This window comes from Pinus tabuliformis, chromosome 3_2 (assembly GCF_031772625.1).
Source record: "Pinus tabuliformis cultivar Carrire ecotype Pingquan chromosome 3_2, CPIR1, whole genome shotgun sequence".
In the NCBI taxonomy this organism is placed as follows: Eukaryota; Viridiplantae; Streptophyta; class Pinopsida; order Pinales; family Pinaceae; genus Pinus; species Pinus tabuliformis.
Window position 1 is genome coordinate 632943445 of NC_142302.1, and position 288358 is coordinate 633231802.

The 288358-nt window shown below is 36.3% G+C and overlaps 2 protein-coding genes and 1 pseudogene across 2 annotated transcripts; 1 reads left to right on the forward strand and 2 right to left on the reverse strand.

Moving 5' to 3' along the window:
* Nucleotides 1-37: 37 nt before the first annotated feature.
* Nucleotides 38-889, reverse strand: LOC149182213 (UDP-glycosyltransferase 72E1-like). Its single transcript, XM_089414482.1, has one exon. The coding sequence runs from the start codon at nt 887-889 to the stop codon at nt 38-40; it is 852 nt and encodes a 283-aa protein (XP_089270608.1).
* Nucleotides 890-147579: 146690 nt separating this feature from the next.
* LOC149182214 (zeatin O-xylosyltransferase-like) lies at nt 147580-149013 on the reverse strand. Its single transcript, XM_089414483.1, has one exon. The coding sequence runs from the start codon at nt 149011-149013 to the stop codon at nt 147580-147582; it is 1434 nt and encodes a 477-aa protein (XP_089270609.1).
* A 37033-nt stretch (nt 149014-186046) lies between these two features.
* On the forward strand, nt 186047-186631 carry LOC149182215 (rac-like GTP-binding protein RAC2 pseudogene; annotated as a pseudogene).
* Nucleotides 186632-288358: the final 101727 nt, after the last annotated feature.

Sequence of the window (288358 nt, forward strand, 5' to 3'; positions counted from 1 at the left end):
AAATTCACAATCTCCCAACAAAGCTAAAACCCACATTCTAATTATATTTTCTAATAATTTTAGACGAGTACTCAATAAACGCATCCAAACTCTTCCACGTTGCTCCCCCTTCATTCGAGATGGCCGCCTCCGCGCCTTTACTCACCACCCTCACTCTTTGCTTCACCTCCGCCGCCTCGTCCACCGCCATTAATCTTCGCACAGCTCTCTCCACCTCTTCCTTTTTAGCGAACCCATCGCTCATATTAATCTCCACCGCCACTTTTGCCTCCACCGAAATCAAGGCGTTGGCCGGCCCGTCGGTTTGCAGCGGCAGGGCGATCATGGGAACGCCGGCCGCCACACTCTCGAGAGCCGAATTCCATCCACAGTGCGTAATAAAAGCCCCCGTCGCCCGGTGACCCAGGATTGTTAACTGTGGGGCCCAGAGGCACTCGATCATGCACCGACTCCCAAGCCGCCGCTCGTAGCAATCCGACAACACCTCCGTTTTCCACTCCGCTACCATCGACGTTGAGTCGACGTCGATGTCGAGGTTTGAGAGTGGTGGGCACAACACCCACAGGAAAGGTTGCCCGCTCGCCTCGAGACCTAGTGCTAGCTCTGTCACCTGCGTCGGAGAAGGAGACAACTCCGACCCGATCGATACATAGACGACGGATCCCGGCATTTGACTGTCCAACCACTCCACAATATCGGTGTCTCGGGGTCGTTGGGTTTTGTCGTTCGCGCTGGAGATATCAATCACCGGCCCCACAGCCCAGAAGGGCTTCCTGGCCCCATTTTTTCCGCCGGCGCCAAAGCTCTCCAGGTGATGGACCAATTTTGGCTCCAGCTCTGCAAATGTATTAAGGAGAATCCCGTCTGCCAATCGCAACGTCAGCTCCATGTCCTTATAGACGTGACTTAACATACTGTCTGGCGTCACCTGCACCCTGCTTGTAACGCCCTGCGGTTCATACCGGGCGCGCGCTCCTCCAACTCACGAAAATGACTAAGTGTCGAATCACCATCGCACTTGGGTGCGCGAGTTATGGGCATGCGAAGCCATGTTTATATGCGATGGATGATGGGTGATGAACATACCCAAGCCGATGGTGCAAAACGAAGGCAAGGGGCGTTCATTGTTAAGCAGTTGAAGGTCGGCTAGGAGACATCGCACAAGGTAGTGTGCGTATATATTGGTGAGACCTGCAATTCATTTGAGCATCGAACTCACATCGCTTTTCGTCGCACAAGGTAGTGCGCACTTGGAGAAGGCGCAGTTTACCACAGCGCGGCTAGATGAGCCCGCCGAGCTGGGCGAGGGACGTGTAGAGGTTCCGAAGGCGCATACGGGCGCCACACCAATATCAAACTTGGATTAGGTTGTGGCTTAGGCAAGGGTCGTGCACGGGTGCGCCCGCTTGCCCAATGCCAGGTCGTGCGGTCTTGTATTATTGTGACTTGTATTTTGGTGGAGTCTTGGCAGACCGCTGTGCGCTCTTGCACGGGTTGGCGCCCTCCCGTTTATGGAACGCTGGTTGAGTGCGGCTCCCGGTCATGTAACTTCGCATATATAATAAAAGATTGATTATTATTATTATTTCTGAGTTGATTTTATTATTGTATATTGTTAATGGTTTCCGCACATTAATAATATGAATTCATGTGTATTATGAATTGTTAAGGCATAGTTCATAAAGTTTATTAACGATGGAACATATTAATTACTTTGGCGGTGCCGCACCCGGCCAATTTAACGAAAAAAGAATTGGGGGCGTGACAGTTGGTATCAGAGCAAAGGTTGCTCGTGACGAAGGTGAAATGGTGAAGCCTGATGGAGCAGGGTTGCTCATGGCAGGTGAAGCCGATGCAGATAAGGTTATGGAGAAATCGTGGATGAACAGTCTGGGTTTCATGGACTTGATGGTTCATGGCAAGACCATTCAAGCTCTGGTGGACACGAGTGCCACACATAACTTTATGACGACACGGTTGGCAAAAGAGGCTGGGCTGACGATCATCCCATCAAATATGGAGGTCAAGGCAGTGAACTATAGAGCTAAGGTGGCGGGTTTGGTACTCAATGTACCTATACAGATAAAAGACTGGGAAGGTCAGTTGGACTTCACGGTGATGGAGATGAACGACTTTGATATGATACTCGGACAAGATTTCTTGAAGGGCAACAAGGCTATTGTTGTCCCCTTCTGTGATGAGGTGGTGCTGGTTGGACAGTCACAAACTTGGACTTTGCCCACTCATAGGCAAAGAAGGGAAGTCAAGGTGCAGCATGTTTCGGCACTGAGTTTGGAGAAGGCTATGAAGGATTCAAATATGGAGACATATGCGGTGATGTTCAAGGATGTTGAAGGTGATGGAGTGGGGACGCTTGTTCCAGCTGAGATATCTGATGTGCTTACCAAGTATGCGGATTTGATGCCTGATGAGCTTCCGAAGAAACTTCCACCAAGGCGTGCAGTGGACCATAGCATTGAGCTTGAGCCAGGAAAGAAACCCTCGGCTAAAGCACCTTATCGATTGTCAAGGCCTGAGTTGGAGGAATTGAAACGCCAGTTAAAGGAGTTAACTGAGGCAGGTTTCATTAGACCTTCAAGGTCCCCTTATGGAGCTTCGGTATTGTTCCAGCAGAAGAAGGATTCGAATGAGCTACAGATGTTCTGTGATTACCGTGCATTGAACAAGCAGACGGTAAGAAACAGGTATCCTTTGCCATTGGCTGCTGATTGCTTTGACAAACTTGCGAAAGCCCGAGTGTTTTCCAAGCTGGACTTGAGGCATGGGTATTATCAGGTGCGGATAGCTGAAGGAGACGAGAAGAAGACCGCGATAGTAACAAGGTATGGTAGCTTTGAGTTCCTTGTTATGCCATTCGGGTTGTGTAATGCTCCTGCTACATTTTTCACTTTGATGAACGATGTTCTATGACCATACTTAGATTCGTTCGTAGTAGTATACTTGGAAGATATAGTGGTGTTCAGTGACAACATGGAGGATCATAAGAAACACTTGGCGATGGTATTCGAGGGACTGAGGGCAAATCAGTTGTTCTTGAAGAAGTCTAAGTGTGTGTTTGCTCAGACCGAGATTCCGTTCCTTGGGCATATTGTTGGTCAAGGGTACATACGGATGGAGCCGAGCAGGGTGAAGGCAATTGAGGACTGGGTTGACTCAAAGAATGTCCATGAGATGAGGGTGTTTTGGGGCATGACCAACTACCAACGGAAGTTTGTAGAGGGGTACTCCAAGGTGACATCGGCACTAACAGACTTATTGAAGAAAGACAAGAGGTGGAGTTGGACGAGCAAATGTCAAGAGGCATTTGATGACTTGAGGAAAAGGATGGTTACAGCACCGATATTGAAGTTGCCTAACTTCGAGAGACCGTTTGAGGTACACACTGATGCTTCAGATTTTTCCATAGGAGTTCTTATGCAGGATGGGCATCCGGTGGCGTATGAGAGTCGGAAGTTGCAGGATAGAGAACGAAGGTATCCGGTCCATGAGAAGGAGATGACTGCCATCATCCATTGTCTTCATGTGTGGAGGAATTGCCTGATTGGGAAGCCGTTTGTTGTCAAGACTGACAACGTTGCAACAAGTTATTTTGCATCACAACCGAAGCTTTTTGCGAAGCAAGCTCATTGGCAGGACTTCTTGGCAGATTTCGACATGACTATCGAGTATAGACCGGGTAGACACAATGCGGTAGCAGATGCCCTTAGCAGGAAGGGACAACTTGCAGCATTGGAGGAAGAAGACCGGGCAGCAAGGAGTAGAAGTCGAGTTCAGATGTCAGAAGAGATGCAAAATAAGATCAAGGAAAGTGTTGAAACCGATACTTTGGCGCAGAATATAGTGAAGCAGATAAAGGAGGGGAAGACACGAAAGTTCTTTCTATGAGACGGGTTCTTGTTCTTTGGAAACCGACTCTATGTTCCAAAGTCATCCGGACTCAGGAGGCACCTTTTGAAGGAGTGCCACGACTCACCATGGGCTGGCCACCCAGGGCAGCGTCGTTCTTTGGCATTGTTGGAGAGAGGATTCTTTTGGGAGAAGATGAGAGAGGATGTGGAGGAGTATGTACATACATGCATCATTTTTCAGCAAGACAAATCGGGTACTCAGAGACAAGGAGGACTGTTGCAGCCTTTACCGATTCCAGAGAGGCCATGGATGAGTGTCTCGATGGACTTCATCACTCAGTTACCACAGGTTCAGGGGTATAATGGGATTATGGTCGTGGTTGATCGTTTTTCCAAGTATGCTGTCTTTGTTCCTATAAAGATACCTTGTGGAGCCGAATGGACCGCGGAGTTGTTCTTTAAGAACATAGTGAAGTATTGGGGGATGCCATTGAGTATTGTGTCGGATAGAGATCCGCATTTTACAGGGAGATTTTGCACCACATTGTTCAAGTTGGTCGAGACAAAGTTGTTGATGAGTTCGAGTTACCATCCGCAGACAGATGGGCAGACCGAGAGGATCAACGCATTGCTAGAGGACTACTTGTGACATTATGTGACGGCTGATCAGAAGAATTGGCCCGAACTCTTGGATATTGCTCAGTTTAGCTACAATATTCAAAAGAGTTCTGCAACAGGGTATAATCCATTTGAGTTGGTAAATGGACAGATGTTGGTTGCACCACATACCGTAGTGATGGGAGGCTTCTTGAGGAGTCCTCATGCGAAGAAGTTCATGAAGGCTTGGGAGGAGACCTTGGAGTTAGCACGGTTACGCTTGCACGATGCTGCAAGGAGGATGAAAAAGTATGCTGATCATGGAAGACGGGAGGCACACTTCAGTGTGGGAGATATGGTGTTTCTCAGGATTACCGGGGAGCAGTTTCAGCCAGCCAAGGGGACGACGAGCAAACTGACACGGAAGTATGAGGGACCATTCCGAGTGAAGAAGAGAGTGGGGAAAGTTGCTTACGAGCTGGAGCTTCCACGCCATATGAACATGAAACACCCAGTTTATCATGTGAGTCAGTTGAAGAGATGTAGACTTGATTCAGACCATCCAGAGAGGGTTGAACCGACGAGAGGACCAGCCGGGATTGTGGACAGACCAGGACTAGAGTTGGAGAAGATTTTGAGTCTCAGAACTACAGGAGTTGGTTGCCACATGCGATGGGAATTTCTTTGCAGATGGAAAGATGCACCGGAGGAGGACAGCTGGGAAACGGAGGATTCACTTTAGAGATGGAAGAAAAATATCGCGAAGTACGACAGGAAGTTGAGAAGGAGAGCAGGAATTGTCAGGACGACAATGACCTCTGGTGGGGGAGGATGTAACGCCTTGCAGTTCATACCGGGCGCACGCTCCTCCAACTCACGAAAATGACTAAGTGTCGAATCACCATCGCACTTGGGCGCGCGAGTTATGGGCGTACGAAGCCATGTTTATATGTGATGGATGATGGGTGATGAACATACCCAAGCCGACGGTGAGAAACGAAGGCAAGGGGCGTTCATTGTTAAACATTTGAAGGTCGGCCAGGAGACATCGCACAAGGTAGTGTGCGTATATATTGGTGAGACCTGCAATTCATTTGAGCATCGAACTCACATCGCTTTTCGTCGCACAAGGTAGTGCGCACTTGGAGAAGGCACAGTTTACCGCAGCTCGAGTGGATGAGCCCGCCGAGCCGGACGAGGGACGTGTAGAGGTTCCGGAGGTGCATACGGGCACCACACCGATATCGCACTTGGATTCGGTTGTGGCTTGGGCAAGGGTCGTGCACGGGTGCGCCCGCCCGCCCAACGCCAGGTCGTGCGCTCGCTCTTGTATTATTGTGACTTGTATTTTGGTGGAGTCTTGGCAGACCGCCGTGAGCTCTTGCACGCGCGGGCGCCCTCCCGTTTATGGAACGTCGGTTGAGCGCGGCTCCCGGTCATGTAACTTCGCATATATAATAAAAGATTGATTATTATTATTATTGCCGAGTTTATTTTATTATTGTATATTGTTAATGGTTTCCACACATTAATAATATGAATTCATGTGTATTATGAATTGTTAATGCATAGTTCGTAAAGTTTATTAATGATGGAACATCTTAATAACTTAGGTGGTGCCGCATCGAGCCAATTTAACAAAAAAAGAATTGGGGGCGTGACACTGCTCATAACGTCCGCCACCGCGAGCAGAGGCTCCTGCTCGTCCCAACATTTCGCTTCCGCGCACAGCCACAGCTTCGCGCTCATTTGTAAAAACATGAAGGAATTGATGCCAAATTTTGCAGCCGCGGCGGCCGAGAATCCCATGTACATGTCGTAAATGAGAACCAGGCGCTCGGGTGGCGAAAGACCCCGGGATTCGTAATATTCACGCCCTGTCAGCTTTGCCATTAGAGCTTCCAGTGGCTCCTGCATTTTCTGTATGAGACCATATACCAGCGACAGCATGCGCGGGAAATGTTGTTCACGTTCTGGCTGCCCGCCAGCAGAGGAGAGTCCGGTACTGATAAATCCTGGAAATGGATTGGGAGATCTTCCCATCCCTGCACTCGGGGTCGGAGAATTTGGAGGTTTGAAGGGAGGCTAGCGTAGATGACTGTTACGCCCCTCGTGGCCAGCATTCTTGAGAGGTGCAAGAATGCATTGAAATGACTGTGCGCTATGAAGGGAAACGCTACTACGTATAATTTTCCTCTTCCTTCGATGGCCATGTTGCGATGGAGCTGAATTTGACTCTTGAATTCGCTGCAATAAAGCAATGAAGAGTCGAAGCGGAGTGAAGGGTGTATGTGAGATGAAATCAGGTCTCTACATTCTGCTCCTACACACAGTGTGTGAGATTTCAGTAGTATTGCGTTCTATTTATATCAATATCTAGGTATATATCATAGTTACCAAATTCGGTCGTACTACCGAAAAAAATTCGAAAATTCGTTGGTTCGATTCGATTTGCGAATTAATTTGAAATTCGGGTTCGATTCGGTGCACTCAATATTATGTTCACGGATTAAGAATCCATGCCTCTGACGAGAATGGGAAAGTCGAGGAATCACTGGTGACCTTGCTTTTGAGAAAAGAAAACATTATAATCTTAAGACTCGTTCTTAGCCCACACTTCCATAACTTCGTGAAAGGCCTCGTCCAAAAGAACTTTTTATATGCAATTAATGTGTGGTTTAATGAGTCAATGTTATTGTACATTTCTAATCCAGATTCTAGTTTCCAATTTACAGTTCAAAACCTTTTCCAGATTTAGGAAATAACATAAGAATAGGGTTACTAAATGATAATGTTACCTATTAGTTTATGCAATAAGAAATTTACAGTAAATTTAGCAAGTTCCTAAATGAAATATGTATAATTTTTACGATAATTATGTGTTTATGTGTTTATAGAGTAAAGCAAAAAATATATATAATATATATAATTTGTAAATTTGTAGATTTATTAAATTTAAACCAATATATTTTAAATATAGAAATATTGCATGAATTATATTAGTAAAAAGAAGAAAAACTGCTTGAATTATATTAGTAAATGGATTTTCTTTTAAAGTGGATTTTCTTAATTAAAATTTTGAATAAGTATTAAAGTATACATACTAACATTTTTTATTATTTTGAGTAAGTATAAAGTATTAATTATGCATATTAACATTTTGTATTATATTAAATAATAGATGTTACTATACCTTATAAATTAGAGGTGAGTTTGGTTTCAAAAATAAATAATTAGCAATTGATAATATAAGCGTATAGTTTTAAGTATAGTTTTAAAGACTGTTTACACACACTTAATATAACATTTTATTATGAACATAAATTACTTAATAATGTGGAATTTATGTGGTTCATTGTAATATATTATTTCATGAAAATTCCCTCTATATTAAATGTCATAATTTGTAGTGCAAGTGGGTGAATGAATCAATACAAAAATTCTTAAAACTTACTATTTTATTTGCTATTTTAAATATAAAACTAAGCTAATTGGTTCAATATATAATTTTATCTGCAATATTTATATTGAAACAATTTTAAAAGAGTTTTTGTTGTTTTCAATGTTATAATTGTATACTTAAATTATTTAAAATATTGGAGTAAGAAGTATATTGTACTGCCTAATTTTTCCCGTATTAAATTTTAAATAACCGAATTTGTTTCATACCGAATTGAATTCAAATTCGAACTTGGTAACTATGGTATATATCTTTCATGATTTCTGATTTTACTTGAAAAGGTGCTTTTATGATTTCTTATTTTACTTTAAACTCGCTGAGTTTTTTTATGATTTCTTATTTTACTTAAAACTTAAACTGGTTGTGTTATAGGTTTGGGAGTTTGTGTGGATTTTATTTTATTTTATTTTAATTGGTTTAGAATTCAATGAGCATGTGTTCAACTTATAAATTTGATTTGAGATATAAACTCTTCATAGATTTTTCATAGTAATGAATTTATATAATCTATATATGTAAAAAAAAAAAAAAATTTTTAATATATATATATATATATATATATATATATATATAAACAATTGGAACATCATTACAATGAAGCTAGCGAATTTTTTTAATTAAAATAGTTTATATTTATGAATTTTGGATTATATATATGAACAATTGGAACATTATTGCAATGAAGCTAGCTAAATTTTTTAATAAAAATGCTTTATCTTTATAAATTTTGGATTATATATATATATATAAATAATTGGAACATCATTACAATGAAGTTCGCGAAAATTTCTAATTAAAATGCTTTATCTTTATAATTTTGGATTTTTTCGTGGGATATTTTTTTTTTAATTATTTCTGAATTATACAACTAGTTACAACCATAAATTTAATTTGAGTTTTGAATTCTTCATGATTCCAAGTGAGAATTTTTTATGACACAAATTTTACATAGGTAATAATAATAAAAAAAATATTTTAAATAATAAAAATCATAATTTAACCAAAAATTATTTTACTTCAGAGATTTCAAAATCTATATTTTAGAAATTTCAAAATCTATAATAGTTAGATATATATAGTTTAATTAATAAATAAAAGCATTCCATACGTTGAAGGAACCCAACCCTAGTATTAAATTATTTATTTTTTAATTAATTATAGGGTATTTATTTGGTGATTTGGAAGAGGGCACGTAACAAACTTTTGAGCTTCTGTCGCGACATAACGAGATTCTTTCGATATGGATTAATTAAACAGATAAAAAACAAGATGGACTTCACACAAAAATATGGATTGATTTTGGAAGATGATATCATGCTACTTATTTTAGTCGATCCTTAAAAGGGTATACTTTTGTATCATGGTATTTTTAGTTGATCCTAAAGGATATGCTTCTGTTTTTTTTTATACAAATTTTTTGCTGATCGAATGACAACTATCAACCGCTAAGCATTAGGGAATTAAAAAACAATAATAATGTTTTAAAAATAGAATGTTGAAAAGGGGCGGTAAGGATGGGGTACTTTTTTTATACGTAAAAATGGACAAATCATATGCATAGGGTCTAGGAAATGGTAATGGACCAATCATATGCATATGGATTAAGAAATCGTATGGACAATTATGGAAAAAACATATGCTATTTTCAAGGTTTATTGTAAGTTATTTTAAAAATTTCATTAGTCATCTAGTAGTTGGTATTGGTGTCCATATGGAAAAAGCATATGTTATTTTCAAGGTTTATCTTAAGTTATTTTAAAATTTTCAAGGTTTATTTAAGTTATTTTAAAAATTTTATTAGTTATCTAGTAGTTGGTATTGGGGATATTAAATTTAGAAAATATTAAATTAAATCAGAATTTTTTTAATAAGATGCATTTTTTTCTTTGTATCGTGTTCCCAAAATAATCAAAGAATTGGATAAAATGACCAATAAGGGAGTGGATTTTGTCCTTGGAAATTTGATAATCATTAAAAAAGAGAGTTATTTCTCAATCGCATATTGATGTTAAATAAAAAATTAAGATATTTAAGGCACCATAAAGGTTGGACATAGGTGAAAAAGTTATGGATGATGAAGTATGTGAGCATGAGGTTAATCTCTCTTAGGTAAATGGGTAATGACCAATACCTTGTCCTTATTGGTCAACCTTGTTGTCGTGGGACATGTTCATCCACAACTTTGTTCTTTTCTATAGAGGTCCACATGAGCATGCTAAGCTATACTATGCAATACCATGCCATTGATTATGGGTCATAGAGTGTGCTGAGGTCATATTGCATTAAGGTAGGGGCTCAAATAACAACTACATTGATGAGTCACCTCATCAAAATGTGGAAAAAGATTGAGGACAATGGGGAAATGCTTCGAATGGTGGCTATCGCTTTCCTTAGAATAAATAATTAACTTGGAAGATAGATATTTCGGTGTGCTAATGGTCTCATCTATGAGTTTAGATTACGGTCTATCCCATCTAATCTACTTGATGGATAATGATGATTCATGAGTGTGCATGTATGTTGTTGTGGGATTGAATCTTATTTTAATTTTAGATTCAGTCACAATCCATGCTTGGGAGGTTTCCTTTCATGGTTTCTATTTGAGACTTGAATGATGCGTTTATCACTTCTTTTGCTTTTTCGCTATCTATTACTATGACAAGTTTTTGGGATCAGACATGTAGATTGCATTGCATGCAACATTCTCTCATCAAATATATTCTCTCCATAGTAGGTTAATAAGAGGATTTCACCACAATGAGGAGCAACTTGGATGGGAAGGAATGATGGATAGCACACAAGGAAATGATGACACAATTTGGGGACATAGTTAGCAACAATTCCAACAATTGCAAACTAAAATCATGGAATTACAAATTATTATAATCATATGGTTTGTAGCCTCACTACATCCATGGAGATGCTAATTGATCATAGGAAACTCACTCAATGAAAAAAGGATGTGATTTATGCTTGTGTCAACAACTCAAGGATGTTCAATCAACCATGAAGAAGAAGCAACTTGGTTCCCCATCCACTAGTAACTTAATAAGCCAATTAAATCTAGACACTCTTGATATTAATGTATCAATTTCGACCAAAGATATGGATAGAATTCATGGATTTTCTCACAACCCTACTATTGAGATATAAGATGTTGTCCAAATTCTATATACTTTTAGGCGTATTTTAAAAAGTTTATACTACTAGATACTATAGTAATGTAGCCTTTCTAGTCTGGATCTTTCTTAAATTCAAGTAGATGGAAGGTATTGTATGACAAAGCCTTAGATCTCCAAGTTTAGAAATATTTGATGTAAGGATGCGCCTCAAACATAGATAATAATATGAATGTAATTTCTAGTTATTGTGAAAATGTTCAAAATATGTAATATTAGTTTATCATAAATAAAAAAATCTTAAGAAAAAATGTTATAACAATGAAATTTAGAAGTTATTCCAAATCATGATCAATTTTTTCAAGGGATTTTTTTAGTTTGTGGTTATTTTACTTTATTATTTAGATGACAATGAAAGTGATGAGCAATATATGACAATGAAAATGACGAGGAATATACCTAATGCGAATTTCTAAAATGAAATTAATATATAAGAAATATTAATTATGAAAAGAGAATTAATATATAGGATAAGGATGACTTTGCATAACTTTATTATTAAATGATAATGAAGAAGATCATGATGATTAATGGTCATAAAAATGGTTTATTGGACATTAAAGGGATAAGATATTACTTGAACAACCAAACAAACAAAATCTTGCAACTGTAGTGGGAAAAAAGAAGTCGGGAAATGTTTTGTGATGGTAGACAACAACATATATAATAATAATGCAAAATATTCTAATCAACGATGGATTGAAGCCCTAGATGCACCTAGAATTAATTCTAAATACACTTTTTTTATGAACTTGAATGTGTGATACACATATAAGGATACGTATAATCATGTATATGGTTCATAAGATGCAACAGAGGAAACTCTGACTGACTTTATAGAGTCAATTCGTTGATTTTAAACTCATAAATTTGTTATGTTCTGATGAAGGAGGATCGACCCATCTTATGAAAAATCAACAATAACCACTTGTAGAAGGTGAAAATGAGAAAAAGTACTTTTCGTAGACTGAATGTGAAATTTAGGTCTACACTTGCAATGCTGAATTGATCCTCGAAGGCTCTTGGATTAGCCTGGCCTTCTCAATATGATTCTTTATCAGCATGTGACCCATATACATTAAGTAATGAAAAATAACTTACTTGGTCTTTAAAAGATAATTTCACCAAGATAGAAGAAGGGAGGAGATTTGATGTAAGGGATTTATATTTCCTACTCCATCCTATAATCAACCCTCCCAAAAAATCATCAGAGTCCAAGTGACAGTACACCTATCCCTTTTGAAGGATTTCCAAAATTTAACACACTTTGGAGTTCTCACACATAGTATCTTTAATCATAACGACATCCGGGTAGTGAACTTTCAACAATCACATACCCTTAAATTCTCTACCATCTCCTTCTCTCGGTCAAAGGAAATTATCTAGGGCTTCAACAAGCCATTCTTCCCCTAGCTCCATTGCTCTCTAAGGTACGAGCATCGTCCATCCCTAACCAAAACATAAAAACTAACTGGGTGCAGGCCAGGAGATGCACCATAGGGTCATAATCTAACAAATGTTTCCACAAAGAATAAATCCATTTCCTCAAATCCGAAACTAAACAAATTCTAACCCCAAACCATTCCATCAAGGTTCCACTATTGTTATCCATCACTTGGGAAATGGAAATTTCCTTTCCCATAGTCAGGTTGATTGTATCACATTGTTGTTAAATACATGAGTGATTCCTTCACTGTGGGGGAATATTCAAGAGTATGATAATTCTCTATATCATCGAATTCCAAAGAAGAATGCCACAAGGGATTGAGAACCGGGAGACCAAGGGGAGAAGGAGGTGCGAAAGCCAAGGTGGCCACGTGACGAGGAGATGGATCCACATGATTAATGCAAGAAGCAATGTCTGCCACCTACCACGAGTGAGGGAATGTATTGGAGAGGCCATGAGAACCCTTTTCGAGAGAGGAATTAACCATTTTCTATCATTCCAATTGACACTAGAAAATTATACCATAAGGGGCACTAAATTCAAAGTCAATAATTTTTTCCAAATCATCGCCCATTTGTTGCCTTTCTAGATTCAATCATTTGTTTTGAATTTGAGGTTTGGGTTTAACATGCAACTGAGGACTGCATAGGGTCAGAACCTCGTGCCCTAACAATTATAGGAGGAGTTAGATGGTTGATATCTCCACCATAAATTCGAGAGATGCCCATCACCACAAACCCTCCACATATTTTATATAACATACTTATAGAATATTTATTTATATGGGCTGTATTATTTTGATAGACATCAATCCATGTTAAGCATCAATGCACTTACCCTATTATACATCTCACGTTGCCTACCTTAAAACAATTATAAAAGTTAACTAAATTATAACTTTATTCTAACTTATTATTATTATTATAAATTATAAAAGATAATATATTAGTTAAATATATATACATTTAAAAAAAATATAACAATATTCTTAACCATGAAAATTTACCCTCACTTTATCATAAAACTCATAACTTAAGAGAATGTAGATTTTCACAGTGAGAGAATTTCACGATAAAACTACAATAACTTTTTTTACAATACTATGAGTAAATACTATAATTTTATTAATAAAATATTAATATGACATTTCCTTTAAATTAATTATTTTGAAATAAATTAATTAAAAAAAGATAAGATCATGTTTCTTTAATACCTTAATACTAATTCCATAGAAATAATTAATTGAAAATGTGAAAAACTTATTTATAATAATAATCATACCATATATAAATCATTATTATTAACTTTCTAGCCATATCATATAATTTTTTTTAACATGTGTTTGTTTCCAATACGAGAATAAATCATCTTCCTCGCCATGATAGCATGATTAGCTTACTATGTATTAAAGAAAATGTATAAATCACAATTTCTTACGATAAATTTTAATTATACTTACTAACTCCAATTTTATTTAATTATACTTTAAAAAATGAAAGGAGCATTTATATATAAAAATATTTATAAAATAATTTAAATACATTGAGCAATGTGTGCAAGCATTACATCACAATTATGTTAACGAAATATTTAAATTTAATTAATATATATATATATATATATTTTAAAATATTATATATTTTCAGATGTTATTGAATTATTAGTTTTATTGTGTTTTAATTAAAATTATATAGTGAAATTATTATTTATTTTTTAATAAAATGACATGTGATATGTTTTTGATATAAAATTTAATAATAAAATTTATTTACATTTAAAAAGAAATTTATAGTTTATTGAGAGGGAGATGTTGCCATGTTAATGTTGGTAATTTTTTTTCTCTAATAAGTATTTTATAGTTAAATATGGTAACTCCATTCCTTTAGTAAAATATGATTCATTATCAATGTCCGAAGATCTTTGAAGTGAGGTACACACATGAGTGTTTGAATACTTCAATAATTGTGAACATGTATCTCACATTTACTTCATAGTTGTTAATTTTCATTTTCTTCTTACTTTTCCCTATGAATTCTAGTTCTCTCTTCCATTAAGAACATGGTTGAATAACCTTGTTCTTCTTAATACTTATCTTATATCTAAAATACATACCATTATTCTGTTAGGATGTCTTTTCATCTTATGCATTGTGGGTAGCAAATATTCAACAATTAAGATGCTAAAATATTGGTAGATATCATTCTTAAATCAATATTTTTACTTTGGATCATGAACAATTAATCAATACAAAGATTACTTTCTACTATGAACCATTAGTCACAAAAAAGAGAACAATACAAAATTTAAATTCTTATAATGAAGAATAATTGGATTTGAAGTTAAATAAATAAATAAATAACACAAATTTATTATATATATATATGAGATAAAAAAAAATACAATTTTTAAAACAAACATTAATTATTTAATATTGATTTTTTTTTATAACTTATAGTTTAATATAAATCATAGTAAATCCATCTTAGCAACAAATCTATGAAGTGTTGAACATCATAATCACATATAATTTGTAAATAAGGCTATATCTATGGTAAGCCTGAAGCTATCAAGTGATTACAGGATCAAATCTTTAAACATAAAAAATGATTTAACACCTCTAGAGATTCGATCTCTCTTGGAGTTTGATATTTATAAATATATATATAATCAATCTTTTTAAATAAAAATATCTAATAAAAATATTTAGTTTAAAATCTAATATGCTTTATAATTTTAAATTATCTTCTTTGTAAAGTTATTTATAATGTATGAAATTGAAATTAATATTTAAATATTTGTTGAGCAGAGAGTTCCATTCTACAACCCAGTAAGTATGAGTAAGTATGTCGATTAAAAAAATATATTTGATTCACTCTCAACAATAAATAAAATATTCCATGAATGATATAATGCAAAAGCAAAAATGAATATAGATGCTTGGTTTGTTTAATTAAAAATATAATAAAACATCAATAATCCCACTTTCATTTCCATACTAAGGAGAAGTGGTAAAAATATTTCACTCTCACTTTCAACCATAAATAAAATATATAGATATCCATATGAAACAACATAACCTTATATCAATTTTATAGAGAAATAAAATAGTCAAAAGTTAAAAAAAAAATACTATATATATATATATATATATATATACATTATATAAAGCAATTGGAAAAATATATATATATTTTTTATAGTTAAAACATTTTAAACAATTTCAACAATTTTATACCCAAATAAAATATGATCCATTTTATATATTACAAGTGCTCTATATATTCATTCATTGAAAAGATCAAATTTATCAAAGTGTTCATATTCATTTTTCAAAAAATCAAATCTATCAAAATATTCATATTCATTCATTCAAAAAATCAAATCAAATCTATCGAGATATTCACTTTTTTTAATAGTAAAGTATTACTAAAATAAAACCCAGAAAAATCATTTGGAGACATGCCAAATAATCTCATTCTCTATCTCATTCTCAAGAATAAGGAAGAACCATAGTTAGGCGTACTGATAACAACAAAAGAGCCTGAAAAACCAGCTAAGACACAATACATAGAGAAGTCAACAAGACTTTTGTTCTAAATATGGACTTTTATTCTAATGTGAACTTTAATCTTTTTTGTTTAGCTAGTATAATGATAAAGGTTGGGGTTATCAATCCCACTCTCCTCTTTTTTGTAAAGAAAAATGTGATAATTAGGCCGATAGGCCTTCCCATGCATCAACTTCTTAGTCAACACTTTTATTCTGTTCCGTCTGATCATGTGAGACACTTTCAACCGTTGATCTGAACCAGAAAAGGAAACAACAGAAAATCAAGAAAACACAGAAAGTCAAAAAAACACTAAAGCTCACGAGAAAAGATTCTATGCAGAAAATAAAAAAAGCCCGCCCTTTTTCATGTGGAAAAATCATCAATCCCATGCCTTTCCGCCATGAAGCACTATCATTTCCTATTGTGGAACTATAGGAACATGTGACAAACAGAAGCAACAGTAGGGCTGTGAACAAGCTCGCCCTTTGTCAAAGCCTCCTTTAAACACCATACTCCCACATTCGATTCCGCTCCGCAGTTTTCCTGCAATCGACGACATACTAGCTGAAGCCGCTGTGTAATAAGAGCCTGTTGAAGATCTGCCCTTGGATATTCAGATTTCAGCCAAAAATGGCTTTGAGCAGCGCTGCGGCTGATACGGATGGATCAGTTCATTCAACTCTTGCTTCAAGATAATCAGGAATCCTTGCCTCGGTACGTCTTCCTTCTTTCCTTCACCCCCATTCTACTGCTTTGCTTTTTCCAAGGACTGATTAATTACGTAGTTTGTTTGGATTGATTGATTTATTATGTAATTTTTTACTTGCAGCTCAAACTTGAGAAAATCTATGGTGGGAAGGCGTTTCAGGCACTTCGAATTCTAGACATAGCAAGTGGGGCTCGACAAAGCATTGATATAGTCCTTCTCACCAAAAGGTACCTCAATATCGTGTGGAATTTCGTTTCTATTGTTCACATTACTCTGCTTTTGAAATGTTATTGCTTTTGATTTCTTGTGACTTTCACTTCTCTGTACTCGATCTAACGAAGTGTACACAATTTAACAAAGTATACATATATACACATACAGGGAGGAGACCTGTTAAGTTGAAACCCTTATGCAGATCTAGATTTGAAGAGTAACTGACAATTTTTGTTGTGAACTCTTGAATACCGACACACATTATGTTTATGTTTTATTTTTTAACATTCTTTTGTACCTGCCTGGTTTTATGTCCTCTTCGCTTAGAATAAAAATTGAAAAATAAGTTTAATCATAATTTAATCAGGGGTTTGATCCGTGTGTATATATAACATTGCACCTCATAGCGTCTATATTATCATAAACATGATATAACAATGTAAAATTTGAAACGGGAACTGATACTGTTACCCGTTTCGTAGAGATAGCAAAAAAATGACCCGATTTTCAAAAGTGGTGATGCAGAATACACATGTTTTTTTTAGAACATGGTTTTTGGAACTTTAATTTTTTTTCATGTTCAAGGATGAAATCAAGTTTTAGAATGGTAGTGATTTTCATGCTGATTTTAAAAAGTGAGTATTCTGCATCACACCCTTTTTTTAAAAGACCTATTTTTTGACTTTTAATTTTCTAGTGTGTGAAATGTAAAAAATTATTTTCTAAATTTGATAGTTTTTGAAGTCGTCATTTTATTCATATTTTCTTGTTCTCTATTTTAATTTTTTTTTTAGGGGGGTTTTTATTGTTTTGCGTTTTTAAATTAGAAAGTCGATAGTTTGAATTTTAGATAATCTAGATATTTATACATCCTTAATTAATTTTTCAATCCACATGAAATAATTGTTTCTAAAAAACAACATTTTTTAACAATGGACATAAAAATAACCATTTTTAACATAAATATAACAAAAACACTAAACGTTTTGATAATTTTTTGCTAGAATTAACATGTCAAAATCACAATTTTTATACAAAAATATTAACTAAAAATGGTCAAATAATAGTTTTTTTTCATGAATTTGATGTCAAAAAAATAATAATAACAACTTTTTTTTCAAAAAATAATAATTAACTTAAAAATCAATGCGAAAATCACAAATTACAAATATTGAACACATAACAACTTTAATTCATTGATTATTATTTTCATGAAATGTCAGAGTCAAAACATTGCAAAGCTTGATTTCCAAGTATAACTTAAATTTAATCAACAATGTCACGTAATACAAACTCTTCGTCCTCTAGAGTTTCATCATTGTCATCTTCCACAATATTTTCTGCTTCCTTTTGCGCAATTTCCTCTTCTGATGAGTCTTTGATGTCTACAAATCTCCCAATATATGTCTTTCCAAACATTCCATGTAATGGTGGTTGCGGTTCCTTTGCCTTTTTTGCCACACGTGATTCATTAAAGTCCCCTTTCCTCAACCCAATTTCTTGCATTTCATCTGGAAGAAATTGAAGAGCATTAATTCTTTGCTGAATGAAATTGCATTGTAATGGATCTTTCTTAATTGCAATGCAATTTCTTCCTTTTTGAAGGCAGCATGCTAGTGTTGTACCTAATTATCAAGCACAAAAAATAATGAAGTAAATTAGTACAATGACATATTAATTAAAAAAAGAACATATTGAAATTCAATTCCATGTGGCAAAACCTACCTGAGCCAGAAAATAAATCCAGAACCCAATCTCCTTCATTTGAACATATGCCTATAAGATAGTTAATCAATAATTGTGGTTTCTGATAAATGTTAACTATCTCTCCTTTCGTTTATTTGTCTTCATATGTTAGTTTTCTCACAACAACATCATAAGTCAGTATTTGGCTATGACTCTTTCTCTCCACCCGATTAAAAATCATAGACATATGGCTATCATCTTTTGTCCAACTATCAATATGAATGAACTCACAGTCATTTATAAATTGTTGATCTTCATTGTTAAGAAGATTTGACTTTTTCCTGTAACATAAAATAGTAAAAGTTCAATTAACTTGTACATAAATGAATTTTTCAACATTAATCAAATATACCTTTAAACATCTTACCATGTAAGCTGCATCCTTGAACTTGTTTTCCCCTTGAAGCTTGACAATACCATTTCCAATTGTGCGTCTGGATGAAATGTCACAAATCTCCATAATGGTGATGACATCACTTCCATAAATCCCGCCACCACTTTATTAAAAGCTTGATAAGTATAAGGGTCACTATCATAGTAAATGTTTGGAATATTGAAACCATGGGGAATATCTGCAATAACCAGGGCATAATCCCTTTTTGGTACGAGTTTAGCAATGTCTTCACAGTCGCCTTGTATTACTTGATATTGAATAGTGTCTAGCCCATTCCAAATGAAATGATTAAGAGTTGGATCAAGTACAACATTCTTAATACATTGCTTTCTCAGTCTTTCAATCTTTATTTTTTCAATAAAAGTCTTGAAACTATCTGGTGCTCCATTATCTTCTTTCTTCATCTTTTACCAAACAAACAAATGTATGTGTAAGTTTTAAATTAAAAATAGTACACAGATGATTAAAACTGAATGTATAAATCAAGTTACCTTTTTAAATGCAAGATAAAAAGCTTTTAATGTTGATGTAGAACTTGAATCTGGATAGTTGCGTACAACATCATCCCAACTATCTTCATTCAACAGTTTAACCATTTGTTCCTGAATTTTCATGTAAACTTTGTGACTGCATAGATAAAGTAAGAAAAAGTTAATATAATGATATGTATAACAAATACTACCAATAACAACATGTTTTATTTAAAAGATAACTATAATCCTGGAAATAAGTAAAAATAATTCAGCAAACTTACTTTTGAAATTCTTCAGACATTTCTTCCAATGATAATTCCCCTGACCTCACACGAGATAATATTGTTTTGAAAATTTTTTCATCTTTCACTCCTTGCATCGCCCTCCAAGGCGTGATGGTCATATCGTCTGGAAGTTGATTCAGTTCAGGAGCTGATTTATTGTTGCTACATATCAATGGCTTAGACTTTTTGACCCTCTGGTTTTTAATGCCAATGTCTTCCCACATGCTAAAAATGTCATCAATCAAATTCCAAATATCTCCAGTTCTAAATGCCAATTGGAAAATGTTATCAATACCTCTGAATAAATCGCTATATCTGCTGTCTTTTCCACCTTTTGAATTGGTTTTCTCTTCAATTTGATAGCCTATTTCCATACAACATTCCTTTCGGAAATCTGCAGTAATATTTATCTTATCCCCACCACATTTTTCTAGGAATTCACTATGAATAAATCTAACCTTTTGGATCAAAGTCATAGACATCCTATATTCATTATCTGAATTATGATCCAATGCCACTAACTTTGCTTCTGTTTCATTTAAACCAGCATAAATGATACATTTCATTGTTTCAAAATGTGGGTTATTAGGATATTCCTCCATCAATTGTCTCTGAGCTTCAACAGAATGGTTCCCCCCAAGCACATAATAATTGTATTCAAAACATTTTGACTTATCAAATGGTTCTTTGTTGGGAACTTGAAGTGGATCAACAAGAAGCACATAACTAACCACATGAGCATATGGATTGTACCTCATCAATGTCTTCAAGTTGTGAACATGTAGATGATGTGGCTTTCTGATTTGATATTGGCATTGTCCTTCACTTGCCTTATAGGTTTGTCTGACATTTAACTGAAATGTACAACCACCATCAATTAAGTTTCTCTTTGTCAAATTCTGTCGAATGACATTTTGTTTTGTTTTGATTATGCCATCATCTGAATCAGCTCCTGGTGTAATGATTTATCTGCTTTCTTTTGAAGTTTCACTAGGTTCTTGACTACTGGTAATGACTAGTTCAAGATCTTCAACTCTACTTTTTTTCATCATAACATTCTCAAGAGATCTATTCTTGGGCATTGTTACTTTTGGTCTTTTACGACCTTCTTCAGTTCCAATGTCATCTTCAGTAATGGCAACATATGCTTCATTGTCAATTTCAACTTCATCGTCCTCAAAAGTAACTTGTTTACCCTTGCTAGATTTATCCACCAGAGGCCTTTTTTTCTGATTCTTTGGATGTAGTTTTGTAGCATCATCAATTACTACATTTTCCATGTTTTCCATATCTTCTTCTGACACTGAGTAAAAATGGCTGACAACTTTCATGATATCATGCTCTATGAAATGAATGTCTCCCAACCTAATTGAAGAGCTTTCAACAAAATTCTGCCAAACAAAATATCATATGTTAATATAAACAAAGTTAAAAAAATATAGCGAGACACTTTCAAAACGCAAAATAAAAATACAAATAACAATACTTACGATGTTTTGTGTCATCTCATTTACGATTTGTTTACACAACTTTGTAGATACCTCTCTCGTGTCATATAATGAATATGATAGTCGGTATTTAATCCTTTCATGTGACTTGGGAGCTTTTGTAAGTATGTAAGCAACTTCAGTGTTTGGTACCGAACACATATCTATGACTCTTCCCATCACCTCCAAATTTTCATTATTTTGGGGTATATCAATGTATAGATATATATTCACAGTTGTGCTCTCTCTTTCTTTCACATACCAGAATCTTGATGGAAATTTCACCTCTTTTGAACTTTTCCAATCTGAGATTAGCTTCTTATCACTTGAAGCACTTGAAATATTTGTAGGCATGAGCTCAGGTGGAGTTCGTTCACCAATGTTTTTTGAAGATACAACTTTAAGACTCTTTGGTCCAGAAAGATTCACAAAAATTTTCCTTGATGCCATTTTCCTAAAAAAAAACACATAAATTAGTAAATAAAAAAACATATTAACTTAAATTAATAACAAAAATATACCATAAATTTTTTATTTGTATAATCAGAATTGCCCAGCCACCTCTAACGGGCAGGCGGGTCGATGGGCGAGCGGGAGGTCAGGTGAGGGATAATGAGGCTAAGTAGACATTTAGGCAAGTATGGGTGAGCCCCTACCCACGCACCCCCCACAACCCCCTAAGCTTCCTCCCTCCCCGCCCCTCACCCCACCCCCTACCATCCCCCCACACCCTCGCCCCTAAAACCCCCATCCCCCGCCCCCAAACCCCCTACACCCCCCAACACCTCCCCGCGGCCGCCCCTCCCCACTGCGCCCACCACTCCCCACACCACCCTCCCCTACCCCACCCCCAACATCCCCGCGCCCTAGCCCACCCCCCCAAACCCTTATCCCCCCCCTACACCCTACCCGCGCCCTACCCTTACCCCCCCCCTACCCCCCCTATTCCCAACCCGCGCCCTACCCCTATCCCCCCCCGCCCCCCCCACACTACCCCGCTCATCCCGCCCACCCCATATCCTACACCCCCATTCCCCCCCTACCCTACCCTACCCCCCCATCCCCCCCACCCTACCCCCCCCACGCCCCCTACCCTACTATCCCCCCATCCACCCCACCCTACCCCCCCCACGCCCACACCCTACCCCCCTATCCTACCCCCCCCATCCCCCCACCCCCTATCCTACCCCATCCCCACCCCGCCCACCCGGCCCACCCCCCGTCCCCGCCCACCCAGCCCACCCCATCCCCACCCGCCCTCCCCGCCCACCCGCCCACCCAGCCCACCCGCCCACCCGGCCCACCCCCCCTCCCCACCCACCCGGCCCTCCCCGGCCCCCTCCCCCTCCGCCGCCCCTCCCCCTCCCCCTCCGCCGCCCCTCCCCGGCGCCCTCCGCCTCCCCCTCCGCCCGCGCAGGGCCACCCCCGGGCTGCCCCGGCCTGCCCGACCGGCGGCTGTGGGATTAATTTGTTTTAGAATATATTATAAAAATTAAAATAAAAAAAAATAGTTGTTTAGTAAATATTATATACTTTAACTATTAGAATAATTAATATAGAAGTTGTTGTTTACAATTTGAATTTTAGTGATTGATTTCATAAAAAAATTTAGTTTATGTTTTTCAATGAATTGTAGAATAAAATAATAAAGGTAAATAAATCTAACAAACTTTTGGAGGGAAATATTTTCGTGAAAATTTTTGGAGGGAAATATTTTCGCGAAAATTTTTGGAGGGAATAATTTTGGAGGGAATATTTCATTCTTTAAGCTATATAATATTCTTAGGAGACTCCATCTGTATCATTCAACATCTTCTATTTGAAAGGGATGGATTGTTCTGATGGTGAAGTTTCGGTTTATACACCATCAACATCTTCATCGCGTAACAACTCTATTCATATTGATGAATATAGCGGGAATTCTTCCACTATGAATAGAAAGTCAATTCTTCCACTTAGTCCCAATTCTAAGGACTATGAAAGCAGCGGTGATGAAGAGCATGATGGTGAAGTTCAAAAGAATGGAGTGTCACGATGTCCACTTAGTCCTAATTCTGAGGACTATGAGAGTAGCAGTTTTGAAGAGCGTGATGGTCAAGTTCAAAAGAATGGAGGGTCACGGTGTCCACTCAGTCCTAATTCTGAAGACTATGAGAGCAACAGTTTTGATGTGCATGATGGCGAATTTCAAAATAATGGAGTGTCAGGGTGTCCACTTAGTCCTAATTCTAAGGACTATGAGAGCAGCGGTGATGAAGCGCGCGATGATGATTTTCAAAAGAATGGAGTGTCAAAGTGTCCAGTTAGTCCTGATTCTAAGGACTATGAGAGCAGCAGTGATGATGAGTGTGATAATGAATTTCAAAAGAATGGAGTGTCAAAGTGTCCAGTTAGTCCTAATTCTAAGGACTATGAGAGCAGCGATGATGAAGCACGGGATGATGATTTTCAAAAGAATGGAGTGTCAAAGTGTCCAGTTAGTCCTAATTCTAAGGACTATGAGAGCAGTAGTGATGAAGCGCGGGATGATGATTGTCAAAAGATTGGAGTGTCAAATTGTCCAGTTAGTCCTGATTCTAAGGACTATGAGAGCAGCAGTGATGAAGCGCGGGATGATGATTTTCAAAAGATTGGAGTATCACAATTTCCTCTTAGTCCTGATTCTAAGGACTATAAGAGCATCAGTGATGAAGCATGGGATGATGATTTTCAAAAGATTGGAGTATCACAATGTCCTCTTAGTCCTGATTCTAAGGACTATGAGAGCAGCAGTGATGAAGCGCATGATGATAATATTCAAAAGATTGGAGTATCACAATCTCCTCTTAGTCCTGATTCTAAGGAATATGAGAGCAACAGTGATGAAGCACGGGATGATGATTTTCAAAAGATTGGAGTATCACAATCTCCTCTTAGTCCTGATTCTAAGGACTATGAGAGCAGCACTGATGAAGAACAGGATGAGAGCAGCAGTGATGATCCAATGATGGAGATGTTGCCAAGAAATATTGTATCAAGGAGTAGGAGCAGACATTTTCATATCAATGCAAACAATTCTACTTATACAAGGGGTAGAGCAGAATATCTGACGAGAAGAAGTTCTATCAGCGCTCTCATTTCAAGTGAATGTTTCCAAAAAAATTGCTTGAAACGTATGGATTTCACGTTTGCATTAGAAAGCAGGAAGAGATATTTGTCAATGAATAAAAGCATGCAAAACTCATATTTAGTTGGCTGCATGCAATCTACATTGTCAGGTTATGATTATCATATTAGGAATTTATTATTGTGTAGAAAAGCTTTCAAAATGTTTCATTCAATTGGGAATTTTTGTCTCTCGAGAATTCAAGAAAATTTGGAAAAGGATCCCACATTTTATTCAGAAGTACGTTATAAAAGATAGTTTGGGCCATTATCAAATACTGCAATGTCATGGATGAAAGATTTCTTTTCAAAGCATGGAGAGTGTATGCCAAATAGAGAGACAATACATATTGCAGATAATTTTTCAAGACGAGAAATCTACAACTTATACAAAGAATATGCAGAAAGTGCTGAGGGACAGGGCCAATTTATTACATATCAATATTTTGTGAAGATATGGAAGAAAGAATTCAATAATGTTCGTATTCCTAAGAAGACAAGGATGGGGATTTGCAGTACATGTGCTTCTCTTAAATCAAAAACGGACAAATGTGAAGGCTCAGAAAGAGGTAAGTGTTCATAACTTTTACTTTCAAAATTGTATAGTCATCAACTAGGAAAACATATTTCTTAATGAATTTCTTTTATGTTGTGTAGATTTAATTGTCAAAGAACTTCAGGAGCATCGCGAACAACAAACAAATGAAAGGGAGAAGTTGTACAAGCATTGAAAGAAGTGTTATGATAATCCAAATAAATATTTGGGTTTGATAATTGATGGTATGGACCAGAAGAAAACACTTTTACCACATTTTGTTCGTACACCCAAAAATCTACAAGAGGAAAATTTTATTCAGTTTCACTTGGTTGGTTGTATGGTCTTCAATGGGAAAATGTTGCCAAGGGTGTACTTCATAGCTCCAAATATTCATAATGATGCAAATCTGACCATAAGCATAATTCATGATGTGATTTCTCATTGGTCTAATAATCTTCCTGAAGTTTTGTATCTACAATTGGACAACACTTGCCGTGAAAACAAAAATAAGGTTGTTTTTGGGTATCTGAACATGCTTGTTGAATTGAGAATTTTTCAAAAGGTAAAGGTTGGTTTCCTTCTTGTTGGGCACACTCATGACCATATTGATCAGATGTTCAGTCGTTTTTCAGTCACATTGAGGAGGAAGGAAGTTGGGAGCTTGCCATCACTAATTGAATGTATTAAGAAATCATACATGCCAGAGCCTGCTTTTGAAGTGTTGGAAGAAACTGTTGACATGCGAAGGTTTATTCTAGGATCATATGGTTAGGGGAAATGCATTGAACAACTTAATGATATTAGCTTCCAACATCAATTTCGTATAAAAAAAATTGATGGGAAAACACTAATATGGGGCAAGAAGTTTTCAAATACTACAGAATGGGCACCGTCATCAGGTTTGCAATTTTTGAAGTTCATTGTAGATCGTCCAATAATTGCATCAAAAATATTGTTATTACAATCAGTTGGTGAAGTTCAGAATGCACGCAGACAGAATAGACATATAAATTATTCTGATTGCCTAGAAGAAATTAAAAAATGTATTAGATATACATATGAGTACTTTGACATTGCTGATTCAGTTTGGTGGGAGTCATTTTTCAATAATCAAAGTGATATCATTTCAACAAAAACCAATGAAGATATACCTTTGAAAAATCCATTTATTTGGCCACAAAATGTGTCGAATGAACGAGAGGAAGTAAACATTGTTGAACAGCAACAAACTCAAGGTATTATTAATTATTCACAGGAAATGGAAAGAGAGATGTATATTGGTTCCAGAAGATCTCGTGCACAACGTGAAGCCATGGAAGACCTTTATAGGGGTTCAGTACATGATATTAAGGAGGGTTGCATGATTGCAGTGCTAGCAGATGGAGATCCCAAAGGCTATCCATTTTGGGTTGCTAAAGTTATAAAGGTCTTTACAGAAAATGAGGATGTTACAAGTGTTGAAGTACATTGGTATGCCACAAATACACACCCATTCAATGGTGTGTATAAGCCAGAGATGGTAGTTGACAAAAAAAATGGTGGAAAAAGAAAAAGAAAGGGTACAAATATAAATCGCCGCCGCACAGACATATTACAATTGGAGCATGTTGACATACTTGTTTATGACTTCAATTTAACAAAGAGAGGAACTCTTCGCTTCAAGATGATAGAGATTCTGAAAAGGTTGTTACCAGAAGGAATAGTGTTGACATGGGAGTCTGCTGAAACCAGTAGTAGATCTAGAAGACTTTTGAAACCTGGAATGTTGGGCATGCATGTGGACTCAGATGAGGCACTAGTTGATGAAAGAGAAGAATATGGAACATCTTCGTCAGCATCCAGTCACTCATCTGAAGATGTGAATTGTGATGGTGTGCAAGAAAATATGAGTGATTTTGAATAATTGTTTAAGACAGATTATATAACTAATGTATGCATCATATCTTCAAATAAAATTAATGTTTTCCATATGTTGTTAAATGAGAAGTTATGAAGCATTTTTATGTTGTTGGATTATGTCTTAAGTATGATAAATTTTATTGTTTAAATATCTACAATGCAATGTCAAATTAGAGATATAATGTCTGTCTTATTCAGTATACAAATAAAGACTTTTGATTTCATTGACTGATATACTTTGTTCATAATGTCATGGTTTTTTAATTTTATAGTTGAAAAAATTTCAATTTCTTTTGTATCTACCATGGTGTGGTTGAAAACATGTTAAATTTATACTTAGGAGAGAAAATTGATATTCTACCAGAAACATTAATGTGTTTTTTCCTTAAAAATTAACTTTGTTTGAGACATAAAAAATTGGTTTCATTAGCATTTTTTAAAAAGTTTGAAAATTGACCCTAAAAAAAAACGTTATTACAGTAGCATCACTTTCGTTTTGAAGCTATATTTTGCACGAAAATTTCGTAGTAAATTTCGTAGTCACCGCCATTTTTAAAACACGTTCAAAATTGGCACCTAAAAAAAAAACATCGTTCCAGTATACACACTTTTCGTTTTTAGCACTGTTTTTGATGTTTTTTTGGGGTTTTTGGGCCAAAGTTCCCATTTTGAGTTTATAGTTCTCGTTTCAAACTTTACATTATTATATGGGAAACAAGAACAGAAGGAGAAATTGGGCTACAGGTTTTGGGGTATACGAGAAATGCATCTACCATTCAAGCACAAGTAATGCGTATAGAATTGATTAGGATGTATTAATAAGTGTCATGCTTTCTCCAAACTTTTAGAAAGTCTGTTTGTCAGACTCGAGCTGACATAAGTTTTTTTAATTTATGCAGAGAATTATCTATTATTGCTATTAGGAACTTTTCGGGGATTCTGGACGTGGGTGCTGATGGTGGTTGGACTCTAAAAAACTCAAGGGATCAATCCGAGAAGATTCCTAATCTTGTAAGAAGTTGCTAATCATACATTTGATATCTTCTTTATAGTTACCTTTGACTTCAAATCTTCTATGTTTTCGGTTCGTATTTGCAGTTGAGGGCTTTATAGCCTCATCCTTGAAACTCCAATTAGATGTCTTGCTATGCGAAGGTTCTGCTTATTTCTAGTGATATTTCACAATGCTTCTGAAGTATGGGAAAATTCATTTATTTGTCGATAACTTTGCTTTTCTTTTTATGATTGTGCTAGAAAATTATGGCATTGTTGTTCATTATGTTCTAGAGACTAGAAGGCTATCAGTAGTCCTTGCTAGCATGTACCGAGCCTGTTTATTGAATCCAATAGTAAATGGTGGCTATTCAAATTTGGAGCTAGCTTGTTATGGAATAAGCATGTATTACTTTCATTATTTTAAATTTTTCTTTTTGCATATTTACAATTAATCATGTACTATCTAGAACATCAGATTCACCATATAACCTGCCATCAAAAGGAGATGAAGGCAAAAAAGGATACAGTGTTACTGTGCTTCCGTACAGATTGTGTGCTATGCTAATAACTAGGAAGGGGGATCACAGATTGGAGGATTGTGAAGCTGTGAACCTTTCCAAGATTTGTCAGCAACTCTCTGATAGAGCCCATACTTTGTTTAAGCCTTAAGCATATGTTTCATCCCTGCAAGCTTTGGTTCATTTATACTATAGTGCAAACTTACAAAGGAAGTGACCCTTCAGCAAGTCTCTTATAGAGTCCATACTTTGGATAAGCATACAACACGGCCAGTAGGATTTGTTTCATCTTCTGGCTATATCTAAAGATGCGATTCCTTATTCTTGATTTCAGGTCTTTGCGCATCTTGTAGCATAATTACTTGCATTGAGGATTATGTTTGTACGTTGTCCGATAGATATGATGATTCTAATTGTACTTTTCATATTGATAGGCATTGCATACGCCACTTGCCTTCTCCTTTGACATAGAAAGGATGCGAAAGCATATCTCTTTCTTAATTTTTTTGTTGTTGGAAGTGCTTCCAGAAGACACCATGAGCGGTTGCACATCATAACCTGGACTTTCTTTGGCTTAGTTATCAGGTATCAGGGGTATCTGTTCCACCAAATTCAATTGGACTTGGACCTGGCCTCACCCCTGTTTAATATGCCATTTGGGTGGGGCAAAGCACAATGAGAAGGAACCTTGTTGGACAGTTCAACTCTCCATCCACGTCACTGGTGTACCAAGGCATTGATGGATGTTAATTTCTAGATTCCAGATCTGATTATAATTCCTAGTAATTTTTATAACCCGAAAAAATTATTTCTGCAATTACTGAATAAAATACACTAGGATTTTTAACTCAGAAATGAAATAGCAGAAGCAAAATACAGGACATCTTTCACACAGAAAATTCTTCTCCAACTGATCTTGACTTTTAATTATTTGAACAGTGAGGCTCTCTTACTGGGAAATTGGCCTACAAAGAAAATTAGAATAATTATTACAGCAAATAAACCTGGCAAATATGCCCCTGAGAAATCTAATTTGCAGAAGTGCTGTAGTATGTACAGCCTGCGCACAGCCTCTCTTTCACACATGCGGCCTGCTGAAACTAAACCCGCATGGCATGTGTGACCTCGGCTCTCCTTGTATAGCCCCTGCAAAACTTCTGCTCAGAAATTGGTATGGCCTCCTTGCTGAAGAGCCTCCACTCAATCTCCTCTAGAATTTTCCTCTCACTGCTGGACACCTCTTTTCTCTTCAGCTCCTGAGAAAATCACTGTCTCAATCTCTGTCAATTGTTATGTCTTTCTCCACTCCTTAGGCTTGCTTTTACAATTTCTCATTGAGCTAAATCCCTAACCCAAATGTCCAAAGTGATGAATGGTATTTGAGATTAACTATTGAGATTAAAACAAATTCACTAATGTAATTAAAATTACATTCCCTTAGATTTCCTAGCTCAATAGCCAACATTAATTAATTAACTTAATTAATGTGCTTTTCTTATGTTAGACTTAGGCTAAATCATAAAAAAACCTTCCTCAATAAATTGAGCAAGTTTCCTAGGGAAGCTTTGGACGATTCCTGCATGCTTGACACCTCCAAAAAGAAAAAAATGTTAAGAGAATGATATACTTGTTAAATTTTTGACCATGGTAAGTAGATTCTGCACTTAGATAAGTTAACATAAACCTATGTAGCCTATAAACTAAAGATCTCAATCAAAATAAAAATCTCTAAAGACATTAATGTACAAACACACACTGCTGTAAATTACAAAGAGCAAATACACAATGTGGAACACTCAATGGTGTATCTATCTTCTATTTTTTGAAAGAAAAATAGTTAAATTGTTGTAGCTCAAAACTAAAACTCGCCAACCAACACATTGGTGAGCTTATGTCTCTTTTATAGAACAAGAGACAATTGGAAGATACAATGTATTTGGTCACATGCATGAAGTGCCCAAATTGTCTCAATCAAACCCTAACCCTAATTTACTCTGCTGGTGCACCCTCATACATGGATAGAAGTGTTAGAAATAGTGTGTCCCAATTTGAGGATCTTTGTGGCATGCATGCATGCACATTCTTCCTTGGGATCTATACCTCCCTTGGGATATGCACACTACTCTAATAATAGATAACACATGCAAGAACAAACTTTGAAATAGAAAAGCTAATTGAAGTGTTAAATTTGAACTACAATACATACCAATAGCTTATCACAAGTTGGTACAAGTCAAACTCTCCAAACCCTAGCTAGGAAAAAAAATGAGAAAGCTTTAGCCATGATCCTGGTCCGGGTTTGACAAAGGACCCTTCCAAGAGATTTTACTTTCGTGATGTGTTAAATTACATTTTTAAAAGAACATCAATGAATACAGGTGCATGTTGTAAAGAAGAGGAACATGTCAATCATCAGCAACATAAAAACATAAGCCGTTGATAACAGATTTCATCCAGGAGGTTTGTTGGGAGAAATTTGCTCGATATTTTGACGTAGAGCTGAAAGAAGTTAAACTGAAAGAGGGTACTATGTGATGGATCTAGTCAAAGCTGTTGAGATGGTTGACGAGAACACTATTTGTGTGGCAGCCATTTTGGGTTCTATTTACAATGGCGAGTTCAAAAATGTCAAGTTGTTGAACGATCTCCTCCTACAGAAAAACAGGGAAATAGGGTGAGCCATCAGATCTCCTTCAATTTACCTGCTCATTGAATAGGACTGACCAGGTTGAAAATTGTGATTGTGGTCATGACCGTTGATTGCACCCAATGGTTGTAGGTGGGACACATCCATACGTGGGGACACGACAAGTGGCGGCTTTATTGCACCGTTCCTCTATCCTGATTTGGAATGGGATTTTCGGCTTCCATTAGCGAAGAGCATAAACATGAGCGGGAACAAGTATGGACTCGTCTATGCCGGAATCGGATGGGTTATCTAGAGAGCAAAGCAAGACCTCCCAGAAGATCTTATCTTTCACATCAACTATTTGGGGGTTGATTAGCCCACCTTCACCCTCAACTTCTCCAAAGGTTAAAACAAATTTTCTTAGTTGATGATCACTGTATTTCATTTCAATTTATTAGGTCAATGGGATGTTTGGATGTTTCCCTTGGACAAAACATCTTTGAATTAAAGTCATGACCATGTACCCTACAAGGGCTAGCCAAATAATTGCTCAATATTACCAGCTCATACGTCTGGGGTTCGAGGTTTGTTGTTGCCCATCAAAATTTTATTCGTTGTAATACCATTGCCGAGTTTACAGGCAGTTGTTACACATTATAGGGATGATTGATTTCTAAGCATGAGGCTGTCAAAAGACAACTTCGTATCCATATTTACAAATGGATAAAGCTCGAAGATTTTTTAAGTTAAGGGAAGCTTTCTATTATTACCCGGTATTGTTTCCATTTATGGGCTGGGTTGCATGCATGCCCGCTGTTATTATTAGAGCTTGATTTTTTCTAATTTGATTTCACAGCTATATGAGTGGTGGAAAGTTGGGAACAAAACAAAATAGCAGGGAAGCATAGCGCTCCCCACTCAATTCTTGTTATTCATTACATTGCATTGTAGTCCCGTTCATTGTCAGTGGATTTCGGCCGAGTCTTCATTTGCATTCCATTCCATTTCATGGCATTGTTCAGATTATTCAGTCTCACCTTATTTAATTCTTAATTTTTTTTGAAATGCTCTTCATGCTACGAAGCCAGAGGTTGTGAATGTGTCGACTTTATCCGTTTTTTTAACTTATGGTAATTTTACTCTAAAAAGAGATGTAAATTCTTATAATTATTACATTCCATGATTTTGACAGTTCTAGAGTTTAAGCCATGCCTGTATTGTCATATTTGTTGGTTTAGATCTCTTTATTTTGAGTGTTGTGGTATATTTATGGGTAATCAATTTCAAAGGAGTGCGAGCTTATAAGAGCGTTTTAATAGCCCTTATTTAAACTCGGGGTCCTCTTATACTTCCTAATAATTCACTTGGACCAACATCTCCTCTAGAGAAATTCAACAATTCTAATTTAATAATCCTATCGGCCTCTCTTTGTACCTTTTGGGACAATTGCTAGTTATAAATATTTCTTTATACTCAACTTGAAAAACAGTCGTAAAAATGCTTCAGAATCCCAAATACCATTATAATTCTATCATGTTATTGTTGTTAACCAAAATATCAAAACATTTACTTAAATTTTAAATTTTATAAATTTATCAATAATTTATTATTAATATTTTTTTAAATTTTAGTTTTTAATCATAAATATAATTTAAATTAAATATAAATTTTAAATCTTAATCTCAATTTCATATATATATATATATATTCAAATTTCAAATAAATCAAAATTAAAATCCCATAAAACGCACCAACTAAGCTTCAAGTCCGATGTAAAAATATCATAAATTAAAATTAAAAATCTATATGAAATTCTATATATGATAATTTTACATCGAATTTGAAACTTAATTGGCACTTTATATGGATTTTTAATATTAATTTATGGGAGTTTTACCTTAAATTTGAATAACATCGAATTTGAATCTTAATTGGTGCGTTATATGGATTTTTTACATCGAATTTGAAACTTAATTGGCACTTTATATGGATTTTTAATTTTAATTTATGGGAGATTAGCCTTAAATTTGAATAACATCGAATTTGAATCTTAATTGGTGCGTTATATGGATTTTTAATTTTAGATTATGAGAGATTTAACTGAAATTTGAATATATATAGTTTATGAGTTAAATCTCTCATAAACTAAAATTAAAAATCCATATAACGCACCAATTAAACTTCAATTTTAATATAAAATTATCATAAATTAAAATTAAAAATCCATATCAAACTCCAATGGATAACCCAAATCTGGCATGCCCAAGAAATTTGCTACATGATCATACTGAAAACAAAAAATTTCATTTGATGTAGAGTCCAATCTCAAAATCCACAACTCAGCCCATCACACCGAAAATAATTAAAATACTACCTTCTTGTTTTATTTTGTAAAATTTCACAACATTCCTAACAAACCTAAAACCTACTTTCTTATTATATTTTCCAATTATTTAAGACGAGTACTTAATAAACGCATCCAAACTCTTCCACCCTGCTCCCCTTAAGTAGATAAAAAATGAAAAGTACTAAAATATTATAATTCATTCATTACATACTTGTGATTTGAGAAAATAGGGAAACACAAATTTTAAAACAAACATTAATTATTCAACATTAAAAGAAATCTAACAACATAATGTTCAATATAATTCATGGTAGATCCATCTTAGCCACTAATATATAAAGGGTTGAACATTATATCAACATGTAATTCAATAACCCTGATGGGGTGAAAGACCACAGTCATATGAGGGATGAGACGAGGGATTATCCCCTCTTATACATTAAAACATGACACATGTGGCAATATGGTAGCATGCAATGCAAGATGCATGGAATGTTTGAGAATTAGGGTGGTAAGTTTATATCTAGATGGGGAAACAGATGGTGGTGCTAGCAATCTTGGTTATGGATGGTCGTGAGAGTAACGTAGGCTATGAAGAGTTTGAAGAAGCGACCAACGTGTGCATGCTCCTTAAAATTTGGTTCTTTGTGATGACGAATCTCAATTGTAAGTGGAAAATACACTGTCGTTTGTTGGTGGCTAGACTCACCAAGTTTGGGATCCTAGTTCACTCTACAGTTGGTTTAGCTCTGTTAAGGAGGGTTGCACATGGAATTTGTCAACCAGTGGAGTGCTTATGAGTTGGTGTTCTGCATTAGAAAATTTGGTAAGCCTCCTTGACTATGTCTTTGGCCTTCGTAGTGTAATGTTATTAGTTTGTTAGGAGGGTGGAGTCTTTCATCTATATTTGTTTCTTTCTGCACCCATTATCTGTTGAGGAAAATTTTGGTTTCCCAAGTATTAGTGTCAATTGTAATTGCAAATTAGGTTTGGTAGCCTTTGTTTGTCTATTGGGGTTTGATTTGGTTACACGAGAGTCCAATTTGGATAATATTAAATCTTGAGTAGAAGGTTGTAATAGAGGTTGGTGTGGCAAAAACTGTGGGGCAAGCATAGTTTTTTCTTAGGTGTTCTCATAATTTTGTGATTTTGTTGTGAGCAGGAATCCCTAGTTTGTGGTGGTTAGCAATGGCCTATATTTCTGGCCCATATGAATTGGGTTTCTTGGGGTGTTTTCAAATATTCTAGAGAATTCTTTCTCTTTGGGGGATGTTGTGCTAACCTCGATGGCATTGAATTCATTTTGAGGAGGGGCCATACACTATTCTATAGTGGAAATTTGAATTCAAAGGTGGCATTCCTTATTGGGGGTTTCCTTTCTCAAAAGTTACCTGGATTTGGCATTGTGGACACCTTATTCTCTAACACAAAGGTTTGGAATTATTGTCATTTATCAATGTATTAGTGGAGGTAAGAAGTTGGTTTCAACCAATTGGGGATGCATAAAAAATGTATCGACAACGCAACAAATTATGGAGAGGATTAGGGCCAAGAGGGAAGTGAGTTGAACATAGAGGGGATGCAGTAGAGATGGGGTAGAAGGTGGTATGGAAGAAGAGTCTGAGGAGGATGTGGCACATGTCCCAGTCCATTCTCTTGGTTGTGTGGTTCTTCCTCCCCCTTTCGACAAATTTGACCCCCAACTTCTCTAACTCACCCGTCTCTTAGAATAGTTGTTCCATAACCACCATGATGATTGTAACAAGGTGATAGGAATTATGAATGACTTACAACACAATTAGTGGAAAATGTTGGACCATTTGGCTTCACTTTGACGAGTCTAGAAGAGATTATCTAAGAGAATCGTGCACATGGAAGGGAGACTAGCTCACTTATAATTCCATATCCATGGCAATCCCAGACCTCCAAAGGTATTAGGTATGGAGCTAGATATTCCATATCTGACAAATCTTCTTCATCGTTAATGTACCATGATTTTTGCTTTGAGGAAGGGAAGCGATATATGGTGACATTATAAACATAAGCTACAACAATAAAATAGATTCTCTTTCTAGATATTATCTTGTAAGATATGTTCGATTGGGTCATAGTCTTAGTGTACTTAAGAATAAGGGACACAAAATTCTAAAAACATGAGGAAACAATGTGAATTGTCAAGAAAATTATGTCCCTAAATATTGAAAAAGTGTAGAATTCCAAAGAGAAAACCAAGTAGGTTCAAAAGATATTTTGAAGCCAAGTTAAAACTCCTATATATTAGAGTCTTTGAAATGGAATTTTCACTTGCTCTAATAGTAAGGGATTACTAGAATAAGACCCCTATATATTAGAGTCTTTGAAATGGAGTTTCACTTGCTCTAATAGTAAGTATTACCAAAATAATACCACAAGAAAATCACTTGGAAACATTTGGCGACATGTCACACAATCCCATTCTCTATAATAAGGAAGAACCATATTTAGGCCAAGTGATAATAACAAAAGGATGTGCAAAATTGGTTATAACACACAACACATAGAGGATACAACCTCTATATAATGTGAACTTATTTTTTTTTTGGTTAACTAGTACAATGTGTAATGCTAGGCTTCTAAGACCCCTCTTTTCTGTATAAACAAATGTAATGATTATAAATCAATGTTCCATGGGGATGCATCCCTTAGGGTAGGAAGTGCGCCCCCACGCTCCCCCATGCTCTCAAGATGGGGAAACTCTCAGGGAAACATTTCCCAATATTACCCTTTTGGAGAAACACGTGAAAATGTTTCCTTGATGAGGGAATCTGTTTCTCTTATAGGGGGATGCAAGGGGGACAGAAGCAGATGTAGGGGGGACAGAAGGGGGACACCGATTTTGTACATTGTTTCCAAGGACCCTTTGAATGCATTTTTTTTTTTCCCAAAAAGACAATGATTTATGATAGGAGAAGCCTAGTATTTGACCATGTTTCCCTACTAGTGCTATGTGATTCATGGTAATGTTAAATGGTAAAAGTGGCATTATCCTTTATCTTTCATTTTCGTCCTTTTAATTAAATTTTTAGCATTACCATGAAATGACTCAGGATGTTTGAGAGTGATTTTGATCTCATTGTATTTCAGATGGAGAGATTATAATTTTAGATCTCACTCAAAATCCAACAAGCTTAACAGTTTTCCGACATTTCGGGATTTGGGCAATTGCAACACTCCATTAGATCTGTTCATGTAAGAGGGCATGGAACTAGTATTTAACCAAGAGCATCAAACCCTCTATCTACCTTTATGTCAATGGAATTGGTTGTCGAACGCCTCTATCATGAGCTAACTAAAACAAGTACCCATCACTCAAACAAAATCTTGACTTTACATGCTATGTTTTTTCTATCTTATTTTAATGCTTAGAGGAAAATTGATGACGAAGATCCCAATATAGGCAATGATTTTCATGATATATATATGTATTTTTTGGATGCTAGAGGCCATGTAGAGCTCGTTTGTTGATGTATTTTTGGTTTAGAGATGGATTGCACTTGGTGTTATTTTGATTGTGCACCCTTACATGATATATAAATGAGAATTTTTTCTTATTTTTGTATATTAAATGGGTTGGGTTCATATGGATGCACGTGAACATATATGTTTTTCTTTAAAATTTGAATATTTTGTGTGTTTTTGGTTTATCAGTTATTTGTTCGGAGTTCTCAGTCTATTTTTTCAATGATCGGTAACATTTTTTTCGAGTTCAACATAATTTTAGTCATATGATGATTTTACTTTTAAATGTGCATTGCATAATTTCAATTGTCAAAAGATGAATTTAATTTAAATGTACCTTGCATAATACCAAATGATAAATTTAGATAGAACATTACATAATGTCAAAATATGAATTCAATTTACTTTTAAATGTATATTGGAGAAATGATCATTCATAATAATCTAATACAAGATGATGAATTGTTGGGATTTTATTTATTTTATATATATATATATATATATATATATATATATATATATATATATATATATATAGATATTAATTTTTTAATAATTTTATATTTTTTATCTCTAACTTCTCTATTTCCCTAAATTTTGGGTTGCTTATATACTCTCCCAATCATAAAAACTTGGTGGAACATTTATCTTAAATTCAATTTAAAAAACAATCCTAAAAAAATTCAAGATACCATTATAACTGTATCTTTTTATTATAAATAAGTAAATATGAAAACATTTACTTATTTAAATAATTCATTCAATTAAACAATTTAAATTTATTCAAACATTTAACTATTTAAATAATTCATTCAATTAAACAATTTAAATTTACACTAAATTTAAAATTTATGGACAATTTTATTATTAACATAAAAAAATATTTATTTTTTTTAAATAAATTAATAAAATAATTGATTTTTAATTTTAGTTTATGAGATATTTATATGAAATTTTAATTTAAATTGATTTATAATTGGTTAAAATTTTAATATATTATTATATATAAAATTTATGGATTTTTAATTTTAGTTTATGGAGATTTATATGAAATTTAAATTTTAATTGATGTATAATTGATTAAAATTTTAATTATTATGTATGAAATTTAAAATTTATGAATAAATTTTATTATTAACATTTAAAAATATTTTATTTTTTAAATATATTAATAAAATAATTTTATAACAAATTTCTCTTTCTCTCACAATAAATATAATACAAATAAACTTTCAATTCTAATCTAAATTTCATACATAATAATTAAAATGTTATTAAATTAAATCAGCACCATCCTCAATACCAAGAGACAACAAGAGAGCATGCATGGCATCAGAAAATAAATAAATGCATTCCATACGTTGAAGGAGACAACAGGAGAGCATAATGATTCTTCGTCACGTGTACCCAACCCTAGTATTAAATTATTTATTTATTAATTAATTATAGAGTATTTATTTGGTGATTGGGAAGAGGGTTAACACACTTTTAAGTTTTTTTAGTGATATAACCAGATTTTTTCGATATGGATTAATAGGGCAGCATAGTTTAGTTTAATTATTGAAGTTTGAAATGTATAAACTAACTATTATATTTGAACAAGGGCTACTTTGTAGATATTTTTTCTTATTTTAAGTATCCTTAAATTAGAGTAAGAAACAAATAAGACATACATGAATGAATGAGTAAAGTGTTTTTAGTTTCCATAAAATACTACTAATGCCCTGAGACTTAGTACTTAATGTTGAAACCAAAATTCTAGAACCATACTTCCAAACAAAAAAATGTTTCTACCAAAAGTGGTAAAAAAAAATATTGATATCCAACGTTGAAACCAAAATTCTAGCATCATACTTCCGAACCAAAAAATGTTTCTACCAAAAGTAGTAAAAAAAATATATTGTTATCTTGCATTGGGAATCTGCAAAGTAAAACTGCTAACATATACATATATATAACTTCTAATCAAATTCTATTTTTACACAATATTACATTTGTTTGAATACATATGAATATTCTCAAGATAAACATCACAAATATATATATATATATATATATATATATATATATATATATGAACAAAAAGTATATGTTCTACACAAGTGAAACAAACACTCAAGTAGAGATTTTTATCAAACACAATAAACGAACTAATAAATTAAGAAAATATTGACATTGTAATGTTTTATGTAATAAAGACACAATTACCTTATTAATTTTAGGTGATATAATTTTTAACAAAATTATGATATATATTGTTTTAATAATATGTTTTTGATGCATAATAATTTAAAGATATTTTAATTAATTTTTATTTGATTTTAAGCAAAATTCACTAGTGACAATTTGACCATGACTTACATAACTAGATTTCAATGTATTGTAAAAAATATAAAAAATTTGCATTTGCATTAATTATCTTATGAAATTTCAAAATGAATAAAGATATTAGAAATGTCATTTAAACAATATAAAATTATAATTTAACTAACCATTATGTCCAAAACCTTGAAAATAAATATGATTGAAATATTTCTCGGTGAAAAATGGATATTTCAAGGTGTATTTCAAGAACCAATAGATTAAAAGTTATGTAATCTAAGTACTGTAAATTAATAATTTAGCTAATTATTACAATTTTAATAATTTAGCTAATTATTACAATTTTAATAATTTCTATATTTCTCAAAATGAAATGTATTATTTATTATTAGATAATTTATTTTTTATATGATGTAATATGTTTTTTTCCCAAAAAGAAAAATGGTAATTTTCATTAACATAGAAAATTACATGTTGTAAATGCCCTTGGCATATGCTGTAAAGTGACCGTGGTCATCTGTGGAATGTTGCAAACCTGATAAAATACTTACAAAAAACCGTGAATGGGTATACTGATAGAGTTCATATACAAAATTAATGTTCATATATATTAACAAAGAAGTGTTGAAACTAGGGCCTATCTTCCCTCTCTATATCTTGGTCTATATACAGTCTATGGTAGTACTGATAGACCTGTTCATGGGTATTCTCTCTTATCAGCCATTCTCCTTGACGATGATGCGTTGCCTCTTTCGATAACCTGTTCGCGGTTGCATTACGTTCCATGTAGATATGAGTACAAGAAACAAGATCAACTTGTGATTTTAAAAATAAAGCATCATCCAAAATTGTTCTGAGTGAATATGCATGGAATGTTGTACTGCAACTGAATCAGTTTATGACCATCTTAGAATCCACAAAAATATGTAGTTGTCTACAATTTTTGGAAGTAGTGAAATGTAATAGATGGCGAAGGGTCATGAATTCAACGTAATTGTTAGTGCCATCTCCCAGCCCCGGGTTGATATGGTAATAATGTAATTCAGATATGTGTAGTATGATGCGTCCACCGCATCCCTGTTCTTGAGGTGTTTCATCAAAGTAGGCCCAAGGTTTCTCTCTATCTATAACTTCTGGTATAATGTGCCTTGTCCGGGCGACCTATGTCTCCTCTAGGATTTCAAGGTAGCTCTTATAAATATTTGGAATAATCTGAGCCCAAACAATTTGTTTCCCATGAAAATATTACTGTTTCTACAAATCCAAATGTGCCAGGACACTATGAGAGGCAGGTTTCGGGTTTTCAGGTGTGTTGCATTGTCCCACCATTTATTCTAGGTCATATTCGTGTCATCCACGGTCCATGAATAAGATATCTTAAGAATCTGAAGGACTTGTGCCCAGACATGTTGAGTAGCTGGACAAGTGAGGAAAAGGTGTTTGGCGGTTTCCTCCTCGTCCTTGCAGTGAACACATCATGTAGGTCATGGGAATGCCTGTTTGCTTAGGTTTATTTTAGTCAGGATTTTATCCACACTGATGTTCCACTTGAGTAATCGGGAACGTGGAGGACCATGTAATACTTATCGTTTGTGTCTTGCATGTGTTTTTATATATCCATTCTTTGGGGAATAGGTCCCATTCTGTGCTAGTCCCCAGAGCAGCTCATCCAGCTCATCCCTTAATCTCTCATGAGATTCTGATAAGGCCATCAAATAGGTCCCCCTCTCCATGTGCCACCGAGCAGGGATATCTAATGCCATCCCTGATAACCAAGCTTGCTGATATATAGTTGTGTTTTTGGGGTCCCCTATCTGTACTATGTTGTAGATAGCCTTTTGATTCAAGGTGTCTATCAGGTCCAGTGGGAGAAGGTGAGCGTTTCCACAACCAATCCATGGGTCAATCCCAATACGATCAGACCCTCCATTGTCAATCCTCCATATGAGTCCCCTTCTAATAGTGGGGAGGGTATTTAACACTGCCCTCTAGATAAATGATATACCCTTCCTTTTCCAAGTTGGTAATCTAAGCCAGTCCCACACTGAGCTCAGTGAAATGTATTTGTATGTGATCACTTCTGACCAAAGGCTCCTTTGCTTCAGGAGTAGCCATCCCAGTTTGGCCATAAGAGCCTAGGCAAAAGCAGATAGGTTTTTCAAGCCCCACCCACCCCATTTTTTGGGGATAGCAATGCTGCTCCATTTGACCCAAGCATATAGCTTCCCCTCTTCATTCCCCTTCCATAATAAATTGAAGCATATTCTATAAATCCTTTGTATAATTCCTTGTGGGACCTAGGCTAGGGACATCCAATAAATCGGTGTGGCTTCTAGCACTATTTTGACAGGCACCAATCTGCCAGCCCTGGATAGTAGTCTGTGGCTCCATATATTTAATCTTCTTTCTATCTTTGCAATCAACCAAGTCCAGTCTACTATTGTATAACCATCTGATTTTATCCTAAATCCCAAGTACTTCATTCCTTCCTCTAGGATCTAAATTTGAAGTGGGAAGTTTTGAAGAGGAAGATTGGTTTCCTGTTGAGTACATCTTGATAGGGAGATGATGGATTTAACCTTATTAATCTTCATCCCTGTGGTAGAGCTAAATAACCTCAGTATCCCTGTGAAAGTGTTGATGTTCTGTATGCCCCCATCTAGAAAAATGAGGATGTCATCAACAAAGAGGAGATGAGATAATATGAATTGGTCTGTTATCTTGAGTCCCATGAGTCTCCCCTCACTCTTCTGCAAGGCAATATTTCTGCTGATTCCTTCCATGACCAATAGGAATATTAGAGGGGATAGAGGACAACCTTGTCTGAATCCCCTCTCTGCCTAGAAGGAGTTGGAGGCTGATCCATTGACTAAAATAGCAAAAGAAACCGAAGTAATACATCACATGATCCATCTGATAAATTCTATTGGGAAACCCATATGAGTGAGTAACATCCGGAGATATAGCCAATTAACTCAGTCAAATGCATTTGAGAGATCAATTTTTTGCATCATTCCTTTGAGTTTCTTCAGCTTGATAGAGTGGAGGGCCTCTTGTGCCATTCTAATGGCCTCGTGTATTTGACAGTTTTGTAAAAAGGCAAATTATTCCAGGGATATGTGATCCGACAGGATATGTTTGATACGATTAGCTATGATCTTAGCTATAATTTTATAGAGGTAGTTGCAGAGGGATATAGGTTTGAAGTCGTTAAAGGATAGAGGAGAATCAAGTTTGGGGATGAGGGCTATGAAGGTGGAGTTTATAGGTTCATGCATTTTGCCCAGGATACGGCTTTCTTCGACTACATCAAGAAGGTCTAGTCCAATGATGTCAAAGAAGGAGAGGTAGAACTCCACTGGCGATCCATCTAGCCCTGGAATTTTATCCCTTTTGAACCATTTCAGAGTGCTCTCCAGTTCCCCCAAAGAGATAGATTTAGTGAGATCCTCTAGCAAGTCTAGTTCCACGAAACGTGGAAAGTACCCTGCGAAGCAGATGATATCAGCGAGTGTAATGCCTCAAGGGGATTTGAATAGTTGATTGAAATGTGCAATTCCCAACTAAGTCAGTTGTGGATGAGTATTTTTAGTCGATCCCTGATCCGAGGGCATCTGCCAAATAGTGTTGTTGACTTTTCTTCCATTGGAAAATTTGTGGAAGAATTTAGTGTTGCCATCCCAAACTTGTAACTAGATAGCCCTGCTTCAGAGTCTCCAAGTTTCTTCCCGGGCCAGTAGGATCTTAGATCTTTGGGCTTCCAGCTCCACTAGTTGCAATTTTGACTCGATGGAGTTGAAGCCACTGCCATGTTCATCCGTTAATGAGGCTATCGCGTTTTCTAAGGAAAATAGGGCAAGATCCTCCCTAGCTTATTTCCTTTTGGCCCAATCAATGGATAGACGCTTGAGATTGTACAGGTTATGGCTGAATCCAACAGCCTTCCTCTGCTCATTTGGAAGTGGATGGGATTTCTGGTAGTTCGAGACCATCTTGACGTAGTCTAGTTCCTTTAACCAGGTCAAATTGAACTTGTAGGGGGCTCTCGGTTTGTGTATGGATCCTTCCAATTCTAGATATATGGGTGAATGATCAGATATGCCACCTGATCCCACCCATTGTCTATAGTTTGTGAGGGTAATAAGAAGGTCTACATGGATGAGATATCGATCAAGTCTTCTCCCTAGGGGTGCCCCACCAGTCCTTCTATTATGCCATGTAGGCATATTCTAATTCATAGGAACATCAATAAGGCCATGCTGATCCAAAAGAGAGCTCAGCTGATCCGAGAGTGGATCGATTTACGAATGGTGACCCTAGGATTTTTCATGTCCTATAGAAAAGTTGAGGTCTGCCCCCAATATGGTTGAGGGAGTGATCATCGGGATATCCAGAAACTGCTACCAGAAGGCCAATCTATATTGAATAGCTGATTGAAATGTGCAAGGGGATTTGAATAGCTGATTGAAATGTGCAATTCCCAACTAAGTCAGCTGTGGATGAGTATTTTTAGTCGATCCCTGATCCGAGGGCATCTGCCAAATAGTGTTGTTGACTTTTCTTCCATTGGAAAATTTGTGGAACAATTTAGTGTTGCCATCCCAAACTTGTAACCAGATAGCCCTGCTTCAGAGTCTCCAAGTTTCTTCCCAGGCCAGTAGGATCTTAGATCTTTGGGCTTCCAGCTCCACTAGTTGCAATTTTGACTCGATGGAGTTGAAGCCACTGCCATGTTCATCCGTTAATGAGGCTATCGCGTTTTCTAAGGAAAATAGGGCAAGATCCTCCCTAGCTTATTTCCTTTTGGCCCAATCAATGGATAGACACTTGAGATTGTACAGGTTATGGCTGAATCCAACAGCCTTCCTCTGCTCATTTGGAAGTGGATGGGATTTCTGGTAGTTCGAGACCATCTTGACGTAGTCTAGTTCCTTTAACCAGGTCAAATTGAACTTGTAGGGGGCTCTCAGTTTGTGTATGGATCCTTCCAATTCTAGATATATGGGTGAATGATCAGATATGCCACCTGATCCCACCCATTGTCTGTAGTTTGTGAGGGTAATAAGAAGGTCTACATGGATGAGATATCGATCAAGTCTTCTCCCCAGGGGTGCCCCACCAGTCCTTCTATTATGCCATGTAGGCATATTCTAATTCATAGGAACATCAATAAGGCCATGCTGATCCAAAAGAGAGCTCAGCTGATCCGAGAGTGGATCGATTTACGAATGGTGACCCTAGGATTTTTCATGTCCTATAGAAAAGTTGAGGTCTTCCCCCAATATGGTTGAGGGAATGATCATCGGGATATCCAAAAACTGCTACCAGAAGGCCAATCTATATTGATAGGGGGTGTATACATTTATTATATGAATCCGTTTGCCCAATTCAACTGAAAATAGATCCACAATAAGAAAACCATGTCCACCCCATGATGAAATCACCCTGATGGTTCGAGGGTTGATCCGAAGTGCAAGTCCCTCGGACCGCCCTGCAGCATCTAGGGCTTCAAAGCGCCACCTAGGCATGATGCCCAGAAGGGCTTTAACTATCAGTTCGGAAGACCCCAAGGTCTCCTGTAGGAAAATAATATTACAGGTCTCATTGCTCAAGAGTCTCTTGACGACCAATTTTTTAGGGGGGCTAGCCAGGCCCCTGCAATTGAAGGAGAACCATTTCATCGGGGAACCTTAGAAAGGGTTTCTGTTGCTCTAAGCACCCAATCAATGGTGTTTTGTTGACCCTGGGCAACATCATCCCCTGCAATTTTAATGGCTTTCGCTATTTTGGATGGTCACCTTCTCGTAGGTTTATGGTCAGAAAGATAGGGTGTGATATCGAGGCCCAAAGCATCGAGGGTGGTTTGCCAATGGGGGCAGAGATAGTAGGAGTGAGAGCTTGAGGTAGTGGGTGCAGATGGAATTTGAGACCCATCCAGTCTAGATATAATCGATGGGGTAGTGGAGAAAATAGGTGACGGAGGCTCAATCGAACATGAAATGGGGGGGGGGGGGGGGGTAATTAAACATGGGGAGGATGTAGATGCAACCATTGAGACAATTAAATGATTAAAATGCAGAGAAGAGGAATAGTGGGGAGAGTCAATGCCTGATGAAGGAGTTGCTTCCGTCGCAGATCGGGATCGAGTCCTGGGAGGAGATGAAGGTGGCATCTGATGATCCAGATCTGAGGGTAGCACATCCACCATCAGTTCTTCAGATTGTATTTTCTTCAAGCCCTTAGTAGCTGTCAGATTTGTAGTCGTGAGTAGAGGACAATCTTCGTACAAATGTCTGACCTTATGGTAGTGCATGCACCAGAATGGCACACCTTCATAGTCGAGATTTTGCCTGCACGCGAAGTGTCACTAGTGCAGAGTCATCTTCTTCTCCAGCCCTGCCCGAGTGTCCAAGTGTACCAAAATTTGAACCATGGTCATGATCCCCTTCGATTCAAAAGATTGATCATGATCCAGGTAGGTGCTAAGCATGTTTCCAATTCACTTGAAGATAGTAGAGGTCCAGTATTATAGTGGGAGGCCTGACAAACGAACCCAGATTGGTCCTGCCCCTAGCTGTTCCCGCTCAACATCGAACAGTGGATCCCATCTCTTCAGCAACATAGGGGCAGGTTATATGTGCCAGAACCTGGATAGGATCCAATCCATGTATTCCTCCTGGTGGAATCGAAGGGAAAACCACCCCCTTTCCAGAACACGGATAATGGGTAGGTATTTCAGTAAGGATCCCCAGATTTCCTCAATCTAGAGTCGAAGCCTCTCAACAGTGTAGTTCCACCCATGGAAATGGCCAACGAGGACCTTCTTGGCAGTGTCGTCCACTTCACCCATCGAGAGGTCTTCACCCAGTGCGATATTAATATCTCTGTCTCCAACCCTAAGGCACTGACCTTTCTTGAGCTTGTCTATTTTTTGGGCTGTCGAGTAATCCTTGAGCAGTCCATAGATGCCTGGGTTCACTGTCAGTCGGGTGGATGGAGTGGATTTAGGGTAGGGATTGGGGTGTTGAAACATCCCGAGTGGATGGGCGTGTCGGGGTTAGGGTTAGAGCCAACAAGGTTTGAAGGGCCACCAAAGAGAGGAGGGTTTGTAAGCGGTATAGTTCTAGAAAGAGGAATACCTGAGATGGATGGGAAGCCAAGTAGGGCAGAGACGTGGGGGAACTGGGGGAGAGGCACATCAAAGGATGGCGAGGATTACAGACAAGAGGCCAACAGGTTCACGGTTGTTGGGGATAGAGGGGGGCAATCCAGCCCAGGAACATCATCGATATGCAAGGTGGACGGATGGGACATAGATGTTGAAGGTCGGCCCTGTGCGGAGGTAGAGGATGACAGAGGTCGCCGAGGAGAAGCAAAAGGTCCCGATCCCGACACGGCACGGTGGAATGGCCTGTTGACCTTGTGGGGATGAGGGTATACAGATGTATCCGCCCCATCCATATCCTCAGAACCGACAGTAAATGGATTAACAGCTGAGGGGAAAACAAGAGACTCAGCAACTATGAAAAACATATGATGTAATATGTTATTTGATAGTATATATGACAATTGTATAATTGTGTCATTTTAGAAATTGAAATTTAATATTATTTTTAAAATGCAAAACAATTAAATAAAGATTCAAAGATACAAAACAATTAAATACAACAAAAACTAAAAATATAGGGCATATTAAAAATTTCAGTTAAAAAAAAATAATTTCCAAAATATTTAACATGAATTTGGGGAGACACTTAAGCCCATTGCACCTTCTTACTTTTACTTTTTAGTTGAAAACCTCTACTTGACAATAGACAAAATTCACCAAATCCACCATTTAAAGAAACTTGTATTGTTGGCTTGAAAAATTGGTGAAACCATATGTAGCATCACCAGTACGAAACATTTTATCGTGACTTCCCTGTCTAACAAGATCTATGATATTTTATATTTATTAAAAAGCTACATCACTTCAGCCATTAATTCTTTCACTTTACTTTACAAGAACATAGCCATATATAACATTTTATTTCTTGCTAATATAAATTATTCCCAATAGCCAGTGAATACAAAAAAAATATAATATAATTTAATTTTACTTCACATTAATTTTACACATTCTTCCATTATTATCCTTCTTGTTTATGGAATTTAAAGTACAAATCCATGTAAAACAAAAGTTGCATTATTATACCTACTTTTAGGCAAGTTATATTAAAATCAGTTTATAGTCAAAAAGCTTTGAACTCTCATCTTAAATTTTTGAAACAATTTATAAAGTTTATTAAACTTCTTAAAAAATTATCATATTAAAATATTTTTTTCCAAAATTAAAATTGTTTATAAAATATTTCAAATTCAAAAACTTTATTTTGTGATTGATTTAGAATATTAAAAAGACAAATTTTATGGAGTTTAATTTCTATTTGTAAGAAATAAAAATAATATATAAAACATTAATTTGAAAAAAAATATAAAAATGACATCTGTAATCTAATTATAATAATTTGTACAAACCTTTTATTACACTGTACCATCAATTTTTTAAAAAATATTTCTTTTATATTAAAAAATGATTTTATATGGTACATGCAAAGCCGTAACTCTTGCCACTTTCCGAGAACTCCTGTCGATGTCGTTTATATATTATTTATATCATCCTATTTTTCAGGACTCCCTTTAATGGTCCACTACTAAATTACGACTGCAAAGTTTACATACAATTTACACATAGCAAGTTGTAAATCAATGATTATCTTTGTGTCTAATCTAATATTTTATATTTTGTTTATGTGAAAGGCCAACCCTCATTGCAATCCTTGGAAAAGGCAATGGTTTGTTTTTTAATTTAATTTTAAATGTCATCACAACCACATGCACAATCAAAGCATAGTTATATTAAGATTTTTTGTACATTGCCATTAATTTGTCAAAGTACATATTATCATTACAGAATAAGACTCTAACCAACCAAAATGTAGAAAAAATAGATTTAAAAAAAATAATTAAAATAAAATAATTTTTTTCAAAAGTAAACATTAGATAAGATCATTTAATTTTTGGTAAATTTAAAATTAATGTCAGCATCAATATTTTTTAAATAGGTTATTACATAATATCATTGTCAAAATTCGACGTACCAATTAAAGTGGATATAATTAAATTAAATTACCTCTCATAGTAAAGAGTGGATAAAATTAAATTAAATTACTTCTCATAGTAAAGATGGAAAATAAAAACAACAAACACTTGGAAATTGTGCAAAGACATGATATGGGATTGGAATATTCGGCCAAATTACACACAATATCGAGATTTGGAATATAAATGGCCACAAAGTTATTTTAGCAAGATATTGGGGAAGTCGGAATGCATTAAATAAAGAAAGGATAAGTTAGCATGGAAGCAACCACCAAATTAGTAGTATTTTTCAGAGGGGTGACTAAAGCGAATTTTTTTTGCCTAGCTCTTTAGAATGTTGTTGAAGCATTGAATGGTCCAAACTTCTGGTGTGTTCACTCCTGCAATGTATGTATGGTTGTGTGGTATATGGCATGTATATTGGTCGATGTCCCATTATGCGTTAAAGCCATTCTATTGATTAAAATTTCCTACTAATAAAATCAAGAATTTGCATGTGCTTTGGGATTTTTATGAGCTTGGATTTTATTATATGTGTTGATGTTGCAATGGTCGTGATTCCATTACATGATGAGTACTCTTTTAAACATTATGTAATTTGATATGTCCTGCCATGAGTGTGATGCATTGAAGGTTGCCTGAAATATATTATTTATTTTATTTCGGGAGGACCTGGCATCCATATTAGGTGTACGGCCACACCAAGACGCAGTGGGTGGTTACACCAGAGCTGTCGGGAGTTATCATAGAGTACATCAACTTTATCGAATGAAATCGTGATGTTGTCAGTAAATAAAAAATAATAATTTTCTGCTGCAATAAGTACCATGGGTTTTAATATCCTAGAAGAAGTATGTCAGATTTTTGTAATCAATTAAATTTTTTTGTACATTGTTATTAATTTGTCAAAGTACATATTATCATTACAAAATAAGACTAGATAATCAGAATGTAGAAAAAGTAAAAAAATTAATTAATTTTTTTTCAAAAGTAAACATTAGATAAAATCATTTAATTTTTGCTAAATTTAAAATTAATATCAACATTAATATTTTTTGAATACGTTATTACCTTGCTGCTGCAGGGAATAATAAGACAGAAAAAAACAAGTTGGACTTCACAAAAAAATATAGATTGATTTTGGAAAATGACATCATGCTACGTATTTGGGAATGTAGCTATTTTCAAATACTAATTTTAGTTGATCCTTAAAGGATATACTTTTGTATCATGGTATTTTTAGTTGATCTTAAAAGGATATACTTTTGTTTTTATTTATACAATTTTTTTGCTTATCGAAAGACAACTATCAACCGCTAAGCAGTAGGGAATTTTAGAAAACAATAATAATGTTTTAAAAATAAAAGGTTGAAAAGGGGTTGTAAGGATGGGTTATTTTTTTATATGTAAAAATTTAAAAATCAAATGCATAGGGTCTAGGAAATGGCATGGACAAATCATATGAATAGGGATTAAGAAATGGTATGGAAAATCATTGAAAAGCATATGCTATTTTCGAGGTTTATTGTAAGTTATTTCAAAATTTTCATTCGTCATCTTGTCATCTTGTATTTGGTATGGGGATATCAAATTCTAGGAAATATTTAACTAAATTAGAATTTTTTTAACAAGGTGCATTTTTTTTTTTTTTTAATCATGTTTTCAAAATAATCAAAGAATGTGATAAAATGACCAATAAGGGAGTGGTTTTGTCTTTGGAAATTTGATAAACATTAGGGAAGAGAGTTATTTTTCTATCTCATATTGATGTTAAATAAAAATTTAATATATTTAGGCCACTGTAAAGGTTGGACATAGGTGAAAAAGTTACAGATGATGAAGTATTTGAGCATCAAGTTAATCTCCCTTAGGTCAATGTGGCATGGACTTTCCTTGTGATGATGCAGGTAAGGACAAGGTATCGGCCAAGCTTGTTGTCGTGGGACATGTTAGTCCACAATTTTGTTCTTTTTTATAGAGGTTTGCATGAACTTGCCAAGCTATACTGTGCAATACCAAACCGTTGATTATGCACTAGTACAAAATGACCGATTAGTGACTAAAAAAAACCTAAAATTTTCATATAAACGACCATTTTTCAGTCGGTGACCAATAGTAGCTAATTTACAATATCTTATAACGGGACCAACTTTTAGTCATTTTTAGCTTAGTCATTAATTGGTTTCCTCAATTTTACCATCTAGTAGTATATTTAGTCATAAATTTGGCCATTAATTTTTCATTGGTTTAGTCATTAATTGCGCAATTAATGACCAAATATACAACAAAATATATTACTATACAAATGCTTGAGAAAAACAATTAATGACTAAATAAATATGACCAAAATGTTGGTCGTGTTATAAGATACTGTAAATTAGCTACTAATAGTCATATATACGCAAAATTTAGTCATCATTTAAAACCAATTAATGACCAAAGAAATATTACTAAATTTTAGTCGTGTTATAAGATACTGTAAATTAGCTACTAATAGTCGTATATATGCAAAATTTAATGATCATTTGAATCAAAAAATTATCATTTGCAGTAGTCATTTATCTTTCTTTTTTTGAATTTTCATATTGATTATATAAACAATTGATTTAGTAGTTTCTATTCATTTCTTTTAATTTCATTCATAATTATTATAAACAACTAATTCAATCATATATTCATTTTATTTGTGTTCATCATTAATTAATATAAACTACTAATTTAGTAGTTTTAGAATGATTTTATGTGTTTATTATTTATCAACATAAATTAATTAGTATTATTTTGTGACTAAATTTATGTTTATCTAATATGATAACGCAAAGTTAAATATGTTAATTACGAGACTAAATAATATCAAGTGCAAATAAAAATAATTTCAACCATATAAATTTTATTATATAAAATATCAAGTACTACAATATGAGTTTCCAACTTAATATCTATTGGACTATAATTTACACATGAAATATTGTTTTATCTTTTCAAAACATTATCACTGTGTTGCCAAAGCATTGCAAGTGAATTCACCAACTCTGAAGGCTTGACCATCAGTATCTATGAGTGTGTCTTATGCAAGATATTGACTCTAAGGGTATCACTAGACAAACTCTCTTCTCTCTCTCATTTTTCATTTGTCGCTCTAGTGTTATTGTTCTCCTCTTTCTTCAATTGCTACTTCTTACCATCAATATTGAGTTCCTCTCCTGAAACTGAAAGAAGATACAATGCAGAGTATAAGACATGAAAGATGGTAAATACTTGAATATAAAATAAAGTATAATATAAAATATTTATACAACATATACCTCAACATTCGATAGTGGCCACTATGCAGCTAGATGACCTGTATAAACAAAACAAATAAAACGTCACCATAGAAAATAAAACCTTAGGAACTTAGTATTCAACCTTCAAAAAAACCTTAGGCACAATCATACCAACTAAATTACATGTTAAAAATATCACACAATAGATAACTTGTGAAAACAAATGGAAAAAAAAAAAGATCAATGTAAAAAATATCCTTTTTGCTTGTTCTAAAAGAGTCTCCTTAAATTTGGATATTCTTTTGCCCATAGCAAAAGTTCCTCGCTATTATGACCTATGTTTCTAGGATCATGAGATTGATCCAACATCATATTGGATTGTGGAGACAAAATGATTCAAATTTCCAAGATGAGTACCTCACTTGGTTGAATGAAGGTGCTAGCTGTGAGTAGTGTCAAAAACTTAGGGAAGCAGAACACTAAGGCCTAAGAAAATATATCACCACTTTTCCACTGAAAGAAAAAATTTCAATCCCACAATGGCCTCTGGAAGTACATTTCATTGGATGGATATCACACTCTGTGAGATTATTATCTAATACAATGAGAAGTGTACAGATATTGTCACAATGCCCCTCACAGTCGGACCCTATACTTTTGTCCAATAATATTAATCATATTATACTATTTAATTATAATGTATGTCTATCAGATAATTATTAGTTTTAATAATTAGTTTGAAATTTCATTTTTAGTATTTATGTATACATGAAAATATTCGAAAAAAAAAAAGATACTTTTTATGACTAGTTAATTTCGAGTGAATCTAAATACACAAGAAATTATGGTGCCTCGGTGTTTCTCTAGTCTTTCTCTAGCGTTATCCGCTCATTTTACCAGTTGCTCCTATGTCCTCTACTTATTTTGGTGAATTCCTCTTTGATGATGTTCAATGCCAATGCAGTGGACATCATCAAAGAGCCAAAGGGAAGATTCACAAGTAACAACCAAAACATAACCTCAAATATATAATTGGGGGAAAAATGCAGTAAATATATGACAAGCCAAGAAACATTGCATGTTAATCATCTTCCCTTTAATATTGATTACTAATTTCTTTGCATGATCATGTAATACTAAAGTGTCAAGTAGGGTCATTTAAAGTCAGTCATCCATCAATATCACCTTTGAGAGTGTTTAGTATTTAATACTTCCTATTACACACACAGTAGATCACCAACTTCAAGGATAGCAATATAAACACAACAAAAATGAAATTAAAAGAAATGTTAGGAACTCAAATGTGACTAATCTTGAGTCAAGAAAATACCAAGTCGTTCACATTAACGAGGCATTCTTAGGCACTAAAACAGAAAATCCTTCCATTGCATCGTTTTCACCTTTTTTCTAATTTTTTTAATTGATAACATAACTTTCATTAAAAAAATTCATTGAAAAAGGCCTTAAAATCCAAAAAAATTGTTGAGTGATTGTCGTATCAATTAAATATAAAGGAAATCGTTCGATATGCTTTTAACTTGCGAAATATATTGAAGAATTTGAAGCTTTCGCATCCCTTACTCCTAATCAAATTGTAATCTGTGGGTTCCAATCAAGTAATCAATTTCCCTCCAAGATAGATAAGAGATCACTTTGGAGAAGAACTTCTAGAAGAATTGGGATAGTAGAAATGGAATTAAATAGGAGGAAATTAAAGCACTTTAGTGGGTGCTCCAAAATATTTGAATGCAACTGAAAATGATTGTATACTCCCTCCACGCATTTTAAAACAGAAACCATTCAGTTGTATCTCATTTATTTACCACCTTTATGTGATATGTAATTCTTTGAGCAAGAATAGAGCATTCATAAATATTGTCATGAAAGAGGACTCTTTATAATCCTAATAAGTTGGGCCCTAACAAATAAACAATTTCATGTAGTCATTAAATTTTACATGTTATATTTCAGTGATTAAAATGACAACTTTATTCTTAATTTGATTACAACATAAATAAATTCAACCCTAACTAGTTGGGATCTAACAAATCAAGAATTCCATGTAGTAAAGTAAACTTACATGGTAGATCCTAATTATTTACAATGAAAAAATTATTCTTGATCTTATTACAACAAAGATAAATTCAAGAGTACATACATATTTCTGTATTGAACACAATCTGAGATTTCATAGAAATATAATGATACGATTTATCTGTAGAATTTGTCTCCATCACATAAACCTCTTTTTGTAATAAAATTATAAATCCCATGTATGCATTCCTTGTCCCCGACATACCAATTATTTACAGTGGAATACTTTATCGTGCACCCTCGGTGCAATAGAGATCCACTAATGTGGCATGGAGATGATTGGTGTCATAAAATGGTGCAGTGCATCCTTCAATATATGTCACAGAACTCCTCTCACCTCTCAGAACTCTTCTTATCTATAACAATAAGAGTCCTCTCAAACTGCCTGGTCTCCATCTCTTTCATCCTGAAATAAGTGGATATTTCCATGGGTGACAAAGTGTGCTTGGGGATTTAATAGAAGGAAGTGTCACTAAAAAAAAAATTACAATGCAGCATAATAGTTATCAGCAAGAGGAACAACCTTGCCAAGCTAATTCCTAACTACATAAAGGTACTCTCGAATTACCTCTTATAATGAAAAAAAGATAACATCAAATGGCTATAGAGTCTACCTATGAATGGTAGCAATGAAAGCACTATCAAAAACAACATCTACAACAACGTTGGTCAATCTCTTCTTCTAGTCAAGGGAATGCCCAACTTTTGAAAAGTATCAACCAACTCAGGGTCCACCTCATCCAATCTCCTCTTATTATTCTACTCTATTTGTTTATGTTCAAAAAGATAGGAAAATTCTTGGAAATTGATGGATGGGTAAAAGTTATCATACCATTTGGGTTCTTCCATTTTTAATCATTGTCTGTAAGCATTGAATCTAAATTTCAAAAGCCATTCAGGTTCATTCTTTTTAGCTAAAATTAACCTATGCTTTGGAGAGTTGTAAGGTTTAATGCATCTAAGTATATTCTACTTAACATATATTAACATGGTTTAAAATTGTAGGCATTGAGATCATAATCTAAGGATGAAACATAAAATATTTTATGTTCATGATTACAAGAAATCTTAATTTCATGTAAAAAATTTTGAGGAAGGTCTAGAATTTGCATAAAATTCATGCATTCTGACGTTAGAAAAGTTAGGGAGGAGCGAACTGATCCTTACAATAAGTAAGGGAGGAGCGAACTGATCCTTACAATAAGTAGATGAAAAATGCTTACTTTTCCATTGTCCTTTGATGAATTGTTTGCCACAATCAAGATCTGCATTATCATAATAATTAAACCCTCTGTACAATAAGGACATGCAAAATGCTTACGTGTGCATTGTCTTTTGATGAATTGTTGGCCACAATCAAGATCTGCATTATCATAATCATTAAACCTTCAACTCTAGATAAAATTTATGCTTTAATCATATAAACCCTCAAAAAATTTTACCCATAAGAAAAAAAATCATCTTTAGTAAAAAGGAAGAACTCTCCATAGTCCATATTCATACCCATGTAAAAATTACCAAAATATCAATAAGGACATGCAAAATGCTTACTTGTGTGCTTACTTGTGCATTGTCTTTTCATGAATTGTTCAGTGCAATCAAGATTTGGTTTATCATAATAATTAAACCCTCAACTCTAGATAAAATTTATGATTTGATCATATAAACCCTATTGTTTACCCATAAGAACAAAAATCATCTATAGTAAAAAGGAAGAACTCTCCAGAGTCCAAATTCATACCCATGTAAAAATTACCAAAATATTGAAGATATATATTATCATAATCATTAAACGTAATCATTAAACCCTCAACTCTAGATAAAATTTATGCTTTGATCATATAAACCCTCTTGTTTACCCATAAGTCATCTTTAGTAAAAAGGAAGAACTCTCTAGAGTCCAAATTCTTACCCATTTAAAAATTACCAAAATCTTCAAGACCTGCATTATCATAATTATTAAACCTAATCATTAAACCCTGAACTCTATATAAAATTTATGCTTTGATCATACAAACGCTCTTGTTTACCCATAAGAACAAAAATCATCTTTATTAAAAAGGAAGAACTCTCCAAAGCCCAAATTTAAACCCATGTAAAAATTACCAAAATCTTCAAGATTTGCATTATCATAATTATTAAACCCTCAACTCTAGATAAAATTTATGATTTGATCATATAAACCCTCGAAATTGTTTACCCATAAGAACAAAAATCACATTTAGTAAAAAGGAAGAACTCTCTAGAATCCAAATTCATACCCATGTAAAAATTACCAAAATCTTCAAGATCTGCATTATCATAATCATTAAATCCTCAACTCTAGATAAAATTTATGCTTTGATCATATAAACCCTCGAAATTGTTTACCCATAAGAACAAAAATCATCTTTAGTAAAAAGGAAGAACTCTCCAAAGTCCAAATTCATACCCATGTAAAAATTACCAAAATCTTCAAGATTTGCATTATCATAATCATTAAACCCTCAACTCTACATAAAATTTATGCTTTGATCATATAAAACCTCAAAATTTTTTACCCATAAGAACAAAAATTATCTTTAGTAAAAAGGAAGAAATATCCAGAGTCCAAACTCATACCCATGTAAAAATTACCAAAATCTCCGTGCCAAATGACCTTGCCCTTCCTCCATCTAATCGTTGATGCTCTCCTTGGGTGTTTCCCATGCAGACTCCATCTCATACCCATGTAAAAATTATCAAAAATCTCCACGCCGAATGACCTTTCCCTTCCTCCATCTAATCGTTGATGCAAACTCCATGTGGGGTTCGAATCCCATGAAATCCATAAATCATGTTGATGGTATTCCTTCCTTTCCTTTCCTCCATCTAATCGTTGATGCAGACTCCATGTGGGGTTCGAATCCCATGAAATCCATAAATCACGTTGATGGTATTCCTTCTTCTTCGACAAGGCAGACTCCATGTGGGGTTCGAATCCCATGAAATCCATAAATCACGTTGATGGTATTCCTTCTTCTAGCGTTTCCACACTCGACAAGGCAGAGAAAAATGAAGTGCTACAATGTGATGGTGTAATCTATGAATATTTTATTTGAACCAAAAGCTAAACTAGAAATGAAAAGAAAAGAAATATTTATAATGCAAAAAATAAAAGAAATATTTATAATATAAAATAATATATGTAAATTGAAATTGGGTTAAATGATTTATTTTTAATAAGAATTTGTTATTTTTGCGTAAGATGCTAATTTAAAAAGAATAAGAAGAAGTTAAAAATGATATTGGGATGAGTGTAAACATTTAAATATGACCTCAATTAATAATAAAAAGTTAAATTAATAAAAATAACATAATTCAATTTGTTATATTTTGATTTTGTTATTAACTTGTGAGGCTTTGTTACAATACCATGGGCCAATACCATGACTTATCAATACTAAAGTCCAAAAACCATACCTTATTTCAAAACCAAAATATTTTATAGCAATATGACAAGATTATTAACCATGGATATTCACCCCCAAATTACCATAGATATTATTAACTTGTAAAAAATAGCATTTGTTATAATACCATGGGTCAATACCATGGATTACCAATACCACACGCCCAAAAAACATAAATTACTTCACAGTCAAAATATTATTTTATAACAATATTATAAGATTGTTAACCATGGATATTCACCCTCACTTTCCCATGGATATTAATTTGTAAATAGGCTTTGTTACAATACCATGGGCCAATACAATGACTTATCAGTACCACATGCCAAAAAACCATAAATTATTTCATGGTAAAAATGTTTTATTTTAATTTAATTTTACAAAAAAAAATAATTGAATCTAAAAGGGAACAATATTACAAGATTGTTAACCATGGATATTCTCCCTCGCTTTACCATGGATATTAATTTGTAAATGGGCTTTGTTAGAATACCATGGGCCAATACCATGTCTTATCAATACCACATGCCAAATTAACCATTAATTATTTCATAGTAAAAAAAATTTAATTTAATTTAATTTTACAACATTATTTTAATTGAATATAAATGGGAAAATGTTACAATTTGAGATATGTCTAAACACTCTTTCCTCATGACTAATAAAAATATTACCATAGAAATTAAATTAAGGTTTTAATAAAATTAAGCTAAGATGGATCTATGCCGGTTCTTTATATATATATATATATATATATATATATATATATATATATATATATATATATATATATATATATATAGAACCGACATAGATCCATCTTAGCTAAGGATCCAAGGGATGAGAGAAAACAAATTGACTAATTATAATAGATTAAATATGGTGCATGACTTTTTAAAGTATTTCATTAGTTTTTTTTCTTTAACATGACTGATCCAAAATATAGGTTTAATATTTTACAACCAATTAAGTTTTTTTTAATTCATATAATTTCTTAAACACAATACAATGTGATCAAATTTAAGATAGAGTTGGGGAGGGGCGGAGAGAGGGAGAGAGATGGTGAAAAAGTTGGAGGAGAGAGAGAGAAAAAAAGAGAGAGTGATGGGGGGGGGGGGGGGGGGGGGGGGAGAGAGGGAGGTGGGAGAGAGGGAGTGAGAGAGAGAGGGAGGTGGGAGAGAGGGAGTGAGAGGAGAGAGAGAGAGAAATGGAGTTAGAGTGGGGGAGAGAGGGAGGAAAGAAAAATACATATAGAGATAGAGGTGGAGAGAGAGAGGAGTGAGAATGGAAACATGGAGAGAGAGTGAGGGAGAGAGGAGAGGAGGGAAGAGAAAGAAGAGGATATAGATAGGGAGAGAATGAGAAGGGAGAGAGATGGAGACATAGATATGGAGAAGGATAGGGAGGGAGGGAGATAGTGATAGAGTTGGAAAGGAGAGAGAGAGAGGGAGAGTGATTTGGGGGGAGAGATAAAGGGAGGTGGGAGATAAGGGATAAAGAGGAAGGAATATAGAGATGAGGAAAGATATATGGAATTAGAGGGGGTAGGAGAGAGAGGGGGCGAAAAGGGAGTCATGGAGAGAGAGTGAGGGAGAGAGGAGAGCAGGAGGGAATAGAGAGAAAGATATAGTTAGAGAGGGAGAGAAGGGGAAGAGAGGGAGAGAGAGTGTGTATGCTTGGGGGGTGAGATAAAAAGAGGGAATAACAAAGAGACACAAATACAAATTTAGATATTATATAACCAGCCTAGATCCATATTAACCTTATAACTATCAAGCACCAAGAGAGATCCAATCTCTCGAGGTGAAAACATTTCCTCAAGTTTTGCACTACGCAAAAAAGTTTGCACCTCGAGAGATTGGACCCCTCTCCGCACTTGATAGATCCGAGGTTAAGATGGATCTAGGTTGGTTAATATGAAAGTTAAGTAGTTTTTATTTGATATTATAGTCTTAAAAATTAAAATTTCCCTTCAAATTAATTTCAAATTGGAACTAGATCCAATTAGATTCAATGAATAGATTTTTAAAAAATACATAAAATATTTTTTTTATTAAAAAAAAAAAATTTAATTACAAATTATTAGAGGTAAATAATTCAAAGTTGCCTCACCTAAACACCATGTGAGGATGAAGAAGTGTTTAAGGAAGGATAACTTTTCAACCAATCTTTAACAACCTTTCAATCACGGGGGCTTCACTGGCGGAGCAATACCATACCACGTGCATTCATATTGGGGGATATATATTGAGGGGAAAATGACATAATATATTGAGCATATAATAGGGGGTAAAGGGTTTTTATATTTGCAGGTATAAAAAATGGAGCTCAAAGTTAATGAAAAAACATAAAGGGGTATAAAAAATGTTAATGAAAAAATGGATACCTACAATATCTAGTGAAAGTAGGGGCTTTTTAAATTGGGAAGGTGTATTGGGTTCATATTGGTAGGGGGTTAAATAATGTGATTTTTAGAGGTATTTTCCAATATGTAGTCAAATTAGTGGTATTGTTTAGTATGCCACGAACGCACGTGATATGTTAGAGGTTTGTTGAGTGAAGACCCTATGCTTTCAATCCCCTATCACTTGTAAGTTTAGATTGCTTGACACAATTAGGATGACTAACATAAAAAACTGATTCATATTATTGTAGTACTTGTTAGGTAGTTGTATTTTTGTTCTTAGACTAAATTAGTCATTCATGTTAGTCATTTTTAGTTGTATTACTTAGTAGATAGTCACATATTTTAACTCGTTACTAAATTAGTGATTTATGTTAGTCGTTTTTAGTTCGGTCACTTAAGATTGCTCATTTTTTGTAGTATTTCACTTGGAAAAGTTGTGGTGACTAACTTTCTTAGTCACCTAGTTACTAATTGTTCATTTTCTACTAGTGATGGGTCACAGAGTGTGCTGAAGTCAGATTGCATTAAGGTAGGGGCTCAAATAACAACTAAATTGATGAGTCATCTCGTAAAAATGTCGAAAAAGATTGAGGGCAATGGGGAGATGCTTCAAATGGTGGCTACCACTTGACTTAGAATAAATAATTAACTTGGAAGATAGATATTCCGTTGTGCCAATGGTCTCATCTATGAGTTTAGATTACACTCTATCCCTTGTAATCTACTTGATGGATAATGATGATTCATGAGCATACATGTATGTTGTTCTGGGATTGAATATTATTTTAAATTTAGATTCAGTCACAATCCATGCTTGGGAGGTTCATTTCATGGTTTCTATTTGAGACATGAATGATGTGTTTATCACTTCTTTTTCTTTCTCGCTATCTATTACTATGACAAGACTTTTTGGATGAGACTTGTAGATTGCATTGCATGCAACATTCTCTCATCGCCTATATGCTCTCCGTAGTAGGTTAATTAGAGGATTTGATCACAATGAGGAGCAATTTGGATTGGAAGGAATGATGGATAATGCACAAGGAAATGATGACACAATTTGGGGACATACTTAGCAACAATTACAACAATTGTAAACTAAAATCATGGAATTACAAATGATTATAATAAGATGGTTTATAGCCTCAATACATCCACGGAAATTATAATTGATCATAGGACACTCATTCAATGAAAAAAGGATGTTATTTATGCTTGTGTCAACAACTCAAGGATGTTCAGTCAACCATGAAGAAGAAGCAACTTGGTTCCCCTTTCACTAGTAACTTAATAAGCTAATTAAAGCTAGACACTCTTGATATTAATGTATCAATTTCAACTCAAGATATGGATAGAATTCATGGATTTCCTCACAACCCTACTATTGAGATATAATATGTTGTCCAAATTCTATATACTTTTAGGTGTATTTTAAAAAGTTTATACTACTAGATACTATAGTAATGTAGCCTTTTTAGTCTCGATCTTTCTTAAATTCAAGTAGATGGAAAGTATTATATGCCAAAGCCATAGCTTTCCAAGTTTAGAAATATTTGATGTAAGGTTGTGCCTCAAACGTAGATTATAATATGAATGTAATTTCTAGTTATTGTGAAAAAATGTTCAAAATATGTAATATTAGTTTATCATAAAATCTTAAGAAAAAATGTCATAACAAAGAAAACATTTATGAAATTTAGAAGTTATTCCAAATCATGATTAATTTTTTTAAGAGTTTTTTTTAGTTTGGGGTTATTTCACATTATTATTTAGAAGAAAACAAAAGTGATGATGAATATATGACATTGATAATGAAGAATATCATGATGATTAATGGTCATAAAAATGGTTTATTGGACGTTGATGGGATAAGATATTACTTGAACAACCAAACACACAAAATCTGGCCAACTGTAGTGGGAAAGAAGCAGTCAGGAAATGTTTCGTGATGGTAGACAACAACATATAAGTAATAATGCAAAATATTCTACTCAAGGATGGATTGAAGCCCTAGATGTGCCTAGATATAATTCTCAATACACTCTTTTTTTAGGAACTCGAATGTGTGATACACATGTAAGGATACATATAATCATGTATATGCTTCGCAAGATGCAACACAGGCAACGCTGACTGGCCCTACAGTGTCAACTCTTTGATTTTAAACTCATAAATTCCTTATGTTGTGATGCAGGAGGATCGACCCATCCTATGAAAAATCAGCAATAACCACTTGTGCAAGGCAAAAATGAGAAAAAGTACTTTCCGTAGGCCGAATGTGAAATTTAAGTCTACAATTGCAATGGTGAATTGATCCTCGAAGTTTCTTTCATTAGCCTAGCCTTCTTAACATGATTCTTTATCAGCATGCGACCCATATACATTAAGTAATGAAAAACAAATTACTTAGTCTTTAAAAGATAATTTCACCGAGATAGAAGAAGGGAGGAGAGTTGAGGTAAGGGCTTTATATTTCCTACTCCATCTTATAATTATCCCTCCCAAAAAATCATCAAAGTCCAAGTGACAATACTCCTATCCCTTTTGAAGGATTTCCAACATTTAACACACTTTGGAGCTCTCACACATAGTATCTTTAATCATAATGACATCCAGGTAATGAATTTCCAATAGTCGCTTGAGGGAAATCCTTTTGGGGTCTCTCCCTAATCCCATCACTTTGAAGGAAAATATTATTATGAGGCACCATTAGGGAGGGCTTCAGATTCTTTAAGGGCCCTAGTTATGGAGGCTTTCTTACCTTTATTCCAAAAAAAAAATATATTGAGCCATGTGAAGGTTAGACTTCCTACCCACTTGGATAGGTCGAGAGGCATTCAAGGTGAGACCACTAGAAGATGAAGGGATTTAAGGGTTGCATTTCCAAGGTATAAGAGTGTAACATTTTGATTCTACTCAAGACAAAAGTGAGGGTTGTAGGGGGAGGGGTCCCTCAACAAAGGTAAGAGGAGGATTATGTTCAAGGGAACCTAGAGGAGCATGCCCTAAGTCCACTCTAGAACAAGGGGTAACATGGGACTAGAAATTGGAAGGCTCAACAATTGCAAGAGGGGAGGGATAGAAGAAGGGGACAAAGGATGAAAACCTAAAAACTATGGAGGAGGAGAGGACTTATCAGTAAGAAGAGGTACTAGATCGACCATATAGGGGAATATGTTTTCATTCCTTTAGATGGTCCTTGCCCCAAAATCCTTGCATAATTGTGTCACTTGGTATCTTCTAGGACTCGAACCTAACTCTAGAGATCTAGGGGGCTTTACTAGTGTAGTTCATATTAGATGTCATGTTTCTCAACATAAATGGCACCTGAATGATAGTTTCTAGTAATCAATCCTCTATGACCACACCCCACCATCGACACAAAGCTTTTTTATCAACCCTGGTCACTGGTTTAAACATACCAAATTCCATGTCATTCAATGGTCCTCTTTTACCTTTCGTCCATCATCTATTCCAACAAAGGAGCCCAACATTTTGCCTTTGGCATTAAATGTTTCCAAGCTCCAAAAATGTAGAGGAAAACGAGAAAGAATTTCACATACTCTTAAATTCTCTACGAGCTCCTTCTCTTGGTCAAAGGAAATTATCTAGGGCCTCAACAACAAGTCATCCTTCCCCTAGATCCAATTGTTCTCTAAGATATGAGCATCATCCATCCCTAACCGAAACATAAAAACCAATTGGGTGCAGGCTAAGAGATGCACCATAGGGTCATAATCTAACAATGTTTCCATGAAGAAGAAATCCATTGCTTCAAATCAGAAACTAAACAAATTCTAACCCCAAACTGCTCCATCAAGGTTTCAGTGTTGTTATCCATCCCCTGGGAAATGGAAATATCCTTTCTCATAGTCATGTTGATTGGATAACATCGTTGTCGAATGCATGAGTGATTCCTTCACTCTTGGGGAATAGTCAAGAGCCTGATAGTTCTCTGTATCATCAAATACCAAAGACTAATGTTGCAAGGGATTAGGAGCAGGGGGACCAAGGGGGGAAGGGGGAGCGAAAGCCAAGGTGGTCACATGACGAGGGGAGGGATCCACATGATTAACAATAGAAGTAATCTCTGCCACCTAGTGCGAGTGAGGGGATGTATTACAGAGGCCATGGGATCCCTTTTCAAGAGAAGAATTAGCCATTTTCTAGCATTCAAATTGGCACTAGAAAATTATACCATAAGGGGCACTAAATTCAAAGTCAACAATATTGTCCAATCATCGCCCATTTGTTGCCTTTCGAGATTCAATCATTTGTTTTGACTTTGAGGTTTGGGTTTAACATGGAACGAGGAATGTATAGGGTCAGAGCTTTGTGCCCTAACAACTATAAGAGGAGTTAGAGGGTTGATATCTCCACCATAAATTCGAGAGAGATGCCCATCACCACAAACCCTCCACATAGTTTATATAACATACTTATAGAATATTTATTTATATCACTAGTGCAACCACATAAATTAAATGGGTCTTATTATATTGAAAGACATCAATCCATGTTAAACATCAAAACACTTACCCTATTATACATCTAATGTTTCCTAGGTTAAAAAAATCATAAAAGTTAACTAAATTATAACTTTAATCTAACTTATTATTATTATCATCATAAATTATAAAAAATAATATATTAGTTATATATATATATATATATATATATATATATATATATATATATATATATATATATATATATATATATTTATTTATATTTATATTTAAAAAAAAGGTAACAATATTCTTAACCACAAAAATTCACCCCACTTTACTATAAAAGTCTTAACTTAAGAAATTTTCAAAGTAATTCAATTTAAAGAGAATTTCAAAATAAAACTAATTAGCAGATTTTTAGCTTGTAAATAAATTTTCTTATAATATTATCTGTCAACATTATAACTTTATTAATATGATGTTAATATAACATTTCTTTGAAATTAATTATTTTAAAATAAATTAATTGAAATAACATAAGATAATTCTTATTCTTTTAATCACTGAATACTAATTCTGTAGAAATAATTAATTGAAAATGTGAAAAAACTTATTCATAATAATTTTCCTACACAATATAAATCATTATTATTAACTTTCTAGCCATATAATATAACTTTTTTAACATGTGTTTGTTTCTAATACGAGAATAAATCGTTGCTCCTCGCCATGATAGCATGATTGGCTTACTATGTATTAAGAAAATGTATAAATCACAATTTCTTACCATAAATTTTAATTATACTTACTAACTTCAATTTTATTAATCATACTAAAAAATATGAAAGGAGCATATATTTATAAAATAATTTAAATATATCGAGCAATGTGTGCAAGCATTACATCACAATTATGTTAATGAAGTATTTAAATTTAATTTAAAAAATTAATATATAAAATTTTATTTTAAAATATCATATATTTTAGATTTTATTGAATTATTAATTTCATTGGGTTTTAACTAATAAAAACGATTATTTTATTTTTAAATAAAATGATATGTGATATGTTTTGATATAAAATTTAATTAAAAAATTTATTTATATTTAATTTCTTTTTTATAGTTTATTGGGAGTGAGATGTTGCCACGTTAATGTTAATGTTAGATGATATTTTTTCTCTACCACCATTTTACATTCAAATATGTTAACTTTATTAGTTTTGTAAGACATGATTGGTTACCAATGTTGGAATAATTTTGAAGTGAGGTACACATGAATGTTTAAATATTTCAATAATGGTGAGTGTGTATCTTACATTTACTTCACAGATGTTAATTTTCATTTTCTTCTGGCGTTTTTCTATGGATTCTAGTTTTCTCTTCTATAAAGAACATGGAAGAACATGGTTGAATAGCCTTGTTCTTCTCAATACTTATCTTATATCTAAAATACATACCATCATTCATTCTTTTAGGATGTTTTTTTATCTTATACATTGTAGGTGGAAAATATTCAACAATTAAGATGCTAAAATATTGATAGATATCATTCTTAAAGCAATATTTTTACTTGGGATCATGAACCATTAATCAATACAAAGCTTACTTTCTACTATGAGCAATTCATTACAAAAAGAGAAAAACTTCTTATAATGAAAAATAATTAGATTTGAGATTAAATAAATAAAAAGAACACAAAATTGTTATAATTTATTTATTATAAATATGCGATATAAAAAAAACACAAATTCTAAAACAAACATTAATTATTTAATATGGAAAAACATTAACTTAAACATTAATTATTGAATATTGAAAAAATATTTTAATAATTTATAGTTTAATATAATTCGTAGTGAATCATTTTAGTAGCAAATTTATGAAGTGTTGAACATCATAACCACATATAATTCAATATAAATAAGGCTATATCCATGTTAAGCCTTAAGCTATCGAGACGATCAAATCTTCAAAAATAAAAAAATGATTTACACCTTTGGAGATTGATCACTATTGGAGTTTTATATATATATATATATATATTATTTTTATTTTTATTTTTATTACTATAAATATAATAATCAATTTTTTTAAATAAAAATATTTATTTTAAAATCTACTATGTTTTATAATTTTAAACTATCTTATTTTTTAGGTGTGAAATTGAAATTGATATTTCATTCTACAATCTAGTATGAGAGATGTGTAAGTATATTCACAATAAATTTGGAATTGAATTTAAGAAAATATATTTGATTCACTCTCAACCTAAAATAAAATATTTCATATCTCATATAATGTAAAAACAAAAATGAATATACATGTTTGGTTTGTTTAATTAAAAATATAATAAAACCTAAATAATCTCACTCTTAGTGTCCATATTAAGGAGAAGTGGTAAAAATATTTCACTCTCACTTTCAACCATAAATAAAATATGTCGATATCCATATGAAACAACATAATTTTATATCAACTTTATATAGAAATAAAATAGTTAAAAATTAAAAAACACATTGTATATATACTTTATATAAAGCAATTGAAAAAAATAGATTTTTAGTTAAAACATTTAAAAATATCTCACCATTTTATCTCCAAATAAAATATAATCCATTTTATATATTACAAATGCTCGCTATATATTTATTCATTCACAGATCAAAACTATCAAAATATTCATATTCATTCATTAAAAAAATCAAATCTATCAAAATATTCCATTTCTTTAATATTAAAGTATTAATAAAGTAAAACCATAAAGAACATCTGGAGACATGCCACATAATCTCATTCTCTATCTCATTCTCGAGCATAAGGAATAACCATATTTAGGCCTAGTAATAAGAACAAAAGAGCCTGAAAAACCAGCTAAGACACAATACATAGAGAAGTCAATGAGACTTTTGTTCTAAATATGGACTTTTATTCTAATGTGAACTTAATTTTTTTTTGTTTAGCTAGTATAATGATAGAGTTTGGGGTTATAGTCTCCACTCTGCTCTTTTTTGCAAAGATAAATATGATAATTATAAATATTGCCGTAAACTCATCTTGAAAAACAATCGTAGAATAGTTTCAGAATCCCAAATATCATTATAATTGTTGTTAACCAAAATATAATAAACATTTATTTACTTAAATTTTATAAATTTATCAATAATTTTATAATAAAATTTTAGTTTTCTGACTATAAATATAATTTAAATTAAAATAAATTTTAAATCTTAATCTCAATTATATATATATATATATATATATATATATATATATATTCAAATTCAAATTTCAAATAAATCTCCCCTAAACCAAAATTAAAGTCCAATATAACACACAAATTAATTTCAAATTCGATGTAAAATTATCATAAATTAAAATTAAAAATTGTAATATTCCTCTTGTAAATAACCAAATAACACATTTTAAAATCAAAGAGTTACATATCCGTTCAAAAACTAATTCTTGGTAGTTGTGAAATTGAATGGGAATCCCATGCAAGAAACAAGGAAAGTCTCCCACGCAATGGCGAAGGGGATGGAAGAAAGTGGTTACATTTTTTGTTTGAATCCGGTAGGTGGAAGCTTGTATATTTTTTGGAGTCCATACCTTCATTTTCAGGCAACTTGTTTCCTTATAGAAAAATGTTGGATTCTGCAAAAAGGGTGAGCATAACCGTGAAGAGGGGAAGCGTGCTGCTTGCTGCACCGACTCCACGGGAAAATGTTTGGCTGTCAAATCTGGATCTGGTAGTGGGGAGGGCACAGGGGATGAAACAAATAATGTTTCAGTGGCGCGGCCCTATTTTTCAACTCTGGTTGACACTGCATACTGCACTGAATCAGCGAGTCCCATCAAGTTTATTTGATTTCTTGAAACAACTATAAGAGTTGGAGAATCCAGGAACCCAGCCTCTCCATCCGCTGTCGCTGTCAAGCCCAAATGATGCACACGATTATGTCATTGATGATCTTGTGACAACGTATTTTATGGTTCTGCGAATGGACATAGCAATGGAATGACATTCAAGGGCCAAAGTACATAATAGGAGAAGTTTCGCAGAGCATAATGAGTGAGATGTTTGTTGGTGCTCTTGTTTGCTTTGGTTGCTCGTGTGTTTTTGTAGTCATGCATATGTTAAACAATGCATGTGTCTGGTTGTTTTAATGCAGTTAATTTAGGTTTATAAATGGAACCGCCAAGGGGAGAGTTGTTATCTTCTAAATGCGTTCGGGTTGAACTGCTATTCAAACCCTTGTTGGGTTCTTCTCTTGGCTACACCAAATTGATTCGCGGGTTCAGCTCCCAGAACAGAGGTGATGGAGGCAAGGAGGCTGCCATGAATAAGATAAGTAATTTGCTAGCTTTCTTGAAGGAAAAATAAATGTATGTTTTATTTGGGTATCTTTTTGAAAGATTTCTTACCAAATATAGATAATATATGCATAATAGTATGCAAAGAGGAATGTGGAAAATGTGTGGACATAAAAGCTAAGTAAATATGCAGTTTTCCTCTTAGAAAAATTACATGTGAATCTTGTGTGTTAAATGCTTTGTGATTCTAGTTAATCTCGAAGTTTCTTGTGAAATAATTATGCATTGCATGCATGATAGAAATTGCTAATGATGTGCTTCTAGGCACATAGATAATCATTCTAACTTTCTTGAAGAAAAACGTATGTTTTATATACACATAAATATAGTTTATCTATAGAAAAAGAGTGCATTATTCATGCATGAAAATAATGACTTTATGCGAGATTTCTTGAAAACAAAGATAGAGATACTATCCTTAAAAGACACATATGAACAGTGTTCATTCAAGAACAAGAATCCATACTTGTTTCATTAAAAGATTATGTGCATTGAAGTAAAAGTAATTGTGTTAGGAAAAACACATGTTGCATGCACATAAGAGTGGCTATGGTGACATTGAAAATATGATTTGGTGTGTACGTAGAGAAAGTATTATGTTGACTCTCTTGAAAACAATAATCGATGTTAACTTCCTTGGAAATATTAATCTCTTGAAAAGATTGTATTGCTAGATAAGTTAGATATTGTTTCTTGATTTTTAAGCATAAAGATGGGTATCTATATTAATTTCTTGAAAGGGAAGCATGAAAAACTTACATATAGGAAGTTAGAGAAATGGGGTTATAATGACCTCCTTTAATAAAGAAGTATGTAACTGTTTACATGAAATGATGGTAGTATTCTAAAGAAGGGAATAGAAGGGCTATTATGATAAGCTATTGGATGCACAAAGTATAGTCAATGTGTTATAGAGATATATTCTTTGTATGGATTGAAGAACTATTGAGTCATTTTCTTTAGGAAAATGATATGTAATTACTTTTATGCTAACATAACTATTATCTTAATTTCTTGTTGACTGAGATGTGTATGCACACGAGATTTGTGTTAGATTTCATTAGAAAGGATATATATTCGCATGCAGGAAAAGACTACAAATTGTGTGAGATTGCTTTATATATTTGCATGCATCAAAAGTAATTGCTAAATGATTAGATCTTTTGATAAAGTTTTTGTAAATTTTCATGTAAGAAGATTAAAACTGATGTTGCAGTTAGTCCCTTCAAAGCTATGCCTTAGTGTTTTGTCCTCTAAGAATATGTGCTTATGCGAAGGGAAATGCTAATTAATATGATTATTTATAAATGTAATCATGATGTCAATGTTGAAAATGATAACATGGGTAGGTAAAGTTGGATTACTTACGCAAGGCATAGATTATATTTAACGTTGTGGCAGGAAAATGATTAATGGTCCATGCAGATGGGTACAAGTTGCAGGATCGTACATTGCTAGAACAATCATGCCACAAGGAATGTTGCATGTGGCGGTATGTAAGTAAAGGGTTTCATGGAAAATGTATTAGCTTTTAGCTAGTTTTGTGACAACTTAATGATAAATCATTGTAACATTTTATAACAATGGTGAAGGGATGGAATCCCTTATAATCCATTGAGTGAGGGGTGAAAACCCTCACGAGCATTTAATAATAAGATTAAACGTTTGCTGGTTTTCACCCTACGGGGTTTCCGGGGTATATCCGTGTTCAATGATGTGATTTCTTATTGTGTTAGCTTGATGATGTTGAATCCTTGATGATGATGATTCTCTATTTGATGTGATAATCACAATGTCCATGTAAATGATTAATTAATATGGTTAAGGAAATCATGAAATGGATGCAAGGTTCATGAGACAGTTTATGTTATTACATTACAGTAGTTGTTGTCAATATTGTTCTCTATTGCAATTCACCTTTATGTACTAATGAACATTATATCTAATGGTTAACAAGGAATTTGGAGTTGTGAGTTGGATAATTACTTGTGGTAATTTGTATAAAAATTCTAACTCCCTGCTTTTACATGTGGGGTTACCGAGGTATGTTACAAGTGGTATCAGAGCTAAAGGTTGCAGTACTGGCGCCTTTGGGAATTGGTAAGCGGAAAAGAAATTGAGGTACGCCACCAGTGGCATTAACTCAGGTATGAGTTTAACCATTCACATATTGATTTATGTAGTACACTACTTTCAGCATGATATGTGTGATTCATGTTTATAACTGCTTTGCGTAGTAAGTAATAAAGTTTGTTGCATAACTATGTTCATGACATTGGATTCTTAATGAGGATAAAAGACAATAAAACTTGTGTCACACTTATGAACAATATTGAACACTCATTACATTTATGAACAATATTGAACACTCATTAAGGAAAGTGACAATCAACTACCAACTTTTACTTTGCAAATATGGCAATAATAATGATGCATTTAATGAACATGATTGAAGTTACAATGAACTAATTTTAATGAGTCAATGCATGAATGTAAAATACGGGGATGTCCTTGGATTTGACGATATAGTGTTTTAAAAAGACATTGTAAGAACCCCTTTAGACTTGAAAATAAACAAGGAGTCGAGTAATGGGACTTGACTATAATAACTAATTTTTTATTAAGTCTTGTCATGGATGCATGAAGATGATTGGTAGTTGAGATTGGTTAGTGTTGTATGACTAACCAATAGAACTTATATGCATTAATTGCATTGGATTTAAGATTATTACAATTTGTAAACAAGTGATGGTTTGATTGGCGTCACATGCGTGGAATGTGTGTATGATGATTCTTACTCTCTCTGTGCTATAGTTCCAGTTGTTTATGAGAAGAGTTCTTAATTTTATTCACCATGAGAATGCTTGATGAATAGTATATGCTTATGTCTTAATACATTTAAAGATGTTTCCCTCTAATTCTTTAAGATTCAATAGCATGGTATATGTTTATGTTAATGGTTACTTGTTGTGAGATAAAAATCATTTGAGCCTCTATTTAATGATGGTTGAATTTATCTCTACTATGGGAATGACGGATTTCTTATGCATGTTGCATTCCAGTGTGAAGTTACTTGTAGAAGCGTTTGCAGTGGGTAACATTACTAGGACCCATTCATGGTAGAATTACATGTGACAATTATTGCTAAATAGACTACTTGTGTTAATGCAGTTGTCAGTAAGCCCTAACTACCTTCCCCAACTGTAGATGCTTCCAAAGGAAAAGGAAGTAAAGGGAAGGAAGAAAACCGTGCTATCGGGATAGACGGAGAAGGAAAAAGAATCGCTAAGTCTGGTGATGACCAGATATCACAGGCTTTGAGTGCCAAGATCTTGCAGAAGACGCTAAGTCTGGTGATGACTAGATAGCACTTGATGTGCATGAGGGTATTCCTTTGATCATGCTTAAGGAGTTGGAAAATGATAACTAAAGTGTGTTGATGTTAATGATTTTTATAGTGTCTCCTTGAAGTCATTATTTTGAAATGGTCACATAGTAGTGTTAAGATAGTTGTTGCATCTAACATCAAGTGGTAACTCTGGTGCATGTGTGACACTTAGGGGATCATGTTTCTAATTGCATAAGTAGAGGAATTGCTTTCGATAAGGGTAGTTCAATTAGTTAGTTATGCATGTTGAACCAAGGGTTGGTCAGAACACCTTGATTATGCTTAATTTTATTAACGATGCATAGCCAATGCTGGCCATAGTAAACATAAGATAATACTCCATTAACGACAGTGTGGATTAAGACAATAGACTATGGGAAATTGGAAATGTTTACATTGTTAACTCAACTATTGTTGACATTTATACATTAATGAATATTTGCATATGCTTTTATACATGGCAATATTGTATGCATGAAAATTTTTGGAAATTGAATACTTGTTAACTGAAGCATATTTATAACTAATGTTGTTGATGGGATTAAGTAGTGGTAGCTCAATGGCAACAAGAAAACTCATCACATAAATTTCTGCAATGTGAATTGCAATCATAAATGAGAAATTATAATGTTATATGATATGCATGATTATGTTATTTGGAAAATCAGAATGCATACAATATGTATGATAGATATGTTTCCCATCAATCTAGATGTTGTGGACCCATGATGAGGGTTAAGTGTAAATGCATGGTGTACATGCATGTTTATTTTGTTAATGATAATGTTCATATGGTTCATTATGTAAATTACTTTGGGAAAGAGTAATAAAAAAGAAATTTAACATGCCAAAAAGTTGCAGATAGTTGGGAAAGGCTAGAATGCCTTGGGTTGATGGCAGTTACCTACCCGGAGAGGTTGATGATACTTGTCTGCCCGGATTTGATGCCTTGGGTTGATGGCAGTTACCTACCCGGAGGGGTTGATGGTACTTGTCTGCCCAGATTTAATTCCTTGGGTTGATGGTAGTTACCTGCCTGGAGGGGTTGATGGTCCTTGTCTGCTTGGATTAAATGCCTTGGGTTGATGGTAGTTACCTACCTGGAGGGGTTGATGGTACTTTTCTGCCTGGATTTCCTCTCCCTAGAGATAAATTATCTCGATAAGGGAAAAGAGTTTGGCAAGATGGTGAAGAAGGTAAAAATCTTGAGGCAACTCTGTTGATTTGGAATCTATTGGAGGAGGCCCAAAATTCCTCATAGACGGGATGTTGTCAGAGGAATAGGCAGGACGCTACCAAGAGGAATCTTATATTGGACCTTATGTGGTCATTAGAATTCTTGAGCTGGTTGGCCAGTGGAATTCCATGTTAGACTTGGTAAGGTATCTATCAAAGAAAATATCTAGATGTGAAAATGACTCGATCTGGTTGTGGAAACCAGTTCCCATGGGTTTGGAATTCTTTAGCCTATCGTGGTTCTCATAGCTAAAGAAATTAACTAATCAGCTATATGTTATATTAAAATGAATTTTATATAACAGGAAATGAGCTTAGTGCTCAATAAGGAGTTATTGGAAAATTTAATTCCTTTATTGTATTGCTAATCTTGTGAAAGTCTTAGTAGGGGCTAAGACAATTTTTACTTGGTGCAGTGATTGACTGTTTTGATGATTAGAGAGCTAGGTGCTCCTTTGGTACTTTTAGAAGTACCCTATGGATGTATTTAGGGAGAATTAATAAGTTTTCTTGTGGAGCAGTGATGAGCTCTTTAATGTACTTGTAAAAGTACTATGATTTAAAAATCATCTAACATTGCACAATTGATTGATAGTTAAAAGTATTTCATTTGACTCGCAATATTATGACTAATGCGATTGAATTTGTTAGTCATACATTACAGGATTACTTACCATAGAGGGTTGATGGGTTGTCCAACCACTATTAAAATGCTTACGTAAAAGTGCTCATGATTTTCAAGAGTAGTTGGTAAGTAATGGTAAGTTGATATAGAGTTTGGTTTTTGAATTTGAATAAGGACTAATTGGTGGCAATTAGAACTTGCATATTTTTGCAGTTATGAATGCTTATGACTATTGATCTCTCTTATGATTATATCATTACTATTTTGTTTGTTGTCATTTCTTGGAATGAAATCTTTGATTTTAAAGAGGAAGGATCACATTTTGTGTGGTTTAGACGGTTATACCATGAGTATAATCTAATGTTCCAGCGAGAGATGAACACCGAGGACGGCGTTCCTGTTAGGGGGGGAGTATGTAATATTCCTCTTGTAAATAACCAAATAATTCATTCTAAAATCAAGAGTTACAAATCAGTTCAAAAACTAATTCTTGGTAGTTGTGAAACTGAATGGGAATCCCAAGCAAGAAACAAGGAAAGTCTCCCATGCAATGGGGAAGGGGATGGAAGAAAGCGGTTACGTTTTTGGTTTGAATGTGGTAGGTGGAAGCTTGTATATTTTTTGGAGTCCATACCTTCATTTTTGGGCAGCTTGTTTCCTCATAGAAAAACGTTGGATTCTGCAAAAAGGGTGAACATAACCATGAAGAGGGGAAATGGTGCTGCTTGGTGCACCGACTCCATGGGGAAATGTTTGGCTGTCAAATGTAGATCTGGTAGTGGGGAGGGCACAGGGGATGAAATAAATAATGTTTCAGTGGCGTGACCCTATTTTTCAACTCTGGCTGACACTACGTACTGCACCGAATCAGCAATTCCCATCAAGTTTACTTGATTTCCTGAAACAACTAGAAGAGTTGGAGAAGCCAGGAACCCAGCCTCTCCGTTCGCTGTCGGTGTCAGGCCCAAATGATACACATGATTATCTCATTGATGATCTTGTGACAACGTATTTTATGGTTCTACGGACTCACATAACAATGGAATGACATTCAAGGGCCAAAGTAGATAATAGGAGAAGTTTCGCAGAGCATAATGAGCGAAATGTCTGTTGGTGCTGTTGTTTGCTTTGGTTGCTCGTGTGTTTTTGCACTCATGCATATGTTAAACAATGCATGCGTCTGGTTGTTTTAATGCAGTTAATTCAGGTTTATGAACGGAACCGCCAAGGGGAGAGTTGTTATCTTCTAAATGCGTTCAGGTTGCTACTACTATTCAAACCCTTGTTGGGTTCTTCTCTTGACAACACCAAATTGATTCGTGGGTTCAGCTCCTAGAACAGAGGTGATGGAGGCAAGGAGGCTGCCATGAATAAGATAAGTAATTTGCTAGCTTTCTTGAAGGAAAAATAAATGTATGTTTTATTTGAGTATCTTTTTGAAAGATTTCTTACCCAATATAGATAATATATGCATAATAGTATGCAAAGAGGAATGTGGAAAATGTGTGGACACAAAAGCTACGTAAATATGTAGTTTTCCTCTTAGAAAAATTACATGTGAATCTTGTGTATTAAATGCTTTGTGATTCTAGTTAATCTCGAAGTTTCTTAGGAAAATGATATGTAATTACTTTTATGCTAACATAACTATTATCTTATTTTCTTGTTGAATGAGATGTGTATGCACACGAGATTTGTGTTAGCTTTCATTAGAAAGGATATATATTTGCATGCGAGAAAAGACTACAAGTTGTGTGAGACTGCTTTATATATTTGCATGCATCAAAAGTAATAGCTAAAGGATTAGATCTTTTGATAAAGTTTATGTAAATTTTCATGTAAGAAGATTATAACTGATGTTTTAGTTAGTCCCTTCAAAGGTATGCCTTAGTGTTTTGTCCTCTAAGAATATCTGATTATGTGAAGGGAAATGCTAGTTAATATGATTATTTATAAATGTAATCATGATGTCAATGTTGATAATGATAACATGGGCAAGTAAAGTTGGATTACTTGCGCAAGGTATAGATTATATTTAACATTGTGGCAGGAAAATGATTAATGATCCATGCAGATGGGTATGAGTTGCGGGATCACACATTGCTAGAACAATCATGCCATAAAGAATGTTGCATGTGGCAGTATGTAAGTAAAGGGTTTCATGGAAAATGTATTAGCTTTTAGCTAGTTTTGTGACAACTTAATGATAAATCATTGTAACATTTTATAACAATGGTTAAGGGATGGAATCCCATATAAGCCATTGAGTGAGGGGTGAAAACCCTCATGAGCGTTTAATAATAAGATTAAACGTTTTCTGGTTTTCACCCTGCGGGGTTTCCAGGTATATCCATGTTCCATGTTCAATGATGTGATAGCTTATTGTGTTAGCTTGATGATGTTGAATCCTTGATGATGATGATTCTTTATTTGATGTGATAATCATAATGTCTATGTAAATGATTAATTAATATGGTTAAGGAAATCATGAAATGGATGCAAGGTTCATGAGACAGTTTATGTTATTACATTACAGTAGTTGTTGTCAATACTATTTTCTATTGCAATTCACCTTATGTACTAATGAACATTATATCCAATAGTTAACAAGGAATGTGGGGTTGTGAATTGGATAATTACTTGTGGTAATTTGTAAAATTCTAACTCCCTGCTTTTACATGTGGGGTTACGGAGGTATGTTACAAAAATCCATATCAAATTCTATATATGATAATTTTACATCGAATTTGAAGCTTAATTGGTGCCTTATCTAGATTTTTAATTTTAGTTTATGGGAGATTTACCTGAAATTTGAATTGCATCGAATTTGAAGCTTAATTGGCAGTTTATATGGATTTTTAATTTTAATTTATGAGAGATTTTCCTGAAATTTGAATATATATCTATATCTATCTATCTATATATATATATATATATATATATATATATATATATATATATAAGTTTAATTGGTGAATTATATGGATTTTTCATTTTAATTTGCCAGAGTTTTACCATATATATATATATATATATATATATATATATATATATATATATATATATATATATATATATAGATATATATATATATTAAAATTAAAAATCCATATAACGCACCAATTAAACTTCTGTAAAATTATCATAAATTTTAATTAAAAATCCATATCAAACTCCAATAGATAATCCAAATCTGGCACGCCCAAGAAATTTAATACATGATCATACTGAAAAGAAAAACATTCATTGGATGTAGAGTCCAACCTCAAAATCCAAAACTTAGCCCATCACACCGAAAATAATTAAAATAGTACATTCTTGTTTTATTTTGTAAAATTTCACAACATTCCTAACAAAGCTAAAACTTGATTTCTTACTATATTTTCCAATTATTTAAGACGAGTACTTAATAAATGCATCCAAACTCTTCCACCCTACTCCCCCTTCATTCGAGGTGGCTGCTGCTGTTATGAAACCAGATCAAGAAAAGATAGAAAAGATAAATCCACGCCTTAGAATTCAGCCTCTTCGAGGGGACAACCTCCTTTACATTACATAAATGAACAATTCTTGGATGATACAAATGACAAAACCTCCTTTCTATATATAGGAGTCTAAGGAGTCACAATATAATCCAGCCGACCTAACAATAATAATATAAAGCCACAAAAATAACAATAAAGGGATTCTATGGGGCACAGAAATAACAATATGGGGGTAATAGGGGCACAACAATATAAATAGGGGGTATAACTACAATAGTAATGGGGTAATCACTAGTATTATAGGGACCCAACATGCTCCTCTCCTTCAAAAAAGTGTTGTCCTCAACGCTTCAACAGTTCTCGATACTTGTGCATAAAATTTTCATCCTCCCATGTGGAATCTTCAGCGGATAAGTTCTTCCACTTGATAAGATACTCTAAAATTGATCGATTCGTAGCTGTCGAGTTCTTGTTTCTGTGATTGCTTCCGGTTCCAATATAATTTTTCCTTCCTCGTCAAGTTTTGGCAATATTGTTTGAATTGGGAGCTTGTCACCTATAACCTTCTTTAAACATGAAACATGGAAAACTGGGTGCAATCGAGAAGCTGCAAGAAGCTCCAATTTGTATGCCATAGTACCAATCTTTTCCAACACCTTGTACGGACCATAATAATTTGGTGATAATTTATTATCCTTCCTAGCTTGCTTTAGGGACATTTGCTTATATGGTTGTAGCCGTAGGAATACCCAATCACCTACATCAAAACTTCTTTCACTGCGATGTTGATCTGCCTGTTGTTTCATTCTATTTTGTGCCAACACAAGGTTATCCTTTAAGAGTTGGAGGACTTGTTGTTGATGTTCGATGTGATGTTCCACTGCCTGAACCTTAGAATTTTCTCTTAAATATGATGTGATGGATGGTGGTTGATACCCATAAAGTGCCATAAATGGGGTCATTTTTGTTGCTGTATGGAAGGAAGTGTTATACCACCATTCAGCTAGAGGCAACCATTTGACCCATTGTGTCTGTTTATCAGATACAAAGCAACGAAGATATCCTTCCAAACATTTGTTTACTATCTTATTTTGCCCATCAGATTGAGGATGATAAGATGAGCTATGAGCTAACTGAGTACCAAGACAAGAAAATAATTGTGTCCAAAAATTTCCAGTGAAAATGGGATCTCTGTCACTTACAATAATCTTTGGGTTTCCATGTAGCTTTTGAACTGTTTCCATAAATGCAGTAGAAACTGTACTGGCTTTAAATGGATGTGATAATTCACAAAAGTGTGCATACTTGGTAAGTCTGTCAACTACCACCATGATGACACTCTTTCCCTCAGACTTGGGTAAACCTGTGATAAAATCCATTGAAACCTCCTCCCAACGTTGGCTTGGAATGGATAAAGGTTGTAATAGACCTAGTGTCTTAATTGTTTCAACTTTATTTTCCTGGAAAACCAAACATTCCGCCACAAACTTTTGAATATCTGATTTAAGGCCATCCCAAAAAAATTCCTTCTTAACCCTGTGGTAAGTTTTTAAAAATCCTGAGTGCCCTCCTAAGGGAGAAGTGTGCAATTCCATAAGAATCTTTTGTTTTAGCTGGGAATTCTTACAGAGGTATAAGCGATCTTTGTACCATAACGAATCATTTTGCCAGCTAAATGTATCAGAAGTACTGGAATCTTGTTGTAGCTTTTGAATAAGTGCCCACACTTCTTTGTCGTTCTTCCATTCCTCCCTTGCTTCGTTTATCCAATCTGGTTGGATAATAGAAATGGCACACAACAATGCTTCCACATCCTCATCCTTTCTTGAGAGTGCATCTGCCACCACATTTTGCTTCCCTTTTTTGTAGATGATTTCAAAGTCATAACCCAACATCTTTGTGACCCGCTTTTGTTGCTCTTCAGAGGATAATCTTTGTTCTAAAAAGTATTTAAGGCTATCATGATCCGTTTTTACCTTGAAGTGTCTTCCCATTAGGTAGGGTCGCCATTTCATAAGTGCATGGAGTATTGCCAACATTTCCTTCTCATAAATAGCTTTCTTTAAAAACTTTCCCTTGATTGGACGACTTTCAAAAGCAATGGGTCTTTCATCTTGCATTAGAACAGCACCAATTCCATTTCCTGAAGCATCACATTCCACAATAAAGGTTTTTGTGAAGTTCGGCGTAGCTAAGACCGGTGCTTGGCACATTGCCTCTTTAAGATGTTCAAAGGCCTTTGTTGCTTCCGAAGTCCATGAAAATGAATCTTTCTTCAATAATGTTGTTAGAGGTGCTGCTATTCTCCCATAATTCTTAACAAATTTGCGATAATACCCTGTCAACCCAAGAGATCCTCGCAGATGCTTTATGGATGTGGGGATTTTCCATTCCTTAATGGCTTTAATTTTGCTAGGGTCTACCTTAACTCCTTCATGAGATACAATATGACCCAAATATTCCACCTCCTGGACTCCAAAGAAACATTTGGATCTTTTTGCATATAATTGTTTCTCCTCCAATGGTTGTAACACCCTGTCAAACATGTTGAACATCCAAGGCGCACATCATGTTGGATATTATCCTTTAAAGACCCTATGAACACATCAATCCTATGCTCCTCTGGAATATCTTTTACCCTTATGTTCAATTTTTGGAACTCCTCAATGTGCTCCATTATTGAACCCTTTTGTTTAAGACTTATCAATTGGCTAAAAAAAGTGTTTCTTTTTGTATCCTCATAATGTGCTATCAATTCTTCCGTAAAAATTTCCCAAGTGATAAATTGTTTACGAGAACAAAGCCATTGATACCATACAAACTGATTTGGTTCCAAATATAAAGTTGCCATACGTACCTTTTGTGTGTTTTGCACATTATTGAGATCGAAGAATTGCTCCATCTGTAATATCCATGTGGCGGGATCCTTGCCATCAAACTTCCTCATATCGATTTTTGGAACATGGTGAGTCTTCGATCCAACATTAGAGTCTATGGAATCATGATTAACATTTCTTTTATTCTCATCATGAGTTTCCTTTACTACCTTTTCACCATTAGTGACCCTTTCTTGTAGCAACTTCTTCAATTCATCCATCTTATCATCCATGCCATCAATTTTAGTGTCCATGCCATTCACCTTAACTTCCATGCCATCCATCTTAGCTTCCATGCCCTTTATCTTAGATTCCACGCCATTTACCTTAGATTCCACGCCACTTATCTTAGCTTCTGTTAGCTTTTGTGAGCGTGACATTTGTTGCACTTGTTCTTGTAATTTTGATATATCATGTAGCATTTCTTCTTCTTCTTCATGAGTCATGCTAGAGCTTTCAGGTTCCTTACTAGGTGTTTGCATTTTCTTTCCTCGGGGCATCAGTTACCGATAATAATGTTTTACTATGCCCTTTGAATTCCGTCAAACCAAGCTTACACAAAAATTAAAAAAAAAAACTACACACCTTTTTTCACTTTATAGAAGCCTGATATTGAATCTGATGTATCTCTGTAATTTCAGATCATCCAATTCTGAAATTGCTACCTGCAGTATCCTTCTGCGTCCTCTTTCCAATGCCACAAGTCTGAGCCAAATTGGATTCTCCAAGGAAGAGTTATGTGAAATCTCCCACAGTGACTTGCTTTTAGACTGGTTCAGTAGAGAAAACTTGTACGACGTGCCACGAGTCACTGTTTCAACATTTGAATCTGAAACACACATACAAGAAACTACATTCCGTCCTCTTTCTGTACCTTTTTACAAAATTTCAATCCGATCCTCAGAGAGAGAGTTATGACGATTTTCCCCAAGTCACCTGTTTTGAATGTAATTCAGGAGTCTGCAAAAAGGCCAACTTCCTCAGATCATATCTCCAAAAATATCACGCGAAAAGCTCTGAAATTCGGACCCAAGATTCAGCGCCAATTCTTCTCAAATGATTTTTTTTGCAACTTCTGAAACATCACAGAAAAAAAGTTATAGCGAAAATGCCACGATGACCTGTTTGGAGTAGCGAAACCCTAGAATCGAAAGCTCTGATACCAAATGTTATGAAACCAGCTCAAGAAAAGATAGAAAAGATAAATCCACTCCTTAGAATTCAGCCTCTTCGAGGGGGCAACCTCCTTTACATTACATAAATGAACAATTCTTGGATGATACAAATGACAAAACCTCCTTTCTATATATAGGAGTCTAAGGAGTCACAATATAATCCAGCCGACCTAACAATAATAATATAAATCCACAAAAATAACAATAGAGGGATTCTATGGGGAACAGAAATAACAATATGGGGGTAATAGGGGCACAACAATATAAATAGGGGGTATAACTACAATATTAATGGGGTAATCACTAGTATTATAGGGACCCAACAGCTGCCGCGGCTATACTCATCACCTTCACTCTCCACTTCAGCTCCTCCGCCCCCTCGTCCGCCGCCATTAATCTGCGCACAGATTTCTCCACCTCTTCCTTTTTAGCGAACCCACCACTCATATTTATCTCCGCCACCACTTTTGCCTCTGCGAAAATCAAAGCGTTGGCAGGCCCGTCGGTTTGCAGCGGCAACGCGATCATCCGAACGTCGGCCACCACACTCTCAAGAGCCAAATTCTATCCACAGTATGTAATAAAAGCCCCCATTGCCTGGTGAGTTAATTTCTACCAGTGGGCCTCATAAGTACTCGATAATACGCCGAGTCCTAAGCCGCCGCTCGTAGCCATCCGGCAGCACGTCGCTTTCTACTCCGCGGCCATCGACGTGGAGTCCTCGTCGACGTCGAATTTGAGTGGAGCGGGTGCAAAACCCAGAGAAAAGGCTACCCACTCGCCTCCAGACCCTATGCCAGTTCTATCAGCTGCGTCAGAGAAAGTGACAACTCCGACCCAATCGACTTCACAATCTCGGTCTCCCGGGGCCATCGGATTTTCTCATTTCCGCCGGAGATATCAATCATCGGCTCCACAGCCCAGAAGGGCTTCCCAGTCCCACTTGTGCCTTCGGCACCGAAGCTCTCGAGGTGTTGGATTAATTTCGTCTCCAGCTCTGCAAATGTATAAGGAGAATCTCGTCTGCCAATGGCCACGTCAGCTCCATGTCCTTATAGACGTGACTTAACACACTATCCGGGGTCCCCTGCACTTTGATCATAATGTCCGAGACCAACAACAGAGGCTTTGCTCGTCTCCAAGGATGGAATTTGATGTTCGACATTCGTATTTTGCAAGCATGTGACGTCTAAATTTTTTGTTCTGAATGTGCCTGAAATTGGGGACAATGTTTGTTTTTAAGGGAAAAAAATATTTGAAATTATTATTAATTCTTATTTCTTTCCTTTATTTTCTATATACCACTAATCAATATTCAATGAACTTCACCACTGGCCATTGTCCAACTCAGCTAGACTTGTTCAAGAGCAGAGTTGATATGAGGTATATATGCATTCAATTTAAATTTACTCAATGAACTTCAACACTGGTCATTGTCCAATTCAGCTAGACTTGCCCAAGATGCTTTTTTAATAATATTACGGCATATTTCTCATCATTGAATGGGGTGTTCGGGTCTTATTTGATGAATTTCTTACATGTAATGTCATTAGATGCGTAAAGGATGTTATTTTAATGATATTGTGGCATACTTTTCATTAACTAATGGGGTGTTGGGTTTTCAATCAATGAACTTTTGACATATCACGTGTGTTTGTGTGTTAAACAATATTTTCAATTCACGAGATATTGTAGGTATCTATTTTTTGATTAATATTTTTTATACCCCTTTATACTTTTTCATTAACTTTGAGCTCTATTTTTTATCCCTGCCAATATAAAACCCTTTATCCCCTATATACCCCCCAATATATTATGTCATGTTTTCCTCAAAATAAATCCCCTAATATGAATCTACATGGTACTATTGAAGTCGTGTCACACAAAGACAATAAGTTACAACTTGTAGATTTGAAATTGTATATATACATGATATATTATGGGGTACACAAAAAGAAATAAAAAACAAATAATGTGAAATGAAGCTTGGACATAAAACTAGTTGAGTTGAAGGCACACATAGAACTACATAGAGGGTGGTTGGGCTCTGGTTCCATCTACAGACTGCAAATTTGTGTTGAATATGGGTTTTATGAGCCTTCAAATAATAAAGACTCTGAGTGTGAAGACTGATTAGAGGGAGCCTCCCTCTAGCCATCAATTTATTGTTCCCTAAAACTTCACCTATAGAGTGAATATTTGGGATGAATATGGGTTTTAGGGCCTTTCAAATAATAAAGACTCAGAGCATGAAGATTGATTAGCCTCCCTCCGACCATCAATTTATTTCTCCCTAGAGAACTACCAATGTCAATTTGCATCCGCAATATTACTCAAGGCTTACCAACTTCCAAGGTTAGATTTCCGTTCAACTTCATTGATTGAATTTGAATATTATGTTTGCAATAAAAAACTCAGTAATAAAACACAAATTACAATAATAAAACACAAATTATGATATTTGGGAAGATTGGATATGGTGGTGAATTTTATACTTATTATTTTACTTTTTATAAATAGGAGAAGTGAACATTCAAAAAGAGAATCAATTTTTATTTATTGAGTTAGTTTGAATGTTTTCTATGAATTTAAATTCTCTCAAATTTATTCTTATTATTGAGTTTATTTTCATGAATTTATTACTTATAAATTTTAATATTTTTATCTAGTTGTTTTTAGTGAGACTTTAGGTCACTTTCTATCGTGTTGCCATCCACGTGGAGTCGACGTTGACGTCGAATTTGAGTGCAGTGAACGCAGCCAGGGGTTAAATTTGACAGGTCCCCTTACCTGCCCGGGAATTTTTTTATGACGATTTTATATTTAAATTGCATTTCATATGACTTCTAATATTTATTTTTACCCTGCATAATATTTTTTATATAAAAACATAATCAACAATAATTTATCATTTTTTATCCTTAAAATTTATAAAGTAAAATAAAAAATTAACAAATGAAGTGAACATGCCAACACGAGTTACCTCAAATGTTCTCATCTCTTCTAGCATATCCACATCACATCCACTGCATTATCATGTCTTCTAGTGTATTGCCAATGCATCCACTACGTTATCATCTCTTCTAGCGTGTTGACATCACATCGACTGCACTATCATCTCTTCTAGCTTATTGCCAACACATCCACTGCGTTATTATCTCTTCTGGTGTATCGAAAACACATGAAAGGTGTAACATGAAGTCAGGGGGCATAAAACCCTCGCAACAGTGATTGTGCATCCAGTAAGAATTAATCGCTCTTCCACATACATGTCGAGTACTGTGAGAAGGCGTGAGTTGAAGCATGTGGTGGGGATGCAAAACATGCCACATCGAATGTGGCTACTTTACCCATGAGGATGAAGGTCAATGTCACACTCTTGACACTAAAAAACAAACCCTGATATTTTCTCTTTGCAAAAAGTTGCATTCAATGTGGGGTGAAAATGGCTTCTTCCTGAAAATTAGAAGATGTTGGGATGATAGGAATGCCTCGTGGACTTGGGATCTAGCCCACAGGATTCGCACAAGTCAAAGCTCCACAGGGGGCACTTGTGTCTGAAACTATTACCGCGTTCTCCACAACCATCACATGTGTAGTTGGAACCATACATGTAGCACAACGCGTGCTCACTATGGATAAAATGTCAAATCCCCAACATTCTCATCCACCCTTCCTTCTTGGCCATGGTGCAATTTTTAATAGATAGTTAAAAAATGGTAAAATCGATCTATCTGTGCCCATTTCTGGTCCAAATATTTTAAAGAGTTGGAGTATTAAATAAATGAATTTAAATGCGACATGAAAACTCATGCATTGTCTCGTGAGTCTGAGAGATAGCTTTAAATTATGTGCATATTTACACCTAATTTATTATTTAATAAATAATTTATTATAAATTTATAAATAAGTTTAATAATCTTTATTAATTCAATTCTCATGAAGATTGTCAATAATTATGATTAAATAATATTAAAAAAAATTACATGTTGTGATTTAATTGTATTTAACCCAAGTAATTTGGAACCTATAATCCAATACCATTGTAATGGAAATAATATGGAACTTGTGGTCTAATACTCAAGCTTCACATAATTTTTCAATGTTAATATATAAAATTAAATAAGAATAAATTTTATAATTCAGGTATAGTTTTGAGGATTAAGTAAAAGTTGTGTAGATTTTAAAATTATTTATTTATAAATAATGGTTAAATAAAGTAAAAGGAAATAAATTTGACCACGACACAAATTTTGTGGGTTCATGGGCCGTGTTTGTGATGGTAATTAAATTTATCTACTTCGTAGCATGGGTCGGTGTCTTCATTGATTGCATTGATATTTGAGATTTTACCATTGATGGCAGTGATCACCCCAGATTTTACCATTTATGTGGGAGTACTTTAATGCCGGTTTTTTTGGTTGTATCTGACGGGTTCATGGAAAATCTTCACGTTTGTATTGTGTATTTTTCCGGAGTCATTTTGCGATTCAGACATATCCCAATTTCAGTGAAATATATATTTTATAAATAAATATATAAAAAATTTAAAACTTTTCATTTTTTAATATACCCGTCATTTTGACTTTTTTCCAAAATGATTTGCAAATTAACGTTGACATGTATATTTTAGAATTAACTGTATTTTACAGTTAAAAAGCGGAAAAACGGATAAACGGGCGTCAAATTTAAAGACTGGGCGCAGCACCAAGAAAAAAGGCTGCCCGCTCGCGTCCAGACCCAGTGCCAGTTCTGTCACCTGCGCCGGAAAAGCGACAACACCGACCCAATCGACACATACACGAAGGATCCCATGTACATGTCATATATGACAACCAGTCACTTGGGCAGTGGAAGACTTGTGATTGGTAATATTCACACCATGTCACCTCTGCCATTAGAGCCTCTAGTGACTCCTACATTTTCTGTATGAGACTGCATATCAGGGCAGCGCCTAACCAGCCATATATCAAGTATTAAATGCACCCAGAGATGCACGCGACATAGCCCGTTAACACGCAAAGTGCCTCTTTTATTTAGTGACGAGTTTTCAAATTCGTGTGTTAACGGATTATCTCGCGTGCATCTCCGAGTGCATTTAATACTTGATATATGGCTGGTTAGGCGTTGCCTGCATATCAGTGGCAAGATATCGCGGGAAATGTTGTTCACATTCTGGTGGTCTACTGGCAGAGGAGACTTCGGCATAGATAAATCCTAGAAATGGATGGGGAGATATTCCCATCCATGTAGTTGGGGTCGAAGAATTCAGAGGTTTGAAAGGTGGCTAATGTAGACGATTGTCATTTCCTTGGTTGCCAGCATTCTTGAGAGGTGCAAGAATGCATTGACGTGACCGCCTGCTATGAAGGGAAACATGGCTATGTATACTTTGCCTCTTCCTTCCATGGAAATGTTCTGATCGAGCCGAATTTGACGCTTGAATGGACTCTTTCTACTACTCTGGGATCAATAAGTCTTTTAAGAGTTAAATTCGAGTATAGCGGATGTGATCCAAGAATTAGGTAGAGAAATTTGGTTCTCACAAATACCAGGAAAGACTTGCCTACTATGTATGTTTGAGAACTGTCACGATAGTTGAAAAAAAAACAACGAAGAGTCAAGAGAGATGAAGAGGGTGGGTTAATTAATGGAGAGACAATAACATGTGGGAGTGTAGGCGTGACCTCTTGCATCTTGATGTTCGATATAACAAATTGATGCACAGTTGTCCTCATTCTGCTCCTACACTTAGTGCAAAATTCTACATTTGTGTGAGATTTCAGTAGTATTGCCTTGTATATGTATACCAGCATAGATCCATCTTAAATACAGACCTAACATGAGCCTAGAAGGATCATATTTCTTCATGTGAAAATTTCTTTAGAGTGCAAAATACAAATTGTTATTTTTGATTGTTTAAATATTATTTTTGAATGGTAAATAGGGTACATATAGGAAGAATAAATGTTTAAGCTATCAATTTTTTTTTTTTCATCATATATACATAATTGTTTTAAAATGATATATAATATAAACCTAATTTATATTAAAATACTTATTTTTTTCATGATATATATACATATATTTTTTTAAATGGTATATAATATAAATGTAATTTACATTAAAATATATTGCATCCTATATACATGGAGATATTTTATCATGCAAATTAAAATGATTTTTTATTATTAATATATTTTAAAGTATACGTGTATATTAATTCTTATTAAAACATTTTATTTTTTTTGACAGAAACGGTTATGGGGTATTTATATTCCTCTTGGCCTGAATGCCGAAAAACTGATTACATAGAGGACGTCTGTGTCCTAGTGCATCGCACTTATATGAATGAGAATGCCTCTGAATCTTGAAGACTTCTTCCTTGATATAGGGTCTATATTTTCGATTTCTGAAATTTTCACCAGTTGGAGATACAAACAAATTTCTTTAAAAGCAAACAGTAAAACATGGCGGTAATCAGATTAAGGGATGGGATCCCATGATTCTTCTTCGTCTTTCTTCTTGACCCCAGCTGAGAGGAGGGAAACTTTGTTGGCTTCAATGTCCGTCTCTTTATTAAGAGCTCTCAACACATGGAAGTAGTTTAGCTTCTGAAAGTCTTTTCCAAAGCCCTTGATTCTAGATATCAGCCTTGCTAGCTTGAGGTCCAACGCTGGGGATTTAGATATCATTGCATTTATAATGATCTAGGAGTCACCGATTACATTAGCTTCATCAATATTTAAATCTTTGAGGATCTTGAGGCCTTGAAAGAGGGCCAGAGCATCAGCTTGAATGCTGGATGCATGTCGAAGCCCCCAAGCGAAGGAATGGGTTTTTTCCCCATATGGATTTACAATAACACCTCCTGCACCAACTTTGTCCAGATTTCCTTTTGTTGCCCCATTAAAGAAGAGAGAGTGCCTTGAGTGCGATTTGAGCCAGTCTTGAAAGTCAGCTTCAGATTTTCTTATTTGCTAGTCTTTAATAGGAAGGGCGTTTCTGACTGCTGGTTGGAACTGCAAGTTGAGGAGTGAACCCCAAGTAATGTCCTGTTGGCTGAGATTAGAATCGTCTTTAATATCATTCAAGCACTCCTTTATATGGCATTTAATTTTGATTTCTAAGGCCTTGTTGTTCTGATTAGTGCTTTTGAAAATTCTTCTATTGTGTTCTAGCCAAATCTGCCAACAAATAATCTTTGGAAGGATGGCCCATGCTGATTTAATTACCTGATTTTTAGGAGATGGACCGGGGTATCTGACTGCCCAATTAGAGAAAAGCTCAGCAGTGGAACAAGGCATCAGGAAGTTGGGATCCAGATTGTGAGTGAAGGAGAGCCAGATTTGCTTGGAGAACTTGCATTCAAGAATTAAGTGGACATCTGTTTCTGTGTTTTCTTTGCACAACAAGCATATGGATGGCTCGTGGAATCCTTTCCTTTGCAAGATGTCATACGTTAGAATTTGTCCATGACAGAGTTGCCAAGCAAAGAAGTCGATCTTAGGCCATGAGGGGATGCGCCAGACTCCTTGCTAAGGTACTGGGTCAGGGGGAACATAAGGCCTCTCGTTTAGCTTGATATAACCCATGAAAACAGTGTATCCTCTGTCATTCAATCCCCAGCCTTTCGAATCTTTTTTCCTCATTTGCGTGGGTGCCAGGCCGTGGAGGTGATCTAGCAACATGGACCATTCACTATGCAGTTGGGCCGACACCTCAATGCGTTTCCAGCCTGCCCATACCGAGTCACGCCATAGAGAGATATCCCACAGTGTGCACAGCCCTTCTCTGTCCATCCAGTAACGCAGCTCTCTAATGGAGGTTTTGTCTTCGATTGGATCCATATTCATTATTTTGTTAGTCTAGATGTTGATCTTTCTGTCGTTTCCAGGGATCCAGTAAGAGTGCGCTTTGATTAAAGGGGCTGCTTTGGCATACAGCTTGAGGAAAGGCGAGTTCGACAATTGGATCACATTCTCTAAATAGCTTAAACGAGGTCCTCTGAAATATTTTTTCCATAGAGCCAGTTGGGCCCATCCAAGCTTGGGCGCAATGATCCTCCAGATAGTCTTTGCTGCCATAGCCACATTCTGCTGACATATATTTTAAAAATTCAATCCACCTTCCCACAGAGGCTTGGAAATAGTTTCCTAGCTGATGAGAGGAATTTTCTTTTCGTTATGTTTTCCTCCCATCCAGAAGAACCTACGCATGAACTCATCCATTTTGTTTAGAATGGTTACCGGGGCGAGAAGACCAGCAAATTGGAATAGGGGGAGGCTGGAGAGCACAGATTTTATAAGGACAGACTTGCCAGCAGCGTTGAGCCAGCGGTAGCCCCAGGTTTGGATCCTAGACTTGAATTTTTCAAGCTGAGGGTGCCAGTCTTTGATTGTAAGTCTCTTATGAAAAACAGGGAGGCCCAAATATTTGAATGAGGTCTAGGAGGAGGAGGCTGCAAAGCCTAGACATCTAGATATGGTAGAGAGTATCCTGGGCGAGGTGTTCCAGCTGAAGATATGACATTTATTCTTGTTAACGGCGCTGCCCGAGGCCTCACTGAAATCATCCAAAACAACTTTAAACTTAGAGGCTGAGGAAAGGATGGCATTGCTTAACAGCAGAGTGTCATCTGCAAATAAGGCATGGTTTATTCTTTTGACCCCTCTAGCAATACACAGTCCATTAATTTCTTGATCTTGCATCTTTTTGTCTAACAGAAAGCTGAAGACAGAGGCTTGGATGACAAAAAGCAGAGGGGAAAGGGGACACCCCTGTCTAAGTCCTCTCGAGGCTTTGAAAAAATCAGTGGCTCTTCCATTTACAAGAGGGGCAATCCATGGCTCTGAGATGCATGCCCGGATCCATTTTATGAAATTTGCTCCAAAACCAAACTTGCACATGAATTTTAAAAGAAATCTATGATTTACTCGGTCAAAGGCATTTGCTAAATCGAGTTTGATCACCATACCATGTTCTTTTCGGAGAAGACTTGAATGTATTGCCTCTTGAATGAGAGTGAAATTGTCCACGATCTGCCTTCCCGGGATGAAGCCTCCTTGATTTTTCGGAATTATTCTAGGTAGACTAGGCTTCAGTCTATTTGCAATAACCTTGGTGATTAATTTGTACCCAGTGTTGCATAATGAGATCGGGCGGAATCTGTTGAAGTTGTTGGCGCCTTTTTCCTTTGGAATGAGAGCTAAGAAAGAGGAGTTTGTGTTGCCTCCTATTTTCTGAGTATTTTGAGACATTTGTATCATTTTGAGGAGGTCCTTTTCAACAATCGGCCAACAAACTTGGAGGAACCTAGTAGAGAAGCCATCTGGCCCTGGGGCCTTGTCCAGATCCATGTCAAAGAGGGCCATTTTAACTTCCTCTTTAGTGAATTTGGCCTCTAGAATCCCGTTCATACGAGGAGAGATTGCTGGAGGGATAATTTCTAGCAGCTCTGGGTGTTGGAGCGAATCCTAATCATCACTGTGCAAGTTTTGGAAATGAGAGAAGGTTGCTTTCTTAATGTCTACAAATTCCTTGTGTGTGCCATTATATTCCCTGATCTCAGAAATAGTGTTGAAGCATTTCCTGGCCTGGGCTTGCTTGTGAAAAAAACCCGTGTTCTTGTCCCTTGCTTTGAGCCAAAGGTTTCGAGATTTTAATCTCCAGTATTCTTCTTCAGCTAAGCAGGCCTTATGGTAGCTCTATTGCTGCTGAGTTTCTTGATCTAACATCTCCTCTGTGGTTGTAGCGCTCTCCATGTGAATTTGATGAGAGGCAAGAGAGGCTTTGATGGCTTTCCTTTCTGTTACAGGATTGGACAGGGTTTTGGCCCAACGTTTTGGAACTCCTTTAACCCTTCTAAGCTTTTCCTCCTAGATGAAGAAAGATGAACCTTTGACAGGCTGGTTCCAACAGTCTTTGACTGTTTGCATGAAAAGAGGCTCCTTGACCCAAAGGGGACTAAATCGAAAGGGGATAGGGCCCAGATCTAGATGGGCAAGGAGCTCTAGCTTTACGGGCTTATGATCCGAGACGCTGCTAGCAAGAATGTGCATTCTGGGTTCTAAACCAAGTAACAGGAAAGAGATTTGAATGAAAAATCTATCTAGCCTGGCAGCAATATGTCCAGGACCTACTCTTTTGTTAGACCAAGAGAAATTACCAGATGAGGGCTTGATGTCGAGCAAGTCCCAATCCTACAAAATATCCTCCGCCCATTCTCTTGCCGGATCTCGGATTGCACTTCCTCCCCTTTTTTCAGTCGAATGAAGAGTGAGGTTGAGGTCTCCAGCGATGATTGTATTTTCCAGATTTGTCAAGTCTGCCTGTTGTCTTATAAAGTCCCAACAATCCTTTTTCTCCCGGATATTAACTGGACAATATACATTGAAGAGGCTGAAGATTTCCTTTGTGTCCAGATTCTACATTTTTAGTAGCAACTAGTGAATATTGCTCGCTTCAAAGATGACTACATATTTATTGGAGTTCCATAGTGTACCAATCCCTCTCGAGGCACCCCTGGCCGAGATTGCTCTTGCTTCACTTTTGGACCACAGATTTTTGCTTGCTTGCAGGAAGACTTTGTCTTCCAGCTTGGTCTCCTAGACGAGAAGTATGTCTGGAGCTTCTGTTCTTATTAGGTTTCTTATGGCTTCTTCCTTAACTTTACTCCCCATACCTCTACAATTCCAGGAGATGACCTTCATTATTTATGTTTCTGGTGGGCTCCCTTGGAGCCTTGGGGCTGATTTTTCAACATCTTGGGCTTTGAGGCTAGCAGTTTTTCCAGAGTTGGCTGGCTGCCCTGTAGCTTGTCTTTGTAGGTCTGTTGCTCTCTTTTTTCTTTGTCTGTTTTACGGCCTCTTGTAGATCTTCTTACCGAGGTTTGGGACTCTCCTATTTCTCCTTCTTCTTCTGACTCATCGGTTTCCTGCTCTTCTTCCTCATCCTCTAAAGTCATGCCTTTGGGGTTTTCAACTTCTTTGGGGGAAGCTGAGGGAGTGCCTTTAATTGGAGATACTGGTTTTTGGGTCTCTATCTCCAGTGTGTCTTCTGTCGGCTGGCTTAGAGGATCAAATTTGTTTTCTTGCGCCTTTTTGGGAGGGGGACGCTAGACATTAGCCTGGAGATAGCCTTTGCCAGAGAGTCCACCCTGTTTCTGCCCCTTGTGGTTGGTTCTTGCTCGCTTGACCTGGTTCCAACCCTCTTCATTCCCTTTCTCTGGCTCTGCATTGGTCGGACAGTTTATGGTGAAATGCCCATAAATGTGACATTTCCCACATTTGAATGGCAGCTGTTCATAATCCAAGATTTTCACATGACATCAGCTGCCAACTTTGATTTTGATTACCTCTGGTAGACCCACCTCTAGATCTACCTCTACACAAATCCTGGCATAATCGTACTAATCCTTGTTGTTTGCCCGATCTATGAATTTCCCGAGAGAGTTTCCAATGTGCTTCAAAGAGTCCCAGTTCCAACAATGAACTGGCAGATTTGGGAGACGAACCCACACCGGAACAACCTTGGGAACATCGACCGTCGGGTCAAAGTTCGGAGTCCATTTGTTCAGGTAGAGACCTGAGGACCCATGAAATACGGCCCATTTCGAAAGATCAGATCTTTGTCTTCTTTGGAGGTGAATTCAAACAGGAAATACCCTCGCCCCAAAAAGTCTAAGGTAACGCTTTGTTTGATCAGAGGTACCCAATTCCTATTAGCCCATTGCTCTGTAGATTTCGGAGAGGACCAAAGTCCCGTGCATTGGCTAATGATTCCACGATCCGCCAGAGACAAAGCTACTTGGATGGGGGTCTTCGGAGGCAAAGAGATCTCAAGAATTTCATCGAGTTTCTTAACGAATTTTGAAGCATCACTTCTTTTCTTCGGGGGCAAGCCAGCCAGGAGCTGATTGAAAGCACCAAAGGCAAGATCAGAGGGCGGATCCGTGGATTGACCCTGCGTCTCCATAGGATCTGGCCTGATGCCGACCGCCACAGGGTTAGCCACGCAGCAGCAGCCAAACCCTAGCCAGAGGATCGACTGACGACCGCAGATCAAAACCAGGTCTTCTACGGGCAGGCCCGCAGAGAGTAGATACCGCAGAGAGCGAGCACAGCCGCAAGCTTCAAAGCCCGCAAAGAGCGGATCTCGCAGAATGGCGGAGCCGAGGCTCGCAGGTTGCAGAGGCTCGCAGTATTATTCAATTCTTATTAAAACATTTTATTGATAACCTACATTGAATATTTTTTTATATACAACATTAACATGTTTTATTTTAACAAATTGTTTTCTATATATAGATATATACGAAGCTGATATCGAAATAAATTAGTTAACATAGATCTTGAAATAGTTTATTTAAATCTCTTGTTAAAATATTTTTGTAAAGTATAAAACTTAAACATCTTACTCATGCATTATTTTACTTCTATTCTTTTTCTTTTTTATTATAGGCTACATTATTTTTCATTTAGAACATAATTTATGTTTTTTATTTTTATTTTAAAAGGAATGGAAAGACAAAATTACACATTCCCCTCATACTCTTCCTAATTTAAGTGTTAAATATATATTTTTTATAATGTTGAATCTATATATAATAAAAAAAAAAATATTTTAAATAGAAAAACTAATAATTTTACAAATAAATGTCTACGAAAAAAATGTTGATATATATATATATATATATATATGAAAATCAATATAATGAAGCCATTGGAACATACTAGAATAAGGCCTGTGGAAATTTTGAACTTAAATTGTTTATCTTTAAAGTTTTGGACTTTTTATGGGATTTTTTTTGGTCAAATTAATTTAGAATCACACAACTATTTGTTGGAATTATAAATTTAAGAATTCTTTGAAGTGATTTTTCATATCACTAAATCTATATATGTAATAAAAAACTATTTTAAATAACAAAAATTATAATTTAATTAAAATTAGTTTTTTTTAAGGATCTTTTAATTTAGACTAAATTCCAGTGGAGATTTTAAAATTGAATTGAATTTACTTAATTTGTAGAATTCGAATGTATCAATAGTTTTTGAGCATGCTAAATCTATTTATGTAATTCAAAAATGTATTTTAAACAGCTGTTCATAATCCAAGACTTTCACATGACATCAGCTGCCAACTTTGATTTTGATTGCCTCTGGTAGACCCACCTCTAGATCTACCTCTACACAAATCCTGGCATAATCGTACTAATCCTTGTTGTTTGCCCGATCTATGAATTTCCCGAGAGAGTTTCCAATGTGCTTCAAAGAGTCCCAGTTCCAGCAATGAACTGGCAGATTTGGGAGACGAACCCACACCGGAACAACCTTGGGAACATCGACCGCCGGGTCAAAGTTCAGAGTCCATTTGTTCAGGTAGAGACCTGAGGACCCATGAAATACGGCCCATTTCGAAAGATCAGATCTTTGTCTTCTTTGGAGGTGAATTCAAACAGGAAATACCCTCGCCCCAAAAAGTATAAGGTAACACTTTGTTTGATCAGAGGTGCCCAATTCCTATTAACCCATTGCTCTGTAGATTTCGGAGAGGGCCAAAGCCCTGTGAATTGGCTAATGAGTCCACGATCCGCCAGAGACAAAGCTACTTGGATGGGGGTCTTCGGAGGCAAAGAGATCTCAAGAATTTCATCGAGTTTCTTAACGAATTTTGAAGCATCACTTCTTTTCTTCGGGGGCAAGCCAGCCAGGAGTTGATTGAAAGCATCAAAGGCAAGATCAGAGGGCGGATCCGTGGATTGACCCTGCGTCTCCATATGATCTGGCCTGATGCCGACCGCCACAGGGGCAGCCACGCAGCAGCGGCCAAACCCTAGCCAGAGGATCGACTGACGACCGCAGATCAGAACCAGGTCTTCTACGGGCAGGCCCGCAGAGAGTAGATACCGCAAAGAGCGAGCACAGCCGCAAGCTTCAGGGCCCGCAAAGAGCGGATCTCGCAGAATGGCGGAGCTGAGGCTCGCAGGTTGCAGAGGCTCGCAGTATTATTCAATTCTTATTAAAACATTTTATTGATAATCTACATTGAATATTCTTTTATATACAACATTAACATGTTTTATTTTAACAAATTGTTTTCTATATATAGATATATACGAAGTTGATATCGAAATAAATTAGTTAACATAGATCTTGAAATAGTTTATTTAAATCTCTTGTTAAAATATTTTTGTAAAGTATAAAACTTAAACATCTTACTCATGCATTATTTTACTTCTATTCTTTTTCTTTGTTATTATAGGCTACATTATTTTTCATTTAGAACATAATTTATGTTTTTTATTTTTATTTTAAAAGGAATGGAAAGACAAAATTACACATTCCCCTCATACTCTTCCTAATTTAAGTGTTAAATATATATTTTTTATAATGCTGAATCTATATATAATAAAAAAAATATTTTAAATAGAAAAACTAATAATTTTACAAATAAATGTCTACGAAAAAAATGTTGATATATATATATATATATATATATATATATATATATATATATATATATGAATGAAAATCAATATAATGAAGCCATTGGAACATAGTAGAATAAGGCCTGTGGAAATTTTGAACTTAAATTGTTTATCTTTAAAGTTTTGGACTTTTTATGAGATTTTTTTTGGTCAAATTAATTTAGAATCACACAACTATTTGCTGGAATTATAAATTTAAGAATTCTTTGAGCAGTTGTCTATAACGCGACTTTTTGAAAGTCTTTCTGGCCGGTTTTATTCTCTGTTACCATTCATGCTCTTGTTGTCTCCTCTTATTGAGGACGGTGCTGATTTGTCACAATGATGTTCCAATGACTTCATTGAGTTGATTTTTCAATGGAATATCTATTTTTATATATAATAATGAAAAATTATTTAAATTTAAGATGAAATCATTTTTTGTTATTTAAAATTTTTGGCAATATAATGCTAGATAAGATTGTGAATTTTGTTGTTTAAAATACATTTTTGAATTACATAAATAGATTTAGCATGCTCAAAAACTATTGATACATTCGAATTCTACAAATTAAGTAAATTCAATTCAATTTTAAAATCTCCACTGGAATTTAGTCTAAATTAAAAGATCCTTAAAAAAAACTAATTTTAATTAAATTATATTTTTTGTTATTTAAAATAGTTTCTTATTACATATATAGATTTAGTGATATGAAAAATCACTTCAAAGAATGGAGTTGTCTATAATGTGACTTTTTGGAGATTCCGGTGACGGAATCCGGCGGAAGAAATTGAGGTTAAATCTTGATTTGTTGCAGTTAAAATGGTTTTTTAACTGCATATTTGGATTCAGCGCCCTCTAAAACCCCTGGAACGCTTTCATTGTGCAGAAACTAGCTATCAAACTTGCGATTCCAATAAATTCCTGCCGGATTTCGACCGGAAAAACCGCCCAGAAAAACTTTCAAAAAGTCGCGAACGTTGAAAGCACTGCTCTTTATTTTATTCTTAATCACGTGTGTCCAATCCTACAACTATGTTTTTAATTAATAATTGGTTATAGAGCATTTATTTACTAAACAGATAAATAGATGGACTTCACAGAAAAATATGTATTGATTTTGGAAGATGAGATCATGCCACGCATTTGAGAAAAATATGTATTGATTTTGGAAGATGATATCGTGCTACGTATTTGTGACTATGTTGCTGTTAGTAAAATAAGGAGACGGTTTATCAATTAACTAAATGAGTACCAAATCCAAATGCTACTTTTAGTGGATCCTAAAAGTATATACCTTTATTTTCCTTCCGACAAATTTTTTGCTTATCGCGACTATTAGCAGCTAAGCATTAATTAAATATGTTTAAAAACAAAAACAATAATGAGGTTGAAAAAGGAGTGATAAGAATGGGGTAAGTTTTTTTTAAAGGGAAAAGTTGAAAAATCATATGTATAGGGTTTAGGAAATGGCATGAATAATTATGGAGAAGTATATGCTATTGTTTTGAAGGTTTGTCGTAAGAGAAGTATATGCTATTTTTTTTTTTAAGGTTTTTAAGGTTTGTCGTAGGAGATTTTAAGAATTTAATTTATTATTTAGTCATTATTATTGAGGATATAATATTGGAAGAATTATTCAACCGAATTAGAATTCTTTTAATAAGATTTATGTTTTTTAATTGTTCTCAAAACGATAAGAAAAAGTGATAAAATGACCCATAAGAAAGTGGATTTGGTTCTTGGAAATTTGATGATCATTGCGAAAGAGAGTTATTTCTCTATATCATATATAGATGTTAATAAAAAATTAAGATATTTAAGCCACATTAAAGGTTAGACATAGGTGGAAAAGTCAAAGATGATGAGGTAAAGAATTATGAAACTAATCTCCCTTAGGTTGATGTGGCATGGTCTTGCATTGTGATAATGCAGATAAGGATAAGGTATTGGCCAAGTTATGTCAGTCCAAAACTTTGTTCCTTTTAATAGAGGTTGACATGATCATGCCAAGCTATACCATGAAACAATTATGGGTTAGAGTGTGTTGAAGTCTGTCTGCATTACGGTAGGGGCTCAAACGAAACCTAAATAGATGAGTTGAAAAATAACGAGGATAGTGGGGGAGAGGCTTCAAATGGTGGATATTTCTTGCTTTGGAATAAATAATTAACATGGAAGATAGATGTTTTGTTGTGCCAATTGTCTCATCTATGAGTTTAGATTACACTCTATCCCATGTAATCTACTTGATGGATAATGATGATTCATGAGTGTACATGTATGTTGTTGTGGGATTATATCTTATTTTAAATATAGACTCTATCACAATCCATGCTTGGGATGTTTCCTTTCCTAGTTTTTATGTGGGACATGCTTGATGTGTTTATCACTTCTTTTACTTTATCACTATCTATTCCTATAACAGGTTTTTTGGGTTCAAGCTTGTAGATTGTATTGCAGGAAGCATTCCCTAATCGACTATATACTCTCCATAGTAGGTTGATTAGAGGATTTCGTCACAATGAGGACCAATTAGGATGGCAAGGAATGATAACTAGCACACAAGGAAATGGTAATGCAATTTGGGACACACTTACCAATAACTACAACAATTGCAAACTAAAACCATCTTAGATCCATCTTTAGCGCGGATTTAACATGAGCCTAGAGGGATCAATTTTTTTCATGTGCAAACTTCTTTGGGAGTACAAAATTGCACTTCTTTGAGAATGAAAAATACAATGTGTAATTTTTTATTATTTAAGTTGTATTTTTGAATGTTATATAGAGTACATAACTTAAACTTGTAAGTCCAAAAAAACTTAGTTAGATTTCGTAAAAAAAAAACATATACCCAAAAAAAGATCAAACTATAAAAAACTACTTCAAACATTTTAACCATAAAAACTTTCTTTTTTCAATAGATTTCTACAATATATACATTTTTTTCTAAAGAATATATAATATATTCATAGTTGTTATTAAAATATTTTACATCATATGTGTCGAGACACTTTATGGGTGCACATTAAAATGACTTTTTTGTTATTAAAATATTTTTAAGTATACATCAATATTAATTCTTATTAAAATATTTTATTGATCACCCACATTGAATATTTTTATTATATGCAACATTAAATATTTTCTTTTAACATTTTTTTACTTCTAATTACTTTACATGAAATTATATTATATTATATTATATGGAAAAATAACTAAACATGCATAATATATTCATTTTTGTTTTTTTTATTATAATAGATATTTATTTTCTATTTAGAGAATATTTTATTTTTATTTTAAGAGGGACATGTGTCAATTTCACATTGAGCACAAACATACTTACACATCACCCTACCGGGTCGGCTCAATAGAAAATTACAAAGATTATAATCAAATGATTTGTAGCTTCCATGAATATGTTAATTGATCATAAGACATTGATTCAAAGAAAAAAAGATGACAATTGTGCTTCCCTCAAAAACTTAAAGATATTCAATCAACCATGAAGAAAAGAAACTTTGTTCCCCTTCTACTCGTGAATCACAAAAAAATTGTGCTCCCTTTCTTAATCTTAATTCTTAATCTTAATGTATTAATTTCAAGTCAAGATAGAGAGAAAATTCAAGGAGATCATCACAACCTTGTTATTGATATATAAGATGTTTCCCAAACCCTATAGACGTGTATTTTAAAAAGCTTATGCTACTAAATACAATAGTAATGTCATTTCTTTAGATTGAATTCTTTTAAGTTCAAGTAGATAGAAAGCATTGTTTACCAAATCCTTATCTGTATTGGTTTAGAAATCTTTGATGTAAAGTTGTGCCTCAAATATAAATTTTAATATAGATGTAATTTATAGTTATTGTGAAAAAATGTTGAAAATATATATATAAAGGATTGCAATTTTTAGTTTCTCTCTTTTTAACTAATTTTTTTATATATTACAATTTTTTATATATTACATGTAATATTTATAGTTAGACTCGAGGGTTAGCTTAATTGGTTGAGTTTTTGTACTTAAAACACCTTGAAGTTGACATTATCTGTTCCGAATCGTGATTGTCGTTACACCGAAACACACAAGAGTTAGTCAAAGATCACATCAACAGAGATAAGGATCCATGAGACGAGGTTAGTCCATGTCGTGAAACACACCGGGAGCATTGGTTTCTCCAATGTCCAACAATATCCCCCCAGTGCAAATCAAGTGTGTATTGAACCCGTGACCTACGTTCTGATACCACTAGTTGGAAAAACTGAGAGAGGGTGAATCAATATTGCTTAGCAATTAACACTTTTTAATCTTTTTTTCAGAGCATTAGTTAATCTTCAGTTATTATTATTGTTCTTTTTCAGATGATCATAAACAATAATCAACAGTAGAAAACACCATACAACAATGCAGAAAGTTAAAACAGAGGACACCAAAAATTTTAGGTGGAAAACACCCTTCGGGTTAAAAACCACTGAACACTTCTTTAGTAACTGTATTCTCCTTGTTAAAATAAAATTCATTACATCAAGATTTCAGCTACAACTGAGGGAGGCCTCAACTCCTCGTAGTTGCTAATCATTGTTCACGCGAACTCATCACTTCACAATGCTACACATCAAGCTATTAATGTTCAATTGCACATCACTGTCACTACTGATCACTACACAATTGTTGGCTATCACTGCATGCCACTTATGAAAGAATAGCCATCAATGCACAACCACTGTCATTGCACACATAGATCACTGCACATCTGTTGGCTATCACTGCACGTCACTGCACTGAGCCACTCATGAATGAATAAGCATCATGAGTCAATATATCATGTTTCCACAATGAATCAAGTTTCACACGATGTTGCAACCATTTGGCATTACTATCAAATGATGGCACAAACTAAGGTGCCTTAGGTCATCCCTATCACCTACCTCTAATGCTCTCAAATTCTGCCTGCGAGAGCTACTAGCATATGTTCCTTCATTGTTGAGCACTACTCACACACTTCTATCCATTGTTACTTCAATAAGCTATACAAAAAGGTGATGTATCCTCATAAACATGTTACCCTGTAAGGTCGTATTATATTACTCCAGTTATCCTATATTATCATAGTCATTATTAACTCAAGGTTCTACTAGTCTAAGTCAACATATCTATAACTTGTTATGTCAGTGAGCCATCATTATGCATGTAGAATGTCAAGTCTAGTCAAAGTTAAAATGTCAACATATGTGTCATGTATATAATATCTACTCTTACAAAGTCAAAGTCTAGGAAAAATGTCATCACACAAATCTAACCCATTCTTGGTAAGTCAAAGTCAAGGTAGTTATCATCATACATGTTATGACTTAGTGTGTCTAAGGTCAAGGTGATTGTTTTCTTATACATGAGATGTAAAATGTACTCATAATGTCATCTTCTATCAATGAGCCAGAGTCCATAGTCAAGTTTCATGGCAAGCATTCTAATAACATACTGTTATGTCAAGCAAAATGTTATGTCTGATATCATATTGTTTGTTAAGAAATTTTTTATGTCATTAGGTCAAGAACCCTATTATGTCTAATTTTCATGACGTCAAATTTTACTTGATGTCCCCTTCTCATTGTATAAGAAATTAAAGTCTCATTACTGTCATCAAATTCTATGAAAATTACAAAATCTTGCTCACACCTACCTTGTTGTCCATTACATGTTGTTGTTGTCAAAGTTAAGTCAGTGTATTACTGTCATATTAGTCTCAAGGTCAAATGAGTTGAGTCAAAGAAAGCAAATCATGATAGTAATTGTCATGGTAAGGCATCAGTATTAAGTCTATTAGCATGGTTCAAATATTTTGTTACTTCATGTATTAAGGTTGTCATATTAACCCAAGAGAATTTTAGTATTGTTACCCATACTCATAAATTACTTTTACAACTTATCACCACTTCAAGTTACAATTTCTTATGTCGAATTCAATAAATATGTTGCACACATTATTTGTCAAAACAATCAAGGTGTCAAGTCATGGTCTAGGTCATTTGTAGTCCTAACGTCACTAGACTACCCCTACTCAAAACTGACCCTAAAATGTTTATGAATGGTCCTCTACAAGCTACAACAGCCCAGACCAAGCTCTAAAAATTGTTTCCTACGTCCTTTTTGCACAAGTTTATCTTTGCTCCTAGATTGGTTTTCTCAAAAACAAAACTTATGTAATAATCTCTCTATAATAGGTAATCAAGCATCAAAATAGGCCTACGGCCCTGCCATGGTCTTAGGGAAAGAAGAAATTAGAAACCCTTCCTATGCAGAGCCAAAGTTAGAAACTGGTATTTTCTATAGAAAGCCGAGGGTTAGAAGGATTAGTGCTTTTTCTATACGCATCCAAGCCAAAAAAAGTACTAGCTAATTAGGAGGCCTCATTCTAGGCCTATGATGAAAAAGGTAATGAAACAAATATCATCAAGAAAAAAAGGAAACATTGATTTGCAGAGGTCTGAAGCTTACCTCAGATCCTTTGCTATCTTATTACAAGTAACTTAAAATTACAAAGAAATACTAATGAAAATTTCGAAGAAAGATCTTGATAAATCAATGTGTTTTCGGAGGCTTTAAGGTCTCCTTTTATAGAGTTTAGAGGGACTTCATAAGTGACCATTATAGGACAAGGAAAGGGATTCATGAAGGAGTTATAAAATTTTAAATTTAATTAAGTCATGTCTTGTGTGTTAAGTAAGAAAGGTCATGAGCCTTATGAGTGAGAAAGTTTGTGAGTCTTATGAGTGAAAGATATTAGCCTTTACAATATGAGGGATACATTTAATATAAAAAAAAATTAATACTCTTCCTAAGATTCCTTAAGGTATGGTTAATTTATTTTATAAGTACTATAAATTTGTTTGTTTAATCTCTAAGGAATTTGTACACTAACCCTCTTTGGTGTGTTTTGTAGGTGACACATGAGTGTATTAAGTCAATGATTGATTTATTGTCTTTAGTTTTGAAGTTATGTAACTTATATAGGGTGATATTACAGTGATAAACAATGCCATATGTTGACAACCCTAGGAGGAGGTGTCATGTTGCCACCCCTGGGGTTTTAGCCAAAAGACTAGGCAAAAACTATGGTCACTAACTTCAATTGTGAATATCTCTCAAACCAGGAGACCTCTCGGGGCATACCACATATCAACATAAGCATAATTTCGAGGAGAATCTAATGACGTAGATGTATGACCCAAACTCAATTATTTTACCTATAAAAAACCCTCGATAAATCGGGGCACATCCTTAGTCCAGGGAACACAAACGTTAGGACTTGGGTTTTTAACCATAAAATAGTATAGCTGCCATCTTGATGTAATACTCTAATTACTAAGAAGTGTTGATTAACCATTTGACATCAATGCTTGGTGGTTTTGGTCAAATACAAACCTAGTCAACTCCATGGGTAATCTTCATGGAAATCTCCTCCTTTGTCATTGATGGAAACACACGTACTCCTGTGAGTACAAATCCCCATACTTTAATGCTTCACCTCCTTCTCGAGATGTCAATCTCCTTCTCAGGTTTTTCTCTCCCCCTTTGACATCAATGGAAAAGGGTTACTCCCCTTCAGAATTTTCTTACTTCATGTGGACTTGGTATTTGCTTGTGCTCCCCCTAATGAGAAGCCTCTTGTAATAGTCTATTAATGACGATCCCTGTGGACCTGTGCCCCATATGTCCTTCCCTTGAGGATAAATTTTCCTTTGTAAACCTGTAATCCTTCAACTATTATTCTCCCCTTGAATTTGTAATGAAACAACCATCTTGTTCAAACTATTTGTCTATCAATCGTAGACTTGTGCCATATATTGTTGCATAGACTCCTCCTCTTCAAATTTCAAGGAGTCGATGAGCTGAATTATTGAGAATAGCGAGTCATCTAATGAACCATATTGACTCAATTCATTGACTGAAGCAACTGTTGATTCCTTACGACCTGTTACGAATATTGAAAGCATAACTACTCAGACCTTCTTGCCTTCTTGTTTTCCTTACTCATCTTGTACTTGTTCATCGTGCACCTGTTTTCTTTTCCAAAATTTCTTATCCTCATTGTCAAGATTATCATTTAATTTATTAACCGGAGAACCAACAATAATAACCATTTTTTTATCAACGTTTCAAATCCCAACAGGGATCCATCATCAGGACATTCTTGAATGATGATAGTAGAAGAGGTTGAGGGTATTAAATAGTTTTTAATAGTTTGAAGTGGGAAGATTAAATTCATGATTGATTCCATCTTGTATGTATAGTGACGAGCTATGTGTCCATATTTATGACACTTGAAGCATTCAATGTTGTCCATAGGTGATTCCATCTGATATTTGCAATCACGAGTGCTATGGCATTTGAAACATTCAATGTTTGGCCCATCTAACATGTATTCTCTTCTAAAAAAATCATCGTGGAACCTGTTTCGTGATCCTGTAAACTTGCTTCTAGGGATTTTGCAGATAATGATTGTACCTGTCAAAAACTTCACATAGCCATATATCCATAGTTAGCACATAAAAAATAATAACCATTAAATGAACATGTCTACCTAGATAATTCATTCAAATGCAATGGTCCTTGATAATTGTACATGTCAACAACTTTGCAATCCTTGTCCATATGTCTATAGTTAGCACACGAAAAATGATAACCATTAAATAAATGAACATACCTGGAAGATTTATCATTCCTCTTTGGAGACAGTGTTGTAGTCTTTGCAGTATGTTGTCGTCCTTTAATCTTGACTACTTTTGCATCATTCTTCATAGTTACAATGTTAATATCTGGTTCAATCATTTTCTCAATCTTACTGTGTGAAGATGTGGATATTGTACCTTCAAAAATGGGAGCCTTACATGTTCCTTTTTCCAATTATTTATCTATTCTATCCATAACCTGTAAATGGTCATTTTCTTTGGGCTTGTTGATATCACTAACTACTGCATCAAGTTCTTCCTGTTTTTGAGCAATATCTTCTTGAAACCATCTTTTCAAGATATCCCTTATTTTTTTTCCTCCTCAACCTGTAGCTTGAGAATAATGGTCTTCTCTACTTCTCTATTGAGAACCTGTATATGTTGCTTCTACTCCTCATTTCAATCCTGAGCCGGCTTAGTTTAGATGAATAGGTTTCCAATTCCTTTTTCTTTTATTCAAATGTCGATATGTATCTTTGATTAGATTCCTTCCTTTCAATTTCTACTTCCTACATCTGTTGTTTGAGCCTCCTAATCTCTACAAATGTTGTGTCGAGTTCTTATTACTTTTTTTGGACGTATATCTTGAGGTATTGTGTCTATGTATTCCTGACTTCTTCCAATTGAGTTCTAAGACTGCTAATAATTTTCTCAGACTCTTCATTTTCTTTGATGAGTTCTTTTGTTGTCTTCAATTCTACTTCCAAAAGTCTTGTCTTTTCATTTTGATTTTTGAGTTCCTTTATCACCTTGATCACTTGATTTTGAAACTCTATCTTACTCATTTCTTCATCATAATCTGAAGGATCCAAATTTTCAATAAGATCTTGACCTGATTGATTTGTTGAATAGAGATTATGAAGTTTTTCCCAAAGAAATTTAGCTGTTGAACATTGAAAAACTTTTGTTTTTACGAAATTTGGCAAAACATCCAAAATTACATTCATGTACTTTGAATTTTACCTTTTATCTTCGTCAATAGATGTGTCTCCGGAAACAATTCATTCCCATAATCCATGTGCCTGCAAATGTAGTTCCATCCTGGATTCCCATATCCAGTAATTATCTGCATCAAAATGAGGGGTTGGTAAACAATACTAACTTTATTCATATTTTGTTGTACATTTACCTTCCTTTGAAATACTTGCAGCCTACTTCTTTGACTTTCTCATCTCTATACTCTGAAAACTATCTTCAAACAATTAAGATGTTACTGAAGGAACCAAGGTTGTTATATTAACACAAGAGAATGTCAGTACTATTACCAATACTCAGAAATTACTTTTACAACTTATCACCACTTCAAGTTACAGTGTCTCATGTCACATTCAAGATGTATGTTGCACACATTATTTGTCAAAAAAATCAAGGTGTCAAGTCATGGTTTAGGTCACTTGCAGTCTTAATGTCATTGGACTACCCCTACTAAAAAATAACCCTAAAATGTTTATAGATGGTCCTCTACAAGGTATAATAACCCAGACTGAGCTCTAAAAATTGTTTCCTACGTCCTCTTTGCACAAGTTTATCTTTGATCCTAGATTGGTTTTCTTAAAAAAAAAAAAAACCTATGTAATAAGCTCTCTTTAGTAGATAGTCAAGCATCAAAATAGGTCTGTCGACTAGCCATGGTCTTACAACCAAGAAAAAAATGAGAAACCCTTCCTATACAGATTTGAAGCTAGTAATTGGTATTTGTTGTAGAAAGATGAGGGTTAGAACGATTAGTCCTTTGTCCATATGAATCCAAGCCAAATGAAAACTACTTGTTAATTAGGAGGCCTCGGTCTAGGCCTATGATGAAAAAGGTCATGAAACAAATATCATAAAAAAAAAGGAAAAATTGATTTGCACAGGTCTGAAACTTACCTCAGATCCTTCATTGTCTTATTAAAAGTAGTTGAAAATTACAAAGAAATACCACCAAAAATTTTAGAGAAAGATCTTGATAAGTCAATGTGTTTTGAGAGGCTTTAAGGTCTCCTTTTATAGAGTTTAGAGGGACTTCATAAGTGACCATTATAGGACAAGGAAAGGGCTTCATGAAGGAGTTATAACATTAAAATTTTAATTAAGTCATGTCTTTTGTGTTAAGTAAGAAAGGTTGTGACCCTTATGAATGAGAATGGTCATGAGTCTTATGAGTGAAAGATATTATCCTTTACAGTATGATGTATACCCTTAATAAAAAAAAATCAATATTCTTCCTATGATTTCTTAAGGTATGGTTAATCTATTTTATAGGTACTATATTTTTTTTTTGTTTAATCTTTAAGGAATTTGTGCACTAACCCTCTTTGGTGTGTTTTGTAGGTGACACATGAGTGTATTAAGTCAATGATTGATTTATTGACTTTAGTTTTGAATTTATGTAACTTATATCGGAGATTAGAGTGATAAAAAATGTCATATGTTGACAACTGTAAGAGGAGGTGTCATGTCACTACCCTTGGCGGTTTTAGCCAAAACACTGGGAAAAACCTGGGGTCACTAACTTCAATTCTGAATATCTCTCAAACAAGGAGACCTCTCAGGGGGTACCCCATATCAACAGAAACATATTTTTGAGGAGAATCTAATGACATAAATATATGACCCAAACTCAGTGACTTGACATATAAAAAACCCTCGACAAAATCAAGGCACATCCTTAGTCCAATGAACACAAAATCTAGGACTTGGGTTTTGACCATCCAACAATATAGTTGTCATATTGATGTAATCTAACAATTACTAAGAAGCGTTCATTAACCTTTTGACATCAATGACTGGTATTTTTGGCCAAAGTCAAACCTAGTCAACTCCATGGGTTGATATCAATGACAACACCATCTAACATTATCTGGGCCATAGTTGAGCCAATAGGAAGTGATTTAATCTTTTTCGTGAGGATGAACCACATTAGATGGTTCTAATATTTTGACGTTGCCTTTCTGCAATGTTGGTATCTACAGAACTGTTATTTTGCGACAATGGGAAAAGGTTTCAACCATGTGTACTTATACTTCACTGGTAATTTCTTCCTCCCTCTATACATAAGAGTCCAATACTTCATTGCAGGCCATCTTGACATGATATATTACAATTATGCTTAAAAGGTCAATTAGTTGAAGGTTTATCTTTACCAGAATGAACTTAACTCTTTTATTTTACTTCATTCAAGGTTAGAAACATCTAGCTAATAAGTGTCTTGTTAAAAAAATATTAAAAACTCTTCATCTTTGAATTATAGGTCTCTAAATTGTTGCGTTTCAAAACCTTTTCTTCTAACTCAAGTACTTGCTTTTGTCAAGGTTCTTTCCAAGCTTTCCCAACAAATAATCCATAAGAGGATTAACCCTTTTTTCGGCTGATTCACGGTCTCGACCATGGATACATGAATCCTTTAGTGGGTAATTATCTATTTTATATTCTACTATACATTTTCCTTTACCTTAGTGGTAGTCAAATTTAAAGTCAATGAATTATCACTTGGAAACAAATCTTAGAGACTTGTCACCTTTGTGTTCCTTTCAGGGTATTCAAGATTATGGCGTCTTGAAACTTACTAGTAAATTTTATTACCTAACTCTCTAATTTAAAGGCTTATTTGTTGATCCTAAATATTTTATAATGACTGTTTTGACACAATTCTTAATTTCTTGAAACAGGTTTGCTATATAAGACCATTCAAGATTTCTAAGGTTTGCCATATAAGACCTTATTGAATATTTCTCAACCGTTTGAGTGGAGATGGAAAGAATATATATACATAATGTATTCTAATTGTTGGGTGCAGGAATTACACTTAAACAAACTCCTCAACACTTAAATTGTCAACCCAAGGGATCCGTAAACTTAGAGACGAAGCACAGGAAATGCCAGAGATGGTATGAATATTTCTAATATAAATCCCTACCTTCTTTAAAGGAAAGATTGCAGAATCAAACTAAAAAGAGAAAAAGACAACTTGAACCATCAAAATAATCTAAGATTGGAACAAGAAAGAATGAATTTGCAAAAGGGGATTAGAAATAAAGGGGCAATCACTCTAGCTAACTATTGTTTAACTACTGAGTGTGTGTTTTTCTTTAGCAGAGACACTTAGCAGTCTCATCAGATGGGCCCTTCAAACCTGCTCCTTTAGAGATTTCCTTCTTGCACTAATCTGTCCTGCACTATCGTAGTCTTCTTGCACTAGTGCAAGAACAGAGATTTATGTAGAGGGTATAAATGGTGTCTTTACTAAAGGTGTTTTACTTCCTGCAAGGGCTTGAACTTTTCCAGGTTCAAAGCACTCAGATCCCGTGGCAAGAAACTAGTTCTTGCACTAGATCAGAGCTTCTTGCACTTAGCATTTAATTCTTAAAATAAGTGTTTAGTTACTACAAGTGCTATTACACTGTTAAATCAAATTGCACACATAAAAATGAATGTTTCTGATTTTGACAGAGTGCCAAAATAAAGAAACAATCCATATGCATTTATCCTATCATAAAATGTTTAATGAAAGTGAGAAAAATTGTGGGAAGTAAACTAGAAAGGCTTGCTGCATCACACCAATGTGCACTGGTGCAGGTTCATTTTTCCTGCTTGGATCAGGTGGGGAAACTAGTAAAAAAGAATTGCAGAAAGAAAGAGATCACACCAACGTGCACTGCTGCAGGTTCCTGCTTGGACCAGGCAGGGAAAACCAATCTAAAATCAAGTATAGGAAAGGAAATCTATCTACTTCACACAACTGATCCGCTTTCACTCATACATGAATGCATGTGCTGAAAATTAAATCACACTTGACAATATAAACATAAATTACAAGAAACAGGAAGTAGGGTAAACGTGTTGGGTTGGTTAGGCCATAGCCAATCAGCACATTTCCCTTTCAAATGAAAACGTTTCTCAGTACTTTAATCAATTCATCAGCTTTAAACACAAAATGAAATTTATAAAACATGAGGTGGAGCTCCCTTCTTATTAATTCACTGAGGCAAATACATGCGTAAATACATAGTCTAGCCCAGATTCGAGTGATAACAAAATACAACAACCTGTTACTGCCTCTCTAGCTGTATCTCTGTTCTATACAAAACTTCTATCCAAAAAACTATCTTGTCCTATTTGCATTCTTCATTATATAGATCTTTGGCCGAAGGCCAAAAAGATCGTTTAACTAATTACATAACCAAATGTAGAATTTAACTTTTCGGCCTTCAAAATTAGACAGTTCAACAAAATTGGCCATAGCCAATCTCCAGCTATTCATTCTTCATTAATTCAATCTCGACTACCTTTGGATCAACCTTGTTGTCTTGGCTGGAGCTCGGATGCCTTTAGATCTATCTTGTTGTTGTTGCTGAAGTTGCTCAAAACGAGGCGGTGATCAAGGAGGTTAGAATCTATTGCAAGGATTTGTTGTGCTGGCACCGGTGCAAGATCCGATCCTGCATTAGGATCAGCAGTCACGGTAAGTACTTAACTACCAAATAAACATTGGAGATATCGATAAGTTACAAAGAGTGATTATAAGCAAAAACTCATGTAATAAATAATTAATTAATGCTAAGTTAAGTTAAAAATATGAAAAATAAAGGGCATACGAAATATGTCATCGTTCTTGGACTAGTGTAAGATGAGGGTGTATAAGAGAGGTAAAAAAATGGTAAATGGTTATGATTTAGGAAGGGGAAAATGGAAAAAAGAGAGAAAATTAGGGGGTTAACATCCTCCCATCCCTAAACTGTTGTGTGTCCTCACACAACTCTTTACCTCTGCAAAAAACTTCAAAACTTTGAGCATTCCAGCTCAATCCTGCTCTGGCATACTGTCATCAGCCTGCAATGTTTCAGACTTCTTATTTTTGATGTTATTTAGTTTCTTTGTCACCTTTTTAAGTCGCTCGAAAGATTGCGCAGCTTGGTACTTCCAGACTATAACTTCTCTTTTCTTTTTTTGGATCTCCACCATCAATTCTCCTCTACTTTGTTCTTTATCCTCGTGCACTTTAGCTACAAGCCATTCTAAGTTATGCACTTGAAGCTCTAGTTCAACTACTCAAGCAGTAGGAGTTACCAAATCGTTTTCCTTTTATGTTTCGGCAAGAGCTGTGTCTTCCTTAGGGACCTCAATATCGTTCATGATTACATCAAGAAATTATTCTTCCTTTGGTCCCTCTTCTTCTAATTCTTCCTCCTTTGGTTCTTCTTCTTTTGGTTCTTCTTCTCCTGCCTCTCCTTCTTCTACTTCTTCTTTTGCGGGTTCTTCTCCTCCTGCTTCTTCTTCTTCTGCTGCGGCCGCTTCTTCTTCTGTCTCTTCTTATTCTATGAGTTCTTCTCCTCTTGCTTCTTCTTCTTCTTTTGTTTCTTCTACAGGTTCTTCTCCTCCTGCTTCTTCTTCTTCTTCCTGTACTGGTGCTTCTTCTTGTACTGGTGTAGGAGGGGATTCAATGCCCTGTGGGAACTGTGATTCTTTACCTGCATCAGATACTTTATTCTTTTTCTGAGGCTTTTTAATGAAATCGGCTAACAGAGCATCATCTTTGACCTCTGCAAACTTTGTTGCGTCCGCAAGGACTGACAGGTTGTCATTTTCATGGATCCTTGCCTATACTGGTGGTGTAGAAGGAGTCTCTTCAACAAGTGTGCTAGCTGTCTTCTTATTTGAAGATGGGGCCTTTTCTTTTGCTGATTTTTCCCATCGTTTCCTTTTTGCACTAGTGCAAGAAGGACTCCCGTTTTCATTCTTACTTGGGCCCTTGCTTGTGCTGGTGGGGTCCTCTGTCTCCTTACTCGCAACTGTCTTTTTATGTAGCTGTTTCAACAGTGCCTCCCATGTCATGCCTTCAACTTCTAGTTGTTTCAAGACCAGAATCTTTAGCAGGCTGTGGTGATATAGCTTCGTGTCGGCATGGTCCACCTGTTCGTCCTGCACACCGTTGGCCATTTTTTCCAAGCTCTTAAGCAAAAAATATGGGAAATTCATCCTCCACCGAATGTGCCAGTCGGCTTCAAAATGCTGCAACATCCTAAAATGATATACCAAAGTGCAGGTGAATCTTCCCTCATAGGTCACAAACTTCTATAGGATGAAAAGGAGGTCTTTCCACTGTGCCAGCAGGGCACTGTGTGAAACTCCTACCTTCTAGTCTACCTATATCTTCTTGTCGACGACAAAATGTTGCCATCGCTTCCTTTCTAGTTTCTGATTTTTAAACCACTGCTCTCCAGTATTTTCCAAGCCTGTCGATGCTGCTATAAATTCTTTTGTGACTTTAAATTTGAGAGGCCCAATTTTCACTCGGCCATTTCTGAAACTTCTAGCAAACTGTGAAGCCACTTCTTTATCATGCCTGTCAAACTTTTGCAAGACCTGAAGAAAGCCCGAGTCTCGCAATAGTGTAATAATATTACCATGCTCGACAGTCTGCTCCACCCTACTGAGAGACGAGGGTTCATTCTGAATAGGCAGCATTGCTACTTAACGGCTATGAACAGTTGAGAATTTTACATGCAACACTGGGAGAATCGGTTCTTATAAATAGGGATTCAACTGTCCACCATCCTTTCCATCTTATCAGCAGTTCATTCGTTGTAAATGCATGGCATCTTTGAGGTCAGGCCGGATTGGTACTTGCTACAGCGTTTTAATGGCTAGGTGAGGTAATAATTATGATTGAAGGACATCTAAGATTATGGAGGAAATGGGGAAACTATGTCCAAGCAATAGTTAAAAACTTCCACATTCCTTCATAATTCAAAAAAAAAAAAATCTTACCATTTATTAAAAAATGATCATGATTCCTAACTTAAAAACACCTTGTACTTTAAATCATTTTCTCCTAGTTAGTATGATAGAACAGGTACTTGTCGACTAAGTACAAAGACTTCATATAAATTTTCATGATAACCACTTTCCTATGATGTATGCCATCAAAAGAATAAATTATACTATGTTTTTGACAGGGTGCATGCTTGCACTGGTCTGCTTGCACCGCTTAAATTATGCTATTCTGCTCATACCATTCTGCTTGATTTATCATTTAGGACAACATGCTTGCACTAGTGCAAGCATAATATCTAAAAAATAGAGAATTTAAATAAAATATGGGCTGGACTTCTACATGACTTCCTCCACTTATACTGGAAATTTGCTTCGCCCTTCCTTGATACATCAGAGCATATCCTTTTTCTCTTTGTACACGAGATCTTGCAATAAATTCATGAGGGAACAAAGAAGTGGGAAAAGGGAAATTTCTGAATGGGAAGAAATTTTGTTACAGGGATTCCAGGAATAGTACCAAAAGAGGGAATAAATAGAAGTGGGATAGGGAAAAAAATTCAAGGGTAAAGTGGGATTTTTCGAAGCGGACAGGGTAAATTTAGAAGAATGTGGGAAGGTTAATCATTTTGGAATTGAAGAAGAAAGCTGAGGGGATATTACAAAATTGGAATATGAAGAAAGGAAAAAAAAAATTGGAAGGTCTGCCTACACTGGTGCAAGAAAAAATAACTGTAGCGAAAATTAAGCGTTACTTGAATAAAAAAATATCCATGATAATTACCCCAATTGTATAAAGGTTTGTTCTACTGAACCTGCTTTTACTTGGTGGTTGCTAGCATATCTAAATATCAAACAAAATTTTCTTTTTATTAGAAATTTTTGATCTTCCTACCAGCAAGTTAGTTTTCAGGTTGATCCTTCTGTAATCATGTCAACAAACTGATTTTCATAATTACAGGAAAATGTTTTTTTCTTTACTTTTTTCTTCTTTTTTTATTTTTATTTTTTTAAGAATAAGAAGAATTCATGTTTTTAAAAGGTTGGTATTACCATTCACCACTACCATCCCGAATTGCTGTTGGACTTGTTGTGTAAAATCTTTCTTGGTAGGTGGAGGAAAATACTTCTTTAACCTATGTCCATTTACCAAGAATACTGAATTTTGTCCGTCAATAGTTTTAACTTGTACTGCTCCATTCTTGAATACTCGAATCACTTCATAAGGTCCCATACAACGTGTGTGGAATTTCCCTTTAAATATTTTAAATATAGAATCATAAAGGAGCACGCAATCACTTGGTTGGAATTGATTTTTCTAAATAGACTTGTCATGCCACCTTTTGCGTTGTTGCTGAATTAGTATGTTCTACTGAAAAACATCCCTAAGAAATTCATCTAACTCATTTAATTGGAGAAGACGATGTTGCTGTGCCTCAGAGAGATCTAGTCCTAACTGAATTGCAGTTCCGAAAGTTTTGATCTGGAATTCAATTGGTAACAGAACCTGTTTGCCATATACCAGCTCATATGGTGTATGTCTTGTGATATTTCTCCAAGTGGTTCTATATGCCCACAAAGCCTCTGGTAATCTTTCAGCCCAGTCTTTCCGATGCATATTTACTATCTTTGTCAGAATGGACTTGATCAATTTGTTCGTGGATTCCACCTGGCCATTTGCTTGTGGGTGATATGATGTGGATTTCCTGTGCCAAATCTTATTTTGCTCCATCACACCCTATACCAGATTAGAAATAAACCGCAGACCATTGTCCAAAAAAATTTATCTAGGCACACCAAATATAGTAAAGATTTCAGTAAAAAAAAGTCAATAACAACTTTTTCTGTAGCAGAAGAAATAGCTTTAGCTTCTACCCATTTCGTAACAAAATCTGTACAAACCAAGATATGATTTTTACTTAATGATGTTAGATTTATTGGCCCTATAAAATCAATAGCCCATTTTTCAAATGGATCAATCATAACTTAGGGGGCATAAAGCCATTTCATTGGTTTGATTAGGTTGGCCATTCGCTAACATCTATCACAACACCTAACATACTGTTTGACATCCTTAAACAAGGAAGGCCAAAAGTAACCAGCACACAATACTTTATATGCAATCCGCTTATCAACGAAGTAGCCTCCACAAGGTTCATCATGAGCGGATTTCAATATGTCAAACACTTCTTCCTCTCTTACACACCTATGGATAATCAGATCTAGACCAGTGTAAAAGAGATCTCCTTGAATCTAGGAATATGCAACACTTTTCTGAACAATACTTTGCTTTTCACGAGCTGACAAGTGGGGTGGTGTTTTCCCAGTAACCAAGTAATTAGCAATGTCAGCAAACCACGGGGATCTGTTGACATAGCAAAAAGATGTTCATTCGGAAAATCATCATTAACAGGAGTTGCTTCACCAGGATTATCTAATCTAGACAGAAAATCTGCAACAGAATTAGATTTTCCTGGTCTATCAACAATAGTAATATTAAATTCCTGCAACAATAGTAACCACCTAGTCACTCTACCGCTATTTAATGTCTTGTTCATCAAATATTTGATCGTGGAATGATTACTATATAAAAATACTTCATATCCTGTAATATAGTGTTTGAACTTATTAATTGCAAAAATTACAACTAAAAACTCTTTCTCTGTAACTGTATAATTTAATTTAGCGAAAGACAAATTCTTACTAATATAATAAATAGCATAGGATTGCTTATTTTCCCGTTGTCCTAAAGTTGCGCCAATAGCCAAATCTGAAGCATCAGAGGAAATGTGAAAAGGCAGAGACCAGTTAAGACCTCTTAAGACTAGTGCATGTACTAACTTTTCCTTCAGTGTTTCAAAAAAGATAGTTGGCAAGCTGTGGTCTAAAAAAAATTCACTATCCTTAGCTAGAAGTTAGAAAAGAGGGGCAACTATCTTAGAAAATTTTTCAATGAATCTCCTATAATAACCAGCATGTCCTAAAAAACCTCTTACTTCGCTTTGAGTTTTGGGTGCAAGAAGATGCACAATGACTTCGATCTTTGTTGGATCAACCTAGATACATTTACCAGAAATCAAATGGCCAAGTACCACTCTCTCTTTGCACATTAATCTAAATTTCTTGTCACTCAAGGCGAGATGGGCTTCCTGACAGTGAAGAAGTACTTTTTCTAGATTTTCGAGAGCTTCCTGAAAAGAATCACCAAACATAGAAAATTCATCCATATAAATTTCTACAAATTCTAGATCAGCAAAAATGGCCAAGACTACCCTTTGAAAGATAGCTGAGGCATTACATAAACTAGAGGGAAGCACTCTATGAGAAAATGTACCCCATGGACATGTAAAAGTAGTTTTATCCTGATCTTCGGGTGCAATCTATATCTGGTTATAATCACCGAAGCCATCCAAAAAGGAAAAATATTTCTTTCCTACAAGGGTATCAAGCACATGGTCAATGAAAGGGAGAGGTAAATAACCTTTGAGAGTGGCTTTGTTTAATTCTCAATAATCAATACAAATACGCCATCTTCCATATTTCTTAGGTACTAGCACTAATGGAGAGACCCACTGACTGTTAGAAATAGGATAGATAAAACTGACATCCAAGAGTTTGTATACTTCTTCCTTCACAATATCTCTTAGAGCTAGATTCATTCGGCTTTTGGGTTGTTGAACAGGTCGGGCTCCTTCCTGAATATAGATATGATGTGTACATGTTTTAGGAGGAACACCCTTCATATCTTCATAGCCCCATGGAAAGGCACTAAGATGGTTTTGCAACAAATTCACACGCTTCTCTGGCTGAGATGAGTCCAAATCTGAACTAATATACAAGGATTTACCGGGGCTAATCTCAACAAGAGTAATATTAGGCTCAGGAGTACTCAAGGGGGTGGTCAAATGCAGTGGTACAAAAGAATGAGAATCATGATTATCTTGAAAATCTAGACTAAAAATCTAGCCCAATAGCTCAAAATTAGGCATAGTGTCTAGATTATTTAGGAAATCTTAAATCTCATCTTCTTATGAAGACCCAGTATAACGATGAATAAGGGAAATGGGCTGAGTCTCCTCATCACTGCTTTGATCCAATCATAAATTATCTCGAAGGTCCTGAATGGATCTGGCATGGGGGTATAAGGTAACTTTCTTCCTAGATTCTCCATGTGAAATATACATATCACTGTAGTGACATCCAATATATGAATCGGCTATAACAAGCCATGGTCGACCCAAGATCAAGGGATGTCCTCCTACTAGGTTGTTTGGCTGAAGCACAATGAAATTAGCAGGATATTCCCATGAATCTAATGAGATGATCACATCGTCCAATACTCCTTCTGGCTTAATTTTAGATCTATCTGCTAATTGAAGCATAGTGGGAGTAGGGCGAAGATGAGATAACCAAAGTTGATCCATGGTTTGCTTAGTCATTGTTATAGACATTTTTGTGCCTTACAGCATGAAGCATGAAATTTCAATAGTCTGAGGGATCCAAAGTCCCTAAACATGTTGTTCCTACCCCTAGAGGAACAAGGTCAGCAAACCACAGCACCGAAAATCAGTTCTCCACCTGAAAACACTCAAAAACAAGCTAATTCTGGATCATGTCAACTGCTCCACTGAGCATCTGCGCTGAATGTCAACTGCTCCACTCTGTACCTGCGCTGAATGTCAAATCTAATGAAGGCTACCTGCGCTGGGCGAGATTGGCCAAGTGGCACAGTCATTCTGCAAGGTGTCAAATGCCCAGGAAGCTTCCAAAATGACACTTGGATCAGGGAATTCGCCTTGTGATGAGTAAGAGGATCTAGATCTCCAAGTCGAAGCAAGAAACTCCAAGTGGACTCAAGAACTGAAGTGGGAGAGGACACTAGTCAGCTTCATGCCAAGCTCAAGCTGACTCATCCTTTCTCCAAAACTCCTATATATAGAGCTCTCTCATGAGGTCTAGGGAGGCTGGAATCTGGTGAATGTAAGGAAGTGCTGTTGGTTTGTGCATAGAACTATTGGGTGATTGCTTTGAAGGAGTTGAAGAGGAGATTTCTTTCTGCTGGGAGGTGTTGCTGGATTGGGCCTCTTATGGTTGTAACACTCTCAGAACTTTACTTCTTCATTAATAAATCATTTGAGGTTATTCTATATGCATGTGTCTCTGTGGCGTATTGATGCTTGTATATTTGATTTATTCTAATCCTTGAATCAATTATGGATGTATGCTTCTTGTAGTTTCCCTTTCTTGTGCTTTTGCAGGATCTTCGTGTAGCTGGGCCAGTGAAAGAGCAAGGAGCTGGGAGCAAGCAGCAAAGAGGGAAGATTGGATCAACCATTAGCGGAAGATAACGGTTAGTGGATCCCTTTCTCTTCTCTCTCTCATCTCATAAAGAAGTAATCTTGAATAGCTTTGCATTCAGTTGTTGCTGAGGTACTATCACCCTTAGAGTGGGATAGGGTCATTCCGTATTGGATACTTTTCCCAACAACAAATTGGCGACTCCACTGGGGATCGTATCTTGTTGGTTGTTTGTGTTTTTGCTATTCATTTCATAAACAAAAGGAGTACCGAATCGAACTGTATTTGAATCTTTCAAATGCAAAGTAGAGGGCAGCTACTCTAGCTAAGTTTCTGGGCAAGTTTATGGTTTGAAGAGATGATCCACAAGGACTCTAATAAGCTCTTAGTGATAGCTTTTCATCCTCCTTGTCATCCCTTAGTGTGTCCTTGACTGATAGCTTCTGATTTGGCCAAAAACTGTGAATTTTTGAGCAATCTGTGACCCAGAAACCAAGAGAAACGAAAGTTTCGTTCTTCAGTGCAGGCTGTGTGAAGGCTGTCTGCATTTCAGCGCAGTTCCCGAAGGGGCTACCTGCGCTGAAGGTCAAACTGCCTGTGTGCCACCTGCACTGGACCAGTCTTGCCTAGGGCTACTGGGGTTTCCTGCTGTTTCTTGCCCTGTTTTCACTCTTGTTTTTGCTGCCTGTTACCAGTCAATGTGCCTATCTGAAATCAACTTTCCTTACCACTATTCTGCCTCGGTTGTATAAAGAAACTGTGTTTGTTCTTTGTGTATTTCTTGTATCATTTACAGTTTCCCATAACGAAAAGTGAACTAGTCTTGCTGTGACCTCTTAGATCTAGACCTGTGATAAGTGTCGTTTTGATCTTAAGAGTTAGTTTATTTGCTGTTCATAGCTAATTGAGCTTTACTTTCGTCATATGGTTTGAATTTATATATTTCTAGTGTAAAAACAAGTAAATCTTAAGGTGTCTTTCGATCTTGGACAAGCTTGTTTGCTTTCACTTGAAATTGAATTCGAAATTATACAACAGCTTTCTTTTTGTGTCGCACAAACATTAAGAAAGAGAAAAGAAATACCTGCATTTTTTGCATTTTGCATATGAGTTTGTATGTTGATTTAGGGAAAAAGTGCAGTAGCGAGTGCTCTTTGATCTGTGTGAAAAGATTTTGTCTCTCTTTTCCCTCAGTAGTTAAGATTTTCATAAGTCGAAAAGATTGAAAAAGCTTGCTTCTCATCTTAGACTGCATTTAGGAATTTGTATCAAAACATCTCGTGGTGAACCTTGAAAGGCAAACTTTAAAAAGATCAACTTAAAATATATTGAATGAACCTAACAACGCTTTGAAACATAATGCAAACATCTAGAGGTCTAAGCTAGAGACGTGTTCCGGCGTCGTTAAACGTAGTGGCTGTCGATCTCGACGAAGGTGGGTGATTCCTCCTGAGAGTCGGTGGCACTAATACAGACTTGTGCTCCCACGTACCGTCGCGTATATATTGGGAGACCCCTATAGGAACAAAGCCTTTATCCATAGGAAGCCGTGTCGGCCGCCCTACTGATCGCAATGCAGTGAACACAGCATTCACGAAGATCGACCACTCGTACCGTAAAACGTATTCTGTGGTTTTGCGAAAGGTTTGGCACACCCTCTGCCTAGATCTCCAGAGCAGTTTCTTTTGGCCTTTTTCAAACTCTATAACTGAAAAAGTCCAACCGAGCATTTGTCACTTCGGGCTCGTTAATACATCGAAGGAGGCTAGAGTCATCTTTAGCTTTTTCTCGACTCTTAAAAAGTGAAAAAGCAAGTTGTGTCTAAAAGCGTCTAATAAAATTCATTCAATTCGGAAACACAAATTTCCCCTTTTAATATTTTGGTTGATCGAGTAATCCGCAATCGTGGAAGAAAGTGAATTGAAACCCCGTCGTTCGCGGAGGCTTACGAGTCAACCGTCTTTGTCTCCGAAATCGAAAACAGTACGGGCAAAGCGAACTCGTTTAATCAGTTCAAAATCTCCTTTAAAAGTTAGAACAAGTGTTCCAACTACATCGGAGGTTTCGGTTACTCCAAACATTTCTGGAAACCCTGCCTCTATAGAAGAAGTTCAACAGCCACAGAAGGACAGTAATACTGATCCTAGTCTGGGGGCAAATACTTGTATAACTGAACCAGTTCCGTCTGTAACCGGTCCAGAGAGTTTTTCTCCTCAAAAAACTGTCGCGGTCGAAGCAACCACTTCTTCGGCACCAGAAATATTTTACGGACCTGACGGTCTTCCTCTTCCACCGGGTTTGATTGCGATAGAGGAAATTGCAGAGGATCCGCAAGCAAGTACTCCAACTCATTTTGGAGTCGGGGTCACTCTATTTCCTTCATCAGAAGTTAATCCACCACAAGTGGAAGTTCCTGTAGAATCGCTAGGCAATCTATTGGATAGACTTAAAATGTCTGAACAACTGTCATCATGTAAGACTGTGTCGAATGACACAGCGACAGCAGAAGCCCCTGCCGTCACTCCAACGATGTTTGCCGGCATACCAGCTGTCCCAACTAGTTCTCAACAGCTAGAAGGAGTCCACCAAGGGACTATTTCGAGAGTGTGGTCTGTTCCAGTTTGTTCATCCGGAGTAATACCCGGTAACTCTTATGTTGAAACTCGCCAAATTGATCCATTTGGAGGTCAATCTGGGCCATCAATCCCCTTGAGTTCTGGATTGATACCGTATGGGGGGCAGTATGCCCTTTCATTACCCCCTCCGGGAGGGTACCCATACGTGAGTTCACAACAATGTTCAGGTTATACTGGAATTGCATCAAGTAGTTGGGTACCTATGCTACCTCAACAACCAAGGATTGTATATTCTATACAACAGTGTGTACCTGTGACGAACATCCCAACCACACCGGCTATTGTAACCGTGTCGCAAGTTCAAGCGATACCTGTTACATGTCAACCTCAAATTTCTCAGGTTGTAATGCAACAGTCGCTTGACCATGGGTCACAACCACAATCGCCAACTGGTGGGTCGACACAAGTACAAACGGGTACAATTACCCCACACCTTGGTCCAATGAGTAGCATGGCACAGCAGAACATGGTGTCACAACCATGGCTTGTACAATACCAACAACCACAATTCCAGCAAGTGTACCAAGGTTCTGAGTAGCAGATCTTTGCGAATAGTGGACAACCGTATATCCAAAACGGTCAAAACCAACCACTTTATAGTGGTCAAGTCCACCAACCGTATCAGTCATACCAACATCAATTACATTATGCTGGTATGCAAAGACCCACTGCTCAAGCGATTCCATCGTACCCTGGTTACGCTTCGCCTAACCTGAATCAACAGTTACCATTCGTGGCAACTTTAGAGTTACCCGATTTACACCGTTTAACCAACGATCCGATTGCTTATGCCCCCTGGTGGCCAGCGATTCCTCATAAACTTCCATCTGACATTCCTAAATTCAATGGAAATCCAGGTGAAGACCCGTCGAATCACGTGATGACTTTTCATCTGTGGTGTTCGTCAAACACCCTAAACGACGATTCGATAAGGATTCGCCTTTTTCAGAGGACATTGACAGGTCCAGCGGCTAAATGGTATATTGAATTGCCAAGAGCCTCTTTCGACAATTTTAGTTCCCTAGCCACGACTTTCTTAACCCATTTTCAATTACCGATAAGGTATGAAACGGGAACAGAAATATTAACCAACTTCAAACAGACAACTGCTACCCATATATCTGATCATATACATGAGTGGCGTCGTCGTCGTAGGATGGTGAAAACGTACGTTCCCGATCAGCTATTAGCTGAATGGTTTATAAAGTCGTTACTTCCGGCTATTACGAAAGATGTGGCCAAAGGGGGAGTCGTAACAGAGGAGCAAGTCATTGCTCGTGCGCAGTATTTGGACTTAGTTTATACTCAGTCCGGCACGCTCTATGACAAAATACCTGACGCCCCTAGACCGAAATTTTCAATTCCTCCCCCTCCTAAATCAAATAGTGACTCTCATGCCGGTGATGGCGTGATTGGCACGGCAAACACGAAATCGACAAGGGGTTCGTCAAAGAAATCCCGTAAGAATTCGGACCAAAATGCAAAAGAAGAAATTCTTGCTTCTGAAGTAAATGCCGTATCAGAAGATAAGGGCAAAGAAACCAATCAACCCGGAAGCAAGAAGAAACAAAACAAAGGGAAGAAGAAGAAACAGAGTGAGTCATCCCCTGGAAAAAATTCTTCAAACCCTCCTGGGAAAGGGAAACAAAATTATCCATGTCAAATATGTGATGATGAGGATCATTACACAAAGAATTGCCCATTCAAAGCTGAGTTAAAGAGGTTCTTTAAAAGTTCCCAAACCTCAGCTGTGTTAACTGATCCATTTCCCAACCCAGGTCAAAATCTGGTTGATAGTGGAAATGCTTCCCCGTCACAAGTACTTATGTTGTCGGTTTCGAAACATCAGAATGATGCTTTGATTTCGACAAGGAACAAAGATTATGGGAATCCTCAGCTGTCGAACGAAAAAGGTAAAGATCAACCAAGTAGTTCAGCAACAACTTCGACAGAAGTTGTAACGCCCACCATCCCTGAATTAACAATAAAAGTGCCAAAGGGTGTAGTACACAAGTCGACATTTAATCCTCGCGCTAGAGTGGCGCAGCATTATAACATAGTGGAAGATTTGGCCCAATCGCCATCCGCTATGTCGACTGTTGAAGTATTACAAAATTGTCCAACCCAAAGGCAGGCGTTGTTATCAGCAATTGGTTGGGTCGATCCTAAGGATTCCAATCTTGTATCCTTTGATCACAAGGGATATGATCCTCAGTTACCAGCTCAGCTAGCTTTCCTTATTCAAGTGAAAGCACTCAACAAAACTGTTCACAGAACAATAATTGATGAGGGAGCATCGACATGTATTATGTCGATGAGTTGCTGGAAATCTTTAGGATCTCCAACCTTGTCGCAATCATCGACGACATTAAAAGCTTTCGACGGAAGGACTTATACCTCGTACGGTATCCTTAATAACTTGAAAGTTGAACTAGGAGGAAAAACAGTAGAAATTGATGTAGAAGTCATTGATGGAAATCTTGACTATAACATCCTACTAGGTAGGCCATGGATTTATGCCATGGCAGCTGTCGTGTCGACTTATTTTAGGAAGATCGCATTCCCGTTTGAAGGAGGGATTACGATCGTCGACCAACAGAATTTCCTCCCTAATGGTTCACAAGTTACAGGAAGCATTCCCATGATCCATGAGAGCAACCTTTCAATTCAAGATATCGGAGTAGGATTATTGAAAGACCCCACATTAATGGGAACTTTCGCGCTACCGCCTCCTATTTATACAGGAAATATACCGTTTGTAGCAAACTGCAACATGATATCTTCCACGAAGGTCAACATGGATCATTCAATGGTTTTGCCCCCAAGCCCTTTAGAAATATTGTAGCAATCAATGTTTCAAGCATGGGAGGTGAGCCCAAATCAACGCTCGTCAAGCGTTTGGGTAGATAGGTCTAGAGAATATGGAACCCCATTAGATCCTTGGTCGAAAGTACATGGGACTGATGAAGGAATCTTACAATCAATGATGATTGAGGGGGCACCATGGAATGATCACCACCATCGTTCCCTTCTTCCGGAATATGAAGAAGAAACTCAAAGTGACCTTTATCACCCTTCAGTATTTGATTCCTAACAAATACTGTAAACACGGTGGATTCCGAGCGAAACCTATCCAATATTGAAGAGACTATAGCCATAAATATCTCGACTAGAACAGATGTTGTAGAGAATATTTATGTCGGCAAAGGTTGTTCCCCTTCAGAACTGGAAATATATAACGCTCTTTTTCGTGAATTTAGAGATGTCTTTGCTTGGTCATATGATGAAATGCCCGGCATTGACTCGAGTATCGTTGAACATGAAATTAAAATGTATCCTGATGTCAAACCAGTAAGACAACGGCTTCGGCAAGTGCACCCGAAAAAAGTCGCTGCCATTAAGGCGGAAGTTGAGAAACTCCTCCATGCTGGATTCATCTACCCGGTTCCTCTAACCGATTGGGTATCGAATATTGTCCCTGTTATGAAGAAACAAGGGACGATTAGAGTGTGTGTCGATTATAGGGATGTAAACCAAGCTTGTCCTAAGGACAACTACCCTACACCCTTCATCGACCAGATAATTGATGAATGCGCCGGATGTGAAATCTTTTCATTTATGGATGGATTTTCCGGGTATAATCAAATAAATATCCGCCGACAGGACCAGTCAAAGACTACATTTATTTGTCCGTGGGGCACATTCGCTTATCGAAAATTACCCTTTGGTTTAAAGAACGCAGGGGCGACGTTTCAGAGGGCAATGAATTATGCCTTCCATGACATCAAGAACATTGTTCAACCTTATCTCGACGATCTTCCGGCTCATTTGCGAAAGCGGACTGATCATCCGCAGCATTTAAGAGCGATATTTCTACGTTGCTGACACTACAAGATAAGACTCAATCCGCACAAATGTGTGTTTTGCGTCGGTTCTGATCATTTACTTGGCTTTGTAGTCTCTAAAGATGGGATTCGTCTCGACCCCTGTAAGGTTCAGGCAATCATTAATTTGCCTCCACCTTCAAATTTGCTTCAGATTCAGAAACTCCAAGGGAAAGCAAACTTTCTGAGGAGGTTCATTCCAAATTACGCAGAACTTGCTAAGGGTTATACTCGTCTTTTGAAAAAGGATATACCTTTTGTCTGGGACAAGGTGGCGCAAGCTTCCTTTGATGCTCTGAAAGATTGTCTAGTAAAAGCATCATTAATGTACGCCCCAGACTATCAAAGAGATTTTAACCTGTATCTGGCTGCAGCGGATACGACCATTGCGATGGTTTTAGTTCAAGAAGTCGATGGAATTGAACATCCTATCTATTATTTAAGTAAAAACTTAAACGATACAGAAAGTAAATATTCTTATGTTGAAAAACTAGCGCTTGCAGCTGCTCAAGCGATTCAAAGGTTTCGACATTATGTCCTCTTTCGGAAAACTACCATCTTGTCAGATTGCAACCCCATGACTTATATACTGTCGCAACAGTTGCTGGGGGGCAAATATTCAAAATGGATAGCGATCCTTCAAGAGTTTGATCTGGAATTTGTGAAATCCAAATCAAAGAAAGCTCTAGTTTTCGCAGAATTATTGTGCGATCTCCCATCATCGTCCAACGATGAAACATCGGAAGAGTCAATCGTGGACGAAAGTTTGTTTCTGATATCTGTAAGCGATGAGTGGTATGGAGATATCATAGTTTATCTCCAAACCCAAAAATTCAGGCCTAACACCTCTCGCTCCGAACAAAAACGTATACGATACCAAGCAAAAGACTACATGATCATCGATGATACACTTTACCGTCGTGGTGTCGATACAGTTCTGAGGAGGTGCCTTACCCATGAGGAGGCCGAAAAAGCCCTGAATGATTGTCATTCAGGCGCGTGTGGGGGGCATCAGTCTGGATATGCAACAGCACAAAGAATCTTACGAGCAGGATACTTCTGGGCAACCATGTTCAAAGATTGCATAACCGCAGTCAAAAGTTGCCATGCTTGTCAAATCTTTGATAGCAAAACCAGACGACCACCCGCACCTTTACAGCCGATAGTTGCTGTTGGGCCCTTCGCCAAGTGGGGCATCGATTTCATGCAATGTAACCCCACCTCGACCGGGGGGCATGGATATATTATAGTCGCTGTTGACTATTTTACCAAATGGGCCGAGGCGATGCCTACATTGGATAACACTGGTGAAACAGCTGCCCTTTTTCTTTTTTAATCATGTAGTCGCCAGGTTCGGCGTACCACAGGCTATAGTTACATATCATGGATCGCATTTTCGCAATCACATGATGGTTGAATTAGCTGCCAAGCTAGGGCTATCTCACGACAGCTCTACCCCATATTACCCGCAAGCCAACGGACAAGTTGAGGCAATCAACAAGGTCCTGAAGCGTATGTTGCAAAGGATGATCGGGGTTCATAAAAGAAGATGGCACCTAATCCTATACTCAGCTTTGTGGGCTTACCGGACCTCGGTAAAGAACGCAACCGGGTTCACACCTTTTCAACTGGTGTATGGCCTGGAAGCAGTCTTACCAATCCAGTGCGAAATTTCATCACTTAAACTCGCAATCGATCTTCTCCCCGGAACTTCAAAAGAAGAGGCTCGTTTCTTGGAATTAATCCAGTTGGATGAAACCCGTCGTGACGCCGCTTTGGCTAACGAGGCCCATAAGAAACGAGTCAAGGCTCAGTTCGACAAAAATGTCAAACCCCGTGTCTTCTCAGAAGGTGATTTGGTCTTGCTTTATGACCAAGAATCCGATAAATTGGGAGCAGGTAAATTCAAGTCCTTATGGATGGGCCCCTATATTGTTAAAAGGGTGTTAGCAAAAGGAGCCTACGAGTTAATGGATTACGATGGAATTCCACTAGCACAGCCCCGCAACGGGTTGTACCTCAAGCGTTACTATGCTTAAATAGTAACCTGCATGCTTTTGTTGTATTTTGTTTTCGTTAAAGTGTTTGTTCTGGTCGAGTGATCCGCCTTTTTCCGTTGCAGATGTCAAACCTTCTGGAGACATGTGTCGGATATGCCGACGGAGCGAGTCGTAGTTCGCGGAACCTATCCTCCGCAGCCTGGGCCATTTTTTATCCAAGTGGCGAGCTAGTAAGTTTCAGAGGTGTATGTATTGGGCAATCAACGAATAACATCGCTGAGTATAGCGCGTTGATAGAACTACTCTCTGATGCCATCACACGTGGCATACGCCGACTAATTGTCAGGCTAGACTCACAGCTCGTAATACTGCAACTCAATGGTATATATTCTGTTCGCAATCCAACTATTTATCGCATGTTCCTAAAGGTTAAGATCTTGGAAAGACGATTTGATTCAATTCAATATCAACATATTTCAAGAAACTTAAACACATTAACTGACTCATTAGCAAACTATCTGTTAGATAGACATTTGCAAAATTTATAAAAAGGACACATCATTAATGATTGTACATATGGATCATATAACTCAAACAGAATAAAACTCGAAAATCAAAATATATAAGCTGTTCATATAAGTTCATACATAATGTTCTGTAACCAAGACAAAATTGGTCATATGACCTAAAAACTCAAAAAGATGCTAGGGGGCACCCTAGCCTAGTGGTGCTCATAATAGTACGTCACGGCCTGTGCAATCATGCACAAGAGACGAGTCCATCGTCTAGGCACACCAATGGTATGTCGCTGCAACTGTAAAGTTAACTCGTCAATCTGTACATCCGGAAGACCATGAGTAAGGCTCTCAACCTGCTCCTGCACAGCTGTAAGGGTCTCAGTATCGTCAAGGTCGTGAATAACAACTCTCCTAGCAGGCTCCGCTGCCGGGGCAGCAACTGGCGATCTCGGACGAACTGCTGGACGAACAGGACCAATATCTGCATGCACCCAAGAGTACAATTAAAAGTCTTGATAGAATAAAGCACAACAACATTATGAATAAGAACAGTAAACAGTAATATGGTCAAGGAGTTTACCAATGGCACCCCACTGCTCGCCATCCGGTAGCACCAAATCCGGATCGCCTCGGAAATCCATACCTACATATGGATACTCGGAAAACGCCATCTCCTGACGCTCGAACCACCTAAAGAAGGCCTCAGTAAAAGTAATCTGAGGTTGACCAGCATGCCTAGACATGTGGTCGACCCACCTCTGCATGCGCGGCTCGGTCGGAGAAGGCAAGTCAAGTATGATGTACTGAGGCTGCATCAGTGGGATTTTCTCCAAGGCAAAGGCAGTCAGAATAGAACCAAATCCAAAATTCTTCAGCTTCACGTCCTTTACCTTGGTCAATTGAATTTTCATCTGAACAAGTACTGCATCACACCAGTTGAATACTTTCGGTTGGAGACACTCCAAGGCGTGCTGCATATAAGACCTGTTGGCAACATGTAGAGCTACGCTACCGGCCATCCTACCAATAGTGAACAGAATGGACCTGAGAGCCCGATCAGTAATCTCACGGATAACAATCTTGCCGTCTCTGCTCGACTGAGAACCTTCCCTGCAATACTGGCGGACATAATCTCTGGTGGAATCAGTCCCCCGGGCCGTACCTGATAAGGAAACGGGGGCACCTCGTCTTGACAATCCAGTCAAGAAGTACATGTCCTCTATGGTCAAGGGGATGGCCTTTCCCCTAATCTGGAACACTTGGTTAACAGGATCCCAAGCATCAAGCATATACTGCAGTAAAGAAATTTGTGCTCTCATGCTAGAGATTCGGAAGAACTTCAGCAGGCCACAGTTCCGCAGCGCGTTCACCGTGACCGGGTCATGGAGGGCAATCATGTCCTCCTCTTCATGTTCTCGTTCTCGCCATGTAAGGGACATTTTGTTCAAGGTTCCCTGCAAAGCAAACAAGAGAAAGAGTGAATTCCTGTTTTGATGAAAAACTGGCGGAAAAAATCATCAAAAATGACCCTAAAACTCAGTCTTTTTGAGCCCAGCGCAGGCAAAAGGTCCCCCACCTGTGCTGAGGGTCAGGCTGCCTTAAGGAAGCTTGACCTTCAGAGCAGGTTTCGAATGGGGAACCTGCGCTGAACCTAGGGCGCCCTGGCAAAACCCCAGGGGCTCAGAAAGACCGGAAAACAGGCATGAAACAGGAAAATGAAACCGTGAAAAGAAAGAGCTAGGGTTTAGCTCCTACCTGGTCCAGACGGCGCCGAAAATCGTCCGCAGAATCTCCCGGAATCAGCTGGTGAAAATCGAGGGGGAAGAGGCACCTCCAGAGCTCCAACAAACCAAATGCAAATGAAATGGTAAATGAGAGGTAAAAACACCTTTTAATGGCTTTTTACACAGTTTAAGGTGAAATATTAGGGTTATAATCTCATTTTCATGCAAATATTATTCATTTCTAACAAAGTTTGTTGCAGCGATTGAAAAGCAGTACTATATTTGAAAAGAGAAAAGCTAGTAATGGTAAAAGATCAAAATTTGACCATATATTCGAGAAATTTTAGCATAAAGTTCATGCTCGTTAAAAAATAAACGCAAGATCCGAGCAGTTTTAACGCGGTCTTCATGCTCGTTAAAAAATAAATAAAAGCAGTGAGCAATGTTTCCACCAGAGTTTAAGCTCATTTTTATCTAAAAAAAGAACCTATTCTGGTAAATAACCATTGTGATCGTAAATTTATTAGCCATAAAAAGCCTTGGTCGTGTTTGCACTTGCCACCTCCATTCCATTTGGCCGATCGTTCACCCCCATATGATTGTTTACCCATTTTGAGGAACAGCTGCGAAGAGTGATTTCACTTAGCCATCCTTGTGACACTGCCGTGATTGGAAAATTCCAACCTGTACCTGGAATCTGCTGCTATCCCTGTTTATCACTCGTTCCTCAAAAGACGAGTCTTCTTTGAGCTCTTTTCAAATTGACTCGTAAAATATGAAAAGTTTGCCGAGTTTTGGCCTTTCAGCTCGTTAAAAGGACCGGAAGAGCTATCCCTCCTCTAGATTTTAATCTTTTTGGACCTGAGGGATTATTGCACAAAAAGGTCGAGCGCTTGTTTTATTCGGATCGTTAAAATTATCGAAAACTCATCCCTTCTGTATTGTTTTATACTTTTTCGGACTTAAGGGATTAGATGACGAAAAAAGGAATTTTGGAGTTAACTTTCTGTACCTTTTCAGACTCTCTAAAAATGAAAAGGACCGAGTTGTCTTTGTCGCTAGACTTGTTAAAATGATTAAATAGCGACAAAATTGTCTTTAGACGAGAACGAGTTTCCCTATCGCTAGGCTCGTTAAAACATAGCGATGGGCTTGCCCGAAGGGCAGGTTATAGAACAAGCATATGTTATCCTCCTCAAGCTTGACAAAAATAAAGAGGTACTGGTCAGAAATGACTGGGGAAAAATTGGGAGAACCTCAAAACTTTAATGGTAGCAAGTCGCTCTTGAACATGACACTTTGTCCTCCGTATCACATCGGGTTGGGTTTTTTCATTCACCGGTCTCATCACCATGGTCCTCGCCAAACCATCCATATTTGGGGTAATGCTACCGATCCATCACATCAGTGTCGTTATATGTTCAAGAGATGTGTTCAGAAAGAGTCAACCGTGTCCCATCCACTGCCATACATTATCCTTCATCCACCCATGATCGCCACCCTGAATCATATCTCACAGATTGTTTTCACCTCCACTAAAATCATCAGCTCCGTTCCGTGTCACTGATGTGGGATTCATTAAGGCCCTCCTTTGACGGATCGCTTCTTGTCGACTTCAGCTCATTATCCAAGAAGTTGATCTAGGAACAACACCCTCAGTACTTTGAAGCTTGCATGCCTCAATGGCAAGTTTCTCACTTCCGGCGACAGGTATACATTAATGATCTTCGACCAGAAGATTTTGCGTGGTGTTCGACGCCAAGTCCTTTATTCACACCACGTGAATTGTACTGCAGTACCTTGAGGGTCATTGTCATTATTGGTGATTCCTCTCACGCTTGTTAAACGGTTTACATTATTGACCGGTAATCAAGCGATGTCTTTCCATGTTCGACTTCAGTGCAATTCTCACATGGATCGACTTGTACTTAGAGTGAAGATCGAACGAGTTTGAAGACCCCGGATCTAGTTTCATCCATCCGGGCTGCGATATATATTCAGGATATAAAAACATTTGATATGTACATCATTGCAGCAGATGATCATCCTACTCAAAGGATGATAATTTCAGCAGAGAATTATCAGTCTACCATCAGACGATCGTCTGTTCTATGTACCAAAATGAATTTATAAAGCTGAGCATGGGAATGCCCGCCTCAGCTAGATCATGAAAGCAGAATGAAAAATGATGTATTGTATTGTATTTTATTACAGGGCACCTCTCAGCGATTGAATGAACTTCGGATCCTCCTGATAAAGCATTTCACCCGATAAACGACCTCATACTTTAGGGGGCAACTATTATAGACATTTTTGTGCCTTACAGCATGAAGCATGAAATGTCAATAATCTGAGGGATCCAAAGTCCCTAAACATGTTGTTCCTACCCCTAGAGGAACAAGGTCAGCAAACCACAGCACTGAAAATCAGTTCTCCACCTGAAAACACTCAAAAACAAGCTAATTCTGGATCATGTCAACTGCTCCACTGAGCATCTGCGCTGAATGTCAACTGCTCCACTCTGTACCTGCGCTGAATGTCAAATCTAATGAAGGCTACCTGCACTGGGCGATATTGGCCAAGTGGCACAGTCATTCTGCAAGGTGTCAAATGCCCAGGAAGCTTCCAAAATGACACTTGGATCAGGGAATTCGCCTTGTGATGAGTAAGAGGATCTAGATCTCCAAGTGGAAGCAAGAAACTCCAAGTGGACTCAAGAACTGAAGTGGGAGAGGACACTAGTCAGCTTCATGCCAAGCTCAAGCTGACTCATCCTTTCTCCAAAACTCCTATATATAGAGCTCTCTCATGAGGTCTAGGGAGGCTGGAATCTGGTGAATGTAAGGAAGTGCTGTTGGTTTGTGCATAGAACTATTGGGTGATTGCTTTGAAGGAGTTGAAGAGGAGATTTCTTTCTGCTGGGAGGTGTTGCTAGATTGGGCCTCTTATGGTTGTAACACTCTTAGAACTTTACTTCTTCATTAATAAAGAATTTGAGGTTCTTCTATATGCATGTGTCTATGTGGCGTATTGATGCTTGTATATTTGATTTATTCTAATCCTTGAATCAATTATGGATGTATGCTTCTTGTAGTTTCCCTTTCTTGTGCTTTTACAGGATCTTCGTGTAGCTGGGCCAGTGAAAGAGTAAGGAGCTGGGAGCAAGCAGCAAAGAGGGAAGATTGGATCAACCATTAGCGGAAGATAACGGTTAGTGGATCCCTTTCTCTTCTCTCTCTCATCTCATAAAGAAGTAATCTTGAATAGCTTTGCATTCAGTTGTTGTTGAGGTACTATCACCCTTAGAGTGGGATAGGGTCATTCCGTATTGGATACTTTTCCCAACAACAGTCATGACATTAATGGCTGCCGCCAACTCTATAAGAACATTAGAGACAAGGACATTCCCAGTCTCAACTGAGACAATAGGGTTTCCGGGATCAATATATTTTTCCATAGACATACATCTCGTCATCAAATCTACTGTTCTACCAAAAAATTGAATGGTTTGGGGTTCCAATCTCTTCCTCCTGGGTTTCTTAAGACAGAGCTCCTTAATAATCTTGGTACAAATGGGGATCTCTTTGATGGCTTGAAGCAGAGGTATCTTAATGAAAAGATTCTGAAGCTCTGATGCCAAGCTAGTCTCAGAAATAGGCTCACTTCTTTCCATTACTAGCCTCTCTGGGAAGGGAGGCTGGTTGGAAGAAGATGGCAAGGATTCAGAGGGTAAGGGCTACTTATTGATAGCTTTTGGAGAATGATTAAGAGTTTCCTCTTCTTCTTTCTCTTCAACAATCACTCTAGGTTGCTTCTGATTTTTTGATGTTACAGTCCTTCCCGATCTTAATTGAATATCATGAACCCCAACTGGAATAGACTGGTACTCAAATAAAGGTGGGTTTGTTACATAGATCATTTGCATTGCTTTATTATTGTTAGGATTGGGCATAGGTTGAGCAGACAACTGAGGAGGTCGAAAAGGTGGAGATAAAGGTAATGGTGGAGTAGACTGACTCGGAAGTTGAGTCATTGAATAAGGTGTATGTGTAGATGGATATGACTGCATGGGTGGCTGGTAGGAATATGGAGAATGAGTTGGCCCTCTCCAACCTTGTTGCCATGGTTGAGAAGGTTTCCCACATTGATATTGATTCCCATACTGCCACTGCTGATTAGTGTTAGGATAAGAATATGCGTGTGAATTATAACCAAAATAGTGTGGAGAAAATTCAAGAGCCATACTTGCACCTACCTGAGGCCAATTTCTTTTTTCTCCCATAGCATACAAGTATTCAGCCTCAAGCTGTCCCCCTGTAAATATAGCTTTAAGTCCTGGTATAGAGGGACATTTTTCTGTGACATGGTCTTCTGCACAAATAGCACACTTATTAGTTTCTTTCAAATTAAGAGGACACTCTTTAGGAGGATGCTTGTCTCTACATTTAGGACAGAAAATACATAATGACTCTTGTTCCTTTATGAGTTTTTGTTGAAATTTTAAAGAGTCCAATTGTTTGGTAACAGTGTTCATTATATCAATTTTCATGTTTTCCATTTTATTTTCTAGTCCAATAATCATAGCATCAGTAGATTCGGTTTTTCTATTTCTGTTTCGAGTTCCTCTAACGGATCTATACTGATTTCTTGAAAATTTCCTACATAATTCATAAATTTGTTCAAAAGTTTGCCGAGAAATATCACCTTGTCCTAACAGATTTAAATTATTTCTAGCATTATCAGTAAGCCCTCTTAAGAACAAGGTGTAGAAATTTTGCTTGTAGAACAAACCGATATATGCAATGTCCTAAAGCATAATACTTGTTCTACTTCTACAAAACATTAAGCGGAAGCATAATCGAATTCATGAGAAACATCAAGTAGAAACATGCATAACTGATCAAGAGAAATAATCACACATAACACAAGATATATCTAGGGGAAAGCACCAACATAAAACTCTAACCATGTATTATCAATCAAGTGGAAACCCTCTTCACAACACAAAAATAATTAGCTCTCAAGCTATTCAGTTCTCAATGAACTATGAAGATATGAAGATATGTCTCATGAACCAACCAAGCCATGCATATATAGGATTTACCTATGGTCCAATCCCTATTTCCTCGCATGGTTTGCTCAGGAAATAATAGAAAAAGCATATGCAATTAATTCCAAACATACCAAGTTAACCAATGCTCCAACTACGCGATCTTTGAGGACACTAGTTCCTCAACCAAGAAAAAACTACTTACTAGAAATAGTCAAGCATATAATAGTACATTGTCCCACATCTGATCTCAACTGGGTCTCTGACAGAACTGACATGCAACAGCTATCCATGAGTGAATTTTCAGTTATCTAAAATAATAGTTGTCACATGCATGCAAACATTAACAAACTATATTTTATTATTTTAACAACTTGTTAAAATAATCTAACTAGACTTGACTAGTTAGAACTAAGTCAACTGATTCTCTCATTATATAACTCATACTTATTCCCTCAATCAGTGGGACAACTCATGTGCATGCTCACAAAGACTTCAAATTCGAATTTCCTTAACTTATTAACTCAACTGAATTAATTAATTAATTTTTCCAACTGCTGTTAAGACCAAAATTAATTTTAATTCCTATAGATAGAGTAGAGACTGCTATAAATAGGAAGGGACCCAAAAATGCTATTTTTAGAACTTTCTATTTTTAGTAGTTTCACCTCTCACCCAATGTGGCCAATGACCTCACTGGACAAATTGCCATTTTTAGACATGCTATTTTTAACACATTCTAAATTTAACATTTCTTGTTGCACTTTTTTCAACACTCCCTCTCAATAAGAAAGACTTCCTCTCGAACCCGATCCTATAACTCTAGAATGTTTTGCATGCAACACATCTATCCGGTCCACTTGCTCCAACAACACTTGGAACAAAAACACTCCAAACTGACCACTCTGTTGGGCTAGGAACATACTCTGATGCTGAAGCTCTACCTGCTGCTAACAAGTGCTCCCTCTCTGACATCTGCGCTACTGCAACATCTCCATGCATCTCGTACCATTACACACCTCTCTATGCCACCTAGCACTGTGCAAAACACTTGTGCCTCTCGCATTGCTGTAGCCTGCTAGCTATGAACTGTCCTCGGATTCCTTGCACTATCGCTCTCTCCGTCGCTCCATCCGCATATGTCTCTACCCAATCAGTCAGTTCCTGTTACTCCACATCGGGGCTCTTGTAGCAAGGTCTCATCCAAGAGGTTGGGTACCTCAAGGATCCTACCCCTCCTCCTTGGGACGATCACTCTATATCGCCCCACCTCCTACCTGAAGGTATGGCTGCATGTGATCCCTCAGCCCACCTGGCTCGAAGTTTCCCCCAACTGGAGGTCTCACCATGAGTAGATGTCTCTACTCGATCTCCACTCAGCTTCCCCTGTTGTGGCTGCTCCATAACCTCCTGAAGTTGTTGCACTAATCGTGGCTCCTCCACAATCGTCTGAGACTTCTTCTAGCTCTGCATGTTGAGAGGTAATATACCCTCCCTCTCAACCACGAAGTCTCCATCAGTTGCCTTGCTGCTCAAGGCTTTGCATGCATCTTGAACCTTAAGAGCATACAAGTTCTTGAACCGTGAACCAGTCTACTTCACCTGTCTAGTGATGATGTGTCTAAGGAAAACCTTTCCCTTACTAAAGACTACATCATAGCCTCCGTCTTCCAGCATTGCAATCGACACCAATTTTCTCTTCAGTCTTGGTACATACTTGATGTCAGTCAAGGTAAGGCGAGCTCCATGCTCCCTCTGAAAAATAATCTTGCCTACACCTGAGACACTATACTTCTCATCATTACCCATCGCTATGAGTATCTGGAGATCTTTCTCCTCCAAAGTATTGAACAAACGCTTGTCATCGATCATGTGGAAAGAAGCTCCACTGTCAGCAAACTAACCACTTCCCACCATGGATGAAACCATGCATGCGAAGAGTGTGAAATCCAACTCAAACTGTGAAGCAAGTGCCTCACCTTCAGATCCTTCCCCGGATCCCTTCTTAGATTTCCTCCGTGGACAATTTGCAGCATAATGGCCCACCTCATGAAAATGAAAGCATCACACTTTCTATTTGTCAACCTTCTTCCCATCATTGGAAGAACTGGGTTCGCAAAGGGAAACTTTCTCCTTCCCCTTCTCCGCCTTACTGACTAAGGCATAATTCTCCTCATCATGCATGGATGAAGAACTATCTTTGGTGCTCCGTCTGATATCCTCCTACATCAAATCCGACCATAGTCGTTCCCAATCTGGTAGTTTCTCCCTTCCATTCACCAAGTCCTGGTAGCTATGCCAACTCTTAGGAAGGCTAAGAAGTGATAAACTCACCATATCCTGATCATATGTCATGAGCCCTACACTTGCAAGCTCATCCCTACATGTGATGAGCTTGGTCAGATACATAGATCTCGTCTCAACCCTTTCACACTTGATCTTTCGAAGTTTGTCCTTCAGTGCCAGCTTCCTCTGATCACTGCTATTCTAATATAAATCTTTCAATGTTTTCCACATTGCATGTAGAGTCTCCTTCCCATGGAGGCTCGAGACAATGTGATCTCACACTCCTCCAAGAGAATTCTCCTAGCTCTAGCCACACACTTCCTCCATTCCACCTGCTCAGTCTTGTCACTAGGCTTAGGAATTTCTTGATCAATGAAATCATTAAGGCCATTATCTTCCGAAACTGCCTCCATCTGATCCTTCCAAGCTATATAGTTTGAGTTGCCATCAAGGGCATACTCAAGCCTCAAACGATATAACACCATCGATGAAATAGATGTGATAAGAACTTGAGATCTATATCCCGAATAACAAACTTTGAATTTCCCCTGGTAGTATATTGTTCTTGCTTGATCACTCGTGCTCCGATACCATGTAGAAGTTTCACCTGTAGAACTAACCGATATATGCAATGTCCTAAAGCATAATACTTGTTCTACTTCTACAAAACATTAAGGGGAAGCATAATCGAATTCATGAGAAACATCAAGTAGAAACATGCATAACTGATCAAGAGAAATAATCACACATAACACAAGATATATCCAGGGGAAAGCACTAGCATAAAACCCCAACCATGTATTATCAATCAAGTGGAAATCCTCTTCACAATACAAAAAGAATTAGCTGTCAAGCTATTTAGTTCTCAATGAACTATGAAGATATGAAGATATGTCTCATGAACCAACCAAGCCATGTATATATAGGCTTTACCTATGGTCCAATCCCTATTTCCTTGCGTAGTTTGCTCAGGAAATAATAGCAAAATAATATTCAATTAATTCCAAACATACCAAGTTAACCAATGGTCCAACTATGCAATCTTTGAGGACACTAGTTCCTCAACCATGCAAAAACTACTTACTAGAAATAGTCAAGCATCTGATAGTACATTGTCCCACATCTGATCTCAACTGGGTCTCTGACAGAACTGACATGCAATAGTTATCCATGAGCGAATTCTCAGTTATCTAAAATAATAGTTGTCACATGCATGCAAGCATTAACAAACTATATTTTATTATTTTAACAACTTGTTAAAATAATCTAACTGGACTTGACTAGTTAGAACTAAGTCAACTGATTCTCTCATTATAGAACTCATACTTATTCCCTCAATCAGTGGAGGAAATTAAGGATAAATTCCTCAATCAGTGGGACAACTCATGTGCATGCTCACAAAGACTTCAAATTTGAATTTCCTTAACTAATTAACTCAACCGAATTAATTAATTAATATTTCCAATTGTTGCTAAGACTAAAATTAATTTTACTTCCTATAGATTGACTAGGGACTATTATAAATAGGAAGGGACCCAGAAATGCTATTTTTAGAACTTTCTATTTTTAGCAGTTTCACCTCTCACCCAATGTGGCCAATGACCTCACTGGCCAAACTGCTATTTTTAGACATGTTATTTTTAGCACATTTTAAATTTAACATTTCTTGTTGCACATTTTTCAACACAAGGTTCTAATAGTACTGGAATCAAGCTTAAGTTTCGACCTTTGTAAAATATACAGAAATCTTTCTAGGTAATCTTCAAGAGTTTCATCATCATCTATATGATTGTAAAAATCTCATCCTGCATGTCCTGAGTTTTGCAATATTCTTGATATTTTGACGAAAACACTCTCTTCATATGATCCCAAGAGGCTATAGTGTTTCCTCCTAACCCCATAAACCAGTGTAGATCTAAGTCCTTGAGAGTAACAGGAAATAATCTTAGCTTCTAAGCATCAGTTGAATAATCATAACTTCTACACAAAATTTCGAACTCGAATAAAAAGAGTCAGGATATTCATGAACTTTACCATGGAAATGAGGGAGAGTTGATGGTGGAATATTCTTCATTTGCGCCACAGTATCAGGGTCCAAAATTGGAAACACAAAATTGGATTGTTCCCCACTTACTTGGTTTTCACCAGTCCGTTCCAGATGATCTTCATGGTCTACCATTGTTTCCCTTTTACTCCATTAGACTTAACCACGCCTGAGCTGTTGTCACCAGAATCCAGGTGGACTGTTCCTGTGTGATGGGTTTTAATTGGATTGGGCTTCCTGCTCACAGAAGGAGACCCAAAATGAGAATTATTTTCAAAATTCTTTCGGCCCTCAGTGGGCTTTAAACCCTTACCTTTTCTAGGCATTCATTTCAAAAAAGAAAGAAAAATAACAAAACAACTTCTAATAAAAATGTTGTCAGAAATCAATCAACGCTAGTAAAATTCCTTCAAAGAAGCTTTTCCAAACAATACTGCAAAAATAAATGAAATATTACCTCTATTGTATAATCAGAAAATTCTTACGAAATCAAATCGCCTCCTCGACAACAACGACAAAATGTTGGGTGCAGGAATTACACTTAAGCAAACTCCTCAACACTTAAGTTGTCAACCCGGGGGATCCGTAAACTTAGAGACAAAGGACAGGTAATGCCAGAGATGGTATGAATATTTATAATATAAATCCCTACTTTCTTTAAAGGAAATATTGCAGAATCAAACTAAAAAGAGAAAAAGGCAACTTGAACCATCAAAATAATCTAATACTGGAACAAGAAAGAATGCATTTGCAAAAGGGGATTAGTAATAAAGGGGAAATCACTCTAGCTAACTATTGTTTAACTACTGAGTGTGTGTTTTTCTTTAGCAGAGACACTTAGCAATCTCATTAGATGCGCCCTTTAAACCTGCCCCTTTAGAGATTTCCTTCTTGCACTAATATGTCCTGCACTATGGCAGTCTTCTTGCACGAGTGTAGGAACATAGATTTATGCAGAGGGTATAAATGGTGTCTTTACTAAAGGCGTTTTACTTCCTATAAGGGCTTGAACTTTTCTAGGTTCAAAGCACTCAGATCCCGTGGCAAGAAACTAGTTCTTGCATCGGATCAGAGCTTCTTGCACTTGGCATTTAATCCATAAAATAAGTGTTTAGTTACTGTAAGTGCTATTACACTATTAAATCAAATTGCACACATAAAAATGAATGTTTCTGATTTTGATAGAGTGTAGAAATAAAGAAACAATCCATATACATTTATCCTGTCATAAAGTGTTTAATGAAAGCAAGAAAAATTGTGGGAAGTATACTAGAAAGGCTTGCTGCATCACACCAAAGTGCATTGGTGCAGGTTCATTTCTCCTGCTTGAACCGGGCGGGGAAAACCAATAAAAAATAATTGTAGAAAGAAAGAGATCACACCAACATGCACTGGTGTAGGTTCCTGCTTGTACCAGGCGGGGAAAACCAGTCTGAAATCAAGTACAGGAAAGGAAATCTATCTACTTCGCACAACGGATCTGCTTTCACACATACAAGAATGCATGTTTTGAAAACTAAATCACACGACAATATAAACATAAATTACAAGAAACAGGAAATAGGGTAAACGTGCTAGGTTGGCTGGGCCCTAGCCAACTAGCGCGTTTCCCTTTCAAATGAAAACGCTGCTCAGTACTTTAATCAATTCATCAACTTCAAACACAGAAATGCAATTTATAAAACATGAGGCGGAGCTCCCTTCTTATTAATTCACTGAGGCAAATACATGCGTGAATACATAGTCCAGCCCAGATTCGGGCGATAACAAAATACATCAACCTGTTACCACCTCTCTCGCTGTGTCTATGTTCTATACAAAAATTCTATCCAAAAAACCATCTCGTCCTATTTACTTTATTCATTATATAGATCTTTTGTCGAAGGCCAAAATGATTGTTTAACCAATTACATAACCAAATGCAGAATTTAGCTTTTCAGCCTTCAAAATTAGACAGTTCAACAAAACTGGTCGTAGCCAATCTCCAGTTGTTCGTTCTTCATTAATTCAATATCGACTGCCTTTGGATCAACCTTGCTATCATGGCTGGAGCTCGGCCACCTTTAGATTTATCTTGTTGTTGTGGCTAAAGCTGCTCAAAACGAGCCGTTGATCAAGGAGGTTTGGATCTACTGCAAGGATTTGTTGTGGTGGCACCGGTGCAAGATCCGACCCTGCATTAGGATCAGTGGTCACGGTAAGTACTTGACTACCAAATAAAAATTGGAGATATTGATATGTTACAAAGAGTGATTATAAGCAATAAATCATGTAATAAATAATTAATTAATGCTAGAAGTTAAGTTAAAAATATGAAAAATAAAGGGCATACGAAATATGTCATCGTTCTTGGACCAGTGCAAGATGAGGGTGTATAAGAGAGGTAAAATAGTGGTAAATGGTTATGATTTAGGAAGGGGAAAGTGGAAAAAAGAGAGAAAATTAGGGGGCTAACACTAAGTAGTGAACAAAATTCTCAACTTAGAGAAGTTGTTTGAGTGGAGATCGAAAGAATCTAGAGACATTATTAGGTAGGGAACAAAAATCTTAACACTTGGTAGTAGCAATGATAGCAATACAAAAAAAAAATATTACTACACACATAAATGGATAAAAACCTTTTGTGCAAGGGAATGAAAGTCTTTTGGAAGTTGTGTGTAGTGTCATATTTGTTGTGTCATCTACAACAAATTAAGTCAAACGAACCACCAAATCTTCACATGTCATGTGCAACTGGATTCTATGACTATATACCTAGAGCACAAGGACAAGAAGGTGGATTATATGACAATATAATGAGAGAATAAGGACAAGAAGATGATGATGGAAAGGACAATAGGACAAGAAGATGATGATGGAAAGGACAATAGGACAAGAAGATGATGGTGAAAATGAAAATAAGAAAAGAAGAAGATCATGAAAAGGACAATGGGATGCACATTAGGAAGGAATTAGATTCGAATAACAAATAAAGTATGTTGACATGTGGCCAGGTCAGTAACAAATATTTCTCTTTTGTGTTGACTCTTGGCTCATTTGTATCGACACTTGATTGACACAACTGTCGATCAAATTGAATAAGCTTTGAAGGGAATATTGAAGCTTAGGTGACACATGTCACGAAACCTCAAATTTAGCATGCAATCCATCATGATTAGTCTCTATCAACACGAAACTAATGGAGAGATATAATGTAATCATCTAACAAATCATTTTATGGAGCAGAGTGGTGGAAAAGATGGTGGGAGGAGAGTGCATCCAAAAGGGAAACACCTTACGGTGTAATTTTAGTTATCGACCTAAAATTTTATTTAATCGTACCTTTAAAAATGAAAAGGAGCATTGATATACATAAAAAAAATATGAAATCATTTACATACATTTGAAAATGTGTGAAAAGCTTGTCAATACTATCAATTTCTATCATATAACAATTATACCTTAAAAAATGAAAAAGAGAATTCATATACATAAAAAAAAAAAAAATGAAATCATTTAGTGCAAGTTTGTCAATACCAAAAAAATCTACGAGTATTCATATACATAAAAAATTTATGAAATCATTTGCATACATGTAACAATGTGTGCAAGCTTGTTAATACTATTAACATCTATCATGTCACTTGAAAGAATTGAACATGGATGGGGATGATTTAATTCCATTCTCCAATCAATAATTCTTTTGTTATTAAATAATATGATACGGGATATTTTTCTTTGACAAAATTTAATAAAATTAATGACATTTAAATATTCTTTATTGTTTATTAAGAGAGATGTTGTCAAAGTTAGAATTAGATTAATTTTTTTCCCTAGAAAGAATATTTCATTAAAAAATATAAATTTCATTGGTTTTTTAGAACATGATCCATTACAAATGTTTGAGGATCATTGAAGTGAGGTATATGCGCACACACACGAGTATTTGAATACTTCAATAGTTATATGTATTTTATATCTATATTATAGATGTTAGCTCTCTTTAGGAACCTTTCGAAGTTATGAATTCTGGTCTTCTCTTCAATTAAGAAAATGGTTGAAAAACTCTCTCCTCCCTAATATTTATCTTACATGTACAATACATATACTAATTCTCTCACGGTTTCTTTTAAGCTTATGCATTGTGAGGTGAAAATATTCAAAGATTCGGAAACTATTGATGCTAAAATATTGATAGATATCATTCCTAGGGTAATCTTTATACCATAAACCATTAGTAACAAGAAAGTGAATGATGAAAAGATTGAATTCTTATAGTTTCCATCATTGGATTTCGTGTTAAGTAGATAAAAAATGAAAAATATTAAACTATTATAATTCATTCATTACATACTTGTGATTTGAGAAAATAGAGAAACACAAATTTTAAAACAAACATTAATTATTCAACATTAAAAGAAAGCTCTAACAACGTATATTTCAATATAATTCCTAGTAGATCCATCTTAGCCACTAATATATAAAGTGTTGAATATTATATCAACATATAATTCAATAACCTTGATGGGGATGAAAGACCACGGTCATATGAGGGATGGGACGAGGGACTATCCCCTCTTTTACATTAAAACATTACACATGTGGCGATATGGTAGCATGCAATGCAAGATGCATGGAATGTTTGAAAGATGCATGGAATGTTTGAGGATTAGGGTGGTAATTTTATATCCAGATGGTGAAATAGATGGTAGTGCTAGCGAGCTTGGTTATGGATGGTCGTGAGACTAGTGTAGGCTACAAAGAGTTTGAACATGCGACCGAATTGTGCAAGCTCCTTAAAATTTGGTTCTCTTTGATGATGAATCTCAATTGTAAGTGGCAAATACACTGGGGTTTGTTGGTGGCTAGACTCACCAAGTTTGGGATCACAGTTTGCTCTGCAACTGGTTTACGTCTGTGAGGGAGGGTTGCACATGGAATTTTTCAACCAGTGGAGTGTAATGTTATTAGTTTGTTATGAGGGTGGAGTCTTTCATCTATATTTGTTTCTTTCTACACCCATTATTTGTTGAGGAAAAGTTGGGTTTCCCAAGTATTAGTGTCAATTGTAGTCGCAAATTAGGTTTCGTAGCCTTTGTTTGTTTCTTAGGGTTTGATTTGGTTACACGAGAGTCCGATTTGGATAATATTAACTCTCGAGCAGAAGGTTGTAATAGAGGTTGGTGTGGCAACAACTGTGGCGCAAGCCGAGTTTTTCTTTAGGTGTTCTCATAATTTTGTGATTTTGTTATGAGCAGGAATCCCTAGTTTGTGGTGGTTAGCAATGGCCTATATTTTTGGCCCATATGAATTGGGTTTCTTGGGGTGTTTTCAAATATTCTGGAGAATTCTCTCTCTTTGGGGGATATTATGCTAACCTCAATGGCATTGAATTCATTTTGAAGAGAGGTCATACACTATTCTATAGCGGAAATTTGAATTCAAAGGTTGCATTCCTTATTGGGGATTTCCTTTCTCAAAATTTGCCTGGATTTGGCATTTTCGACACCATATTCTCTAACACAAAGGTTTTGAATTATTTTCATTGATCAATGTATTAGTGGAGGTAAGGAGTTGGTTTCAACTAGTTGGGGATGGATAAAAAATGTATCGACATTGCAACAGATTATCGAGAGGATTAGGGCCAAGAGGGAAGTGAGCTGAACATAGAGGGGATGCAGTAGAGATGGCATAGAAGGTGGTATGGAAGAAGAGTTTGAGGAGGATATGGTGCATGTCCCAGTCCATTCTCTTGGTCATGTGGTTCTTCCTCCCCCTTTTGACACCTTTGACCCCCAACTTCGCTATGTAACCCTTCTCTTAGAATAGTTGTGTCATAACTACCATGACGATTTTAACAAGGTCATATGAAATATGGATGACTTAAACCGCAATTAGTGGAAAATGTTGGACCATTTGGCTTCACTTTGACAAGGCTAGAAGATATTATCTAAGAGAATCATGCACATGGAAGGAGACTAGTTCACTTATAATTCCATATCCATGGCAATCTTAGACCTCCAAAGGTATTAGGTATGGAGCCAGATATTTGAGCTATGACAAATCTTCTTTTTCGTTAATGTATGTGTGTTGTATTTTCATCATATGGGTATTTTGGTCATTGTGGTATTTTTTTATTGGGTTCTTACTAGATTTTGGCACCTTGTAATTAGTTTTCATGCTTATCTTCTAGCAAAAAAATATGGTAGGTTTGAGGCTGGAAGAACATTGAAATATGGACAACTCTGTTGTAATATGTTGAGGAATTAATAGAAGCATTTTAATTGACAAAAGAAAAAAATATAATTCAATATAAATAATGCTATATCTATAGTAACCCTTAATCTATCAAGTGATAAGAGCAATCAAATCTTTTAAAGTGCAACTATTTCCTCAAGTTTTACATGTAAAAAAATTTACACCTTTAGAGATTTGATTCCTCTTTAAAGTTTGATATATATGGTTATAATAGATGCAAAATGATATATTTTAAATTTAATTTTTATAAATATAATAATTGATTTTTTAAACCATAAAAATCTCATGAAGATATTCAGTTTAAAATCATAAATATGTTTTATAATTATAAATTATTCTCCTCTCAACGTTATAATATATGAAAATTGAAATCCATATTTAAATACTTGTGCATAATTAAAACATTTAAATCATTAATCAATAAAATTTGTTTTAGACACACATGATAGGAGAACCCCTTAGGAAAAGGCTAATTTTGAACAATAGGTGACATATGTGGTTGCAAGGTGTGGTGTACTTTCTAACGATATGATGTTGAGAGTGAAATAGGGTAGAGGAGGGAAGTAATACAAGGGACATAAGGAAATAATGGAGCTTTTTCATTCTCCCATCCAAGCTATTTGATGTGCATAACTTGAGTGGCATGGGAGAGCAGTAGTACCATGATTTTGCTTTGAGGAAGGGAAGTGATATATGGTGACATTAAAAACATAGGATACAACAATCAAATAGATTCTCTTTCAAGATATTATCTTACAAGATATGTTGGATTGGGTCATAGTCCCAATGTACTTAAGAATAAGGGACACAAAATTCTACAAACATGTGGAAACAATGTGAATTATAAAGAAAATTATGTCTCTAAATATTGAAAAAGTGTAGAATTCCGAAGAGAAAACCAAGTAGGTTCAAAAGATATTTTGAAAGCAAGTTTAAAATCCTATATATTAGAGTCTTTGAAATGGAATTTTCACTTGCTCTAATAGTAAGGGATTACTAGAATAAGACCCCTATATATTAGAGTCTTTGAAATGGAGTTTTCGCTTGCTCTAATAGTAATGGATTACCAAAATAAGACCCCAGGAAAATCATTTGGAAAAATTTGGTGACATGTCACACAATCCCATTCTATATAACAAGGAAGAACCATATTTATGCCAAGTGATAACAACAAAAGGACATGCAAAACTGGTTATAACACACAAAACATCTAGAGAAGACAACCCCCATATAATGTGAACTTAGGTTTTTTTTGTTAACTAGTATAATGTATAATGGTAGGCTTCTAAGTCTCCTCTTTTTTGGATAAACAAATGTAATGATTATAAATCAGTTTTCCATGGGGATGCATCCCTCAGGGTGGAGAGTGTGCCCCCATGCTCCCCCATGCTCTCAGGATGGGGAAACTCTCAGGGAAACATTCCCCACCTTACCCTTCTGGGAAACACGGGATAACATTTCCTTGATGAGGGAAAGTGTTTCTCTTATAGGGGGGATGCAGGGGGTACCAAAGGGGGATGACAATTTTGTACATTGTTGCCAACAACCCTTTGAATGCATTTTTTCTTCCAAAAAGACAATAATTTATGATAGGAGAAAACTAGAATTTGACTATGTTTCCCTACTAGTGCTATGCGATTCATGGTAATGTTAATTGGTAAAAGTGACATTCTCCTTTATCTTTCATTTTCATCATTTTAATTAAATTTTTAACATTCCCATGAAATGACTCAAGATGTTTGAGAGTGATTCTGATCTCATTATATTTCAAATGGAGAAAGTAGAATTTTAGATCTCACTCAAAATCCAACAAGCTTAAGAGTTTTCCAACATTTCGGGATTGGGGGGATTGCAACAGTCCATTAGATTTTTTCATGTAAGAGGGCATGGAAGTAGTATTTAACCAAGAGCATCAAACCCTCTATCTACCTTGATGTCAATGGCATTGGTTGTCTAACTCCTCTATCATGAGCTAACTAAAACAAGTACCCATCACTCAAACAAAATGTTGACTTGACATGCTATGTTTTTTCTGTCTTATTTTAATGCGTAGAGTGAAATTGATGATGAAAATCCCAATATAGGCAATTATTTTGATGATACGTATGTATTTTTTGTATCCTTTTTTTTTGGATGCTAGAGGCCATGTGGAGCTTGTTTGTTGATGTACTTTCGATTTAGAGATGGATTGAACTCGGTGCTATTTTGCTTATGTGCACCCTTATATGCTATATAAATGAGAACTTTTGCTTATTTGTATATAAATGGTTTGGATTCATATGGATGCACATGAATATATATATTTTTCCTTAAAATTTGGATATTTTGAGTGTTTTTGGTTGATCAGTTATTTGTTCTGATTGTTTTACCAGTTCTAACTAGTTCCCTGTCTATCCGTTCAATGACTGCCCCCGATAACATTGTTTTCAACTTCAACATAATTTCAGTCATATGATGATTTTACTTTTAAATGTGCATTGCATAATTTCAATTGTCAAATGTTGAATTTAATTTAAATGTACCTTACATAATGGCAAATGATGAATTTAGATGGAACATTGCATAATGTCAAATATGGATTCAATTTACTTTTAAATGTATATTGGAAAAATGATAATTCATAATAATCTAGTACAAAATGATGAATTGTTGGAATTTTATTTATTATTAATATATATTAATTTTTATAATAATTTTATATTTTTTATAACTCTAACCTCTTTGTTTCCCCAAAATTTCGCTAAAATTTTTGAGTTGCTTATATACGCTCCCTTGTGCGTATCAACATCATAGCGTATCAACATCCCAGTCATAAAAACTTATGAAACATTCACCCTAAATTCAATTTAAAATACAATCCTAAAAAAATTCAAGATGTCACTGTAACATCCTAGTCATAGAAACTTGGTAAAACATTCACCTTAAATTCAATTTAAAATACAATCCTAAAAAAATTCAAGATGTCACTGTATCTTTTTATTGTAAATCACTAAATATGAAAATATTTACTTATTTAAATAATTAATTCAAGTAAAAAATTTAAATTTATTCAAACATTTAACTATTTAAATATTGTATTCAATTAAATGATTTAAATTTAAAATTTATGGATAATTTTATTATCCACATTTAAAAATTATTTTTATTTTTTAAATAAATTAATAAAATAATTTTATTCTCTTTCAAATATAATACAATTAAACTTTCAATTCTAATCTAAATTTCATACCTAATAATTAAAATCTTAACCAATTATACATCCATTCAAATTTAAATTTCATATAAATCTCTATAAACCATAATATATTAAAATTTTAACCCATTATAAATCAATTTAAATTGAAATTTCATATTAATCTCTCATAAATTAAAATTAAAAATCCATATAATCCTCCAATTCAACTTCAAATTCCATCTAAAGATATCATCAATTAAAATAAAAATAAAATTCCATATAACACTTCAATGGATGACCCAAATCCAACACCTCCAAGATATTTGCTACATGTTCACAAGGAATCTCAAAATCCACCCTTCACAACTCAGCCCCACACACACCGAACATAATTAAAATACTGCACTCTGGTTTTATTTTCTAAAATTGAAACTAAAATACTATATTCTTGTTTTATTTTCTAAAATTCACAACCTACCAACAAAGCTAAAACCCACATTCTAATTATATTTTCTAATAATTTTATTTAGACGAGTACTCAATAAACGCATCCAAACTCTTCCACGCTGCTCCCCCTTCATTCGAGATGGCCGCCGCCGCGGCTTTACTCACCACCTTCACTCTCCGCTTCAGCTCCTCCGCCGCCTCGTCCACCGCCATTAATCTTCGCACAGCTCTCTCCACCTCTTCCTTTTTAGCGAACCCATCGCTCATATTAATCTCCAACGCCAGTTTTGCCTGCGCCAAAATGAAGGCGTTGGCCGGCCCGTCGGTTGTCAGCGGCAGCGCGATCATGGGAACGCCGGCCACCACACTCTCGAGAGCCGAATTCCATCCACAGTGCGTAATAAAAGCCCCCGTCGCCCGGTGACCCAGGATTGTTAACTGTGGGGCCCAGAAGCACTCGACCATGCACCGAGTTCCAAGCCGCCGCTCGTAGCCATCCGGCAACACCTCCGCTTTCCACTCCGCCGCCATCGACGTGGAGTCCACGTCGACGTCGAGTTTTGAGTTCGGCGGGCGCAGCACCCACAGGAAAGGCTGCCCGCTCGCCTCGAGACCCAGTGCCAGCTCTGTCACTTGTGCCGGAGAAAGAGACAACTCCGACCCGATCGATACATACACGACGGATCCCGGCGTTTGACGGTCCAACCACTCCACAATCTCGGTGTCCCGGGGCCGTCGGGTTTTGTGGTTCCCGCCGGAGATATCAATCACCGGCCCCACAGCCCAGAAGGGCTTCCCGGCCCCATTTCTGCCTCCGGCGCCAAAGCTCTCCAGGTGATGGACCAATTCTGGCTCCAGCTCTTCAAATGTATTAAGGAGAATCCCGTCCGCCAATCGCAACGTCAGCTCCATGTCCTTATAGACGTGACTTAACATACTGTCTGGCGTCGCCTGCACCCTGCTCATAATGTCCGCCACCGCCAGCAGAGGCTCCTGCTGGTCCCAACATTTCGCTTCCGCGCACAGCCACAGCTTCGCGCTCATTTGTAAAAACATGAAGGAACTGATGCCGAATTTTGCAGCCGCGGCGGCCGAGAATCCCATGTACATGTCGTAAATGAGAACCAGGCGCTCGGGTGGTGGAAGTCCCCGTGATTCGTAATATTCACGGCCTGTCAGCTCCGCCATTAGAGCCTCCAGTGGCTCCTGCATTTTCTGTATGAGACCGAATACCAGCGGCAGCATGTCGCGGGAAATGTTGTTCACGTTCTGGCTGCCTGCCGGCAGAGGAGAGTCCGGCACCGATAAATCGTGGAAATGTACGGGGAGATCTTCCCATCCCTGCACTCGGGGTCGGAGAATTTGGATGTTTGAAGGGAGGCTAACGTAGATGACTGTTACTCCCCTGGTGGCCAGCATTCTTGAGAGGTGCAAGAATGCATTGAAATGACTGTGCGCTATGAAGGGCAACGCTACTACGTATAATTTTCCTCTTCCTTCCATGGCCATGTTGCGATGGAGCCGAATTTGCCTCTTGAATTCGCAGCAATAAAGCAACGAAGAGTCGAAGCGAAGGGTGGGTGTGAGATCAAATCAGCTCTCCACGTTCTTCTTCTACACAGAGTCTGTGAGATTTCAGTAGTATTTATATCAATATCTTTCATGATTTCTGATTTTACTTGAAATGGTTTTTTATGATTTCTTTTTAACTTAAACTGGCTGTGCGATAGCTTTGGGAGTTTCTGTGGATTTTTTATTTGTTTATAAATTGGGTTAGAATTCAATGAGGATGTGTCCAACTCATAAATTTGAGTTGAGATATCAAGTGTCCACAATTAAATTAAATTTTAGAGATTTTTCATAAGGATGAATTTATATAAACTCTTCCTAATTAAAGTATTTTAAAGTATTTTAGAGTTTTTTCTTAATGATAAATTTATATAATCTATATACATGTAACGAAAAGATATTTTAAATTAAAAAAAAATTTTATATATATATATATATATTATTGGAACATCACTTAAATGAGGTGAGTGGAAATTTTGAATTAAAATGGTTTATTTTCATAAATTTTAGAATTTTTGTGGGAATATTGTTTTGGTTAAATTATTTTGGAATTTTATGGTTGAAACCATAAATTTAATTTGAATTTTGAATTTTTACAATTTAAGTGTTTTAAGGATTTTTCATAACACAAAATTTATATATAATAAAAAAATATTTTAAATAACAAAAGTCATAATAGCTAGAAAAATTATTTTTTTCTGTAAGTTTGGTAAGACTATATCTTTATCATATTAATTTCATCTCCATCAAAAAATACTAAAAATACACAATATTTTAACCCAAAAACTACCTCAAATAAACAATAGTTAAACCAAACTCTATATATATATTCTAACTAATAAACAAAATAACTTCTTAAAATATTTTTTTTCTAATTAATTTAATCAAAATCCCATACAAATTTTAAAAACATTAAATTTAAATTATTTAATTTATAAAATTAAAATCATCAATTTTTTAAACCATAAAAATCACAATCCTATCCATATATATTCCATTCCCTTGAAAAATCAACACAATGTTGGTGAAAAGTCAGCACCATGCTCAATACCAATAGCAGGAGACAAGAAGAGAGCATGAATGTTATCAGAAAATAAATAAATGCATTCCATACGTTGAAGGCACTGCTCTTTTTTATTCATCGTCACGTGTGCGCAATGCGTGTATTAATTAATTAATTAATTATAGAGTATTTATTTCCTGATTTGGAAGAGAGCACTTCTGTCGCGGCATGACGAGATACTTTCGATATGGATTAATTAAACAGATAAACGAGATGGACTTCACACAAAAATATGGATTGATTTTGTAAGATGATATCATATCATGGCACGCATTTGAGACTAGCTATTTTCAAATACAATTTTTAGTCGATCCTTAAAGCATATACCTTTGTACCATGGTATTTTAGTTGATCCTAAAAGGATATACTTTGTTTTCATTTATACAATTTTTTTTGCTTATCTAATGACAACTATAACATCTAAGCATTAACGAATAAAAAAAAAATAATGTTTAAAAAATAAATGGTTGAAAAGGGGAGGTAACTATGTGGTATTTTTTTTTTATATGGAAAAGTTGAAAAACCATATGCATAGGGCCTAGGAAATGGCAGGAACAGGTTTGGAGAAGCATATGTTATTTTCCAAGGTTTATGGTAAGATATTTCGAGAACTTAATTAGTTATTTAATTAGTTATCTAATAGTTGGTATGGGAGGATATTTAGGAAATATTTATTTAAATCATAATTCATGTTTTCAAAACATTTGATAAAATGACTAATAAGGAGTCGATTTGGTACTTGGAAATTTGATGATTATTAGGAAAGAGAGTTTTCTCTATCCTGTAAGGATGTAAAAAAAAAATTAAGATATTTAGGTGACCATAAAGGTTGGATATAGGTGGAAAATCTATAGATGATGAGGTATGCAAGCATGAAATTAATCTCCCTTAGGTTGATGTGGTATGGTTTCCCCTACGATAATGCATATAAGGAGGAGGTACTGGCCAAGCTTGTTATTGCGAGACCTATCATTCCACAACTTTGTTTCTTTTGATAGAAGTTGACATGAGTATGCCAAGATATACCATGCAGTTGATTATGACTCATAGAGTGTGCTGAAGTCAGATTGCATTAAGGTAGGGGCTTGAATGAAAACTTAATTGATGAGTCATCTAGTCAAAATGTGGAAAAACAATGATAGTGGGGAGATGCTTAAATTGTTGGCTATTGCTTTACTTTGCATCATTAATTAATACGCAAGATAGATGTTTCATTGTGCCAATGTATCATCTATGATTTTAGATGACACTTTGTCCGATGTAATCTACTTGATGGATAATGATGATTCAGGAGCATACACATAGGTTGTTGTGGGATTAAACCTTATTTTAAATTTAGATTTAGTCACAAGCCATGCTAGAAGGTTTCACTTCATGGTTTCTGTTCTGGACACACATGATGCGTTTATCACTTCTTTTACTTTCTCTCTATCTATTACTATGACAATATTTTTGGATTGAGGCCTATAGATTGCATTGCATGCAACATACTCTGATCAACCATATGCTCTCTATAGTCAGTTTAATAGAGGATTTCTTTGCAATGAAAACTAACTTGGATGGAGAAGAATGATGGCTAACACATAGGGAAATCATGGCACAATTTGGGGACATATTTAGAAACAAATACAACAATGTAGACTATAATCATGGAATTAAAAATGATATATAATCAAATGGTGTCTAGCCTCCCTACATCCATGTAGATGCTAATTTATCATAGGACACACACTCAATGAACAAAGGATGATATTTATGCTTGTGGAAACAACTCGAGGATGTTCTATCAACCATGAAGCAGAGACAACTTGGTTCCCCTTCCAATGGAAATTCAATAATCATGTCAACACTAGACATCCTCGATCTTAATGTATCAATTTTAGCTCTAGATAGGGATAGAATTCATGGAGGTCCTCACAACCCTGCTATTGAGATATATTATGTTTACCAAATCCTATATACTTTTAGGTGTGTATTGAAAATGTTATACTACTAGATACTATAGTAATGTAGCCTAAGAGCCTCTTTAGACTAGATATTTCTTAAATTCAAGTAAATTGAAAGCATTGTATACCAAAGCCTTATCTCTCCAGTTTTACAAAACTTTGATATAAGGTTGTGCCTCAAACATAGTTTTGATATGAATTCAATTTCAAGTTATTGTGAAAAAGGTGTTGAAAATATATTAATATTAGTTTATCAGAGATAAAAATCTTAAGAAAAAAATGTTATAACAAAGATAATATTTTATGAAATTTAAGACTTATTCCAAATCATGATTAATTCTTTTATGACTTTTTTTGGTTTGTGATTATTTTACTTTAGATGACCACAAAAGTGATGAGGAATGCACATACATGTATATGTTAATGTTAATCTTTAAAATAAAATATATAAGAAATACTAATTTTGGAAAGAGAATTAATATACAGGATAAGGATTAGTTTTTATAACTTAATTATTAAATGATGATGCTAAATAAGATGACGATGATTAATGTTCATAGAGATCCAAAATGGTTTATTTGACATTGAGGGGTTAAGATATAACTTGGAATTACTAAGAAGTCTATGGAGTTCCAAGATCACCATAGTTGTGGTGAGTTAAAAGGTTAATAAGGTCAATATTGTGGAAAATATTTTGAAATTTAGATATAGTTTGAGTATATGATGAACAATTTAAGAGAGTGTTTTTTGACTTCAATGCTCTTAGTGTCGCAAACATGATAGAATATTTTATCCGAATGGGTTTTGGTAATTGACCAACACCCAATTTCATATGGAACTCTTGGGAATTTCTTATTATTTTATTAGTGCTTAATTTCTTTTTACTCTAGTCAGGATAGAGAGATAATTTTTATTTTTGAGATACGAGTTCAACACCTCCTTATAATATCTTAATTACATTTTCTCCATTAACTCCTTATCACATAAAATTTCTCCTTAAATTTTGATGTAGTAATACTTTTGAATATAACCCTTCTTCCACAACATAATCTCTTTATTTAACGTTTAATGGTGTAGCAAAGATCGAGCATCCTTATGCGATCCTTATTGACCCAAAGGTGGATTTGGAAGTCCCTCGTCTTTGATGTGTTTAACCTCTTCTTATACATTGGATTCTTTGTCATAGCCATTCTCTCAATATGGGAAATGCTTGCTTCAATGAGGATGACAGGTTGGGTATATTTACTTTAATATTCAGATTATAGGTTATAAATTACTTTTATATCTATTCTATCTCTTTGCATGACTCTTTAGAGATATTGCATCCTCAAACCTCACATAGATATAAACTAATCACAATAATGAGAGTCTCAAAGAGGATATTTATTTCCTACTCCATATTGATCCATAAATTATCATGGATATTCCATTGGATAGTTCACCATAATAGATCTCATAAATTTATACTGAAAATAAGAAATCTTTACTATGAGGTTCTTGTTTTTTGAAGAAAAAATCTGTTTATATTATAAATAAATTTAATATATACATAAGTTATCCATTTTTTGTACACTAGTAATCGAATAAAAAAAAATTGATTTGTGAAAATTTGTACAAAACTGCTCCTATATCTTCCTCAACACCCAAAACATTACCTCCTGTTGTTGTACTACATTATTGGTACGTGCTACAAAAATCAAAAGGAGAAAAAAACTTGATGATATGGAAGACCACTAGAAGGAGAAATTGGTCTCCATGGATTCAATCTCATTCCCATCATCACATTCATGCATCCCTATAGAGCCCATCAGGAGGGTGAGGGCCTTCTCAAAAGATGCCATCCACTTCCATTTTTAACTCATGGAAGATAAGAAAATAATAAATATGTTTGGAAGAAGTCTCAACAGATCGACTGTTGAGAAGAAGGTAGTTGAGTCCAATGCTGAAGACTTCTACCTTATGGTTAGCCCAATTAATGACCACTGGTGAATCCCCAAAAACGTGTAGCCTAGATAACCCTTTATTCTTTTCCAATTCCAATACAACCCATAAAGTTGAAAATTATAATTTATTATTTGACCCCCTGCTCAATGCATATCCTCCATACATGAAATGTGAGTGACTAAAATACAACACCACCCCACGCCAAAATGAAGGGGATGTCCTTGACTAGCTCAGTCAAAATACTCACAGGGGGTTTCATATTTTATGGCAATCATGATCAAAATTTGGTGCTTAAATGGATTTAGATCAGATTTATATTACCTAACTAAGGTAGTGACCTTAATATCATAGATCTTAGGAGGCACGAAGGAGTTTTGAAAAATAGAGAGATTCCAAGGCCTCCATATAGGAGAGATAAAGAAAGAGGGAAAACCATCAAAAGGGAGCATCAAATTATCAGACCACCAAGCATGAAAGGCATCACCTAGTGCTCTTCCCAACCACCATGCCTTTGCTTTGTAAGAATCCCACAGGAACTCATGAATCATTGATGAGTATTTGCATCCCGTAAACAAATGCATGTGGGATTCTTCCTTTTCCTTACATAATACATACCAACTTGGTTGAGTCCATACTCATCTAACTAGGTTTTCCCAAGTAAGCAAATTTTCATTCAAATTCAGCAAAGTTTTAAGTTTTGATTTTAATGGTATCAAGGCACCTCAAATGAACTTCTACCACCATCTTGTCGGGTTGATGTAAGTCTCCTCAAACCATGCCTGATACCTAAGCTTGGAAAAAAAATCTTCTGACTGTGGATTTTTTGACCAATATATTCTATTAAGAACCTCATTCCTTTTATAAATATAGTTTCTAACTAGTAAGTTAACATATCCATCCCATTATATCTCTAATGTCCTAGATAATCCCTTAAGTGTCGCAGATTTCCAACCGGTATTCCCCTAGCTTGAGGATTTTGGGATCTTGCATCCGCCAAAACATTGATATGTAACCACCTAAAAGCCTCCTATAGTAGGGGGGCTAATAAAATTTTTCTCCAACACCATACCATAAATCCTTCCCAATTCAAATCATACGCCCTTCCCTAATGCACCAGCCAGACATTTCTCCACTAGAGGAGAAAAATCATCGAATGCCTTCCATACATTTGACCCCCTGGCTGATTTGTTAAGATGCTTGTACCAATTCACTATGGAAATCCATAGAAAATATTTTTCCTGTAAAACTTTAAACCAAAGCAAGTTTCCAATGAACAAACACCATAAATTCTTTCCAGCCAATTCCTTAGCGAATAATTGAATATTCTTTAATCTCCACCCCCAAGATCTTTTGAGGCAAAAAGTTGGGGCCATTTTACTAAATCCATTCCATGTTTATTTAAATCTCTTGACCATGAAAAATGAAATTTATTTTTTCTTATCATTGAAAGGATTTGTTCTAGACCACTGTGATAGAATTCTAATACACATGAATCCTCTCTAGGACTGATTCAATCAACACTAGGCACCCTCCTCAAGATGGAAACTTGTTTTCCCATAAAGTAATACGTTTTTTCACCTTTTCCACCATCCATCCTCAGTCAATTCTTCGATGTTTATTTGGCTTGATAAAAAATCCAAGATACTTCAACCTTATGTATGAGTCTTTATCAAGGAATTAGAACAAATTGCTCCATTGTATTGTATTGTCATATGAGAGGTTATTATAAATGATGCATGATTTTTCTGAACTTATTAATTCTAATGGATATGAAAAATAGGTCAATGGAACATTTGAGAGAATTAAATTATCTATTATCCCCTAAAATACAAACTGACATATCATTAATAAAAGGGAGGTGGGAAGTCAAATCCGACTAGCACAATCAGTTGAGGACGAGCCTCGTCAGAAAGGCGACTTGTATCAAACCTCATGGGGGGTGGTTGTGTCTTGTATTAGGGGGAGGAGACATGCTAAAAATCTAGTCAGCTAAGGGTTGGTGCAGCCCAAGTCGAGTGCGATCTTCGACTGACTGACAACTTATATTCCCTTGGGTCGCAGCTCCTTAAGCTACAGGTCAAGCTTGGAGAATCATAAACAACTTGACAAAAGAAAAAGAAAAGAAAAAGGGAGGTGGGAAACCTCCACCTCATCAAAAATCCTCACACCATGGAGAATATTACTATATTTGTATTCATTAAGATCATGTTGAAATAATTTGCGGCAGGAAGAAATAAAAGAGGGGATAGGGGCATCCATGTCAAAGCCCACGAGTAACATTGAAGAAATATGATGGGACTCCATTAATCAAAATGAAAAAGAAGGCTTATTGTAGGAATCCCATGATCCAATTAACCATTTGAAACACAAATATCAATTGGATGAGGACCAACTACAGGAAGGTCTAATCCACTCTATCATATGCTTTGGAGAGGTCCAAATTTAAAATAATAGCTTTCAATTTTGTTGTTTTAACTAAATGGAAAATATCCTAAGCCAAACCCACTGCATCATGGTACTTCCTATTACGAAGGAAACTAAATTTGTTCTCATAGATGAAAGTATCGAGTACATGCTTAGAAATTCTCTTTGATATCAACTTATAGATCAAATTACTACATGTTATAGGTTTGCAGTCCACAAACAAAGTCACCTCTTGTGTTTTTGGAATAAGACATAGAAAATAAGTGTTGAAAGATCCTAGAACTTTACCAAAACTTTGTGGTTCCTTAAATATGTTAAACAAATCCTATTTTATGAAGTCATAAAAAATGAATAAGAACTCTAAAAGAAAACCATCATGCTTTGGGAACTTTAAATTCTGCATTAAATTTAGAGCACCCAGAATCTTTTGCTTAGTGACCTCTTCTAAAAGAGTGGCATTCATCTCCCTTGATATTACATTAGGAAAAATTTCCACCACCTATAGAATTTTCTATATAGGATATCCTTGAGGGGCCTAAAAGAGGGATTGAAAGTCGTGAACCGCAAAAACTAATTTATCCTCGTACAAGTTTAGCAACGAACCATTAGAATCAAAGACATTCTATATTGTGTGAGATTATTTCCTCACATTTGCAAACTGATGGAAGAATCTAGTATTATTATTAGCTGAAGCTAACCAGATGGCTCTACTCTTGAGTCTCCATTGATATTCTTCCTCCAACATAATAGAGTGCCTCTCCTCCTCTAATTATTTTAATAGGACCAAAGAAACATCATTGAGATGATTAGTTTCCAGTCAAGAGAAACACTCACTAAGAAAGGTTTCTCTCCCATTTTTCTAAGAGTAATCAATATCGGAGATGAAAGGTCAGATGTTTTAATGTTCATCACATCAACAAGTTCAATTTCATTCCAATCCTCCAACATCAATGTTATAGTGATGGAATATTTCTACTGCTCTTATATAACTTGTATCAAAGGTAAAAAGTTAGTGAAATTTCTTAAGAGTGGTATCAATGTATGTTGATTTCTCCTGAATATAGTACCGACCCTAAAGGAGAAAAGTTTTAGCCTTGCAGTTTTGCTTAACATTTTGTTTCAAGGAGTGGGCCACCCCCCTATTGGTGCATTTCCTTTACGCTCTCTCCAACTCATTAGAGAAAATTTGAGGTAAAAAATGGTCCTCAAAACAAAAATGTAAAATAAAAATAAACTCTATAAGGACCAATAGGATTCAGTATGATGATGTCAGCCATGGGGGCTGATTCACCATTTTTTGAGTAGAAAGGTAAAAAAAATAAAAATAAAAAATAAACTAAAATACTTTTTCAACTCGTGTTTTAAGCTTATCTCCCTATGATTTTACTCCAATTGCGAGTAGGAACACTTGTTGGATGCAAAAATTAATTTTGCGTTGTAGGAGTACCTATGTTGCATACTTTCGATAGACACTACTACACGAAAAATGTGAAATATATGAAAAAAATGTGATTGCAATCACACTTTTTCATGTAGTAGGGTCCATCTAAAGTATGAAACATGGGCACTCGTATTCAAAATTAATTTCAGCATCCAATGACTCGTCTCGCTTGAATTGTGAGTAAAATCGTAGGGAGATAAGATGAAAATATGAGTTGAAAAAGTAGATTTTTCTTTTTTCCCTCCAAAACTTAATGAGTTAATCTAGTATTGTTTTATTCTTTCCACTATTATTTTATAATATTCCTTAGGAGAACTGTTTTATACCTCAAAATTTATCTAATGAGCATATGTTACTTGCCATGAACATTTCTGTGTATTCTTCAATCCATGGCATATTAATATTAGCTATAACAACTACTAACATGACTTTATAACATTAATGGCTGGGGCATTTCTAAATGAGATCTGCCGATCCTCCAACACATCTCATAATGGATCATATTCATGTTGAATTTCCACGACCTTGGGTATACGTTAGAGTCTTAAAATCACTGACACTACCAAACCAATAATATCAACCATAAAATACTTTGCATAGCAAAAATATAAAGCAATAAATCACATATGCACAATATACACGGTTTTAAAAAAAATTGTACAATCCCAATCTTCGTTATATTAAACCAAATCTGAATAATACAATAGCCTATGGTATACAAGATATAATGAAAAACTTCGTTTCGCAATTTCGATGTCTTATCTTGTCCTTCCTATCCTTCACTTCTGTACTTCTCACTAGTAGTGCCTTAGTCCATCAAGGCATCTACACATCGAGACTCCAAGAGGGCTACCTCCTATCACTGCTACAAGTCATGTCTACTACAATGAACATGGGCTCATCAACTATTCTCTAGGTAGGCCTAATTCCAGAGCTCCAATATGCTAGGGTAGCAATAACTTTCATCCATCAAAGTGTTGCATTTCAGCACTGACCTTCAGCCAACCTTCAACTGCTCTTCTTCCTTCAAGATAGCTCATCTAGGGCTACTTTGGGTAGCCAACTCACTGCCCTCAAACTATCTTTATGACACCAAATCTCGTCACTATCGATTCTTCTCCTAAGATGACACTTCACCACCACGAAATGTCATCTACATGGCACCAATAGGCTGCACAAAAATCTGATCCAAACTGGTCACTTCTTGACCCAACGTTCCTCCATAAAAAACTATTGTCCTTTATGTTTGCATACTGTTGTTTGTGATAGTGTTGGTTAGGGCACTTGTTGTAGCCCTTAACTCCTTTGACAGTCCCCAAACAACCCTTCAATCAACTGTGACATACCCTTGAAGGACTCCTCCTTGCTACGTTGTTATCTAGGGCATACACCAACCCCTTAACATGCCCTATGCAAGCCCCTGTTGTGGTGTTATGGCCTATGGCCTAACACACAACAATATTGTAGTGAACAACCCTTCAAACAATGCCCAAACAACTCCTAAACAACAACGTAATGTCCTCTTCTCCTTGGCCTAGTAGCCTAGCATCTCGACCCTAGAACAACTTCCTTTTTAGCCCTCAAACAACCCTTAGAAGGTAAATAATCTTTCCTATAACTCGGCCTCCAAACAGACCTCTCCCACGCTGCTCCTTGGCCTTCAATTCAGACTTATTCTCATGCTGTCCCTTGACCCTTTTCTTGCTGCAACTAGGGCATCCGAATTTCAGAGCTATCTTGGATGAATGTTGCACAAGATGGATGCTTTTATCACCCTCATATCACCTTCTATATATACCATAAAGAAGGTATTAAAGTCACATTTGAAGTGACACATCCATTGGCTCTTCAAATTGGCCTACTTGACAACCAATAATTACTAGTCAACTTAAAAAATTCTTATCTCTCTAACAACAACTCAGATTTAGATGATTTTCATTGCGTTGGAATCATCTTTCCAAGAACTATCATCCTCATCCATCATATGTGGTAAATCCATCATATTTTTATCCCAAATATCGATGGGTTCCAAAACCTCATACTTGGGTTCCAAGCCCACAAGCTGCCCTTGGCACTTTGTCCTTCAAACCATGAACCCTAGGGCTTGGAGTACCTCCCAAGCTACAAAAATTAACAATTCCTTGGAGGTGGATTCCTCTAATGAATAATATCTAGGCTTATGTTTGTTGCCAAATTCCCCTCAATAGTTGTCCCAATACGTTCCCACTAGCGTGAATGCTACCCAAGGCTGCATTAGTACCATTATCTAGTTGTTATACTATTGTTTTCATTAAAAATATCATCTAGTTGTTATTATATATTATTATTTTAAATTGTTCGATGAAGACTCACCTTCCATTATTTTTTTGTTTGCCTAATGATATGTCCCTTAACTCAGTTGTCATTCCTTGCACTAGAGCCTCACCCGCTACTTTCCAATCCAACTATGTTAGGTAAAACTTATGTATGAGTAAGTTTCTATGGTTGGTTTTAATTTCTTTGCATGAAATACATATACATTTTGTAGCATTTATAGTGAATTTTGTTTGGATGCAAAATTGGAAGAAATATTTACTCAACAAAATATCAAAAGCATGCAAGGGAAAATGACAAAAGATAGTAATTACAGATTCCACATTGCCCAAATTTCCTATGAGTGAAATATTTTATGGACACATAGGGGCCTTTGATGGAAACAAGAATCATCTTGATTGGGGTAAGATTTAACGAATCTATGCTGATTCCCAATTAGATTCACAAAGTGAAGACTATTTGACAATGTGCAACATTAGAAGATATGAGATTCATCGAGTCACCACCAGACGACCAGTCATGCTTTATAATGACTTGACCAGAAGGGAAAAGAGAGAAATAGATTTGACGCAATAATTTATTCTAAATATAAAAGGTGGAACTATTTCCTCTCTAAAGTCTGATGCGTTCCATAAGATGTATCATCTATAGTGCATTGAGGTTTATTTGACAAAGTAATTTCTAGAGAATTTATTCGAAGCTCATCCAAAGTTTGTCAAAATTATAAAGAGTTTCATTATCATTGCGATAAACACCCTCCAAAATTTTTCCAAAGCTTGAATTTTGGAGCCTCGTTGTGATCTTATGAGCTGTCATTTCAAGTTGTCCATTGTCACTTCACGATTGGTTGATGTTTTCCATGTGCTTAAGTCTTTTTCTGAGATTCTAAAGTACTGAATGTTCTTGCTTTCAGACGCTTAGCTTTAAATGCATCTACAAGAACACTTCTTTCCAACAAGCTTAATGGTAAATGCCTATATTTGAATTCAATCATTGCAAATTCTTTGAGATCAATGCTTCCATAGTCTCTAGAAAAAATGATTGCACAGTCCTTAATGTGTTGGCTTAGGGGGGTCCTAAGCCAAGTTTAGAGTTAGTTGTGCCAACAAACAAAACCCTACACTACTGGCCCTTTTGGCAACAACCTGCGTAGTGCAAGTTGTAGTCTCACCCAAAGCAGTATGGGGGGATGCAAGAACCAAGTTTTTGCATCTAGAAACTAGTGTGATGTCTTCCACCGCCTTGGATCTAGCTTCGCACAGTTTGATACACTCTTAGGGCACATTGTAACTCTATCTAAACAACCTTTAGACCTTCGTGAAGGTCTACAATCAGCCCTTGCGGACATCTAACAATCTGCTTGCCTACTTACGCGCATCAAAGAGTAGTTCTAAGTTAGTGTTCGCACAAACTTACTTAATTTATTAATAAAAATCAGAGAATTCATCAGAGTCTTCACGAAAATACGTAAACATGCATTGCGTACATCATTAATACTTATTCAAGAGAATTGCGCAACATTCAATCAACATTCGATAAAATCCATCATTCATTAACAACATATAACATTAATAAGAAGTAAATAGAAATACACAAGAATTCTTCGGAAACTATCTTTATTGATGTTCAATTCAAGGTTACGGACTCAAAGCCACCCTACGCACTCAGTTGCAGGCGTCCGCACACTCAGCTACGGAATCTACCTAGGTGTCTACGCACTCAGCTGCAGAGCCTTTCTTCCTCCTTCTTACCCACTTCTTCTTGCTATCATGTTTTCCCCATTATCACTTATTTTCCAAAATATCATGCCTTAGACTCTCTAATACACACCTATTTATAGCCTTTTTCATACAATTCCATGGTCCGCGGACAATGGGTGGAACTCAAAACTGACTCAAACTTTACATAAAAAAAGGGGCTAAATCACTTTGACTCCTATTCATCTACTCACTCCACAGCCACAAATCGTGGATACTTTTCATTATTTACAAAAAAGGTATCAAAACTTGGGTTATCTTAACCCCAAAACTGAACCAAGGGACCCCATCCCAATAGGCCCCCAACACAAATATCGTGACTCGCCCTTGAGTCACTCTATTGGCGTTGCGATCATACTGCGAAGAACTCCTAGCTCCATCTGGATTACTGTAACTTCAGCAACGCTCTGCGTTGTTGCCTCCTTAACTTCCTTGACAATTTTTTTTCCATGGCTAGACCTTCTATGGCCAACCTCGTCGTCTGTTGTTTCCACTATAGTCCTTTAAGATTATCCTGAATGGTAGTCATGACTTTATAAGCCTCCTCCAACCAAGGATGTAACATGGCCTTCAGCAAGGCCTCCCTCTTATGTGCTTCCTCCACTTGTGCTAGTAACTACTTTCCTTCCTATAATTTGGCAAGGCGCTACAATGGTGCTAAGGAGAGGGTAGTTGCCCTGACTTCATCATATTGCCGTTGAAACTCCCTTACCTCTGTGTTCAATGTCTATAGGTTCGAATCCTCCTGCAGATTGGTCACGAGCTCCATAGCCTGCTCAAACAATGACGCACAGCCAGTGACTGTGGCACCCATGGTAACCATGCCTTTCTTTATCACAACTCTGCACTACTCCCGGACCTGAGCCAGAGTCGTGGGATGCAAATTTAACTGTAGCTCTGCAGTATTCATGTTGAGCTCAAACGCAACACGACCAACCTCCGCTTTATCTTCATTCACACCAGTGGTTAGTTTTCTGATTTTGGCTTCTAGCTGTGCATCCTCCGGGATGTGAAGCTGATGCAATGTCTTGCATGTCTTTGCTACTGCTGACTGTAGAGTGGAACTACGTGTTTGAAGTGCTTCCTTTTCCTTCAAAGCCTGCATCTTTTCAGTGAACATCTGCTCATTGTTCGCTTTGTACTCACTGATGAGGTTGAAGGCGCACTGCTCCATAATTCTCAATTCATCTATCACCATTGTATGCAGCATGTGGAGGGTCTCATTGGAGAGCATCGCTATATTCACTCCAATGTTCTTGATTGTACTCACGAGAATGCGATCTTTAGTGGACTCTATGCAAATGGACCCATCTGGTAATGGTATAGTTCTGAGGTCTAGGGTTCTTACTAGCTCTGCTGCTTGGCTTGTCCTAGTTTCCAGGCTCACTTTCTCCACACTTGCTTGTATGGTGCCCACATGTATTCGGATTGGTTGGATTCATAGCTTATGCAGATCCTTTTGGTTGCTCCCATTGTCTGCATGTAGTGCTACTCAAACTGTTGCAGAAATTCGATCGTGGTATCCCTGATTTTATCGTTGATCTCATCGAGATCTCCTTCTGTTAATACCATGGGATGAACTTGTGACTTATCCAATTTTGGATTTTTCCGCATTCCACCTTTCTGCTCCTCTCCGCGTCTTTTCAAAATAAATGGGGTGCTCTACCCCTCATCTCCTTCTTTCCCTAAAATTTCATCCTCTTGTGTCTCCGGCGAAGGTGACTTGTCATCTTTTTATGACTCGCGTTGTTCCTATTTGCCTGCTCCTTGGTAGTGCGTTATTTCTCCACATGAGCCTTTTTTATGGCTTCCTTCTTTTTTTGTTATGCGAGGTTACATGCAGCCTACTTAGCTAACTCCTTTCCTTTCTACGTGAAAAATATCTCCGCACCCGTGCTTGGTCCAACTGCTAAGTCTGATGGGGTGCGGCACTCTGCAGGCCATTTTGCTACAACCTCCTGCACATCTGTTTTTGTCACCAAATAGGGAAAGTTGTGCCATTTCTACTTTAGATCCTTCTGTGCTTGGATTTATACTCGGTGGAAGTCAGCCTTGAATGCTGCATAGGCTAACAACTGCGTGAACAAGGTTGGAGACAACCTCGGATGCTGATTAATGGCCATGCGAACATCCATCTCCATAAGAACCCAAAATATCTTCATTTCTGCGATCTACACGACATCCTTTGTAGACCATAAGGAAGAAAATTGCGTTCCCTTTGGTAATGCTTCCTCAAGCGGAGTAAATTTGCTATCCTCCGAAAATTTCCACGCAACTAGGACAATTGACAGTAAAAACCAAGCATAGTGAAACAAATTGGTTTCATCGTGGGCCTTGTGGAAGTTCGCTAGGAACTCTTGCTAGAGTTATCTTTCCCAATTGAAATATATGCCTTGCGTGCACTGTGTAGCAAGAGAAACTACTGGTGCCGAAACTTCATCTGCGCGGCATTTTCGCATAACCTTCCCTACTAAAATTTGGGCCGCTATTTGAACTCCTGAGTTTATTATAGATATAATTGAATACCCTCACAACTTATTAAGGAGGTCATAATCCCTCTTCATCCTTTCCGCGAGGTCTTTTTCCTCAGTCTTTCTACCAAACTCCTTGGTTGGGTTTGTGCCCTTATAAGGTAGGTGCGTGATTTTGTGAATGAGAATGTCTATAATGGGGATAGGTCCTTGTAGCCATAAACACCCATCATGCACCAATGTGAGCAGCTGGTGCACACATATTGTATTAATGGGGGTGCAATGATAATGTGGTACCCACAGTAAATTGACCAACCCTGAGTTTTGAACACCACGGACCCATTCCTTCTTTTCTAATGTTGTAACACCTGATTCTACATAGTAGACTCTCCTCATGTATTTGTCTGTCGTCAAGTGTGGAAACTTAGCATGGTTTGCGAGGTCCCAATCCTCCTTTTTCAACAGAAGGATCCATGCGAGCCAAGGACCTTCAAAAGGGACCTGCTCAGGTAGCAGGGGCGTAGATATGGTGAACTTCTCAGAATCTGGGTCCTCCGTGACCTTTGTTTTTCCCTTCCACTAAGGGATATACTCAGGTAGCCTTGTTATGGGCTCTGATCCTTCAGCATCAATATGTTCTGTTCCCTAGGATTCTTCTGCCTCGAGGTCCGCTACTTTCTTCGGTTGCATATCTTTCTTTTGCTTCGGTGTTTCTGTATGCTTTCTTGGGGATGTGCTCATTAGCAATGCTTTCTTCTGCCCATCATTCATGGATTGTTTTGAGCTGGTTAGGTTTCTTTGGTAGGAGTAGGCTTCAACTGAGGCGACCTCAGTGCCGTAGGCACAACAGGTGTAGTCTCCATACTAAACATTTCCAGTCCTGACGCGTTAGACTCAACTGATTCCAAAGTAAGGGTTTTGGTGGGTTTAGTGGAAGTCATTTTCTCAACGAATAATTGTGTTCTTCTGCAGAATAGTCCACAAAGAAGGGACGAGTCACAAATTCCTCCCAAAATGCTCGGCTCATATGCGATAGACAACAAAAATCACCAGTAAGCCTTAAAGCATAAAGTGTTCTTCATTGGGCCGGTATGCGTAATTTATAGGGGGTTTTGTATTCGAATCCAACTATTCTCCCCAATTTATGATAATAAATGTTGTTTTGGCATTAAATATTCAAAGATTTTTTCCTAAATGCCACCATCCCGCTCCTCTTAACCATCTTCTGGCCATCAAGTCATGAACAGTGACTCCAATGGTCACTTTCCTACTGGGTTGTGCAGTACCTTCTTCCATGGTGCAACTTCCTGGGTGCAGATTCTTGGGTTTCATCTCTATCATTCATCGCACAACCTACTCATTGCGTTGTCTTCCAAACCTGATAGTGCAGTTTATAGTCCCACGCTCCCTTACAATTGCCTAGAGCACCAAGACTATCTTGCTGTCATATATTTATTGTGTAGGATCCCCTGTATACAATTTCAACCTACTCCCATTCATTGTTCCTGGAAAAGGTTCCCCATTTAGCTTTGCGAGATGAACTGCACCTGCATCTGTAATTTCTTTGATAATATATGGCCCTAGCCAATGCATCTAGAATTTACTTGGAATTACTATCGTACAAAATGGCATAATCGTTTACCTTGGACGTGTAAATATTGATGTGGCAATCATGCCATGATTTTTCACATTACTTCTGTACTTGTTGATGAAATCCTACCAAAAATCAATCTTCTTCAAGCTCCATCAGCTGCGTGAGCCACTCCTCCAAGGCCTCACGATCTTTTATATACGTCAGGGCTTCTATGTGCAAACTAGGCGTAATGTACTCCATCAACATTACAACTTCGACACCATATACTAATTTGAATGACGTTTTCCCTGTCATCTTCTTACATGTAGTCGTATAAGCCCATAGTACTGTAGGTACATGCACATCCTAGTCATTTCGCTACGTGTTGCAGATATTTGTCAGTACATTCTCCAAAATATTGTTAAAAGCTTCAACAGTTCCATTAGCCCATGGGTGACACAATGTAATCTTATGATGGTATAACTATAACTTTTCAGTCAACATGCTAATTGTCTCATTCAGAAAATGCGTACCTCTATCAGTCATCAACACTTTCAGGTAGCCAAATATGGTTAATACATATTCAAAAAAAAACTTGCTATCGTATCCCCTATACAATCCTTAACTGGTTGTGCTTCTGCCCATCTAGTTAGCTATTCCATCGCGGTGATAATATAGCATGCACCTGTTTTCTTTCAGGGGGAATGAATTGGCCCCACAAAAATAATTGCCCACTTCTTAAAGGGTTGCAAAGACACTTCAGGATGTAGAATCAACTCATCTCTTCACGATGGTCTGCCAATTCTTTGACATGTATCACATGACTTACAATACACCTTGGAATCCTTATGCAACGTTGGCCACCATAGATCTCTGTGCAAAATCTTCTGTGTAATTTCCTTGCCTGCATAATAACCTCTCGTAGCTCCCCCACGAGCTTAAGCAAGAATGCTATCCCGCTCAAAAGATGGCACATATCTTCGCAATATTTCATCTGTACCCATCTTATACAAATGCCCCACAATGAGTGAAAAATCGGTCGCACGCACTACTAATTCCTTCTTTTGCTGACTTGTATATCCTTCCAATGCCATCCCCGTAGTCAAGAAGTGGATAATGTCAGAAAAATGATCATCCGCTACGGGCACCACAAGGAGCTGTGCATATGGCAACACTTCATCTAGATTATTAGGCTCCTCGCCTATTTTGATCTACGACAGATGGTCAGGTCTTGGATCTAACCTCCCTGGCTTCACAATGACTTCAAAGACATACTCCTAGAATAATAACAACTCGGTAGATATGCCCCGCCAACACAGGCTGATTGACCAGGTATTTCAAGGCAAAGTGATCTGTGTACATCCTGAAATGCCCTCCTAATAGATAATTCCTGAATTTCTGCAGTGCATACACCATGACCAACCCTTCGTGCTCCATCGTTGAATAATTCTTCTCAGCCTTTGATAATTTCCTACCGGTGAAGGCTATAGGGTGGTCCATTTGTTCTTCATCGGCCTGCATTAACACAGCACCCAACGCAATGCAAGAGGCATCCTCATGTACATGAAACTCCTTTTTCCAATTAGGGAATAGCAAAATCGGTGCAGTGACCATATTTCCTTTCAATACATCTAAGCTATGCTAACATTATTCATCCCAACAGAATGTTGCATCCTTATTCAATAGTTTCCCCATGGGCACAGTAATTTGAGCATAAGCTTTGATAAATTTTTTACAATATCCCGTATGTACCAGTGTCGTGCGCAGCTGCTTGATATTGTGGCGGCCTCCAAATTTACAATGATCTCAATATTTGTAGGGTCCACCATCAATCCTTGCTTGCACACCACATGACCTAAGAATATCCCAAAGGGAACACAAAATATGAATTTCTTCAAATTGAGTGCGATCTGGTATCTGTGACATGTATCCAACACCAGGCACAGACTTGCTACATGGCACTTTACTAATCCTAACACCGTCCAGTCATCAAAGTATACTTCTAGAAGTTTATGAATGAACTCTCTGAACGCTGCTATGACTATGCAAGAAAATATTGTAGGCGCATTCTTGAGTCCAAATGGCATCACAATGTATTGAAAACAACCCCATTCCATCGCGAAGGTCATTTTTCTCCTATCCTCTGGCATGATCTTGATTTGATGATACCCAGAGAACCCGTACATAAAGGAATAGGCCTCCTGCCCTCCCATATTGTCTAACACTTCATTTGTAAATGGCGTTGGGAATGGGTCATGGACACACGCATCATTAAGCTTCCATAGGTCTACGCAAATCCTTATTTCACCCTTTTTCTTCTTCTTGTGAACCACCATCGGGCTTCCTATCAGATTCTTCAATCAGTTCTATGATGCCTACCTCTAGTATCCTGTCCAGCTCTTGGCCAACATTCTCTTTGTATTTATGATTAAGGCGATACGACCTTTGTTTAATAGGCTTTGCATCTATCTTTAGAGTGATATTCATAACGCCTAAATCACCAATGATACCCTTCAAATCCCAAAACTTAGTAGGAAAGAGATCCTGGTATTCGTAGAGTAACTGAAAAAATTTATTCATGGTAGTGTCATCCCAATAATCTCCAATCTTTGCGAACTTTGGTTCTACTTTAGTGCCAATGTTTACTTTCTTTGTCTTCGACGACATGGTGATGTACGGGTTTTCTATTTGTGGACTTTTGACTTCACGATGCCCTTCTACCTCTGGAATATAAATGTTTCTCAGATCTTTATCGTCCTCTTCAGCAGTCACACTATAGCATTCCAGCGCATGGCACAACTGGGTGTTCCAATCTGGTTGGCTCCATTCCATAGGTTTTATCGGCATTCTACAGATGACCGCCTTAATATCTTGTAGTGCCTCATCGATGCTTATGAAACCATCTCCAAAGCTAAAGGTCAATAAGAACCCTTCCTTCAATACATCCCACTCCACAGTGTCGTGGCAGAGCTTCGTTTTAGGAAATTAGTTCATGGGAATTGTATCCAAAGTATGGCAGAATATGTGTACCCACTCTGGCTGTGGTTTTGTACCCCACGCTTTAGTCCATTTTGCTAGGTGATCACGCGGATTTTCCCTTTGAATATATTTCTCAGTCATCCTGGTATAAGCATACCCAAATTGTAACCTCATCATTCTTCGGTAATCTCTCCATCCAGTGAAACTATCCTTATGTGTACCCCACCACCGTGCAGGCGTAGCGCATAGTGCCAACTCTAATGCTTGGAAGCGGTGATCCTTAGGGACTTCATGCTCAAATTAATCCAAAAACGGATCTACGTCATTTAAACCATCATAATAGGGTAATTCCCTTACCTCCAACAAAACACAACGCAATGAATTTGTCATCATATTGCATCATAATGTAGACACTTCATGCAAGCGATTCTACCAATGCTCCAACTCTTCATCTAAATCAGAGGTGCAGGAACTCTCCCAATCCCATGAAATCCATCCATTTCTTGTCGGATTGATCCAGTACTGATATCGCGTTGTTATTTTATAGATTTATCTAGTCCATCATCACTTTCCTCATAATCTTGAACTGGTTCAGTATATCTCACCATTTCTGCACGGTCCAACGGTACTACAACTTGAAGCGACTTTCTTTCAAATGAAATTGTCCTCCTCTTCAAATTAATGACCCAATTAATATCAATAGACCAGTCAATTCCTAGGAGTGCGGGGTATGGAATACTGTCATCGACGATCTCTATAACCTCAAAGTCATCCATTGAACTTGCACATTCTATATCAACTATTGCTCCATATAATTGTCCCATGGGGATGATTTTCTGCTGGTTCGCCATTTTGAGCTGAATCAGAGACCATTGCAGCACATGTCCCCCTATTCTTTCCCATGTTTGTTTCGGTAATATGTTCGCATCATACCCCAAATTCAAAATGACCTGGTCCATATCATAATCACTTATCTACATGGAGAGAATCATCTCGTGCACTGTCCATGCCTTAAGTTTGCAATTTTTTCTGACTATGTGGTGTCTGTCAGGGGCTTTCTCTTTGCTGACGCATTTATTTATTAACTCCTGCAATCCTTCCACAACTTTGCTGTCGCGCAATAGTTTTATGTAGGTATTCAAAAACGTAGTGAGCACAAAGGGATCAACCTCTGTAAGCACCTTGGTTTCTTGCACCTTGTCCTGGTTTCCTGAGGTGGAGGCCTCAACAAAGCTCTTCTTTGCTTCCATAAATGTTTCCTTAGTGCACTCTAGATCTACGCTGAATTCTTTCTCGGGTGCTTTGTGGACCCATCCTTCTTCTTTAGGCTATTTACCTTTATCATCGCCAATCATTATTCCACTTCTCAGCACTATTTTCATGCTTTGATCCTCCTCGCGGGGCTCAACTCTCATCATATCTAAGTTCTGTGTAGGCTTTGTAATTCTAGGTGCAGGCTCTATAACTAAGAGTGTATCTACTGTATCCCCAAGGTTTCATCCTGAGTAGGTGATGCAAGCAACCTCATCGTGATTTCCAAGGCTTTTGCCTGTGTTCCTATCTTTTGTTGTGATAGAGAAATTCTCAGGTGGGGCAGAAACAAAGCTATAAACCATTCACGATGCTGACTATCAGTGAGCTGCATGTTACCTTCTCGAATTTGACACTTAAAACTTTGATCTAATTCCCAAGGTGTATCATCAACCCTCATCATGATTTCTTTGAATCCAATCACTGATTGTGAGTAAGAATTAGGCTTACTAAACTGCTTGTTTAAAGCCGCCTTAGCATCTGCTAGTGATGCAAGAGGATTATCAAAGCAATACTTAATATGCCAAGTTAGCACGTGATGCTACAAAGTGGTAACCAACTATGCCTTCTTTATATTGTCATCAATAATATGTTGCGGCTTCCACAGAGCATTCGCAACAAACCAAAACTTCTCTATATCTTCACTTCCTATGCCTTTGAAGATCGACAACTTGATCGCGTTCGCCATGTTGAATGGCGGTGGTGGAGGTGGGGGTGTGGGCGAAGGTGTATGTGGTGGAGGTGGAGGCTGAGGTGGGGTGTACGGATGATTTACTCAAGGAATCCCCTGAGTGATTAGCTGAATAGCGCTTCGCGGCAGAGTTCATTCTGCCTCTTCGTCGTCACTTAAAGGAGGTCAACTTCACATAGATCCGAACCTTAAGGTAATGGCATCACCCATTTTTCACTTAACAAAATTTTAATCCAAGTATTTAGTGATCTTAAATACTTACTTCGTGGTCCTTTTAAAATTTTCCACTCTGCTTCTCTATAGCTAACTGAGGTATCAACTGCAAATTTTGTAACAAATCCTCCCAAAATCTGATTGACCGAATGATCGACAGCTCGCGCTATCTTGTCTTCAGAGGTTTATAACCATCACACTAAATCTGGAGTCCACACTATAGGACTATCAAGCTTCCACCTTCCTTGACTGTCTATTAATTTTGCTAGCCACTCATACAGTTTAATGGGAAAAGTACAGAAGATGATCTCTTGTATCTCCGTATACAGATATATGTTCAACCACTCTTCCTTCAACAAGCGTGAATTCCTATTTTCTTACACCGGGAACTCGTGAATATTCCGATCCAACCACTTTTCAATTTCTTTCTTGGTCAGATCCCAATGATGTGACATCACACCTCTTTCAAGTAGATCTTGGTCCTAGCAACAAAACCATTTGTTGGCTTAGATGTGACATCACACCTCTGATGTTTATTAACAACTTAAGTAAATTTGTGTGAACACTAACTTAGAACTGCTCTCTGATGCACATAAGCAGGCAAGTATATTGTTAGAGGTTCGCAAGGACTGATCGTAGACCTTTGTGAAGGTCTGAAGGTTATTTAGATAGAGTTACAACAACGTGACCTAAGAGTGTATCGATCTACACAAAGGCAGATCCAAGGTGCTAGAAGACATCACACTAGTCTCTGAATGCAGAAACTTAGTTCTTGCATCCCCCCATACAGCTTCAGGTGAGACTGCATCCACAACCGTACACCATCAGGTGGCTTCACCAAGGATGGAATGTTCACATGAGCCAGCGGTGTCGCCTTCCATACAACATCAACCCCTTCACGGATGAGGTATTGTGTGGTGTTGCTCAACTTGATGTTTGTGATTTATTATTATGCCAACCATACTTGTGAAAGAAACATGTAGTATATGAGTCAAGGCCTCGTGCTTTTATTTTTACTTTGGGAAATAAGTTGTACATGATACCGAAGGTGGCAGTTCCTACCGCCATCTCTTTGGTTACTGCAAAACAATGAAGTAAGCTCATTTCCAAAACCAGAAATTTTTTTTCCTGATGATATGCCTTCAAGGAAAGAAGAATACGATGGCCATGACCTCTAGACAGGGCCCCTCTGCATGACAACTACATATGGACAAGGTCATGGAGGAGTATGAGGATATCTTCACCTCCCCTGCAAGGGTTCCTCTGCACTGTCAGGTCAAGCACTCCATCGATATGACCCCAGGTGCACCGCTGCCCAATGAACCAAGCTATTGATGCTCCATTATGGAGAACGATGAAATCAAGAGGCATATTTAGGAGCTGCTGCAGAAAGGTCACATCTGATCGAGTTCATCGCCTTGTGGGAGCCTGATCGTGTTGGTACAAAAGAAGGATGGGACTTGGAGACTTTGTATTGACTATTGGGCATTAAACAAGATCACTATCTAGAATAGGTATCCGATCCCACAGATTGATGACCTTCTAGACCAACTGAAGCGGGGAAAATATTTTAGCAAAATTGATTTGAAGTCAGGATATCACCAGGTACCAATCGAACCCTTTGATGTGTGGAATATTTCCTTCAAAGCCAAGGATGGCCTTTTCGAATGGTTGGTTATGCCTTTCAGGTTGACGAATGCTCCTGCAACCTTCATGAGGCTAATGGATGACATCTTGCGGACATTCACCAACTCATTTGTAGTGGTATACTTGGATGAGATCTTTATCTTTAGCCAGAGTTGGGAAGAGCACCTCCACCACATCTGACAGGTTATCCACACACTGCGGCAACAAAAATTATGTTCCAATTTGGAGAAATGCACTTCTGTCATGACCCAAGTTCAGTATCTGGGATACATTATTGATGAACAGGGGGTGAATGTGGATCCAGCCAAGATCCAAGGCATTTGGGATTTGCCATCTCCAACCACTCTACAAAGCTTCGTATGTTTCTAGGTCTTTCCAACTTCTACCGCAGGTTCATGTTGGGATTTTCTCATATCACTTGGCCCTTGAGTCAAGCGACCAAGGGAGGAGTGAAAGAAAAATTATTTTGGTCTGAATCTCAACAAAAGGCATTCACAAAGTTGAAGCATCACCTCTGCTCGGCACTAGTGCTCGCATTACCAGGCTTGCAACAATCAATTGAGATCAAGACAGATGCCTTTGACTATTGGGGCAGTCGTTACTCAACATGAGCATCCAGCGGCATATCATAGTGAGACACTTTCAGACACAATCCGAAAGTATCCCACTTATGACAAAGAGATATATTCCACTGTGCAGGCCTGCCAATAATGGAAGCATTACATTTTGGGGAAGGAAATGATCATCCACACAAAACACTGGCCCCTGTCGTTCATACAGACACAAGGGAAGTTGCAAAATGATTGCCATCAAAAGTGGTCCACATACCTGCAACAGTTCCATTTGAATATCAAGTATAAAAAGGGCATCGCCAATAATGTTGCAGATTGTCTCAGTCGACCACCGATCATGGCGTTAACCACCATGCTCAACTCTTGTGGGCACGAGACTTCTCACTGGCCACTTCTCTACAAAAGTAACCAATAATTGAGCCACACATACCAGACACTCTTGGAGGGTCAGCATGTTCCAGATTTTCACCTCCAAGATTCCATGTTATGCCACTTGGGTCACCATTGTGTTCCTTCAAGCGAGCGTGCGAAGATGATTTGGGAAGCACACTACATTCGGGTTGCTTGGTATTTTGGGGTCGAGAAAAAGGTGGCAGTACTGCAGAGGTATTTATATTGGCCAAATCTTTGACATGATGTTGGGAATTACATCAGATCTTGCACTTCCTGCGCCATTGCCAAACCAACCATTAAGAAGCAAGGCCTCTATACTCTGCTGCCTACCCCTAGTTAACCTTGGTAATCCATCTCCATGGATTACATGTTAGGTATTCCTTCTACTAAGCATGGAAACAACTATGTTTTTGTGGTCATCAACAGGTTCTTAAAGATGGCCATTATGGCGGCCTGCAAGAAGAATATCACAGTGGAAGCCACTGCTAAACTCTTTTTTGAACGAGTGTGGGTACAATTTGGGATCCCACAGTCTATCATCTCAGATCGGGACAGTAGGTTCCTCAGTACATTTTGGTCCAGTCTTTGGTCAATGTTAGACACCAAACTCACTAAGTCCACAACCTTTCATCCCCAAACTGATGGCCAGATAGAGGTCGTCAACAGGATGTTCGTACACATTCTGTGCATGTACAACTCAAAGAATCCACCCACATGGTATGAGAGCCTCCCATATGTTAAACACATCTATAACCGGGCTCTCCACAGCTCGACTGACCACAACCCTTTTTAGGTGGGCTTGGGATTCTAGCCACTATGTCCCATTGATGTGGCCATGCCATTTGTAGCTACTCACACAGATTCAACTCATGTCCAGTCTAAAACAGATAAGGAAAACAACTTCATTGAGCACATCCAACATATCTTCCAACAGGTCCACGACATTATGGAGAAATCAAATGCCAAGTACAAGCAGTGACATGATCAACATCGGGTACCACGCAAGTTTTAGGTGGGTGACAAAGTCTGTTTGCACTTGCAAAAGGAATGCCTTACTGGAGCCTATCAGAAACTCAGACCACTCTGATATGGTCCTTACACCAGTACCAAGGATGTGGGAGATAATGCATTTGAGCTCATCATTCACCCATTCCTTGGCCTCCACCTAGTGTTCAGTGTGGACCGCCTTCGACCATACTTTCCACCATTACTAAACACATCTGACATTGCAGAACAACTCACACCAACAGAGTTAAATCCATATTGCATGGAACAAGATGCAACTGATCGGATCATGGACACGCAAATCAAGCACACTCGCCAGTGGAAGATCCAACTGTATCGAGTTGTCAAAGCAGGCCAACTCCTTCACCAAGGCAAGTGGCTCACCAGGGACCAAGTTCAACAGAATTTTCCTCATCTCATGGAGGAACTCAATGCAATGGGGACTATTGCATCCTAAGGGGGGAGTAATGATCCAAGTGGATATTGGTGGCCACCCACCAATTCCACTTACACCCCCACGATTATTTATTTCAATTTTTTAGTTTCCTTATTTGTAACAAAATTTACTATTTTTGGTAGTTTTTTCAGATCCTAAAGTTCCGGAGCGGTTTTGAGGCCCTAAACGACATTTTTTGGGAAAATTGGGAGCCACATGGGTCCTTCAACCAATGTTTCTCATCCCAAAGTTGTATTCCTCGGACAGAGGGCGACAGGTTACTTCAACTAATGAAATTCAGAAATAGTTTCATCCGGAACTATGACCCTCATGGGGTCATAAACAAGTTCAGGCTCAAGGTCAAGTTGGTAGCATACATCCACCACCCAAGGCCTAACATTGAAAAATTTTCTAACTAGGATGAGTGGGTGGAGAACACTTTGATTGACATGGACAACAATGTTGTGGATGTAGAGAATACACTTATTGATTTGGAAAGACAATTTGATCACAACCCTTTCCTGCAGGTTCCAGAACAATGAGGGCCAATGAACATTCCTTTTGTCATACAAACTCCAGTAAATGACGAGAAGAATCCTAAGAGGAGAAGGGATGAGGCATCTAGCTCTGGCATGGAGACTATTGATGAGCTGATGGAACCAAGAAAGAGGCCCAAGTTGAATAATGTCTTTGAAAAGGAGGAGAACATTGCATCAAAGGAAATAATTGACACTGATGCAATGGGATAGAATGGTAAAGAACCAACTGCATCAAAGGAAACATAACAACCCTCAACATCCAACACATAGTTGATAGATAGACAACCGAGTATGGAGATCTCTTCCTATGTCAGGCGAGCTAAGAAGGAAAAAGACATCAAAGACAAATTTAAAGAGATAAAGATGAGGAATGAGAGACTGAAGGCAGGTCATATGCCTAATACCTCAAGCTCACACCACCAAATCAGACTCTATTGATGTCAGCCTTTGACATCAAAGAAGGAGAAATGCAGGTCTCATTCTTGTAGCCCACTGTACAACAACCAAAGACCTTAGCAGACTACAAGAAGAAAAAAATTGAGTTCTTGGCCAGGGATGTTCATCCCATTGATAAGATAGAATTTCACAAGTAGGTTGGAGAAATGATCTACTCCACCCTCACAGCAAAGGCCATGGCTGCTTACAAGTTGCAGGATTCATTGGACAATATAACAGCTCAATTCAAGCTGGAGAAAGCCTCTTCACAGGCTAAAGACACCAGGATAAAGTCCTTGGAGGACTTGGTTATTGAACTGGTCCATGACCCAAGTGATGCTAAGGCCACAGAGAAACTGATTAAAAGGAAGAATGAGGACATAGCAGCCCTCAAGAAACAGCTCAAGTCGCCTCATTTGCAGCACCCATAGACAAAATAAGTCTTAGAAATCCAAACCAATCATCAGTAAATGATGGACTTGGTGCTACAACTGAATGAAAAGTTAAAGGAGATGGAGAAGGAGCTAGATAGCATTATTCAGCTCAAACAAGCTAGTATTGATAATTATCCTGCAACTGTCATTCCAACAGTGACCACAACTATACCTTCTACTTTGGAAGCAACATTAGCTCCCATTGCTCCAATGGCCACTGCACTACCAACATCTGCACAGACTACATCAACAACAGGATGAACAGCAACAACCTCCACAAGTGATGAAGCAACCAGGCTAGTTAAAGTAATGGAAGAAATGTCCATTCAGATCAATGAGATGAATAAACTGAAGGTGAAAGTTAGCAACCTAGAGACAGATTGTAAACTTTCCAAGATCATGTATAAATAAGAACAACAAAAGGCAAGAAGGATGAATGAAAGGATAAAAAGCCAGGAGAAAGAACTAACATTGACTGAGCATATAGGTAAGGGTAAAGAACAATTGTCGGCCAATATCATTGACTTTGTCAATGATATTTGGCCATCCATCCAGGTTATTTTTTAACAAATTGATTTAATTAAGCAGGCTATAGAAGCCATTGAAAGGGTTAAATAAAAACTTGGAGATATGCCAGAGGAAGCAACAAGAATCATCCACTTCCTCAACTCCAAGAATAGTTTTGGAGGTTAGAAAAGTCCTCACCAAGAGGAATTTGATGTTGAATTTAGAAGATTAGTGTCAGAGCATGCAACTAGTCATTGGCAGGTTTGTGGCTAAGTTTGAAATTTTGAAGGAAAAGGGATTACCTAATCCCTTAGTAATAAATGACAAGTTAACGACACAGGCAGATTACAACAAAAAGATCAAGGAAGTGGCCAAAGAATAGGTAATCACTTCATCCATGAAGGGCGTGCCAATAGGCAAACTGTTGTACCAAACTTTTGAAAACTTGTTTTACCTTGAGCATGAGGTGAAACACTTGTTTATTAATAAGCCTACTTTTGAAAAATATACAGAGGCAGATGAGATATACAGAAAAATGCTCAATATCTAATTACCAGATGAAGAAAGATGGGAAAAAATGAATGATTTACTGTAGTAAATACATAGTAAATTATAAATGTACAGTAAAAAGTGAAATAACAAAGTAAAAGGATATTGACAGGTCAGAAAGATTAAAGTGTATAAGATGAAAGAGTATCAGGTGAAAGGCTAAAGTAAAATAAAGCATCCAGCATGAAGACCAAACAACCATGCAACATAAAGGGAAAAAGATCAAAGAGCAAAGCTAATAGAACCTTAATAACAGGGACAGAAAGCAACAGTTCAATAGCGTTCTCTATCTTCTTGCAAGAAGATATTTCCTTTTTCCTAGATTAGTTCTCAATGTAGTTTGCGATATTTTGTAATTCCTTTTGTATAAATACTTCAAAATTCAAAGTATTATGCGGGATTATTTTACATTTGTTAATTTATTTTGATCTTGAACCTAAGGGTGATTGTACCATTTTCAAGTCAACAGTCTGGAGCAAGTAATAAAAGAATTTTGCTACACTATTAATGAGATGAGCCATTTTTGGTGAAGTATCTTCTTTTTGTGATTTTTTTTACCTTCTTATGTGTTTCATAATCTTAAATTTGTTCTAAATTTGAATGTGTTAACTAGAAATATCACTCAGAATTTGTTTAAGTACACTTTGTTTTGCATAGTTAGTCATTTACATGTTTTCCTCTAATACCCGGATTTGAGAACCCTTAATTGCTCTCCCATCTCGGTTGATTTCGTTCATTCCTTCCAAAGTCCATCCTAGGGAACCCTTAATTGCTCCCTGGATCCGATTTGAAACCATTCCACCATTTAGCCTTTGAGATTTGCAGTACCTCATATATCTTGCCCTGTAGACACTATTTTTAGAACTGAATCCATTCTTGTTTGTCTAACATTCGACCTCATAGCCCAATGGTAAAAGCCAAACCTTCGTTCATCTAAGTAAAGTGATCTCACCACCATATTTTAAAAACAAAACCCAAGTGCAAGTAATAACTAGCCTAAAATCATCTTAACTAAAACAAAGTTAAATTATAAAGAGAGAGCCCTCTCTAAGCATCAGGAAGGCTAGGTCCTCATCTCCAAAAGTGGTTTGTGGTTACCTTTGATTTTTCTTTCTTCATTAACTTCAAAATAAATATCAGAGTGATAACGATGGGTACACTTCTTTGCTGAATGGAAACTGCAATGTACTGTAATGTTGCTGAAGAAAAAACACCTTTAGTGCAATACAGATAAAGCTTTAACATATATTGTCATTTTTATCTCAGCAGTAGATGGTCTCATCAATATAGGTAACAAATCCGATAATTGAAAAACCAAAAGGTGAGATGCATAGATAATTTGAAATGACATATTTGGGCATACTTTATTATTGTTTAGGAATGTTAGTATAGAAAATGCAAGGTAGATTATTGCATCTTTATGTCATAGGCCAAGGATGCGAAGAAATACATAAAATATTAAATAGCATGGTATAAGTTGATTGCAGGTTCTTTTGAAACGGGAATGGAATTCTCCTTGTGCGGTTTCTAATATAGTGGGTATAACTTTAAATAAGAAGCTGATAGTTATTGGGTTGGAATTGTCTTACAATTCATGAAAAGTCTCAAATGTGTTCACTAGAAAGAGGAAAAAACATATTTACAATAGATTCAATCTCCCTTTGGAGTTGTGGAGGAATTCAAAATTTTTGGAAGGGTGAGTAATTCTATAGGTCAATTTTATCTCCTTGGATAAAATATTCATTTTCAAAGATAAGAGAGTGGTTAAAATGCTGGTAGAAACTGATCTTCATGAAAATACTAAGATTTCCTGTAGATACTAAGATTTCCCAAGGAAAAATGGATTTTAAACTAGAAGTTGGACTTCTAAACAGTAAAAGGTCCCATTTCATTGGGTTGGCTCTCATAGAATTATGTGGGAAGATTGTAGAGAGAGCAAAAAGTATGAATGGTGGTGCCTACAAATTCTAATTTGGAGGCTAGTTTGAAGTCTAGACAAGGTAGAAGAAAAAGGGCAAGCAAATCTCAAGGTGGTTGATTCAGATGTTGTTCCAACTTCTAGCTTTGGAAGGTGATAAGTGCTAGTCTAAGGTATGTGGTCCTAAAGTGGTTGAAGGAACACATGATTTTCCTATGACTTTTTGAGGTAGGTCCCCCTTTATCAATTCCTCATGCTATCAAATAGTACTAAAAGAATCCCCTTCCATTATTGGGTGTTCCAAAAAATTTTGTAACGTTAAGGAAGGTTTAGGGGACTTTAAGGCCCCCCACTGGAATTTGGGTCCATCTTTTGCTTTAGGAAATTGTGGCATTCTCTTCATGACAATTATCCATTCTTTAGACAATGCAATCTAGTATTCAGAAGCTTCATTAGATGATGTAGGGATTCGTTCTTTGTCCTATTTGGGTGGTCAGCCAGTTAAAGAGGCCTTGCAAAATAAAGGTGATGAGATGTTCAAGTAATCTTACCATCCAACATAAAAGAAATAATTTTGTGGGTGATTTTGGGGTCTGGAAGGGGGTTTAGCACTTGATCAGGATCACCACCAAGTCTCCATTGGAAGAAGCTCCAGTAACTCTAAAGCAAAGTCATGGTTTCAAAAAAAGAGGAGGGAAAGGGCATGATTGACAATCAGTGGGGCCCTTGCAGCAAGCAAAACCCCATTTCTAAATGATTTTTCAGTCATTTCTTTGAAGTTCATAAGTTGATTGATGTAGAACCAATTAAATAAGAACCTACCTAGAGAAATAAGTAAAAAGGAAGAAAGGGAATTTCAAAAAGGCTAGATAAATCCTTTGTTGCTACTCAGTTGATGTTAGATTCAGAGAGTGAGATCATAAATTGTTTAGGGAAGCTCGCCCTATATTGCTGCAAATTGAATAAGAGAGTAAGAAGCCTCTAGCCCCCTTTAAGTTTAATCACTTACTGGCTAAATAAAAAGGATTCCAAGGCTCTCGTAATCAAGAATTGAAGACATTATGATAGTAACAGTGAGGACAAAGACATGAAGCATTTCATAGACAATTTGAAAAGGGTAAAAGGTGAAGCTGCAGATTGAGCTCAAAGCTTTGTTCAAAAAGATTTAAAGGATGTCGAAAAATGAATTAAAAACCTTTGATAATAATAAAGCAAGGGTGCTTTTGAAAGATGAAATCAATCCTCTCAAAGAGTTGGAAGGGAAAACAAACCACCTTGCTAAAGAGGAAAAAGAAACTAAGATAAAAAACACAACCATCTTATTCTCTGAAAGTGACAAGAATACTAAACTTTTTCACAAGTACGCAAGTCATACAAGAAACATTAACATTACTTGGGAAAACAATAAGCTAGATAGCTCTAGGATTAATAAGTCGTTTTAGGACATGGCTAAAGTGAGAAAGCAACATTTTAAAAGTCTAATGGTCTCAAATATTTATGAGAGAAAGTGACAAGAATACTAAACTTTTTCACAAGTACGCAAGTCATACAAGAGACATTAACATTATTTGGGAAAACAGTAACCCAGATAGCTCTAGGGTTAATAAGTCTTTTAAGGAGATAGCTGAAGTGAGAAAGCAACATTTAAAAAGTCTAATGGGAACAAATATTTTTGAAATCATGAAAATTATCATGCTATTTCCGAGCATTATCAGTGATGAAATGAGCATAGAATGGAGGCAGAGGTGTCCAAAGAGGAGATAAAAGAAGTTTTAAACTCCAAAAAACTAAAAATCATATACCCAATGGATGGACAGTTAAATTTATGAAGAAGAATGTATGCTCCTTTATAATAGGCAAATATATGTTGTTGTCTGAATAACTCTACGTTTTTTTAAATTGTTTCATTTTCCATGATAGGAAGTTCATCAATAATGTTACGATTTTTTTTTGAAATCTCAGTCAACAAAGTAGCTCTACAACTGTAGTTGCATCTTCAATTTGAAAGGACCAAATATATTGATATGGACGAGACATGCCAAAGTTGGACAAACTACACATTTGATAAGGAACCAATGTCTTTCAAATCTCCTTCACAAGAGAGAGACTTATCTCTAGATGAAAAGCATTAAGTGAATTTCACTATGAAGAGGATAGCTCTTTTCATTTGGACTTACCTCATGAGAGTAATCATCCAGGGAAACAAAATTCTTTTACTTACTCCATTAGCTAGATTTGAAGGAAATTCTTCAAACTCCAAGGATTCTTCTCATTACTATCATGCACATTGATACTGCTGACATTATTTGGAACACATTATTTGCTCTTTTCCTTCCATAATTCTGGATGCTTTTATTTCCAAATGTGATGCTTCCACACTCTTATGATTGTACCCGATTTCTGTCTTCAGAATCTGCATGATACAGTTGCCTGTAGGCTCTCTTAGCATTGCAAATCAACATATTTTTCTTCAATTAGAAGGCCTTAGAAAAAGCAGGTGGAACGACTGCAAATCTGGTTCCAATTCCACTTCAAAATAACAAGTGAAAACCCCCTAAAAAGGGTTTCATAAGACGTGAATAAATCCTCGAAATTATGCATACTTATCACTAAACTGCTGGAAATGATTCCTCATTTGCAAAGGGATAACAACTCCTCTTTGGATATTTATTTGTAAGATCTGGATCACTTGTGAGTGATATCTCATGCAAGATATTTTTGGAACTTTTATAACTGAAATGAAGATTCACTTACTTTATTGCTATAGATTTTCATCCTTGGAGAAGAATGTTCCAAGCTCTTGTAAGTGTTGGATCTAGATGCCATGGTGTACAAGAGAGTGCAAGAGTGTGTAGGAGCATCTCTACCATTCATAGAAACAAAGACCTTAGTGTACATCCAATTTCCCTCAATGAAGATAACAAATTTGAGTCCTAGATGTGTTTTTTTTTTTTTTTTTTTTGAAATTTGGAAATATCCTCTTTTGATCATACACATCTAGCACTCCCAACAACATAAAACCCATGCATCTTTGCAAACTAACCAACAAGTTGTCCAAGTACTCCAAAAGTTGCATAGATGAAAACCTTTTTCTCTTGTTGCTCTTGAACCAGAAGTGATTTTTTTTGTACAAGTGTGTCTAAGAGAAGTTTCGAAATTTAGGGCTTAGAAGGTTTAGCTACAACACCAGTCATGGTGTCCCCCCAATTGTCCATGGCCTCATCCCTGCCATAATAATGGCGAAAAAAATTGAAACCACACACAGGCACAAAGTAGAAATAATAAGAATGATAACTCCTTTTAGATTCAAAACACTTTTATGTTCATGAGAATAGCATGGTGATTTTGGGGTCTGGAAGGGGGTTTAGCACTTGATCAAGATAACCACCAAGTCTCCATTGGAAGAAACTCTAATAACTCTAAAGCAAAGTCATGGTTTCAAAAAAAGAGGAGGGAAAGGGCATGGTTGACAATCAATGGGCCCTTGGAGCAAGCAAAACCCCATTTCTATATGATTTTTCAGTCATTTCTTTGAAGTTCAAAAGTTGATTGATGTAGAACCAATTAAATAAGCACCTACCTGGAGAAATAACTAAAATGGCAGAAGTGGAATTTCAAAAATGCTAGATAAATCCTTTGTTGCTAGTCAGTTCATGTTAGATTCAGAGAGTGAGATCATAAATTGTTTAGGGAAGCTCGCCCTATATTGCTGCAAATTGAATCAGGGAGTAAGAACCCTCCAGCGCCCTTTAAGTTTAATCACTTATTGGCTAAATAAAAATGATTCCAAGGCTCTGGTCATCAAGAATTGAAGACATTACAATAGTAATAGTGAGGACAGAGACATGAAGCATTTCATAGAAAATCTGAAAAGGGTGAAAGTTGAAGCTGCAGATTGAGCTCAAAGCTTTGTTAAAAAATATTTAAAGGATGTAAAAAAATGAATTAAAAACCTCTGACAATAATAAAGCACTGGTGTTTTGAAAGATGAAATCAATCCTCTCAAAGAGATGGAAGTAAAAACAAACCACCTTGCCAAAGAGGAAAAAGAAACGAAGCTAAAAAGAAGAACCATCTTTTTCTCTGAAAGTGACAGGAATACTAAACTTTTTCACAAGTACGCACGTCATACAAGAAACTTTAACATTATTTGGGAAAAAAATAAGCTAGATAGCTCTAGGGTTAATAAGTCTTTTAAGGAGATTGCTGAAGTGAGAAAGCAACATTTTAAAAGCCTAATGGCAGCAAATATTTGGGAAATCATGAAAAATATTAGGCTATTTCCCAACATTATCAGTGATGAAATGAACATAGACTTGGAGGCAGAGATGTCAAAAGAGGAGATAAAGGTAGTTTTAAACTCCAAAAAACTAAAAATCGTATACCCAATGGATGGACAGCTGAATTTCTGAAGAAGAATTTATGCTCCTTTATAATAGGCAAATATATGTTGTTGTTTGAATAACTTTGCGTTTTTTTTAATTGTTTCATTTTCCATGATAGGAAGTTCATCAATAATGTTATTATGTTTGTTTGACATCTTAGTCAACAAAGTATTTCTACAACTGTAGTTGCATCTTCAATTTGACATGACCAAAAATATTGATATGGATCAGACATCCTACAGTTGGACATGCTACACATTTGATAAGGAATAAAAGATCTATTTCTAAGTGTGGGTTTACATTAAGCTAACAAGTAGTGTTTAATGAACCGATGTCTTTCAAATCTCCTTCACAGGAAAAAGACTTATCTCTAGATGAAAAGAAATAAGTGAATTTTACTATGAAGAGGATAGCTCTTTTCATTTGGACTTCCCTCGTGAGAGTAATCATCTAGGGCAAAAAAAAAATTTCACTTACTGCATTAGCTAGATTTGGAGGCAATTCTTCAAACTCCAAGAATTCTTCTCATTACTGTCAAGCACACTGATACCGTTGACATTCTTTGGAACATATTATTGGCTCTTTTCATTCCATAATTCTGGATGATTTTACTGCCAAATGTGATGCTTCCACACTCTTATGATTGTACCAGATTTCTGCCTTCAGAAACTGCATGATACAGCTACCTGTAGGCTCTCTTAGCATTGCAAATCAACATATTTTGCTTCAATTACAAGCTCTTATAAAAAGCAGGTGAAAGGATTGCAAATCTGGTTCCAATTCCACTTCAAAATAACAAAGTGAAAACCCCCTAAAAGGGTTTTCTTAAGACGCGAATAAATCCTCGAAATTATGCATCCTTATCACTAAACTGTTGGAAATGATTCCTCATTTGCAAAGGGATAACAACTCCTCTTTGGACATTTCTTTCTAAGATCTGGATCACTTGTGAATGATACCTCATGAAAAATATTTTTGGAAATTTTATAATTCAAATGAATATTCACTGACTTTATTGCTATACATTTTCATCCTTGGAGAAGAATGTTCCAAGAACGTGTAAGCATTAGATCTACATGCCATGGTGTACCAGAGTGTACAAGAGTGTGCAGGATCATCTTTTCCATTCATAGAAACAAAGACCTTAGTGTACATCCAATTCCCATCAATGAAGATAACAAATTTGAGTCCTAGATGTGTTTTTTTTTTTTCAAAATTTGGCAATATCCTCCTTTGATCATACACTTCTAGCACTCCCAACAACACAATGTCCATACATCTTGGCAAACTGACCAACAAGTTGTCCAACCACTCTAGAAGTTGCAGAGATGAAAACCTTTCTCTCTTGTTTCTCTTGAACTAGATGTGATTTTTTTTATAGAGGTGTGTCTAAGAGAAGTTTTGGAATTTAGGGCTTAGAAGGTTCAACTACAACACCAGTCATGGTGCCCCTCCGGTTGTCCATGGACTCATCCCTACCATAACAATGGTGAAAAAAATTGAAACCACACGCAGGCACAAAATAGAAACAATAAGAATGATATCTCCTTTTAGATTCAAAACACTTTTAAGTTGATGAGAATAACATGGTGATTTTGGGGTCTGGAAGGGGGTTTAGCACTTGATCAAGATCACCACCAAGTCTCTTACAACGGCCTTTAGCTATCAAAATTGGTTTTTTTCTGTAGGAACTCGGTGGGCCTCGTAGTGTGTGAGAAGAGTGAGTAGATCATAGAGTATTTGGTTTTTGTGAGTACAGATCCCAACTATGATGTTCTGGATTGATATTTTTGTTTGTTTCTTTTCAAAATGTGCTCCATTTTCTAATGGTTTTTAATCTCTCTAGGACAGCCTTTTAAATATTAATTTGAGAAACAATTTTCTTTCTAGTTTGTAATCGCTCTGGGTGCTTTAAAACTTTTGACTGTCTGTTCTGTGCTGTTAGCTGAGCTAAGCATCCTTTGTGAATTCAACCACTGGATAGGAAATGTTCCAGCGAACATAGTTAGTTTTTCTAAAGAGTCGGAGCAACCATGAGTACTGCTCGATTTATTAAGTGTGTGACTATGGGGGATGGTGTTGTGGGAAAAACTTGCATGCTTATTTCCTACACAAGCAACACATTTCGAATGGACTATGTACCAATAATGTTTGATAACTTCAGTGCAAATGTAGTGGTGGATGGAAGTACAACGAATCTTGGCCTTTGGGACACGAAGGGACAAGAGGATTAGAACAGGATCAGGCTCCTGAGTTATAGAGGTGTAGATGTCCTCCTCTTGGCTTTCTCCTTGATCAGCAAGGCCAGTTATAAAAACATTTTCAAAAAGTGGATTCCAGAATTGAGACACTATGCACCATGTGTGCCTATCATTTTGGCGGGGACAAATTTAGATTTACAAAAATACAAACAATTTTTTGTTGATAATCTCATAGCAGCCCCGATCTCAAGAGTGCAAGGTGAAGATTTGAAGAGGAAAATTGAGGCTACAACATACATTGAATGCAGTTCTAAAATACAACAGAATGTTAAGGTTGTTTTTGATGTCGTAATCAAAGTGGTTCTTCAACCACCAAAGGAAAAGAAATGCAAAAACAAGCAAAGAACATGATTTATTCTTTAAGGGCTTTATCTATCTTTTGCCTCTGCAGAACTTCACAATGCATTATTTAATCAAAGGATGGCATAATATTTCCCAAGTATTTATGGTTTGTTACTCTATGTTCAGTATGTTGAATTTATTGTAAAGCCAGATACTCTGGAAAAAGGTCCTGGCTTTTTCATTTTATATCATTGCCTATGTGGTTATGGAGGACTGTTTTGACATATGAAAGGTCTTGATTTTTTTCATTTTATATCATTGCCAGCTGAGGTTATGGAGGACTATTTTGAAATGTAAATGAAAGTTGGTTCTTGCAGAGTCTTCGGAGGAACTGAAGCAACAATCTAAGCCAGCTGCTTGACAATAGAAAGAGTAGCTTGTTGTAAATAATATGCTCCAGGAAACACATGGAAGATGCATGGGCCAAGGTTTCATCACTTCAGTTGGAATTGGCTATTGCAATTTGATATCTAGAACTTGAGAGGCAATAATTGCAATGTGCTCAGGAGCATTATGTTATTTGTGAAACAAACTATAAGCATTTCATTCTACTTGAAGAGATTGTTGCATTACAACAAAAGCAGCAGGAACTGTTGCAAGGGATGTCCATAATTCTAGAGGATGGCAACCTTGAAACTCATAGAATTCAAAGGGAAGAAGAAACTTTTGATCTAGCAAAGACAAAAGTATGAGCAACTGATTATGCTGATGATTGTGGTGGTGTTGAAAAGTGCAAAATGAATAAAAAGAAAATGGAGACATGTAGAAGGCCAGGGAAAATGGTGACATAGATGGAGAAGACTGTGTAAACATACTATGCTTCATGAGAAATCATATTTTCACTAAGCAGGTTCTTGCAACTGAATTAGAGGCAACACAGTTTCCTGAAAGTTAAAAAGGAGATCATCAAAATTCAAGTGTCAACAAACAAGCATGTCAATGCTAGGATAATTTGGTAAATAATGGCCATAATTGTGATTGTGTTACTAGGATTTGTCTATCAGACTTCGTCACTTGTCATCTCTATTAGTTATAAATAACCTGATGTAATTATGAGTGATTCAGAAGAAGAAATGGAAGATCACCTGAACCTTGGTTCACAAGCTAACTCAAGGGTTGGTGGTTTAGATAGTCATGTTCAAGGTGCATTAACAATACTCAATACACCTGAAACTTTACGAGAGGGTAATGGATTTCCATCCATTTATAATAATTTGTCCATGTATCCCATGCCCTTAAGAAAATAGAGCTCTGAAATATGCTCAATGCATGGAGGTGCTTTGCCCGGTCAAAAAGACATGTAATTTTTTATTATTGTGTTTAGCTATATTGTCTCAATGTGCAAGATTTACTTTAGTATATAAAATATCATAGCGTATTCAGTTATCCCACTCCTTGCAAAATATCGACAGAATTCTTTTTATGTAATTTCTACTTATAATTCATAGGTTTTTAAAGTAAACTCTACTTATTTTCATAACTTAATGGGTTTCATCGATCCAAAAATAAACAACAATTAAATGGAACAGGAGCTTAATAAGGGTGACATCACCGTTGGGGCTCTGGAGCATGGGGCCGGGTGAGGTGCAGAGGATTCTCGCGATGGCTCTGACAGATGCAATGTTGACCTTTTGAGCATATAAGTCTCTCATTCAGCTTTTCATCACTTGCTCCTTCAATATGATAAAAGGCCTCTCAAACTCATCAAATGCCAACGCCATGCCTGAAAACAGTAACAAAATGCAGCACAGAGATTAAAGCCTAAACATACAAGTGAATAAAGCCTAAACATACAAGTGTGGATGCAAAAAAAAAAATGGAGTTAAATATGAAACATACCTTGGCACCGTCAACAGACTGAAGATCGGATGGGGTTCAATATTGGGTTTGCTACTGGTAAAATCCTCATTCGTAAATATCTTCAATCTAGTTTTCGCTCCCACCTGTGATCTCTTCAATCTAGTTTTCACTCCCGCCTGTTGAAAAGTGAACAAACACTACCTGTTCTAGAACATTAAACGAAGATTGGGGTTGGGAGGGGTTTCGTAAAGCAAAATTAAGGCTTAATTTTTTTAAATATGACAAAGTTTTCCTCCATAACTCAGGTAAGAGCATAATGAAGGGGAGGTTTTCCCAACAGGTAGCAAGTGGCATCCATAAGGTAGGCCTACTCCTCCATAGATGGTTCTCCAGGGGATTTTAGTTTTATTCTCTGAGGCATTTTAGAACTTGTATTCCTTTACCTTCCACTCTGCCTTGACCTCTGCGACATAAACCATTGGATTTCTTATATTCTCTTTTTAGGATTACGCCACTAAGGAAAGGTGAAGTAGCCAAGGAAAGAAATATCCTGACTGCTTCAATTTTGGAACTATAGCAACCACTTAGTCAATAGGGTGTGCTTCAAAGAAATATCCGGACTTCTTCAATCGGAACTGTAGTTTCCACTTGGTCAATAGGGTGCACTTTAAAGAAATATCCCAACTGCTTCAATCGAAACTGTAGCTTCCACTTGGTCAATAAGATGCACTTCCACGCGTTTAGCTAGATCTATATACATTATTTTATGTTCACTTAAATACAAAGCAATAAAGCAGAAAGGCTTGTCGGAGGTGTGCCGAGACCCCATTTCTTTATCATTTGACTTGCGTTGTACAACTAAAAACCCTTTATAGACTTATTGAAAAATATAAACCCTTGTTTAAATTTGTTCTATAAAAAACATCGACAAAGAATTGTACTGTGAATACAACAAAGCCCTGATAGAAAAACTTTATACAAATTTCCACACAACCCTTACAAAAAGTTATTCAAAATACCTTTTTGATGGAGGGATCCAGCGATTCATACCACCGAGCTTTGCATTGTTTCGCTGATTTCCGAACGAGCAGAGAAGAAATACGTGCCCATTGATTTTTCCCATATTTCATAACAGCTGCTTTCAGAATTTCATCTTCGGTGTTTTCCAAACACCTCCCTTTATCATAATCCTCATCTTGCCGCAATTTTATTCGGAACCCTACCTAGGAATAATATTTATATATTCACTAACTCGGCTCTAAGCAGAGTTTCCCGATCAATAATATACTCACTATAAATTTGCAAAGTTCGATCCCAAAACAACCCCGGCTCTAAGCGGAAATTGCTTTGCTTTGCTTCGGCAAACAGTTTGTATACCTCCTTTAACATGGACTCCCTAGTAGCTTCGCAATAGACATAGGCATGAAAAGCGTCAATCCAGCAAGTTAATCTTTATACATATGTACTGAGGGGAACACACTATAAAAGGGTACATAGATACTGAAAAAGGAAACAGTAGCAAATAAACATCAAGATAGCGCCCAAACTATCACGTATGGAAAAAGACATTAAACCAATGTAAAGCTCAGAAGCTCCACAGCAGAGACACTAAGTATAGATATATGCTGCCCTATATAGTTAGGTCACAAGTTCTGTCTGCTTACATTATTTTATTTTCACTTTCATACTAAGTTTTTAGTTTCATTTGATAAAGTAGCGCCCATTTTCACTTTCGCGCTAAAATTTTAGTTTCATTTGATAAATTAGAGCCCATTTTCACTTTCATACTAAGTTTTTTAATTTTATTTGATAAACTAGCGCCCTCCCTCATGTGTGTTTTTGGTTGGGTTTGAAAGATCATCCTAACAATAATCTAATTTTAAGATTATCTTTTTTATGTAACGATTTTGTTGTTAAAGTGAAAGATCATCCTAACAATAATCTAATTTTAAGATTATCGCTTTTATGTAATGATTTTGTTGTTAAAGTTTATGGAGGTAGATGTATTGTATTTTTGGAAAATTTGAATGTTATTTTGTTATTAAAATTTATGGAGGTAGATATATAATATTTTTGGAATTTAAATGTTATTAGAAGAAAACAAGTTCCTTGTATTGAAAAAATTTAAGTGTAAGAAGGAAACATGTGCTTTTAATTTGTTCATATTGAAAATATTTAAGTGTTCTTGCTTATTAGGTGGGTGCAAACAAAAAAGAGTTTGTATTCAATATTTCATAGTTAAAAATATGTGTTAGTTTCTTAAAAGTTATATGACAAATTTGGAAGGAGTAGGGTATGTACCCTTCTTTATGTTAAATATATTCAAATTGTTGTGTGAATGGGTTTGTAAGACCCAATGTTTTTATCTTGAAAAAATGGAGTCACTTACATAGTTTAGGTTGTCATAAGAAAAGTAGATGTTTTTCCTTAAAATATAAACATTTCATTTTAAGTAGTGTGATAATGTGGTTTCAACGAGGCATTAAAAGATGGAACAAGCATGCAGGTTTGGGATGTTAGTGTTATGTTCTACTTGAGGCATGGGTGCATGTCCAAAAAGACTCTAACAAGGGTTGAAAAGGTGGAATAGTTAGAGGGGTTGGGAGGTTGTGGTCTCACTTAGAGGTGTAGACAAGCACGTTATGCACCATGAGAAGTTGTGAAGCTAACTTAAGACTTTTGACAAGTTGTGGGAAGGCAACTTGGTAGTGGTACTAAGTGAACATTCCTTGATTGAAGTTGATACCCTTTCCTTGCACTACTACTCTGCAAGGTGAAGAAGAAATGTGAAATATATGCGCAACCCTCAAAAGAAGTTGGCAAGGTTGTTGCGACATATATAGGTGGTTTTTTGTTGTTGCAAAAGGAGGTGTTGGAACTTGGAAGGTGACCATTCAAGTAGATTTCTCATGGAGTGTTAAGGAGGTGCAAGGATTTGATAAGGAGTGAATTACACAAATCTAAAAAAATATGTCATATTGGATTAGGATATTACTATTTTTGGACATCCAAAGTTGAAGGCGCATTTGATGAAGGTGTAGTCTAAGCGCTTGGGTGTGGGTCACATCTTATGAGTATCTTGGACTTTTGGTGTGTGTTAGTGGTGTTAGTGCATTATGTTTGATGAGCACTAGCCAGAATGTGTTCCATGAAGGCAAAAAGCCCATAAGTTTGAGATGGCTTGATGATTTTGCATTGTGAGGTCTCTCATGCACCAATTTTGAGGAGACAATTAGAACCATCTTAGAGGGTGATGGGCTGTACCATGGACTTAGGTCCACTTGCATGGGTTGAGGTGTAAAGGTACCCCATGAGTTGAGAAAAATGATTCCAATGCTTATCTATATAGAGTGTTTATGATATAAGATTAACGACTTTTTTTTTGTGGGAATGGAAGAGGAAGATAAGAAAGATGAGGCATTGAAGTTTGTTGTAAATTAATGAAAAGAAAGGAAAAATGTCTCGTTTTAGCAGGATTATTCAAGTTGCCTCTTCAATAGGACGAAATTTTAGTGGAAGCTAGGGAGTTGGCCTCTCAAAGGCATTGATTGGGTACTCTAGAATTCCAAGACTTAACATATCTAGAATGGTCAATTAGATAGATTTGTCTTGGGCAAAGGTTGCAAAGGCTAAGGTGCAAATCTCCCATTTTTAATGTGGGTTTTAAACCTTCCTTTTGAGAATGCTAAAAGCAAGGTCATGATCTTGAAAGGAGGTCCTTGGTTTTACCAAAACCAAATGCCAATTCTTAATCCATGGTGTGATTCTTTCTATTTGAGTTTGGCCTTGAATGTTGAGATCTATCTTTGGGTCCAGTTATCACTATATTGTTTCAGTTATGCGTTGAGAAGGTATTAAGGGCTATAGAGGATAACATGGTTATTTTCTAATACCCTTCCCTTGAAACCCTGTAAAGAGATGATGTGCCCCATTTTTTTATCTTAATATTTCAACCACAAGCTCTTCCTATGAGGATTCATTTGAAGAGAGGGTTTGTAAAGGAAGTGGAATCATGTTGAGTCAAGGGAGGGGTATATATTGTAGGTGTCTCTAGAGATATTGGCAAAGGTGAAGGGGAATGGAGTTTACCTCCTATTGCAATGCCTTCTATTCCACCATTCGAGGTGCTAAAGGGCACTGCCTTTAAGGTTCATAGGTGAAAGCTCACGAACATCTTTAAAATGAGAAGATAGGTGTGATTTAGCATAGGATTGATTCTTCAATGGTTGAGTTTTTGGGTGAGATTTCCCAGTAAATGGTAAGAAATTGAAGCCCTACCACTTATTGATTAGGTAGATTATGAGAAAATGTTTCCTAATATTCCAATATTCTCTCCATATTTTCTCCATAAGATCCATGGCAACTATGTTCAAGTGTCGATAACTTGTGTTAAGATATCAGCTTTGATTCAGGGGACATATACTTTTTCAACTAGTGGTAATTAATATGTGCAAACTAATTAGATAACATATGTGTTAACTGGTCATATCATGGACATGCAGATCAAGAAAACTCACCAACAGAAGATCCAATTGTATCAGATTTTCAAAGGTCGACAACTCCTACACCAAGGCAAGTGGCACACAAAGGAATAAGTTCAACAAAAGTTTTCCCATATCATGGAGGCACTCAATGCAATGGGGACCATTTCTTCCTAAGGGGGGAGGAATGATCTAGGTCGATATTGGTGGCCACCCAACTATTTCACTTGGACCCCCACCATTGTTTACTTCAGTTTTTCAGTTTCCTTAATTATAGCAAAAGTTACTATCTTTAGCAATTTTTCATGTCTTGAACTTCCGGAGCCATTTTGAGGCCCTAAAAGACATTTGTTTTTAAAACGGGAAAGCATGAATCTTCAACTAGCATGAGGGAGTGACATGGCATGCTAAGTAGCACTAAGTCATTCTAGAGTGCCAAAGTTACATGTGGCTAAGATGTGTTAGGTTCCAAGGTGTGCCAACATGTGCTAGGAAGTGTTGGGGAGTGTCAAGGAAACAAAAGGGAGCACTAAGTCAATTAATGCATGGAAATTAATGAATAAGAGTTTGTGACAAGAAGTGTCAGTGAGCTCTAGGTGTTCTAAGGAGGGAGTGACAAGGTATGTTGGGTAGTGCTAAGGCATGCTAGAGTCCAAAGAAACATGCCAAGATGTGTGGTTCTATGGTGTGCCAATGCATATCAAGGAGTATTATGGAGTGTCAGGGAAACACAAGGGAGTGTTAGTTTCATATGCATGGAAATGAATGAATAAGAGTGTGTGATAAGGAGTCCCAATGAGTTCTAGGTGTGCTAAGGAGGGAGCAAAAAGGTATGTTAGGTAGTGCTAAGGAATGTTAGAGTGCCAAGGCCACATGGCAAGATTGTGCCAAATGCCAGAGTGTGGTAATGTGTGCCATTGAGTGTTAGGAAGTGTCTCCTTGGCTTTCTTTGAGGTCGAGTGAGCCAGAGCTTTTCTGTATGGTTGTTTGGATAGCCAAATGTGTTATTCCCCATTAATTTAGTGAGGTTCAACAAAACAAATAGGAGAGGATTTAGTAACTACATAGTTGATGAGGTGGTTAAACTGAACTATCCACCATGAGATGGCACCACTAGGAGAGAAGTTATGTTTGAGAGCTATGCAAACATCAATTTCTTCTTTCGTACTGTTATGGTTTCTTATGCAAACCCCTCCTTCCTTGTAAATAGTTAGCATAATAGTTACTCCAACAGATCCCGCTCATTTCACATTTTTGCATACTGTCAAAACCTAATTTTGAGTGGTTCAATGAGGAAATCCCACATTGGCGATATCAAATGGGAAAATTGGCATTTCCGGGGGTTTCCATAATAGTGGTAGGATGCCTTCGATTGAGAGGCTCGACGAAACTTGCATCGAGACGTTGAACTTTCCCCATCCAACTATGATGGTCTGCAACCAAAATGTGAACCCATCCTTCCTTCCTTACTTCCAGTTGTAGGGTTTCAACCTGTCAAGTGTTATATGGAGGGAGGTTGGAGGCTTGTTAGAGCCATTAAGGGTGTCCTATTGATTTATGAGGGTTTCACCCCGTGTTAAGGTGTGTATCTATGCAAGAGGAGGGTTTCAAACCCGTTCAATGTGTCTAATGTGCCATATGATATTATTCTTTTTCATAGTCTCCACATTAAAGCCAATTTACATCACTTATAAGTATCTCCTTGGCCTATGCATAAGAAACCCATACCATATATGTTAGGGATGACTGTAGTCCTCCTATATGTGTGTGGATGTTGGTCTAACCTTTTACGATAGGCAAAGATAGAGCTTCCCCGATATCTATGTTTTACTTGTCTTAAATTAAGGGACAACAATAAGCTATTATGGAATAAAATAAGTCATAAAAGAAGCCAAGCACCAACAGGGGGTGCAAACAAGTTCATTGAAAATATAGCATTAGCCAATTGAGATGATGTTACCACTACTAGTTGATTAGATTCAACCAAGAATTCCTTCCTGCTAGCTAAGGTTCGCAATGCAAAACTCTTCTCATCCTTACAACTATGATGAAAAGAATCTATCAGTGGGACTAGATCATATTATCCTAAATCAAAAACCTTATCATTTGGCATTTTGCAATGGCCAAAATCTATTTTCAATGTTTCCGATGACCATTATTTTTCTTCACCGAGGATAAAAAAAGAAGATTCTTTTTATTTAGTTAGAATGGAATTTCCTAAAATTGATCTCTAGGCATATCCAATAATCAACAAGAGAAATTCCAAATATATGTGATATATATGACCTATTTGAGGTTTCCTTGATGAGATAAGTAAGTGCCATCCCATAGTAGAGCTGCTAGTAGTGTCCCAAGATGATCCCTACTATATTATAGCAACTTTTCTCCTCATGAGATAAAAATATGTTGTTGTTGGGCGTTACACATCTAGCATGCATAAGTCCTGTGCAATCAAGAGGTAGGTGATCTCCTTAGCACACCCACATCGTTCCCAAGACCTACCTCTGTTTGTTTGAATGTGTGGAACCAACAGTCGCAAAAGAAGGCTAAACAAATGGCATGTGCCCAATAAATTTGTATTTTCTGGGTTCTTTTAAATGAGTAAATTTTAGGGCTTTGGTCCAATAATAATATAGAAAAATTATCATTTTAATCTTTAAAAATACAAAAATATAAAAATTCTCATTTCTAGAACTTTTTGAAATTTGACGTGGTGGAGACCTCCAACTTGGCATGGTTGACCTCAAGTTGGAGAAAGGGAGACTTTAGGTTGGGCACAATATTGTTTTGCTAATGAATTGGTTGGGTTCCCAAGTTGAAAAAAAAGTAAGGTTATCTATGAGGGTGTTAGTGTCAGTTAGTTCAGCCTGTCACCAGTGATCAAATATGCTCTTAAAAGGTGTTGTTAAGGTGTCAAGTCAATTTTTTGTCATTTTATTGAGTCTTCAAATAGAAATTTGGTCACTCGCTAGTGTGTCTATGGTTATTTCCACTCTCTCAAGAATTTCATATGTCGGTCACTTTCATCACTCAGTTGAGTCTACCATCATGAAAACATCATTAATATCACTTCAGTCACATCATCATGGTCTCCATTAAGCTCAGTGTCACCATTAGGTCATTAGGGTTAAGGTCACAAAACTAGTCATTTCATGTATAAATCCGGAAAATGAGAAGTAGCAATAGGTAAATTTGTTCAATAACACTTGATTTCAAATGTAATTTATGTTTTTATATGTAATATTGTTCCTAAGGTTCTAAAGTTACAAGAAGAGGTCCTAAGGATACAAAACTCAAAAAGAAAGTGAATTGGTGAGGTGGGCCATACTATCTCATTAATCACTTAGACACCAAAAGAGAATTATAAAAGCACATGGAGGAGATCATTCACACTCACTTGCACTTGTCTACCATACTAGCATCGAGGTCCCCCGTCTCCTTTGCAAAAAATTATGATTCCATAGCTCTCACTGGCAAAAATTGACTCTCGTTGCACATAGAGAGCCTTCGTTGCACACCTGGACATCACGTTGCGCACAAGAAGCTTTCATTGCGCACAAGGCAGAGGTGTCCAAAATTGTTGTTTGACCACAAAAATTCATTTTTCAAATCTTTTCTTCAGTCATTTCATCCTCTCGGCTCTATAACAAGTAAGTTTAATCATTTTGATGCCCTCCTTTGCCTCATATGTCAAGAAAATGATCAAATACTTCTTCTTCTAGGGTTTACATGATTTTCATGGTTTTGATCCTCAAATGATGACTTGCTACCCTAAACCCTAGATTCCTTGTCCCTACACCTCTTTTTTTAGCTAATACACCATTTCCATCCATCAAAAAGCCTTATCCCCTCATTTTCCATCATTTTCCTCTAAACCCTAATCTACCCTATCTCTTTCTAGGATAGGCCTATGTTTTGGCCTTTCCCACCCACTCCCCTCACTCATTTCCCAAAATTCCTTTTTCCCATTCTTTCTGACATCATCCCCTACCCTACTAAATTTACTTACAAATTTAGGCAACTCCTAAGTCCATCATACCACCTCATAACATCACAGCAGCAAATTTCACTACTTTTGCTTGACTTTCACCTAGGGTTTGAAGTATGGAGCTTGAATTATCACCATCAGAGAAGAAGAAGTGCAACAAGGTGGGGAAGATACTAAGTTTTGAGCACTCTAATTGTAATGAAATCACCTCCTCCCCATTTGTCATGAAATGCTTTGAAGATGTCAATTGTTTAGGGTTTTGTCAAAGAGTGTAGGAAGTAGGTTACCATGAGAATCCTACATGTATATTTTCCCTCACCTTGAAGGAAGAAAAGATCACCATTGCAGGGATTGATTTCATGTTTTCAGTGGATGCCATCTCTCAAGCTACATGCATACCAAACCATGGTGAAAACTGGTTCAAAGGCATGAACCTAGACCTAGAAGAGTACAAACCCTACTTGAAATCACAATAAAAAGGAGCTCACTCACGTGTTTTACGATTCAGATACTTGTTGGAGAGATATGCACCATTGATGAAGGCTGTCATGAATTTCTTCACATGTGAGGGTAGATTTTCCAGGCTATATCAATGCCACATAAGACTGCTCATGCACTTTACAACTGCCAAGTCTCTAAATTTGTCCAACTACTTGTATAGTAGCCTAACCAAAATGTTTGAAAGGGTGAAATTGAAAGAAAAAGTGCATTATCCCAGCCTCTTTCACCATAGCCTGATAAAGGTTATAGTACTCCATCAGTTGACATAGAAGAACATGACATGGGACACCTTCATTGAGGTAGCCATGAAAATACATATAACCACCTCACCAAACCATCACCAAACCATGTCAGTACATCCCATGGAGGTGGGGTCATCAAGAAAACATGACGAGGTTTCCAAGGCACCTAGGCTTGAGGTGACCAAGAAATATCATAGAGGCAAAAGTCTTGCGTTTTCTCCTCAAATTGAGGAAGGGGCCAAGCCTACTACATCAACAGAACAAGGATCACCATCACATCATGAGGCTTATTTTTATGATGAGGAGCCCATTGAGAATGACTTTGACCTAGTTGATTTGGAGGCACACGATGAGCATCAAACCCTACAACAAGTCATAAAAGAGAATGATTCTCTAATCATGGAGCTCAAGGACAATTTGGAAAGGGCCAAATTCATAATTTCATTCCTTGAGCAAGAAAATAGTCAACTTAAGGCAAAACAACTAGTCATGGATAAAGAGCAATTCAAAGCCAAGAAACAAGAGATGAAAGGAAAGGAAGTTGTGGACCATGAGGACACTGAGAAGCATTAAGGACATGTGGCAAGGAAGAGACCAAGGACAATGGGTCTTAGGAAGGCACTTCAGAGGGAAAGAGAACAAAAGCCATCAATGGAAGAATTGACCTTTGAAGATAAGATTGCCATGGAAATAAATGAGGACAACGATTTTTGGCTTAACAAAGTCAATTGCCAACTTGAGAAGCTCCTTTACAAGGCCAACAGGGATAACAACTTTCAAAAGAAAATGGCCATGCATTATTACCCAAGGAATCAGGTTCCCAAGGTCAAAATCAAGCAGTTGAAGGAAAATCTCAAGGAAACTCTAATCAGCCAAGAGGAGAAGGGTAAGTTATATTTTCTTTGTGATGCATCCATGATTGCATAACATACCTCATTAGGAATCTCTGGACAAATTTTGGGAGGATTTGGAGAAAAGTTTGTGTTTTGTTGCAGACTTGAAATTTTTTGGCCATTTTCTGTCTAGGAGCGCAGCGAGCTCGCGCTGCGCTTCTTTCTCAGGGTTCCAAATGATGGAAAATTAACATTTTTGGAGATATTATGACCTACTATAAAAACCCTTTTTCACAGTTTCCTGGTCTGGGGCTCAGTTTTTGAGAAATTTGCAAAAAAGAGGCCAAAAATCACCTTTTTGCCCCTCCTTGTCCATTTCGCTGAACACCTAGAGACACCTTGGCAGAATGAACATATCTCAGCCAAAAAATGGGTCTTTTTGAGTGAAACAATATTATAAATACATCTACGCTCTCCCATATTTCAAAAAAAGGATTCATATCTAGATTTGGACTTCAAAAAGGCACTCAAAAATGGCCTCCAATAGCTCGTTGCACACTTGGAAATTTCTGAGGATTTTGTAAAATTTTCACTGTGTAATTTTTTGTAATTCCTAGTTTGACTTTGGTAAAAGTAAAAAGGGTGAAGTAGATGAATATGAGGGGTAGAATTTAATGTAAGTAATGGGTTGTTAGTATTTGTAAGTTGTTTTGATGTAAATTTGACCTCATTTATGAGAGAGGCTGGAGTCAAAGTTAATTGTAGAAGTTGTTTTTAACTTCCCTAGACATTAGGGTTTGGTTAGAATACCTCATGGAATAGTTCCTAGAGTCATGGATTCAACCCTTGAGAGTGGGGAGATGTTGTTTTTGTCTTTATGTATCAGTTTCTCAGTGATAGAACGGGTTGGATTTTAGAGGAGAGAACTATTGTAGCTTGTACTTGGACATTTTTTGGAAATCAAAGGACACAGTTTGCAACTATTATCTAGGAATTCATGTGCAATAAGTTTGTGATGTTGTTTTTCTATGTTATAGCTTTATATGAAAGATATTCATCTTCTCTTTCCATTCATCAATTCTTCAATGGTTTTCCTTACAATTTATAAACATAATTCTTTGCATAAATCTTTGTTTTGACGGAAAAATCATTATGTGTTACTTTCTTTATTGCTTAATGAATTCATGGTTCATGCTTATTAAGACCTTTTGCATCTTCTAAGCACTACACTACACTGAAAAACCATAAGATCCATCACAAAAGTAATGCTACCTTGCTCCTTTATATCTTTGCTGATGTAACCCTTTGATCCTCTGACCTAGGTACCTAGTTTTTCTCCCTTATCTAGCAACAAAACCCTAAATTTTCCAAAACCCACCGAACCTAGCTATCTAGCCTAAAAAATTTTACATTCCAGTCATCTCTTGCCTATGATTTCATAAAGAGAGCTCTCTTTCGTTTGATAGGGCTAGCTACCAAACTAAAACCTTGGTCTGTGGTTACTTTCGTTGATCTCCTCATCAGCCTGGGACATTGTGTAGGATAGTAGAGTGGATGACAACTAGGGAATGCCAAGGTGTTCTAGTGAATGTAAGGTTCCAAAGTCATGGAAAAATGTAATGCTAGTTGTGAGGTCATTACTGCCAAGGTGTGTTAGGGAATTCTATGGCATGCTAACATGTTCCAGATAGTACGATGACATGTCAAACAAGCTATGATGTGCCATGTGCTAAGGCATGCTAAGTTATACAAGGGTGTGACAATGCATGACAGGGACTGTCAAGGCAACAAAAGGGAGGAACAAGTTAAACTACAAGGAAATGAGCACATAGTAGGGTTAATAAGTCATCAATTTACCTTTTCCATGAGGGGCATGGTAGTCACACCAACACTAGGTGCCAATAGGTTCCATGGGCCAAGTGTCAATGCATTCTAGGTGCCAAATCTTCCTCCGTTTCTTCTCATCTAGTTTCCAATAATTTATCTCAAATAACTTTAATATTAAACCATGCCAAAGCATACCAAGTCATCTCAACGCATGCCAAACATGCTAAGACTTGCCAAGTGCCAACATGTGCCAATTGCCAATGTGCGCTAGGGAGTGTGATGCATGCTATGAAATGGCAGAGTGTATCGAAGAGTGCTAAGGTGTGCTAGAGAGTGCCAATGCATGCTGAAGAGTGTTAGGGAGTACTAGGAAAAAACGAGGGAGAACTAGGTCAAAATTCATGGAAGTGAATGAATATGAGGGTGTGTTAATGAGTGCTAGTTGTCATGCCAAGGAGGGAGCGACAAGGTATGCTAAGAACAAGTAAGGCATGCCAGGGAAAATCAGGGCATGTCAAGAAGTGCTAGAGTGTGCTAGGTAGTTCCAAGGTGTGCTAGCATGTGCCATATAGTTCCAAGGCATGCCAGGTGCTAAGACAAGCTAGGATGTGGAGGGTGTCAGAGTATGCCAATATGCATCAAGGAGTTTCAAGTCAAAAAAAGGAATAAGCAAGCTAAAATGTAAGGAGATGAACACATAAGAGGGTTAATAAGTTGGGACTTTATCTTTTTCAAAAGGGGCACGCTAGGCATACTAATAATATGTTCCAATACATGCCAAGTGCCAATGTGTGTCAAGTGCTAACCCTCACTTGTGAAAGTATGAGAAACAACAACAGTTAGAATAAAAGTCCTAATTGTCAATGAATCAACCCAAAATCAAATTTTTTAAAACTAGGTTACCTGTATGGGTACCCTCTCTTCCTGAGAGATTCCAGGTAACATTTCTAAAAGAAGAAATAACCCAAACTGTTAGTATATTCCTATAATTTTAACTAAAATATAAATGAATCATTGAATATGACTTGCAGTAAACTTAGTTAGAAAAGAAACGAATAAGAAACCTTCGGTAAAGAAAATTATTCAATTGAAGTCTCACCATCCCCGTGGCAGATGGGGTTGAGAAAGGATTAGGAAAAAAGTGGATGACTCTAGTAAAAAACTAATGACAAATCCGAAGAAATAACTAGGTAATCAAATAAGTTGGTTAAGCGGTGGAAACATGAAAATTCATATGAAAAGTCTAAACATAACGCATTACTTGAGTGAGAAAACATAGAAGGGTAACCTCCATAACCTAGTTGTAGAGCCATAACTAGCCAGGATGGAATGAAAAATGAGTTAGATGCAACAAAGGAGAGAAATGTTGGTTACCCTCTAACTGCCCCTCACCAAATCTCATCGTCTAGGAAAACGCTGGAGGATGAGAGACATAAATCTTGCTGTACACATAACGAACCAAGCAATTGCCTAGTGGAGCGCATTAGAGGGCCTGAAGAAAGATTGGTCAACTCATTGCCACAAAAGTCAGGCTATATGCTAATTGCAATTACATGAAATGCATTACCCAGAACAAGTCACATTGCATCGACATAAAAATTTATATACCAGTAACGTAGGGCCAACGCTACCAAAACTAAGGAAGGATTACAGATATTTTAGTTTTAAAACACTATGATTAATAATCCACCATTTGCATAATAATAGCAAAATATTAATACATTGTGAGGGTTAATCCATTCGCTTGGATAGAACATTATAAATATTAACCGGTTCATTTTATTATCATAGTGTCCATATATATATATATATATATATATATATATATATATAGTTTAGGGCAGTTCAAGTGAAAGGGGATGTTACAAAATGTTTATGATTTTCCTTCTTAATTTTTGATTGATTGTTTTTTTTTATTTTGTATTAGTTTTTTTTATTTTACTTTTTTTTAAACAAATTATTTTTGTTTTGTTAAAGTTGTTTCTCATATATATATATATATATATATTCAAAATTTTAGGTGCATCATTAGATTTGGAAAAAAATACTTTAAACATAAAATTCACGGAAAAAATTCATAAAATTTGTTATTTTCTTAATGTTTTTATTTTTTATTTTTTATTTTTTCCGATAACAATAATTTATTTGGCATGTCGATTATAATGGAAAATGTATCCAAATGTGTATTTTTTTAATCATATCTGTATTCAAAACGTGTATTTTTTTTGGGCTGTCTAAAATTATTATTTTTCAAGCAACAATAATTTTATGTGTATTGAAGTATTAATTCATGATACATAAATATTAAATTTCATTAAAAAATATAGCAAAGAAAAACAAAAAAAATGCGAACTTCAAATACGGTTAAAAAAAAAACATCTCACGAACAAAAAAAGAAATTGTGAATAATTAACATATAATAAAATTTAAAGCATAAAAAATATACCCCTAGAAAAAAATGTATGCTACATCAATGTTTTTCAAAATTAACATGAAACATTTAAAAATAAATAATATTTAAAGTGTCAAAAATATGCCCCCAAATAATGAAATGTCGAAGTTGTATCAATGTTTTCAAAATTGGCATTGAAATCACCAACATTGAAAAAAAATGTAAGTATCAAATATATGTTCTCCAAAGCACTCTTCAAAATCAAACTAAAAATCATGATTTGATGCCACTTAACAAAACTAGGACTAGGTACAACTCTCGTCAAGTTGATAACTTTGCTGACAAATAAAATATAATATATAACCTAATTTATAACACCTCCAATGTTTAAATAAATCATATATTTAGATAAATTAGAACTTCAAATCATAGTTTAAGCCATTTCTACAAAAATCTAATTCAATTAATAGCCTCTTTAAAAATTTGCATTCAATTTTAAGCCTATCTTCTTGACATCTTTCAGCTTCATTAATGTTGTGATATAAAGCTAAAAAAACATTTAGTGAGGAAACTTGAAACTTGATAATTCATTTTCATTAAAATTTAATTTTGAAGAAAATGCTCATAAAAAAAGGAAAAGTAGGAAGAAAATTAAAACATATGACCGTTAAAATGCTGAAATAAATCCAAACCCTAAGAGAAAGATCATAGGAAAAGTTGAATTGATGTAATGTTTTTCACAACAATTGTTCATTTATCTCATTTTCATTACTCTATTAATGTCACATAAGTGCCATGTGTTATAATACCCGTTTATAAGTAGGTAAACACGAACAATCTGCCACTGTTTGTAGAGCTTTGTAACAATCTATTTGGCATCGATGGCTTCCATCAAGACATCATGTTAAGTTCTTCATCAAATCAAGTCTTGAAATCCTTTACAATTTAATAATTAAACCATAGATTATAAATCATGTAAATTGTTCAAGTTATTTCCATTAACAATTTTATGGTGAGATGTTTGAAGCATAAGTACTAAAAATTCCATTAATATTGGTTCTAAATCAGAAAATCCTAAATCATTCTCATTAATATTTCTATAGTTATATGCTTGAATGATATTACATATGAGGATGGATTCAATCGAATATATATAGTGTAAGGAACTTCTTAATTGAATTTCTCACCGGATTTTAGGGTTTCAGGGAATTAGGGTTTCAAGAGAGTATCCGCTAGCAAGAGAGCACACCCATTGACTGGAAATTCATCAAGCATTTTTTTCCCCATTTACCAAGTTAGTATTTCTTTGCTTTTTGTTTGATAAGGAGATTTAATTTTTGGCTTTTAGCTTAGTGGTTCGATATTTTCTTGATTTGTAATTTTTCCCTTTCTATTACAGTGGTTGATATAATTTATTACTTTTCTTCAAAATTTAAAGATGGAGAAAGATATTTCATCTCTAATTCATTTTTTTCTTTCAGCATTTTCTTCTTGAAATAGTTCCATTTAAATAGGACTCCAAATTCTTGAAATAGCCCATACTATTGAGGAGTTTATAAACAAAATAAATTTGAGATGTGACAAGATATTTCTAGAGTTTCTAGTGGTAGAGGTGTCTTCTTGTCTAAAACATACCATAACTATGTTCAAAACCTATATTAATTGCATCTAATCGAACATGGTATTTTTGTTATTATTTCTATTATTGTTGTCCTTATCATGGTGCTTTTCAAAAATATCTCTTGTATTGTATTCAAATGTAATCATGAATTGATCTAATTCCTTATCGATATGCAACAATTTCCAAACCTATATAATGAATTGGGGAGAATATTGCTATTGATCATCACACATTTCAGGTGATCCTTGATCTATAGTATTTCATTAAGATTTTTCTTTCTAGAAATATTTGATTCTTCCTTGTAACATACCCCGATGAAAAAAAAAGTTAACTCTAAATTTTATCCTTGCATAATTATTTAATTTATAGGTCATTGAGATTACTCTAAAGTTCCACAAGTCTTTGTTATAATCTAAAGTTCCACATGTGTTTCTTATAACAAGGAATATGTATGCGTTTTTTTCTAATGTTCATATTATCATATAAATTCATTGTCAATGTACCATGGTATTCATTTTATTCCTTATGATCCTTGATTATAAATTAAGAATTATGGTGATATCATCCTCATGCTCCAAGTATAGTTGATCTTAACCATAGTTTTACTTATGAGCTAGGGATTATGTTAAGGTTCGAAAACTTATTCTATTGTGATATGCCTCTTTATTAGTGATTACCTTCACTTGTATTTCGTTGATGTTTATATGGATATGGGAATGTTATGAAATTATTTATAAGGAGTCTTAAACCTTCCAAATGTGCCAGCTGTAACGAACTATTAGTTGATGGAATTCATTCCACCTCGGTATTCGTGAGAACCCTAGGATCTATGATCCAAGCTTGCCCATTGAAATCAATAGTGGATTTGGGGGTTCAGAAACTACATAAGTAACTACCTCCCCTCTTTTGTGTGGCCTTCGCTCAAAGGGTTCGTGCTAGAATGGTGGAAAATACCTTATTCCATATTACTTGGCCTACAAACTAGGTGCTATACTAGGTGTTCAACTTCGCCATGGACTAATGTCTATACTTTTGATTCAATTCTTAAGTGGTTTAACCGTTGCGTATTTTCTACCACGATGAATTAATTAGATAAGGTTTTTGTTGTAGCTTCCTTCTTCTCAGGTTCATGGAGTGTTAGTTCAGCATATAGAACTCTGAAGCATTCTTTACAGAGGATAAAGGTTCACCCAAAATTCTAACTATACTTTCAAGTGAACCCAAAAAATTTTGTTCCATTGAGTCACTCTTTTAAGGAAAATCAAATTAATTTTCTTAATTCATTCATGCAATTGTTTTATGTGTAGGTAGAATAATTTTTTTTTTCATCATTAGATATAGCTAGGGTTCTGAACCCTCACCAGTTCTGTGTTTCAGTACACCTTAATTCTTGAAGTATGATTTTTTTTTAATGCTTATTTTTTCATGGTTGTGATAGGTTCAAACACTACATAGCCTTACGAACAGAAATGGGCTATAACTATCATTTTTCATCTTGAGCAAATGTTTCCATGTTTTCAATGTTTTTTTCCTTAGTTGATTTATTTTAGGGATTCCATGAGATCGAGCTCCATCAATGTAGGATTTATTTTAAAAGGAAATTTGTAACCCAACTCTATGTTGTATTTTAATTAAGGAGTTAATTTATCACTCTAGATAGTGGCTGAAATATTTTGTCAAAACAAACCTATTATTTTGCTCTGTAATTATAGTTCTCATTTACAAAATTTTGAGAGACAGAGCCATCATATATGTGTTTCCTTGCCTCTCCACCAACAAACTATCTAAGAATTTATGATGGCCATGCTATTATTTTATGTATGGTTGTCCATTTTTTAAATAGATTATTCTATTCTTGTATGAAGATTATTGTGGTGATTTTTGTAGTCACATATGCGATGTATTTTATAAAGTATCTCATTAAACCCTACAGGGTTTCAGCCATACCACTTGTCATTTATATGTTTCCTTTGTCCCTTTATTGAGTCCTTGATACTTAATCATGTTAAGAATGGTTATGTTAGGCTTGTTGGGCTATAACAATGGAAATTATTTCTCCTTCAATGACAAACTATTTGTACTTTGTTATTTAAAAGAGAAAGATTTAATTCTTAATTGCTACTATCTCTAAGACCTAGACTATGATAGCTTTATTTCCCTCTCGAACAAGAGGAGAAACATTTTCCCTTGCTACCGCACAATGCAAGGACTATGTTTTTCTGATTCTCCTTCTGGTATTGGTCTCATATTTCCATGTGAGTGACTATAGTTGTAATCTATCATCTTTTTTTACAAGATTTATTTATGTGCAAAGAAAATTGACATCTATATCCTTATGTTGTTCCTTATTGTTTTTATAATATGTAATCATACAACACTTTTTCTTTGTTTCATTTTAGACTCAAAGTTTAGAATAGTTCTACTTTATAATTGTAATTTGGTCTAGATTATCCTATGTGGGTCTGGAAATGGGGCTACCTACCCTCTCTAGTACTTTTTGTTAAGTTTAGAACTATCTCTGGGTTGCAGGTTCTCACCCAGGTTAGCCCGAAGACTACTCTAACCCACCCTAAGGTTTTAATATTCTCTTAGTCCTATTAGGAATTGACTTACAAGAAACCTTTATTCTATACATATGTAAGGAAAATTCTACCATAAAAACTTATAGAAACAAATCGTGTCTAGAAAGAATCATAATAGAAACATACATATGATAGTTATCTATAATTCTATTAGAGTACCATGAATATCACTAGGAAAAAGACTGCTCCACCCAACCAATGATTATAGGTACCCTCTCCCAGACATCCCCCGAGTCAATCTCACTTCCAGAACAATCTTCTTGACAGGGACTAGATTAGTTCCACCTAGGGCTTATCTAACCACACTAGGTTCAACCTAGTGTTTCTTCGAGTCCACAAGTTCGATTAGGAACTCCACTAGCCAACTATTGGGTGTGGAACCTGATTATCTTCTTTATTCAAAGGTATCACTACATTGGATCCCAGTTCGTAATGTGCCGCCCATAATATTTGTGCTGCAAGGGGGGTCCAGGGGCGGCATCGCCCCCGAATCTAAAAATAGATGTAAATTTGCCTTGTAAAATGTTGTAATTTCGTAGTCAATTTGGGTCGTTCGTTAGGTAGAGATCTAATGGTAGAATTTATGTTTAATTCAGGGTTTATTTCCCTAGAAGGCAACCCCCTCTCTATATATGAGGGAATTGTATTGCATCTATGTAGATATGTATTCTGAGTGAGAAAGAGAGAGGATATTGTGTGAGAGTGAAGATGGAATTACAACGGATTTGTTGTAGGTTGTATCTCTTCAGTTTGATAGATAATATAAAAGGAAAGACTGGTTGTTTCTCTGTGGACATATCCCAAATTGGGTGAACCACGTATATCTGTGTCCCTCTTGTTTTATGTGTTTTCTATGTTTATATTTCTACAATATTTTATGTGTTCCATTGCTCTGTAATATACAATTTCCTAACAACTGGTATCAGATCTGAAGGCCTATTTGGCTGATAAACTCACAAGAGAGAAGGGTTCCTAGTTTGAGTGGGAACAATGGCAAAAGATTGTAAGTTCAGGGTCGAAAAATTTAATGGACAAAACTATTAGCTATGGAAGACGCAGATGGAAGATTATTTGTATCATATGTATTTGTACCAACCATTGAGGAGAAAGGAAAAGAAGCCGACAAGTATGACAGACACAAAATGGGATATTCTCAACAGAAAGGCACTTAGAACAATACGGATATGCCTAGCAGCGTTAGTAGTGTTTAATATTTCAAAGGAAATGACAATAGAGGATTTAATGTCAGTATTGGCCAAACTATATGAAAAACCCTCAGCCTCAAATAAGGTATTTCGTGTGAAGTGTTTATTCAATATGAAAATTTTAGAAGGTGGATCTGATTCTGATCATTTAAATGAATTTAATATAGTTACCAGTCAGTTAAGTTTTGTAGGGGTAACTTTTGATGATAAAGTTAGGTCTTTGTTACTTCTGTGCTCATTTCCAGAAAATTAGAATGGTTTAGTTATGACCATTAGTAACTCTCTAGCTAGACCATTAGTGGCAGATCTCATTACCCTGATGATGGACTCACCTAGCTAGTCCGAAACGTCGGTTTCAAAATTTCTCACAGGTCTTTCCATTAATTACATACATTAGTAACTCTGTCTCCAGATCTAACACTTTAAAATTTGATGATGTTGTCAATGCAATCCATAGTGAAGAAATGCGACGGAAAAGCTCCAGTGAGACATTAGGTAATGCTTTGACTGTAGAGACTAGGGGAAGAAAAATGGAAAGAGGAAAGGGACTATGATATCACAGTAACTTGAGGAAAGGAAGATCCAGGTCCAAATCAGGGATAGTGTGCTAGAAATGCAGGAAGAAAGGACACTTGAAGAAAGACTACAAGTCTTGGAAGGGAAAAGAAGGAAACGCATAGCAAGAAAACAAGCATGAAGTGAATGTGACAGGTGATGTGTTGCAATATGCTTTGATTCTTTCATTAGAAAATGTTATTGATGCCTCAGAGGTAGATTCAGGGGCATCATTCCATGCCACACCTCATAGGAAACATTTTCATGATTATGTTCAAGGAGATTTTGGACGGGTTCAATTGGGTGATGATAAACCCTGTAAAATCATTAGAATGGGTATAGTTTTCATAAAACAGTAGAATGGAAATCAATGGCTATTGAAGGAGGTAAGGCATGTTCCAGATCTGAAGAAAAATCTAATTTCAACAGGGATGTTGGGAGGAGAAGGTCATGTGACCACTTTACTAGAAAAAACCTGGAAGGTCACTAAAGGATCCTTGGTAATAGAAAAAGGAGAAAAGGTTGGTAGATTAGATTTATGCAATGGTATTTCTAATTCTGTTAATGCTTTAACCTCTACAGGAGAAGGTACAACATTATGGCATCATAGGGTTGGGCACATGAGTGAGAAGGGGATGTAGATTCTTTACTCAAGAAATTTGTTGGCAGGTTTGAAGCATGTTGATTTAAAATTATGTGAGAATTGTGTTTACGAAAAACAGAAGAGAGTTAGATACCTCAGAGTTGGGAAAGAAAAGAAGAGCTAAAAATTAGAGCTTATGCATAGAGATGTATGGGGACCTGATCAAGTATCATCTCTCGGTGCCTCTCATTATTATGTTACTTTTATTGATCATGAAACCAAAAAAAACTAGATTTATTGTATTCGAAACAAATCTGATGTATTTGATACTTTCAAGAAATGGAAAGCTTTGGTTGAAAATGGGACAGGAAAAAGGTTGAAGTGTCTCAGATTAAACAGTGGAGATGAATATTGCAGCAAAGAGTTTGATAGGTATTGTTCAAAGAATGGAATACATAGAGAGAAGATAGTTCCAGGAACACCACAAGAAAATGGTGTGTCAGAAAAGATGAACAGGACAATCATGGAGTGTGCAAGGCGCATGAGATTGCATGCAAGATTGCCTTTACAATTTTGGGCAGATGTTGTAGATATTGTTATTTATCTAATAAATAGAGGGCCTTCAAGTTCCTTGGATGGTGGTATTCCAAAGGAGGCATGGATAGGTAAAAAAGTAAACTACTCATTTTTAAAGACTTTTGGTTGTGAAGCCTTTGTCCGCATTAAAAAAGAAAATAGAACAAAGCTTGAGGAAAAATCAAAGAAATGTACCTTTATTGGATATGGTGTTAATCATTTTGGTTATTGCTTTTATGATTATGAAAAATGCAAAATCATTAGGAGAAGGGATGTCATATTCAATGAAAATGTTTTGTATAAGGATGAGCTGTAGGAAACGAAACAAGAAAAAGAAAATAGAGAATACACAGTGCTTGATGAGGTCACAGAAAAAGTGAAGGTGCCTGAAAATCATAATGATCAACAACTAGAAAAACAACATAAACCACAACAGCAACAAGCACATCAAACACCTAAAAGTGGTGTTAGAAGATCTACCAGGATAAGTAGACCCCTTGAATGATACTATCCTTCAATATATTATGTATTGTTGATTGATTCTAATGAACCAGAATGTTCTGAAGAAGCACTGAAGGTGGAAACCAAGAAGAAGTGGGAGCAAGCCATGAAAGAATAGATGGTCTCCTTAGCACATAACCAAACTTGGGACTTTGTCAAGTTGCCTGCAGGTCAAATAGCATTGCAGAATAAATGGGTTTACAGGTTGATGGAAGAAGATGGAGGTAGAAAAAAGTATAAAGCTAGACTTGTGGTGAAGGAGTTTGCACAAAAAAAAGTGTATAGACTTTGGTGAGATCTTTTCTCATGTTGTTAAAATGACTTCAATCAAAACAATTTTAAGTCTAGTAGCAGCTGAATATTTTCATCTTGAGCATTTAGATGTAAATACAACCTTTCTTCATGGGGATTTGGAGGAAGAGATATATATTCAACAATCACAAGGATATGAGGTAAAATGAAAGGAGAAACTAGTTTGCAGGTTGAAGAAGAGCTTGTATGGCTTAAAACAGGCTCCAATGCAGTGGTATCTAAAATTTGACAAGTTTATGTCTGAACAATGTTATACTAGATGTCACTTTGATCATTGTGTTTATCTCAAAAGGAAAAATGATGGCAGCTATATTATATTGTTATTGTATGTAGATGACATGCTTGTTGTAGGTTCTAACATGTAGGAAATAAATGTGCTCAAAAGAAAATTGGCAAAATCATTTGCAATGAAGGATTTTGGTGTTGTAAAACAAATCCTTGGTATGAGAATAACTAGAGACAAGAAGAATCGAAAATTAACATTGTCTCAGAGTGAGTACCTAGAAAATGTGTTGAAAAGATTTAATATGAAAAATGCAAAACTAGTTAGTATACCTTTGGCTAGCCATTCCAAACTAAGTAAGGAGGTGTGTCTGAAGACTCAAGAAGAAATGGCTTATATGGCAAAAGTTCCATATGCATCAACAGTTGGAAGCTTAATGCATGCAATGATCTACACAAGGCCTGATATTGTACATGTAGTGGGAGTTGTAAGCAGGTACATGAACAATCCAGGAAAAGAACATTGGATGGTTGTGAGTGGATTCTCAGGTATTTGAGAGGTACCACAAATGAAGCATTATTCTTTGGTGGTTCAAACATTGCTCTACAGGGATATGTTGATGCATATATGGAGGGTGATAAAGATAAGAGAAGGAGCACAATAGGGTATGTGTTTATTGTAGGTGGAACAACTGTCAGTTGGGTTTCAAAACTACAAAGTGTTGTTGCACTCTCAACAACAGAAGTAGAGTATGTTGTTGCTATAGAGGCTAGTAAAGAAATGATTTGGTTACAAAGGTTTCTAGATGAATTGGGTAAGAAGCAGGAGTTGGGCAGGTTATATAGTGATAGCTAGAGTTCCATAAATCTTGCAAAGAACTCTGCATTTCATTCCAGGACAAAACATATACAACTCAAGTATCATTTCATACAATTAGTGTTGGAATACGGACAGTTGAAGCTAGAAAAGATACACACTAGCAAGAATCCTACATATATGTTAACAAAAGTTGTAACAAGGGAGAAACTGAGATTCTGCTCAGTTTCAATTGGTCTTCAAGTATGATGAAGAAGATGAGAAACAACCAGATCCAAAGTGGAGTCATTGTCCATAAAAAATAGCAGTGGTCGAGTTGTTATAATCAATCTCCAAGTGGGAGATTGCTAGGTGTGGAGCCTGATTATCTTCTTTATTCAGAGGTATCACCACATTGGACCCCAGTTTGTAATATGGAAGCAACTTTGCCCATAATATTTGTGCTACAAGGGGGGTGCAAGGGGGGCAGCGCCCCCGAAGCTAAAAATAGATGTAAAATTACCTTGTAAAATGTTGTAATTTCGTATTCAATCTGGGTCATTCATTCGGCAGAGATCTAATGGTGGAAGTTATGTTTAGTTTGGGGTTTCTTTCCCTAGAAGGCAACCCCCTCATTATATATGAGGAAATTGTATTGCGTCTATGTAGATCTGTATTCTAAGTGAGAAAGAGAGAGGATATTGTGTGAGAGCAAAGAGGTAATTACAGTGGATCTGGTGTAGGTTTTATCTCTTCAGTTTGTTGGATAATATAAAAGGAAGGACTGGTTGTTTCTCCGTGGATGTAGCCCAAATTGGATGAACCACGTATATCTGTGTCTCTCTTGTTTCATGCATTTTCTATGTGTATATTTCTGCAATTTTTTATGTGTTCCATTGCTCAGTAATATATAATTTCCTAACACAAACTAGCTCAAGGATTAATCTGTTGGGTATACGACCAAAGTCCCACATTGACTAGAAGTGGGGAGGATCATGGGTATATAAGGATGGACAAATATCTCCATTGGTATGAGGCCTTTTGGGGTAAAGCCCAAAAACAAATCCATGAGGGCTTAGGCCCAAACTGGACAATATCATACCATTGTGAAGATATGTGGTGTCCAGAGTCCTAACAAGTGGTATCAGAGCCATGCCCCAAAGTTAGCCAAGTGGATGAATCCTCAGAATGTTGAATGAAGGTGGTGGGCCCTGGTAATATCACGATGGGATCCGTGGATGAGCTTGGTTAGACAGGCGGTGTGCTCCGGATTCTTCATGGACGTGTCCTGGTCCCAACATGGTGAGGAGGAGTTGACCTGGGATAGAGCAAGCTCTCGAGGCAGGTGGTGCTTCCATGTAAGGCGTGTGCTTCCAACGCATTGGAGCGGAGAATCCTGGTTGGTAGAGAGTGGACGGACGGATAATCGTTTGAGGGGAGGCTCGATGGTCCTTTGTTCGAGGGGAGGATTGTTGGGTATACGACCAAAGTCCCACATTGACTAGAAGTGGGGAGGATCATGGGTATATAAGGATGGACAAATATCTCCATTGGTATGAGGCCTTTTGGGGTAAAGCCCAAAAACAAATCCATGAGGGCTTAGGCCCAAACTGGACAATATCATACCATTGTGGAGATATGTGGTGTCCAGAGTCCTAACATAATCCCCTACTATCAACATCTCGCCTTCCCTTAAAAGCATCTTGTCTAATGTACTAACTTTTTAGTTTCCTCCCTTGGTTGCCCCGGGATTTTTCCTCACACCCTCTTGGCTTCCTTTTCCTTAACTGAGATGATTTATCTCTCGGGAGAGGAATAAATATCCTCTAACTATCTCGTAAGTGAACTTGTCATTTAACATATTTTTCCTTCGTAATTTCCATGGATAAACATAATTAATTTCACTAATGGAATTCAAAATAAAGTTAAACATTTAATTTTAGCACTTATTGATATCAAACCTTTTATATCGCCCACAATCTACCAAGTCATTTTATTAAAACTAAATGAAAATATTTACATTTCATGGAGGGTATTAAATCTCCTGCCCCTCAAAGGAAACACCATCCCTTGTGTTTGTTATTATCCCATTTTATAGTGTTTCCATTGCAATTTAACCTAGGTGATAACTTGCTTCCATAACATGATTTCTCTTTGATCGCTCAACCTACATTCACATTCATTAGAATTGTCATTTTCTCGTCAAACATTTATTAGAGAATAACATATCTAGAATCATTCGAACCTTTTTTTTTTACTTGCACATCCTGCTAATTAATGACATCTCTAGGATAATATATATGCTTATTTAATATAGAAACATTGAATACATTATTTATACGTATATTACTAAGAAAATCTAGTTGATAAGCTATATGTCCAATTCGATCTAATATATGGAAAGGTCCACAAAACTCGACAACCAATTTTGCACGACTTCCCCATGTCAAAGTGTTCTTCTTAGGTTTTTCACCCTCACATACACATGGCCTCCTAGCTAAAATTATCTGTAGGTCCTTATTTTATCTACATAAATTTGTTTCCAATCTTGAGAAACTTTCAAATCCATTCATACTTTTCTTACAATATGTTCCATTTCCTTTAACATTTTAGGTCCCAATATTAGTTTGTCTTTAGGACTATTCCAATTAATATGTTTCCTACACATCCACCCATGTGATATTTTGAATAGACTCATTCTTAATGAAGCGTGGTAAATGTTATTGTATGTGAATTCCACCGAGTTGAGGTAATCTATCCACTTAGTTTGTTGTTGCATAACATACATCCTTAGCATATCTTTTGACACCTGATTTGTAACACCCTCCTCCCACATCTACCCAAGCAAGCAACCAGCCAGGATAAACATGTGACGAGAGGCAACTATGACATGATTCGACCTCCTAAGTCACGTTAAGGAAGTGGAATCGACAGGAACACATCATACAAACATTCAACATTAGTTTCAGGCCCCTCAGGAACCAATCCAACACTTCAAACAACCTGCCCTTGGTTCCCACTAAAATTTTGGATAACTTAAACCTCGGTTTCCCTCATGCTATATGCACGACATTGTCCAGAAACTCAAATTCACTCTCATAGGATTACTTGCTAGCGTCTAGAGACTAAATTTGGTAGTGTTATGCTAGTGTCCTCGGGATTTTAGCCACTTTTTTAGGCCCAGAGCCAAGGTCACTTCCCAAAATTTCATGACACCTTCAAAATAGTAAAATAACATGGAAATGATAGTACTAAATCAAATTCTTGAATGAAACCTTGATTGAACCCCTATTAGCCATGATAGCCATTTTGTCAAACATGTCACGAATATGTAAACTATAGGTGTAAATAACAATTCTAAGCATAGGGGTATCATACTTAGCTGACAATCGCTAAGAACCATTGATGCTCAACACATCAACTACCATCCCATCAATTTGGCCATAGATACATTGATCATTCAATTACAAGTAAATACATGGTGAAATCCATGCATATTAGCTATCATAAGACATATACATAACCCGAATAATAGCAATAAAAATACTCATGAAAGTACAACCATGTCAACCACATATAATCCATCAAAATTGTCATAGAAATATAAGGAGAAATAAGATTTCACTAATTATGAAAAATCCAAACCTTGGATGGGACTTCCACATTCCACACAAACGTAGAATGGTTGAGCCAAATCTCTCTTTAGTCATTCACCCCCATGCCATATTCCAATCATGAATGTGGGATCTCTTAGAACAGATCAGTCAAAATTCATATAGGGCTTGTAGAGGCCATCCACCATAATTGATAGAATAGTGATTCCACCTCATGGTTGGAAATCAAAAAACCATCGTCAAATCGGTCTCTATCCCAACCACCCAGTGCTCCAAATTATTTGTTCCATCCAAGGCTCTAGGACTAATAACTCAACTGACAATTACTGCCAGGCTCCAGAGCATTTGTCCAACCATGGCTCCAGTATTAGTAACTCAACCCACCAAGGGCTCCAAATCGTTTGTCCAACTAAGGCTATGAGACTACTAACTCAGACCAAGCTGTTACAGGGCACCAAAGCATTTGTCCAACCAAAGCTCCAGGAACTAATAACTCAACCCAAGCTAAGGAAACATGAGAACCAACCAAAAACAAAAAATGAGAGTAAACCCACAATCACCATGGTTATCCAAGAAATGGCAAGGCTAGGAAATCCATTACCAATCCAGGAAAACCTCCATGCTAATGAGAGATCACAACCAACAAAGTACATGCATATGCCATGCATGTGAAAACTAGTGAAGGAAACATACATGCAACTCGGTACCTGCAAGAAAATATGATGTAGTTGTTGATCCTAATGCCCTCTTGTGCTTTAATGCTCTTCATTTTCCTTCTTTATCTAAGAATCCAAGTATGCCACAACCACCAAGAGTTCTCCAAGAAAACTCTAAGTCTCCAAGAGTATGAGAGAGAGAGAGAGAGAACAATGAGAGATCTCCAAAATTGACTAAAAAAAGGTTACCAAATGATCGTCAGAAGTCTTTTTATGAAGGAAGCCTATAATTTTATTCAATTTCCATTATTTTGCTTCATTTTCCTCCTCACATGCAACATGTGACCTTTCACCTCCTTTTTCTCCTAACTTCAATTGTTTTCATAAATAAATGTGCCAAAAATGCCATTTTTCCTTCCGAAAGCCTTAGCAATTTCTTTTTCCAATTTCCTTAGCCATTAAATAATAACAATTTACTTGCATCACTGGGATTTTTGATAACGTTCAGCCTGGAATAAGTGTCTGATCATCTGTGGTTATTGTTTTTCCTTTATTACTTTTATTACATGGAATTTTTACTAGTGTTGTTATAGAACCCCCCCGGGGGAACATCATCCTTGATGTTGAACAACACCTATAACCAAAAAAATGTTGTAAGAAAAATATACTACCAATGGATCTTTATAACTTAGCTCATTGTAGTATTTAGAATGATGAAACTCTTGAGGAACCAACCAGCATGAAACATAACAAGCATAACATCATAATGACATGACACCCATACTGCTTATTGGAGCTTTATAATGTAGCTAATGGTGGTATTTACATCCATACACACATGTGCATAAACCATCATCACCAAAAAATATATCAAAACATATACCAAAGCATATACCAAAACACCATACCGAAACACCAATCCAAAACTACTTTACCTCAACTAAGAAACAAGGAAGGATACATAGCCTGCATCTAATCCACCATATCCCATGTAGCTTCATCAGACCCAATGTTCTTTCATTTAAATTTAACTTGCTTGATTTCTCGGTTTCGGAGCATGAGCACATTTTTCTGCAATACACATTGAGGCTCAAGTTGAAATTCTCCATCTGGTTCCACCTGCAATATAGGCTAATCAATCACGCGATCAACATATTTAACATACTTCTTAAGCTACTAGACCAATCCTCTTAATAATACTAAAGGTTCCACAAAACCATGGTGCCACCTTAGCACATGATCCAATCCGCAAGGAGCTCTTCTTCAGTTTGATGAACAAGTACACATGTTATCGAACCTAGAACTTCTTGAACAACTTGTTTTGATCTACATAGCTCTTCTGCATATTCTGTGCTTCCTTTAGATTTTTCTTGATTACCTACATTTCATGTTCCATGTCTACCAACATATCTGGTGCAATAAGTACACTATTAACTAGATCAATCCAAATGATAGGAGTATTGCAACTCCACCCATACAATGCCTCAAATACACTCATCCTCAAATATTCATAATACCCGTGTTGTATGTGAAATCTACCAGTGGAAGATACTCTTCCCACTTTCGCTACTGATGCATCACATACAGCCTCAACATGTCCTCCAATATATTGTTGGCCCTCTCTATCTATTGATCTATTTGTGGATGATAAGTTGTACTAAAGGCCAACTTCATACCCAAACATACAAATAACTCCTCCCAAAACTTGGAAGTGAGATTTTCATCCTTGTCTAACACAATATTCTTTGGAACACCATGCAATCTGACCACATCTCTAATGAACAACTATGCCACATTTCTGGTTGAGAATGTAGACTTCACTGGAATGGAATGTGTAACCTTTTTCAACCTGTTCACAATAACCATCATGAAATCATGTTGTCTCACTATCTTCAGAAATCCTGTGATAAATTCCCTTGAAATGACTTCCCATTTCCACTTTGGAATCACAATCATCTATAGCAATCCACCTGGATGTTTACACTCTTTCTTCACTCATTTCCAATCAAAACATCTACCCACAAACTCTACTACATCCTCTTCAAATTCAACCAATAGTAAAATCTATTCACTACAGTCAATGTCTTCTAATAACCTGGGTGACATGAATAATATTTTGCATGAAACTCTCTTAACATTACCTTCTTGAGATCAATGATATCTGACACATATATCCTATCTTGGAATGTGACCAATCCATTTGCTATAAGGCAATAATCCATATCCTATGCAACTACACCTATACCCATACTTTTGCCTACGCCTATACCTATACCTATACTATCACTTGTACCTATATTGTCACCTGTACCTATATTGTCACCTATACTTGTACCTATATTATCACCTGTACCTATACCTATATCCTTATGTAACTTGTGCATAATATCTATATATCAGCATGCTCCTGACTTGCCTGCAAGATCCTATCCTATAGTTCTATCCCATAGGAGCTCATAGATGCTAAGTGGTTTACCTGTATCTTCCTACTAAGAGCATATTACAATTTGTTCTCTTTACCTTTGATATATATTATCTCAAAATCAAACTCACTGATCGTAGCCAACCACTGAGCCAGCCTATCATTTAGATTCAGTTGGTCAAATAGATATCGCAAACCACTATGATCACTCATCAATGTGAACCTCCTACCCAAAAGATAGTGTATGCACATATTCAATGCATGTATAATTGCTCCCTACTCAAGATCATGTGTTGGGTGGTTTTGCTGATGCTCATTTAGTTTCTGTGACTCATAGCATACCACCTGTCTATCATGTATAAAGAGTCCACCAAGTCATTTCTTGCGAGCATCTATGAATACTATAAATTCTTTGTATGCATCTACAATTTTTAACACTAGTGCATGTGTCAACAACTTCTTGAGCTACTAAAAAATGGCCTTACAGTCCTCTATCCATTCAAACTTCTTACCTTTCATTTTCCATAACATAATACTATAAGGAATGTATGAGAAGTTCCTAATGAACCTCCTATAATAGCTTAGAAACCGCATGAAAGATCTCACCTCATCCACATTATTAGGAGCTACCCATTCCATGATGGATCTTATCTTCTCTGGATCTACTACAATGCTCTCCTTGGAGACCACATGCCCCAAGTAGTGTACCTCAGTCTGAAAGAAACTACACTTGTTGATCTTCACATATAACTAATTCTCTCTCAACAACCTCAACACTATTGCTAAATGTTCGACATACTCTTCCTCGTTTTTAGAATATACTAGTATATCATCAATGAACACAATAAGAAACTTATCCAAATACAGATGCAACACTATTCATCAAACACATAAATGTAGCTGCAGCATTAGTTAATCCAATTGGAACTACAATGAACTCATAATGCCCATACCTAGTCCAAAAAGTTGTCTTTTAAATGTCTTCATCTTTGATGTGTACCTGATGGTATCCCGACCTCATGTCAATCTTAGAGAACATTTCTACTCTCTGAAGATGATTGAACAAGTCATTAGTCCTTGACAATGGATAATCACTTTGTTCAACTTCTTGTAGTCAATGCATAATCTAAGACTTCCATATTTATTCTTCACAAGCAATACCGATGTTCCCCATGGTGATACAATTGGCCTAATATATCCCTTTTCCAACATTTCCTTCAAATGTGGCTTCAACTCAACCAACTTAGTTGTGCTCATCTTGTAAGGTGCTTTTTATACTGGAGCTTCCCATGGCACTAACTCAATAGAAAAGTCTACCTCCCTCTTAGGTGGAAACTCTGTAAGGTCCTCAAGAAATACATCCTTGAACTGCTATAAAACTGGGTACCTTCTCAATGCATCTTTATCATTGACTTCCTTACCCTTATTAGTATAAATGTGCACTGCGAATAGATTGCACTCTTTCCTATGGCTACACTTCTCTTGCATAGTTTTCACCATCCTAACCGATGTGGCTTTATTCTTACCCTGTACGACTCTTGGTTCCCCATTTTCATCCAAGCACTCAATGGCCTTATCATAAATATCCACTTTAGTTCTATGAAGATACAACTAGTCCATGCACAACAATATATTATATGATCCCATAGTAATACATTCAAATGTGATGCGGTAGGCATACCATTCAAATCAAATTTACATGACCCCAATGATGAACTCACTTCTTTGTACCTGTAGCCAACTACACTAACCAATAATCTGCATACAATTCCTTACTCAAACCACACTTACCTACCGAGTTAGGACTAACATAGCTATAATTAGATCTAGGGTCAATAAAAATATAAATAACTTGATCACAAAACTTACCATCCATACCAATGATAGATGCTTGATGCTCAACCTGTTTTTGATCCAATACTGCATAGATACATGGAATACTTTGACCAACATCCCCAATAGTATGTGCCTCTTGTGCACTGTATATCTTAGGCATACTATTTTGGTACCATGGACAATTTCTCCTATGATGATCTCCTCCACAAGTCCAACATTGCACGGGCTCCTTATTATGTTCCTTAGATCGGTGTGCTTGTCCTCTATCTAATGCATTGAACCTCTTAAGTGGTGCAACATTCTCCTTATTACCTAAATCCTGAGGTCTTGATCATTTCTTGTCCCATTTTCCTTTATTCTTTGCATTACCTCTCCATTCTGGGTTAGTTTCAGACCTACAATTCTATTGTTCATAGCAATTCCTTAGCTTTCGAATGGCATCCTCAAATGATCTTGGCTTATCAAACTCAATCCTATATTTAAATGCAACCGGTAATTCACTAATGAACCTATGAATATTAGCCTTTTCCTCTATGAGATAAGGCACATACCTTAGAGACTCCGAGAATATTCTAGTCTACTCATCATCTATCATGGAACCCATCTTTTGCTCATAAAATTCTTTTGCCCTGTCATCAAAGTATCTCTCTGAAAATACTTCTTCTTGAATAAGTACTCAAACTCACTCCAATTCAGACCCTCCTGATAAATAAATCTGACTTTCTCCACATCTTCCCACTAAATGTCCACTTTACCTTTGAGACTGAATGTAACTACTCTAGATTTCATGTTCTCTGAATAATCATGCAACCTAAAGAACTTCCTCATGCAAGCAACCATGCCTCTACATCCCACAGTTTCTTGTTCTCTCCATCAAATGTTGGTGGCTTTTCTTTCTTAAATTCATCTGGTAAATATCCCCTATCACTCCTCCTATAAGGATGATAACGATGAAGATCATGATGCATATTTGAATCAGAACTGGAATAATACCTCTACCTATCCACTCTCCTATCTAAAGTGGGCAACAGTCTTCAATCCTTGACCATGTCATCTCTATCTAACCTGTGACCAATGGACCCAACCAATCCAACTAGCTTTCATTCTCTTTCCTTCAGCTACCTTTCCTCATGCATAGGGCTTCATCTTGGTCTTACATTACATGTTGGGTTTCATTCAACTACCCCCCGAGCTCTATCAACTTTCGTCCTCCCCCCTACCAATCTCCAAGCTCCTCAAAGAATAAAAGAAAAGAATAAGATAAAATAAGAAGAAAACCATGAAAACCAATAGCAATACAACACCACAAAAAAAGTGGCATGACCATGCACCAAACACAATCAAAACTGAAATTCAAGTATAAAGAAATCATAAAACACTAAAAGAACAAGACTTCTAATGAACACCATGACTCAACCCCATGGGTTCCCAATGCTTCCAAAGGAAAGATCAACCCGAGACTTGTTCATGATTTCATGCGAGTCTCTTTTGCCATCCAATTACTTGCATCATACTATAATTGAACACGTACATATATCATCTCTCAAGACACTTTTATTCCTTGACAAATCATGTCATAATTGGAAACCAACTATTATACTTTTCAAATACATGTTCTTGAATCTAGCACATGTCCACATAATGTCAAACAAAATCAAGGTTAAGAAGACTTCTTGTACTTGTGCAAAGCACTCATTCATTTGGAATTGTGGTTGCCAAACATAGCCAAAGGAATTCTCACCCAATTCTTTTCTTTTACTTTTTCTCCTTGCTGAAATTGAATCTTACTATGTACTATCGCATCACCCAACTGTTAGTTATATAAACAAATAAATTGTTACCTTGTCATGCTAATAGAAAACATTTTTCCTATAATTTTTTAAACATGTCAACTACATGTTCCAAATATCAAGAGATTATATCTATTAATTTGAAATCAACCTTTACCAAGACTAACAACCATGTCATAATCAACCAACATTCATTATTCATACTACTACAACTAGCACCCATTTACACTCAACTGCATATTAGTTGTCTCAACACATATTATGTTAGTAAAATTGACTTAAAACAAGATCATTAGTTCACGCAATCTTATAGACATACTCACATCATACAATTAATCAAACATTCAAACAACCTGTAAACATACCATGTTAGATAAACCAAATAGGTGACACAATCAAACTCATACCTCAATATATCTCAGGGGAGGCTATCACATCTACATAAATTAGTCTATATTAGTACCACACAATATGATAAATATATTGACTGATTCCCAAATATAATAACAATAACCATATACAAAGGCCAATACAAATTAGCATGATAGATATGACATCAATTCCTCAGCTGCAATGACCATAATCATCATGCATATGACTCTAATGCATATAACAACAAGTTACTTTCATTCATGGCTATCCGACGCATGTGCATATGACCACACTCATCAATTAACATCTATCATGCATGTATCTATAACAATAATAGAACGATAGACATGTATATAACCATAATGCATACAATAACCATTAACCAACATACATGCATTCCAAACATAAAATTACATGTATGACGATCTTCTCTTACCTTGAGGTCCAGTGTTGCAACATCTCTCTAAAAATATGCTTCTCTTGCTCTATCTCAGCCATCATATCATCATCATGAGGACACAAACTGTAATAATGACGATCACAATGTATGCATGACAATAACATATACAACTAAAATGCATGCATGACAAACACATTTTGCCCTTGTAGTTCAAGTGTTTGAACATGGAAGCTCTTATACCACTCATAAACATGAGATGACATCTACTAAGACATGACCTGACCTCCAAGCTTCACTTATCAAAGTGTGGCTGACAACCAAACCTATCAACCACAAACTAACATCCTACAAGATTTACAGGATAATCAGAGGTAGGCATAACACTAATTCCATGCAACTGTAAGCCTCAAGTCACATGCATAAGCCTGAATCCATGCGACTTCAATCCAAATTTCTCACTTCTAAGCTCGCAACCATAGAATTAGTGACATCTTTTCAGGGCTTGTCTCCAAACCACTTCCCAAAACTTAATGATACTTTCCAAAATGATAAATAATATTAAGACAAAGTCATTAATACAAAACTTGATCAAGAAATTGACCTAACGAGGCATAATTATGAGAGTCATTTCGTCAAACATATGATGAACATGTAATATATAGGTTATGAATGCACATATGAACATAGTGGTCTGATAATTTTCTTGGAATCACCAAGAAATTCCATGCCCTCTCATAATAGGTTTAATAACATCTATTAGGTCATACATTCATTAACCATTCATCATCAAAACAAACATATAGAGAGACATAGTTATAACCTTTTATGAAACCATGCTTATAAACAATATGTAACTAGAATAATAACGATGATAGAATAACCATCAAAGCCACATATTAACAAATACAATTACTCATGAAATGAAATATGGAAAGAGTTGTTATTAACATATAAAAATTCAACGCAGTCAGGGACTTTGGCATACCACTCAACCATAGATTGGGATCAACTAAAATATTTCGTTCACCCTGTTAGGGTCCTATAATTTATAGTGATAGATTGATGATTATCTTGTTATTTATTTTGGGAATCTGCTGGTAAAGTTTAGCCTGTGAAACATTAGGTGTTATAGCCTAACAGTTTGTTTATCCAAGTGTGTGCAGTAGATTAGTGAGTTTGCAGTTGATGAATGGGGTGATTTCAACAATGTTTGTATACAATAGATTAATTTAATTTAAATACTCTTCACCAGTTTTCAGTTTGGTTTCAGTATCAATCAGTCTCTGGGAAAGTGCAAGTAGTATGGTTTCAGATTTACAGATTATAGGTTGATGGACTGACTCCAACTATTTAAAAATAATTTGTCACCTTCCTACAATTTCATCCTTACCCTGATAAATTCCTTCCTTTAGACATCATTTCATCTAACCCTTTCCATTGCTAAACCATGAAGTTTATGAGGTTTTTCTAAACATCTCTCAGTTATTTTTAAAATGTTTTTATTTTAAATAAAATTCAATTTTATAATATATATATATATATATATATATATATATATATATATATATATATATATATAAAATATTAAAACTTAGATTAAAAATAACAAAAACCCAATATCTAAAATATAGAAACCTCATTTATTTATCATATTATATACGTCAAGTCACAAGTCAAATTGATCCGAATTTAAAAAGGAATGCAACAAATTACAAACATAACCATAAATACATAGATGCAATAGAAATAAGACTTCATTTCGCTAATGTAAAATACTAAAATATGCTTACAAACAGAAATGGAAATAAACTAGCTCGGGGATGGTAGCCTATCTCTAAGAAGATATGTGGTAGCTACATGCCTCAGAACTCTGTTACAATGAGGCTCGAAGGCCTATTTATTGTTGAGAAACAATGGAAAACCCTAAACATCAAAAAACCTAACCCTAGGAAATGAAGTGCCAAACTATGGGCCCCATTTGAGTAAATCGGTACATCAACTTCCCGGGGTCGTAACTTTGGCATACGATCTTCGTTTAATGCGCACAATATCTTGTTAGAAAGATCTATATGAGAACTACAACTTTTGAGTGAGGAACATTGGGATACGGCCCATGTCGCTCTCGATTTTCGCAAAAAAAAAAACGTCGTTTAGGGCCTCAAAATGGCTCTCGAAGTTCAAGACCCGAAAAAATTGCCAAAAATAGTAAATTGTGCTACAATTAAGGGAACTGAAAAACTAAAAGAGATAGTTGTGGGGGTCTGAGTGGGATAGTCGGGTGGCCACCAACATCCACCTGGATCATTCCTGCCCCCTTAGGAAGCAATGGTCCTCGTTGTATTGAGTTCCTCCATGAGATGAGGAAACTTCTGCTGAACTTGGTCCTTGGTGAGCTATTCTACAACCTCTGATGTGTCCAGTAATGGTGGGAAACATGGTTGAGGGTGGCCCATTTTGAACACTTAGTGCAAGCAAAGGAATGGGGGAATGTTGTGCTCTAAAACATTGTTTCCCACAACCTTGGTAATGGTGTAAGGTCCATATCGAAGTGGTCTGAGCTTCTGATGGGCTCTTGTAAGGCGTTCCTTTTGCAGATGCAACCAGAATTTGTCGCCCACTTGAAACTTGTGTGGTACCTGATGCTGATCATGTCACTACTTGTACTTGGTATTTTTCAGGATGGAGTGGTGATAGATTGGCCCGTTGGGTAGAGGTGCTCTGGAAGTCAGATCGGATGAATGCTTGACCTGATAGTGCAATAGTACCCCTGTGGGTGAGGAAAGGATGTCCCTGTCTTCTTTTATGACCATATCCACCTGCTTCTGCTGCGTGGAGGAACCCTTCCTGGGGGCCATGGATGTGGCTATGATATTCCCCTTACTTTGAGAGAGAACCAAACATAAAATAAATTTCCTAGTCTGGGAGATGATCTTACTGCCCTTCTTAGTAGAGATCAGAGAAGTGGCAATAGGTGGGCCTACCTCTAGTATTTTGTATAATGTATTACACAAACAAATTATAACAATGTGAGGCCTTGACTCATACACAACATGTCGCTTCCATAAGTATGGTTGGCCTAATAATACATCACAAACATCAAGCGGTGCAACATCACACAATACCTCATCTATGAATGGCTTGATGCTGTAGGGAAGGTGACACTGCTCGCGGACTCAAAGGCCTCATCCTTGGTGAAGCCACTCAATGATGTACAGTTGTGGGTGTGGTATGGTTGGTAGTCCTAGTTGCTTCATGACCTCTGTTGAAATGAGGTTCTTTTGGCTACCACTGTTGACAATGAATTGCAGTGGCGAACCCTCCACCAACATTTGTGAGCGAAAAAGACGCTCCCCCTCCTTTGGATCTTCAGGCTCATTCTTTTGGACCTTGGTAGTGGCAATAGTGGCACTTGGCTCTGCATCAATGATTTGCTTCCCTTTGTCATTCCCCTTTTCAAGTTCTGATTCAGGGTCAAAATATGCATCTAATTCTAAAGACTTCAACTTGGCCACTAGTGACTACTTGGTGTGACACTCACTTGTGTTATGAGTGGGGTTCTTGTGGAACTCACACCACTTTCCTGTGTCCTTCTTTGACTTCGTGGTATTGTTCTTTTATTGTGGCTTCGATGGGTTGTCTTGGGTCACCCCACCTTGGCTTTGTCTTTTGTTCTTTGGATTTGTAGATCCAAAGTCTCGCTTATTTTGTTTAAACTTCTATTCGATCTTGGAAGTGTATCGATATGCTGTGTTGAGCAAGGAGATGTCCAGGAACTCCATCTCATCTTGGATGTACCTATGTAGGCGGTCACAGTATTTGAGTACCAAATGCAGCTCAGAATCCTTGATACCCAACTTTGTGCGAAGGGTATGAAAACTATTTGTGAACTCCGATACATCTTGGTCCCTTCCCTACCGTAGCGTGGTCCACTTTATGTATTTATTCTCATATCTTTTGATAGGGTAGTAATGCTCCTTAATGGCATCCCAAAATGAATTCCAAGTGGGTGCGACTAAAAACAATGATTTTGTACTTTCATCCTTCTACTCGCAGTAGGTTTCCCACCAATCCTTCAGGTGGGGGGCTGCTTTAACCATTTATGTATAGCATTTGCATTTATCTAAACCTCGAATATGGGGATTTCAAAGTTAACTTGTACCTTAAAGGGTGTGGCGCTTCGAGAGTAGCTGTTGGAAGTAGATGCATTGCCCATGGGTAGCTGCTAAGGGATCTGGGCAAAGTTGTCCATCATTGTGCTCCTCTGTCACTCAAGGGATTTTTAGAGCAATACTTTAATAGGATCTCCTGCCCCCTCATATTTATTTTCATCCACCATGGGAGGTCATCCAGATTTCCGAGGCTGGTTTTTGCAAAGGTTCGACGAGTTCAATCCCTAACTCCTTATATCCCGACCTCGTTGGGGACATGCAAAGAAAAACATAGAAAAAGCAGACCGCTCTGATACCATTGATCCGGATTTAAACAGGAACACAACAAATTACAAAGATAACGATAAATACAGCGATGCATAAGAAATATGACTTCATTTCACTAATGTAAAATACTGAAATATGCTTACAAACAGAAATGGAAATAAACTAGCTCGAGCGATGGTAGCTTATCTCTGAGAAGAGATGTGGCAGCTACATACCTCTAAACTATGTTACAATGAGGCTTGAAGGGCTATTTATTGTTGAGAAAAAATGGAAAACCCTAAACATCTAAAAACCTAACCCTAGGAGATGAAGCACCAAACTATGGGCCCCGTTTGGGTAAATTGGTAGATTAACTTCCTGGGGTCCTAACTTTGGCATACGATCTTTGTTTAATGCGCACAATACCTTGTTAGAAATATATATCCGAGGACTACAACTTTTGAGTGAGAAATGTTGGTCCATGTCCTTTCTTGCTCCTGACTTTCGAAAAAAACATCGTTTAGGGACTTAAAACGGCTCCAGAAGTTTAGGACCAAAAAAACTTCCAAAAATAATAAATTGTGCTACAATTAAGGGAACTGAAAAATTGAAAGAGACAGTTGTGGGGGTCCAAGTGGGATAGGCAAGTGGCCACCAAAATCCACCTGGATCACAAATCCATAAATTCAAATCAAATTGTGTCCCACACTTAGCTATTAAATCACAATAATATTTCATGCCTTGAGATATCTGCAAAATAAATCGATGGTTATTAATGGATTTCCACGTGGGCCTGCCTTTTCGACATTTAACCAAGGGGAGGTCCGAAAAACAATTTCACATTTACTTCTTTTTTCAATTTTCACCCTCTTGTTTACTTTGGACTCCCCCCTTCCTAAACCATTTAGGACATACACCCTCCATCTGAAAACCATTAATTGTATTGATTTGAATCTTAATTATGATGTATGATGGGAAGGTTAATGGCTCCGTTTGACTAATCGAAATTCTCTGGAGTTGGAGCAAGTTGGAGCTTGGATTCCTCTGAAGCTTGGGTGATATTTTTATAAAATAACTTTACGAAGGTAAAAATGAGACTTACAAGTGTGAAATGAGGTTACAGGTGAAAGTAAAAGGATTTTCAACAGAAATTAAATTTGACAAAAGGAATTGAACTAGAGTGAAAAGTCACTTATGTTCATGTATTTTCCTATATGTTGGCACAGAGTATTTAAATTATTTTGAGATTAAAAATAATTTTAAATATTTTTAAGATCAAATCCTTGAGAGAAAAACCAACAACAGTTTTATAAAGACGAGGAAGGAAAATGAATTATGAATGAAAAAGATATGGAAACATAGGATTTGGATAAATATGTATCCAAATATTTTGCAGGGGTAAGAGGAAAAGTAAAAAAAAACACATGGATAAACAACACATGGTTTTGGAAATCCATGGGAAGGCAAAACAACACATAGTTTTGAAAATCCATGAGAAGGAAAAAACAGGCATGGATCTAAAATAATTCAAGACAAGACATATTTCAAATAATGAATGCATTTACGGGATGTAATTATTTGAGGAGATATTTTGAGTTTGTCATTTAGTAAATTCATGAAAATAGAGAAATATGAAATTCATTCAAGAAATTTTTGAAAAACATTTATAAAATATTTCCTTCCAAAATATTTTATGATATTTGTGAAGCGTTGTGAAAGAGTGACATAAAATCATTAGCAAATTCAAGCAATTGACATATTTTCAGAGATAGCTTCAAAAACCCCAAATTTTAAGGTAGAAAATTATCAATTGAAAGACAAATGGAAGAAAATCAACAACTCTAGATTTCAAGGGCATGAAGATATCTACATTTAAAGGACACCTAGCAGCAAAATATCAGCAGATTGAGGATCATTTTGCAGATTTCCAACAATTAGTGAACCAATTTCCAGATTTAAAGGCTAAAGATTTTCTAGCAGTTCCATATTTCCTATAGGTTTCCATTGATTAATGATATATTTATCTTATTATTGATATTTTTTCGAGAAATTGTTAGAGATTATTCTGTAATATGTTCCTTTTTGGTATCTGAAGATAGTTCAATAGGAAGTCTATAAGTATATTGTAATAAGACTTAGACAGGGTTGGACCTTGTATGAAGAAAGAAGATGTTTGATTTAAAGTTGTACATGTAATGAAGTGATCATTTCCATTAATACATAATGTTTGTTCCATGATTCCTGTGTCAGGTAATTGGTGAAGTTTCCTCTCTTGTAAAAATGTCATTTTTCCAATTTTCCATATGTTCTTTCTATCTCTATTGTTTAAAGAAGATTAAGGGATGAATTTGTTTAAATACACTCTACTCTGGCTTATAAACAATATCTATGTTTTCACATTGATATTAAATATAAAATTCATCCTAGTATGCTCTATGTGTAATTTAATATAAATCTTTTCATCCCATTCATTTCATAAATGCTCTAAAGATCCGAAAGCCTACCTACCTTGCCCTGTTATATCTATTCTACAATTTTTGTATTTGATCACCATAAGACTTATTACCATTTCTTAATGGACTCTCCTTGTAGTTTCAACCAAATATTTAAAAAAACCAAACTCAGAACTCAATAACTAGCCTAATATCTCAAAACAACAAATCTAAATCATATAGAGAGATCCCTCTTTGAAGCTGGAAGGGCTAGATCCCAAATTCCAAAGTGGTTTTGTGGTTACCTCTGGGTATTTCTCACAGCCTTGGGAAATTACGGAGTGACATTCTGGCGACCATACTAGGGAACAAGCTTTCATCATCCTCAGGAAATATTGTCAAGTTTCAGATCTAATTGCTGATGGTGGACACTGATTAGACATAAGAAGGTTGAACCATTCACTTAATGAATCCAATCAAGTTTCAACTTGATCCAAAGAATCCATTGTTAAAGAATCCAGATTGCAAAAGAATCATGGAAATTCCATTACATGTTGATGAGGCTGCTTGCTAGACAAGATGACTGGGTATGTGGCAGACCCTATCTCTATTGAAGGTTTCAAGGAATAATGGGATAATTTTTATGATGATCAAATTGATGAGGCTTTCTCATTATTTTTTCCTATTTACCTAGAGAAATGAAAATGTAGCTCTAAATCTTAGACCATATTTCTAGTAGAGTTTGTTGAACGAATTAAGAAAGAGCTTCAGGCCTTAGAAGTTCAAATTCAGGGCCACAATTTACAATGTCAAAATCATTTCTTTGAGAACCTTTGTTAGCTGAAACAAGAAGTGGTAGTGCTGCATTTTGATATTGAGGTTGAGGATTGTTTTGAGAATAGGTCTGATGACTCAGAGCTGAAACTGTATGACGATAAAGAAAACATATATGAATTGCCTAAGAATGAAAACAAATTTGTAGTGTACTTTGAAAATCAAACAATAAGTCATGTCTTTCATGATCCCGTAGTTGTCTATATGGAGGAATTGTTCACTACAAAGTTCTGATTATGTTTCTTCTGTGAAGATCAAGCCTACAATCAATTTCCAATGCCCATACAAGTTCTAGTTTTGTTTTTACTTAAAAACAGTCAAAGAGCCGAGGTATTGGATCAACTTTTTGATTGGTTATATTGGAGTTTTTAAATTGCTTGAAATGAGCCATTTGGTTCTCAGCTGTTAGGGTATATTGGTATGTACATAAATAAGCTCGAAGTTTTGAGCAATTTTTTTCAGCAATGCACCAGCTTCTAGCAGTTTCTTTGGCCGTTTTGGGATTATTTTTTAGATTTACAAGTGTGGACAACCATCATCAATGTTTGAAGCTCGAGGAGAAGGCCCTAAGACTTTGCTAATGTGTTGTAAAATTTATGATTTAGTTTTAATATTTTCTGCAAAGTTTTTACTTTGTAGTGTACAATTCAGATTCCAGTTTGAAGAGTGGATTTGGTTCACTATGAGGATGGGAACATATTACCAGTAGGTTACAGTTGCAGTGTTTCCATGGAAGATCCTATTGTAGGTTTGGGATCAGCCCAATGGATCATGATACTAGTCTATGGTGTTCTTGGCATCTTACAAGGAGAATGCCATCCCCATTGGAGACACTATTAGGGTCCTATAATTTATAGTGATCAATTGATGATTATGTGGTTGTTTATTTTAGGAATCAGCTCATAAATTTTAGCCTATGAATCACTATGTGTTATAGCTTAAAGGTTTGTTTATCTAAGTGTGTGAAATAGATCAATAAGTTTGCAGTTTATAAATAGGGTGCTTTCAGCTGTTTTTGTATACAATATATTAGTTTAATTTAAATAATCTTCAACAATTTTCAGGTTGGTTTCAGTTTTGTTTTAGTATCAATCAGTCTTTGGGAAAGTGCAAGCAGTATGGTTTAAAATTTGCAGATTACATATTGATGAAATGACTCCAACTATTTAAAAAGAATTTGTCACCTTCCTACAATTTTATCTTTACCCTGATAAATTCCTTCCTTTATACATCATTTCATCTAACCCTTTTCCATTTCTAAACCATGAAGTTTATGAGGTTTTTGTAAATATATCCAAGTTATTTTTAAAAGGTTTTTATTTTAAATAAAATTCAATTTTATAAAATATATATATTTATTTTTTATAAAATTATTTATTTAAAATATTAAAACTTAGATTAAAAATAACAAAAACCCAATATCTAAAATATAGAAACCTCATTTATTTATCGTATTATATACGTCAAGTCACAAGTCAAATCCATAAAGTCAAAGTAAATTGTGTCCCCACCCCACACTTAACTATTAAATCACCCTAATCTTTCATGCCTCGAGATATGTGAAAAATAAATCGATGGTTATTGATGGATTTTGGGGGCCCTTGCCTTTTTGACATTTAACCAAGGGGGGTTCGAAACGAAGTTTAACATTTAGTGCTTTTTACGGCTGTGGCCCTTTTTTTTTTTACTTTGGACACCACCCTTTCTAAACAATTTACTACCAACACCCCTCAGAAAAGCATTAAATGTATTGATTTGAATCTTATGATGTATGGCAGGAAGGTCAATGGTTCCATTTGATTAATGGAATTTCTTTGGAGTTGGAGCTTGGATTCCTCTGAAGCTTGGGTCATATATTTATAAAATAACTTTACAAATGTGATGCTAAGTAATAATAAGACTGAGATGAACAAGAGAAAGGTAAAAATGAGAGTTACAAGTGTGAAATGAGATTACAGGTGACAGTAAAAGGAGGCTCAACAAAAATGAAATTTGACAAAAGGAATTGAACTAGAGCAAAAAGTCATTTATGTTCATGTATTTTCCTGTATGTTGGCACAAAGGAATATTTAAATTATTTGGAGATTAAAAATAATTTAATTATTTTTAAAATCAAAACCATGGAAGAAAGACCAACATGAATTACGAATGAAAAATGTATGAGAACATAAGACTTGGATAAATATTTATCCAAATATTTTACAAGGGTAAAAGGAAAAGTAAAAACAAAAACACATGGATAAACAACACATGGTTTTGGAAATCCATGGGAAGGCAAAACAACACATAGTTTTGAAAATCCATGAGAAGGAAAAACAAGGCATGGATTTAAAAGATTTCAAAACAAGACATAATTTCAAATAATGAGGGATTTACCAGATGCAATTATTTGAGGAGATATTATGAGGATTTCATTTAGTAAATTCATGAAAATAGAGAAATATGAAATTCATTTATGGAATATTTGAAAAATATTTATAAAATATTTCCTTCCAAAATATTTTATGTTATTGGTGAAGCATTCTCTCAAAGAGTGACAAAAAATCATTAGTAATAGAAAGATTTTGAGGGACAACTTCACAAACTCCAAATTTTAAGGCCCAAAATTACCAGTTGAAAGACAAATGGCAAAAAATCAGCAACTCCATATTTCGAGAGCATGAAGATATCAACATTCAAAGGACACCTAGCAGCAAAAGATCAGCAGATTGAGGATCATTGTGTAGATTTCCAGTACTCAGTGAACTAATTTTTAGATTGAAAGGCTAAATTATTTCTAGCAATTCCATATTTCCTGCAGATTTCCAGTGATTAATGTTATCTTTATTTTTTTTTTCAAATTTCTTCCAGAAATTGTTAGAGATTATTTTGTAATCAATTTCTTTTGGGAATCTGAAGATAGTTCAATAGGAAGTCTATAAGTATATTGTAATAAGACTTAGACATGGTCGGGACTTGTATGAAGAAAGGAGATCTTTGATGTAAAGTTGTACATGTAATGAAGTGATCATTTCCATTAATACATAATGCTTGTTCCAGGATTCGTGTGCCAGGCAATTGGTGAAGTTTCCTCTGTTGTAAAATTGTCATTTTTCTAGTTTTCTCTATGTTCTTTCTGTCTCTATTGTTTAAAAAAGATTGAGGGCTGAATTGATTTAAATACACTATGCTCTAGGTTATAAACAATATCTATGTTTTCATACTGAGATTAAATATAGAATTCATCCTAGTATGCTCTATGTTTAATTGAATCTAAAAATTTGCATCCCATTCATTTCATTAATTCTCTAAAGATCTGAAAGTCTACCTACCTTGCTCTGTTACATCCATTCTACAATTTTTATATCTGATCACCATAAAACTTATGCCTCCATTGCCCAATGAACTGTCCTGGCAGTTTCAAACAAAGATTTGAAAAAAACAAACTCGGAACTCAATAACTAGCCTAATATCTCAAAACAACAAATCTAAATCATATAGATAGATACAATAGAAATATCACCTGTAGAACAAACTGATATATGCAATGTCTTAAAGCATAATACTTGTTCTACTTCTACAAAACATTAAGTGGAATCATAATCGAAATCATGAGCAACATCAAGTAGAAGCATGCATAACCGATCAAGAGAATTAATCACACATAACACAAGATATATCCAGGGGAAAGCACCAGCATAAAACCCCAACCATGTATTATCAATCAAGTGGAAATCCTCTTCACAATACAAAAAGAATTAGCTCTCAAGCTATTCAGTTCTCAATGAACTATGAAGATATGAAGATATGTCCCATGAACCACCCAAGCCCTGTTTATATAGGCTTACCCTATGGTCCTTACATATTTTTTTTAGGAAATAATTGAAAAAGCATATGCTATTAATTCCAACATACCAAAAACAACCAATGGTCCAACTATGTATTCCTTGAGAACACTAATTCCTCAACCATGCAAAAACTACTTACTAGAAATAGTTAAGCATCTGAGAGTACACTCTCTGAAATCTGATCTCAACCAGGTCTCTGATAGAACTGACATGCAATAGTTATCCATGAGTGAATCCTCAGTTATCTAAAATAATAGTTGTCATATGCATGCAAGCATTAACAAACTATATTTTATTATTTTAACAACTTGTTAAAATAATCTAATTGGACTTGACTAGTTAGAACTAAATCAACCGATTCTCTGATTATAGAACTGAACCTCATCTCCTTTAATCAAGGGATAAATTCCTAAATCAAGGGAGAAAATAATTGCATGATCTCACAAAGACTTCAAGTTTAATTTCTTATAATTAATTAACTCATGGAGATTAATTAATTAATATTTTAAATTGTTGTTAAGATCAAAATTAATTTTACTTGCTATAGATAGACTAGAGACTGCTATAAATAGGAAGGGACCCAGAAATGCTATTTTTAGAACTTTCTATTTTTAGCAGTTTCACCTCTCACCCAATGTGGCCAATGACCTCACTGGCCAAACTGCTATTTTTAGACATGCTATTTTAGCAGGTCTATCTTTAGCACATTCTAAATTTAGCATTTATTGTTGCACAGTTTTCAACACTCCCTCTCAACAAGAAAGGGATTTGTAGCAACCCCGATCCTGTCTCTATGGAACTCAAACTTGCCCTTTGACAATCCCTTTGTCAAAATATCTGCATCATGTTCCTCAGTCGAAATATACTGCAACATCATGATCCTCTTGACCACACAATCCCATAGATGATGATAGCGGATATCTATATGCTTGGACCTGTCATGAAACACTGGATTCTCAGAGAGTTTAATGCAACTCTGATTATCACAATATATCACCATCGGATCCATCATCTGACCAAACAATCCCACTAGGATCTTTTTCATCCAGATGGCCTCACATGCAGCCTGACTTGCTGCCATGTACTCTACCTCCACTGAGCTAAGTGCAACTGATCTCTGTTTCCGGCTATACTAAGAAACTATAGCTGACCCAAGGTTGAAGATCCCTCCAGAAGTGCTCTTCCTATCTGATGGACTACTTGCCCAATCTGCATTTGTGAAGCCTTGGAGCTTCACTCCCTCTGTCTGCTTATACCATAATCCATACTATGTAGTGCCTCTGAGATATCTCAGCACATGCTTTGTCGCCTTCCAAAATAACTTGGTTGGCTGAACCATAGCTTGACTCAATTGGTTCACTACAAAGCACAAATTTGGTCATGTGTTCACTAGATACATGAGTGAACCCACAAGCTGCTGATAAACTGTAGTAGCTACTACCTCACCTGAAGTAGCATCCTCCTTCCTCCAATTACCTGCTAGAGGAGTCTCCATGGGCTTGCACATATCCATGTGGAAGCGCCTCAGTATCTCATTGGCATACTTGCCTTGAGAAACAAATACTTCCCCATCTCTCTGCCACACCTCCATGCCTAGAAAGTAGTGCATGAGGCCCATGTCCTTCATCTCAAACTCTCTTGCAAGATCCTTCTTGCAAGACTTGATCAAATCATCATCACCTGTCAAAATCAGATCATCGACATAAAGTACAATAATCAATAGCTTACCATCTACAATGATGTCGTAGAGGTTCGAATCCACTTCACACTTGGTGAAGCCCAACCCGGTGAAATAGCTATCGATCCTGGTATACCAAGCACGGGGTGCTTGCTTCAGCCCATATAATGCTCGCTTGAGCCGACACACATGTGACTCACGATTGAAGGTCTCAAATCCTTCAGGCTACTCAATGTATACATCTTCCTCAATCTCCCCATTGAGGAAAGGTGTCTTCACATCCATCTAATCGATCTTCCAACCCATCTGTGCTGATAGTGCTAGAATCGATCTGATTGATGAGTACCTTGCAACAGGAGCAAAGGTCTCATCATAGTCAATCCCCTCAACTTGTGAGAAACAATGGGCAACAAATCTTGCCTTATGTTTCTTAATACTGCCATCAGTTTCCTACTTTACCTTGTAAAGCCATCAGGAAGTAACCACTGATTTGTCCCCCGGTCTAGTAACAACATCCCATACACTGTTCCTCATGATAGAATCATACTCCTCTACCATCGCATCCATCCAAACTGGTTGCTGCACTGCCTCCTCAAAAGAAGAAGGCTCGATTGCTACACACTCCCCAACCAGGGCCATGTAGCCAGTGTATCTATCGGGAGATCTCCTCTATCTGTGATGAGAGGATGGCTGCCCCACATTCTCTCTCACATCCTACATCAATCTGTCAGCTTCCCGAGAGTGTTTCCACCCCTCTCTAGAAGACTCTCTAGTAGTGGTGATCTCCACCACTGCAATCTCTGCATGCGGCTGCTCCGCATCATCAGGAGGCTCCTCCTCCTTAGGAACTAATAGTTCCTCATCATCACCATGCAACTTGAGCTCCCTCTTAAGTGACTCTCGCATGGCTCGCTGCTCATCAAAATTTAGATCCCTATGCACTATTGTCCTCTAACTGGCAGGCAGAAACACCCGATAGTTGTGAGGTGTATCTGTGTACCCCACAAGTATTCCCAACTCAGCTGCTGGGTCTAGCTTCTTCTGATCATCTTTGGTCACATGACAGTAAATTGGTGATCCAAAGATACAGAAGTGACTCACATCTGGCCGCTTCCCTGAAAAAGCCTCTATAGGTGTCTTCATCCCAAAAATACTATGAGGACTTCTATTCTAAAGATACACTGTTGTATTGCATGCCTCAGCCCACAGATGAAGTGGTAGGATTTGGTCATGCAGCATCGCTTGAGCTGCTCCCACAATAGATCTGTTCTTCCTTTCGGCCACCCCATTCTGTTGTGGGTTATCAGGTGTCGTGAGTTTCCGTTTAATTCCTTCTGAAGCGCAGAAGTCTTTAAACTACTGGGAAACATACTCTCCACTGTTATCACTCCGCAAGGCCTTTATCTTCCTCCCTGATTCTTTCTCTACCAAAGCTTTGAACTCACAAAACTTTAAGAAGGTTTGATCCTTCTTTTGCATGAAGTAGATCCAACATCTACAAGAAAAATCATCTATAAAAATAACAAAGTACCTTTGCTTCGCAGCGAAGGCTATAGAGAAGGGCGCACATACATCCGAATGAACTCGATCTAGAACTGCTCCTACTCTACCATCCCGATCAGGAAAGGAAGCCTTCACATACTTACCGAGAGTACAACCTTTGCATGTTCTTTTCTGCTCTAGTTTGCACTTGGGTAATCCGATAGAAATTTGTTGCATGATCTTCAAGGCCCCATGATGCAAGTGGCTTAGTCTTCTATGCCATAACTCACCAATATCTTGGCCATGCACCTCTTCTGCCTTGGAACTGAGAGCATCATAATCTTCTACTTGTAAATTGTGGAGATTCTTAATTCGAATCCCAATCTGTTTGGTCTGTCCAGTGCCGATATGCCTTAGGAAAACCTTTCCCAAACTAAAGACTATATCATAGCATTTATCCTCAAGCATAGCAATAGAAACAAGATTTTTTTTAGCCCTGGTACATACATAGCATTAGAAAGAGTGAGGGGAGAACCATGCTCCCTATGAAACATAATCGTACCTCTACCCGAGACATAGTACTTTCCGTCATCACCCATCTCGATCCGTATCTACAGATCCTTCTCCTCCAAACTGCTGAAAAGATTCTTGTCACCTTACATGTGGAAAGAAGCTTCACTGTCCAAATACCAAACACATCCCATGCTGGAAGAAACCATACATGCAATAAGCGAGAAATCCATCTCAAACTGTGAAGCTAGTACATCACCATTAGACTCCTTGGAGGAATCTTTCTTCTTGGACTTCCTGTTTGGGCAATTATTAGCATAATGAACCAACTCATAACAATGAAAGCATCTCACCTTTGAGTTGTCAAACTTCTTCCCTCCTTGAGAAGACTTGGAATGGGATGCCTTCCCTTTCCCTTTCTTAGCTTTAGAAGCTAAAGCCAAGTTCTCTTCATCATCATGTTTTGATGAAGAAGCTCCATCCTTGGTGCTCCGTCTGATCTCCTCTTGCATCAAATCTAGCCATAGTCGTTCCCAATCTGGCAGTTTGTCCCTTCCATTCACTAAATCTTAGTAGCTATGCCAGCTCTTAGGAAGGCCAGGGAGTGCTAGACTCACCATATCCTCATCAAGTGTAGTGACTCCTATGCTTGCAAGCTCATCTCTGTAGGTGTTGAGCTTGTTCAAGAATGTAGAAATAGAGTCACCCTTCTCACACTTGATATTTCAAAGCTTATCCTTCAGTGCCAACTTCCTTTCATCACTACTATTCTAATATAAATCTTTCAATGTTTTCGACTTTGCAAACAGAGACTCCTTCCCATGGAGGCTTGAGACTATGTGATCTCGAACACCCTCCAAGAGAATTCTCCTAGCTCTAGCCACACACTTACCCCATTCCACCAGCTCAGTCTTGTCAGTAGGCTTAAGGACTTCTTGATTAATGAAATCCTTAAGACCATTATCTTCCAAAACTGCCTCCATGTGATCCTTCAAGCTATATAGTTTGAGCTGCCATCAAGGGCATACTCAAGCCTCAAACCATTGAACGCCATTGATGAAATAGATGTGATAAGAACTTGAGATCTATATCAAGAATAAGAAACTTTGAATTCCTCTTGCTAGTATATTGTTCTTGCTTTATCACCTGTGCTCTGACACCATGTAGAAATATAACCTATAGAACAAACCGATATATGCAATGTCCTAAAGCATAATACTCGTTCTACTTCTACAAAACATTAAGCGGAAGCATAATCTAAATCATGAGCAACATCAAGTAGAAACATGCATAATTGATCAAGAGAATTAATCACACATAACACTAGATATATCCAGAGGAAAGCACCAACATAAAGCCCCAACCATGTATTATCAATCAAGTGGAAATCCTCTTCATAATACAAAAAGAATTAGCTCTCAAGCTATTTAGTTCTCAATGAACTATGAAGATATGAAGATATGTCTCATGAACCACCCAAGCCCTGTTTATATAGGTTTTCCCTATGGTCTTTACGTAGTTTGCTTAGGAAATAATAGCAAAATCATATGCTATTAATTCCAACATACCAAAAACAACCAATGGTCCAACTATGTATTCCTTGAGAACACTAGTTCCACATCTGATCTCAACTGGGTCTCTGACAGAACTGACATGTAACAGTTATCCATGAGTGAATCCTCATTTATCTAAAATAATAGTTTTCATATGTATGCAAACATTAACAAACTGTATTTTATTATTTTAACAACTTGTTAAAATAATCTAACTGGACTTGACTAGTTAGAACTAAGTCAATTGATTCTCTCATTATAGAACTAAACCTCATCTCCTTTAATCAAGGGATAAATTCCTAAATCAAGGGAGAAAATAATTGCATGATCTCCCAAAGACTTCAAGTTTAATTTTTCATAATTAATTAACTCATGGAGATTAATTAATTAATATTTTAAACTGCTATTATGACCAAAATTAATTTTACTTCCTATAGATAGACTAGGGACTGCTATAAATAGGAAGGGACCTAGAAATGCTATTTTTAGCAGTTTCACCTCTCACCCAATGTGGCCTATGACCTCACTGGCCAAACTGCTATTTTAGACATGCTACTTTTAGCACGTCTATTTTTAGCACATTCAAAATTTAGCATTTATTTTTTCATAGTTTTCAACAGATACCTCTCTAAAGATGGGATATAAACAGACAAGGGTATAAACAAACAAGGGTATAAGCCCAAGCAAGGGTATAAACAAACAGGATTTATGGAAATCCCTCCAAAACTATTCAAGGGATTTCTAGGCACAAAAAAAGAACACAGACTACCAGGGTTTATAGCAATCCCAATAGAATTTGTCAAGGGATTCCTAGGCCTAAAATAATCTAGGATGCCTCTCAATTTCTTCACCAATACCTTAAGGAATTTTCCCATCTCCATTCTCAGGCTTTATCGCAATCCCACCAAAACTGGTTAAGGGATTCCTATGCCATTTTGAATTTTCCTGAGAACACCTTATCTGATCCAAAAACCATCTAGAAATTCAAAGCTCAATCTATTGAAAAATGTACCAAGAAATTCTCAATTTGATTTTACCTTGATTAAATTAAGAAAATTTTGAATTTCCACATCAGCAGACAACTTGGATGATGTTAACTTGTGTGACATGGCTTGTGTCACCTAGTTTACTTAGTAAATTGAAGTTGGAGGAGTTAGAGTTTAGTCTTGCATGTGTGATTGCTAATTTGTAGCTATCAAGGTCAGTTATCTCAGTTTTCTTTCAATTAAACTAGTTCCAACTTTTGGAGGAACTAGTGGACAGTTAGTTAAGAAGTGGGACATCAGTCAAATTCAGCGATCATCCAGTTAATTGATAAATCAATCCAAAATGACTAGTGCATGTAGAGAATTCGCCTTCCCCAAGTTTGATGGAGATTCTAAGGCATTGTAACATTAGTTGTAGACTAGTCTTTAGTGTAGATGCATTGCATGCAGTCATAACATAAAACTAAAGGAATTCCACAATCAATTTGAGGAATTTCATGAATAATAGGGGCTCAATTCCTGAGGGACCATTGCAAGGAAAAAGGATCTTAAGAAGAGGAAAAATTTTACTAAGTCTATCTCAGAGGCCTTTAGTGAGCACAGAGATATGTTATGAACTTGCATGTTGTACTCAGTTGAGAAAAAAAATTGTAATACATCGATATTCTTCTAATTTAATGTAAGAAGACATTGGGGTTTTTAGCAATTTGCCTTCCCTGGGAAAAATACTTGTTGCGTGTGTGTGATTCTTATTGCATGTATTAAATTTTTGTTCTAGATTATGAGTTACTTTCCACATAGTAGTAGAGTAGGTTTGTGTCTTGTGATCTTGATTAAAATTTCATGAGAAGATGCAAATATTCATCATAATTTCTACATGGTATCAAAGCAGGATTCACATTAGAGTAGAAATTTCAAAGTTATTTCTCAAGACATTCGAATTTGGAGATCAGTGTAACAATGTCTCTTCAGCGCTGAGCAAATGACCTTCAATGGACTAAGGCTAGAGTATTTCTTGCAATATACCTCTAATTTCTTCCATGGAAGGATCACATAGAGGCAGGATTGGATGATAATGGATTGCTATAATACATAAAGAGAGATGTTGTGAAGCCGCCATAATCTAATGCCCAGAACTATGCTCAATGGAAGAAATATGTAGCCAAGGAGAGGAGAATAATATTGGAGGGACTATGAGACCACATTGTCACCAATATCCATGGGAAAGAAAATCCTTATGCAATGTGGTAGGCACTGATAGATTTTTTCTAAAATAGTAGTGACCACAGGAAGCTTGCGATGAATGATAAACTTCAAAATATCAAGATGCAGAAGAATGCCACTATTCCACAGTACCTGAGTAGGTTCACATAATGTCATGATGAGCTTGTAGGAGTTGGTGTTACTGTTTCAAATGATGATTTTGTAAGCCTATCCATTTTGGGCCTTCCTAAGAGTTGGCACAACTATTGAGATTCGGTGAATGCGAGGGAGAAACTGCCGAATTAGGAGCACTTAGGCTATGATTTGGTACAGGAGGAAATAAGGTGGAATACTAGAGATGGGACTTCATCCAAGGGTGAGGATGAAGAAAACTTTGCATTGGCTGGAAACGAAAATAAGGGAGAAGGGAAGAAATCCCAATCCAAACTAGAATCCAGTGAAGGAGGCAAGAAGAAATATTTGTCAAAAATTAAATGCTTCCATTGTCATGAATATAGGCACTATACAATGAAGTGTCCACACAAGAAGGCAACCAAGAAGACCTTAGGAGGAGTGACAAGTGAAGCCTTGGCTTCACCGTTATAGCTTGACTTTAATCTCATATCATGCATGGTCAACATAGGCATGGGGAGTGTGTTGTAGGTTTTAACATTATACAAAATTTACCTGCAAACAAATTCTTTAAACAAAAAAATAAACAATAGTGAAAATAGAAAACAACTATACAAAAAGATTTTCCCTTGGATCCCAAAACTGGGACTACCATATTGATTTCCCATTATATTCCTTTCAACATTCCAATACATATATATACATTTCGAAGCATTCATAAACACCAATCCATTAACCCTGGATTAGAACATAACCATAGTTTCCTTAACCAGATATACAAAATACCATGGGAAGAAAACCATCATTTCCAAAATCATGTGCAAAACCTATGCAGAAAACCATGGGTAGGTCTACACACCATATTTGGGTCTGCCCCCATCCTTGGGTCTCCCTATCTATTATTGGGTCCGGATAAAAAAATTTCCCAGGATGCTACCCCAGACCCCATGTAAGGGGGCTATTTCCCCCCTACAAAGCCCCCAACAAGGGGTTGACCCTAGCTGCCCCCCCTATGACACCTCGTTGTGTATTCTTCTAGTCGTGTAAATAATATAACACATACCCAACACATGTGGCACTTGGACTCAGGTGCGTCGTTCCACGTGACATAAGGTAGAGACTTTTTCAGTGGCCTGGAGGAAGTAAGATTTGTTGATGCCCATCGAGATGGTAGATGAAGAAAGGTACAATGCAAATGGGGTTGGTACAATCCACGTACATTCACCTTTTAGATGGATTCAAGCTCCCCCCTCAGGCTCAAGGATTTCATGTTCATTCCTGGCCTCAAGAAAAATCTCGTCTTTATTACAGTTTTGGAAGACTTTGGTGATGATGTGATCCTCAGCAAAGGAAAGGAATTCCTAAGACATATAGACAAGGGACATGTGAATCAGAGTGGGGGTCATGTGAATAACTTTTATAAGCTAAATGTGAAGGATTATTCTGCTTTATGCACTAAGGTGGAGAAGGTGTAGAGTCACGATGTCGGTGAACTTTCGCATAGAATACTTGCTTATTTGTATCATGGTGCCCTAAATATTCTGTAGTAGATAACCACATGCCTCCCAAAAGGATAACTTGAGCATCAAGATATATGTAAAGGATGTGCTTTGGGAAATTACACAAAATCCACTTTCCATTATCAGGACAACAAAGCACATGCAATCCTTGAAAGGATCCACTTTGATGTCTGTGGAACTTTCTCGACAACCTTCACTATTAGACACAAATATTATGTTATCTTTGTAGATGAATTCTCACGGAAGTACTGGATAGCCTTCATGGGGAAGAAAGATGAGACATTCTCCAATTTCATAGAATTCAAGGCACTGGTTGAGAAAGAAACCAACAAGAAGGTGAAGCCTCTCAGCAGTGATAATGAAGGTGAGTACGTGTCCAATGAATATAAAAATTTATGTGCAAAATAAGGATTTCGATGAGATTTGACAGCACCCAACAACAAATAGCAGAATGGCATGGCTGAGAGAAAGAATCATAACATTTTCGAAGCAGCGAGGGAGATGTTGCATGACCAAGGTCTACCTTTACACTTGTGGGATGAGGCATGCAACACAAGAGTATATTTGCAAAACCAGACTCCTCATCAAATTATGGGCATGATTACACCAGAGGAGGCTTTCTTCACAAGAAAGTTGGATGTGTCATACTTTAGGATTTTTGGAGCCTCGATTTACTACGATGTATCCAAATAATCAAGGAAGAAGCTTGAGCCGACAAAAAAATTGGGCGTATTTGTGGGATACACAACAACTCCACACAACTGCCGTGTGTACTTGTCATCCTTTAGAGTGACACTTGTGAGAAGTCATATAAAATTTGATGAGGAGAAAGTGATGTGATGCTCTCTTGAGATGGAGCTTTGGATCCTACCAAAAGATTACCTTTTAGCTCCAAAGGAGGAACCTCAAGAACTTGTGGAGAAACAAAAAATTTAGGATCAGATATTAGAGAGAGTCAATCAAGAAAAAACATCTAAATATGGCAAAAAAATAACTGGGGAAGCTAAGAAACTTGTGGAGAATGCGAGGGAGAATGTGGGTGCTCCTTCAAATTAGTGTAGGCAAAGAAGGTCACCAGATTGGTACACTGGCTGCATGGATCTAATGATTGAGCTTATAGATACTAAGCCATGCTCTCTCAAGGAAGTAGTAGAGAAACCTGTGTGGTGTGATGCAATGGTGGAGGTATACAGATCCATGATAAAGAACAATGTTTGAGAAGTGGTCCCAAGACGAGTAGATAAATCAGCGTTGGGTTCGAGATCAATATTCAAGGTAAAGAAGGCAGTAGATGGAAGTATAGAGAAGTACAAGGCCAAATTTGTGTCCAAGGGGTATTCTCAAGTTGATGGAATATAGAATGAGGAGACCTTTACTTGAGTGGCAAGTTAGTCATCCATTAGATCAATTATTTCTCTAATTGTGCAAATGGGGTAGAAGATCCTCCAGATGGACGTAAAAACAACATCACTTAGTGGAGTTACTCAAGAGGAGGTGTACATCGAGCAACTGGAAGGATTTGAGACTTTTATCAAGAGTATCATTGCTGCAGACTCAAGCAAGAAATGTACTATCTCAAGAAAGCTCCTTGTGCATGGTAAACTAGGATCAATAGCTATCTCATCAGTTTGGGCTTCACCAAAAGTGAAGCAGATGAAAACCTATATTGTATCTTGGTATAAGCTAAGTTTTTATTTATTTTTTGATATATTGATGACTTGATTTTAACTGGTGATGAAAAACTAAAGAGATCTTACAAGGAAGACCTTGAAAGAGAATTTGAAATGAAGGACATGGGGCTCATGCACTAGTTCCTTGGATTGGAAGTATGGAAATACGATGGGGAATTGTTTGTCTACCAAGGAAAGTACGGAAATGAGATAGTACAGAGGTTCCAAATGGAGATTTGCCAAACCCATGGAGTCACCTCTAGTAACCAACTAGAGGAAGGAGGATGCCACTTTAGGTGATGAAGTGGATGCTACCATTTATCGGGAGCTAGTGGTTTCACTGATGTACCTTGTGAACACAAAACTAGATATGTGCTATACGTTCAACTAGTTGAGCCAAGCTACAGTTAAGCGAACCAAACTATTTTGGAGGGTAGCTAAGCATGTTTTACAGTATCTCAGAGGGATTACCCAGTTTGCACTTTGGTACAGATGGAGAGAGGGAATGAATTTGTGTGGCTTTATAGATGCATAATGGGTGGGGAGTCCATCAGACCGAAATAACACATCAAGTGGAATTTTTAGTGTTGGGTCCATTGATGTTTCCTGGGACAACAGGAAGCAAATATTTGTGGCACTCAGCTTGGAAAAAGAAGAATACATGGCTGCAAGTCAAGCAACATGTGAGACAATTTGGATGAGAAAGATACTTGTTGGATTATTTAGTCAGATGATGGATCTAAGTGTGATGTACTATGATAATCAAATTTGCATCAATCTCTCTGAGAACCTTATTTTTCACAATCGATCCAAGCATATAGATATCAGGTATCATCATTTATGGGACTGTGTGCAGAGGAAAATAATGTTGTTGCCGTACTTTCTGATAGAGGAACAAGATGCTAAATTTTTGTCAAATGACTTGTCAAGAGGGAAATTTGAGTTCAACTTGTGCACAATAGTGGTGGTTGATAATCCCTTTCTTACTAAGAGGGAGTGGTGAAAAATGCAACAAAAAATTCTCAAATATATTTTGCCTTCATTAAATTAAGAAAATTGAAACTTCCACATTAGTAGACAACTTGGATGATATTAACTTGTGTGACATGGCTTCTGTCACCCTGTTTACTCAATAAATTTGAATTGGATGAGTTAGAGTTCAATTCTGCATGTATGATTGCTAATTTGTAGCAACCAAGGTTAGTTATCTCATGTTGTTTTCAATTAAACTAGTTCCAACTTTTGGAGGAACTAGTGGAATGTCAGTTAAGTAGTGGGACTTAGGTCAAACTCAAAATATCTTGTGCATGTAGAGAATTCAAGTTCCCCAAGCTTGGTGGAGATTCCAAGGAATTGTAACATCAGTTGTAAACTATTATTGAGTCTACAAGTGATGCATGCAATCAGAGGATCATGCTAAAGGAATTGGGCAATGAATTTAAGGAATTTCCAAAATAATAGGGGTTGAATTCTTCAAGGAACAATGCAAGGAAATAGGAGCTCAAGTAGAGGAAAAATTTGTCCAAGTCTTGGTCAGGGGCCTTCAGTGAGCGAAAAGATAGTTTATTCAACTGCATGTTGTGCTCAATTGAAAAAGTCAATTGTAATACATCTCTATTCTTCTGATTTAATGAAAGTAGGCATTGGGGTTTTTAGCAGTTTACTTTCCCTAGGAAAAATACTTGTTGCATGTGTGTAATTCTTATTGCATGTCTAATTTTTTTTCTAGATTGTGAATTATTTTTTACAGAGCAGTAGAGTAGGTTTGTGTCTTGTGATATTGATTAAAATTTCATGACAAGTTGCAAATATACATCATAATTTCTACATAATCGAATGAAAGAGCCCCATCACACCATGGTTATCCAGAAATGGCAAGGCAAGGTTGAAACCACTGTTGCACCTGGAAAAACCGATGCTAATGACAACAAGAGAACCAAATACATACATGCATGCACAAACCAACTATGAAATCACACATGCAACCTGTTTCCTTCAAGTATTCTCATTGAAGTTGCTCGACCCAACTTTTCATTACTTGTTCCTTGATTTCCTTGTTCTTCCTTCACATTCATTCCTTAATGTTAGATTTCTCTAAGAATTCTCTAAGTGTGCAAGACTATGAGGGAATAGAGAGAGCTCCAAGCTAAAACTATCAAAAAGTGTAATTGACAAAACCACAAACTGATCTTCAAAATCCCTTTTATCACTGAGGCGTCTTTTTCTTCATTTTTCCTTCAATTTCCCTCTCATGCAAATTTTTGTCTCTTCACCTTCCTTTCCTCCTATTTTCCATTATTTCATAAATAAATGCCAATTAATGCCTCCTTTCCTTTTCGATGCCTTTTCCATTTTCCTTAGCCATAATAAACTGAAATGAGCACCCACTAGGATGTTTTGTCCAACATTTATCTTGGAATACGTGTCCCATGACCTTGGTCTTATTTTTACCTTTATTATCCTTTATTACATGAAATTTTAACATTGTTAGAACAACACAAATCCTTGCAACCCAATCCACCGATCCAATTTTATCCTAGCAATAAATGCCATCAAAAAGCAACTTCAGTAGCCAAACTTTGACATGGAGTCTAGCAAAACAATGGCCAAAGAATAACACTAATTCTAGATGACTCAACCTCCAAAGGCATTGCAACTCACACATCCAAAAACATGCAATTTGACTACCATGCCACCTCATTTTAGCTTCATGACACTTTCATCGCTATCGTTACACTCCCCTTCCTTCCGCCAATCGACAAATCCTTCGGAGCCATCTTGGAAACACAACATTACGTGTCCGATTCTCCACCTCGAAAACAAACAACTAAGAGACAACATATTCCTTTCGTGGCGCCTCACATTTTCACATTTTTTCTTTCAATTACTCACACAACCTTTTATTTTACTTTTTTTATTTATAATTTATTTCATTTTTTAATTATAATAATTTTTTTAACGATGTTTCTCTATCATATTTTAAATTATATATATCTATATATATATATGCTTTTGTAATTTTAATAATTATTTTCCTTAAATTAAAAATCTACTATTTTTTAATTATAATATTTTTATTTTATTTTATTTGTTTATTATCTTTTTTCTTATAATATTCATTTTACTTAACTCTTTTAATTATGATAATTATCATTAGGAAATTTTTATAATATTTGGATTTTTTAAATTATAATAATTATTATTCTTAAATTTACAATTAATAATCTTTTACCTTTTTTATTTTAATAATTTTCCTTAAATTAACAATTAATAATTTATTATAATTTTTAGTTATAATAATATTTTAATTTTTTTCCTTTATTATCTTTCTAATTTTCTTTTACATTATAATATGTTTTTAAATCTATTATCTTTTTCTCATTTTGTTATAATATTCTTTTAATTAATAATTTTTTACTCTATTATATTTTTAATAATATTTTATATACTTTTTAATTATAATAATTGTCATTTTATTTTATAATTTATTATTATTATTATTATTATTATATTTATATTTATTATATAAATATAATGTAATTCCTTGTGGTGTGGACCTTATGTTGTTGCATAATTTTGAAACTTATAAGACAACTAGTCTGGGATGTTTACAGTTTCGTTATATTTGTTAATTTACCTCAATCTTTCCCTTGCTATTGTTGTTGGTTTTCAAATTTTGGTACAATCCACTAAAAGGAATGGGCTTCCACTAAAATGGATTTGCTACAATCCGATAAAAGGGATGTGCTTGTACTAAAGAAAACCATTACACTCCACTTTTGGAAATCTAGCTTGCAACTCGTAAGTTAATTACATTAAGTTTTGGTTTAATATTAATGTGCTTTGTAGTCTCACTGCCTATATAAATGAAATAATCTTTAATACAACGGAGTATCTTTAATACAACGGAGTAATGGGTTATCTACATGTGTCCAATGTACTTGTGAATGAGAACAAATAAAAAACATATTTTGTTTATCTTTACAGATTGTTTGCATTAAGAAAAGTATTGTTAATTTAAATATAAAAAATTTAATAATAATGCCCATTTTTTTTATTAATTTTGTTTCTTTATTATATTTTTAATTATTTTTTAAATTATAATAATTATTATTTTTAAATAATTTACAATATTTGACTCGTTTACAGTCCAAAATTTAATATTGTGGGATAAGAACTCCATCATGGTTTCTGGTTGCACATATGTTTTGTCCCCACGCTGCCTAGTGGAGAGCTCGAGGCATGGGATTCAATTCAATCATAATCTAATGCCCATAACCATGCTCAATGGAAGAAATATGTAGCCAAGGATAGGAGAATAATATTGCATGGAGTACGAGACCGCATTGTCACCAATCTCGATGAGAAATAAACTCTTTATGCAATGTGGCAGGCACTGATAGAATTTTTCTAGAATAGTAGTGCCTACAGGAAGCTAGTGCTCAACGATAGACTTCAAAATATCAAGATGCAAAGAAATGAAATTATTCCACAGTACGTGAGCAGGTTCACTTAATTTCATGATGAGCTTGTAGGAGTCGTTGTTACTATTTTAGGTGATGATTTGGTAAGCCTAGCCATTTTGGGCATTCTCAAGAGTTGGCACAACTATCAAGATTTGGTGAATGCGAGGGAGAAACTACCAAATTGGGAGTGTTTATGGTGTAATTTAGTACAGGAGGAAATAAGATGGAATATTACGGATGGGACTTCATCCAATGGTGAGGATGAAGAAACTTTCCATTGGCTCAAAAGGAAAAGAAGGGAGAAGGGAAGAAATACCAATCCAAACTAGAATCCAGTTAAGAAGGCAAGAAAAAATATTTGTCAAAAATTAAATCCTTCCATTGTCATGAATTTAGGCATTGTACCATGAAGTGTCCACACAAGAAGGCAACCAAGAAGACCTTAGGAGGAGCAATAGGTGAAGCCTTAGCTTCATAGTTTGAGCTGGGCTTTACTCTCATATCATGAATGGTCAACAGAATCATGGGGAGTGTGTTGTAGGTTTTAACACTGTACAAAAATTATCCACACACAAATTATTTAAACAAAAAAATAAACAATAGTGAAAATATAAAAAAAAATATACATAATTTTTTTCCCTTGGATCCCAAAACCAGGACTACCATATTGATTTCCAATTATATTCCTTTCAATGTAAAATACATATATATACATTTTGACGCATTCATAAACACTAATCCATTAACCCTAGATTAAAACATAACCATAGTTTCCTTGACTGTATATACAAAATACCATGGGAAAAAAACCATCATGCCCAAAACCATGTGAAAAAACTATGCAAAAAACCATGGGTAGGTCTACCCACCATCTTTGGGTCTACACCCCATCCTTGGGTCTAACTATCTATGATTAGGCCCGCATAAAAAAAAAAAATTCCCAGGATGTTGTCCCAGACCCCATGGAGGGGTTTATCACCCCCCTGCAAATCCCCCTCCACCAATGACCCCCCCATTGTGTCTGCTTCTAGTCGCAGAAATAATATAACACATACCCAACATGTGTGGTACTTGGACTCAAGTGCGTTGTTCCACATGACATAATGTAGAGAATTTTTCAGTGACTGAGAGGAAGTAAGGTTTTTTGATGCCCATCAAGATGGGAGATGAATAAAGGTACATCATGAACGGGGTTGGTATAGTCACCTTTCATATGGGTTCAGGCTCCCGCCTCAGGCTCAAGGATTTCATGTTTGTTCTGGGCCTTAAGAAAAATCTCATCTTTATTGGAGTTTTGGAAGACTGTGGTTAAGATGTGATCTCTAGCAAAGGAAAGGAATTCTTGAGACATATAGCCATGGGATAGGTGAAGCAAAGAGGGGGTCATGTGAAGAACTTGTGTAAGCTAGATGTGGAGGATTATGTTGCATTAGGCACTAAGGCGGAGAAGGTGAAATGTCAGGATGTCGGTGAACTTTGGCATAGAAGACTTGGCCATTTCCATCATGGCGGCCTGAATATTATGTAGTATATAACCACATGCATGCCCAAAGGAGCACTTGAGAATAAATATGTATGTAAAGGATGTACGTTGGGGAAGCACAAAAAATCCACTTTCAATTATCGGGACAACAGAGCACATACAATCCTTGAAAGGATCCACTTTTATGTTTGTGGATATTTCTCGACAACCTCCACTGCTAGACACAAATATTATGTTATCTTTGTAGATGACTTGTCACGAAAGTGTTGGATCTTCTTCATGGCAAATAAAGATGAGACATTCTCCAAGTTTGTAGAATTCAAAGCACTGGTTGAGAAAGAAACCGACAAGAAGGTGAAGGCTCTCAGTAGTGATAATGGAGGTGATTACGTGTCCAATGAATTTAAAAATTTATCTACAAAAGAAGACATTTGACGAGAGCTAACAACACCCAATAACTCAAATAAGAATGGGGTGGTTGAGAGAAAGAACCGTAGCATTGTGGGAGCATTAAGGGAGATGTTGCATGACCAAGGTTTACCTCTGCACTTGTGGGATGAGGCATGCAACAAAACAATATATTTCCATAACCAAACTCCTCATCAGATTAAGGGCATGATTATAGTGGAGGAGGATTTATTCGTGAGAATGTTGGATGTGTCACACTTCTAGATTTTTGGAGCCTCGATTTGCTGCCATGTCTCTAAAGACTGAAGGAAGAAGCTTGCGCTGATAACAGAATTAGGCGTATTTTTGGACTACACAGTAACTCCACACAACTATCATTTGTACTTGCCATCCTTTAGAATGACACTTGTGAGAAGGAATATAAAATCTGATGAGGAGAAATTGATGTGATGCTCTCTTGATAGGGAGCTTCAGATCCTACAAAAGAGGAGATTTTAGCTCCAAAGGAGGAACTCAAAAAGTTGTGGAGCAACCACAAATTCAGGATCAGATAGTGAAGAGAGCCACTCAAGAAAAAAACATCTAAATATGGCAGAAAATGGACCAGGGAAGCTAAGAGACTTGTGCAAAATGTGAGGTAGAATGTGGGTGCTCCTTCAAATTAGCATAGGCATAGAAGGTCACCAGATCGGTACACTCGCTACATGGCTCTAATGACTGAGCTTATAGATACTAAGCCATGCTCTCTCAATGAAGTAGTTGAGAAACCTATATGGGGTGATGCAATGGTGGAGATATACAAATCCATTATAAAGAACAATGTTTGGAAAGTGGTCCAAAGACCAATAGATAAATCAGTGTTGGGTTCGAGATGGATCTTCAAGGTAAAGCAGGCAACAGATGGAAGAATAGAGATGTACAAGGCCAAATTTGCGTCCAAGGGGTATTCTCAAGTTGAAGGAATAGAAAATGAGGAGGCCTTTGCTCAAGTGGCAAGGTATTCATCCATTAGATCAATTATTTCTCTGGTTGTGCAAATGTGGTAGAATATATGCCAGATGGATGTAAAAACAACATTACTCAATGGAGTTACTCAGGAGGAGGTGTACATCGAGAAAAAAAATAAGGATTTGAGACTTTTTATCGAGAGTATCATGTGTGTAGACTCAAGGGAGCATTCTATTGTCTCAAGAAAGCACTACTTGCACGGTACACTAGGATCGATATCTATCTCACTGTTTGGGCTTCACCAAAAGTGAAGTGGATGCAAACCTCTATTATATCTTGGTAGAAGCTAAATTTTTAATTATTGTCTGATATGTTGATGACTTGATTTTAACTGGTGATGAAAAATTGAACAGATCTTGCAAGGAGGACCTTGAAAGAGAATTTGAAATGAAGGACATGGGGCTCATGCACTAGTTCCTTGGATTGGAAGTATGGCAAGACGATGGGGAATTATTTGTCTCTCAAGGAAAGTATGGAAATGAGATACTACAGAGGTTCCGAATGGAGAGTTGCAAACCCATGGAGACATCTCTAACAACCAACTAGAGGATGGAGCATGCCGCTTCAGATGATGAAGTGGATGCTACCATTTATCGAGAGCTAGTGGTTTCACTGATGTACCTTATGAACACATAACCAGATACGTGCGATGCATTCAACTAGTTGAGCCAAGCTATGGTTAGGCCAACAAAATTATTTTGGAGGGCAACTAGGCATGTTTTCCAATACCCCAAAGGCATTACCCAGTTTTCACTTTGGTACAGATGGAGAGAGGGAGTGAATCTGTGTGGCTTCATAGATGCATATTGGGGGGGGGTTCCATCAGATCGAAAGAGTACATCAGGTGGAATTTTTAGTGTTGGGTCCATTGTTGCTTCTTGGTACAGTAGGAAGCAAATATTTGTTGTACTCAGCTTGGTAGAAGAAGAATACATGGCTGCAGGTCAAGCAATATGTGAGATGATCTGGATGAGAAAGATACTTGTTGGATTATTTTGTCAGATGATGGATCTAAGTGTGATCTACTATGATAATAAAAGTTGCATCAATCTCTCTACGAACCTTGTTTTTCATGATCGATCCAAGCATATAGATATCAGGTATCACCATTTATGGGACGACGTGCAAAGGAAACTAATGTTGTTTCCATACATTCTGATAGAGGAACAAGATGCTAAAATTTTGTCAAGAGGTAAGTTCAAGTTCAAAAGGTGCACAATAGTGGTGGTTGATAATCCCTTTCTTGTTGAGAGGGAGTGCTGAAAAAGGAAACAAAAAATTCTCAATTTCATTTTGCCGTAATTAAATTAAGAAAACTGAAATTTCCACATCAACAGACAACTTGGATGATGTTAACTTGTGTGACATGTCTTGTGTCACCCAATCTACTCGAGTTAGAGTTTAATTATGCATGTGTGATTGCTAATTTGTAGCAATCAAGGTAAGTTATCACACGTTGTTTTTAGTTAAACTAGTTCCAACTTTTGGAGGAACTAGTGGAATGTCAGTTAAGCAATGGGACTTCAATCAAACTCAGTCATCATCTAGTTACTGATCAATCAACCCAAAATATATAGTTCATGTATAGAATTCAAATTCTCCATGCTTGGTGGAGATTCCAAGGTGGTGTAACATCAGTTGTAAACTAGCCTTGAGTGTACAAGGGTTGCCTGCAGTCAAAAGATCATCCTAAAGGAATTGCGCAATGAATTTAAGGAATTTCCTAAATAATGGGGGTTGAATTGGTCAAGGAACAACGCAAGGAAATAAGAGTTCAAGCAGAGGCAAATTTTGACTAAGTCTGGGTTAGAGGCCTTCAGTGAACAGAGAGATAGGTTATGCACTTGCATGTTGTGCTCAATTAAGCAAACCAATTGTAATACATCTCTATTCATCTAATTTAATGCAAGTAGGCATTGGGGTTTTTAGCAGTTTTCTTTCCCCAAGAAAAATACTTGTTGCATGTGTGTGATTCTTATTGCCTGTCTAATTTTTTTTTCTAGATTGTGAATTACTTTCCATAGAGTAGTAGAGTAGGTTTGTGTCTTGTGATATTGATTAAAATTTCATGAGAAGCTGCAAATTTACATCGTAATTTCTACACAATCGAATGATAGAGCCCCATCACACCATGGTTATCCAGAAATGGCAAGGCAAGGTTGAAACCACTGTCGCACTTGGAAAAACCCATGCTAATGACAGCAAGAGAACCAAATACATACATGCATGCACAAACTAGCTAGGAAATTACACATGCAACCTGTTGCCTCCAAGTTTTCCCGTTGAAGTTGCTCGACCCAAGTTTTCATTGCTTCTTCCTTGACTTCCTTTTCCTTCCTTTGTTTTCATTCCTCAACGCTAGATTTATCTAAGAATTCTTTAAGTGTGCAAGACTATGAGGGAATAGAGAGAGATCCAAGCTAAAACTAACAAAAAGTCTGATTGACAAAAGCCATAAACTGATCCTCAAAATCCCTTTTATCAATGAGGCCTCTATTTTCTTCATTTCCCTTCATTTTTCCTTCAATTTCCCTCTCATGAAAATGTGTGTTTCCTCTTCTTCCTTTCCTCCTATTTTCCATTATTATTCTTAAATTTACAATTAATAATCTTTTACCTTTTTATTTTAATAACTTTTTTTAAATTAACAATTAATAATATATTATAATGTTCCGTTATAATAATATTTTAATTTTTTCCCTTTATTATCTTTCTAATTTTCTTTTATATTATAATATTTTTTTAAATCTATTGTTTGTTAGAATATTTTTTTAGTTTATAATTTTTTTAATAATATTTTATATGCTTTTTAATTATAATAATTATATTTTATTCTATAATATTTAATTTTTTTAAATTATTATTATTATATAAATATAATGTAATTATTACATTTATTTTATTCTTCGGATATTTTTTACTTTATAATTTTTTTTAATAATATTTTATATGCTTTTTAATTATAATAATTATCATTTTATCCTATAATATTTAATTTTTTTTAAATTATTATATTTATATTTATTATATAAATATAATGTAATTATTATATTTATTATATAAATATAATGTAATTATTATATTTATTTTATTCTTCGAGTTTGGAGAGTTGAGTTTGGAGAGTTAAGTGAGAAGAATTAGAATTCTGTTACAAAACTGTAGTTCAAACTCAAAACTCAGATTCTGAATATAAGTCAAGTTCAAACTCGGAGTTTAGAGATTTAAAGTCAAGTTCAAATTAGGAGTTTGGAGATTTAAGATTTAAGTGAGAAGAATTAGCATTCGAATATAAAACAACACATGTGCAGCTCGAGTTCAAACTGGAACTCTGGAGCGTAACATTGGAATGAAGAAGCGTGCAACTCGAGTTCAAACTGAAAGTGTGGAAAGTAACATCGGAATAAAGAGGCGTGTAACTCGAGTTCAAACTAAAACTGTGGAGAGTATCATGGGAATAAAGAGGCGAGAGGGAAGACAAAGCTCACGGCCTCTTCCATCGTTCTGCTCGGCTTCCTTACATCATTAAACAACTTCGTCATATCGCCAATGAAGGCACTACTTTTAAAGAAATGCGTTTAAGAATAGTCCTTTCTTTTAAAGAAATGCGTTTAAGAATAGTCCTTTCTTTTAAAGAAATGCGTTAAAGAAATTGCCTTCTCCTTCTACTTCACGAGTGATCATCCCAATCTTCCCTGTACTCGGTTTCTGTTTATTTCGACTAATCCTCAGACGAAGACTAACATGTAACTTATTGCTTTCTTTATGCTCATTTATAAAATTTGTTGGAGAAATTGTTTGAAACAAATATGTCTTTGCCCATGAATCCAACGCGGGATGGCAGGGTTAAAATATGTCGCTGGGCTGGAATCGAACTCGAGACGGATGGATGAAAATGCAATGGACTGCAGCGAGGAGTTCCATTCAATTTTCCACGCCAACTCCGCCTCCTTCTGAGATCTTTCTGCTGTCCCTCTTAAATAGTATAGTATGATTCTTTCTGTTGTCCCTCTTAAATAGTATAGTATAGTATGATCCATTTTAATTAAATTAGGGTAAATTTTATACGTAAAGGTTTGCAATGAAATATTTGCTTATAAAGAATGTATTTATTTAAAAAAAAAATAGTAATGTATTAAATATTAATATAAATGCTACTGAAATCATTACTCATAGCTAAAATTAATTAATATAAATCATTATTAATTTAATGTTGTTTACAATGAAATATAAATCATTTTAACTAAATTAGGGTAAATTTTATATATAAAGGTTTACAATGAAATATTAGCTTATAAAGAATGCATTCATTAAAAAAAAAGAGAGTAATGTATTAAATATTAATATAAATGCTACTGAAATCATTACTCATAGCTAAAAAACGACATTATTAAATATTAATATAAATGCTACTGAAATCCTTATTCATAGTTAATTTTGGATTTAAAATTAAAATTATTAATATAAATATTATTTACTTATCAATATGGTAATATTATTTATTTATCAATATGGTAATAGTTGTGTTATTATTTTTAAAAAATTATTTAAATATTTTTTATATTCTAAATATTTATAATTTTTTTTTTTTATTAATTTGGAAAGCCAATCAACAATATTATTGTGGAAAATATTTTTTTTCTACAACCCAGTATGGGGTAGATCTCATGTAAACATGTAAATGTTAATATAAACTTAAACGTACACATTTAACATTTTTAATCTATTGTCAGTGCTATTTAGAAATCAATCTAATTATTATACGATGGGTCAAATTATTATTAATACTCTGAAAAAAACATGGATCTGTTGGTAGATAGACAGTAAAGATGGATCTATGCTGGTTTATAAAATTCTATTCATTTTCTGCAATCTTCTAAAAATTAATGTTGTGCCCAAAAACATATTCTACAATCCAGTATGGCTTATGTGTAATTCTTTGAGTGCTCAACTTCTAATTGACATGTGTCACTTTTAAAATAAAAATGATGTATTTTCTAAATAAAAAACAATGTACACTATAATTAAAAACAAAAATGAATATATCTATTTCATTAGTTTTAATTAAAAGCAATATAAAATATCGATAATGCTACAGGATTGGTTGTTCACATTATAACTTAAAATATGTGGTAATGATATTTTTCTAGCTCTCACCTATAAATAAAACATTTGAATGTTCATATCAAATAAAATAATGTTATATCATTGTTAAAAATGATATATATATATATATATATATATATATATGTCCATTTTATAGTCTATGGAGATGTGTATCAAGTTGACACATGTCAATAAAAAATAAAATATTTCTAAATAAAATAATCATTTCTGCTATAATTAAAAACACATAAATGAATATACCTATTTGGTTAGTTTTAATTAAAAATATTATAAAAGATCAATAATCCTCTGTTCATTTTTGACATTACAACCTAGAAGACATGGTAAAAAAAAAAGCATTAGCATTATCAACTATAAATAAAATATTTAAATTTTAATATGAAATAAAATAATTTAATATCAACTATAAAAAAAATAAAACAATTAAAAGTTATATATATCTATCTCTCTCTCTCTCTCTCTATATATATATATATATATATCCACTTTTGAGTATAGGGAAGATTATAATTCTTATAATTTTAAAAATATTTACTTAAATATCATACTAACTAATTATTTCAAATACATTCTTTAAAGGGATGGATCACCAACGATCTTCATCATTTGTTGAAGGTCATTCACAACTAACCATGTGTCTTCTAAGATGGCCAACCTTTCATTGTCAGTTGCCCATTGTGGAAGCCCTCTCAATATGAAGAAGGAATTCACCGTGAATTTACAACCTATCTCTCCTCATTTGAATCCCTCTGAGATAACCCACTTAGATCTGATCCATCCTCATGTGGCTGGCTTAGAGTTAGTCAATCATAAGTTAGCTTAAATAGCTTGCTTAAAGTCGGCCTATCCTTATGTTTTAGTTCATTCTCAACTGGTTTAAATAGCTCGCTTAATGTAAACTTATCCTTTTCTATTACAAATAGCTTTCTTATAGTTGGACCATTATCATCTAACTTAGTCACCTCACTTAGAGTCCATCCATCCTTATCGAGCTGAAGGAGCTCACTTTGAGTCATCCACTCCTACCACCCATTTTTCACAATAAGTTTTCTTCTAAATTTTCTAATTCCTATCAATATTTGATGTTGACATTTAGTTTATTAATCATTTCAACACTCATAATATTTTTCCTCATTTTTTTTATTTGGTCATGTTGTTGACATACAAAAAAAAAAGTTACATAAAAGTAAAAGAAACTAAGGAAGTTCAAGACAAACAAACACAAAGAATTGAATTTCAATTATTACACTTATTTATTTAAAATTAATCTCAATCTCCTTCTCATTATTATCTATTTCCTTCACTATTTTTTATTAATCTCCTCTTAATTTTCATTTATTCAATGTCATGGCAAGAGACAATTGCACTGCAACTAGTCCTAGTATTTCAAAAATATAACATGTTTGTATGAAACTCTATTTAAAACCAAAACATTTGATATGGGCTATAGATAGGTAGTATAATTTTACTCATCATTAACTAAGCATGGAATAGTAAGCACATTGTTGATGGATATGTAAGTATGCATATATGCTACAATTAGTTAACATGCATGCCATTATAAATACATATACATATTTATTATTTTCAAAAATATACCAAACACTATTATACCTCTCAATATTTATTTATATACTCTTGATTTTCATTTATTAATTAATCTTGATTATATACCAAGAGTGAGTTGCAATGCAATGCAATGCAAGTAGTACTTTTATTTAGAAAAAATATAACATGCTCCTATGACACTGCATTTAAACTCAAAACATTTGACATGGCTTATAGGATAGATTGTATGATTATGTTAATTTCACTAAAAATAGAATAGTAAATACATTTTTAATGGATGTGTAAGTATAATTTATTAATTAATCTTGATTATATACCAAGAGTGAGTTGCAATGCAATGCAAGTTGTACTTTTATTTAGAAAAAATATAACATGCTCCTATGACACTACATTTAAACTCAAAACATTTGACATGGCTTATAAGATAGATTGTATGATTATGTTAATTTTACTAAAAATAGAATAGTAAACACATTTTTAATGGATGTGTAAGTATAATACGTGCCAAAACTAGTTGGCATGCATGCCATTGCCATTATAAATAGGTCTCACTATAGTAAATTGAAATATACATCTACATATTTATTTTTTCCAAACAAATATCAATATTACCATACCTAAATATTTAATTAGGTAATTATATATCGTTGAATTAGTACTTTTTTCTAGCTATGAATATATATTCATTTGTTTTCATACGCAAAATGAGAAAAGGGTTGTCACAATTATTTAATTACTTAGTTATATACGAAAATGATTATCGCTTCGTAAAACGCCATCAAAGGAAAGTGTCTCTCTATTTTAACTAGCTCAAAGAAGAAAATTAATATAGCAAAGATTAGAACGAATTCTCATGAGCTCCATAGTGAAATAGGACATTGGGCAGTTCCTAAAACGCCATGGACGGAAAGGATCTGCCATATATGTGAGAATAGGAACATTGAGGATGAAAACCACTTCCTCTTAGAGTGCCCCACGTATAACCACATTAGATCTCAATTTCACAATCTTTGTTACAATACTGACCTTCCTAGCCTTTTACAATGTCAAAATTATGGTGAGCTCAGGAGGCTTCTCTCCAAGCTTTTTGAGCATAGGAAAAAAATCTTAAATCAAAATAGATAATTTGTTTCTTTAGGTCTAATAGACCATTATTTGGTCTCAGCGGAGGTTAACCATCATCATCATCATCATATTATTGGTTTTATCAATACTATCTAAACGCCAAAAAACTTTAAAAATAAATAACAAATCATATTTTTTTCCACATAAATATCAATACCATTAGATTTTAACTTAATTATTTATTATTTTTCTATTAAAAAACCCCTTTTAAGTGCAAAGGCCGCATCGATCACAAGATAAATTAGATAACTATTTATTTTTTTATCTTATTTTAATAGTATTATTAAGATATAATTATTTTATTTATATTTGCATGGCACGTAACCATCCACGCACATTGGTTTAAACATTAATTTAAATTTATATGGTATATATAAATCACTTATTTATATAGTTATATTATGTACATATACCATATACATGCATGTTAACATGCATATAGATATAAATAATGTGAGTTGACGGCATTCAAAGTGCATGTGGATCAAACTAACTATATATACGTCCATGCGCTGTACGCCAGAATAACTTGCACTCTCTACCATGGGCTCTATTACAAAACTCTAATTCAAACCCACAGGGTAAAGTGAAAATAGAGGACGGTCTAACTCAAGTTCGAACTCAACTTTGGAGAGTAAAGTCGACTCAAAACTCAAGTTCAAACGCCTTACTATGAAAACTGAAGATGAAACTCAGACTTTAGAGAATAAACTCAGAATATAAAGAGCAGATAAAAGGAACACTGGTGCATAACAATATACATGTTGTATGGTGTTTCTTTGGTGGGATTGCTATGACGCACCGGGAGAAGTGGCGGGGTCGGTGAGAGGCCTGGGACAGGGTAGGTCGGCACCGTAGCGTGTGAAGTTGAAGGGCTCTCCAACTTGTAAGGCGTCTTTTTCAAATTCACGAGCTACAGTTCTGACTTACCTTGTAGTTGGCCTACTTTTATTTCCAACTCTGGGACGAAGGCCAACCAGTAAGTTATTTGGTATAAAAGAATATTAAAATAAATACAATGAAAAGCGTACAACTACTACTTATATTGATTTCTTGTTTTTTGATTGATTGGTTAATTCATTAACTATTTTGGGTTGATTGATTGGTTAATTCATAAATCTATGAGTTAGACTGTGTTGATGGTGTTGGGCCCGCCAACATTCAAGGGGATCTCCCTAGTAATAAGTCCCAACTCGACCTCAACCGTTTGGAGTAGGATTCCTAGCAGTGGGTGGTAATGTAGTGCCTTGAATACATGATATCATGCAGTAGTTTCCATCATACTGTATAACTGATGGTTGTTAATCTTTTCGTATTTATTTTTTTATGTCGATTTTTCTGAAATGGCCTTATCGCGAAGTTTACGCTATTGTTTTTGATGCTATCCTTAGGGGGATACTACTACCATTTTTACCCTATTATAAATGTTCTAATTATGGTATTATAGCTTTTAAAAGGGGGGGTTTTTTTGACAATAGTATGCTTTTAATATGGTGAGGGTTTTCTCCCGGGGGCAGCTTCAGATGAAGAGGGCATGGGTTTTCGATGATTCACTTATAGGGAGATGGGATCCTCGGCAGGTGAGGTTCGTTTCATGATGCTACCCTTTTCCCTTCATAGGTTACTTTTCGTTAGACCACGTGATGGCCGCTGGGATGGAGTGTAATGTGAGTGGGATACGGGCCGACTTCCCATATTGGGCCGAAGGTGGTTCCCGCACCCCACCAGGTGTGTCTAACGCACCCAACCATTTTCTCCGGAACGCACTCTACGTCAGAGTTTACGCGATGGCCCTTACCGCGGTGGCGGGACTATGTGCTTGCTCCTCCCGCCCCGGAAGCATGGGCTTGTGGAAGAATCCTGCCCCCTTTTGGTGTCCGCTGGGTACTCCAGGCTAGACCAACAATTAGGAATGGAAGTGAAAGAGACGCTATTTCCACCCGCAGGTGACCGAATAACACGCGCCAGGGAGGCGTCTTTCACACTTACGAAATATTCCATGAATCGATCAATCAGATTCGAGCACCCCGTCTCCCCTCTTTCCAGATGGATGAAACACCTTGCCCCCGGAGGGACAAGCGGCTTCGCACCTTTATATATGTCATTTCGACCAGTGATTCCAGTCATTCTTTATATACGTAATTACGTCATTCATTTTCGACTTCGAGACCAGAGAGAGTGACATTCATTATATATGTCATTATGCATGAATGACTTGATCGAATGGAAATGATTTCTTCCCCTCAACCTCTTTCTTCCCCTCCTTCAAGTCTTTCTTCCCTACTGAAACTGAAGGAGCCGAGGTTAGCGCGTTGTTGGGTTTTGAACAATAGAGGCAGGCCGACTAAGCCGAGGAGCCTACCTACGACAACCAAGGTGTAGACCGCGCTTGAACAATCGATTCAATCGGAGTCAATTCCCAAACTCTCCCTAACCTCCTTCCCCTACGCAAGGATGGTGATCCCCACGAACGTAGTGGTTGTCCAGCTGACCTCGTCCTTCTATTCGGCTGATAATACCTGGTTCTAGCTGGGTCTGATAAGCCTACCTTGAGTACGCTAGGATGCTTGGCATAGAATCCCTCACCATATGAATAGTGAGTGACTCCGTCCCTTGCCTCGACCTCTCAACGCCTGGCTGAGCATTTTCATAAGGCCAAATGCTTGTGTAATTATCCAGGGGTGACGTAACTAACTATCTTTGGTAGGCTCTCGTCCTTCTGTCTAAAAGCGTGGGATCAATGGTAAAAGTATCCTATCAATGTGCCAGGAGGAGTGTAACCACAAGATGCTCGGCAAGCACTGTACCCAGCGCCCAGTTCATAAGGTAACTAGCAGAATAACCGTAAAGAGTAGCTTCATCTTAATCATATGGGTTTCAGGGTGGGACCATGTTAATGATGAGCAGAAGATGTGGGTAAATAATTGGGGACTTCAGCACTGTAGTTCAGGAGTTTCAGATTCTGTCTGTCTGAAGGTAGCACTTGGCAATTCTGAGGTCTGAGGCAGTACGGCATATCTAAGCACCGAGTATGAGGGCCTAACTAAAGTGGTTCCGGTCTCCCGAAGAATCAGGGTGTAAATGTGTGGGACCATAGCTTAAACAACTAACTAACAGGGACTGCTTCAACCGGCTAAAATCAACTACAATTACATTAAGCCATGTGGGTGGAGATAATTATTATCCTATTTGGGTAAGTGCAATAGCGTTATTATAGGGGAGGAGAAGCACAAGTCGGGGGGTTCCCACCGATCGGAGTAAAGAAGACAAGAGTCAAGTTGTTCAAGCGTACGTATAAGGGCCCGGTAGGAATTCGTTGCTACAGAGGGGAACGTCGTGTGCAAATACAAATATGTGACCAAGGATGAGGTTGTATGGGGGATTCACTTTGAGAGGTAACCGAACGTTGCTTTGATAGAGGGATATAGAATGAACCATTATATATGTTATTTTTCAATTCCAATACCAACTTCTTCCACCCACCCAGAAAGAGAGGGTTTGGTTGCTTCATCTGTCTCGCACCTAAAAAAGAAATCCTGTAGCACCTGAGAAGAGAAATCGACCTTGATGTGGAGAAGAAATCCTGCTGCACCTGGAAAAAGAAATCTCTATGCACCTGGCTCGAAGAAATCCTGATAACCTGGAGAGCGGGGAAAGAGCAACAAGCAGTTTACGCTTGAGCAGCCACCGTGCTTAGATTTCTACTAATTGAATCACTGCATTCGGGGACTCCCTTGTTCTCTTAGGTGCGGAGAGACCTTGACCACTCCAGATTAGATTGGGAATTGGTATGGGATGTATAATGTCTTATTTCTCGTTAGGGTCAAATCTGCGTTATTGGTGGAGAGAATATATGCATTACCGTTCGCCGTTCTGTGTGGAGAGAATAGATCCGTGACCCTTTGCCGAAGATCATGTCCAAGAAGATTGAAACTAAATGAAAGTTTTCAATGGAGTTTGGGAAGTGATGATGGGCAGTTGCTCTAAACATATTCACCCATTCCTTCTTTGGGATGAGATCCAAAGATGGAACCTGACCTCAAAATGTGCATGAGAAACTTGTACCAACCTGTCGATCAACTTCTTCCTGTAGGACTTGAAACTAGAAGAAAGAAGTGAATACTTAGTGAAAAGAAAGAAAGATGGTGATTTTATCTTGGCACAAATTATACTTTGGGCGACTATGAGTTTGGTGTGCGGCTTCGGTAATGAGTGCCCGCCCTTGCCTGGTTGGAACTATGATCACGAGATAGCGAGTGCTGCAGGTGGATGGGATTTCCCTCTATCCAATAGGACCCCACCTATGAATGTAGCAAAATATGGAGATGGCTAACAGGTATGGAATTCGAGACAAAGAAAGATCAGCAGATTTGCCCAGATCGGGCCAAGGTTTATGTTCAGTTGGAGTGGAGATGCTTGTCCGGTTATTCTACCTCGGGCCGAGCTAACAGCTGATGGTTTCTACCCGGAGCCGAGTTGAGTATTTGTCAATCTAAGTCGCCTTACCTATTCATTTGAATTCCCCCTACCAATTCCATAGAGGCACCTTTTCCGAATGGCGTTGGTTGTCACTAGACATTAGGAATTGATCCCTGGCACGACGCGCAAAGAAAGAAGCTTCTCAAGCGTGATTGCCCTTTGCTATAGCAAATATTTTGATTTGAGAATGCTTCTTTTCACCTTTCTCTCTCGGTACTTGTACGCTATCGCTCTCCCGTAATATGACTGCTTTACGTTTCCCAATGAATAGTTATTACCTATGTAATAACACCTATCGCTAATTGGACCTTCCTTATCGCTGGCGCTCACTGCACTCCGCGTTCTTCCTCTCCTTATCAGTCGAGCAAAAAAGCATACTATTGTCAAAAAAACCCCCCCTTTTAAAAGCTATAATACCATAATTAGAACATTTATAATAGGGTAAAAATGGTAGTAGTATCCCCCTAAGGATAGCATCAAAAACAATAGCGTAAACTTCGCGATAAGGCCATTTCAGAAAAATCGACATAAAAAAATAAATACGAAAAGATTAACAACCATCAGTTATACAGTATGATGGAAACTACTGCATGATTGATAGGGGAAAAGGAAGTGTGGCCCCTAGAAGCCTGTAATAGTATGTAGCTTGAAAGGAACACACACGCATAATGACATCGCAGGCAAAGATTTAGAATAGTCCACAAGTTAAAGTGATGGGTTAGTCCAACAACACGCATTCAACAAGATTCATACAATTGCATACAAATTAATTCATGAACAAATGTGTAAGTTAAACAACATATATTTCGAAAGCAACCAGAATAGTCCAACTACAATAACAACATATGCATGAAAGTGTGTTGGCTTTGTTATTATTATTATAAGTGAAATTTCCATCCATACATACACCATTAACAACCACTAGCCCTAATAGTGGAACACTACAGCCAAGAACACCTACTCCTCCAAAGAAGTATACTCGCTCTACGTTGTGGAGAAGCCAAGGCTCGTTACAATACTCCAAGGCCTTCTCTAAGCCCATGCCTAGCCAAAATCTTGGCTCCCAAAAGCCTTGGTCTGTGAGTTATGAGGTTCTATTTATAACAAAGGGTGTGGTGACCCTTGACATTCCCCTTTGTGACTCTTTGACTACCCTCATGACTCTTTAACTTCTTTACAAATAATCCATTACATTGTGTAGTGACTATTCACATTCCACTAATGACACTTAGAATTTCATTTATAACATATTTAAAAATAATATTACATTTTCCACATGTACCCATCTGAGACAAAATAGGCTAGAGACAGCCTAACAAGACAAAAAATATGACTCATAATTTTGGGTAAACACCAACTCGGTAACCTCCACTTGATGCTTTTCGATCACATACAGATGCCAAGATTGGTACTCTTCGATGATGTCCCCAAACTGTTTGATGGTGTCTTTTTGATAGAAAACTCTTACCTCCATAGATTTTGGGTATATGGTCTCGAAACCTGTATCCAAATCATTCTTAAGCATGAGCAGCATGATGTTGATCTTAACAAGACCACTGATGTACTTATACACATTGCGTGCATTTAGCTCCAAGTCTTCCCTGGTGGCCTCTCATCTTAGCTTCTCCACATACTCATCGATCTCTAGTTGAACTTGGTTCTTGTGTTTAACATTGGGGAGGGAACTTGCACCTGTTCACTCTCTTCCTCAGTTGTTGGATCTTTTAGCTCATCAACCTCTATTGGCGGTGTTTTCTCTGTCATTACGCCTTGCCTTTTTTCTTCTTCTTTCTTCTTTGTCTCTTCCTACTTTTTCTTCCTCAACTCCCGTTCTTCATTCAATTCTTGTTTTGCTTTCTACACTCTCAGTTTTGCTATGTGCAAGCTCTGTTTTTCTCTCTTCCTCCAGTCTGTCATATGTTTCCTCTGCTTCCCTATTTCTTCTATCGCCAAAGATGCCTACATGGAGATGGACTCTGCTTTCACTCTATAGCTTTGTTCACCCTCTATTATGTTAGCAACCTCATCTTCCCCTGATCTTATATTGGATTGATGACTCTTGTTATTACTATTAGAATTGCTACCATGTTAGTGTTGACTCCTTTTCTATGGACAGTTGAGTGTGCACATGTATTGGCAAGTTAATTGGTGCTTTCTCAACTGGTTCCCTAGTACTGCATTTAATGATTTCTCTTGAAGAAACTCTCTTTTGTGCCATGGTACAATGCGAGCTGGAGAGAAGTGTTTCACAAGTGTGGTCCCTGTGGGACAGAAAGGAGACTCATGGCAAGCAAACATTAGCTCTTGAAAATATAAATTCACAACATGATCAAGTAACAATCATGGCATCTAATGAGAGGGATTACATGGTTTTGGCTAACATGGTGACTGAATCACTGTAGGAACTGTGCACTACATAGTCCCAATAGTCAGTGTGGAAGCTTGATGACTGGAACTACGCAATGTGCAGTTTAACCTGGGCCAGAGCTTGGGAGAGACTGTACATTGGACAGTATCAGTGGATAGGTTGGGAGACTAGCTCCTGGAACTACACAATGCGTAGTTGGAGCTAGGCTAAGATAGCCTTTGTGCAATTCCAAAAGCCAAGACAGAGGCCTTGAGATCCTAGATTGTGCAATGCATGTAGTGAAGTGTGAGATTCAGGCCGGGGGAGCCCAGATCTTCCCAAGGGAGTGTGAAAAAAAAGAAGATCTGAAATTTGGTGTGAGGCTCAGTGCAGATCTAATTAAGTGTATATGCATGCATGTGAAACAAATGAAACAATTGATTAAACTGAAGGGGAACAAAGCATGTGAAGAGAGTCACTGCAACAATGACCTTTGGTGCAAAAACGGGAAACTCATGTGACACTTGGGAAAGGCAATCTATAACTTGAAACAACACTTCTATAAGCTAAAGCAAGTTAAAAACACCATCATTATTTAAAATAAAAAGTGAAACAACACTCTAACAAGCTAAACAACCAAGAGCGACAGAAAAAAGTGGCGAAAGACTATAAAAGAAAAAACCCACCCAAAAAAGTGACGATAATCGCACCGAAGGTTCCTTTATCTCCTCGGGAATACCAAAGCTCCAATATAAAATATTAAAATTAGCTCTCACAACATCTATTAAATAGATTTGATCGATTTATGGTTTAGGACATGAAGGCCAAAAATCAAGGAAAAAGTGATACTTTTTCCAAAATAACTCAAGTGCCTCCTCTGGGCTACTAAAAATATATCCATATTTTCTAGGGATGGATTTTGGCTTTTTGATTCTTTCTTTTTTCAGGAAAATATGCCATGCATGGCCTGGAGAGATTGCGCAGTTCTGGGAAGGACTGGGCAACTCACTAATTCATGCACTGAGAAACTTCTGAGCAAGAAGCTTCTGCGCAATTTCTGGGTTAAGTGAATCTGAGCAACCTCTGATGCTCTACATAATTTCCTAGATGAAGGTTGGTTGTCAGCTGGCTCTGCGCAATTTTGGAGCTGAAGGCTCACTGTCAACTTGGATTGTGTAATTCTCGAGAGTAAGGTTGGTTGCCCTCAAGGATTGTGCAGTTCACTAAGGAAGCCTGGAACTAGGTTGAAACCAAGTCAAGAGATCGAATTTTGTGTAAGACAGTAAAATAAGTAAGAAAACACAAGGCAAAAATGAAAAAGATGAAGCTCAATCAAAGCACAAGTACCTAGGTCAATGCGAGATGAATTGTTGTGATTCAAGAGGGAGGCTCCAAAATTAAACACAACAAACTTTTGGAGGGTGGTTGTAGCCACTTGGAGATACACTGGTAGAACTCCAACTCTCTGTATCGACCCTATCTCTTGTAAACCGAGTCTAACTCTTCTGGAAGTATTGTTCGATTCTTAGATTGTCATGGCTTCTTCACTAGCTTGAGTTAAAGATGTAGTCCCTACCATTCTCTTCATCAGCAACACACATACCAAGTCAATTCAACTGAGTTTTTTCGATTGGGGATGAGGGGTATAATGATTCATAAGTAATATCTTCACTGCTAGCAGGCCTGGACAGTACCTCAATGGCGTCACTTTAGGAACATAAGCATTGCTCCATTGCTAGCGAGCCTTGACAGTACCACAACAGAGTTACTTTCTTCACCTCTTGGTGCAGGAAGCCTTTTTCTTCTTTCGTCTTTATTTCATTTTTCAAAAAATTGTGCATAGGAACTTATTTATTTAATGAGGTGGAAGAGGGATCCCAATTATTGAGAGAAGAACAGGTTGTCCATTCAGAGAAGGACGGTTATATATAGCTCTGACATACTTGTTAAAGTTTTCCCCCTCTCCTTACTCTGCTCAACTGAGTTGACAAGGGTTAACCATATATAGAAAATCAATTAGAGTAGGTGGTACTAGTTAAGAGTGCAAGCATCATGATTTCACTATGATTCTCTCTAAAAGGAATGTATTTTCCATTAGGGTATCATCACATAGAATAAATGCACGATCTCCATAAAGAGAGGGAATAGATAGATAACCAAGTGTTGTTAGTTGTACAAGTCCTCTTTTATTTCACCCTGCTTGTCTCAATAAGTGAAACCTAGATTCATGGGGAAAGTAATCCAACGGGTGTAGAAGCAAACAAGAAAAGGAAAGAAGTAAGACGAAGCAAAACAGAGTAAGCAGAACAAAACACAAAATCAAAGACTACTCCTACTCCTAATCTATGCAAAACATGGGCCAACTCACGTGAAGTGATGTTTCCAATGCAACCATTGGCACATTGGTTGAACCATGTATATGATAGCATGATTGACAAGAAAGATATTCAAGCATACTAAGAGACAACCAAGATAAAACAATGCATACCAAATCGTTAGAAGTTTGAATGCATCGAAAAAAAGAAAATATTTAAAGCACATGAAAGGCACTCTGCAGATGTAACATGGTGTTTTTCACATTGTGCGTGGAAGACAAGCATGTACACACCTTCAAACTTGAAAAGCAAGAAAACATGAAGAGAGAAAAAAACAATTCTTTCGCAACAGTGCTTGCTATGTATGACTCCTCCAATGCATGAGAGAGGATCTTTTTATTTTGGTGGAGGATGCGAGAACTGTGAATTAGATTGATTTTCAATGTGAAAAAGAGAGTGATGAGGAGCCTAGGGAGATTCAACATATTTTTTATTAGAAGTGGAATTGACCTCAAGGCTACGAGAAGTTGACATAACCATCAGCTCGGGCTGAAGTGCCTCGACATCTTGAGGAGTTTCCACTTCTTCTTTTTTTTTTGGGTAGGTAAGCACCCACGGGGGATTTGAACCAATGACCTATCGCAAGGAGTGCCTTAACAATGCACCCATTTACCATCAATCAAAAACCCCGTGGGCTGAGGAGTTTCTACTTCATATGAATATTTATAATCAAATATTGGTGGCTTATAAATATCAACAGTAGGTGAATCAGAATCGTGATCAAATGAATGAGTGAAAAGATCTTGACAACCCTGATCAAAAAATTCAAGATGGACAATGACATCCTCATGATATGATGAATCATAAATAGGGGATGATATAGAACAACAAATTTCACCCTCTAAGTTTCTAGATATGAAAGATGAGAGATCAAGTGGATTGGAGAAGATATATTTTTTCTCTCCCCAATCAAATGACATACTGACATCCGACACATTCTTTGAATGTTTGGAAGTGGAAACATCCAGATATGGATTTCCATAAGAGGGAACAAAAATGGAAAGATCACATAAGATGTCATGATAAAGAGGAAGAGGTGCGTACAGAAGGAGGTCGCCCTTCACCACAACTTCTTGTTTAGACTCCCACACATACTCATAAAAAATGATATCACAGTTTGGTTGTCCTTTTATCACTCAGAATTTTCTTTAGAAGTTATTAGAAGAAAGAAAATGACTGAGATAACCACAAACCAACTTTTGGGCATAGGCTCTAGCCAACCTAAGCTCAGAGAGGGTTCTCTCTATATGATTTAGCTTTGTTTGCTGGGATTTTAGGCTAGTTCTTAATGTTCAAGGGGTTTTTGATTTGTATTGAAGATTGGGTGGTGGGGTTCTTTAAACATATGGATAGAATGATGCCTCTAGACCATTGGGTTATGGAGTCAAAGGAAGGGTAGTAGGACATGATTGACTCACTAAAGGGAATGTTGAAAGGGTAAGATAACAGAGTAGAGTGCAGGTCTTTGGGCCAGAGGGGTGAAAAGGTTTTAACCAGGGTGGTTTGGTTTTTCCCTTTATGCTCTTCTATGTTTGTATCTTTCATGCTGGAGGCTTTATTTGCTTCAGGATTTCCTCTGATACTCTTTAACACTGATACTCTTTCACCTTGATGACCTATCTTTATCCTTCACTGTGTTTTCTCATTTTACTGTGCATTTTAACTATTTACTGTGTGTTTCAACAGTAATTTTTTATTTATTTTATTTGTATCAGCATCGAGTAGTGGATATTGGTCAGGTTTCTGTATGTTTCATTTGTTTGTCTTCTAACTACATACTCTATTTGGTTCCTCTGTTTTCACTGCCAATGTCTTTGTGTGAAAGTTTTCTCCTCGACTCTATGTGTGATTGTCTTCTTCTTTGTTCCTTGTATAATTGTCTTTTCTTCTCAATACAAGCTTTTGAATAGGTTTCTTGTCGAGTCTTGGAGTAAACAAGTTATGCAACTAGTATCAGAATTGTTTATCCAATCTCTGGTCTTCAGCAGATTACTTGCACAGTTCAACAATTATTAAGAAAACACAGTTCGGCTAAAAAGGCACTTCATGGCTTTATTTGCACAGGGATTCCTGGGGAAGGAGTCGTGGTAGTTTTTTGAACATAATCAGAGGTCAAATGGAGTTGTAGAGGTTCAGGGTGGCACCGGGAGGGTTTTAACGGTTTTAATTGTGAAACAGGCGAAAGGCACGAAAACAAGAGTTTTCAAGGTTTAAAGTCTTAACGGGAAACATTTTGAATTTGGTGCAGAAATTCATATTTATGGATAATAAGTGGCCTTTTGGGTTGGCGTGGAGACGATATTAGAGGTCGTTGCACTGCTTATGAGGTGAAGGCGGTTTTTAGGAGGGGTCACCCGGTATACTCCAGAGCTACACATAACCTTCGGGGGGTTAGGGAAATCCACTTTATCGGGCGGGTAACGTTCGGCCATCAGGCATGGCCGATATGGCTATGGACCATTGGATGAGTGGGATGTTGATCGAACATCAATCAGGCAAGGGAAACACACGATGGCTAAAAGCATGGATTTAGAGGGGGCCCAGAGCTTTATTCCTCAGCGGTTTGGGTTTATCTAGGAATTAATCACAGGTTTAAAACCATAGAGCGAGGTTTAATGGAGGTTTAGCTTAGATTTGGGTAAAGGTCGGGCATCGGGTGAGCTCGATAATGCTGTGCACCATCAGATTTGAGCACAGATGATCAGACGGTGGTCAGGTGATGAAATAGCATGGATGAAATGTACGGAGGCTTGGGGGGGCCCGATGTTTTAATCACAAGTGCTTTGTGATTATTTAGGGTTAATGAAGGGATTTAATTGTTTTGTCGAGACAAGGGATAAACGTATAGTTTCTATTAAAACTAAGGGTTGGGGGTATTTACATAGGGATTTAGTTAATATATGGGAAAAGGTTTATATCAGGATTTATATAATAGAATTAGAAATTAATAAGAAATGCGATGGGCGGATTGGATTTTTTCCTTAAGTAAAAAGGTAAAGTGTGACATTTGTGCTTATGCTTTATACTGAGGATAAAGTGCTTTTTGTGGGTTTTTAGGTGAAAAGGGAGTTACATGGGGGTTTTCACTTTTCCTATGTAAATGGTGTTTAACCTTCGAAAAATGGGTTTTCTTAGGGGGATGAAGGGGGAATGGATTTTATGAAGGGGATTCTAGCACTTGTATTCATAAGTCACTAAGCCGAGGGTTTGGTCCCACCAGAATTCAAAGAAATGCTCTGAGCCTCTTTGAATTGTAGGATTAAAAGTAATAGAACATACTTGTGGATAGGAAATTAGTAAGTATAGGGGAAAAATGAATGACGGGGAGTTAATCACATTAACTTGTAAACCTTTGTTTTTGCTTCCATAACTGATCATACATGCTGAAATATGTGTCTAAGCATGATGCATGTGTTTTGATCCAATTGACTTTGTAGTTCACCAACCTTTCTTCTACTTACCCATTTCTTACCCTAACATGTTTTCTTCATTTCTTTGGGTGCATTTAGGCTAGCAAACCCTTATCATCTATTTTTTTTTTTATAAAAAAAACTATGTATTTCTAACCTTATATCATCCAAGGGCTCAAATTAAGCTTATGAGCTCCTTTTATTTTCTCTACCTATCTATGATCTGCCAATATTAAACTGTTTGGCCATATTTTATTCTCTAACTATAAACATAAAATTCAAAGCATGAAATAACCAAGATTAAACAGTTTGATTACCATGGATTGTGGCATGAATAACAAGTTGCACACAATCATTATTATGCATAAAACTAAATAGTAGTGGCATTTAGACTTGCACACTTTCATGGTCTCCTTTTGTTTTTAGGGTTCATATATTTTCATTTTTTGACCTTCTCTCATTCTTTTTGTCCTTTGATTTTTCTTTTAGACATACCCTCTTTACATTTTTTAATTTTATAATATGGAAAACATTTGCAGAAAACAAAGGTATGTAAAATATTACAAGTCTTAACCTTAGTCATTCAAACTTATGACTCCTATTGGTGTAGGAACCTAACAGTGGCTCCACTTGCAGATGGAATTTCCTTCTGAAATGTCAAGAACTTTATAGATCAGTAGCCTTTGAATTGTTGTTGATGTTACCTTGTAAAGTGTCCCTCTATGAATCTGCATTATTGATACTTATGATAGTGAATATTTTAAAGCTTAGGGCATTCTCTTCGGGCTTCAACTTCAAAAAGCACCATCCAATCCAAACTAGACTTTTGAAAATAGAATATGTACAAATGGGAAATGAAAATTAGTAACTAGGTTCAAAGTAATGTTTTAGCATTCGACCATTCACTGGCCCACCATTTGCATCTGTACCATTAATTTCACTCAAGAAGAAAGAACTATTTCCTCTATAAGCATAAATGACATAGGGAATTTTCCATAGGAAATCAAATTTCCCATGTTTTTCTTTATCCTCCCTCCTTGAATCCCGTTTGAGCACTTTGTCACCAATGTAGAAATCTTCATCCTTGGTTCTCTTATCAAAAATCTTCTTAAACTTTTCGTGCACAACTTGAGACCTGACATAGACCTCTTCTCTTGTTTATTGTAGATGAAGAGTTTGGTTGATTCTTCTTTGGATACTATTTGGTTCAACTTGAATTTCTTGAAGTATCTTCATTACTGGTACTCCAAAAGAGGATGGAAAGATAACTTCCATTCCATAAACTAGTTGATAGAGAGAAGTACTAATTGATTTCTTTGTAGTCAATCTGTCTGCCCATAAGGCATTGACTAGCTTTTTATTCCAAGTTTTCTTATTATCCTCTAGTAACTTCTTGATGATGTTTACTAGGCTTTTGTTTTAGGATTCTGCCATTCCATTACCTTGAGGGTAATATGTTGTGGAATGGCCAAGGGTGATATGGTATTTATGGCATAAATCTTTCATTCTTTTGGATTTAAAGGTTGTTGCATTATCAGTAATGAGCTTAGTTGGACATCCAAATCTTGATAGAATATTGGTTTCAAGGAAGGTTATGATAACATTGTCTATGGCCTTCGTTGAAGGTATGGCCTCTATCCATTTTGTGAAGTAGTCTGTGGCTGTGAAGATCCATTTGTGCTGGGCAGAAGAGTGTGGGTGAATTTCACTAATGAAGTCTAAACCCCATTGTTGAAAAGGTGTTTTAGCAGAGATTGGCTTGGGGGGTAATGGTAAGAGTTTTTTCTTTCCCTCAAACATTTGGAATTTGTGATAGGAGGTCACATATTTTTTGACATCAGCAAACAAGGTAGGCCAGTAGAAACCAGCTCTAAGGATTTTATATACAGTGGTCTTCTAGTAAAGGTGTCCTCCATAGTCACCTGCATAAAACTCTTCCAAGATCTTGTTAGATTCATATTTTAATAAGCAAGTGAGAAGAACACTTTCATGATCTCTCCAAAACAAAAAATTGTCTAATATACAAAATCTTAAGGATTTCATCTTCAAAAACCTGCTTTTAGTCCTAGATAATTCAAGAGGAGCTTGTAAATTCAGTAAAACATAAATAATATCAGCATACCAAGGTGATTCAAGAAAGGCATGGTTGATTAGTGGAGTTTCCATCTCCTCTTCATTATCTATTGCTGCAATAAATTTTATATCCAAGGCATTGTAGTTAGATTCAGCCATGAGCTTGGCTAAACCTTGGCCCTTGATTAACTTAGTAGGTTTGATATCTATATCATACTCTAAAATGGTAGCAATCCACTTTCCCCTTTTTCCATCAGGACCATCCTGAGTTAGAATGTCTTTAACTACTAAATTAGGAACGTAGGCTACTATATGAGAATATAAGATGTATACCCTAAAATCCTTAATAGCGTTGACTAAATCCAAAGCTTGTTTTTCCATTATGTTATATTTCAAAGGGGCATCTCTCAGGGCTTTGCTAAAGAAAGCAATGGGTTTTTCATAGCCCTGGTCATTTTTCTATAATAGGATAGCAGCTATTGTGTGCTCGGGATCAACGGAAAACAAGATGAAATCTCTATCAAATTTAGGAATGATTAATACAGGTGTTTTAGTTAAGGCTAGTTTGATGTCTTCAAAGGATTTTCTGGCCTCAACAGTCCATTTTATGGTGGAGTCCTTTTTTAGCATGTTGTTCAATGATCTAATTAACTCTGCTAGATTAGATATAAATCTTCTAAGAAAATTAATTTTTCCTAAGAAAGCTTGTAATTCTCTAATGTTCCTAGGGTGTCTTATTTGTAAGATGGTTTCTATTCTTACAAGGTCTATTCTTATACCATCTTTTGGAATTATGTGACCTAACAACGTTCCTTCTTCTAACCCAAACAAGGTCCTTTTGGGGTTCAAGGAGATTCCAAACTTCTTGCATTTAATAAAAACTTGCCTTAGATGATCCAAATGTTGATTGTCAGATTTTGAAAATATAGTAATAGCATCTAGATATATCACAAGGAAATCATGAATTTCTTTTGCAAAGGCTGTATCCATAGCCCTCTGGAAAGTGGCTCCTGCATTCATTAGCCCAAAAGAAATTTTCACATCCATAAATGTGCCCCAAGGAGTAGTAAAGGCGGTTTTGGGGTCATTTGGATGATCTAAGATTTGATTATAGCCAGAAAACCCATCCAACAATGAGATTCTGGTTGATCCAACTACTCTTTGTAAAATGTGGTCCATTTTGGGGAGAGGGTAATTGTCTTTTAGTGACACTTTGTTGAGGTTTCTGAGATCCACATAGAGTCTGATCTCACCAGTTTTCTTTCTAGTTGGCACCAAGTTTGAGACCCAATCAGAAAATTTGATTGGTGCAATTATTTTGGCATCATACATCCTCTGAATTTCTTTTTCAATTGCAAGTAATAAGACATGATTAATCCTTCTTATTTTTTGTTTGAAAGGATTTTGATTTTCTTTCATAGGAATTGTGTACTAGATGATGTTGGTGTCATAGGATTTAAGGTCCTCATAACTCCAAGCAAAGACATCGGGAAATTCTTCCAACAACTCAATGTACTTCACTTTTTCAATTGGAGGTAATGATTTTGAAAGCTTGATCAATTTAGGATTTTCATTAGTGCCTATATTACATTCCTCTATATCATACCTTAATGGTTCCATTTTAGGTTTGCTAGGAACATCATTTGAATCAAATAAATCTTCCAGAGGGGTTAATCCCTTTGGTAAGAAGTTGTCTTTGAGATCAATTACTTCAGTTTCTTCACTGATTGCTTCATCAGTCTCCATTAGCTCTAATTTATCTACATTTGATTTGGTAAATTTAGTTGGGTTAAGTCTATCTATTTCATCTCCTTGTATCTTATTTATTTCTATCTTATCCTTAGTGTCAGGATCTATTGATGTATCAATATCTATATTTTTATTTACAAACTCTTCTTCTGAAAGTAAAAAGTTATTTATCTATTTATCATTAGAAAATATTTGCCAATTCTTCAAATTATCTGGAATTGCAGGTCTATGTCTAACTTCAGTAGTATATTGATGGTTATGTTGGAAGGGTAATTTGTAGGTGCTGGAAAACATTGCTAAAATATGGGCTTGCATGTTATGTTTTCTAGGGATTACTGCAAGCTTTGTTTCTAGGGAAGTGTTAAGTATCTCTACAATAACATCTCTATAACAGCTTAATCTAGGGTCATTAGTCATATATACAACATCAATTTGTTTTACAATTAGTTCAGAGTCTCCCATGACAGAAATTCTTTTAGCTCCTAAATTCCTAACTAACTTAAGACCTACAACTAATGCTTCATACTTAGCTATATTATTAGTACATTTAAAATTTAATCTATATGCATGGTCTTCTGAGTAATTGTTTTCCAAATTATATATCCACACTCCTGCTCCTACTCTTAACCTATTGACTTATCCATCGAATTCTAAATACCATTATATCTAATGATCATAATTTTCACTATCTGGTGCAACAAACTTTTCATTATTCACAGTAATTTGACCTTCTTGTTCATTGAACAATTCTATAGTTTGGTTAGTTTCATTTTGTGTAGAAACTGCAATTTCTTTTGGTTCTGTATTAGTACTATCTAAAAGTTTTTCTTGTGTTTGATCAACATTATACAAGATAAAAGAATCGATATCTGAGTGTATGGAGTATATGGGAAATTTTTGAGGCCGATCCTGGCTACTTACCATATATTTCATTAAGGTTTCTTGGTATAGTTTCTTAGGTTGTCCAAAAATAGAGATTGTTGCATATGACATATCTAGTTGTAAAGATCCCTGAAGTTTGGCTCCCCATGATTTGGATAACATCATGCCATACTTTAGTGGGATGTCAACAACTACAATATCCATAAGGATGATTTTGGCAGGATATTGGACTAAAGTAACACATGAGTCTTTAATCAACCCTAGACACTTTACCTGACTGGAGTCAAATGAAAATATGTCTTTGTAAGGCCATGTAATGTCTAGGTTCAATTTCTCCATTATTTATTTGGGCATTGAATTGTGGGAGGCCCCAGAATCCAACATTACGTTGTGTAGAATTTTGTCATGGATACTAAGGCTAATGTAAAAAGGTGGAACTCCCCCTTCTAATGGCTTGCCATTAACATCTGGACCAAATATGAGTTCTGGTTTGTCATCAAACAAGTTAAATGAATCCTCATTTTCTGCAATGTTTAAGGTCTAGTGTATCTATGATTTATAAGGTTCATTCTTGATTAGTTATGTTAAAGGAACTGAAATCTTCAGCCTTGCTGTCTCTGTTCCCAAATTGAATGGTAAAGAGAATTTTTCTGTTTGAAGGTTTTGAGTTTTTGCAACAGGGATTTGAGTATACTTGTCTTCCTATTATTTATTGGGGATCTCCGTATGTGGATTTTCAAATCTAATGTTTTGAGCTTGGTTCACTGGTTCCTTAGGTGGAATTGAAGTGGATGGTTGATTAGCAGAAGGTTGATCAGAGGTTGTATCTACAATTATGGGGCCAAAAGGATTTGGGTTCTGCCTAGGGAGAATTTGAAGGATCTCTGAAACAGGGACTTCTTTTATTTTCTTGGGTTGATTTTGGGTTGTTTTCTTAGTTTGGTTAGGGACATCAACATTCTTTTTGCTTCTTATATTATATTATTTGTGGACTTCGAAGATGGCAGAGTCATATCCTTGTTTGTAATCAAATGATTCCCCATACTGTACTTGTAATTGTTGTTGCATATATAGTTCCTTCTCATCTTGGGTTAGAAAAACAGTGTCCTGATCATTTACTCCCATTAGGTTAATTTCTGTATCTTCCTCTGGATCTTATGGATGGGATGTATCTGCATAATTTTCTTGAAATGGAGGCCTTATGTTCTGATGTGGTCCATTTTTCCCAATGTTTTGGTTGTTTCTGAAATTTGGGTTTCTAATTGGAGGTGCTTGTTGGTTATCTCATTTGGGTTTCCTTTCCATGTTACCTATTCTCTCCATTAATATTTCCATGTTTTTGGCTAAGTTATCTATTTTAATATGAGATGGTGAAGTTTCATCCTTAGCAGTTCTCTTTTCATTTCTAACTCTAGCCCTTTTAGCTAACAAATTAGCTTCTACACTAACAGCTACACTTTGCATTTCTTCTAACGTTGGCGGGTTTCTTTCCCTAAGTTGGTATTTCATATCTGCGTCAAAACCATCAGGGAACTTTATTAACGCTAAGTCAGGTGGGGGTCTAAGGTTAACTAGGATTGCATTATATATGTTATTGAATCTAGTGCTATAATCTTGAACAGTTTCACTAGGTCCTCTTCTGATATTCTCATATTCTGAAAGGATTTGTAACAAATTCTTTTTCTTTTCACACCTATCAATAAACAACCTTTGGAAGTTTGCTAGGTCTACTATGTGGTTGGCAGGAAAGGCTTTAAACCACTTCTTGACATCACCAGTCAAAGTTTGGGTAAAGAGTCTCATCTGGACATCAGCTTCATCTATTTCATGTAGTTCAAAAAAGTCAGACATCTTGTTTACATGATGTTGGGAAGTGTACTAACTAGTAGCATCAAACATGGGAATCTCACTCTAATAATCTGCAGGCATAACATGAAGTTGGGCAGGTAAAACAAGAGGAGCATATCTGTTTGCCATTGTTGTAGGTTGGGAGGGGTTAAGATGTGGGGTTGAGATACTTGGAAATAATGCAGTAGTGGATGAAGAACCAGGACTAGTAGGTGATGAATGAGTAATGATAGGTTGGTAAGGAAGTGAAGGTATAAATGGTGGTGAAGAATGGATTTCAAAAGTTATTATTGTTGGAGTTGAAGGGAATAATGGTGAACTCAAAGTAGTGGAGAATTGTTCAAAAAACTCAGGGGTAGTGGTAGTATTAATGGATGATTGTGGAGATTTCAGAATGTACTCATCAATTGATCTGTTGGCCTGTTGGACTTCAAGGTCTGCAATAAAATCAGGATCTAGAACAGTTTCATCGATTGCACTTTTAGATTTTGTTTTAAATAATGAAAGATCAAATAGCACATCAAAGGGAAGTTCTTCTAAAAATAACCACTCATTAGGACATGAATTAGCTTTAACTAATGGTATTTGACTAACTAAACTTTCTTCTTTTTTAGATTTTCTTGAAATCAGGTTGGGATTATCAACTACTAGGGGAGGGTTGGGATCTGGATTAGCCCTAGTAAAATGAGTCTTCCTAGAAGCCAAAATTTCAAAAATTTTAATTGTTTTTGTGAGATTTTTTCAATATAACTTCTAACAAATGAATTTAAGAGGCTCAAAATATAAATTTAGAATTTTCTTAAAGCTTTATTAGGACTAAGGAGTTGTTGGTTCCCCAGTGGAGTCGCCACTATGTTATCACTCAAAATTTTCTCTAGAAGTTATTAGAAGAAAGAAAATGACCAAGGTAACCACAAACCAACTTTTGGGCATAGGCTCTAGCCAACCTAAGCTCAGATAGGTCTCTCTCTATATGATTTAGCTTTGTTTGCTAGGATTTTAGGCTAGTTCTTAATGTTCAAGGGGTTTTTGATTTGTATTGAGGATCGGGTGTGGGGTTCTTAAATAGATGGATAGAATGATGTCTCTAGACCATTTGGATATGGAGTCAAAGGAAGGGTAGCAGGACTGGATCAACTCACTAAAGGGAATGTTCAAAGGGCAAGATAGAAGAGTAGAGTGCACATCTTTGGGCCAGAGGGGTGAAAAGGTTTTAACCTGGGTGAGAGAGAAATTAAGGCCGGGATTGAAACGAGGAATAGAAGGTAATCAGAAACAAACGTCAATTAAGAATCCTTTGCTATAGATTATAAAGAGACAACCTAAACTAAGGAGCAATAAATAATTCTTTAACTTTGATATCAATAGAAAACATGTATTTTCCTAACTGTTAAATTAGAGTGTAATTAAACAAATTCTGAGATAATACTCCAATTATAGCATTCAGATTCAGATATACATCATGGAAAAACTTTAAGAAAGATAACAACAATGTGAGAAAATACTTGTCTACACTTCGCTCAACACATGAATCCTTTGAAATATTTGGTCTTTATTCATCAATCGAGCTTCCTGGCTCAGTCGATGTTCCAATAGCCTTACAGTCTTTTGATCAAGAATTCTATAGAAATGTCTAAGAATCCACCCTACATACTTCGAATTGTGAATTATTTATACTAAAGTTTTATTACAAAATATCTCAAACTAACTTGAGATTTAATCTAGGAAATACAAATATATTCTTGCGGGAAGATAGAGACAGCCATTGGACTGCTTTCATGCTGTCCCATTTATTGTGGTATTGTTGGCTTCTATGGTTTGGTTTTTCCCTTTATGCTCTTTGCTATTTAAATCTTTCACGTTGGAGGCTTTATTTACTTCAGGATTTTCTCTTATACTCTTTAACAATGATACTCTTTCACCTTGATGACCTATCTTTATCCTTCACTGTGTTTTCTCCTTTTGTTATACATTTTAACAGTAAATTATTTTGTTTTTATATGTATTAGCATCGGGTAGTGGATATCGGTCAAGCTTCTGCATGTTTCATTTATTTGTCTTCTAACTGCATACTCTGTCTGGTTCCTTTGTTTTGACAGTCAACGTCTTTGTGTGAAAGTTTTCTTCTTGGCTCTGTGTGTGATTGTCTTATTCTATGTTCCTTGTATAATTGTGTTTTCTTCTCAATACAAGTTTTTGAATAGGTTTCTTATCGAGTCTTGGAGAAAACAAGTTCTGCGACTAGTATCAGAATTGTTTATCCAAGCTCTGGTCTTTGGTAGATTACCTGCACAATTCAACAACTATTAAGAAAATATAGTTCAGCTGGAAAGGGACTTGATGGCTTTATTTGCATAGGGATGCCTGGGGAAGGAGTCGTGGCAGTGTTTTGAATGTAATCAGAGGTCAAATGGTGTTGCAGAGGTTCAGGGTGACATCGGGAGGGTTTTAACGGTTTTAACTACAAAACGGGTGAAAGGCACGAAAAGAAGAGTTTTCAAGGTTTAAAGTCTTAACAGGAAACTTTTTGAATTTGGCACAGAAATTCATATTTATGGATAATAAGCGATTTTTCAGGCTGGCGGGGAGGTGATATTAGAGGCCGTTGCACCGCTTATGAGGCAAAGGCCGTTTTTAGGAGGGGTCACCTGATATACTCCAGAGCTTGACACATAGCCTTCGAGGGGGCGGGGAAAGCCACATTATCGGGTGGGTAACATTTGGCCATCAAGCGCAGCTGATATGGCTGTGGACCATTGGATAAGTGGGATGTTGATCAGATGACAATTGGGCAAGGGAAACACACGGGCGATAAAAGCATGGTTTTGAGGGGGGCGAGAGCCTTAATCGTCAACATTTGGGTTTATTTAGGAATTAATCACAGTTTTAAAACCATCAGGCGTGGCTTAATGGGGTTTTTACTTAGCTTTGGGTAAAGGTCGGGCGTTGGGTGAGCCCGATATGGCTGTTCATCATCGAATTTGAGCGTAGATGATTGGATGGTGGTCGGGTGATGAAATAGCATAGATGAAATGTACAGAGGCTTGGGGGGGCCCGATGCTTTAATCACAAGTGATTTGTGATTATTTAGGGTTAATGAAGGGATTTATTTGTTTTGTCAGGATAAGGGGTAAATGTATAGTTTCTATTAAAACTAAGGGTTGGGGGTATTTACATAGGAATTTAGTTAATATACGGGAAAAGGTTTATATTGGAATTTATACAATAGAATTAGAAATTAATAAGAAATGTGACAAGCGGAGTGGGTTTTTTCCTTAAGTAAAAAGCTAAAGTGTGAAATTTGCACTTATGCTTTATAGTTAGGATAAAGTTCTTTTTGTGGGTTTTTGGGTGAAAAGGGAGTTACATGGGGGTTTTCACTTTTCCTAGGTAAATGGTGTTTAACCTTTGGAAAATGGGTTTTCTTAGGGTGATGAAGGGGGAATGGATTTTATGAAGGGGATTCCAGCACCTGTGTCCATAAGTCATTAAGTTGAGTGTCTGGTCCCACCAAAAGTCAGAGAACTTCTCTGAGCCTCTTTGACTTGTAGGATTAAAAGTACTAGAACATACTTGTGGATAGGAAATTAGTAAGTATAGGGGGAAATGAATGAGGACCCGAGTTAATCACATTAACTTGTAAACCTTTGGTTTTTCTTCCATAACTGATCATACATGTTGAAATACGTGTCTCAGCATGATGCATGTGTTTTGATCCATTTAACTTTGTAGTTCACCAACCTTTCTTCTACTTACCCATTTCTTACCCTGACATGTTTTCTTCATTTCTTTGGGTGCATTTAGGCTAGCAAACCCTTGTCATCTATTTTTCTTTTATAAAACAAACTATCTATTTCTAACCTTATATCATCCAGTGGCTCAAATTAAGCTTATGAGCTCCTTTTATTTTCTCTACCTATCTATGATCTACCAAGATTAAACTGTTTGGTCAGATTTTACTCTCTAACTATAAACATAAAATTCAAAGCATGAAATAACCAAGATTATACAGTTTGATTACCATGGATTGTGGCATGAATAACAAGTTGCACACAATCATTATTAATATATAAAAGTAAATAGTAGTGGCATTTAGACTTGCACACTTTCATGGTCTCCTTTTGTTTTTAGGGTTCGTATATTTTCATTTTTTGACCTTCTCTTATTCTTTTTGTCCTTTGATTTTTCTTTTAGGACATACTCTCTTTACATTTTTTTAATTTTATAATATGGAGAACATTTGTAGAAAGCAAAGGTATGTACAATATTACAAGGCTTAACCTTAGTCATTCAAAATTATGACTCCTATTGGTATAGGAACGTAACATGTCCAACACCAACTCCATTCGCAACTTGATCCTTATGAACATCACATGTGGAATCTAGAACAAATGAACACAACACACCAAAATTCGGAGTATCAAAGGAACCAGTGGACACAGGCCGAGGGGATGAGACCACGTAACAATAATCAGGCTTGCACTCCAAATATGTGTGAAATCTAGAGCAAGTGGGGTAGGAGGAGATGGTGACAGTTGAATAGGTGGGTTCACAACTTCTCCCACCTCATCTTATGGAGCTAGAGTTGTTTGATGAGAAGGGGACGAGGGGTCACTTGGGACAACAACATCATCCCTCTCAGATGTAGAATCTCCAACACAAATGTATGTCGTGAGAGAGTCAGAAGTTTGTAAATTGTGCCAATTCTCAGAGATGTAAACAAGATATTGAAATCTTCCTTCCATAAATTTCCAATTAACTTCCTCTTTTGGAAATTCAAAACAATAATGAAGAAAATGATCATAAAAGTGATCAAGTCATTCATGCGGTGCTTTTCACAATTTTAAATTTTTTTAATGAGGTGCTATATGGTCATAAGGAATGAAAGCATGTCATAATTCTCTGAAAATGTGATCAAAAGAGTGTATAGGGGCTACAGGCAATGTGTGACACCATTTATTGACGTGCCCTTCGAACGTGAACACAAAAAACCCATAGGAGAAGTCATTCGATGGGACATCATTCCTATCAAAAAATCCCAAAAAGGAAATTGCGTGAATTAATTGGCGTGTTCCATTTTCACCATCAAATTTGTATCTTGACAAGTCATCTATAACATTTGCCGACACATCAAAATCAGTGGGAGAAAAACATGTTGGGGTTTTGATTGAGATATAAGTCATGTATGATGTGCAGAAATTCAAAATAGACCTCAATGGATCAACTTGTCATCTATCCCTCCTTCTAGATCCAGAAATGTTGATGATGTTAGACCCATCAACATTCAAGGGGATCTCCCTGACAACATGTCCCAACTAGACCTCAGACCATTTGGAGTAGGAGTCCCAACAATGGGTGGTAATGTAGTGCCCCTGCCATGGTAGAGCATATAGATAAGTATGATGACTTTGGGTGGAAGAATGTGTGTGGACTTGCCGTGAGTCAAGTGAGATACATGGGGGTTCTGACACTCGGAGGGGAAAAGGAAGTATGCCCCTTAGAACCCTGTAATAGTATGCAGCTTGAAAGGAAAACACAAGAAGAATGACATCACATGTTACATGCAAAATAGTCCACAAGTTAAAGCGATGGGTTGATCCAATAACACACATTCAATAAGATTCATACAATTGCATACAAATTAGTTCATAAGAAAATGCGTAAGTTAAATAACATGCATTGCTAAAGAAACCATAATAGTCCAACTACAGTAACAACATATGCATGAAAGCATACTCACTCTATTATTATTATTATAAGTGAAAGTTCCATTCATAAATATACCACTGACAACCACTATCCCCAATAGTGGAACATTACAGTTAAGAACACCTGCTCCTCCAAATAAGTATACTCGCTCTACGATGTGGAGAATCCAAGTCTCGTCATAATACTACCAAGCCTTCTCTAAGCCTAAGCCTAGCCAAAAGCTTGGCTCCCAACAACATTGTTCTATGAGTTATGATGTTCTATTTCTAACAAAGGGTGGGGTGACCCTTGACATTCCCCTTTGTGACTCTTTGACTACCCTCATGACTCTTCAACTTCTTTAGAAATAACCCATTACATTACATAGTGATTTTTCACATTCCACTAATGACGCTTGGAATCTCACTTGCAACATATTTACAAATAATATTACATTTTCCACATGTACCCATGTGAGACAAAATAGGCTAGAGACAACCTAACAAGACAAAAAACTATAACTCAGAAGTTTGGGGAAATACCAACTCAATAACCTCCACTTGATGCTTCTCAGCCATGTACTGATGCCAAGCTTGGTACTCTGTGATGATGTCCCCAAATTTCTTGATGGTGTCTTTCTAATAGCGAACTCTTGCCATCATAACTTTTAGGTATATAGTCCAGAAAGCTGTATCCAACTCATTCTAAAGCATGAGTAGCATCATGTTGATTTTGACAAGACCACTGATGTAATTTTGCACGTTATGTGCATTCAACTCCAAGTCTTCCCTGCTGGCCTCTCATCTTAGCTTCTCCACGTACACATCGATCTCTAGCCATACTTGATTCTTGTGTTTAGCATTGGTGAGGGAACCTACATCTGTTTACTCTCTTCCTAAGCTGCTGGCTCTTCTAGCTCATCAACCTATAGTGATAATATTTTCTCTGCCATTGCACCTTACCTTTGTTCTTCTTCCTCTTTCTTCTTCTCTTCCTGTTCTTTCCTCCTCATCTCCCATTCTTCCTTCGATTCTTGTTCTAGTTTCTGCAATCTACTTGCGAGCTCTACTTTTCTCTCTTCCTCTGATCTTCCATCTTTGTCCTCTTCTACCCTTTTTCTTTTTCTACCAAAGATGCTTGCACGAAGATGTAATCCACTTTCACTCTGCAGCTTTGTTGTTCCTTTATTATGTCAGAAACCTCCTCTTTGCTTAATCTTGTACTAGATTTTTGCCTTCTGTTATTGCTGCTAGACTTGCTAAAAAGTTAGTGTTGACTCCCTTCCTATGAACAGTTCAATGTTTGCATGTATTGGAATGTTAATTGGTGTTTTCTCAGCTGCTTCGGCAGTACTTCTTTCAGTCATCTCTCTTGAACCAACTCTCTTTGGTGCCATGGTACAATGCTTGCTGGAGAGAAGTGTTTCACGAGTGTAGTACCAGTGGGACATAAAGGACACCCATGGAAAGAAAACATTAGCACTTGCAAATCTAACTTCACAACACGATCAAGAAATAATTGGAGTTTTCCTATCAAAAAATTCCAACCCCTTCTCATTCTTCAGAACCTGTCTTTATAGAAAAGTCTAGAAACTAAAACACGTTTTTAGCATATTGTTAATTACAAATTGCTAAAAATAAAAGAGATAAAGTGTATCTCTCAAATACATGCACATAAACATCTTTGCAAGCCTATCTGCATCTAAAGATCATGTTGTTACTGGATTCATGGCTAGAGATAAGGATGACCAATTCAAATTTGATGAGGTGGCATCCAAGTCAACAATTGTCCATGAGATTTTTCCTCACGAAATCATGAAAAATAGGGTCGAGTGATGCCTTCGAAAATACATAACCTTGAAAGATGTTACAAAATAAAGAGAGGCTTTTTTAAATGGACCAATTAAGGACAAAAAACACTTTCAGTTTTGAAATATGGGTTCTCATTTGTTTGGAATCTGATTTTTTAAACAGTTACTGAAACAGGATTTCAAAATATTGAAAAATAGGATTTCAAATATCCATTGAGATATTACAAACCATGACACTTGTGTAAAAATTGAACATATTTTGTTAATGGCTCCTTGTTTAACAAAATACTCTTTCATATTTGGAGAATTGGTTTCCAGTTGTTCTAAAACTGCACCCAAATTTATTGTCTTTTACAAGAAAAAATAGAGTTTTAACTGACCGTTTTTACAAAAATTTGCTGACACTCACGTTGTCAGTGTTTTAACCTTGTTTATTACAAATTCGCGTTGAAACAACCATTGTCAGTGCTTTCAAACAAAATATCAGACTAAACAATGTGATAACATAGGCGAATCATTTTTGTGCATTTGTAATATTAATTTTGAATAGTTGTTTGGTGTGGACCTCTGGTTGTTTATCTTAAAGGGTTTCTTCAAGTTAGGAAAATTGGTCATTGTTTCATTAAAAGTATTTATTTGAATGGTTTGAAAATCCCTTCTTATTATACTCCATAATATTATGCTCAAAGTGGTTTGACTAGAATTTTTTTGGGAAGAGGTTTAATGACCTATTGGGACAATTTTTTGAGTCTTTGATGGTATTTTATCTTTTCTAAAAGGACCCATGAATTGTTTTGCTACATCAAGGACATGTTTGAAAAATTCTCAATGAGATCATTTGAAATGGCTCAAATTCCATAATTTAGAACTGACATATTTGAAAGAGGCCCAATAGAGGTTATCAAGAACATTTGAATGCCAATCTTTCAAGTTGCACACATGTCTTATTAGGGACATTCAAATGTTTTTCTTTTGTACTATTCTAGTACTTTCTTATGGACATTTGAATATTGTTCTTTTGATTTGATTTTATTTCTTATTAATATTTTTAATAAGTTCATAGGGACATTCAAATATTTTTCTTTCAAATACTTTTATAATTTGTTGGGAATATTTGAATATTTTTATTTTGAGTTGACTTGATCGCTAGTTGGGATTGTTCAAATGTGCCCCTTTCAAGATGGGAAGTTGAAGGTAATCCAAATATATTCTATTGAGTTGGCTTGATGGCTTATTAGGTGTACTAAAATATTTTCCCCTTAAAAGTGGTTGATTACAACCTTCTAACAAGCCTAGTGCGCTTATTTCTTATTTCAAATTTGGATTTCTAGGATTGGCCCAATGATTTATTATGGATAAATAAATGATAATTTTTCAAGTGGGCTTGATGAATCTGTTAGGAGTATTCAATTTTTATTTTTCAAATTGACCCAATGACTTGCTAGGGGAATGAGAAAAAGGTTATTTCGAAAAGGTACAACAATATGTTGGGTGGACAATTAGAAAGTTGTCAATGACCATATCTGAAAATATCCTAATAGGA

Coding starts and splice junctions, on each gene's coding strand:
- LOC149182213 (XM_089414482.1), bottom strand. CDS start 889: ATGGAGCTGACGTTGCGATTGGCAGACGGGATTCTCCTTAATACATTT.
- LOC149182214 (XM_089414483.1), bottom strand. CDS start 149,013: ATGGCCATGGAAGGAAGAGGAAAATTATACGTAGTAGCGTTGCCCTTC.